Genomic DNA, 248,961 nt, shown 5'->3' on the forward strand with positions numbered 1-248,961 from the left:
ACACACAGCGCAGCCAGTGATGCATGTCATCGAGTCATCGCTCGTCGACTGAAACATCAGCCAGATGATGATGTGACATTCCCTGACGACTTACTCGGGGTCAAAGCTGGAATCGAAAAACGAGTGAGTTTATTGGCACCAACGCTGGCTATTAATTCCTGAATCTTTCGACTGTCCACGTTGACTTCCGTTCGCAAGACCGTTCAGTGACGTCACTTTGGTGCTACGCTGACGTCGGCAACACTACGGCCAATGGGAGAACAGGAAGTATTTGTTACTTAGCCATACTCATGTCCTAGACCAGTAGGTGTCACAGTAGGTGTCACAGTAGGTGTCACACTAAATATCTGCACAGGCTGGTGTCGGAGGGAACAGTTGCATAAACGTACCGCCAGCGCTGGGTGACCGCGTGCCCGGTCGTCGTCACTCGTGACTGTGCAGCTTCGACGATTAGAAAAGGTCACAGGTCACGTCTTCTCATCGTCTCATACAGTGGGGAAGAGGTTTCATGCTGGTTGTCACCAGTTCAGTGACTTGTTTGTCCTTTTAACATTTGGGACAATGCCCTCTCATGGCGCAATGCATCCCACGTCTCTCACCGTCCTCTGTGTGTTCTTGATGGAAGGTCTGGGATAACATGCTTACTCTTGTCTACAACACATGGACAGAGGGACAGACTGACAGACACACTGACAGAAAATTGAACAGCGGGAAATAAGAAATGATGGTTGGCTGGCCCGTTAGTTAATTTGTTGACTGCTTGCTTGCATTATGTAAAGGATTTTTAAACGAAGAATAAAGCATGTTACCTACAGAAAACCCTGCTGGCCATCGCTTCTAAGTGTATAGCTTTTTAAAATTTTTTTTTAATAGTTTAGAATTTTATTAAGTTACCTTACTTTAGGTTTGACAACAGCTATGATTATGGATTGTGGTTTGTTTCCAAGATATTTAAAATTTATTACATGGTGATGCTAGGTTAGCAGTCTTGATTATTTATTTAAGTTTAAGATTTTTGTTTTTGGTTTCTATCACTTTTTTAAAGGGAGTGTTATCCAGTTTATACTAGCCACCATTGTTTCCAGTGCAACCAGAGGTGGAAAGATTGTGAAAGACTGAGAGACAAGAAGCAGCCAGAACTCAGACCCACGTGTTCAGACAGTGTTCAGTGCGCACCTGAGGTTTCAATCTCATTAACAACCCACAGCGGTAAACAAAGTATCTACCTGTAACCACCCTAACTGACAAATTAATACAAAGACTGACTAAACTTGTCAAACACGATACTGAGTAGAACAGATTCCGACTCATCCTTAGCCACCCGTCACTAGCTACCATTGCATCACCCAAGTCACCTGGTGCGTACCCACAGGTGTGAACAGGTAACTGCCAGGTGCAGGTAGAGGTTGTGAGGATCTGTGTCATCACACTAGTCCTACCCGTGTAAGTGGCCAGTTAATAGGGCGGAACGCACTCGGGTGTTGTTTGCACCTCGCGACACAGAGATTGTATACACGGGTGTTCAATGGTTGGCAGGTGAATGGTTGCTGTGTACAATAATTACTTAAGGTGCAATCAGTGTCCTGTAAACTAAACTAACCAGGCATCGGAACTCTAACCTGCACACCTGTGTCAGGTATCCTACCCACGCCGTGCGGCATCACTTTGAGTCTGGATGGCCACAGTTGAAACAATGAGGTCAGGAGGTCAGGCTAATTAGCAGCTCGGACAATCAGGATTGCGACCTCCGGGACCACAAGTCCCTGTACACAGATACAATAATGAACCGTGAAGTAACCCCGGAACTGTGTTGTAGGAAACATCTGACATGCGCAGAACAAACTAGAAGATTCTGACGGATGTTGGTGTTGCTGCGTGTGATGCAAGTCGCCAGGGCCGTCCATCAAACCCTCCGTCTACCAGCCCCTCCTCCTCTTACTCTCGCCAGGACAAAAACTGAGGGAAACAAACTTGTGACAAGAGACAGCGCCTGCCCCACCCTCATTAAGGCTGTGTTATAGGGCTCTGTCAGGATGTAGTCTCCTGAAGATAAACAGGAAATAAACATCAACTCCATTGTTAGGGGCCGGCGACAAGTGGCACTGGGTGGGTCCCTGGACTCACTGTGGATCCTCCCTTGACTGCCCACAGTCTGCCATCAACACCAGCACAGGCACGACAACAACAATCACAACACCACTGGAGAACAAACAGACAATAAAGAGAATTCAAAGCTGAAAATTTGTGGGAAATGACGACAGAGTTGTTAAGAGGAGAATTCTGAGTGTGTGTGTGAGCAGTGTCGCGAGGACAAACAAACAGGTAGTAAACAGTAAACAGTAAACATTGTCAGTGAATCTGTAAATGTCGGGAAGTAAGTCAGACCCATCGAGTTTCAATTCTCTCCCCAATGAATGTTGCGCGACTCACACACACAAGGATGATGTTAGAGGAGGCAAGCTGGCTACACTCGGTCCCTGACAGTCACGTGACTACAGGTGTCACAGTACAGTGACCTTTGACATCACAATCAAGGCCTCACTTCACATTACCACCAGACCACACCCAACATGTCCTCAGATTAAGAGGTGAGCGAATGATGATACATATAAATACCAATGAACATCTGCCTCCTGGCGTTGTTATCAGTTGTTATGTATCACTCAGTCGCTGGAGCAGGCTGACCTGTTATCCGGCCTTCACCTTGCTTTGTTTCCACCTACCCGAGCATCCGACAGTTTGTTACGTAACCAGACCACGTCACTCGACAACCTTCCAGGTAACTAGAGAGAAAGAGGTGTGAGGTTTGAAATAAAGTGAATGTCAGGTAAGATCCTCGTCTACACCGACGTCAGGTGATGGATCTCTCCAGGGCCAAGGCTTGTCCGCGGCGCTATCTACGTCACAGGAGGTCATCCGTGACGTAAGAGGGTGTTCGGTCACGCTTGGCTGGCGCTGTGACGTGTAGGCGAGCAGGAGGACGAGGAAACTAACTGAACGAGACCCTCGCTGGAATGTGGTCAGGCCCCTGTAGGGCTGGTCCCTGGCAACACCGCAGGATGCTTGGCGACCTTGTGACTGTTTGTGACACAAAGTGTCAACTCGGCAAAGGAGGGAGTGTGTCGCCCTCAGTCTCTCTCTCCCTCCCTCACCTCCCCCAACGTGCTGACGCCAGGTAAACGAATGGCCCTGACAGGTGTATCAAAGTGAAGTCAGTAAATAAACGACAAGTGACCACTGACCCTACGAGTTAGAGATCGCCAGGAATATCTGAGAGAAATGTTGTAGATGTTCACGCCACTCGTCTACTGATGACCCAGCGACAGCGACAACACTTTGCTTGACACCTACTCACAACTTTCTCCCTTGAATAATCTGTTTGCCAGTTTGCACGCATACACCCGAAGCTGAATACGTGAAAGTTTTATGATTGTTTTCAACACTTGAGTATACTGGATATTTAAAATTTGACACAATATGTTCATTTTTCTTTTCAAATGCTACCTTTCTCTATTTCTCTCTCTCTGTGCACAATAGGGTAGGTTTGTGTTTATATGTGAATGTGTTTTGAGCTATAAAGTTTTTTTATAGTTATTTTCCATTGGATTATAAAACCACACGCATGAAGTATTTTCATCCCTGTGACTCCACAACACTACAATAAACTAAGTTTGATGTGGACTCTGAATACACACAACAATGTCAACATCAACATCAGCTGCCACCCACACATCTTGGTGCGACTTCTGTCATGACGATGGGGGGTGCATCAAGTGCATGCGTGCAACAGGTTGAGATGCGCATCGCCATGACTGGCGCGCGGGGGTCAGGAGGGTGTGACCGCGACTGGCGGCCTGTTAGCTCGGAGAAGGGAGAGTAAGATCGCTAGAGTGTGGACAGTGTTCACTTCCATTTAAACCAGTGTTCATCTGACAAAAACAAGACCACGCATGCACGCGCGCAAACCATCCAGCAGTAAGATAGGGGACAAACAAATGGTGTACATGTATTCCCATCTTTCTCTCTCTCTCCGATCCACACCCAACCAGTTTAATCTTTGTCGCTGGAGGTTAATGTCATCCACCAGCATCTCCAACCCAACCATTGGTGAGGAAGGAGGTAAGGAGATCAATAAAGAGTTTTTTCCTCCAAGCGACTGTCTGAAGAAGACAGCAACAACCGTGCGATCGATAGGTTGTGTGCGCCTGCTGATCGATACGTGTACTCGGGTAGCTTACCATGGAATGTATCAGTAGTCACAACTACTTGGTGAAAGCTTTTCCCTTCGTGCACACTTCTCTCTCTCACACACACACACGCATCCTAGCGTGTCCAAACACATCCCCCTGTCCCCATGTCGACTGGCTCCGACCGGTTTCACTGGCTTTGTTGGGTGGGTGGCTTGACGACAGAACGAAGCAGCTCAGCTGACGCCAGTGGGGTGGGGTGACGAGAAGCGGGTGGCGAGCACCGGGGTGGGCAAGGCATCACACAGCTCACGGCGTAGCTTCGGGCGCTCGCGCTGCGGTTGCAAATTCTTTGGTAACCGAGTGGATGGAGGGAAGGAAGAATGCAAGGCTGCCTTCACACACACGTGTAAATGGGCGCAAGTCGACCTCGGGGGGCGGGCTGACTTCCATCATTACCGTGTCATTCACACGACTGGTCAGACAGACTCCACCTTCCTCTCCAGCATCACGGCCTTACTTACCAGGTCTCCCCCTCCTCCTGGCGCCACACTTACATAAGCACGTGTACATACGTAACTCCCTCCTGGTCCCGCCCACAGCCTGGAGTGACAGTAGGAGAAGTCAGTTCTGGTGTTAAAACAGACCAGCAACAGGCTGCCAGCTTTTAATGCAATTTTGAACAAAAAGCCTCCCGCGACTTAGAGGCAGGCTGGCATTCATTATTTTGACATCTCCACCGATCTCTCTATCTTGATCGTGGCGAGGTGTAAAGGAGTACATCAAGATTGTCAGCAAGAATATTAACTTTTGCACAGAAGTTTAAACAACCATCGAAGTAGCGCTCAGCAGCTGTAGACGGACCCAGCGGTTGTGTGAACGTCACGTGACAGCCCACCCCACCACCACCACCACCACCACCAATCCCCCGCCGGCGGTGACACGCAAGCGGGCCCGGTGCGAACCAGGTGAGCGTAAATAAAGTGGCACAGGTGGGCGACTCCATGTCACAAGCCACGGTTGACGAGACCGGGAACGCACCCGCGACAGAGGCTCCGTGCGTCACAGCTGCATCGCGCGCCGACGAGGAAAGAGCGCTAGTCGATAACGCCACCACTACTCGCCCCACGACCGTACGTTGTCTGCAGACAGTCCGCATGGCGACCAGCTTAGAGGACATCACCAGCCTTCGACTATGGAAAGGTATCATCGCCGAGTTCGTCGGCACCTTGTTGCTGGTGCTGGTGGGCTGCGGTTCCTGCATCAACCTGGGATCCGAACCGCCCAGCACCGTGCAAATCTCCTTGTGCTTTGGTCTCAGCGTCGCCACCATCGTCTGGAACATCGGCCACATCTCCGGCGGCCACATCAACCCCGCCGTCACCCTGGCCCTGCTGGCGGCTCGTAAAATTTCTCTCGCCAAAGCCGTTTTCTTCGTCATCTTCCAGCTGGTGGGTGCCGTGGTCGGGGCTGGAATCCTCATGGGTCTCACCCCGTCGGCCTATCATGGCGACTTCGGCAACACCCTAGTCAGCAAAAAGATCGACCCCGGCAAAGCCCTCGGTGTTGAAATTTTCATCACTTTTGTCCTCGTCTTCACCGTCTTCGCGTCTGTCGACAGCAAGCGAAAGGACATCAACGGTTCCACTCCACTGAGCATCGGCCTGTCGGTGACCATGTGCCACCTGTTTGCGGTAAGAATCAGTTATTCTCTGAGGCAAGATGGCGTGCGGTTCTGTGTGGTTGTCTTTGTCTTTACATATTCTCGACTATCGCTGTATTTTTCTCTATGCAGATCCCCTCCTCCATCCCATGCTCTTGTTTCTCTTTCTCTCTCTTTTTTTTTTTTTTCACGAGGTTGGAGCCTACATTTATTTTTGAAAAATGAGGACACCGTGGCGTCCATCGCCGATCGATGATATGCAAATGAAATGTTTTGTAGCGTCAAGCCACTTGCCTTCTCATGGATGCATTTTCTTTGTTGTGTTTTCTTTCGATATCACCGTTTATTCGTTTTAATTTAGTGTGGAAACCAACAAGGAATGATTGTTAAGTCATTTACGAAAACTGGAAAACACGTGACTACAATAGTTGGAAATATTACAAGTAGCTATCGATCCTGTGGTTGAATCGATGTTCCTGGGGCTGAGTTAAAAATACTCCTCTAGATGACTCGCCACGACCCTAAGCATCGTGTCTGTAGCAGAAGAAGCTTCCAGAAAGTCTTCTATTCTTTATGTGGATGAAATGTGTTAACGACCTTAGTAAGTGTTTGTGAGAACTTGTCTGTTCAAAAGTTCCTAGAAGTAACATTCAAGTTGTGAAAGGAAAAAATGTGGGATGGTGAGGTCACATTCATGTTCCTCCTTGCTGTCGAAGTACCTACGTACTCAGGTGGGTCTGTTTGTTCAGTGTCAATACCGTGTGCCGTGAGGCGTGACCACCCACCTGGGGACTGGCCGGGTACAAAGAACTTTTTGCGCACTGAGGCGCTTAGTCATGACTAGGTCACCCCTGACAGGAAATACCCTGCATCGACACTAGTCTCTAGATCAGCCTCATGAGGACGAGAACATTCCCTCAGCCTCCAATTACAGGTGGGCTTGTCGTCAGGTGAAAATGAGGCGAACGGAGAAACCCATTGAAGTCACGACATTTACTGCGAGCTTGCAGGTGGCTGTCGACACATCCTTATATGTACAGACTGGGAGCAGGCGAGGGCTGGGACACACGCACCAACACACGCCTGTCCACCCGCCAAATACCCCTTCCTTTAATATCGTCTGTTATTTACTTTTGGTAAAGAAAGAAGCAGACGAGGTGAAAGTTGGGTGAAAGCAGATTAATTCATAAACTCAAGACATTTATAAAAGGTTTTGACCTCATCTCACCCGTACCCGTGTGTTAGCTCGATGTCACGTGTCTCCATATCGACAGGGCAGGAGGTGTGTGAGCAGTCGACAGTGCGGGGTACATCTCGAGACCGACTTTATCGAGGATTATCTAAAGAATGTGTTTGCTTATCGCCTGAAAGGTGAAATATGTACCTAGACATTTCTGAACGAGTGTTAACTAGTTGGCCACAGCCGATATTGGGGTGGCGACTGTCTCACGCTCGCTGACCACGCTGGTAGTCTGGCCGGCCATGCGCGTCTTCACATCACAGGATGTGTATGGAGGGTTTGCTCCCTGAAATACCCGGGAGTCTTTGGGTGACTGGCGTGACTCGCATCATGTTCCGAGAAAACTCCTCAAACCATCAATTATTCGTGTCAGTACTGAGCATGTTGTACATGCATCGTTCCTGTGTATATGCACAGGCTACCCGACATGCGTGTCTGCACGTGTTGTTACGTCTTTCATACGTTAGGAATTTTATTGCTTAGCTTGCATAAGCGTGGGCAAGTTGAACCCCGGGTGGTATCTGTGTCGAATAATCTAGAAGCAAGCTTTATCTACCTCACCATTGACGTCACATTCTGTCTTGACCTATATCAACTTTTCAAAGTAAGAAACATTGCTTTTGTGCAGAATTAAGACAAAATATTAAAAAAAAAATTTTGCTCGTCCTTTTAATACAAGTGCGGTCCTGCCCCACGGCGATTGGTTAGTTAGAAAAAGCGACTGGGAGGTATCGTTCTACACAGTCCTTGTGTACGCCCAACGACTATTGAAAGCGAAGCAGTCGACCGTGTCCGAAGAGTGTTGGCCATGCAAGGCTAGAGCGAGCCAACAGTCACGTGTCCCGATGACGTCAACGATACAAACCTGACACGTGGTCACCTGACGCCAGGTAACCCCCTGAGAGGTTCAGGTATTCAGGATCGTTGTCTGACGTCACAGAGTGTAACGTGAACACATTCCTTCCGGGTATTCCGGTTGAGACTAGAAAAGCCCAGAATTTCATGGTTGATGGCGGCATTCATGGCGCTTTGATGTGTGGGCTGAATGAATGCCAAGCGAGGACCGCTCAACAGCTGTTGACTTTGCACCTATGCTAATCGCACACAGATCGCTAATCCACCAGTTGAGACCTAACACTTGGGGAATTCAATCATGCTTGTAATAAAAAGTGAAATATAAAGAAGCACGCCAGCTAACACTTACAGTACAACTAACATGTAACAAGCTAAATACCAAATGTTGTGCAGGTAGTCGCGCGGTCGCTGACATCGCCACGCTTGGTGAACTCTCATTACTTCAGTGTCAGATGAGTGATAGTGTGTTGCGGTGTCAGATGAGTGATAATGTCTTGTCGATGCCCCCAGGCCCCGACTACCTGTGCAAACAGTCTATACCGGATCCCCGAGTTTTTGCCGGTTACTCCTGGGGTGACTCGGGGGAAGAAGGTCGCCGCGGGCGAGTTGCAGTGTTCTGTTCAAACACTTGGTCTTCACACCCGCAACACGGTGTACATGCACCCGACGTTAGGAACACACACCACACACCACCTGTTTGTCCAACAGATTTTCCTCCAAATTCCCCTCCACACACACACTACCACCTTCAAACCTTTCTAGCCTGTAAGTAGGCGGAGATTCCTAATGAAGGTTGACCCGATGGGTTTTTTTTTTATATTTTGGACTGTTACAATTCATAGGACGGAATGTTTAAAAACATTACACGACAACTTTGGGACTGCTAATGTTTCAAACGGAGAGATTCAAACATGGTCAAGCTAAAAAGAAATAAAAAATTATACTAAGTTAAAAACTCATTTTTTCTTGTTTTTCTTGCACTTTTATGTGCACGTACAAAAATAACTCATTTCTGTGTGCTGGTACCTATGACTAAGAGGTACTGCCAAAAAAGTGTAGAAATGTGTTGTACAAAAATTAATATTTATTTAAATATTTGTTGAACAAATTAAAACGCATTAAACGTGATTCTAGGAGGGAGACGAGTGTAGTTCAACCAGAGACACTCACTACACCAGCAGCAATCACACGTTTCACATGATGTCCTTTGCTTTTTAATTCTCCTCATGAAGTGGGATCACCGTGTGCTCTCTAATAGCTTTTTGAAATGTTTGAACGCTCACACCCGGGGTGGCTGTGTTTACACTGTGTGCGGGGGTCACTTCTAAAGAGCGCAGGTGTGTCACGTGTTTCTGGAAGACAGCGGACAGAGACAAAGGACAGAGTAGAGTGCACTTGGTGTCCCGCTGAACCTTATTCACAGACTGGAGTGACGAGGGATTTGATTGACATGTTTGCGCAATGTTTTCTTGACTTTGTGTGATCAGTTAAAATGGTGGCGCCGTCCGGTCAGAACCGCCTTCATTCCTGATGTCATGTAGATAATTGTAAGCTAAACATTTCTAATGCACGTAGGACTTGATGTCTGAGGACTGCATTCTTGGGGCAGGATAGTGGGTGTTGTCATAACAACAGGTCTCACGTGACTGTAGCCCATGAGGTAGAGTAGATGCAGCTCTGACCGTCCTGACGACACAACAATTCTACACGTGTGACCTTTTAGCCTCGCCCTGGTGACCGACGTGTTGTCACCTTTCGACCTTGCAGCATGGCTAGCCTTGTGTGGGAACCGCCCCTACAGCTGCTGAACCTGTTTGTCTTTCAAAACCCGACAAGAAACTGAAATCAGCGGGGATGTGGAAGGTGGTTGCGAAACACAGAAGTACCAACAGTTTAGTTTAGGTTTTCTCAAAGAATTGACATGTGTAAATTTGACACACGTACGAGTTGTGACAGTGTCACAAACTATTGCATGTGTGACTACCAGTTATGTAAGACGATCTGTGTACTGACTGGGCACAAGTCAAAAGACAGGAAGACGAGGGCGGCACCGCGTTGTGACGATGACGTGGGTGGATGATGACCCCGCCACGGCCCTTCAAATCGCTCGCGACTCACCCAACCGGTCAAGTACAAAGTGGAATGACTCAGCGAAGGCTTTTCATACCCCGACACTCGGCTTCACACGTGAGCTAATATGGGGTGTGATGCAAGTGTGGCATGACATACAGCAAACACACTGCCGCTGTATAACCTGTTCTGTTGCGGTGGGTGGATGTTTTTATTTCTCTACATGTGACGAGGCAACATTTAACATTAGTGGGTTTCTTGGCGAACACTTAAAACTCTGACAGCGACAGCAACACCCCGGCGACACGCTGCGCAGACGATGCGGAGAATGCGCCGCGGGGCTCCACCCTTGGTCTGCCGCCGCGATGCCGCCACGCGAAGGCGGCGCGGTAGCGACAAGGTTGATGTGACCGCTGTGGTTGCTAAAGATGAGATGTTGGTGAACACACACTCATCCTACCCGCGATACCGATGGCCGTGTGCTTGTTGAAATCTCTACAGTGTCTTGGTCAAGGCCGCCAAGAAACCGATAGTCTTAAGGGTTTATGATGGACTGAAGGAGGTCTTGAATCTTTGTATTGATATCAGTGATAAAAGGTCATGTGAACCTTTCGTACTGACCCCCACGCAGCCCTGCTTCTCAACCTGTTACTTGTGGTGCTACTATCACCAATACCGATAGAGAATATAAAAAACTTTATAAAATAAAACCCCTTCGCGCCTCTCTTGTCGGGAGGGCGCGCCCCTCATGTTGAGAACCGCCTAGTAACGCACAACAGAAAAAAAAAATGTGAACTGGATGGAGAAGAGGAAAGAGGAAGATGCTGAGCATCGTACATTTAATCATTTCCTCGCTCCTCGAGCTCACAGCCATTGTATGAACACTTCACACGCCCCACTTTCCCTCAGACACAGTCTGCTGAACACAAGAGGGCGGACATTTTTCATCTGCACGCGCCTCACTTTCGAGTCGACCGGCATTGTTTTCTCGAGTGATCAAGACGACTAATGAGTAGGGCCCGCCTCGCCACCGGTAGATGCTGCTGGCCAGAAGAGAGCAACATCCTTTTATTTTTCTTGTTACGTATACGGGCGTGACATGGTTTGAAAGTGCAAACACGTCACTGATCGAACTTTGTACAGGTGGTGGTTGCCAACATATCCTACATAACTGCCAGTCAAGTCAGCCATTCAAACCTGGGAATAAATTATGTTGGGATTGTGGAGGTAGGGTTGGGGTGGGGTAGAGATCACAATCTTCCGTTGTTTTAAATGTACTTGTCTGTGTAATCAACATGGAAACCTAGTTGCCGTCGACCTCAATAATTCAGGTCCACAAGGCGACTAGAGCCCTCGCTAATGCAGTGACGTCACCTAACTAGCCGCGCTGCCGTGAGTACGCATGCGCGAAGGTGTCTACCTGGCAGCTACGGGTGAGTGCAGCTCACTGCGCGTGTGAAGTAGCTGATCGATGGCGGTGACCTGGATTACTGGCTGATCGATATCTGGCGGTACGCACGGAGCACGCGCAGTCCGGATGAGACTGGTCTGTAGGAAGTAGTAGGTATACATGTACATGATCACAGGCTTCACGTAGACGTTGCTAGAAGTCGACGCCTGAAAAAGGTTAATGGGGTCACGTCGCGTGATTGTCAAGCGACAATCGTTTTGCAGAACGAGCGTTAAGCAAGCTTATCACGTGACCGGCACTGTTTGGTGGTTGTGTAGTATCACGGCGACATGATAACGAGTCCCGAAACTCGACTATTCAACACTGAGCCCACCAGGCGCCATGTGTCCACCCCGCACATGGACAGAACTATGTCACCGGGTACCTTCACCATTTTTACCTTTCCTGTGCTCACGGCCTCATTGGTTAAAAAAAAACTCTGTTCTGTTATAGTTCTCTTTGATCTCTCTCAGTTCTTACTGTTCTACACATTTCTGCTGATTGCGTACTTCCGAAAGCGATTTAATACTAGTATTAGCAGATTTCTGATTTTTAAAAAAGAGAATACCTTGTAAATATGATAATATCTGATAATGCTTTTTTAAAACTTGCAATTATCTTTTTACTTAGTATTTTTTGTCATCCTTCCCCAGTGGTAAACAAACATCGTGTTCAAGTTTAATTGTAACCACCAATCATCTACACCATACTCGCATACCTTTGCTTAGTCTGGATGCGAGGTCTGTAACTACAGCAACAGCAACACCCGCTTGCTGCACAAGGGAGGCTACCAGTACTACACTTTACACAATAGTCTTGTCCTGCTTGCGTCCCTTTATTACCCTTAAGCCTTGGGTGAAAAGTGAAGAAAGCAACAGAGAGGGCGACATCACAGGCAGTCAAATCAGGGCGTGGCTCGTGACTAGTGGAGTTCACTGCGAATGCACTCTAAATATGAACTTGTGTGTTCACACAAATTTTCACATGTCATGATTTCGTTTTATTTATATTTAAGGGATCCGTTATATTTGTGGTTTACATATCTGAAACAATGAAGATTTTTTTTTTTTTTTACAATGGTTACAAGAGTTAAAGAGTATGAAAATTGGCTTTTGCAGATCCAGTACACTGGTTCCAGCATGAACACAGCACGAAGCTTCGGTCCTGCCCTGGTCACCGGTACTTGGGACAACCACTGGGTAGGTCGAACGTCGCACTTACTTTACTTACATACGTGCATTCTTTTAGGACCTGATGTAACTAAGCAACAAGTGACCGAAAAAGACATGTGCATCAGCCGGTGATTATATCGGGATTTTTCACCACCCTAGTAGCTGACCCGCCATGGCAAACAGGGAGCTGTAGTGTAGGACATTGACGAAGCTTGTGGCCCGCGTGTGTGTGTGTGACTTTTTGTTGAATGTGTAACCAACCCTTGCAAACAGAAGCCTTTGTAGGGCGTAAAACATATACACCAGCCAAGGTAGAACAGAGATGTGAAGACGCACAGATTATGTCAAGCTCATAATATACTTACATGTTCCGTTACACAATGAAATTTGCACCCATAACTGGCATGTACTGATGTGTCCTCAGGTATACTGGGTGGGACCTATCTCTGGAGGCGTGCTGGCTGGCCTGCTGTATGAATACCTGTTTGCAGTCAACGCATCCCTCAACAAAGTGCGTGCATGCATGCTGACCAGCGACTACGATGACGAGAAGTTCCAGGCGAGGAAGATCAAAGTGCGCATCATTGAAGAGGACCCCGAGGCTCCCCTAGAGACAGTCCCCCTCAAAGAACACTCGGAGAAGTATTCACCAGACACCAGCAAAGGCATAGAGCAGTACTGATGCTAGTCTCAGGACCATCTACAAGAAAACAGGAAGATCAAGAGCCGGAGGACCGTCTGGAATAATGGAGCAGCCACCGTGTGGGGTTCCTGGCGCACCTGTGTCTAAGGTTCTTTGCTACCTGAAGACACGAGCGTTGCGCAGTGAGAACTTTCTCTTGTAGGGAATTCTGTGTAGAATGATAATCAGATCTTTTAAAAGGCAAGCTAAATACATTACAGCAGCAACTAGGTCTAGATCCAGAAGTCCCTGAAACTTTTTTTTTTTTTTTTAATAAATGACTGGGACTTTCTCTGGTTGAGGAAAAGAAAAGTCACATGGTGCTGAAGCAGACAAGAGTAGAAGATGAAGATGAGTACTAGCAAGCAAAGTGGAGCATATTCTGACACATTCTAACATCTATTTATTGACATCATAGGCACGTTCACATGCCCTCATCACTGGTACATTATTATTTTTATTTCCTCTTTTTCGGTCATGTCGCCTTCAGTCAACAGCAATTTCTCGCGGAAGATGTTCATCCTTGAAGTTGCAATGTTGCATTTGTTTCGTCAAATCCGTTGTGTTTACTTTTAAGAGAAGCATGCAGTCTTTCGTTCTAGTCACCAACCATGCATTTTATTTTTGACAGTCAGGGGCGTGTTTTTCATGATCACTGAGCTAGGTAGTCTGCTATTGGTGTAGTTGTCATTCTTCTAGTGCCTGACTTCCGCGCTCCCTCCTTAATTAACTCGTTCGCCAGACTTGCTCATTACAGTAGGACTGTAGACGCACCTGGAGGCTCCCGTGTAAGTTTGTGTGAAAGGCTTCAATCGTTCACTAGTCATCAGAGAATGTCTGTAGACTCGTTGCACCTACATGTACTGGCTATGCAATATGTACTGAAAGACGTGTAAGCCTTACACGGTCCCTCCCCATACCCATGAGTGTTCGTGGTCGCAAGAATTAATGCGCCATCAGTCAAAAGACAATCATGATTAGGTGGCGCCGGTGGTTGCGATTCCTTGTCTTCTCTTTGCCCAACATCCTCCCTCAGCTGTGATCAGGTCGGTGTGAATGATGCGTGACAGGTGTGGTGGTGTTTGTGTGGAGACTGTGTCCCTTAGCTGTACTAACACCTGTATACACACTGACACAATACTAACAAACACCAGCTTCACGGATTTTTAAGGCAGAACTGTCTCTCTAACACTTTGTTAGTCAATTACCTCCAGGTGCGTCTACTCCTCTGTCATGTGTAAGAAAGGGAAACAGTGAAACACAGTGAGTGCGCTGAACGCAGTGTTCAGGTGAAGGACCGCCATGCCGGTGACAAACAGTAGGACAAGTAGGTTGAGGTACCTTTACAAAGACTTCATTCGATGAGAAATTAAAAATAAAAAGGTTTCAAGTGTAAGGAAAAGATTTTATTTTAATGTAATAACAAAGACTCCGTTATATGCAGTAACTATTTTGCTTTTCACTTTCACTTTTTTGTTGTTGTAGTACTTGTAAGACTAATGAGAATATTTTTTAGATAAGGCGCCAATCAAGAGAATAATACAAAACTTTTGTTTTTTGTCGAGAGAATTGTATTGACTCTGTTCAGGGCACGCGCCCATCTAGAAAAAAAAATGTATTGATAACAGGATGTATTTCGAAACAATAGTAACTGTCTCCGGCTACGTCACTGTAACTACAGGTAACTGCAGGTAGCTATCAATGGAGTCAGCGGCAGTAGCTATGCCTGCTAACATTTTGTGCACGGAAAACAAAAACTTCAATCCCGAGTTTTCCTGACCACGACAGAAAGACTATGGGCAGAGAAAGGTAAAGTGAAGATAAAAAAGACCCGCTGATTACAGGTAGAACAGGTGGCGTTAGTGAGAGAGGGTTGGCACTTACCTCAAGGTCTGGCACATCAGGGTAAGGGAAGAATTCAGGTATACGCGGTAGGGGAAAATAGTTGTTTTGCCATGCTCCGATGTCATGACATGCCAATCACACAATGTCATGACATGCGAGTCGCGATGTCATGTCATAGGATTATTTTGTGTTGACTGTGTTTTATATTCACTTCTAGCTGTACACTGTGTGTCGCCCTTTTGGGTTCCGTCAGTTCGTTGGCTTGCTGTGTCATTGTCATCATTTTTATCGGTTACTTTGCGTGTCTGTCCCTTCATTTAGCATGGACGACCATACTTGTCACCTGACTACCAGCTTATTGACTATTTGTATACAGAGACTCGTGCGGCAACCATTTCAAGCATCTGTGTTTGATGACATTGATTGCGGTGACTTTTATGAAACACTAGTTCTCTACTTTTATTGTTTTTGTTTTGTACTGACATGCCCGCCTTCCGGTGGCCCTTTTCTGTGACATGTTGGTAACATCAGGCACCTGGCCCGATGCCCAGGTATGTCTCCCTGATTCAATGTTTATGTGCAATGGAACTCAAAGCCTAGAAATTCGGTAGCTCACGGTATTTTTTTTTTCTTTTTTCTCAAGAAAATAGTTTTGTACACTTGCCCTCCCGAGATGCTAGAAGTCACAGCGATCTGTGATCATAACCAAACCTTTCTCTTCAGAACCTAATCTTGCCCGAGTCCAGAATGTGCACACTACCATTATACAGCTTTGTATAAGTATACATGTGTATAAATATTAAATATTTGCATTATTTGTTTTTTTCAGTCAAGTACCTGCACGTTTTTGATTTTTATAGTGCTTTATACACCTTATGTATGCATGTACTTGTACTTCTGTCTTTGTGAGAGGTCTGGTGTACGCAGGTATGAGACTGTATTTCAGGTGTACCACAGAAAGCATAATCAGAAAAATATATGGCAAGATGTACACCTGAAGTGAGATACTGGTCATTCACTTCATAATTTAAGCGGCTAGGTCGATTTTCACCTTGTAAACGAGTGTAAAGGGTACAACAGCAATTATTTATGTTGAAACATGTTTTTTTAAAAATAATTTTGTAAACACAGGGAGCTCTTCAGCCTGATGAACATACTTTTGAATACAATTTGTACATATTTTATTTTTTATTACTCAGCTTGTAATTACATAGAGTACAATTTTAACAGTATTCCGAGTTTCGACTTCTGTGGTTAACGATTCATACTGAACTCTGTCGGTTTTAGTGAATTTTGCCATATTTTATTATGTTTATCATTTGTGTAATAGACTATATAGTGAAGTAAAATTTGGATATTCTTTATTCCGCTGATCAGTCTTATTTTTGCACTGACCTGCCAACTGTTTGACGGATGCTTCCCTCAAGTCAAACACACTTTGGGACACTTAGCATGTGTTCTCATCCCATGAAAGACCTGTTGCAGTCCTCATCCTTCTCGATGTGCTTCACATAAAGACTAAATAAAGCGAGAATTATTTACACAAAAACATGAGCATCAGCAAGCGGACTGCAGCATAAACTAACTGGACGACTGACGATGAAGAACTGAGGAATGAGCGGAACGGTAATTCAAAGGATGACAATATGTTTAAAGTTATGTCTGCAGTATGTTAATGTAAGTAGTATGTCGTTCACTACTTTCTTCAGCTGTCAGCTCCAAATGTATTGCAAGAGAATTCCTTATTTCCTTGAACAAACTGTCGATGGGTCTACAGTGAAAATATTTCGAGATAAAAAGTGCTGTATGGGGTGGACGCACTTGTCAAGTGAGCTATTTGCCGAAAATGCTTTTCGTATTAATGAAAACTATAAACCCTAAACATTTTACCGAGTTCTCGCTAGAAGCTATCGTAATATCATCCTGACTCCAGGGATACTCCCCTTTACTCGTTCTACCTCCCCACCACACGTTCCCGACCTCAACAGTGCGATGAGGACTCGAGGGCATGCGAGGCGTCCTCCCATCCTCCCCATCCTCCCTCCCATCACGTGCAGGACAGTAAAATCCTCGCTCGTGATCAGGGTTTACCTGCAGGCCAGCAATTTGAAACGTTTATACATTCCCCTCGTGATTTGACTATTTAAAACTTTTCCAGGTTGAAAGCCTGTTTTAGAGCGGTCGATGACAACATTTTTTTCACGCCTCGGGATTAACAAACATTCCACGAGGGCAAGAATGCTGAGCGACTCCCCATCCTCTCCCCCCCCCAAGCTAAATATTCATTTTCAATCTTTCAAATCTGTCTATAAATAGCAGGACACCAACGGTCGAAGCTTGTGTGCCACAGACATGATGGCAGTTTACTTCAGTCCTACACATTTCTCTCCAACCCTCTGATGACCGAGTGCCACTACAAGCCACAACAACAAGACACAGCTGCCTCACATCGTGTCGCCGATGCTTGTTGTCGTCGCCATGAACTGATTGCACTGACAAAACCAGTTCGTGTCGATTCATCATTCCGGTGGTAAATAAACTGTTGTTTTCCCTCATACGCAAAGAAAAAAAAAAAAGAAAAGAAGACCCCGAGACAACCTGACCTGGTGTTGGGATTCGGCGTAATATAAGTTGTTATAGTAAGCTTTTTTTTTTTAAGTGTCGCAAGAAGTTCATGGAGAAGAACTCGGCAAATTTAAAGAACAGTTTAACATCTTTCGGAATTCCTGCTCCAGCATTTGGGAAATATCTACTGAAAGGGCGGAATGGTCGCAAGTGACAGAAACGATCCATTCACATTTATATCGCTAGGAATAATCAACTAATAATTAATTATTGACACTGATATAATAAATCATGATTGACATAATAACTCACGGGGTTTCCATAGTACAGCAGTCGGAAACTGTGACCATGACATCTTACATCTGTAACAAGTAGACAAGTGTGTGTGTGAGAGAGAGAGAGAGTCAGTAGGTACAAGCGCCGGGTACAATGTCCTTCAAGACACCATGGATACCAGGGACATGTTAACACAAATCAAAAATCAAATCAAAACAGACTTTATTGTCTGCCCAGGAGACCCAGGGCAGAAATTTGTCTTTGCTCACATACCATACAGAACATTAACACACAGTTAGGAGTAAAAGTGAGGAGTAAAATAGTGTGGTTGCAACCAGTCCATCAAAGCAGTGTATTGTTTATCCTAACAACAAACTTGGGTGCCAATGGGCCTAAAAGCACTGCTGAACAAAAAGAAACATTTGTTCATCACGGGCAGAAGCCCACGACAGAAGATTAGTACAATAGAGAGGACATGATGCTATCCGTTGGGTGGGCAGAGGCTCTACGACATACTAGTAAGTCGCTTTCAGTATTTGCCGGTGGACCAACGAGTGTCGACGAGATTGAAACAGAGGTCGAGTTAGCTCTCGCATAAACCCGATTGTGTCAGAATGCGGCCTCGTGTTAATCTTGAGTCGCTGGAGGGACCTGCCAGACGTCGAGTCATGATGCTTCCGCAATGACGCAAGAGATCGCCGAGAAAGATCCTGGGTGTCCTAGTGATGGCGTACGGCGAACGGACATCAGTGCCACAGCAACGTGATGAGGTGGTCGACGAATACGCCGCGAAGCTCCAGAATTTAAGCAGGCGAGGTAGAAGGCGGCGCAGAGCGTCGAAGTGGCGGCGATTGACAACATCTTCGGAGGACTGCAGCCCGACGGTCAGGGAAAGTGACTGCCCCCGTTTTCTGTAACAGGATGACAGGGAAAATAAAGTGTAGCTGGCCCTGACTGGAAAGTGTCCGACGGCGGAGGTTTTGTCATTTATGGCAGTTGAGTGATGGCGTTTGCTCGAAACCGGCAGTGAGGTAACGACGGTCACTGACGAGTGGGGCACGAGGGCCACATACAGGACCGTTACAGCTAAAACAACTCAGGAGTGGCGGTGGTGGACATGTTTACGGCCAGCGTCTGAGGACGTTCTATCCTGGTGGTCAAGGACACTGTCGATGTGGTCAAAAGTGAGCGCAGGAGGCGCGTGTCGCTTCTACTAGGGAAGAACGTCCTTATCAGATAATGGACTCTCGCAGATGTGGGCAGGCAGTACAGGCAGCCGTGCATGAAGCTCATCTTGAGAAGACAATTGTCAACAAAGACTGGTTAGGGCCGCTGGCAAACGCCCGTTCCAGGATGCAATGGGTCTGACGTCCACACCAGCCACTTTCCAGAGGTTAATGCAGACCACCATGCCGAACTTTTTAATTTCAGTCCTTCTTGTGTACCTAGACGATCATTTGGTATACTCCAAGATAAAGGACCATTCAACTGCGGGAGGCGCCATACTTCAGGATGACGACAGTGAAGAGGAACGCCAGGGTGGTATGCTACTCTTCCAAACCATCACCAAGAACTCTTGTGACAATGCCTGTGGTGCAGAGTAGTAACAGTGTCTGTGTTGTCAGATGACAGTAACAGAAATGACAGTCCCTATCGTGTCCGAACCGCGCAGATCGCAGCGACTTACCGCGAAGACAGGCACAAACTCGCACAAAGTGTAGGATGAACAGTTCGTTGCGACGCTATGCATGGCAATATGAATACCATGGATATATTTTTTAGTTGCGGTGATCGTGACACCGTAGATGACACGTACGCATTGATCAGTTGTTATTTTGCTATTTGTTCATTTTTCTTCAACTTTACGCGGCTGCGTCCAGAATGTCGTTGACAAGAATGAACACACGAGGTGATGGCTGACAATAGATGTCACACTCTCTCTTCTTCAGTCTCTGTTTGATTTCCTCCTGAGTCCTTGTGCCTTATTTAGGATGGTGATGGCTGCTGGCACGAAGGACTCTGGTAGGCAGCTTTCCTTATGCGTGGTACTTATAGCGCCTGCCTGAGGGCAACAGCTGGAAGCTAGTGTGGAGAGGGTGTTCAGGTCCAAATGATGTTATGTGCCATCCTTCTGACTGCATGAAGGTACAAGTCAGAAAGTGGCAGCTGTGCTTGCCAATAATTTTATTTGCCTGGTGGATGATTCTGGCAGAATTGCCTTGTCTTTGACTAGTAGGTGACCATACAGGCAGCGATGTTGAATGAGAGGATGCTCTCAACAAGAGACCTGTACACAGTCTCCAGCACCCCAGAGCTGACGTCGAAGCTGCGAAGTCTCCTCAGAAGTACAGCCTCTGCTGGGCCTTTGTACACTTGGTTCACGTGAGCGCTAAAGGAGAGCCTCCCGTCGATCACTGTACCAAGGTACCTAAACACAGCAGCCTCTGCACCTGCTGTCCCTTGATTTGGAGTGGTGGGGAGAGAGGGGTTGTGCCATTCTTCCTTCGTAGGCTCTTCCAAAGGCCATCTCCTCCGTTTTTTTCAACGTTCAGATCCAGAAAGCTGCGGTCAAACCACTCCTCCAGCTCCCCCACACAGGCAGTACTGTGACAGGGACTGCTCGTCTTTCAGGCAGCCCACAAGGGCCATGTCATCTGCATATTTACAAGTTTGAGAATAGCACTGTTAATAGTAATCCCATTTGTATATACAGAGAACAGGATGGGGAAAGCACACATCCCTGAGGGGTACCCGTGTTGAGGATCTGCTCATCTGACAGAATCACTCCATCCACTGACAAATAAACTCCGTCAGACGAGCTGCTGGACCCTATAGTACCTGTCGGTGGAACTCTGAGACCCACCCTCTGTGGTCGGTCCTTCAGGAATGACAAGTTGGTGATGTCAACACTGTGCTGCACCTGGAGCAGACTCCTGTGACTGGAAGTGAACTGCATTGTGGACAAGGTTTTCACCACTTGTACACAGTCAGTGCACAGTATGACTAGCACCACTTGCTAGATTGTAGTCAGAATTCTTCACTGACAAGTTGAAAACAGCTGTAAACCTGAAATGATTGCCAAGATGCAATCGACTAGTGGTTATACTTACGGGGATATTGAGAGGGATGGGGATGGGGAAAGAACACCCCTTCAGGAGAAAGAAGAACGAATTTTGATGCAGTTAGGCAAAGGAAGAGTCAGCCAGTCATAGAAAGTCAGAGCAATAGCAAGACACAACTTTTCACAACTTCACTGACCCTGTGCTGACCCCGAGCTTGTATAACGTGTCTGTATTTACTGTGTGTATGTGTATGTGTATGTGTATGTGTATGTGTTCATGTGTGTGTGTATGCATGTGTGTGTTGTAGAAGAGACTGTTGTATGCGAATGTGGGTGTATGGCTGCTGGTCATTCAGTCTGCATATCATTTCTGTAAAGCACTCTGAGCAAATGTTGGAAAAGCACTGTATAAATCTTCATTATTATTATTATTATTATCATCAGACAGCTGAACTAAGTCTCTAAAACGGTTACTTGATCGTATTATTGCAACATCCTGAGTTTCAGGTGTAAAACATTCTGCAGTAGAAGTTTAATCTGCTTCTTACATGACACTCTCTCGAAGGCAAACGCTTCACAGAACTGTTTTCAGTTCCCGTGGAATTCAAAGGCAAAGTGTTGTAGTCGCCATCGCTCGCACTCGATTGTTCTGTCCCCGGAAGACACGGACTCACAGCTCATACATTCGATTCATGCACTCAACCAGACATCTGTATAGACATAGCACAGGACTACACACCTGTACAGACAGGACTACACACCTGTATAGACAGGACTACACACCTGTATAGACAGGATTACACACCTGTACAGACAGGACCAACACTGTATAGACAGGACTACACACCTGTACAGACAGGACCACACACCTGTAGACAGGACTACACACCTGTACAGACAGGACTACACACCTGTACAGACAGGACTACACACCTGTACAGACAGGACTACACACCTGTACAGACAGGACTACACACCTGTACAGACAGGACTACACACCTGTACAGACAGGACTACACACCTATACAGACAGGACTACACACCTGTACAGACAGGACTACACACCTGTACAGACAGGACTACACACCTGTACAGACAGGACTACACACCTGTACAGACAGGACTACACACCTGTACAGACAGGACTACACACCTGTACAGACAGGACTACACACCTGTACAGACAGGACTACACACCTGTACAGACAGGACTGGTATCTTGCCAACAGTCCGATATTCAGATCTGTGATGGCCCTTCATATACGGAAGTGGAAGACAACACCTGGTGGCCAGGTAGACTAGTTACCATTGCTTTTTTGCACTCCTAGAATTTACGGCGACGAGGAGTGGTGCAAGCTATAGTGTCTCCTCTCTGTGCATTCTTTTATTTCTCCCTCTCTGTGCATTCCTTTATTTCTCCTTCCCTGCCTCAAGTGTCCTATGCAAGAGGCATTAGGGACAGTGAAGGTGTTTCATGTCTCGGTCCCGGGTGGCATGTAGAAGGAGGAACCTAGTCTGCAGCCTTTACCTCCCCTGATAAGCAAGCTACAGCAGGGAGGAGAGCCACCCCGGGTAAGTCTCCAACAGAAAGCCTGTTCGTCAGTCAATAAAGTCTACCTTGCCTTGCCCGTTCCATCCTTCCGACCCAATAACATTCCCTCACATTTCGTCTCCGATACTAAACTGGATCAGAGAAGAAACAGCTTTGCATCGGCTATTTTCATGATGAAAGTTTGACATTCAAATCTGTTTCTGTGGGCATCACTCACCATCTACGAGCCCGGCGTAGTTACTAAGTACAGAAGAGACACGTGACACTGACTTTCTCTGCATGTTTGATGTCGAAACAAGTGTTTAGAAAAGGCAGGAAGGTATGACAATAAATAATTTGGCTGACTTTGCCCCCTGTCGGCACGTAGGCTGCCAGTGTCACATGAAACTTCATTTATTACGGCGCCAGTTGCAGACGATGTGTGCTTCCCCAGTGGGCCACCATCACTGATGTAGCAACGACAGTTCCCTCTGGTCACTCCAACTCTTTGCTCGCTCTGGCCGCACATCAGTAGTCATGCCATTGAGGTAGGGAGATTCCTGTACTCTTTCCTTCAATATTTGTTCGCTACATTACTTCTTTTATGAATTTTTTTCTTTCTTCCTTTGTCATATTCCTTTCTTTGAATACTTTGCTTTTTTTTAAATTTCATTTTTTCATTCCTGTCTTCCCTTGTTCCCATTTTCCGCATCACCTACAGTTACGTGTTATTATATTTAATTAAATCAGGTGTCAGTATTGTCATTAGGCAACCAATAAGTGAGAATTATGTGAAGTAGTAACAGAAGACTCTGTCCACGTAGTTTGCTGGAGACGGACAGTGCGGGCCCTGTAGCCAGTCTCCGGACCAGCGCCAGGCGGTGTCGCTCCAGCACCTGACCAGACGACTGTCATCTGTAGGGAGACCTGTAGATGACCCCAAGTTCTTGAGAGCCAAGAGCCTCCCAGAGTATAGTTCCCGGGAACCTTTCAAAGTGCGTGCAGACGACAAGGAGAACACATCACAGTTTTTCAGAGTGAGGCAAGTGTCCGACTTCATTGACATTTGCATTACATAGGTGTGAAAAACAGAGGGAGGCAATAGGAATCCACTATAGTGTATAGATGTGTATATATGTATATAGTGTATATATCCACATATATGTCGTCTGTCAGAAGTCGTACTACTGATCTTGGACTGCTGCTCTTTGCTTCACTTGTCTCCTAATGTCATTGTCGTTTGAACATATGGGGAGGACTGAAATATCTGTCTGTCATTCAAATGTTTATCAAATGCAGGTCATTTAAATGTTTATCAAATGCAGGTCATTTAAAAGCACTCGGAAAGGTCTCGTGCGTGACGGCGACTCTGTCCGGAATAAAGACAGCTCGGCCTTCGTGTTCACCGGAAGAATCCGCTCCTACCGCCAGCCTGAGTACCCGGAGTACCCGGAGAGAAGCGAAAGTAAAGACTCATGTGACAGCGGCACTGCTGTGGACAGCATTGGGCTCCTCCATAGCTGAGTCCTATTACAGGTAGGTTCACAAACACCTGTTAACTTGCCCTTGTATTTTCACATATGATTTAGATTGCTGTAGTTTGTAGTTTCACACGGGGTTTTACATTCATAATGTGCGTAGGACATGTGACAACACAGCAAAATGTTGTGTTCATTAACGCTGTTCATCGTGTGTTCAGAGTGGGAGTGCTGGGAGCACCAAAGGTGGGCAAAACAGCTTTAGTCACCCGCTTCCTGGCTTCTGACGACGACAGCGACAGTGTGACTGTGGGTAAGTTCGCCAAACCTTCCTCTAGCCAGTGAAGTTGTTGACCCTCTACTCCACTTTATATTAAACATTATTTTGAGAAAAATACAGCGAACATTTTAAGTCCGTGTTAAACATAACTGTAAACATTGGAAAATCCAGACTTGGGTTAGCTCATGAGGCATCTCACGTTTCTGACCATTGAATGACAGAATTAAACTAAATCGAACGATTGAATTATCAGTAGCTTGTATTTGAACTATTAGATGAAGAAGAGGTCGCCAGAAAAACAGTGTCCGTGCTACTGGACGGAGAAGAATCCCTGATGGAGTTCTTCGATGATTTGGAGGTAAGAATGTCTGGGGAATGTTCATGTCTTTGTAACACTAGTTATTCACAAAGTAGCACAGGTCCAAAGTAGCCATGATTAGTGGTGTGAGATTAGACAAGCAGCCAGAGTTTCGGCCAAATAATTTTTTTTTTTTATTCTGACCATGTTTTCTTTTTTCACAAGAGGTAGGGGAGATAAGTGTTGTATTTTCTTGTAAGAAATAAATTCTAGTCCGCTTTCAACTGTGATATGCGAGATTCAAGTATCCATTTAATCCCTAATTGACTCTGTTTACCTTGCTGGTACACTGCATCTCTGTGTACGTGTCGCTGCTGCAGTTTATGTAACATTTTTCACTGACTTCTTTCTTTAGGAAATGAATCTAGTGTGTCCTTTGTGCAACCCTAGCAACACGGGTAGCCATCCTAGCAACCCACAGCAATACACACTCGACCAGCAGACACCTTGCACGGTAACAGCCAGAAATCCCGACATCACTCCAGTTGCGGATGATGGCAGGTCAACTTGCCTCGATATAAATCCTCGCTGTTTGCCCCCTGACCTCACCGCCGTCACGCCGGTGATGGAGTCTCTCACCTGTGACAACGTCGCCTGCCACTGCGACGCATTCACCGTTGTTTTCTCCGTCACGGACCTTCAGTCCTTCCGCTGTGGCTGCCAGAAAGTTCGTCACCTGCGCGAAGACCTTGGCACGGACCGCGCCATCATCCTCGTGGGCAACAAAGCCGACCTCGTGCGCAAGCGCTGCGTCAGTGCTAAAGGTAAGCTGCTGTACAGGTGTTACAGTCGCCTGCATGCTAAACACACAAGTCAAACACAGGTGTCGACAGAGCACGCGTCCGTGATTGCACATGAGCGTGCTTGTGATTATTTCATAGCATGCGGCAACATAAACATTCCCACTGACATCCCCTCACACGCTTCCTTTAACCGTTTGCCAAAACAAACACCTGAGTCATTGCCACACGCTATATTTGTCATTATTGCAAGAAAGAAAAACAAGCGAGGTTGGTAGACAGGACAACATTATGTTCTGCTGACTCAAAGATATTTTCTGACCTGCAGACGCCATGATGCTGGCCTGCAAGTATGACTGCAAGTACATCGAGACCTCCGCGGTGTTCGGCCACCAGACAGACGAACTGCTTGTCGGCATTTTGCGTCAGATCTCACGCAGACTGAGCACGCCACCTGGTCACCATGACGACGAAGACATCACTGACGCCGCCAGGAAGCGCTCCAAGTGGAGAAAGCTGTCCAAACTTCGAAAGTTTCTCGAAAAGGCGACGAAGACAAAAGATCCATGTTGCGATATTTTGACTTGAGGAAAATGTTTTTTCTTCTCTTTTCACCCTTGCAAGACGGGAAGGAGGATTCAAAGGATGGACTGAAAAGCGATCGTGTCATCTTTTCATTGCTTTAGATGTAACGAGCGAACATTCACAACCTGCATATTTAAACGCACAAGAATACACGCACGCATCCACACAAAAACCTGAGAACATTACTTAACAAAAAGTGTTTGGATAATCCCGCCATCAACTAGGACTGTGAGGACCCATGTGAAGATTAAAACATTGTGACTAAAACCTGACAACTGCGTTCATTACAAATGCATATTCTGAAGAGAAAACCTATGTAAATGTATCTATATCGGGTCACTGAAAAATGTTTTATTTGTTATATTCATTCTAAACTGCAAACTGTTGTCTACATATATATATATATCTTAAAAAAAGCTTGTGCTACAGTTTGACAAATAATTCATCACTTCAGGTATATGTACCATATATTTTGCATAATGAATGCCCTTATACATGTACAATATGACACAAATGAAACAAAGCAAGGAAAATAATGTGACACAGGAGGTCTATTTATTTGCAATTTTTTTAAAGTGTTCTTAGTGCAAACACTCGTTTTTCTGACTATAGACTAACAGTAAACACAATGCTCAGATTTAGTCTGCATTATTTAAAATATGCTTTTGAAACTGTCAACAACAAACTGCAGGAGAATAATTCAATACCACATATAATCAAGCAGTCATCAGTCGTAAGCAACATAAAAATGAACCCCCCTCAAAAAAGAAAAGGAAAAAACCCAAAAGGACATGATTAGACATATCTACAAGCCAAAATATGAAAAGTGTCTACTTACTAAGGAAGCTTTAATGTTAGACATTTAAGACAAAGTGTACTGGCTATACAAAAGAACTCAAAAATAATATCCCCTGACATGTATATGAAAAACTAATACTGTGGTAAAAACAGTGGAAGTAACCATGAAAATTCTCGCATGACATTTACACAAGTTGCACCAAATTGCCATTGTGGTGTTTTCTGGACAAAATGACAATATGTCACATTCTCAATCAGTGAATATTGCATGGCTTTTCCTGAAATATATCAGTTTTTCTTCCATTAACAAGCGCAAATAACCCCTCCCTCCTTTTAACCTAAAGACAACTAAAAGTGTATTTAGAAGAGATTAAACTTGTAATCAGACCTTTATATTTGAGCCATTTTCTGACCTGAGGCTGTCACAAGTGACTGGTATGAGGAAATACAGAAGACATGACTAAACATTTGTGAACTGGCAATGGTAGACTTCACACTGCTAGTATATACAGCTAAGACAGCATTTCTTATCAGTTACCTATTTATCACTGACCACTGTATCCACTCTAAAGAGAACATCTCAGGTTCTAATCAATATTTTGGTACACACAAGAAAAGAAACAGTGTCATGTCAAAGACTTGAAAGAATGTGTCACTGTCTCTTAAAAATACACAGGAAAATATATTTGGGGGGGAAAAACCAAAGAAACACTCGCTTCAACTGCACTCCATAACTAAAGCAAGTAGATGTTGAAAATAATGAATAAACCAACAAAACCCACTTCCAACAAATTCCACCGTCAACATTCTGTTTGCTGCAAATGTCTACATAGGGTGCAAATATTTTGTTTTGTAAACTATCCTTCAAAACAAAAGAAACCGATTTTTTCATTTCCAATCAATTAATTCAGCAGTTTAAATGAAAGGTATAGACAGATACATTAAAAGTTAGCCCAAGCCTGCAATTTGAGTTCTTTAATGACAAGCCTAATTTTACTTAACAGTAATAATTCTCATCAAAGTTTTCACTCAGAAAAATTTTTTTAAAATTTTTTCTAAAGCAAAATACGATTCTTTGTCAAGACAAATTCTAATCATGCAAAAAATAATCCCCCCCCCCAATTTTTAGACATTCTTCAAAGCATTTGCTTTAAAAGACAAACTATCTGAAAACACATCAGGACAGCATTAACCATAATGTCAGAGAACCAGCAGTGGAAAAGGAATGCTTTGTTGTATTGCATTGTCAAAGGTAGCTGCTTAGTTTTGGCTTGCCCAAGAGTATTTACGAATCAGTGTGCAATCAGATGTTTGACTGTTGTGCCAAAAAGGTCCGAATTCGTTGTAAAAGTTCTTTTTTCACGTTGTCTGGAACAAGGGCTGTAAAGTTAAAACAAAAAAATTATGTTAAATTGTGCAAAAAGAAGTAGTAGTTTCATTTAAACAGAACTAAAACAGTAACAAAACCTGTTATTTTCTATGAGACAAAACTGAACATGAATCATGGAAACTGTGATATGAAAGGTAGAAATCAGCTCTTTCACAAGATCAAAACAAGTATTATAAAACTAATTCTACACATCTCCACAAAATAATCATCACAGTTTGGATTTCCCCTCCCAAGGTAAAATTTTTCATGTTTTGAAAAAAACTGACTTACCTCGACCTTTTGGCGTGATTTCGGCTACCAGATCATCCACTGTAATGTGTTCGAGTCCTTTGTTTTGTACAATTTCTGTGGCAAATTTCAACAAAAGTTCAGAGTAAACTTGTGCATTCCAAAGAAAAATGTCACAAAGAAAATCTAATCTAAAATTATCCTGCTATAAGGCAATATTCCTTCAATTCCCTGGGACATGAAGTCTACAGCTTTTTATCACCTTCTTTAGCAGTAATTGATAAAATAGGTGACAACCCCAACAGGGAGTACAAGCACTAGACACAGCATATCTATAGCTGTTTTATTTTCTCCTCAACAGAATGTAGTTGCCATATTATTCAGGACTATTTCGCTTTGCAACCTTGTTTCACATGATCAAAATTAACAGTTGTAACCATTTAAGTTCTGCTTAACAAAACTGAATTCAAACCTTCAGAAAGTATTTAGTGTTATAAGGGTTGGATCAATAAAGAGATAAAAATTGTTATTTTGCACCACCACAAATTTAACTTAATGAGTATTTAAGACATTGGTACCTCTATCATTCAGGCCCACAAGCTAGTCAGAATCAGCGGCCACACACCCACTTCATCTTCATACTGGCATGCAGCCAACTATATATATATATGATAAAGCAGCCAACTATTTTAACAAACCTTTGCAATGTGTTTTAAGCTGATCTCTCCAACCACACTCAATAAGACGAGTTCTTAGCAATTCTTTCAGCCTGAAACAATTAAAGGCAAAAATAATTACTTAACAAAAGAAAGAATACCACTGCTGCTGCAATATAAAGAATATTAAGTTCTTGAATACACTGGGTATGCCCAGCAATAAAATGTGAAATGTTAAAAAAAAATGAATTAGCTAAAAAAGGAATGTCTTTATTCGGGTGCAGCTTAATATGTGCTACAATACCTCACTCTTCCTCCTGTCTCCACAAACTAAAAAAAATTGCATCCATTTAGCTTTAATCTACTGCATTACCTTTCTCTTTCTCCTGTCTCCACAAGCTTTTGGTTGATGGTTGCTCGCATCTGAGCATCTTTAAGCTTCCTCTCTTGTAAACTGTAAATTGAGTGATGTGTTAATCGTTAAAAACATCTTACAGCATTTACCTGTAATAGCAGGCATCTGAAAAGTTATCCTCATCTTGCCCCCAAGATACACACACTCTTATAGCAAGTGAGATGCACAATCACACAATGCTTATATTTTTACCAGCTGTTTTGTGTCTTACAGAAAAGCATTTTTCACTGACATACTCCCACTTTCCCAGCATAAAGATGCTGATCTTTATCTAGATTAAATCTTCTTTTTTGATGTTCTTTCTGTCATTATTATTATGCAAATAAATAAAATGAAGTATTTTGTACAACAGAAAATAGAGCAGAGAAAATAGAACACAGTCAAGTAGTCTATTTATTTCCACAAAAAGTTTCAGTTTCAGATCTTGGTTGTAAAGAAGAAATAAAAATACAGGGAAAAAAATGAAACCAGGTCATTACACAGCAGCCCTCTGAAAAACAGTAAAGAAATAATACTAAGATAACAAAGATGTTTACCTTTGATTTGTAAAGCCATTTAAAGATAGTAAAATTTAAATATACATTTACACCACACATATATCATCAAATAATTATTTAAACCCTATGTGCAATAAGATGAAAAATTGCTCATCTAATTATTCTTAAGACAGAGAAGGAATGACAACACAGCTTCAGTTTATAATTAAAAGTGCAGGAACTCAGTCGATGTTTTGGTCTTCTAATTTTCATTGTCGGTCTGATTGTAACAAATAAAAAATATAACGTTGGTGAGCTTTAAAAAAGAAAGTGATATACATGATTTGCATACATCTATTGCATTTATACTTCTACCTCTATAAGTTATTTTTGATAACGCTTATTCAAACTTCTGAAAAATATCTCTAGAACTTTGAGATAGGTGGGAAATGAGTAGCCTTAAGTAAAACTTCAAATAAAGCCTTTAGTATGTAGGTTCATTCTAAGGCTAACAGTGGAAAGCTGAGAAAATTCCTTCCTTTCGGTGCAGTTTGGTTCCCTAATAAATTAGGTACCGTCGATGCTGGGGTTATGCAAGTGGAATGCATTAACCACCACACTATGGAACCTTCCATAAACTTAATCTAGAAAATGAGATGAACCAAAAAAAAAAAAAAAAAAAAATCTAATATATATATGTTGCGTTGAGAAATAAAGATATCATGGGAACTTTAGTGATTATTTTTAAAGGCATTTCATTATAATTAATTTTAAACATTAACGACTGACATTAACTGTAACTTTGTGTAAATAACGAAGTCAACATTTCTTCCTATCATTAACAGAAAGCTCTCAGTTGGAACAATATTTTCTTTCTTTTATTTATATACTACTGCGATCAACTGAAATCGTTTACGCGGCTACATCCAACGTTTACTGGATATAAACTGTTTGTGCTAGTACAATAACAGAAGAAAAAGAGCTGAGAGTGACAATTTCAAAAAGAATTAATGTTGTGAATGAAAGCATCCACCTACTCTGCCATGTTGTTTCTCACGACTCAAAGCTCTCATCAGGGAGTAAGCATTGAGCATAAAAATGTTTTCAAATTACATTGTCAATAGCAAACACTTCCATTAATACCTCTAAAAGTTAGTTAAAATATTAGTTTTGTATGTAATTTATTAGATTTAATAAAACTATATTGAGGAAAAAGACTTTAAAAGAAGGTTTTATTTAGATAATCTATGCTCCCCTGGAATGGCGTGCTTTAGATTTAGAGTTTTGGGTATGCAGTGTAAAGTGGATGCTTGTCAAACGACATTAAATATTCTCATGCAATGATTTTCACTATGTTATATTTTAATTTTTTGTTGTATTGAATAAGATCTACTTTGGTTTCAAAAGCGGTCAAACGTATGACTGAAGTATGACACGAATATCTTAGCTGACCTTTACAAAGCATTATCCTGTCAATATCATCAGGTCTTAATCAGTAATTAGAATATGTTTAATGCTTCGAATCACTAACCTTAAACACACAGTAGCATATTAGTACGAATGCATTTATATTATTTATAAAATGAAATTATAGGATCCTCGATTCTCATAAAAGCTGTCCGAGGTTGAAGGAACTGCGCTGCTGTAGTAAGTCATATTAACAGTGTTTGTGAATATCAGGCTTCCCTGTTACAGGCCAACCCCTTTCGTCAGCACGGGAAATGCAGAGACTGTTTGCACTGAGGGCTCATCAATATAGGGCCATGTCAAAATCACAAAATCAACACAATCCTGAGGATGCATCAGACAAAAGCAGTTCAGCAGTCCAGTTTGATGAATCCATGTTGCAGCATTTGGTGTGTCCATTGTCCAAGAAGAATCTAAGGTAGGGATTAGTTGGGCCTGGTCGATTTTACCATTCACTGATTTAACGTCTTGCCGATTCAAACACCACCAGTCGATTCAACCATAGGCTATTTCATGTGTCCACAAACAGCATTTCTTTTTATATCGATTGTCAAATCGACTCTTGACTGGTGAAATTGACTGCGGAAAGCGTTTTTGACTTGTGCATGGTTGTATCAACTTTGTCAAATCAGCCAGTGGCTTGTATCAGTATACCACCTCTGCTAGAAGTTTGGAAACAATTTTCAATTGGGAGGGCTCATGATCTATTGTTATGTATGCCTTCGCATACATTCTGAAACCAGACAAACCTAACCCTAAATTTGCATGTTTGGTTTGTAAAATGTGTCTTGGCATCATGAGTTCTTCTAAATAAAAGTTATGCCTTGGTTTGTCAGAAAATCTGTTAAAAATGTATATTGCCTCTTCTATGCATGAAAAGAAAGTAGTCGGGAGGGAGATGCATGGTGAAAATAAATCATCAATAAATAGAAATTACTCTTGAAAATGTACAAAGCAGCCCAATGTTTGAGTTATAAAAGAAAGATTAATTGTTCAAATAATGCAAAACCAGTTGCTAATTGTGGCCATCATGCTGATTTTAGAAACCAGCTTTATCAGATATCTCTTGGTAGTTAAATCAGCAGCAATGTGGCTTTAGCTTCGAGGAAAATTTTGGTAAAAAGTGAGAGTACCAGTATATAGAAGAGGTCAATTTGCCTTTTTTTATATATTTTTCTTGCAGATATGATAAACAGAACAATGAACTTGTGTGTGATGCTCTTGGTGTGGCTTATCCAGTCATCAATGGTATTCCTAATTTAGTTCCAGAAGATGCACGAATGCTCAAAAGCCATTCAGAGAAAGGGGATGAATCATGACAATATGTTCTTGCGATTTTTGTGGTGTAATTGTTATGTTTGAATTTGGTGCTAGTTTTTGAGAGGTTTTGTTTTTCCACTTTAGTTGTAAGCTTTAAAATTCTTTTTTCTGCTTACTAATTTTGTGTAGTTCTGTTCTTCATTGATGATGTGTATATTTACAATATTTTAAGTCAGGTAGGTAGTGGAGATTCTGGTGATGATGGTGACAAATCACTCTACCAGATTTGTTTCTATGACCAAATTGTGTCTCTTTGAAGACATATTAATTTGTCTTCATACACAGCATTCTCTATGGTCTGCCTCTGTTCATGTCTGTGTGTGTCTGCTCACAAACATTTGTTAACATGCATATGCACACTTACAAAATTGGAGGTGTTATTTCCCAATAAACTGGACATCTTTTACTATCAGGCTAAAAATAATAAGTGGGAATATCACCATCTTCTACAAGTGCCAAAAAGGTGTTGTGTTATAAATAAAATGAGCATGTGTGATAGAGTCTTCTGTCATCTGTTCATTTTCAGCTTCAGGTGTTCTCTATTCACAAATGTCTAGGAAACATTGTAAGTCTAGAAATATCAGCCAAAAATGTAACAGTTACAAAGCCTAAGAGAAAGGTGATGAAACAGATAACTTTTTTATTTTTAAGAATTATTATATATGATCTGGGCACTGGTTTGAAAACAAAAGAAGCAAGGCATTCAGAAATATCACTATTTTACTCATTAAACAGTTGCTCATGACATTTGCCTGTAACCTCACTAATCTACAGAGCGATTACACATGTCAAGCTATGTTCAATAGGTAGCCTTACTCAAACTAGTTTCCAAGAATAAGATCATCACTATAGTGATAATATAAATATTGATTCCAAGATACATGCATGTATTTGCACATCTACCAGGCAATTATGCATTCATAAACTTTAAAAAAAATTATTTTAAGTTGTATGCATGGTCGTGGATATTTATTTATGGTTTATGCACTATTGTAGAAATTCCTTGAAGACGTTCAACAATGCCTACGGAAATCTGACATCACAGTTTTGTATTTTGCTTGATATTTACAGTTGAAATTGTGCAGGGAGTAAAGATATTAGTTCAGTTCACATTTGTTTTTGCATTTGTGTGCATCATATTTCTTCTTGTGATGAAGCTGTCTTTAAAAACACAGCCTCTGTTAGTGGGAAAAAAGTGTTTGTGCGAAGGACAGTGCACAATGAAATGGGAGAATCACAAGGATTTTTAGAACTACTTAATATTTGTTTAAAGGGAGGTACACAAAAGCAATATCAGGAAACTGTGCTACACTAGCGATGATGGAATATTTTCTTCCAAAAGAGAAAATTCACTGAAATGGTTGAGAAACAGACAAGTAAAGCAGAAAGTACAAAATAGATTTATTATCTCAATAAGTGTGGGACATTTAATTTGGTGTCAAAACAAATAGTACATACAAATGATTTTAGACAAAGAAGCATAATATCAGCATTACTGAACATTAAAGGAATGATAATTCATTCTTCAGTGCATGTCTCAAGCCTACATCCACCTGTATACCTGCACGCACTCACTCAAACATGACCAAATTGTTTAAGTGTATAGACAAAGGATCACCTCTGCCCTGACAGTGATGACAAAGTCTCCAGGTCTATCCAGGCAGTTAATAGTTCCTATCACAGGCAAGAAAGGAATCACCCTAAATCATGCAACGTTTGTTGTCAAGTGGTCTTCCTATATCATACAAACTCTTCTGTCTTTCAAGACTTTTCCATATACAGTCACCACCATCCAGCTACCATTCCCTGCCACCCACTCCCCAGTGCTTTTGTAAAAGATGTTTTTATATTCAAATAGCACAAAGATATTTTTCATGAGAAAAAATATTACCATACCACAAAGAACATAAAATAAGCAGAAGACTGAAAAATAGATCCAGTATAAAGAGCTGAAGTTTTGGATGATGGAAAGTTCTTTAAAGAAATGTCAACAAATGTTTTTGCATTTTTTTTTCCTGTTATTTCTGCAGTAGCTTTCATTTTACTGGACCTTCAGCAAAAGATTCTAGTCAACACAAACAGAATAGAACATAACCAAACTTTTTCACAGGCACTGTTTCCAAGGAGTATTTTTTATTTCTTTTACTTCTTAAGAGCAGCACTTGTTACTGCTTGGTAGCTGTCGTTTTTTTTGGATGCCAAACTCGTATTGTAGATCTCCCTCAGTTGTTGTCGTCGGTCATTGTGACAGCCTGAGGAGATGTGCATGAACAAGTGAATTCCCTGAAGCCAGGTAGTATCTTGTTATTTTCCTATCGCATACTTTTTCTAGGTTTATTTTTACTTTATATATTATAACAAGCTAATACATAAGCAATTTAAATAAAAACTTTAGAAAAAAGGAAATGGTCTAATTAAAATTTGTAAACTTCTGGTCATAGAGAATTGGCCTATTAATAATTCTAGGCAAACAGTTTGGTTACTTTCAATATGCTTGCATGTTTGTAGTGCTCAAGTCCATGTGTTTTACCAAGAAAAGAGTTGGTGCTGCACACAGTGCATATGCTGCCCTCTGGAGCTGGATCCTCTGCATAAACCAGTCCATCATCCCACAGCAGGTCCCAGCCGCCAATACGTTTTTCGGTGCCTTGTAATCTGGCAATTCATGGAAACAATCTTTATATAAACAGTCTTTGGTTACTAATGTTAGATGTAATTCATCTGTAAAGTGCATACACTAGAAACACAGTATACCTAAACATAGTTTTATCTACTTTTCGAATAAAGGAAATGTCTCCAAAAATGGTGTGTAAATGCAAGTTTTTGGCACCAGAATTTCACTCAAGTTACAAAATTAAGATGGATGCTTAAATTTATTTTTCTTTTGGGTAGTGTGTGTCTAAATGTTTTATCCAAAGTAATTTTATGGAGGAAATATATTTTGGATGTTACCTGTTTTCAAGGTCTAATACATTTAGAACATCATCTAGAAGTCCAAACTTGAGGTCATAATCTTCTTTACCACTGGCTGTGAGGGAAGGGGATGCATTGATTTCTATAAGCCACCTGAAAAGGAAAGTTCCATGATACTTCTACTACAATAAAACAAAACCTAAAAAACTCCACAATTATCTTTTTAAACTAACTGGGGCTATAGTTATGGAGTGAGAGGAAGTCTTTTCTCTTGGGTAAAAAGGAAAACTAAAGGGAAAAAACATTAGTTTCATAATTACAATTAATGTTCTAGACCCTGTAGACACTACTTCATATTTCTTTAACTTAGGGCATCTTTGCCACCACTTTATAACTTTAGCGACAGGGATAATAAAACATCTACAGTATCTGGACACCACTTTGTAACTTTGGAAACAAGACACTTATCCTTGAGTTCCCCATGTTAAACAAGGCCAGCGACTTATATTCTCTGCATAAGCATAACTAAGGCTCTGGGATAGACTCTGCATTAACATGGCTTTCTTGCGCATGAATGAAAGAAAAGATCTTTGGATTGCTGTAGTGTCTTTAGCACACAGCAGAATTGTCAGGGCCTCTGAGTTCCAATCTGAGTGTACAAAACTTTCATGCTTTAATAGAACTTCCTAAAGTCACCATGAAATAATTTTACTGCTAATGTCATTTAAACCAGAATGGAACTGGATCAGACTTGTTTCCTCAGTTTCAAAATCAAAGAACTAAAGATATTCAAGAAAATAAAGTCTGTTGCTGACAGTTTGTTAAAAATGTGAAAATTTAATTGCCAGACAGCCCAAATACTCAAGACTCAAATATCTCAAGACAGCGTTGTGTTGCAAGTTTGCTGGCTAATTTTCTTAAAGTAGAGCCAGTAGTGCTACCCTGTTAAACTACAAGGATGAAGTAGTTACAAGACTTTCAGCCTTTTGGAGTGGAAAAAAGATGTTTTATTATGTAGCAAAGTACATGTGGGCTATTCATCAAAGTAGGAAAACTCACAGTTTCAGCTGATCATCAAGGAGAATGTCATAGCCATACATCTCAAAGCAGTGTTTATCATTTATGATAATTTTCTGCACACTTTGCAGACTACGAATAATGATATTGTCAATATCTCTGAAGATCTGATTCATCTGCAACATTATAAAATGAAATTGCACATAGAAATCTGTATCTATCTTTATTGGATGCACTTATACTGCTGCTTACTGTCTCCAAAAGACCTTTTTTCTCAAAAGTTTAAACTGAGATTTGCCATCAGTATTCTATCTGTTTTTCACAAAGTATTAAAAATAAAGGTTAAAAATGTTGCTTATTTTCAAGAGCAACATATTGCTAGCAGTTTTACCATCAGGAATTGTTTCTGTCAAATCTACAGAAAATTCTTCTGCAGGAAAGATTGAAGGAATCACAGCAAGTCTCAAGATTTTCACACAGATGCAAAGTGTGTCAGTTTATCATTAGTAGACAACAAATTCATTTTATATCACTTCATATATAGATTACAGACACAACATACATCCCTTTCAGTTTATAATTTGAAAATGCACTGTCTCATATATTTGTTGTGAACATTGTGTAATATATTCTAAGGAAACAGGTTTACAAAGACTCACTTTTTCAACCCCATGTTTTGCTGTGAGATATTTGCGTAGCTGCTGAGTTGACCATTTGCATCCTTTTTCTGGGTCATAGTCTGGAGCAGTCTTTTGTACAGCAACGTTAGTCAAATGAATATCTTATTATTTGTTGAGGAAAAATTCCATATCTAACTAGAGATTTAGTCATATCACTCATGTTTCTGTAAGTTATTCAGAAGATATCGAAACATTTAAAATATGATTTGCCAAAACTGTTCCACAGGCCAGTTTAGAAAGAATGTTAGTTGTACTGTCCATAAAAAAATAAATAAATTTTTTCTTCCTGAAGTTGTTCCTGTTCGATCACATTTTTACTATGAACTGCATTAACAACATATGGTGTGGAAAGCTTCATCAAAAAGGATACAGTTATCCTCAATAGAATCTAGTGAATATCGTGTGTTTGAGAATCGTGCAAAGCCACCTCTGTAGAGCCAAGCTTTCAGAGGATTGAACTACATTAATAAACACAAACAATAAAAAAATATCAAAAGATAATGCATAAATATGCAAACTATGAATCTCCCTTAGATAGTAATCTGACCATAGGACAATACATGGATAATATAATTAAGTTAATGGTAATCTTACCATAAGACAATACATAGATAATATAATTAAGTTAAATTTCATTTATTCATTTTGTGGCAGATTGGTAGCTTGATCATTTATGTTTAACATATGTGAAAAAAAGTTGTCTTCTAAGACAGATATAACCACAGGGTTAGGAACTGCATGATAGAAACTTATCTTTTAAACAAGTAGATTTTGTAAAAGTATATTTATCATGCTTACAGAAACAACAAGAACATATACTCTTAAGTCGAATTTCCTTCCACCAATCAAATATGGGTTTTCAATATAGCGTTGAACAACATAAGTCTCTGGCACATCTTTGGGAATATTTGGATCTTGCAATGGCTGGTACTCTCCCTGTATATTACAAAAGTAAAATATAATCAAATCATCAATTTAGGTCAGTTCCTTGACCTGTACTGGGCCTGGGGGGGAGTCTGGAACTTTGGTGGTGGGGAGAGGACTTGACAAAAGCAGCACATAATTAATAAACTTGCAATTTAACACCCTTTTCACAAACCTAGAGAAACGCTACATGCACTCTAATAACAGAACTAAACAACAACTAATTGATTTTATTAAAGATTTTTGAACACTTCTAGCACAAGAATGTTGTTGTGGCCCCATGCTCCTTGAGGAGTAACAAGGACTAAACAAACAATCCAAAAAAACCCCCAAAAAAACAACTAGCACAAGAATACAAATGTGTGTAAGGTTTTTTCCTAGTCATCCAACAGCAAGTGGCTGCCTCAGGTTAGTTAAAGGGTAGCGAAAGGAGAGGGCTGGGGGGGTCTCTATGATGTGACACGAGCTATTTACAATTCAATGTCTTAACAAGGGCTCATAGGACCCTTAAGAGAACTATTAGGTGGTTCTCATAGGGTTACTATCTCTCTTGAGAGAATAAAACAACACGTCTGTCTCTTGTGTTTTGTTATGCTATCATTTAGTATGTGTGTAAGTGAGAAAGAGAGACAATGTACACAGTACTAAACTCTTCTAGCTCTCCATCACCGCATGAAGAAATGGCTCACTTTTTTCCAGTCTGTGATATCTTTCAGTTTTCGAAAAAGGAAAATCCCTCGCCCTTGTGATTTAGCTGCTGGTTTCATTATCCAGACAATGCCTGGATTCTTTTTAAATTCTTCAACAAATATGTGGTATTCTGACTGAAACAGCATGGAAAATAGGGAAAACTAACAAAATCTTAGATTAACAATTTTTATTGACTTATGATACTAATATATGAAGTTATGGCTATTTTCTGACAGCTCACTAGAAGAAATAAGAGCTGAAATAAATTATATTTTATGTTATATATATAATGAACAGTTAATTTGTTGTCAATACAGAAATGAGTAATTAATAGCCCCGTGCCATTTCAATATCATTAAATTAAAAAAGACAAACTCACAGGCAACTCAAAAGTTGAGGGGAAAAAATCCAAGCTGAAATAAAGAAGCAAAGAAAAGTAGTTTTAAATAATAAACAAATACTGCTGTAAAAAGCCTTTTTGTAAAAAAAAGTAATTTTGATAAGTTTAGCTTTATGGTAATTTAGTTTTACAGCTTCTCTTTCACATTTGCTTTGTCTGATTCAGACAGTTGATTTAGCAGCAACTTTCTATAAAATATTTTTTAGTTCCTTTTGATGGAGCTTAAGCACTATACCAAGGTGGTTACCAAATTAATGTAATCTGCTGGCTTTCTACATATCCACTTGACTTAATTTTCCTTTATGGATGCCAGAACTGAATAGGTAACATATACTGCCTTTTTTTATAACAAAATATTGAGAAGTACCTTTGTCCTTCAGTTTTTCCCTGTTCTCTCTCCACCTGCTTACGCATACGCTTAAGGTTCTTTACCATGAGATTTTTGCGTGTAAGCTGTTAAAAGAGATCAAGCACTTTCTGAAATCTGATTCATTGTCTCTCCATTCTCTCTACCTAAATGTATTCAAGAAAATTACATAAGGCCTCTAGAGATACCTCCAAACTCTAGGAAACCTTGTAAATATATGTTTTTCTTAACCACCACTTTTGTACATATTTACCTTTCACTTTCCTTTGATACCTTACCTTATGTTAACTACTAATTATTTTTTAAGTACTTATAATTACTTCAATTACTTAGTATATTATTTCCATGTAAGGGCGAGGGCTGAATGGAGAAAAAGCATTTTCTTGCTTATTTTATCTCTCGTTAATAAAGAATTGTCATTGTCAATTAATTCCATCCCATCTCCTTGTAAGATTATCAAGAAGCTGTCTTTTCACTTTCTCAGTATTTACATTTACTTTTATAAACTATTTTAAAGTGTATCCTCAACATGGAGGATTTACATTAGACTATTTGCTGGCATGTGCTGTTTTATGGCTTTTGCATACAGTATACCTCAAGTTTTAATAACAGCATTGTGTGCATATTCGTCTCCTATTCCTTTAAACATCATTTATAATGTTCAGAAAATTGATGTAAGACATTAAAATAAATGTATAGTTATATTTAAAATACACAATAAAATTCACAAACAGCCACTTTCATACTCCTGCTGACCTCATAGTGATTTCTGAAATGCAGAATTTTCTGATGCTCCTGTAAGAAGATTGTATCATAGTTGGCAAGCATCCATTCCCTGTCACACCAGTAAAAGTCCCATTCCTCCTCACTGTGTTCAAATACATAAAAAAATGTCATGAACTGTTTATTGATACTATTACACTCTGTCTATATATCTAACAAAATGTAAATTGACAAGTGGCATTTAACACCTATTGACACAACTTGATTTGTTTAAAAATATATGTCTATCTGTATGGCAAGAGATGGGTTCTGTGGTTTTTAGCTGTACATCAGCAATTAGAATGGATTTGTGTATGATGTGGTTGTGTTGGATCTAATCCCTTCCTCACGGATTTTTAAAGGAGTACATGTTACAGAGTCTTAAACTCTTAACATGTCCCCGCAAAATAAATGCACTTACTTTGTATCTTTTTGTTTTTATATTAGTATATTAGCTTAAAATCAAATATTTAAAAGATCGAATGTGTTAAACACACAATATTTACTTTATTTCTGTCTTATTATTCTCTAAATTTATAACGTAAATACAAGAACATGCTAATATAATAATAATAAATACAAAATTTTTAAAGCGCGTACTCACACTCCTAAGGAGCATGATCTTAGCACAAGAACGAAAAATGGACAGCATACGAGGGACAGGAAAACGAATAGCATATGAGCTATAAAAGAATAAACAACCGTACTAAACGAAGAATAAAATCAAATACAAAAAGCACAAAGAGGAACCAAACAACAAAAACAATTAAAGAGCTGAGAGTAACATGATATTGCAAAAGGAAGGGTGTGACAAAGAGCTAACATTATGGGAGAGGTTGTTATAGAAGAAGTGCGTGTTCAGTGCACATTTAAAGGATTCAATAGTGGGTAGATGGCAGATATGGAAAGGGAGAGAGTTCCATTGTTTTGCTAAAATATAAATAATATTATAATGTGATATAAATAAAAATAAGGTAAATAACAATAAAAATAACTAATGTAAATACAAGAATATACCTACTGTAAATCAAATTAAAACTAAAAATCATTATTATATGAACAGCACAGATTAAGATTACCCTTGTACTTCTTGCCAACCAGGTCTGGCCCGAAGAACATCAATGATAGTGTTTTGCAGAAAACACTTAAACCTTATTTCACGGTCACTGTTTAAAAACAAAAACACAGCATTTACTGGCACATTGTAGTTTTCTGAAAAAGATAACTGTAATGCATACTGGTTTGCTATTACTATAAGCATATTTTCATGTATGTATATCAATAAAATAAATGTAATCATCTCCCAAGGAAATTAATAAAAAAAAGCAAGTGTAGTCAACAATTTTGGCGAGTGAGTTAGTCAAATATATTTTTATATTTATATATATTTGCATATTCTTATTGGAGGTAGCTTCAGATGCAAGATTGTAAAATTGTAAAAATGTAAATTCTTCATGCAAAGTATAGATGATAAAAGTTGCATAACCCACGTGAATGTACATATATTTTATCTATGCTTTCATGCTCACTATAGATAAAAAAAAGTGTTAAATAAAAATGTGTAACCCTTTTTTAAAAAAGTATATAAAACTAAAATTTAATTTTTAATTTAATTTAATTTGTTATTCCAATGTGTGAAAAAATGTGTTAACCATATATATTTTAATTTCTTAACATTTATAACTAACCTGATGACTGCCTTCGGTCTTTGATAACCACGTCCTTGAAGATAGCCAGGAGCCTGAATGTAGGGGAAAAAATTGCTGCAAGAGCACAACTATATAAACTGCTATATACTCTGGCAAATTATTCGAACTCCATATGTCAGCTGGCTTCATTTAGTTTAATTCATAATTCTTCGGCCACATTAATTCTGCATTATTACCTAATGTTAAGTAATAAATTATTTTAATGACCTCTATGGTGTACTGATAATTAATTCATTAATATCCTTGAACTGGCTGAACTATGCCGATCAGCACTATTGGACGTTAGGGGTTGGAGCATGGGGAATGGCATGTGTGCACGCAAATTATAGCATCCCACAAATACTACTATAATTGTATCAATATCAAAAAGACGCCTGAAAGTAAGCAATTCCTTTCCTTCCTAAATATTCCAGTTATTACATATACCAATATATATCTTGCTCGTTATTTTTTCTTTTAAAACTTTATTTAGTTCTTGCTACTTACTTTGGGTTTTATGCTTGCCATTTATATGCGCCTATCAACAACGCTTGTTTACATTGGTAATGGACCGGATACGGAAACACATAGGTGGCCAGCATGCGCATTAGGCGCTTGACTGCTTACCTAAAGTTATATGATACGGAATTTGTCTAAGGTGCACGTTGGCTGTAGTTACCGTTTGACGGACCTTTCGAGGTAGGGTGTTGCGTTAAGTATGGCTGCCATCCTAGGAAGAACATCGAGGCAAGCTCTTTTAAGAGCCCATTCGTTGTCTCACTCTTCTCAGGTAAACGATATTTAGCCGCTTTAAATCTGAATCCTTTCTTGATTCATTCGAATGATATTGTAAGTGTGTTAATTTTGTTGCTTTCGTATTTTAGTGCTTCACTGAATGCCCTTGAGATGTCTGTAGATCAGTGTTATATCAACTTGTAAAGCACCTAGAAACCTTTCCCAGCCTTTTGGAGTAGCAAAGAAGCATGCTTACTGGCATATTTGAATGTAAGATACCCTTTCATACTATTGATGCCTAGATCCTTAGGAACAACATTTTATTGATTAGTTTGTAACAATATTTCAAAATACCAGCTGTCTTTCCTGTCATTTTGAGGGCAATTTATTGAAAGGAATGTTTGAAATGAATATTCGTTAATACTAGGATTTGTTTTTGTTCCAGGCCAATTTTTTTTCATTTAAGGGCAAACAAGGAAAGAAATGGGTAAGTACTACAGAATGACTTCTATCATCATCATCATTATCAATGCTAACACTTGTTTTTAGCTCACAATTTTTTTCATTTATTTGACTGTTATTCAGAGATGTGCAATAATGTGATGATTTGTATAATTATAGGTGAAAGATTATAATAAATACTTCAAATAGTATTAATTTATCCGTAATTGGTGTGAATTTCCACTAGCTGGCATAAAAATAGCTATTATCTTTAGGCATCAAAAGCTTTTTTGTGTGTTGATAATGCCATTTCACATTTCTTTTAACAGGTGTTTGCATTAGTTGGAACAGCAACAGCAGGGGTTGTGGGTGTAGCAGCAGCTTTGGCCACCCCAGTGTTAGCTGAGGGCTTGCAATTACATGCCCCTAAGTTTCCATGGAGCCACAATGGCTTGCTTAATGCCCTTGATGCTGCTAGGTATGAGTGTCTGTTAAAATGCTTTCATTCTGCCTTCCTATCATTGATTGACATTGTAGCGTTAGTTTACTAAACATATCAGTTTATTTCACCCTGAAATCTACTGTTTGATATAATAAAAATGAAAATATATAAAAAGACGTAGTGAGGAAAAAGATGTGTGTATATACAGTGGAACCTTGGCTAGTGAACATTTCATTAAAATTTCATTAAAAATTTGCACCAGATACCAAAAAAAATTTGGATACCGAACAGCCATGTCACCCACATGTGACCGACCAGCATCTCAGACCAAGCATAATTTGCGCTCAAGACATAGTTACAATCAGTCATTCATTATCTTTATCTGTGCGCATCTTTCTTATTTAGTGATTTTGGTGCTTTGCTTTAATAACATAGCCCTCAATCATGGCTCCAAAGAAGATTAAGAGCAATAGTAGCAAGGTAATGAAAAGGAAGCAGCCAACAATTGATTTGAAAAAGGAAATGCTTTCAAAAATGAAGGAGGCATCTGTTTATCAGATATAGCCGCAAATATGGCATGTCGAAGTTGACAATCTCGACGATTTTAAAGCAAAAGCAGCTTAAAGACGCTATTGTTTCTTAAGGAGTGAGTACTTTAACAAAACAAAGGCCTCAAATAATGGAAGAAGTAGAAAAGTTGCTGCTTGTGTATATAAACGAGAAACAGTTAGGTATTAGCTGGGAATCAATTAAACCTATTTCCTTTATTTCTTATGGGGAAAATTGTTTTGGATTCCAAATATTTTGGGCACTGACCAACTTTCCAGAACGGATTGTGGTCGTTAGCCACGGTTCCACTGTATATATATATACACCAAGCTTGTGAAGAAAGATGAGATTTTAATTAAGGGTAAGTGTACAGCCTAACAGTTTGTCATTTTTTTGTATGGGTAGTTGAAATGGTTATGTGGACGGTTCTTTGGTACTTATTTATGATATACTTATTCCTTATTGTACGTAAAGCATCCTCTAGAGCAGTGGTTCTTAACCGGGGTTCTATCGAACCCTAGGGGTTCGGTGAGTCGGTCTCAGGGGTTCGGTGGAGCCTCCGCCAATATTTTTGATATACCAGTACTTATCTCTATCAAAGCTGTAGGGTTATTTCTAGTATTTTGAAGTCTGGATTAACCTTATGCTGCACTTGTATTGCAAAGCAATAAACAGGCAGAAAATTATAATTTATTATTCATACTCACTGTGAAGTCTTCTCCCTTTCAGGCAGGATGTGTCCTTTGTTTGCCACATTTTGACCATTCTAAAAATAAAGCAAAATAACAATATGTCATGTAAATAAAATTTTAAATAAGATTCAGTTGCCAAATCTAGTAGAAATTATGTGTTCTTTTCTTTAGAAAGTAGGATGCTTTATTTTTTAAAAATAGAAAATACACCCATATCAATTTCCTACTTTTTAAAATGCATGTTTTTCGTATGCTATAGGGCCACAGCAAAAATTTGTTTTGTTTAACAAGAAATTCTACTTATTAATTGACACAAGTAAATTATAATCTTTTGAATGTAAATAAAGGCTATCCAGAATCAGGTAATCATGAAACAGTCATTCTAATTAACCATCAGAAAACATGGAACATTGACCCCAGCAGTCATGTTTTGCTCACTTACCCGATTCATTTGCAAGTGAAATAACAAAAGTCAGGTGGAAACTTTAGAACCTGGCAAATGATGAGCTGAGACTCTCATCCATAAACACCAAGATTTGCTTTGAATGTACATTTTTACTTTTTTTTGTCAGTCAATCCTGTTAACAATCCTTAATTTAAAAAATGTCATGATGATCCTATACAAAAATAGGTATTTGTCGTAATACTAGATAACCATCACAGTGTAAACTAAAATGGTAACCCTCATTTTCTTAGCGTGCGACGTGGTTACCAGGTATACAAACAAGTGTGTGCAGCATGTCACGGTATGGATTACCTCTACTACCGAAACCTGGTGGGCACAATCATGGAGGAGGATGAAGCCAAAGCAGAAGCAGAAGAGGTGAGCATTTTGAACCAAAAGCAAATGTGCAAGCAAAATTGGGAAACAAATTGAGCAGTTAACACAGCCTGTTTTTCCTATAATTTATGATGGTTTACAGAGACATTAAGGTAATAAGAAACTTTGGTGGATGACTTATTGAAATGTGAAAACATACCTTGTATACTTAATGTCTGCTCACATAATACAGGGTTCCCAGGTCCTTACAAGTCCTTGCATATTGAATTTTCGCCGTAAGGCCTTAGAAGTCCTTATATTTGACATGCGGTCCTTACAAATTCTCACACAGGTACTTACATTTTCTCTGTGACCCTTACAAGTCCTTATATCGATAAAATATTACCACAAATTTATTTTCGGAGTCGACTTTGGCGCAAAATACCGACAATTTTTCGCAGCATGTTTGGTCTGCACATCTGTACAACACTAGTTGCCCTTCCGTATTCGCAAAAAACACTCTTTTTTCCTTTTTTCTTTAGAAACTTACTCTTTCTTGAACCTTGATCTTCTAGTACTACTGTGCATAGCTCTATTTCTCTCTCTCTTCCCGTTAGAGTGTGTGTGCGAGAGAGAGACATGAACTGACATTTGTATTACACCAAAGACTGGCTTTCAGGTTTTGCAATTATTATTACTTAGATTTCTAGAAAACTTGGAACATTAACGGTGTATGTTATCAGCGCGCTAAGGACACTTTTTAAGTTATCTAATCTAAATATGGCAGACAGGCATCAAAATTAACTCTTTGATTATTTATTACTAGAAATACGTGTATTTGAGAACATAGAGAAGACCACAGATTCATAAATAATACATCTTTCTGACCATACAAGAAAAAAACTTAAGCATTGATGACTGTCACTTAGGTCCTTACAAATGCATGAAAGGTCCTTATAAGGTCCTTACTTGGCACCATCCCTGTCCCTGGGAACCCTGTAATAAATAAATAGCTCATTTACATAGCCTCTTTTTCCAAAATTAGCCAGACTCAAGGTGCTTTACATATAGGCATGCAAGTACATCATATTAATTTATACATATAATAATAAATAATATAATATGAATACATCATATTAATAGAAGAGGTAGAAAAATGTTATTGCTAGGTGCCATGGGACAGGCATTCCCCATTCTTTAGTGATTCAACCTGATAGCATTCAGCAGACCTGCAGGAATAGGGGGTGCAACTTGCAAAAACTAAAGAACAGATATATATGAAACATATGTCACTAATAGCAGAGTCTGAGACGTTCAACTTCGTCTCCAAACGAATCAAACACAACAATAGACCAGAAACATGGACGGAGCAAGATGCAGGATGACACAAAATACATCTTAGTCTAAGCAGCATATTAGATTGAGCTTCCTGGAGATACACAGTGCCAATCATTGCAGACTGATCTGTACTCCACGCAAAACTTGCTGATAGCTCGACATTGTGAAGCAGCTGGAGGAAGGGAATCAGTTTGAAGTTGACATTGCCGATACACAGACCTCACATCTAAGTAATTGCAAGATGGCAAAGATGTAACAGTAGAAATTAATAAAATGGCCCAGGAAAAGATGAAAAGTAGCGCAGACGCAGAAATCCATTCAGGAACGTAGCAAATATTGTAACAGATGTACTTGTGAAAATTAGATACAAAACTTCACGCAGATCAACCGTGAGAGAGAGAGAGAGCAGTCACCTTCAAGCCAGTTAGATGAAGGGACATCGCTTTCAACTCAATGATTGTATTGGGTTGTTGGAAAAGTGATAATTCACATAGGAGCAAGTGGCTTAGTGGCCATTTTTTTACCTTTATTTATTTTTATTTTTTTTTGGATTGTGATGGGGCAGGGATTTCTAACCTGTATCTCTTAAAATTTGCCACATTTATAAGCACACTCTATGCCAAACATTTGACAGATAATGGTTGACGATGGCCCTGATGAGGAGGGCAACATGTTCAAGCGACCAGGCAAGCTGTCTGACCGCTTTCCCAACCCATACCCTAACCCAGAAGCAGCACGAGCAGCCAATTCAGGAGCTCTGCCCCCTGACCTGACCTACATTGTCAGTGCCCGACATGGAGGAGAAGTATGTTAGAGATATAACTGTAATTGCTTAAAATGACTGATTTATCAGGTTTTTGTATGTTTGCACATTTCTCATATTGAAACATCTGCAGAATAAGAAATAAATTGAAGTTAAATAAGTTAAAGATGCTGTAAGTGGAAATCGTGATGTAACGAATCCCGATGCAGTGAATTTTTCCTGGCAAACTCTCAGAGTTCAGTAAATAATGAAAATAAAATAAAATCTCGGTATAATTTTTGGTACAACAAATTCGTCATTTAATAAAAAAAAAAATTAAATGGGACTAAAATTTAAGTCCAAAGTAAAAAAATTCCAATATTTCTTTGGATGTCTTGGACTGGGCTGCTGAGACATGGCTCAATCCTTCACAATCGCCAAGTGCTTGGCTAAGACTCGGATGTTATCTAATGGCTAAAACAAATTTTGTGACAGAAGAAATTATTTTGTCTGGTTCGAATGGGTTTGTTATTCTACCACTATATTGTGCAATTCAGATGTTTGAAAATTTTATTCAGGGTGTATCATACATTGTTTTTCAGGAATTAAAAGCATAAGCAGAATTTTGTTTAATTTTTGTTTTAGCATCAGAATTTATTGTTGCCATAATCTTGCAAATATGGATGTATTTATCATTTAGATAATGCTGTGATTCCATTTTAAAAAATTTAAATGTGGATAAATTCTTTTACATCTGTGTGTGTGCACATGAATAGGACTACATATTTGCATTGCTGACGGGATATTGTGATCCACCTGCTGGTGTCACACTTCGAGAGGGTCTCTACTACAACCCTTACTTCCCAGGCGCTTCTATTGCTATGGCTAAGGCACTTTACAATGAAGTCATTGAGTATGAAGATGGTGAGTTTTTTCCCTTGCCCTGCCTATACTGCTTAAATGTTGCGCCATTGGTTTCCTCTTCAGCTGCTAAATGTGTACAGCAAATGGCTGGAATACTTGAAGTAATCTTTTGTTCAACAATTGGTATAGTTTATATTTTTTAATGTGACATGGAAAAAGCATTTGCACTATTGTAAAAAGATAAGAACAAAGATTGTGTCTAAATGTTAACTTGAGTGTTTTTGTTTACAGCAAGCTGTCATATATCTAACAAGCTGCTGCCATTTGATTTGCAGGAACTCCTGCCACGGCTAGTCAATGTGCTAAAGATGTATGCACATTTCTCAGATGGGCAGCGGAGCCTGAGCATGATACACGCAAACAGATGGGACTCAAGGTAAATGCGGGTCTCTTTAAACTGGTCAGTCCAAGAGCCAGTCATGACAACTGTTTTATATCTGCAAGACTTGCACCCTTTAATCCCTAAGCTTTGCATAGATTAGATATAGTTCTGTAATCTGGCAGCAGTTGTACCATCTTAAAAATAGCACCTTTGGATGTCACATTGAGCTGGTTTGTTTATTTTTATTATTTGCTTGGCAGAAATAAAGCCACACAAATTTTACCCTTATGATATTCCTTAGTTCTGACAAATGTAATTATTTATCTCACAAGACACTGATAATACTGTTACATTCATTTGGTCCTAAAACAGGTTTCAGTGGCTTCACTGGAAGACCCTGTTGCATTGAGTCACTGTGTCCTGTTAATGTTACAAGTGTTTATGTCTGTACAGGCAGTGGCGCTGCTCTCCCTGTTGCTGGCAGTTTCCTACTATTTCAAGCGACACAAGTGGACAGTACTAAAGAGCCGCAAAATAGCATTCAAGAAATAAATAATTCTGCTGGTGAGTCTACCACTCAATGTGAAGAACAATACCAGCCAAATTTATCTTCAGAAGAATTGCAGGAACACAGCGGTAGAGTTCATTGTAGTGTATTAACAGTGAAAGTTTGAAATTGACAGCCTCATTATTTTACATTATGGTATCAGTGTGATTTTTAAGGAGTCTTTTGTATTGGACAGTCAATACAGCATGGACATGAATAGTTGTGACTGGGGACTTTTGCTTAATGGTTAGGTATTTTATTGGAGAAGCCGATTAAAAACAAGTCTTGGCCAAATAGAGAATCCACATTTCCTGCCTAGCTGGAAAGTCAAATTCACTTGTGTTTGTAGGAAAGTAATAGAGGCATTATGCATATCTTTCTGGCTTTGTCTGTTTCTGTTAGTTTGAAACGTTACCATATTTATATTGCTGTGTTATCTGTCCATGGCTGACCACACAACACAGAAAGCTTATCTTATGAGAGATCGCATTAGAGCATTGTGTCAAGTAAGCTTGAAAAAGGAATGTTCATAAAAATATTCTGAGCTTCTTGTGATGATGTGCTGTGCGATAACTGCAGTGTGTGCCTGCAATTCATGATATGGATGATATAATAGGTGTACAAATGTTAGAAATGGAAAGACCTCATTGTACAATGTGATTAAACATTGTGACATGTTTCTCACCATTAGCTACTGTGTTCCTTGAGAAAGATGCTAATGGATGGTGCTGTGAGTGATGTGAGTATATGTACTTTGACCTTGCTTGCAGACAACTTTTGCAGTTATCCTGCAGTGTTGTCATGTGAACAGTCATTGTAACTCAGGTATGCACACATTGCATACAGGTTAGGTTGTGAGAGTGCTACCATTGCATCTGTTTACGTTTGATCAAATGTTGCGGCCCATTCTTTCAACCCTATTTTCACACCACTGCTCAGCTCCTGGTATCGATAACATATCAGCATCAGCTTATAATTTTATGATCTGTTGCCTTCCTTGTACAATGCAGCAACAGTTTCACAATAATTAGAAAGTATTTCAGGGCTCATAATTCTCCACTTTTTGGGAAAAAATTCCACCCAAGGAAGTAAATAGTGTCATTACACGGTCTGTAAACGTGCTGAAGGTATACAGATTGAGCAAGGATCTTCTGCGCCCACCTCAAACTAGGTGAGATCAAATGCCAGGAAAACTATTTTAGAATGAATTTCATAAATGACTTGGTTAGTACAAGAAGAGTGGAATGAACCAAACTTAACAGGATGACAAACTTGTGTACCTAAAAGACTGCTGGTGGAGATAGTTTAAAAAAAAACCAAGGAAAGGTTCAAGGACTACGTTTTTCATTGGTGACATACCATGCCTGTTCCATCCTACCATTTCATTCAAGATATTTTCCCCCATTCATACACGTGCCTACACATGCTGCTTTCAGTGTTAAAAGACAATGCAACATTAAATGAGAAACAGAACTAAATGCATAGCAATGGTACTGCAGTCGATATCCTCGCACTGGTACTTCAGTCTACAACCATACAAATTTTGCCCACGCTGCTTTATGCCTTTGTAGGTTTCTGAAGTGGAGAAGGCCGGTCTCTCTTCGTGTAGAATTCCTCAGTGTCAACAAAAGTATCCTGTAGAACAGACCTGGGCAAAGGGCGGCCCGGGGGCCGGATCCGGCCCGCCTCCTGTCTCTGACCGGCCCGCCCGCTGGCCCGCCCTCCAGTATATATACTATATATACAGTATTGGGTAAAACTGAGTTAACTATATTAGTCCGGCCCTCTAAAACCATCCCAATTTCTCATGCGGCCCCTTGGGAAAATTAATTGCCCACCCCTGCTGTAGAAGCTACAAAGGGGCATAAAATATAAATATGTGATACACTGTCCCTGTTTTTTTTGTTGACTAATGATCATGAATACCTGTAAAGACGATATATTGGCTGTGCAAGTGTGAGTTAAATGGGAAAATATTTAACAAATGGGATGGGGCTGAGAGAATTGGTATTTTACGCCAAGCCAGCAGCTAGGATTATATCAAAGCAAAGTAGTCGGCCCTGTGAACAGATGCCACATTAAAAAAAAAATTTCCAAGAGGGGATCAGAGCCCAATCCTCTGTGTTTTGACGACACCCTAAACGTTCCACCACCGGACCGCCCTATTGATCAAGTGGGGTTTGGAGAAGGGAGTATAGCGGGTATACCTGGGTTGCAAATGGGATAGAAGAAAATGTATTTTTGTGTGGATTTTTCATTTATTTTTAGAGGTGGGGGGGGGCACACTTCCTTTTATACTGCAGCAAATAGAAATAAAGCTGGAAGGGATGGTGAGCTGAAGCTTGTTTAGTCTGATTTCTACTTTGGGAGAATAAGTGGTGTTTTAACCTTGTTATGGATGACTTGATGTGGTACGAAAAGCAGATATGGCAACTTATTAGAAGAGTGATGAGGCCGCCGAGACCGGTTAGTCGCTGTCTCTTGACAGGGTAAGTACTTTAGTAAGAGGGGAAAGTACTAGGATTGTGCATCAATCTGTCTTCTCTCGTGGAAGGAAGGCATTGTTGCAGGGGAATGGCCGTTCTTGAGGAAGGGGAGGGTCTGGTAAAAATATAAAAAAGACAGTAGGATTGGATTGAATTGTGCTGAAATCAATTGAAACGATAATGATTGATATTTGTTTCGTTCCTCCCAAGAGTATAATTTACAATAATGTGTATATAATATGCTATATAACTGCATTGTTTCTACTGCTGTTTAACATCTGTCTGGATAGAATCATGCAAGATACACTGCATGAAATCACATCGCCCTGTCCATGGGAGCAATGCTGCTAAGCAACTTTCGCTTTGCTAACAACATCGGTCTGATGGCAGACAGCAGCGATGAGTTGCTGGCTATCACACACTCGCCACCAGTGCAAGCAAATGTAGCATGGACATCACGGACAACAGGAAAACAACGGTCAACACGGTTGGACAGGGAAAAGCACGGACCCAGTTGAATATCGTGGCACTTGAAGAAGTACAGAGTATCAAGCACCCGAGTATGACTCTCCAAAGACGGCAGTTGGGTGGCAGACATTCGTCAAAGTATCACAGCGGCGACGTGGGATGAATGATATATGGGACAGCGGGAGCAACACCTTCGAGATCAAATTTAAAATTTACAAGTGCCTGGCTGCTCCTATTTTGCGGCATGGCTGCAAAACGTGGACCCGTTGACCGATAAGGAGAAAAGGATGAAATCATGGTTAGTGGTGGTTGAGTGGACACGCCGTCAGATGGTCTCTATGTAGGTGTGAGACTTCACAACAGTCAATGGTTTCTTTTGGAATCACCCACGTTTATAGACACAAGGACGAAATCGTCAGTGATGAACTTCAAGGTCTAGACAAACACTGTTTGTCCTGCCACTTACCTGTCCAGTTCTGTGTCTGGCGCTATCAGTGACATTCCGTCCAGTGGGGAAACAACAGAGGCCGTAGTCCGAACGTAAGGTCAACCCACAATGGCCAGAATAACGGGTCAGGGTTCGTGTCTACATTGTGGTCCCACGTGCAGGACAGACTGGGGTTAACAATGGCGAGGATGCTAATGCAGCAGGGCAGCATCTCTTCCGTGGCGCAGCATAAGTTGTCTCACACCTTGTACAGTGTCTGCGTCTACCTCACCGTTGTCGTCGACAGCTTGATCTTCATTACACTGATGGTCGACAGGAGCAACAACGCCTGAACTGAATGATATCATCCTCTTTTGGTCTACCCGGACACACATGTAAGGTACTCTTCGTCATCATCTTGGTCCTTTTTTATATTTGGATAACAATTATTTGTTCAATCTTCAACTCATCTCTTTTCCTATTATCTTCACATGCATTCTCTTGGAACTTTTTAAACCATGGACACTAGAAGTCAAATAAAACGTTTAATTCATCTTGTTTATTTACTTTTTGATTAGTTGATACAATTTGTATCCAGTACTATTTTATAACTGTGTAACATCCACACACACACGCTTAGATGTATCAGAAGCTATTTTACTTGATGTGTCGAGATAAGCCCCAGGCTTCTTTCTGCCCGAGTGTGTCGTGTAGGCCTTTACAAAAAATCCTGTGCTAAGTTCAAATGGAAGTTACACTTAAATATAGCGTTTCACAAAAATTACTTTTATAAAGAACTTTCCTCTCTCTCTCTCACTCCAACACACACTTGCGCATAATTATACATTGGAATAATTATACATCAATAATTATAAATCAATATTTAAAGGTGTTCAAAACCTAACACGACAGCTCACATCGTCGAATATGTATGTTTAGCGATTGTAGGAGTTTCAACGATTGTCATATAAATCATATTTACAAATGTATCCACTGGCGTGGTGTGCTTGCGGCCCTATGCTCCACGGAGGGAGGGGGACAAACAGGCTTAGGAATAAGAATCGGTTTCCACAAATGGACTTTTGGATGTCTTTAGTGATCATACACTGATTTCATAAATATGATCTTGCTGTGTAAACCTCTCTCCTAGCAATATGGAAGATGTAGATATTGTGCTGCATTGTATTTTCAATATTTGAGTAGACTTTTGTGCTATAGCACAATTTGCATTTGTCTTATGTTGCGTTGAGCTGTATCTTCATTGTTTGGTCAAGTTTATCAATTTATGTATTTAATGAAAAGTTAATTGAACTTGTTTGTTGCTCTTGCCAAATGTTGTAAATAAGAACAACTCATCATAAATTTTAAACTTGTGTTCAGGACGGTGCATACCCTTGTAATGTCTACATTAGGGTCACGCAGTAGGTCAAAGGGCTATAGGTGAGGTGTTCACGCAGGACGGAAAATAAGAATAAAACGCAATGAACTTTGTGATGGAACGGGGGATGGCGCGTCTGTGGAGGGATGGGCCTCACTCGCCCATAGGGGAAAGGGGTCCTCTGGCTGGCTCGCTTCGCCCGCTTTCACCCTTACACTCAGACGCCCGTCCGTTCCACACGTCCGCACGCTCACTGACTGACAGTCGCTCTCCTCGCGTGCGCAAAACACAACTGACAAAACAGCGTACAAAATAAAAGATTATAATTAAACAAAAAGCAAACAAATCAGGTTGACACATACGAGACGTATTATGAGTCTCCAAATACACTATTATCAGGTCACAAAATCTAAGAAAGTAAAGAATGTAAATGAGATAGATAAATCACACTTTCCTTCTATTCGTCCAAAACCACCCCCGACGAACACTTCACCAGTCTCTGAACAGTTCTCTCACAGGACAGCCTTGGTACTGGGGTACCACTCGGTTATCTGCCCTTCGTTTCTTAAAGATGAGTGCAGCTGGCTGCATGCACCTTGTCGTGTAGAGTGTAGACGATTCTTGCCACTGTGCCACCACAGTTGCCCCCAGGCAATGGGTGCAGTGACGATACTCGGAGTAGAGATGCCTTCTGACTGAACGGCGTTGCTTCCTGAAGATAGGTGCAGCTGCCTGCATGCACCTGGTCTTCTAGACGACTTCTTGTCACTGTCCCACCACAGTTGCCCCAGGCACTGGGTGCAGTGACGATACTCTTAGTAGAGATGTCTTGTATGCTGTTCGGTAGGTAACCACACTGTACCGGTGGCACGGTGGGGTCTGCCAACCGCTGCCTCGCACGTCTTGCTGCCGGACACAGTTAACTCCCTCACTTGTGGTTTGGGAGAATCAGCCTCCTGGTTACAGCACACACACCCCTCTCTTCTATTACCAGATCGCAAGTGCCAGCAGGTAGTGAGTGATACGTCCTGACTGAACGGGCTTTCCTATGTCAGACCTGCTGCCTGCGTCTGAATAACACTCAGAGACTGCGTCTCCGCTGAACACAAGGGAAAAAGCCCCGACTAACCATCTACCTCTAACTATATACTAATCGAACACGTGACTACTCGTCACCTAATCTACCTGTACCTAACGCTATCGCTCTAATACTAATGCTACTACTGCCTACCGCGCTATTCCCGTACCTACTACATCTGCCACCCCCAGCTCTAGTTCTCGCTCCCCTCCTAAGTCACGGCGCCCTGTCAGGTCGTAAAAACGGACAGAAAAGGTTTCCCCCACTGTCCGCTGTTACTGATCCCCGCCTACCTATAATTACCTACACCCCGCTTCGGCTGTTGGTCTGGCCTTGAACCAGGCTGGTTCATGACAAACTTAGAACTTGGCGACACTTGACAGCAGCTCACATTCACCAGATGATAAGAAAGCCAAGCACAAAACAGCAAATGATGTTGGCAGTGATGAGGAATGCAATACTCAGTTTATCATTCAGGAACGAGGAGCATCTGCTGGTCTTGAACCCATCAGCCATCTTGGCGCTAACAGCGGCAGAAGTGACCTGACCTTTGCTCGTCATACTCACAACAGAGGATTGGTCATTGTCCAACCCCCCTATCCCCCCAGTGACATCAGTCGTTCCATCGCTGTGGTTGCGGTTGCAATGACGGAGGACAGAGACGATAGCGAAGAAGACGGAGAGCTCGCCGAAAACCATATGAGCGGCGACGAAGACGCTGAGGAAGCATGGTTTGTGCGTTGTTGGGCAGACTGGCCTGCACCTCGGTCATCAGCACGGTGAGGGTCAGGAAGATGGCGAGGCTGGCGCCCATCTTCTCGCCGCTGTGCCAGGGCAGGACTTGCACGCCACAGTTCAAAGCCGACACCAGGAGCACGGGCATCAGCAGGCGAAACCAGTAGTACACCCACCGACGCTTCAGTCGCACAGAAAATTTCATGTTAACATGGCTGAACAAGGTGTATTTTTCGTGAGTCACTTCAAGCACAGTCCACTCCGAAGAATCTCGATTCACGATGTTTGTACCAGTTGAAAGAAACATCACATCCTTTGCTGCGTAGACCCACGTCTGCATCTGAACAGGGCAAACCTGCTCGTCGAAAGGAAACTGTCGTATGTCCAGCGGACAGTTAGTCGCAAAATTTCCACCCGGGAACCACTCAACACTTCCATCTGAATGCAGAATAAGATTTATCTTCTGTTCTTCGATCAGTGTGTGGGATTTGATAGAGTTTTCAACAAATAAGTCTGGTTTCCAAATGGCATCTGGGGGTACAAATATTTTTGTGATGGGGAATGTGTCTGTATCCCATGCCAAGGCGGGATCCGTCCAGTTGGCATCAAACCATCCATTGAAATGAAATACTTGACGGACCGTGTCCACTTCCAGAACAAAGTTGAGGGTGAACTGCATTGAGATGTTGACGGGATCTGCCGTGTGGTCCCTTGGGAGAATGTAAGGGTTGTAACTATCGCCAAACAAGTGCTGTCTGTGGGCTGCCTCAACATGTCGTGTGCTGTGGTTTGCCAACCAGGCTCCAGAGATCGAGCGGAAAGCTAGGACGACAGTTAAAAGCAAAACAGTGATGTTGCAAGGCATTGCAATGTGAAATATAAGCAAATGGTTGTAGCAAGTGTACCTTGTACACACAGATGGCCTGGCCAAACAGCAATGTGATTTGCTGTCCAAATTTCACATTTAAATATCTTGGTAGCCAGGGCCGTGCTTAGGGGCAGGCGGACGAGGCATCTGCCTAGGGCCCCGCGCTTCAAGGGGCCCCGCGCTTTTGATTGATATGGTAACTAGGCATATGGAAGTGTAGTCAGCCGTATCACATTCTCGCTGGACGCGCTTGGAGACAGAAGGCTGTTGGACACCGAGGATTTATCGCGCATGAACGTTCGTGCATTGAGCTATTGCTGGATTTATGTGCCACTAGGGGGGGAGGGGGCAAGTTGGAACTGAGTGAAGAGGTAAGTATAAGGTATGTTACTGAGGTGTGTCGTGTAGACAGCGTGAAAGCTGTGAGGTATCAGGCTGGAAACTTTTATGATGCATTGGTCAAACTGTCGGAGGAAACGAACGATCCAAAAACTCGGAGTGAAACTGAATCACTGGCTAACGAACTGAAGAATTTCAAATTCCTTGTTTCCTTGTGCTTCTGGTATGACTTGTTGTTTCGAATAAACACGGTCAGTAAAGAACTTCAAGGTCTGACTGCGGATTTTTCAGATGCACTAAATGGCTTGGAGGGCATTTGCACATGGCTGACAGATTATCGTCAAAATGGATTTTCAAGCTCTCTGATTAATGCAAGAGAAATTGCAGAGGATTTGGATACAGAACCAGAATTTTAAAGCTACACGAATTAGAAAGAGAAGGAGAATGTTTGATTACGAACAATACGAAGGAGAAGATGTAGGAGGAAGAAATGCCCAGGAAGATTTCCGCATCAACTGCTTCAACATGATAGTGGATACAGCAATTGCGTCTCTTCAAAGAAGATTTGAACAATTAAGGAATCATAATCAAATTTTTGGATTTATCTGCAACTTCAAGGAGTTGCCAAAGTCGGTGCTGAAATCATGTGGGAAGAATTTGGAAGATGTGTTAACACATGGAGAAACCCGAGATGTCGATGGATACATGCTTGCCGAGGAAATGGACGTATTGAAGTATGTTTTTCCAGATTCTGTGCATGGAGACCTTCGTAAGATGTTGACTTTCCTCTCCATTAAAGGACAATCATTTGATTTTCCGAATTTATGGATTGCCTTAAGAATTGCCCTCACAATACCTGTGACAGTAGCTTCCAGAGAACGAAGTTTCTCGAAGCTGAAATTAATTAAAACTTACCTGCGGTCAACGATGTGCCAAGATCGGCTGAGGAACATGGCCTGTGGCCATACTCTCCATCGAGAACAGTGTTTCTCGGGAATTAGATTTCAGTGAACTGATTGATGATTTTGCTTCAATGAAGGCCAGGAAAGTTCACTTGTAAATATTTTTTAGTGTTGAAAACTTACATGTTATATTATGCCGTATGTTTACGTGTTGCTATGTTATTTGGTTACTAAATCTGAATGTCTTTCGCATGTACGTGTGTCGGTGTGTGTGTTGTGTGTTACTTAATGGCGGATGCAAACCCATCAACTCAACCTCAACTACGACTGCAGACTGTAGCTTGTCTGTATGGTTCCCTTCGTTGCAACCTATTGACGAACGTTACAAATAAATTAATCGTAGGCTTATGTTGTAATGTGTATGCAGCGTGCTGTCAATGATAAAAGACGAGATATCCCTGAGGAAAAAAGTGACTTTAGATCCCAACTAAAACCGTGTGATCGTGGCGTGAGGTCCCCGCACATGCCCTTTGCCTCGGGCCCCGCGGAGGCTAAGAACGGGCCTGGAGGAAGGAAATGATGTTCAACAATGTAGCAATGTTCAAAGTAAAATGTCTTGATTGCGACAAAGTAGAATGTCTGTGCGAGGAAGGGATAGAATGTTCGAGGGTAGGGAGAATAAATAGCAGGGCTGACCGTGGTGTGGGACCTCTTTGTGAATTGGAGAGAGGGGGAAGTTAGGCCAGCTGCTGAGAAAAAGATACTGAATTAAAGAAAACTTCAGTGTGGAATTCAATCTCTGTGTTATTTCTGGTACGACAGCCCACTCTAGTAGCCATTGACGTGTTGGTTACAATAATATTCGTCACAGGGGAAAAGAATGTGAATGACGAAAGTTTTATGTATGACGTGTATGACGGACGAAAACAAGAGGTATGACGTCGACATGTCATGCAATTATTTTAGCAGAGCTGAAAGCTGACTGAGTACAAAAAAAGGTACAGAATTTCTGCAAATTGAATTTCGCCGTAGACTAATATCAAGCAGGCACTAATTTTGAGTTTAATCAACTCTCAGGCCAAAACTAATCATTTGTCAAAACAAATTTGAACTAACTTTTCTCTTGATTTGCAGGTTAAACATGGAAAGAAGAGATCCCTTTGCGGAAGAGGTAATACTGGCGGGTTAAAATGGCGGGTTCAATGCCAAGCAAATTTTCACCGGTGTTAAAAAATTTATATCTGTTAAACTACAAAAAAGACAAACATATGTGATACGCCGTTTAAAAGAGCATTTTTAAACACATTTGCGTGGTGTTAATTTCAAGAATTATAGGCTCTGATTTCTTGTAGTAAGCTCACATGAAAGATAGTAACTGTTTCGATTTCCCAACCGGATCGGAATTTCACACGTCAGAAATTAAAGAAAATTGTATACATGATATATACAAGCATAAAGTACCATACAAGATCATATTTTATTAGAATATACATTATAATTTAATATTACTTAATGTTTTCTTCTCATTTTCTGCTGTTTGAGTACAAATCCACGTCAAATCAAGTAATGTCAATATGGCGCTCTTGTAAACAAAACATGAGAGTGGAATTTACACGAGGTAACCATGGACGTAGATAGGTGGACCGATGTCTGTATGCCGAGACTCACTGTCGGTCTCTTGCGAAATGATCCGCGGTCAGTCTCGGCGAGCCTCTGGCCGGTCGTACTTCCGGAATAGCAGCGCGAAAATGGAATTTAATGACACCTTTGATGTCAACACTATAAAATTATTTGTTAAGCATGACTGACTGCAGGACTGGAGTACAATGTCTATGTGCTTAAAAGTTAATCCTGGGCTGTGTCCAAGGATACAATATTGCACGCATTATTAACTCAAAAGTACGATATCACGAAGTAATATTCTGTACACGTCCTTGATAATATTTACATTGACTGTCACTGCCGATTTGGTAACAGTACTACCAGAGAGCTTAGATGTAAGCTCTCTGGTACTACCACTATCTTGCATATGTAGCAAGCAATCATCATCCTGAAAGCACAACAAAAAACCGGATTTTATATAAAAGCGAGAGACCGAGGTAAAGCATATATATGCGAACACTTCATGATTATAGATCTATAAGTTTAAATGCGATTCATATAATATTTATTATTTCATACGAAAGATTTCAGACTAGTGAAGCAAATACTTTTGTGTTCTAAATAGATACAAGTTTGGTTAAAAGTGCAAACAAGCAATGCACTTACGGTAATTATATTGTTGATATCAAGCGTCTCATCAAATTCCATTTTCGCGCTGCTCTTCCGGAAGTACGATTTTAATCTGGGTCGCCGAGACTGACCGCGGATCACTTCGCAAGAGGCCGACAGTGGGTCTCGGCATACATACATCAGTCCACCTATCTACGTCCATGAAAAAATCGTCTGCCATCGGTCCAGGGGATCTACGTTCATGAGGTAACACACAATTGGATTACTTTTTCACCCTATAAAGGGAAGTAATCGTTGGAGGAACAAGTCCTAAAGGTTCCCGTGTTTTCTCCCTTGTGAATTATACAACTACAACAATGCACCTACCACAATTGGTTGCCACGCCAGCCTAGAAAAAAAGCCATTTGAGCTTCCCGCGGTGTCCCCCTCGCAGCGAAAATATATATTCAAAACGAATATTTTATTCATCAGAGTAGGTGTCTAACCCTGACTTTTCTCTTGATTTGTAGGATGATGATGATGAAGAAGAACAAGAAGAAAGACGGCTACGCAGAAATGCGCAAGCACGCGACGTAAGTCCCTGCATTTTGCTGTTTACATTTTTGTTACAATTGGCTCGTTCAATGCGCATGTTATTTTTATTTTTGTTCTAGTTGTTTGTTATCATTTTGTTATTTGACATATGGTATTGTGTGCATTTTTGAAATACTTTTATGTTTTTAATGAAAATGTCTTTTAAAATCCAAACTTACATTGTACGTGAGCCACTCTTGATAGCTTCTTCACTAATTTTGTGAGAAGCTTCAACACATCCATAGTTCTTCCGTACAGCATCTGCAAATGAAAAAAAAAATGGGAAAAATTGGGATTTTTAGATTAAAGGTCTACAGGTTTATAGATTAAAGATGGACTTAAGAAGTCTCACACTATACATATCGTTTCAGTTCTATGGTGCTTCTGCTTGTTCCCAATGTCTTTCCAATTTCCATTTTAAGCTAGAAGCACAATTAATTCTGACAAAAGCTGAAAATAATTTTAAACTGTGGAGCTAGCAATTAAAAATGTCAATTTATAGTATACACAAATGCACACTTAGATCAGCACCTCTCTTTTTTGGGTTAAAGTATGTGTAAAAAATATATCATACGTCTATAGCGTTAATATACAATAACATTTATAAATCATCACTTACTGCAGATGATGGTCTGCACCTTAAGTCCCTTGAAAGCACACTTCTCTCCCTTTTGTCCTTTCCAATTATAATTCCGAGCAACCTTGTCGGTTAGAAGTTGCCGCAGGATTCTTTTCACACAATCCTTTACATTCGTTCCACCCACACAGGAGAGGCTTTGGATCTTCAAATCATTAGAAGACAGGAAACACATATCTGTCAAAAGTATGCCACACATCATATGCAAGAAAGGGTGTAGTGAAAATATACATGGCTTTAACCGTTTTCAGTCCCATCATTCATGGGCCATACAAAATTATCAACTTAAAACTGTCATAAAAAGTCATTCAATGTTTCATTCCCCAATAAACATAAAGGTTGTGAGGCTGAAACCCTTTGAAACTGGATTTAAAATTTAAATCATTGTATCTCTGATCCAAATTTTTATATGATTATTTCCAATGTACCCTCACACCCACATATGCCTTAATTAAGTCTATTTATTCTTATTTTCAGTACTATCATCGGGACCGCCCCTACTCCAGGAGAACCGGAAGGAGGGTACCGGATGCAGCAGGCGGGGAGGGGGTATCTGGGGCCGCGCAAGTCGCCCCCCAAGCAAACCCGGTAGCTAACCCGGTAGCTAACCCGGTAGCTAACCCGGTAGCTAACCCGGTAGCCCCCCAGATAGTGAATGCCCCCCGCCAAGCTGTCCAAGAAGGCGTAGAACAAGATCAGCTGGAGAATGAACCCGCAATACCACCCATGAGAAATGGACTGATTTATATACATATGTTACTCTCTGAGCTTGAGGAAGACGAGGCCGATGACCTAGAACTTGAAATTGTAGACTATGCAGTAAGGATCATTAGGGCACGGGGGAGGAGGGGTTTTTGGGGAAGTTGTGTTATTGCTTAAGTTTTTTTATTTTGTTTTCATAGTTTTTGTTTGTATTTAAAATATTTTCCTAATTTACGGGAGACAAATTACAGGGCACATTACAGGACAAAGACAACAATTAAATATAAAAGCAAAGGATTTATTAACAATTAATTAAATATTTATAAAAAATTTAAAGAAGTAAAAATAAAACTGTAGGACTACCCTTAGAGTTACGTAAACCTTGGCGGGACTTCGAATCCAAAGTAGCTCCCTGAAAGTGATGAAAACTGTCGTTTTTAATTAAATCGTCACTCACAAAAGAAAGGCAACTTGAACATGGCAATGCAGCAAGCCAGACAAGTAGAACAAGACTCAACCCTTGAGGATGAAACATTTGGTCCCATGCCTCTTGCAAAGTTGGAGGGTAATGGCATCAGCAGCTCTGACATAAAGAAGCTGGAAGAGGCAGGGTTCTTCACCGTTGAATCCGTAGCATTTGCTCCCAAAAAAAGCTCTGCTAGCAATCAAGGGAATCAGAGAAACCAAAGCAGATAAGATTGTTCAAGAGGCTGCAAAACTGGTACCCATGGGATTCACGACAGCAACAGAGTTTCACAAGAAACGTTCCGAGATCATTCAGTTGACAACTGGTTCCAAAGAGACAAATTATTGCAAGGGGGAGTTGAAACAGGCTCCATTACAGAAATTTTTGGAGAGTTCCGCACAGGGAAGACACAGCTGTGTCATACAATTGCTGTTACATGCCAGCTTCCTATTGATATGGGTGGGGGAGAAGGAAAAGCTATGTACATTGACACAGAAGGAACATTTCGCCCAGAGAGATTATTGGCGGTGGCAGAAAGATATGGATTATCAGGCAGTGATGTTTTGGATAATGTTGCTTATGCCCGGGCTTATAACAGTGACCATCAGTCTCAACTACTCATCCAAGCAGCTGCTATGATGTCAGAGTCCAGGTATGCTGTGTTGATCGTCGATAGTGCTACGGCTCTGTACAGGACAGACTACTCTGGACGAGGAGAACTATCAGCTCGTCAGATGCATTTAGCAAGATTTCTGCGCATGTTGTTACGTCTGGCTGATGAATATGGAGTGGCCGTGGTAATAACAAACCAGGTTGTTGAAGACCTGCTATGGGTGGCAAACCACCCCGATATAGACTGCAACCTCAAGCGACCCTTTCTGCATTTCATGCTGTGGGTGTACATGAAGACCTCAGGGAATCTGGTGGAGAGCGGAGCCGCTGATCTGCAGCATGACAAGTGAGTAGCTCATCAGCCCTCAGAGATTTATCGACTAAATCGTATAGCGTTTTAAATCCGTATTTTACTTCGTATCTTGGACTTTTCCGTCACTGCATGTATCGTTATTCATTGCATCAATCACCATTGAATATCTTTTCGTCGCTGTTTTCCTCCACGTCTTGTCTCTACATCATCTTTCCCATTGCAAGCCAACATTCTGTATATGTTTCTGTTTAAAGACATCTCACCGATCGTAATAGCATCCGCTCCTTTGAGAATGTCAAGGCGCTGTGTGCAGGTCCATGTGGGACTTCATCAACTCAGCCACCGGTGACATCCAGCAGCTGGTGGACTACCTCGCGCGCCACCCGGACAAGATACCCGTCCTACTGAAGGCGCCACCCGCCAAGAGTGAAGTGGCAGAAAGTGCGGACACAAGGGCAGTAATGCATCATGCGCTCTTCTACGTCCTGGACGGTTTGCTGCCCTTTCTGCACGTGAGTCGGATGTCGGCCATTTTCTTACTCGGCCTGTATTTAGCAATCCTTTATTTGTAGCAACAATTAAACTGTGAAGTGTGCCAACATTTAAAATGGTTGGAAATTCCTCAGGTGTCTCATTACTAAATTTAGAGTGCGCCTAGATGTTTTTATCTTTGAGTGTCATTAAATGCCGGTAATGTGTCTTTCTGATATTGTAGTAGTTGAAGTTCTCTATGATACGTTTTCTTTAAAAAAAAAAAGCTTGTGGTATCAGAGAGCCGGAGATTCATTAAAGCACTATGGTCGCATCGTCGTCACGTGTAGAGCAGACAGTCATGGCGAGTTTCAAATGAGCCACTAAAATGAATGGGAGTAACTACACCTGGGTAAATATTTTCACCTTCCAGGTGTTCTACACAGTGTTTTACTCGACAAGCGACAAGGATGTGTACACAAACGAGCTGAATACAACAGAAAGTATTTCGAATGCTCTCATTGTAAGTAGTTCTTCCTCTTTCGTTGTTTTCTTACAGTTATTGCTCTGTGTGGTCATCGATGATCTCCCCCTGTGCATCCATACGAACTAGTTTTTCTGTTTTCTTACGATGTGTCTTGCATCTTAGAGTACACTGCAATATAATTCACTTAATGTTTCCTTTTTTTTAAACTTGTAGTGGTTGTATATCAATGGTAATATTTCTCGCTAGCAGTGTTGAGTGAATGTTTGCATTAAAATGACGTAAAATGTAATATCAAACCAACCACAACTTGTGTATTTTGTTAAACGCCATATCAGCATCAGTAACGTTTGTGTAGTTTCTAGTATTTCATAGCCTGTCAGCGACACGTACTTGATAATTATTATTTGAAAACTACATCAGCAAAGAGTCATGTCTGTGCGCAGGCGCTGTGTGACTTGCTAGGAGGTCACGTGCAGAATCCTCAGCATCTCCGGAACTTCGTCCTCGGTCTCACTACAGTGGTGTCTGTCTCCAACGCCTCTAAGGCGGTATGTTGTTTTGTATGTTGTTTTGCTTGGTACAAATACACCTCCCTTGGTACATATGTACCTCTCGTGACACAGATGTCCTCAGGTGGTATAGATGTTCCTGTCTTGGTGATTCTTATTGTCCCTCTCTCTTATTTCCTTTCTATAACAATTTCTTCTGTTTTTCATTTGTTGCATTGTTTACTATATTCTTTCATTATTTACTATCTATAACAAACTTCAGTTAATAAGCACAAACAAAAGAAACGCGGTGTCAATTATTTTAGATCGATTTTGTTACAGATGTTATTATATTTTAACTCCCACAAAATCGTTCATATTTTGAGACAAGGATCGTGACGATGAGGGGTGAGCATCACTGTCACCGTGAAGACGTCTGTTGCCTCTATCAGGGTGTTTTTGTCTGACCACGGGTGTGCGCTGTCTGTTGCAGCTGTTGGTCAGTGTACTGGAGAGGTTCATGGGTGAGATGAAATTGTTTGACACCACGAGCGCCGTCAGACGGGTGAGTTCTTTCTACGGGGTGATAGTTGTACAGGAGACCTACACCTTACCCTGTTAAAACTGTGATGTTATGTTATCCTAGAATGTTGTCTTGTGTTGTCTTATTATGTACCGCCATTGCAACAGCGGCAGATGTGACTTTATTGTTAGATTACTGCTAGGATGTAATGGTTGTACAACAGAGCTAGATCGGTGTGTTTAGCTGATTGCTGGTATAATTTACATAATACATGTCTATCGCCAGACTACGACTGTTTGGAGTGAGTAACCGCTGTGGGGTATCCTGTATTGATGACCATTATGTAAACATTACCAATGTGTCTGCTGTACCCGGTGTACCCTGTATACGTCACCACTATGTGTCTGCTGTACCCGGTGTACCCTGTATACGTCACCACTATGTGTCTGCTGTACCCGGTGTACCCTGTATGTGTGACCCCTGTGTGTCTGCTGTACCCGGTGTACCCTGTATACGTCACCACTATGTGTCTGCTGTACCCGGTGTACCCTGTATGCGTGACCACTATGTGTCTGCTGTACCCGGTGTACCCTGTATGTGTGACCACTATGTGTCTGACAGGGCAACATGGAGTACTATGCCACTGAGTTAGAGCTTAACGCCAAGTTTCACACCTTCACCAGCAACTGCATGCTGGTCCACTGCGGCCACAACACGGTGCAGGCACAGCTCAAAGTCAAGTGCAAGAGAGGTCAGCCTGGGGTCAAGGAGGAGGCCGTATGAAATAATGGACTGGGTTGGGTGATTGAGCTAAGCTTTAATGTCCGGCTTTTTATCAAAACAAACCTGCGGATAATCCGCATCGTAGAATGTCGTCATATGTTTAAACTCACGTTTTACCGCTGCACAAATCACACAAAGTTCCTTTTTTCCATTGTTTTGATTAGAATTCATGTTTTAAATATCGCGTAATATTTGAAGTGCATCAGACTGCAGGTCTTTTTTTCCCAGAATACACAGCGCGAGGTACGAACGAGGAGCTGCCTCTGGGCGAGGAGTTCCAGAGTCTGGCGCGATGTTTCCTCAGCCCGCACGAGAAGAAGGCTGTGAAGAGATTCGCTCTGGCCGGCAAGCTCATAGAGCAGCTATGGTGAGCTGGTGGTGTGTGAACAGCAGCTATGGTGAGCTGGTGGTGTGTGAACAGCAGCTATGTGAGCTGGTGGTGTTTGAACAGTAGCTATGGTGAGCTGGTGGTGTGTGAACAGCAGCTATGGTGAGCTGGTGGTGTGTGAACAGCAGCTGTAGTGAACACCTTAGGTTCCCTCGTGAATGCTAGTACAATTTTACTGTTCCTTGTGCCTTAAAGCTGATAAGTTCTGTTTCAGTGCAGTCTGTTGAGAATTCTGTTGTCTTGCTTCCTATTCAGGATCTCGGCCACCCAGTGTAAGCAGCCCCGCAAGGACCAGCCCACCCACCCGGACCTGGACGTGCGCTGTCTGCAGATCCTGAGGACACTCATCCACAACGAGGAGCGACGACTGCCGGAGGACTGGGCGCTACGCACTTCCGAGAACAAGATTAAAAAGTCAGTTTGGGCTGATTATAGTAACTACACTAACAGAATGTAGTCATGGTATAGACTGTCTCTCCTCTCTCTCTTTCTGTCACTCTCCCTCGCTTTGAGAGAGAGACCTCGCAGTGAATTTTTTGTTTAAGGTCTGCATGAAGAAGTAGCTGACTACGATGTACACGTTTCGGTGTTTTAATAGCTTTTCTCTACTTAACAGGTTTGTTTTTACAAAACTTCAACAAATGTTCCAAACTTGAGCCTTGCGCTAGTTTCTAAGGGTCTGCCGCGGCTGGCAAATAAAATCGCTGAAAGCTATAGGGTCTAAACTTTCTTCTATATAATCTTGATAACAAGTGTACTGTGACCGTTTCGTGCCAATCAGGAAAACGATGATCCGAGAAATCATTGTCGCTATCGTTTCTTTGAAAAATATAACCATATGGGCCGTTGAAATTTCTTTACCTTGTAGACAGCTGACTTGAACGTGTGATTATTTAATCACTTTGTAGACTGCAATCCTTTAACTTTCGGGTATCGTTTCTACATTAGTGGTGTTCATTTAAGACGTTTGAAGGAAAATCTGTGTGGATTAGCTAGATTCACGTACCTTGTCTTTCATCTTGTTCTTGCAACCTCATCAGGCAGCTCGTGTACATCAAAGAGGTTCAAGTGGCACTTAATGTGCACAGCACCATCATCAAAGTCTTGCCCCACCTGGCCAGGCGCAACGACGACATTGTGCGCGAAGTGCTGGCCTTCATCTGCATCATGCTCTTCAACGCAAACAGGGTCGTCCAGGTAGGGTCTTCCTTCAGCCATTGCTTTGTCAGTAGACATTTTTTTGTTGGCTGTTGGCTGCGAACCTTACATCGATAACTAGTACAAAATCTCCTCAGTCAGAACGTCTTGGTTTACTTTAGAGTCCAGTAGTCTTTTGTGTAATGCATACCATTCTTACCTTCATTTACTTCCGCATATGTTTCACGTCGTTTGCACGAGTCAAGTGATTATCTTGGTATTAGCTGGCATGCATGCGCACACACACACACGACAGTATCTCCAAATGCATACATAAACAAACACCCAAGATGAAAATCATCATCGTTGTCATTATCCTAGCCTGAGTTGGTAACAATGTTATTTTAAAAGTGTTTAAAGGAGTTTATTTTTTGATTAAGGTAAAAGCTTTGTTTAAAGAGCCTGACAGCATTGGAAGTTTATATTGGCCATACCACGCACGTGTGTATCCATCCATAGTAAATTGGTAAATGAGTTACTGAAACAGAGCAGTCACTATTCCTACCTTGTTACCATTCAAACCCTGAAACTCACTGAAGAATGGTGTTTGCAGCAATCGATGCTGGAATATTTCCTGTCTACTCGAGAAGAAGTGTTCTTCATGGCTGTGAGAGATCGAATGCAAATCTCGACAAACGCCATCAAGGAGAAGTGAGTTGTTTCTCTCGCTAACACTTTTCTTGTGAGAGTGGTTAATGTACCCTTTATGTTTTTGTCGTAACTGCAAGGGAACTATTATTTTTGTTTTGGTTTTGGGCTGTATTGTTTATTTCTTTTGGTAAATATTCTCATTTTGTTCGCATCCAATTCTTAAAAAATAAAAAGAACAGTACATGATTTTTCTCCCTGCTTCAACATCATAATAGCCGGGTTAATTTTTGAACCTATTATTTTGAACGCACTGATAATGACATTAAGGTCATTTTTATTTCTAAAAAATAAGCTGCTTGCATTTTGAATAAGCTACTTTCTTTGTCTAATGACTTTGTATTTGTCTTGGCTTTAAGAAAATATTATCCAGCTATTCCTGCTCCAGTCAAAGGAATCCACCAAAAAAAGCATACAGTGCAGTTTTTTTTAAATTTCAGTAAGCAAATATGCTTGACAGAAAATTAAATATGGACTGCATGTTTGAGCTAGAAAATACTCGCGTTTCCTCGCAAGATCTCGCAGAATCCTCGCGTTTCCTCGCAAGATGGCCGCCCCCATGCGACTTCCGGCGGCTGTGACGTCACGGCTCCCCAAAATGGCTACCCAAATGAGGGTTTCCTCGCGAGATCTCGCAGAATCCTCGCGTTTCCTCGCAAGATCTCGCAGAATCCTCGCGTTTCCTCGCGAGATCTAAAATATGTTGGTCTGTCGATGTAAATGTTGAAGTAGGCTGCGATTTGCATATTTGTACATATTTTATTCATGTGTCGTGTAATGTTATTCTTGATCCACAGAATGGGGCTGTTTGGGAAAAGACATGTCGTCCTGGCCCTTGGCTTTGTCTTTGCCTTGCTTGTGGATTGTGGCAATGGGTTTAGCTGTGATGACTATGCCAATGGATGCAATGCGCCCCGTTACACTCCATATAGGACTTTGTTCACTCCTGCCTGCAACCTGCACGATGTGTGCTACCGCTGCGTGAGTACCTGCTTTTCTCAATGTTACACACGCACACACGTAGGTGCACACACAGACACATGGGGCAAAAAGAGTCAGGGATCCACAAGCAGACTGACTGACCAAACGCTGAAGTTTATCAAAGAGTTTCTGTGGAATGATGATGTTGAAGGCGGAGCTGTAGACTACAAAGAGGAGGCTAATGTCTACCTCTGGTGGTACATAAATATGTCGCAAGTCCAGTCTTTCCAGAACTTGTTTTACGACAGTAAAGTCGATACCACCGGTCTTCAGGCGTTTGATTACATCACACTGGTCTTCTTCGGGACAGGGACAATCGCTGATGCTTTAAAATTTGAATGTTTGTGGAGGAGAGTGAGCTGGAGTAATGTGTTGATGATATCAGTGACGACTGAAGAGAGCTGGTCAGCGATGAGCCTAGGTGTACAAACAAACACGTAGTTGTCAACCCCTTCCAGTCAATTTGTCAATACTATATTAAATATGTAATTTTTAAATACAATATGATCCTCAAATATAATATGATGACATAATATATTATTACATTATTATGACCTATTATTTACGACATCTAACCCATGCTTACATGTGGATGACATTGTGTTTTCCCAGGGATCCATGTACGGCATCAGCAGATCCCGCTGTGACTCCGCCTTTTATTCCAACATGCTTGCTGCTTGCTCCAGTCGAATGTGTGTCCAGGCTGCGGGTGGATTCCTTAATGCAGTGCGAAATCTAGGCGGGCTTTTCTACCACAACACGTCGCCATCTGACTGTAGAGACTCACGTGTGAGGAGTAGGTGTCTTCCCTACTAGACTTTCTTGTGTGCGAGAAGAGACAGTAAGCCTTGGATGGCAAGATTACTTAGTTCTCGCACCTGTACTACAACACCTGTATAAAGACAAAGAAACCACTTCCGTAGCCTGCGCGAGAAGTGCCAAGCGCTCGTGTTTGAGATTTCCATGGGCACGACATTTCCGGTTTCACTACGAACACCTGGATAGACTCATGAGATGTTGACAATGATTAAGATGCCTGGGTAGGGCTGTTTGAGCGATGATTGGTTGCCCTATCCCAAAAATCCTAATGTTGCGGAAGGAAAAAAGAATAAACGAAAAACGGAGAACGACACTCGTTAAAGCAATCTGTTTGGATGTATATCCACCAGGAAAGCCACCTCTTGTAGTGGAGGCCTACCCACAGAGAACATGTCTATCGCTTAATGATCTTTTCCTTTTATTTTACAAATCACGTGATAATTTGCTGTCCATTCATAAGTCATCTACTAAATAAGCAAAGCAGTTTTTGTAATGAATAAAGAATAAATTGCCTTTTTTAACCAAGTACTTATAGTTTGGTCTTTTATTGTCAGAATCGAAATGTAAATGTTAATCAGCGTTCCGTTGACATGAAAAATTACATCAACCTGCAAAGGTTGAGCTTATGAGTTCAATTCCACACCAGATCACAGTGGGTTTTTTCAGCTTTTGGAACTGCATAATAAAAAATTAGACAACTTAGTCTTTTTCTTCAAAGTCTTCTCTTTTGTTCTCACCTTTGGCCTGATGTTATCCATACAGTTTTGGAGTTTGTAAGATTTAATACATAGCTACAAAAAAGACAAAACCGCATGTACAACAATTAAAAATAGAGGAGATGCTAGTTAATTAGTGTCTTTGTGACTCCAAGTATGTGTACTAGACTAGCAAGAAAGTAGTATTTAAGACTGCCTCTTCCAATAGTATGAAAATGTTCCTTCTGATTTTTTTGGAGCAGCATTTAAAGAACTGCACCCACTCGTTCGAAAAAAAATAGTCTAAAACAATTCAATCTTATTTAATAAAGGGTTGAAGACAGCTTTATTTGCCAGTTCGACCACTTCTCTTTATGATTCGGGGACCTGTCTGGAGGCCAGTGCCACACGCCGAGGTTGACTAAGTTGTATAGTTGTACGAACCACCCACAGTCAGCTTGATGGCCATGAGGTATGGCTCTGCCCTGCCCACTGCTCTGATTTTTCAAGAATTAAGCTAAGCAAGAAAAGTATTGTTTCTAAAACTTTTGTGCCAAATAATAACTTAAGAATGCTTTTAATTAAATTTGAAACGTTTGGGTTTTCTGTGTTTTCTATGAATTTAGGAATTTACAAATAGAAGTGCACGCATCATCCACAGCAAACATCCTTGGCCGTTTGCTGTGTCGTCCGTCCAGCAAATACGGAGCAAACAGAAGTGCGGGGTCTGTGGAAGCCGGCACAACATACGTAGCAAGAAAATATAAAAAAAAAAAATACTGACTGTCTCATCCTGAGGGTGTACTTGTTAATGTGGGGCCCCGAAAAATCTCCAAATTTGTCCAAATCTCACTTCACCGACAGTATCGCTACATGACTGCGAGTTTGTCTACACGAATTATCAGTTGGCATTGTTGAATCAACTGGTTACCCTCAACCTTCCTTCCTCTTTAGCTGACATTTTTAGAAAATTTTAACTTTACTATGATTTTCTTAATGCTGACCCCATAACTGACACCCTGGCGTCCGCTGGCGCCCCCCCCCCTCCTGACCACGATGGCTTGCCCCCGGCAGATGACAGGGGGGACCAGCGCCCGCTGGCATTATACATTCCTCACTGCTTACTGGCTGTTATCTTGTACCTCGATCATCTTTATGTTGTTCAGTGTGTCTACACATACCTCACTGCTTACTGGCTGTTATCTTGTACCTCATTTGTGTTGCTCAGTGTGTCTATACTACTTACTGGCTGCTATCTTTCATTTATCAGTACTGGTCTGCACAGACAGTCCGATCTATCTGGGTCGTGATGCTGCTCGTTAATAAGTTCCCATTATCATTATTATTAAACAACTAATACAAGGGAGGTAAGCCACAAAAAAAGAAGTAGAGCTTGTTATCTCCCATTTTTTGCTTTTCGGTAGTTACTTTATCCGCAATGTTTTTCTCAATACAGATATAAAGAATTAAATCTATAAAAAATTGCAGGCTTCTCGCAGTTTTTAATTGTTTATTTATTTTTTCTGTTTTTGTTCTCTTTAGCAAAATGCATCCTGAAGAAACGTTTAGTTTCCAAGTAAATCACACTGGACAAAGAAACATGCACGGGTTGACTTTTTCTGTTCATTTAGTCTTCCTAGTCTTTCCGCTTCCATTCTGACGCTTTACTTTTGAAAAATCAAGTTATGTTTACACCAGATACAATGCTGTCATTAATTATAATAATTTCTTTTTACGATTTCGAGTCGGTTATTAGCATATGCGTGGGATACCCGTTACCGACAAACCTAGGTTCTTAATTGTAATATATATCAACACACGCGCACACGCACACACACACACACACACGCATATTCATACACAACAAGCACCCACGTGAAAGAATAAAAAAAAAACAGAAACGGGAGACAAACTCACAAGTTAAATAGACATGAAAATATTTTGTTTCGCTAAAACCCTTATGTGGATACAAAAGCATAACAATATTATTTCAATGGAAAACAAAAGCGAAGGAGGGTTTGTTTACGTCCTTTATTTTACAAGAACATAAGCTGTAATTATGAATCAAATATATTTCATTTTATTGTAAGACATAAACTAACGGCTGTTACATGTTGCCAAAAGGTCCAGTCACTTTTCTACGGCTTCAGCGGACATATAAACAAATTATTGTCAGCTTCAACAAAGTTGGTGTATTTCGGTCTCAACGCAAAAATCCCTGGTGACAAGGTGTATCTCTTTGATGGTAAAATAGCTCAACCATGCCCAGGAATGAGTCGCCCCGGCTGATGGCTGCAACCAGTGGCTGGAAGGCAGGGCTGGGGATTCGGGCATGGCACCGCACCCTCGCCGGGCCAGAGCACCACCCTGGCTGGAAGGCAGGGCTGTTCGCTGTTCTCGCACTTCTCGCTGTTCTCGCTGTTCTCGCACGTCACTGGGGTTACTCGGCCTCCTTGCCCTCGGAGTGGTCGCACGGTCTGATGAGTTCGAGCGCGTGCAAAAACGAGACATATGCTCGCAATATGGTGACGGTTGCAGCATTCCGGGGGATCTCCCCTTCTTCTACAAGACTACATTCACGCCCTCCTGTTACCGTCACGACATTTGCTATGGCTGCGTAAGTATGGAGTAACAAGCTCATCACAAATTGTAACCCCCTGTCTGTCCCTGTCTCTCAATCTGTCTTTCTCTCCCTAGCAATGTTCCATGAGTCAAACTACGGTCAAACTAATATAGGATGAAAAAAAAAAATTTAAGAAGTTTTCATAACTTAGAAATGGCTGCCTTTTAATCAATAGTTTTCTTTGTTTATTATTTAAAAAAATCTTTGGGTATGTGCAAGATGAATAAATGAAAAATTTGCGGTATTAAAGTTATAAAAAGCATATTTCTTTTTCAATAAAAAATATGCTTTAAACTAGATAATTGCCTGAAAATTCTCAATATTTTATTAATATCATACCAAAAAACTGAAAAAAGGTTTAAATAAGCCAAACTAATATTCAAATCAGCAACTGATAGCAGTATGTCGATGGCGCCTACACATTAATAGTTTAAATAAAACGAAAGTTGCCCAATAGACGTTAGCTCAACTGTGAAAGGAAGAAAATTGTAGCAAAACAACAAACGCTTCGAATGTGTTTCTAACTGTACACTCAACCATCTCTACATACTGGGACTGTAATTGATATTGATTTAGAGAATTTTTTACCTTTATTTTTTTTTTCAAATGTGATCCATGGTAATTGTAGCATGCCGAGCAAGTGTGTGGAGAACACAACTGAATTAGCGATACCTCAGAAAATAATTGGTTGATGACCTGCTCTGCTCTCAGGGCGCTCTGGCGGGATATAGTCGAAGTGCTTGTGATGACTACTTCCTGAACAACATGGTGGCGGCGTGCGGCAGGCGGCGTGATGTGTGTACCACCACCGCGCAGGTCTACTACCAGGCTGTTCGCAGAAGAGGGGCTAGTCGTTACAAACCCGCCGGAAGCACAGAGAATTACTGTACTACCAGCTTGATTACAGCCTGTGTGCCGTGATAAGTTGTTCAGTAAACTGGCATGATACAAACATCTTGTCCGTGTTTGTATGCGCGCTTGAGATTGTGTGTGGGGTGAGGGTGGGTTAGGATATAAATACACTCACACGCACTCTGACAAGTGGTGTTGGTCTTTTTCTATCTCATTTTTTTCTCTCTTTGACCATCTCTGTCTCAGCTACATCAATCCTTAAACTTTTTTTTTATTCCCTACTTTTATATTAACTTCTTAAATTAAAAATTACAGTATTCGTTCAAGCAACTTTATACCGTTGTACAAAATCATTGCTTTAATGTAGGGGTGTCAAACTCAATCACACAGGGGGCCAAATATCACATCATACACAAGGTTGCGGGCCGAAATTTATTATTTAAAGGCTGAACTCCTGGTGGGCGTTTTAAAAATGGTATCGCCCGCGCTAGGGAAGGTCGAAGTGCACGTGGTGCAGACAGCCAGGGGTCACTTGCCCCCCGTTACTACATCGACAGGTGGGCGGGTACAGGTACACAAACACCGCCGACTGCCCCTAGCAATAAAACGTCTTTCTTAGCCGACTGGTACTTGCTGTAGGCCTTACACCATCATTGCTAATAAGCGATACGATATGGAAAATATAAATTATTATAATTAAATACATCATTGTATCTGGTGTAAACGTAGCTTCATCTTTCAACAGAAAAGCGTTAGAATAAAAACGGAAAGATTAGGAACACCTTAATGAACAGAAAAAGTCATTCACTTTCCTGTGTGATTTACTTGTAAACTAAGTTTCCTCGGGATGCATCTTGATAAATGTAACAAAGAATCAGGCTAATTAAATAATTTAAAACAGTGAGAGATTATTTTCTTCTTTTTAAAGATTTAATTGTTTATATCTGTATTGAGAAAAAAACTTTCTTTGCGGATAACGTAACTACCAAAACACACAGAAATGGGAGATAACCATCGCTAACGTTTTTATGTGGCTTTCGTCCCTTGGATGAGTTTATCCTTTGACAGCTGTTTAATAATAATGATGATTAACGCGCAGCATCATGAACAAGATAGATCGGACTGTCTGAACAGACCAATAATGATACATGAAAGTAAACAGTGAGGTACGTTTAGACACACTGAACAACACGAAGATGAGGTACAGGATAACAGCAAGTAAACAGTGAGGTACACAAATTTTTTTACAAATCTAATTATTATTATTTAAGGAAGAGACAGACAAAGATATATAAGTGAATGAGACAATTGGAGCCAAGAACCGCCAAGACCATCAACCAAAGACAGATGTATTTTGGAATGACAACATACCTTGATTGCTTTTCATCTTGCAGGGAAACTAACAAGTTTGCTCACATGCAAAAATAAACAAAAGAGTAAAAAAGAAACTAAACAAAACAACTGCTAGTTACAAGATGATTACAAGATGAGGCTAATGTCAGGGAAACAGGGAAATGTCTTATTTCCCGACGGTGGTTTTTCCCACTCTGCGGAAGTGCGTCGGATTGCACGTTCGGTGTTCTTCTCTGATCTTGCGTTTTCGTTCGCATGCTACTTTCTGGTGTCCGTTTTTTGAGCTGTTTCTGTTTGCGGTTGATACCTCGGTTCAGTACCAAGTCGGATTTTTTTCAGTTGATTCCGCGGAAGCGCGGTTGCGTGTTTTTCTTTCGTTGTTAAGCCATTATGTCCGAAGTTGTTCTAGTCAGGTGTATGATCTTGGTTAGAAGGGGGACCCCTCTTGTTGCAGGAGAACAGCAAGGTTGTTGACGTAGGTGCGGTCCCTTTTGTCGGGATGCTCCTTCTTGGTGGGGGGAGCTCTGTCACGTGTCGTTTGCTTCCTGGGTGGTCAAGGTAAGGGGGAGGGCCTGGTGAAGGTTGCCTGGGGACTGTTAGAGGTTGCCCGGGGACTGGTCTAGGTTGCCTGGGGACTGGTAGAGGTTGCCCGGGGACTGGTAGCGGTCGCCCAGGGGCTTGAGTAGGCAGCTCTCCAGATCTGGCCGGAGGGAGGGGCCAACACGTGGCGCGTCTCTCTACTGCATTGGAGCACGAGGCAGTAGACCCACAGTACGGAACGTGATTGACAGGGTACATCGTCGCAGGTCTAAGTAAGACTGGAGGAGGGGAAGGGTCCACTGTTAGTTGTTTTAAGTGTGAGATGTATAGGTGCGGAGAGGTAGGGCACTTCTTGTGTCATTGTGTCTCCGGGGTTACGAGTTGTTTGTTGCTGTAACCACGAGGGGAGAGAAGTCACCTAGCATGGTGTAGGTTAACGGAGTGAACGCTAGTGAGAAAGAGGTTAGTGGAGCAGTAACTGGCGTTGAGGCCAGTGGGAAGGATTTTTGATTGTTTGTTTGTTTTTGGATGTTTGTTTTTGTTCCTCTGGGAGGTGTAATGTTTCTTAATCTCCAGTGGAGCCAAGCCTCGGATATTCACGAGGAGAGTAGGCGACTGCAGGTGGGAGACGTAGGTCTTGGGAAGACGCGGACACTGGGTGGCAGTGCCGTGTCACTGCAGCCTGCCAAAGAGGGCGAGACGCGAGGCTGGTTGGAAACGGAGAGCCTCTACAGACGGACGGCAGTGGGTGGAGGACTCGCTGTCGAGATGGAGATACTGCGGGCAAAGGACTTGCTGTAAATGGAGGAGTGAGGGAGGACTGGCGGCAGTGTTAGAGAAGCGCTTCGGTGCGAGGAGACGCTGGTGTGGCCCAGAGCTGGACTGTGTGCCTTCCCCGGGATGGGACAGGTCCTGGCGGGCATGAGGTCTCCTGTGTGATGCTGTGTGCTTCCCTGGGATGGGACGTATCCTGGCAACAGCTCCATCTTCTCCGGCGTCGTTCTGCGGGCAGCAGAAGTAACGCGTCACTGGCCGTCTGGATCAGTAGAGAGTTCTGTTTAGGATATGGTGTTAGGACGTATCACGGATTTAGGCGTGAGTGAGTCTGGTTTTTTCAATTCTCCGCAACTGTTTCGCTAGGTTATGCGGATAGTTTCTCTTTAGATATCGCGTAGGCGATTAGTGTATTGTAAGACTGTGGAGGCCTCGCCGTCGTGCTTTCAGGTTGGTTCTCCGTTATGCACTCGGCTTCAACTTTTTCTTCTTTTCGAGAGGGAATTTTAAGTTTTGATGTTGTCTAGGCTTTCTATCGGGAGTAGGTTTGATGTTTCCGCTTGGTTGTGAATTTCTGCCAGTTTGGGGTCGTGTCAATTTTTAGTTGGCACTCTTTTGGTTGTGTCCCCTTCCAGTACTTTTTCTTTAGTAGCGACACGCGCGGGTTGTTACACTTCGCGTGGCTTCGTTCAAGGAGGGGGATGTGTCGCGGGCTGTCCCTGGCCGAGCCGGTGTTTGTGCGTTTGCACCAGCTGTACGAGCGGTCGCGAACGTACTTCCGGCGACGTCAGGGGGCGGTTCCTCGACGGAAGCTGCCTGCTTGTGGGCGTGAAACTCTTTGAGTTGTTTTTCCTTCTGGGTGTTTTCTTCAATCGTGACACGCGATGGTTGTTAAACTCCGCGTTGCTTTGTCTTTAGGGGGGGGGGATATGTCGCGTATCACGACTTCGGCCTTTCTGTCAGCACCTGGGGACGCTCCTGTTCAGTAAGGCAGCTCACAGCAGACGACGGTGGACGTCTGTTTTTTGTACAGTTTGCGGGGAAAAGGTCAAGGCCTTCTCCCGCTGACTGTAGCTGTGCCTTACGTCACGCTCTTGCTACGTCACGTGACGTCGGCTTGAGTGCTGTGTGCTGCCGGTGGGAGCTTTGGGGGTGCACTGTTCGGGCCCCTCCCTTCCCTGTCCAAGGGTGGCGTGAAAAGCGTTCACGCGCCTTGGCGTGGCCTGGGTGTCGTGGGGGCTGGCGATTGGTCACAGCCCCTGGGCGACAGGAAGTCACCCCCAGATAGCAGCGTCCCTCGTGGCAGTTCTGACCTGGGCTCTGTGGAGAGAGGAGCGTCTTGTGTCGGAAAGGACGGCGGGAGGCCGGGCTAATGTGGGCAGTGTGGGCCGGGCAGTGTAGGCTGGGGCCGTTTTACCCAAACCGTGTGAGCTTCGTATGGAAAGTGTCCTCGGATATCCACGGGAGAGTTCCTGCCATTCCTGTTGTGGAGGGCAGCTGACCGTCGGGTCGTAGCACAAGCCGTTTTGGGTGAGCAAAGGTTTTAATCACTGAATCTAAACAGTACACAATCATCGAAGCAAAGATAAGATAATTGTTACCAGTTATCCCATTGCCTATAGCACGGGCAATTTCTGTCAAGGCATTTTTGGCCTTATACCTGTTCATGTAGTCTGGGTCTCCAGTGTCGAACAGACACGGATAATTTTCCCACATCGCAATCATCTTCACGCAGTTCTTGTCCGACCACATGGCCATTGTTGATGTGAAAAGGGAGCCTACTGTGTTCAAGCATTCCGATTGGCTACAGCTCTACAAAGTAGGTCGTCCTTGCTCTATATCTTGCAACCCAGCGGCAAGGCCTCTCTGCGTGCCGTGTGCACAACTCGACAAGGCCTTGCGGGGGCTGCTAACCCCGCAAAGTGCCCAACATTGCAACGTGGGAATAGGCCTTTAGATCTCACAGCATCATCACGAGATCTCGCAGAATCCTCGCTAGATCTCACAGCATCCTCCGGCAAGTTGGCCGACAAGATGGTCGCCACGGATATGACCTCATCAAGATGGCCGCCCCCACAGTCCGATCTTGCGAGGATTCTGCGAGATCTTGCGAGGAAACCCTCATTTGGGTAGCCGTTTTGGGGAGCCGTGACGTCACAGCCGCCGGAAGTCGAATGGTGGGGGCGGCCATCTTGCTAGGAAACGAGAGGATTCTGCGAGATCTTGCGAGGAAACGCGAGGATTCTGCGAGATCTTGCGAGGAAACCCTCATTTGGGTAGCCGTTTTGGGGAAATAATGCCGCTAAGCAACTTTCGCTTTGCTAATAACATCGGTCTGATGGCAGACAGCAGCGATGAGTTGCTGGCTATCACACACTCGCCACCAGTGCAAGCAAATGTAGCATGGACATCACGGACAACAGCAAAACAACGGTCAACACGGTCGGACAGGGAAAAGCACGGACCCAGTTGAATATCGTGGCACTTGAAGAAGTACAGAGTATCAAGCACCCGAGTATGACTCTCCAAAGACGGCAGTTGGGTGGCAGACATTCGTCAAAGTATCACAGCGGCGACAACATGGGGTGAATGATATATGGGACAGCGGGAGCAACACCTTCGAGATCAAATTTAAAATTTACAAGTGCCTGGCTGCTCCTATTTTGCGGCATGGCTGCAAAACGTGGACCCTTCGACCGATAAGGAGAAAAGGATAAAATCAGGGTTAGTGGTGGTTGAGTGGACACGTCGTCAGATGGTCTCTATGTAGGTGTGAGACTTCACAACAGTCAATGGTTTCTTTTGGAATCACCCACGTTTATAGACACAAGGACGAAATCGTCAGTGATGAACTTGAAGGTCTAGACAAACACTGTTTGTCCAACCACTTACCTGTCCAGTTCTGTGTCTAGCGCTATCAGTGACATTCCGTCCAGTGGGGGAACAACAGAGGCCGTAGTCCGAACGTAAGGTCAACCCACAATGGCCAGAATAACGGGGTCAGGGTTCGTGTCTACATTGTGTTCCCACGTGCAGGACAGACTGGGGTTAACAATGGCGAGGATGCTAATGCAGCCGGGCAGCATCTCTTCCGTGGCGCGGCATAAGTTGTCTCACACCTTGAACAGTGTCTGCGTCTACCTCATCGTTGTCGTCGACAGCTTGATCTTCATTGCACTGATGGTCGACAGGAGCAACAACGCCTGAACTGAATGATATCATCCTCTTTTGGTCTACCCGGACACACATGTAAGGTACTCTTCGTCATCATCTTGGTCCTTTTTTTATATTTGGATAAAAATTATTTGTTCAATCTTCAACTCATCTCTTTTCCTATTATCTTCACATGCATTCTCTTGGAACTTTTTAAACCATGGACACTAGAAGCCAAATAAAGCGTTTAATTCATCTTGTTTATTTACTTTTTGATTAGTTGATACAATTTATATCCAGTACTATTTTATAACTGTGTAACATCCACACACACACGCTTAGATGTATCAGAAGCTGTTTTACTTGATGTGTCGAGATAAGCCTCAGGCTTCTTTCTGCCCGAGTGTGTCGTGTAGGCCTTTACCAAAAATCCTGGGTACATTGTGCTAAGTTCAAATGTAAGTTACACTTAAATATAGCGTTTCACAAAAATTACTTTTATAAAGAACTTTCCTCCCTCTCTCTCACTCCAACACACACTTGCCCATAATTATACATTGGAATAATTATACATCAATAATTATACATCAATAATTATAAATCAATATTTAAAGGTGTTCAAAACCTAACACGACAGCTCACATCGTCGAATATGTATGTTTAGCGATTGTAGGAGTTTCAACGATTGTCATATAAATCATATTTACAAATGTATCCACTGGCGTGGTGTGCTTGCGGCCCTATGCTCCACGGAGGGAGGGGACAAACAGGCTTAGTAATAAGAATCGGTTTCCACAAATGGACTTTAGGATGTCTTTAGTGATCATACACTAATTTCATAAATATGATCTTGCTGTGTAAACCTCTCTCCTAGCAATATGGAAGATATAGATATTGTGCTGCATTATATTTTCAGTATTTGAGTAGACTTTTGTGCTATAGAACAATTTGCATTTGTCTTATGTTACTTTGAGCTGTATCTTCATTGTTTGGTCAAGTTTATCAATTTATGTATTTAATGAAAAGTTAATTGAACTTGTTTGTTGCTCTTGCCAAATTTTTAAAATAAGAACAACTCATCATAAATTTTAAACTTGCGTTCAGGACGGTGCATAACCTTGTAATGTCTACATTAGGGTCACGCAGTAGGTCAAAGGGCTATAGGTGAGGTGTTCACGCAGGATGGAAAATACGAATAAAACGCAATGAACTTAGAACTTGGCGACACTTGACCGTAGCTCATATTTACCAGATGATAAGAAAGCCAAGCACAAAACAGCAAATGATGTTGGCAGTGATGAGGAATGCGATACTCAGTTTATCATTCAGGAACGAGGAGCATCTGCTGGTCTTGAACCCATCAGCCATCTTGGCGCTAACAGCGGCAGAAGTGACCTGACCTTTGCTCGTCATACTCACAGCAGGGGATTGGTCATTGTCCAACCCCCCTATCCCCCCAGTGACATCAGTCGTTCCATCGCTGTGGTTGCGGTTGCAATGACGGAGGACAGAGACGATAGCGAAGAAGACGGAGAGCACGCCGAAAACCATATGAGCGGCGACGAAGACGCTGAGGAAGCAGATGGTTTGTGCGTTGTTGGGCAGACTGGCCTGCACCTCGGTCATCAGCACGGTGAGGGTCAGGAAGATGGCGAGGCTGGCGCCCATCTTCTCGCCGCTCTGCCAGGGCAGGACTTGCACACCACAGTTCAAGGCCGACACCAGGAGCACGGGCATCAGCAGGCGAAACCAGTAGTACACCCACCGACGCTTCAGTCGCACAGAAAATTTCATGCTAACATAGCTGAACGAGGTGTATTTTTCGTGAGTCACTTCAAGCACAGTCCACTCCGAAGAATCTCGATTCATGATGTTTGTACCAGTTGAAAGAAACATCACATCCTTTGCTGCGTAGACCCACGTCTGCATCTGAACAGGACAAACCTGCTCGTCGAAAGGAAACTGTCGTATGTCCAGCGGACAGTTAGTCGCAAAATTTCCACCCGGGAACCACTGAACACTTCCATCTGAATGTAGAATAAGATTTATCTTCTGTTCTTCGATCAGTGTGTGGGATTTGATAGAGTTTTCAACAAATAAGTCTGGTTTCCAAATGGCATCTGGGGGTACAAATATTTTTGTGATGGGGAATGTGTCTGTATCCCATGCCAAGGCGGGGTCCGTCCAGTTGGCATCAAACCATCCATTGAAATGAAATACTTGACGGATCGTGTCCACTTCCAGAACAAAGTTGAGGGTGAACTGCATTGAGATGTTGACGGGATCTGCCGTGTGGTCCCTTGGGAGAATGTAAGGGTTGTAACTATCGCCAAACAAGTGCTGTCTCAGGGCTGCCTCAACATGTCGTGTGCTGTGGTTTGCCAACCAGGCTCCAGAGATCGAGCGGCAAGCTAGGACGACAGTTAAAAGCAAAACAGTGATGTTGCAAGGCATTGCAATGTGAAATATAAGCAAACGGTTGTAGCAAGTGTACGGTCCTCCCTCACTACAGATGGCCTGGCCAAACAGCAAAGTGATTTTTGCTGTCCAAATTTCACCTTTAAATATCTTGGTAGCGGTATTCGTCGCGTGTAATGATTGTTGAGGGCTGCCGAGTGCTGGCTTTTAGCAAAACTGCTGATCTCTAAGGTAGCGTGTTGCCTGATAAAAACATTCAACAGGAATGATAATTTTCAAAGGCTGGCTGCCAGGATCTGTTTAACAGCTTTAGCGACAAACGATTTCTGATTTGTTGCGTGCGCGCGCGTGTGTGTGTGGGGTGAGAGAGAAAGAGATAGAGCAGATGGCGAAGTTCGAGGCGAGGTGCTTCACATTTTCTGTAAACATTACAGCGACTGTTACATTGGAGTGGTTTTAGCACCGGAAGTGTTTTCAGCACGTGCTGTCCGCCATTTTGTCTGATATCGTGCGAAAGCTTCCCGGGGCGACAAGATAGAGAGTATTGTCAATAATTCGTTCATAACCACTGGCAAGATAATTTGTGAGAGCAAGCATCGTGATGGACAGCTTGCAGTGTGTACTCATCATAGCGCATCGCTTCATCAACTTCTAACATCAGCTTCTCATTGCTTTAGCCGGCGGCGCAACAGTTAACGCCTGTCACCAATACTCTGAAGGTTGGCTGTCCTGGGTTCAGCTCTCTTCTTCAGTGCAATGAAGATCAAGCTGACGACGACAACGATGAGGTAGACGCAGTTATGAGGCACGCTGTTCTTTCTCTGAGTGACATGTTTACAGGGCTGACTGCCTTGCCGTTGCTGACTCGGCGTAAACACCAATTCCCCCCACACCCCCCATTGCTTTAGCCTCATGCTACCTACACTAATCTTTGTCATTCCTTTCACTCAATTACTTTTATAACATTGATTTGGCTTCACATGACAGCTAGTGTTGTCAGCTGTAAAATTATGAACACTGTGGTGTCTTAATGTGTCTACCGACAAAGGCAACGCATTGTGAGCTCAACAATTCAAGGTTATTATCTACCACAGTGATTGTCACCGACCAGTCCGTGCCTCCACGTTTTTCAGGTTATTTTAACCCCTTCGAACGGCGGGAACGAGGTAGAAAATGTACTCAGGCCCGAGATAGTGAAGAAAGAAAACGTGTCTGTCACGACATGTAAATGTCCAGAGTTGATATTAGAGAGTAGACCAGGGTAGTGGCCATCCACGCTGGATGTGGCGGTACTGACCCTTGTGGACTGACCTCGCCTAGACGAGGTCTGACATCTTTCCTGTTATTGCTTATGGAATTGTACTAGAACTGACGTAGGTTTCAAGTTGGAAACGCTAACATCTGAGAGAAAGATGTGTGAAATGGAGAATATGGTATAGAACTGGAGTATTGTGTAACCTCCAGTTACAGGTTTTAATTGTATGGGCTGAATGAGCTGGAGCCTTCTGGATAAAGAATCGCCTCCCGGGACCATTCCTTGATCGCCTTCGGTCCCACACCCAGCCTCACTTGGGGTAGAGCACCCCATGACGTCATCGTGGTGTACCTCCCCTGTGACCCTTGACACCACGGTCAGTGAGCACGGCCTTCGCGTGTCGTCACCCGCCGAGTTACGCCGAGCGAACAGAGTTCCTCCACCCCACCCTCGGGGACAGATCAACCGATTCTATGTGAAGTGTGTTTGTGTTAGTGGATTGTAGTTGGCTGGACGTGTGGAGGGCGACACCCCAAGACAGCGGGACGCTGAACTGTGACACAATGATTGCTAGAGCGGTTACAAGATAATTGAAGCGGAACATCAGAACTGGAGCCTTACTGCTAAACAGTAGGAGAGTGCGAGGCGAGTGTAATCTTCATACTTTGACTGTAAGATGTGACTAAGCTGAGACTGACCGTGGGGAGAGCCCCTCATTGCGTCTATCGTAGATGTTCGTCGCCTTTAGAGAACAGTGTTGAGGCGAGTTGTTTACAAAGGAGTGTTTGTGTCGCAGTCTGTAAAGTCCTGAGAAAGTCAAGTCGATAACGAAATGAAGCAGTCTCTAGAACTGACACAGTGAGTACACAAAACTGATTCTTTGGGACATTTTTTAGCGGAGGAAAACTTAAGAGGCACAGAGGAGGGAAGGTGATGGAAATAATAAGCATAAAGGAGGGGAGGTGATAGAAGTATAGGAGGCACAGAAGAGCGGATGTAAATATAGGAGGCATAAGATAAAGGCAACAGAAATCCAAGAGGCAACAGACAAAAAGAATACAAAAGGATAAAACATGACATACAAACATAAAACGACGAAGAACAGCACTAGTAAAGTTCACCAAATATTTCTGGGAGGCTTGGTATTTTATTTGATACTAGTCTAGCTTATTGTCGACACACACAAGCACACACACAGTCGCAGATGTGACGAACTCGCCAAAATGCAGTAACAATCGAGATTGTTTTCAAGATTTATACACGATACACATCCACAGATGACTTCATGTACATGACCCTTGAACAAACTGACTTTTAACTGTCGAACGAATGGAACTCTTTTATTCATGTGAACGTTTTGTTAGATCATATAAATTTAGAAAGTGTGACAGGCAAGAACCATTCTGATATCTTACTGTAGTTGTTTTACTAGCAGCAAATCGTGGGATGGGTCTTAGAGACTCACAGAGAGAGAGAAAGTTTGTGCAAGAACCACATTGTTCACTGATCTGCATATAGTTAATCTGCATATCTTGGCAAAATACGGGCTCGATGTTTGAACTGAGGACACGTGTACCAAACGCAGCAGCAAATATAAACGAAAGCATCCACGACCGGCATGGACAAAAATGAGCAGACAACCCAGCGGAAGGTGCCAGCAGCAGTGTGAAGCACTCGGTAGTACAGTAGTACTCCAGTCTGTGCGCATTTTGCAAAATAAACCCTGAAACAAAAACAATCGATGGTTTGCCTCCCCTTATAAGATCTTGTCGCTGTGGCAGTCATTTCGGGCGGAGTTCTCCCATATTTTACTTAAGTAAAGCAAAAAGGTGGAGGACGTGGGTTGGGCCATCGTCTTCGGGAGTTGCATAAGGAAAATCAAAACCACAGAACGGTTAGTGGTTAAATTGCGCATGCGCTTGCCGCTTGTAGTACACTTCCGGCAAAATCTGTACAGCGTATATGGAGTTTAAAAACTGACTTGAAAAAAACATCGTCACATTTAGTATCAGTTATGGTACTTTATCCTTGTTGCCCACAGTTGTAAGAGCCACGGACAGTAGCTGGTGAGTCTCTTATCCCTAAGGTTGCGATCCTCACCTCACCCCTATTTATAAAGTCAGACTTTGCAAAAATTAATTTAACCCACGCTAAAAATCAAATGCCGGGGCGCAAACATTAGTTTTAGATGAGTTCAATTAATTAAAAGATACTATTTTCTAAAATTTAAACCTCTGTTTCATTCAATATTTAATCACTGGGCACCGTCTGAATAATAGGCTAGCTGAGGGAGAATGTTTTCATTAGCATACGCATGCAGCAATTATTTCTCATATAGCAGGCCAGAAACTAAATTCAAAATATGTCCCATGAGATTTTTGCAGGCACTAAATTTGGGTCCACAGGCACCAAAAATGGTAGCACCCACGGAAACTGCATTCTTCAAGAATACCGGAGGTCATAATCAGCATCGAATCTCGCCTTGTCTTTATGTTGGGATGTTGTGCATCACACGCCAGGCAACCTGCAAGCGCTGTCATAATATTAATCCTCTTATTAAATACATAACATATCTAAATGTTTTATATTCGTTATTTTTGCTGGCAAAATGTCCAACGTTACAGTGGATCTGAAACTCGACAAATATTAGCGAGCAACTTTTTTTTTTCTCAGTTATTTTTTCAATGCTTGCATGAAGACACAATTCGAACGCTGAAAATATAAACAAGAAAAAAGTGACTGGCAATGCAGACATTTGTACAATAACCCAGTCTCAATGAGCTAACACAGTGGGCACTGAAAATGGACGGCACAACATAAAGTAATAACCTAGCAGATAAAATGGTACTGTGACAATTTGCCGGGACTGCGCCGATAACTGATTAAATTAAATACAAAGAAATACAGAGATTTGACTTGAACACACTCGTGAGAAACTTCGCAGCTCATATTCATAGAGCTCAAGGGGTTGAAGAACTGTAGTAGCTGTCATCTCAGCTTCCTTAATGGAACCGTCCTAACCAGAACTTGTTGCTGACCATCAAGGCTGGGACGGTGAGTCTCTATACTTGCTTTCACCCACTGTACAGTCTTTTAAAACTTTCAAAACTCTGCAAATTGTATTTCTGTTTTGTAAAATTGTAATCCTTCTACCAAGAAAAAAATAAAAAAAAAACAAAAAAAAATCGTGGCGTAATCTGAATTAGAGAGGGGACAGAGAAGAAGTAGGTACACAATGAAATGACTGTATTGCTAACTTTGCCACTAGAAAACACTTTTCCTACTAATTTAGTGTCATTAGAGAACCACATTCGCGACACGTGACAGCAGTGTTGACAGGAAAACATGCTCGTGAAAAGATTTCGATTAAGAGTAAAGTCCTCTTGACTATGAAAAGTATTCGTGAAAATAGCGAAATAGCAAGCCTGAGGCATTGACAATTGTGTTACTGCAAACAACGGCAGCAAATCTCAAAATATTATGGTAAGTGCTTGCAGCGCTTGTACACACCGTATGTAAACAATAAAGCATACATCTGTATGTCATCCTCAATACATTTGCGAAGCTTTCGTTTATCACCGATAAAACATCTTCAAGAGCTCGGCGCATACCCATGATAACATCATTTCCGCCTTCCGTTAACGACATTCAACAACGCAAATGGCTATGAACCCAGCATGACCCCACAGGTTTCTAAGAACCAATACAGAAGAGTTGTACATGCTTCTATGACTCCATACGGAACACCACACGTTATAATTAATCCGAAACCAGCATCACGAGCCACTGAGAATCCACTTGTGAGACGGATATCGGCCGTTTGTTCATCCACTGAAGACTGAAATGAAGCAGATGCCAAGAGGACCGCTGTACCGGAAGAGCGTCGTCCTGGAAGTGAGAATGCAAGTTGATGAGACACACTGCTCTGCGGGAGCAAGGGAACCTTCAGACTTCTGCGTTGATGGTTTATTTTTCTCTTTCGGTAAACTTTGACAAAGCACAAGTTTAGCAACGATGTCAGTGTTTGCTCGTTCGTACTTGACTCAGAATCGCGTCGATATGTCCTCGGATTCCGGCTCAGCGCTCCCTGGGCTGTCTGTTGCCACCGGGGCGTCTGGGGACTCCGGTGAGCTTGTGAAGTCGGGTGTTGTCTGCTCTGGCAAAGCAGCGAAGGAAGCAGGAAGAGATGGGACAGCCGGCATCGGGGGTGGAGGCGGGGGTAGGGAGAGCGAATCTTTGAAGGGAATGTCCTCGTCGAGGAGGTCGTAGGAACCTCTACGGGGCACGCTGTCGCCAGAGTCACTGTCGGACAGAACGTCATCCATGCCCTCGTCGGAGTGAGCTCGTCTAACAGAGGCCGCCATGGCGGCGATGGCGCTGTGGAATGGCAGTGCTGACGGCCGCTGCTGGTGTTGCTGCTGTGGATGTTCAGGTGAAGGCGTTTGCTGCGACGGCGGCGACAGCGGCGGGAGAGGCGGAGGAGGAGGTGGGAGTGGAGGTGGAGGTGGCGAGGGGGGTGTAGAAGGAGAGGAAAATTGCGGCGACGAGGTCATTGGGGTCATGTCTGTCGCCAGCTGACGAGGCAGCACAGCCGGCGGGGAGGGCGAGGTGGTTGTGGGGACCTGGCGTAAGAAGTCTGGGGGCGGCGGAGCCAGGAAGCGGACGAGGCTGGCCTGAGAGTCCTTGCGCTCCGTGTCGCCAGCGTCGCCTTCGCCGTTACCGTTTCCGTTACCATCCTCGGGGCTGTAGCCGTTGGTGGGGGCGGAGTCCCTGCACGCGCTGGCCTCGCGCGACACGTAGCGGTCGACACTGACGGCCCGTGACTGGGGCAGCAGAGGGTCACGGTCCGTGTCATACTCACTGGCCGTGACGCCAAAGATGAAGCGGCGGTGCTTCTCCTGCCAGCGTCTCTGCTTCAGCTTCTCCATCTTGCGCTTCTTCTCGGCTTCCTGGACATGGACACACACAGGGTTACAGGGCTCTGGTGCACAAAATGGGCGAGCACTTACCCACATCAAGGAAAAGAGAAAGAAGGAGAGAAAGAGAGATCACAGACAAATAAGCAGAGACGCAGTCACACAAACGAAAGAGAGATGCAGTCAGACAGGGAAGGTCACACAGACAGACCGACGGTGAATCACAGCCACCTATGCAAACCTGCAGAAGGTCATATTAATTACAATAAAGTTTCACAATCACCCAGGTAATTAATACACACACACACACAAAGACGGATGGAGACAAAAGCAGGACTTCCTGTGACTAACAACCAATTACGCTGCTTGTAACGCAGGTTCTCTCCCCTACTGCAAGTATGGCGGCCTCACTCACATCTTCTCGCTGTTTCTTGGCGATGGAGGTCACCTGGTGCAGCAACTCATCTATCTTGGACTCTGTGGAGTCGATGTCCACTGACGACAGACACAGGGCTCTGTTGAGGGGCATGAACTCATAGTTCTCGTTCTCCATCTTTAGACAGGAAAATACAATTCCCTCGCAGTTAAAACTATAGGGACACAGTCATCACTTTCAGCAAATGACATTCGCTCATGCTATCACCATCACGTTCGCACAATCTCATTCACACATGTCATACAGACACTCTGTGCGATAAAGGTTAGGCAAGTTAAAACGACAAAGTCAAGGAAAACAAACACAAGACTGTATGACCAGAAGGTACTAACCAGCCTCGCCACGTACAACTCCAGAGCTGTGTAGTCGCTGGCCTGAATGTCATCCAGGTGCATGATGAAGTACACGTAGGCCCACATGTTATGTTCATGTCGCACGTGCCAGTCAAAGCCCTGAACACGCACACACAAACATACACACCATCCATGTACCGGATACAAGACAGACAAATCGGTTACAAAAAAGCGAAACAAGAGAAGCTAGACAAGTGAAATTAGCTCTGATTGTTATTTCCAGAATAATTAAGGAGGGGTGTAGAAGAGATGACACAGAGATGAGTATAGAACCAAAGAGTAGAAGGTGTGGAGGAAAAAAAAAATGGAAATAATCGATAACTGCATCCTCGCTTTTCCTACCTTGCCGTGGTGCTCAAAGTCGTAGCTGTTGCGACTGCAGATGAAACACGTGTCTTTCATGTCTGACTCAGCCCTCCACTGCAATGACAGACGCAGGTAGATGACATCAGAGCACTCACATACCCTCCCTCTCTCTCTCTCTGAGACACGGAAAGAGGCATACAGATGCAGCAGAAAACGTTTACCTTTAAGTCCCTGAGCTCGGAAAAGGTGTCCACGATGATACCGAAGATAATGTTGAGGCCGATGGTGGTGATGAAGATGAAGAAGGACACGTGGTACACAACTAGTGGCCAAAAGCTGCTGAAGGAGCTTCCCTGTGGGTTGACCTTGATCTCCTGTGACGTCACCAAAGTAGTTACCCTCTCCACATGTCAGTGATTGTTGTAGCACGTGCTTACTACGTGCTCGGGAGCAAATTAGTATACCTAGTTATCAGTCTATACACATCTAGATCGCCATTCAAACACACGTCTAACCTCATCCAAAAGGCAGTTAACTAATCAGGTAACTAAAACTTGTCCTGTGAGCAAAGGACCCTCTGAATCAGCAACAGTTTGGACAATATTTCTATAATTCCAGCGCTAGAACAAGAATTTAAAACATCTGTTTCTACCAATATTTTAAAGAATGATTTGTCACAATATATTTGGCCAGTTCAGCTATACTTATGACACACGAAGTCAAGGTCTACAGAGAAAAACGAACCTCGAACATGTCTCCGATGAGTCCGTATCTGATGACCGTCACGGTACACTCGATCAAGGTGCTGCAGTACAGGTAACTGCCTGGATCAAAGTAAGACCGCAATAGAGCGAAGCCTAACAATGAGTAGATGTAGATGACGATGAAGCCTAGCACTGCCACCCACAGAAGAGACATTCCTGCAACACAGGTAGAACATCGGGTTAAACCTCGTTATTTTGAATAAACATAGTCAAATCTCATTAAATAAACGTGTATCTGGGTATCATATGAACTTTCCGTTCAAATCACGTGTTTTGAATAGTGGCACTGTCTAGTGACAGCACTATCGATGACCTCTACAGGGTGAGGTAGTCGTGTACTAGCATTGCCAAAAATAAATACAGTAAGAGAGAGAGGAAGTACCGTTTAGCGTAACAGCTTTGATGACACCCGACAAAAGCTGGTTGTTGTTGACAACGTTTAGGAGATGAAAAGCGAAGAAATACCCGTGAAACATGGTACCAGCCACAGACATACCCAGGAACATCTAGAACAAAGTGTGAAGGTAAGCCTTCTTTATTCATTTTAATGTTTTTTTTATTCTGATTGGCATATCTGCCTACACGAATCTGCACACTCAGAGAAAACAATTTGGCTTATGATAAATTTGTCACGGTTATTACATTTAACAATATTTGTATAAATTTGCTGTGAGTACTGAGACAACAGTGACGAAATGCTTTAACGCAAACGATCACACACGCATAAATATACACACACACATGCACGAGCCCTTGCTTAACGACCAAGAGCATGGCCGGTGTAATAATATATGAAAGTGGAGACAGGTGAGATGACTGGCAGGAATAGTGAAGGAGGAAGGTGCGGTCTAACTGTATTGATGACATGAATACATGGATGTAGTCAGTAGTGGCGTAGGAGGATGCTCGGCGTTTGAGGGGGGGAGGGGGCATACTTCATGCTGACAGCGAGCAGCGTTCACATTCTTGTCTTCCCAATGTCTTTTTTTGAAGGTTGCCTCCCCACCCTCTCCGGTTCCTACGCCACTGGTCAGGGCTCAAAGGTCGAAGCAAGGGGAAGGACGTACAAGGTAGTAGAAGGTAGTGAAGCTGAAGAACTGGATGTGCAGCTTGGAGACAGTGTCGTCTTCTTTGGTCGTCTCTTCTTCGTCCGCTGGCTTGTTTCCCACCATTCCCCTGTCACATAAACTTCCTATGTGAGATGTGGACAACGCGCCAGGTGTAGACAACACGTACACAATAATCACTGATACTCTTCCTTATGTCTTGTACAGCATCCGAACTTTTTAAGGTAGACTTTTCCCTTTTCTTCGAGAAATATTAGCAAATATTCTATGTAAGTGGGGTAGAAGTTCCAGTTTTAGGGTACTGTACTTTAGAACGACTTCCTTGCCAAATATTGGTGACTCTGTTCCATGCTCCAGTCCTCTTAGTCATTCTACTCACTACACAAGGCATATGTGTACGACCGAAGCATGGAGTTGAAAACTAGGTATATATGTCAAGAACAAAGAGTTCCAATTGATTACCTCCAGCAGTTTCTAACATCAACCAAGCGTGGAAGTCGCGGATGATTGGACAAGAGGTAGGAGATGAGAACAAACAGCGAGAAGAGGTTGTGGACGCCGCCCAGAGCCCAGAGGATGATGGTGTAGTCCTGGTCCGCCATGTTGACTATTTTGGGCTTGGGGCTGCACGGCCATATAACTGAGCCGTCAGACGTGCAGCAACCTTTGCGTTCATCTTCTAAGACCGCTATTAACGATCGCTAATGCCTCTGCTTTGTTACTTTTCACAGCTGTTTGACTTCTTTCTTGTTTATTTTGAAATTAAACCGCCTAAGGAGATTGAAGGATCTAAGGTCTGTTATCAGTAACAACATATTTTTCATCTTTCTTCTGTTATCAATGAGGAAAAAATGTTATTGGACCGAAATTTAAATTACGGATGACGCCTGCACAATTTGTAAAGACTACTTACATTCTTACAACATAAAAGGCAGCTGTGATTTATTTATTTGCAATGTATCTACTGGTACAAATGCTTACTCGTAAGTCAGTGGACTGATGGTTATGTTGTTGTTGTTCTTTAGCTTCTCGAAGTCCTCAACAGAGGCTTGAGCATTCCACGTGACGAGCATCATCACGTTGATGGCAAGGCTCAGCACTGTGGCGCCGTAGTTCCACAACAGCCTGTAACACAGGCCCACACACACTCATTAGGTTGCCTTCCCTAGCTTCTTCCATAGACAGTACTGCGGTGAGGAATATCAGCAACAACATGGTGACTCACCAGCCCTTGGTGAACATCTTGGCGATGGGATTGTCGAGGATCTTGCGCTGATATGAAATGTCCCTCATGATGTCCCGTGTCCACCCCATCAAGTCGCGGATCTTGTTGGTGGGCGACGTACGATCCACGTTCCACTTCAGCTTCTCCTTTACTTCTTCGCGCAGAACACTCTGGGAAAAAGGAATACTATCACGATGATAATGAGTCATAATGAGGATGCAGGTAATCAGAGTTCATCACTTAATCTTACCCAGCGTAGATCATTATTTCACAATGACCACGACAAAGAATCTAAACATAAAATGTAATTCTTGTTAGGGGGTTAAGAAAATATACTGCGCTCAAGAGATAAGGGAAACAGTGATATGCTCACACATTTGACTTCGTATTTCAAATTATGAATACGATAATGACAATGCCACTATAAAGCTTTAAATGACTGAATTATTGAATGCACAGGATATTTGTTTTTTTTCCATTTGTTTATTGCAATAACAGTGAATACTTTATCTTTTTGGTGCAGAGGTTTAACAACTAATTACGCCAAATGTTATTAATAATAATTACAAAGCGTTTATGTACTTTGTTTTTGACTCTAAAGTTGACTTTCTGTAGAATATCCTCCTTCACGATCTCAATGGACAGACAATTCTTCTTGTAGTAGTCAAGGGCTTTCTGCTTGTCGGGGGTCAGCTGAAGACCTATAGACAGGTGAGATGTAAAGGTCAGGTTACAAAGACGGGAATGTTAAAGTCTGATGAGATAAACAAGACTTAAACTTGAATGTAAGGTGAGAGTCAAAACATCTTGCATGTCAGTAAATGATAAAAAACAGCCGTGTTACTCGGACGTTCCATTATGTATAATTTAATACAAATGTTCTATCTCAAGTTCATTCTCTTATTTTATTAAAAAAGACATTAAATTAAGGACTTGAAAAAACGAAAACATAGTCTTTCTTTAGCAACCTATTAACTAATGCAAGCAAACAAACCAAAACAGAAGGTAAGAAAGAAAATCAGAAATAGTAATTGAGAAAAGAATAAATGGATGACAAGAAAACTGTGTTAATCAAACAAATGAAAACATTCATAAAGAAAAATATTATATATATATATATAAACATTAAACTGTCGACAAACATTTCTATCTTTAACAAGATCGCAGAATACGACGAATACTAATGTCTTCAAATCCATTCCAATGCCTACCGGAAAAGTCTAGACGGAAAGAATACAAAAATGAGATGACAGACACAATATCGATTTAAGACGAGGAAGACTTACTGTCAGGTAAATGAGGGTCGATGTCGGTCATGCGAGCCAGGATGAGATAGTATGTGAAACCCACTTCCATGACACTCTCCTTCAGGGCGTTTTTCTTCTTCCCTTTCTGTTAGAGAAACAGTTTTATTATTGGTTTACATTTAATATAAAGCGTGTTGTACTTACGATGGTTGTCCAAAAGGTATTATAGTTATTACTAATCGATCTTTTGGAGCATGACGCTGTTATTAAATAACAAGCGGGAAGTTTCTGTCCCAGTTATTAAACTGAATACTAAAATAATTAAAGTGAGTAAAGACAAGCATGATAATCAGGAACGAGGATGACGCATTAGTAGCAATAATGTGATTGGAAACTATTTTTAGAATAAATTAGACGATAATCCCCACGACGTTTACTACATTTCCTTGATGATGTCATGAGTTCCCCAAAATTCAAATTTGTGATGCTGAGTGATGTGATGTTCATTTTGCATGAGCACAGTCAGGAAAAGCTGTAGCCACAGTTTCTTATATTCGCCTAGCTACATGTGATGACGAACACAGCTCACCACAACTCCCTGCAGCAGGCTCCCTCCAAAAGCAGCGATGGTCTTGGCGGACTGAAGGTAGCCTCCTGCACCATCAGGTCCCTTCCCAAGGCCCTCCAGCTTGGTTTTCTTCTCCGCCTGGTACATCTCATAGCATGCAGTCAGGCACCGGCACACCGCCTCCTTGTCCAGGGCATCCTTCACCTCCTGAACAGCAAAGTCTACACAGTGACATTTGAGTACAAAGTGTACACAACGACATTTGACATTTGAGTATAAAGTGTACACAGTGACATTTGAGTATAAAGTGTACACAGTGACATTTGAGTACAAAGTCTACACAGTGACACACTAGTTTTGCCTACACACTTTTAGCCTAAAGCGAGGACTAACAGTAAAGGAAGACATGAGGGCGGAAGTGAATCTGAAAGAAGAGATGAGAGAGTACAAGTGACCAGATGTTTGTCATCTGTTGCTATACAACGTACAACGATAATTGTTTAAAGAAAGATTACACAGGAAAGATTAGTGATGTATATATTTATCAAATTTTTCTATCACTCATGTTGTGATTTTTAATGACTTTTAACCTGACCTTAGCCACCTGTGAAGCTCCTGGTCCATTCTCTTCGATGAGAGCGATGACAAGGCTCCCGATGGTCTGCTGAAGCTCGATGACCTGCAGTCGCATGAAAACATCTGTAAGTGGTGACATATCATCTGCCCTGTACAGTCCTTTTATCCTATTTGGTAATTAATTTGAAGATTCCTGCTAGCACTGCAAGTAATGTTTTTATGTTCAGTAAAATTATTCTAGAAGACATACTTGATAACTTTTAACTCCTTAAAGGGAGATATAGTAGCCCAATGTCTTTAAGAAAAAAATGTTTTACATAGAAAATCTGCTACAGAATAAATATTATCTTTTCAATTGCAGACGCAATCCTTTCCCAAGAATATTTAAAGCGTGATACTATTTTCTTGTATGTAATCACCTTCTCAATGGGGCAGTCTGCAATGTCACCTGCCCTGAGAATAAAGTTGATGTAGTCGATGACCTTTTTGTCATATACCGAAACCCGATTCTCCTGGTTGCCCTTTAAGAACAGAGGAAAAAGAGATTCACACTACAGTTAAGAAGGAGAGACAATGGAAAAGTCATTTAGAGAAAAATGTCACGTGATTACGACGTACAGAGCAGAATTCTGTCAGTGTGCTGAAGAGCTGAATGACCAGGTCGATGGTCTTGTTGGTGATGGTAGTGTAGACGACATTGAGGAACTGCGCTGTCTCGCCCACAATGTTGAAGGACTTGACATTGTCTGGCTGTTCGCGAAGGTAGTTCTGGAAACAGAAATGGCTTCCTGGTGATCACATCACAATACTAAGCTCCGACTAGAGATTACTGTTCACAACAAAGAATCTTTCCAAAAACTTTCTTTTGATATACTAGACATAGACTATCAACGATTCGAGGAGGCCTTTTACAACAAGAACTACAATAGAGAGTACACTTGGATATGACCGCTTGCTGTAAGCTGTAGATAATTAAGAGCAACTGTAGATGAGAAACTAGATGAGACAAACTGACCTGGAGACCAGTGTGCTGTCCATCGCAGATGCGAGCCAGAAGCTTGAGGACGAGTTCGATGTAGCCGTCATCTTTGTACTCCAGCATATCTTTCACACCCTCGTCTAGGGCAACCTCCACGTCCTCCTCCATCTTGACCTCCTGTTGACGTCACACGCACGTGCACACACATCCAGCCAGACGCATGCGCACATATACACACATCATTTTCGTCGTTTCATCGAACTCTACTACTTGATCCTATTCACTTTATAGATGACATTTGCTTCGATTCTCTCTTCACACTTGAGGCTAAAAGTTCACGCAAACAGCAGCCATTAATAGTTTGTTTCTTCAGTTACCTCGTGAACTATTTTGTCACGAGTTTTACAAGTGATTCTCACATTAAGTCTACACTTTCATAACAATGAAATGCAGTACTGGTCACAAAATTGAATTCTTCCTGTCAGGTCTCGCTTACATTTTCCGTAATTATAACGACAAAAAGATATGGTATTCTTTTTACTGTCAGCCAATGAAGCTTTAGGTCTGTCCCATAATGATGGACACACTTCTCCCACTATAAAAACAAAGCCATCCTAAACTATTTCCAGACGAATGTGCCTTAACCCAAATAAACTACAAAAAAAAGAGAAGGTGTACATTTTTATAATTGGTTTATTTTTGTGTACAGGCGCGACTTTAAAAAACCTGCCACCACCGTCTTAAAAACTGAGAAACTTATTAAAAGCCTCTAACAAAGCCAACATAACAGATATGTGAAAAGTAAGCGGTAGACCACCCTGGACAAGAACTCATCAACGCGACAAGAAGACACTAAGAGGAGAAAGAAAATGTTTATGTGTTGGGGTATGACACATAGAACACTTCCTACGACAACTCCACAACTCACTACTTTTCCATTGAACACTCACCCCAAATTCCAGATTACTATTATCTTATATTTAAAAACCTCATTAAGGCCTTCCGTATTGCGACTTGTCTTAGACGCAAACAGAAAGTGTTCACGGACGTCCCAGCAAACACGACAAGATTCGGCCAACCTTGGAGCGGTCCGGTGGCGCAACGGTCAGCGCCTGTCATCAATACAGTGAAGGTTGGCTGCCCAGAGTTCATTTCTCGTCTCGGGCACGCTGTTCTTTCTCCGCACGTGGCATCTGTTTACAGGGCTGGCTGCCTTGCCGTAATATAGCCTCAGTTGCTGGCACGGCGTAAAACACCAATTTCCCCCCCCCCCCGGCCAACCTTGGACCAAGCTAGGGCCAAGCTAAAAACATTGGTCCAAGCTTCGCCCAAGCTTGGCCGAATCTTTCGTGTTTGCTGATGTGTTTTACTCTAGAAATGTCATCTGTATTACGACCATCTCCCCGACGACTGGCGACCGACAGTTTCTGCTCTACTAAGACATTTTGCAAAAGTCGCTTGTTAAAAATAAAGTATAGTTTAAATTGGACTGCTTCTGGCCGACCGTTTATTCTAAATTACGGCTTTCTTCAGAAATAACGTAAAATAAAAATAAAATTTTGAAAGAGACTGTTAGTTCATTGGGTCGCCGATCATTTCCATCAACAAGTATCGCCTCTAGTCTTATCTACCATCCACTCTAATAGTCAACCCTGCCATGACCCAATCGTACCACATAAGTATACATCGCCCCAGCTACGGAAGTAGAATCGATTCAGGGTCAAAAGGTGAATCGATCACCGACGAAACGAGAAGCTTTGAACTTCAAATGTTGGCAACAGAGCCACGGGTTGTTTCCACAAAGTCAGCCACGATCTTACTAAACGAAAATAGTCTCCTAGCAATACACATCCAGAGAACTAATCTCACAGTAAACGAGATTGTCTTTGAAATCATTGAGTTTTTCTCAATTGTTGCTGTCATTATTCTTTATCTTGGAGGTTTGTATGAAATGTATATGAACACGTTTGTTTAAAACCTCACAATCACGCATTAACACTATTTTCTCTAAAAATTAATTTCAAAACCACTGTCTTCGTTAGTATTTAGTTTAAAGCTAACATGAGATAGGTGTAGCTGTTCGGGATTTCATTTAGCGTGGGTCAGGGTGGATTCGCAAGGTGATGGGACAAGGTGATCTTTCGTGGGACGATATGGTCATAGCGGAGTTGGTTCTACCCAGTCTTTGTACCCGGATGACATGCTTTTGGTCGAAATGAACGACCCCCTGTACACTGCTGTCTCTCTACTAGCGCACATCAGTCGATTGTACCCGATTAACGGCCTTTTGCAGAAGTCACATGTTAATGAGAATGAAATTATTGAGACCGACTGTTTGTGTTAATACGAAGTTTTGCAAAAGTCATTTTTCAAAAAGATAAATAATTCATTTTAAGAGTGTCTTTGTCTACCACGGCACACCTGTCTTGATCGACTGCTCTTACCTGGTGATTTAGTTCCTCTATACATGTAATCCCTCAGTCCATTCAAACAATGGCAGAATACGTAAACATCACCGAACGAAAGCTAACACGATGAATCTTTCTATGGTTTTTAAAATCTGTATTTCAACATTTAAATAACTGAGCGTTCATTTATAGGTGTTCGAAGTCATGGTTTCTAGAATGAAAAGGACTAATTAACCTTTGACCCCTCTCAGTTACGATGCGATTTTGGTGGAAGTTTAGCCAGTCTTAATAGAGAAGTTTTATTATAATATCAGAAATTAAATGCTCCTGGCTGATTTTGTAAATAACCAGCATCGATAAATAACTGCCTATTAAACAAAATCATTCTGACAAATGCCATAAACGAGCACGTGACAACGACTATGTCGATGATATGTTTATAAGTCTACATATTTATGAACATCAAACTTTAACAAACTTGTAATTTTGCGGATAGAAATGTTCCATGAAAATTTTCATACTTAAGTATCACCTGTATGATAATGTTTTTTTCGCGTTATCTGCGCAGAAGCCATCATCACAACGTAAGCTTATTGCACAAAAAGCCTGCATCAGGTCAAGCGTGCCTCAGGTAATCACAGGTAAAGCGCATTTGAAATACAGCAAACCTTGGCATCTGAATACCCATAACATCACTCATTGTGAAATACAAAACAAAAGAAATGGGGAAAAGTACACAGAATAGCTAAAAAAATTCAAAGTTGACCAACAAGCTTTTATGACATCATAAAACACTTCACATATGGTAGACACCAACTAAACAAAGAAAATTTAACCAATGACAAAAGAATGTAAATATTCATGCACGTTTCGTACTTCTTTGCGAGTAAGTTTTCAGGAAAATTATAAACTTTCATGGAACAGGCGCTAAATGTTTCAACCGTCAATTTCTAGGGATTTGAATCCGATAAAGACATCATTTCTGTTAATGAAAATTTGATCAAAATATTCCTTGACTGTGGTTAAACTTAATAATAAAACTACTATCATGCAGATGTTTTGTCCAACAAATTTAGTGCCAAAATATTTCAAATGGTGAAAATGCATATTAAAGCATCATATCAGGAAGACGAACTGATTAAAACAAAAATAAAGATGTAAAAAGAAACCTGAAGAAGTGTGTTAAAAGATTAATTTATGACTACAATTTTGTTTGACATTTTCTGCTCATCGTTATATTCTCGTAGGAAATCTCAGTAAACCGCATAGCTCTGTAGCACATTACTCAGCCAAACAATCAGGTTGTACTTCTTGAGCATGAAAAATTAAACAGAGAAACAGCATCACTGCACTAGAGACATTGAACCAGGGCTGACATCAGATGGAAGACATTGCAACCAGGGCTTACAACAGATGGACATAAGCCAAAGACGTTAGAGAAAAAGCATGCAAGAAATTAGAAAAGAAATGACCCCCTACTGACACCAAAGCAAAGCAAGTAAATGGGATTCCAACACTGTTAATTAAGTGACTGCAATCAGTGCAAGCAGGAAAACAAGGTCAAAGCGTGCTTCTTCGGGTGTGGACATGCTTGGTCCGCTTACCTCGACCTTTCCCCCTGACAGTTCAATTTCTGTCTGTTCACCAATGAGAGCTTCACTATCTTTTGAGGCACTGATTCCGTTGCGCAGTTCTCTGTTTTTCTTGCTGCTTCTCTCCTTTGACGACTTCCGGCGCCATGTGAGTCTGCGCCGGAGTTTGATTTCGTCACTGGGTTGGATGGCTCGGCACAGGGCTCGCTTAGAAGTGAAACAGGGCTTCGTGAAGAAGGGTTTCATCAAAAGGGACTTTGTACAGAAGGACTTCATAGAAAGGGACTTAATGAAGGAGAGCTTCACGAAGCGGGTTTTGTGGAGGAGGGGCTTCAATAAAGGGCTTTGTGAAAGAACTTTACGATAAAAGGTTTTGACCGTGGAGTAGTATGTTGTGGGACGACCTTAATTAAATTTGAGAAGATTAAAAAACAAGACTCGAATCTTATTCATGCCCACAATGTGACAGTGAATGTTGAGCAGGGTTTCTATGGTTTGTAGTATTTACTTTCCCCGTGATAAGTGTTCGGAAAGGAGCCACAATCAAATATGAAATTCAGGATGTATTACAATTCACTGACAGTTTAGTAATGAAAATGTCATGAAAGAATTTCGAAAGTGTCAGATTGTTTTTCAAATTTGTAGTTTGTTCTAATCTAGGAAAACAGATAAGTATATTTATTTGTTATCCTGCCAGTTTAAGCGCTTACCAGTAGTTCAAGGATACTACTTATATATCCCATCTCCTATCATCTGCGGTTAGTGCTTAAGCTCGTGTTAGTTGGGAAAGAAGTGTGTGTTTGTTTTTGTGCGAGTACAATTGTGTTTGTTTCTTTTGTACCTATCAAAATAGTAATATATATATAAACACTTTTTTTCTTTTTCTATTCTCAATGTCATTATGCGCAGTGATATTTATTTTGTAAAGAAAAATACAGCAAACCTGAATTAAGCATTACAAAAATATTAAAACTTAATATTTTCTTTCTTTCATTCACAGATATTTCTGTTGAAAACTGAGTAAAATATAATAAGGCTGGATCTGAAATAAAATATCTACAGCGCTTAAAGTCTGAGGAGCTATTAAGACATGCAAGAACACAAGAAAGGAAAATGATAATGGGATACAGGATACATCTGAGGTCAGGAGAGAAGTATCCGAGGGCAATGGAGTAAACCACAACCAAGAAAAGAGGAAAAACCAGTCAGCGGCCCATAGACTTACAGGCTTGTAGACAGGGTTCTCAAAAGTGTTAATGTCGTTCGCTTCCTAAAGAAAGCAAGCACCCACAGGGCTGAAGGAATTAATATGATTTAATTTTTTTATTTCTAGTTTCACTGTAGGAAAAAGTAAAGTTAAAAATAATATGTTAGACATGGATTTTGTTTTCATTTTGGTGCATGAGAAAACTACTTTGTGCTGTCATACGAAAATATGTATTAAAAAATACACGGCGTAGGGGTTTCCCTTTTTTGATGAGATTTTTCTATTTGGTGGCTTTAAAAGCTAGCATTTGAAAAGCGTTAGCTATAGCCAACTGAACTCCTGGAGGAAATATGGTCAGCTACACGCTGCAGCGGTGAAATGGTGAAATAATGGAAAAAAGACAACAGATACACAACAGCTCTCTTGAGATAACAAATTGAAATAGATGTCCTAAAGAACAGATGACTTACCCATCCTCCCAGTCTCTCCGTCTTCATCCTTTGTTCGAAAATTTGAATTTGCTGAAAGAGTTAAGTCAGATTTCATGATGGAGCAGACATCATTGTAGATTTTTTCGAGCAATCACTTGATAAAAACCTTAAACTATTATGTCTAGTTTTCACCCTAAAAAAGTGTTAATTTATAAGACTGAAGACCCACAGCTATGAAAGCACATCCAAACTGTCCCCGAAGAGATCATTGCTGCACTGTCTACATATATAACACATAAAATACAAATTGCACAAGTATGATAGTGATTTATATTGTTCAGATGCAGTTTGCACATGGTCGTGAGAGAGAACAAGTAATAAATCATTAAATTAAGGGAGAGGAAAACTACAGAAATCAGCGCCCACCTGCAGAGCTTTCTTTCCCACCGTGAGGGACGTGTTGTAGTTGGTCATGTTGGCCAGAGCCTCCTTCACGCGGGCTTCATGCTGCGCAAGCAAGCTGCGCCTGGACAGGTCAAGGGTCAGCACCCAAATCACATTAAGCAACAGGACAGAGCTAATGACAGGTTATCATCTAACCTGCTAAAAGGAGACTTTTTACTTCCTGTTTGTTGTATTTTTATTTTCTTCAAATTCTGTTTGAAAAGTATTTTTGTTCATGAAGAACAATTTCTTTTTTCTCCCGTGTTTTAAAGGGCTAAAGATCTTTAAAGAAAAGTTTTCACATTTACTAATTGTCCAAATATAAATTCTTACAGTTTCGCTGCAATCCGAAAATGTTTAACAGCAAATTTTAGAGCTTGTGTAAAGATTTAATAAATTTTGTCTTTAAATATTACACCAAGTATTAAAAGTATATCCTACCTAGTACTATCTAGCTGTACATGTCGAATAACAGACATGTGTATGCATAATATGGTTATATACTCAGAAATGTCAGACAAATGCTTTCATCTAAGGGTTGGAGTACTTTCTAAGATGTGCTTTTAGGCCATGTTGTCTAGTGGCGGCTGTAGCAGATGCTGTGTGGTGCACATAGCCATCTACTGTAAGCCAGGATTATCAGCAGGACTACTCACAGACATGATTCCAGTCAAAAACGGTCATTTGTATACACAAACTGACATGATGACAGTAAAAAAAAAATTCTTTTCACACACTGACATGATTCCAGTCAAGAAAACAGCCATTCTTTTCACAAGCAGTCATGATGCCAGTCAAAGCCATTCTTTTCAGCAAGAACATGCACTCTCGATCCCACCCCCTTGCTCTTTTAGTACAGTTATCAATATAAAACTGTCAAATCGGTCAAAGGTCATGCTTGCAACTAACTTTACAAGTAAAGGTGAATACCTTGCAATCTTTGTGACTGTCTTACAATGTTTGATGCCCACCCTGTGATACTTGAAACATAAAACGTGACTACCCATGTCTCTGTACTACCCGTGACTGTCACGCAGAGCTTACTGAAGGTTTCCAAAGGTCCAGCAGGTCTATGTCTTCTTTCCCTACTACACATTTATTGTGAGCACAGTATGTGGTCAATAATTACAACTTGTGTATCCCACAAACATCAAGTGCACGTGATATTTATATATTGCGGGTTTCACCTTTGCGATGACCGTTTTAGCTTCATAACATTACCCACAGTTTTCAAAACAAAAATCTGCATATAAGACCTGGATCCTTTTCAGACAGGAAGAAGAGAGAATCTCTTTAAGATGTGTGAAGACATATAATCATTTTTTAAATATTATTACGCGAGATCACACAAACTATTGTCATCTTACTAGAAAACATTTAAAGCAATGGTGATATAAATCTGAATACAAATGTAAATCATTATAGTCAACAAGAGCTTAGTCTTGTGGCACATCAACATGTACTTATGGCATTATTTCAAAAAAGGGAAATTAAAGAGAACGAAAGTTATTTTTTTGGGTAGGGAGGAATGGTGGATCCTCGGAGGAAATAGACGGGGACAGCAGGAAACAGAGATAATTATTGGGAACGGAAGGAGAGATGAGTTGAGAGACGAAGTCCGAGAGAAGGACAAGCCACATGTACACAAACATTTATGCAACTGATTGTTTCATATAATCTGGAAAATGAAAACACTGCTGATACATGTAGAATATAAAAGGCTCATATTTTAGTATATTTTAAAATAGACTTTTTCTGTCAGGCCGCTTACCCTATAATGCTATTTATGCAGAAATCACATAACATAAGTACATTTTTAAAGAAATGTTCGTTCTATGTGTCACCTGTCATTTCGATCCAAACTATATCGCTCCAGTCATAGCTACCCTATAGTCCTCACGACAGTCGAATTCATCCAGACTCAAACGATTGGATGTCCAATGAAAAGGAGTAGCTACGAGTGTCAAATATTATCAACAGAGACATGAGTTGCTCAAACAAGTTCGCCTAACATCGTATGAGACAAATGGCGGTTCTGCAACTCACATTTGGAGAAGAAATGACACAATGGCGCGTAACGCGATTTTCTGTTAAATCCTTGTTTTTTCTTTGTTTTTTTTTTTAAAGCCTTCGTCGTCATCATTCTTCAGTTTGGAGGTCCGTATTCAATGTATAGGCATACCTCCAGTTAGAAGAGGTACAACTCCTCGGGAAGACATCTAGCCTAAGGGCTTGGTGGGTTCTAATTTCGGTGCTGGGACGATGTGGTCATGGCAGAGTCCATTGGACTCAGGTGGGAGGTCGATGTAGCCAAGATGATACAGGCTTTTTGTTTTAAATAAATGAACTTGAATTTATATGTATCTGAAGTCATTGTGGAATGAAAACAGACTAGCGGATCTCCCTACTACGACCCGATTTTGGTGGGTTTTAGCAAGTCTTAATAAAAAGGTTGTATTGTTTGCTTGCATAAAAAATTTGGTAGGTCAGTAGAAGGGACACAATAACAGGATTTGTCAATGCAAAGGATTGTATTTCTTTTGAACTTTATCATTTAAATTTTATTTATGAGGTCCTTCCTGTTGTGAGATTCAAGACAGACAACTAATTCAAAGTAAGAAACTCTATCCGTCAAAAATAACTCTCCGATAGGATTATACAGAATAATTTGGAAGCAACCAAAGTGTAACTTCATTTGTAAACATTGTTTTGAAAAAGCAGACCACAAGTTTGAACACAAAACATCAATTAATGGTAAATACAAAAAGTTCCGCAAGCAACCTTTTAAAGCTATTCACCGCGAGGTGTCCTTTGAACCACAAAAAGTAATAATGGAGCCGTGGTGTGTAGCTTTTCCACATAAACAGACAACAGAAGATACAACATGAACAGTAACGAACAAACTAGTGTGCAACAACGAATAGTCAGGGAGCAGTGACACTGATATGAGAGGCCAAACATATTCTAAAGCTAAAAGAAACCTCGATGACAAGGGAACAAAAAACCCGTGAAATGATTTGTGAAAAGTAGCGGCTACACAGGAAGCGCCTCTTACTACACAATGAGCCTCGGATGGCAAAGTGGAAGCAAACATTTCAGCAATTAGGCAATTAGAATAGAAACGACAGGATTAAGATAACTTTTGGTATACCCACAAAAGTGATTGGAGCCAGAGTTTATATAAGGACGAAAAGAGATAATAATTGATAAAAATAAAGTTGATCAATGTTCTTAAAAAATGAAGACAAAATTATTGGAAAAAATATATTTTATGGCAGAAAATTAGTGTATCTGAAAAATGTGTATTTCAGTGAAAAATAGGTTTTTGGGCTGACAATAGGCGCTTGAAAACAAATCCCACACTAGTGAACTGATTATCCATAACAAATGTAAGCTACTGAAATAACTGTCTACGCCAGGTGTTAAGGCATGTGCTTGAAGATGTCAGTGTGTGAGCGTGTGTGAGCGTGCGTGCATGCGTGCGTCTAAATAAGTTTTTTTGTTGCCTGGTGTTTCATGCTGATCGTACATGCACTTACATGACTTCTAATACACAATTTTTACGAGTGAAAGAATCAGTTAATAATGCATATGAGAAAAGTGTTCCGCTTTCCGAGCCAAAATTATACACAACATAGAGTGGTTCTACTGAATCAGTGATCACATAGTGTGTTAAGTGTGCAGAAGCTACGTATGAACACTCATCTATTCCCGTTCAAGTTAACAACACCGAAAGCCTGTCAATGACAACAAAGTGTCCGCTAGTCTGTATAAAGGTGGGCGGAAGGCAACTAAATTAAATGTATTATGTGCAAGTCTCCTTCTGTGAACATCATGAAACAAGTCTCACTATGGTGCAAGTCGCCCAAGGCGAAGACCCATTTACATATTGTCATCATAATAGAAAATAAGCATAAAGATAAAAACCATGCTTTCAACTTCGTCTGAGCTATCAAATCGCATGCAAAGAGCCAAAAAAAAAATCTTTTCAACATTTAGTGTTTGGCAGCAAAACCGAAAACGGGAAGTGAACATTTGAAAATGTCACACCATAACCGACACATGGCGTACACAGAAAAAAATGAGTGAATGAGTGAACAGCGCTCATATATCATGCGTCAAGGTGTTACCCGCTCTTATTTCGACGAGTCTTTTTCAGCAACAAAGTTCTACATGGAAAAAGAAAAGTAACAAAACATTTAACCAAAAAAGTTTTTCAACAGGCGGAATGCTTCCTGTTAGTGCAAAAGTACAGGTTATTCCACTAAGAAACAAAACTTACAAACATCACACTTTGTGTTAATAAAAAGTACATGATAACAAACAACCCAATAAAAGTAGCATATTAACACCAGACACTTCTATTGGATTTCACAGCGCTAGTAAATCTTCTCTACGTGAGAATCTAACCATGATATTGAACTGAAATTAAGAAAAGTATTTTTTAGCTCAAACATGCAGTCCATATTTAATTTTCTGTCAAGCATATTTGCTTACTGAAATTTAAAAAAACTGCACTGTATGCTTTTTTTGGTGGATTCCTTTGACTGGAGCAGGAATAGCTGGATAATATTTTCTTAAAGCCAAGACAAATACAAAGTCATTAGACAAAGAAAGTAGCTTATTCAAAATGCAAGCAGCTTATTTTTTAGAAATAAAAATGACCTTAATGTCATTATCAGTGCGTTCAAAATAATAGGTTCAAAAATTAACCCGACCATTCTGATGTTGAAGCAGGGAGAAAAATCATGTACTGTTCTTTTTATTTTTTAAGAATTGGATGCGAACAAAATGAGAATATTTACCAAAAGAAATAAACAATACAGCCCAAAACCAAAACAAAATAATAGTTCCCTTGCAGTTACGACAAAAACATAAAGGGTACATTAACCACTCTCACAAGAAAAGTGTTAGCGAGAGAAACAACTCACTTCTCCTTGATGGCGTTTGTCGAGATTTGCATTCGATCTCTCACAGCCATGAAGAACACTTCTTCTCGAGTAGACAGGAAATATTCCAGCATCGATTGCTGCAAACACCAGTCTTCAGTGAGTTTCAGGGTTTGAATGGTAACAAGGTAGGAATAGTGACTGCTCTGTTTCAGTAACACATTTACCAATTTACTATGGATGGATACACACGTGCGTGGTATGGCCAATATAAACTTCCAATGCTGTCAGGCTCTTTAAACAAAGCTTTTACCTTAATCAAAAAATAAACTCCTTTAAACACTTTTAAAATAACATTGTTACCAACTCAGGCTATGATAATGACAACGGATGATGATTTTCATCTTGGGTGTTTGTTTATGTATACATTTGGAGATACTGTCGTGTGTGCGTGCGCGCATGCATGCCAGCTAACACCAAAATAATAACTTGACTCGTGCAAACGACGTGAAACATATGCGGAAGTAAATGAAGGTAAGAATGGTATGCATTACATAAAAGACTACTGGACTCTAAAGTAAACCAAGACGTTCTGACTGAGGAGATTTTGTACTAGTTATCGATGTAAGGTTCGCAGCCAACAGCCAACAAAAAAATGTCTACTGACAAAGCAATGGCTGAAGGAAGACCCTACCTGGACGACCCTGTTTGCGTTGAAGAGCATGATGCAGATGAAGGCCAGCACTTCGCGCACAATGTCGTCGTTGCGCCTGGCCAGGTGGGGCAAGACTTTGATGATGGTGCTGTGCACATTAAGTGCCACTTGAACCTCTTTGATGTACACGAGCTGCCTGATGAGGTTGCAAGAACAAGATGAAAGACAAGATACGTGAATCTAGCTAATCCACACAGATTTTCCTTCAAACGTCTTAAATGAACACCACTAATGTAGAAACGATACCCGAAAGTTAAAGGATTGCAGTCTACAAAGTGATTAAATAATCCCACGTTCAAGTCAGCTGTCTACGAGGTAAAGAAATTTCAACGGCCCATATGGTTATATTTTTCAAAGAAACGATAGCGACAATGATTTCTCGGATCATCGTTTTCCTGATTGGCACGAAACGGTCACAGTACACTTGTTATCAAGATTATATAGAAGAAAGTTTAGACCCTATAGCTTTCAGCGATTTTATTTGCCAGCCGCGGCAGACCCTTAGAAACTAGAGCAAGGTTCAAGTATGGAACATTTGTTGAAGTTTTGTAAAAACAAACCTGTTAAGTAGAGAAAACTATTAAAACACCGAAACGTGTACATCGTAGTCAGCTACTTCTTCATGCAGACCTTAAACAAAATATTCACTGCGAGGTCTCTCTCTCTCTCACATACACTCAAAGCGAGGGAGAGTGACAGAAAGAGGGAGGAGAGACAGTCTATACCATGACTAAATTCTGTTTGTGTAGTTACTATAATCAGCCCAAACTGACTTTTTAATCTTGTTCTCGGAAGTGCGTAGCGCCCAGTCCTCCGGCAGGCGTCGCTCCTCGTTGTGGATGAGTGTCCTCAGGATCTGCAGACAGCGCACGTCCAGGTCCGGGTGGGTGGGCTGGTCCTTGCGGGGCTGCTTACACTGGGTGGCCGAGATCCTGAATAGGAAGCAAGACAACAGAATTCTCAACAGACTGCACTGAAACAGAACTTATCAGCTTTAAGGCACAAGGAACAGTAAAATTGTACTAGCATTGACGAGTGAACCTAAGGTGTTCACTACAGCTGCTGTTCACACACCACCAGCTCACCATAGCTGCTGTTCACACACCACCAGCTCACCATAGCTGCTGTTCACACACCACCAGCTCACCATAGCTGCTGTTCACACACCACCAGCTCACCATAGCTGCTGTTCACACACCACCAGCTCACCATAGCTGCTGTTCACACACCACCAGCTCACCATAGCTGCTCTATGAGCTTGCTGGCCAGAGCGAATCTCTTCACAGCCTTCTTCTCGTGCGGGTTGAGGAAACATCGCGCCAGACTCTGGAACTCCTCGCCCAGAGGCAGCTCCTCGTTCGTACCTCGCGCTGTGTATTCTGGGAAAAAAAGACTTGCAGTCTGATGCACTTCAAATATTACGCGATATTTAAAACATGAATTCTAATCAAAACAATGGAAAAAGGGAATTTTGTGTGATTTGTGTAGCGGTAAAACGTGAGTTTAAACATTTGACGACATTCTACGATGCGGATTATCCGCAGGTTTGTTTTGATAAAAAGCCGGACATTAAAGCTTAGCTCAATCACCCAACCCAGTCCATTATTTCATACGGCCTCCTCCTTGACCCCAGGCTGACCTCTCTTGCACTTGACTTTGAGCTGTGCCTGCACCGTGTTGTGGCCGCAGTGGACCAGCATGCAGTTGCTGGTGAAGGTGTGAAACTTGGCGTTAAGCTCTAACTCAGTGGCATAGTACTCCATGTTGCCCTGTCAGACACATAGTGGTCACGCATACAGGGTACACCGGGTACAGCAGACACATAGTGGTGACGTATACAGGGTACACCGGGTACAGCAGACACACAGGGGTCACACATACAGGGTACACCGGGTACAGCAGACACATTGGTAATGTTTACACAATGGTCATCAATACAGGATACCCCACAGCGGTTACTCACTCCAAACAGTCGTAGTCTGGCGATAGACATGTAAATTATACCAGCAATCAGCTAAACACACCGATCTAGCTCTGTTGTACAACAATTACATCCTAGCAGTAATCTAACAATAAAGTCACATCTGCCGCTGTTGCAATGGCGGTACATAATAAGACAACACAAGATAACATTCTAGGATAACATAACATCACAGTTTTAACAGGGTAAGGTGTAGGTCTCTTGTACAACTATCACCCCGTAGAAAAAACTCACCCGTCTGACGGCGCTCGTGGTGTCAAACAGCTTCATCTCACCCATGAACCTCTCCAGTACACTGACCAACAGCTGCAACAGACAGCGCACACCCGTGGTCAGACAAAAACAACCTGATAGAGACAACAGACGTCTTCACGGTAACAGTGATGCTCACCCCTCATCGTCACGATCCTTGTCTCAAAATATGAACGATTTTGCGGGAGTTAAAATATAATAACATCTGTAACAAAATCGATCTAAAATAATTGACACCGTGTTTCTTTTGTTTGTGCTTATTGACTGAAGTTTGTTATATTAGTAAATAATGAAAGAATATAGTAAACAATGCAACAAATGAAGAACAGAAGAAATTGTTATAGAAAGGAAATAAGAGAGAGGGACAATAAGAATCACCAAGACAGGAACATCTATACCACCTGAGGACATCTGTGCCACGAGAGATACATATGTACCAAGGGAGGTGTATTTGTACCAAGCAAAACAACATACCGCCTTAGAGGCGTTGGAGACAGACACCACTGTAGTGAGACCGAGGACGAAGTTCCGGAGATGCTGAGGATTCTGCACGTGACCTCCTAGCAAGTCACACAGCGCCTGCGCACAGACATGACTCTTTGCTGATGCAGTTTTCAAATAATAATTATCAAGTACGTGTCGCTGACAGGCTATGAAATACTAGAAACTACACAAACGTTACTGATGCTGATATGGCGTTTAATAAAATACACAAGTTGTGGTTGGTTTGATATTACATTTTACGTCATTTTAATGCAAACATTCACTCAACACTGCTAGCGAGAAATATTACCATTGATATACAACCACTACAAGTTTAAAAAAAGGAAACATTAAGTGAATTATATTGCAGTGTACTCTAAGATGCAAGACACATCGTAAGAAAACAGAAAAACTAGTTCGTATGGATGCACAGGGGGAGATCATCGATGACCACACAGAGCAATAACTGTAAGAAAACAACGAAAGAGGAAGAACTACTTACAATGAGAGCATTCGCAATACTTTCTGTTGTGTTCAGCTCGTTTGTGTACACATCCTTGTCAGGTGAGTAAAACACTGTGTAGAACACCTGGAAAGGTGAAAATATTTACCCAGGTATAGTTACTCCCATTCATTTTAGTGGCTCATTTGAAACTCGCCATGACTGTCTGCTCTACACGTGACGACGATGCGACCATAGTGCTTTAATGAATCTCCGGCTCTCTGATACCACAAGCTTTTTTTTTTAAAGAAAACGTATCATAGAGAACTTCAACTACTACAATATCAGAAAGACACATTACCGGCATTTAATGACACTCAAAGATAAAAACATCTAGGCGCACTCTAAATTTAGTAATGAGACACCTGAGGAATTTCCAATCATTTTAAATGTTGGCACACTTCACAGTTTAATTGTTGCTACAAATAAAGGATTGCTAAATACAGGCCGAGTAAGAAAATGGCCGACTTCCGACTCACGTGCAGAAAGGGCAGCAAACCGTCCAGGACGTAGAAGAGCGCATGATGCATTACTGCCCTTGTGTCCGCACTTTCTGCCACTTCACTCTTGGCGGGTGGCGCCTTCAGTAGGACGGGTATCTTGTCCGGGTGGCGCGCGAGGTAGTCCACCAGCTGCTGGATGTCACCGGTGGCTGAGTTGATGAAGTCCCACATGGACCTGCACACAGCGCCTTGACATTCTCAAAGGAGCGGATGCTATTACGATCGGTGAGATGTCTTTAAACAGAAACATCTACAGAATGTTGGCTTGCAATGGGACATATAATGTAGAGAAAAGACATGGAGGAAAACCGCGACGAAAAGATATTCAATGCTGATTGATGCAATGAATAACGATACATGCAGTGACGGAAAAGTCCAAGATACGAAGTAAAATACGGATTTAAAACGCTATACGATTTAGTCGATAAGTCTCTGAGGGCTGATGAGCTACTCACTTGTCATGCTGCAGATCAGCGGCTCCGCTCTCCACCAGATTCCCTGAGGTCTTCATGTACACCCACAGCATGAAATGCAGAAAGGGTCGCTTGAGGTTGCAGTCTATATCGGGGTGGTTTGCCACCCATAGTAGGTCTTCCACGGGTAAGATGGTCTGACACAGGGACTCAATGAACTTGTTTTCTCCCTGCAGCCAACGATAAGAACACACGTCACACAAAACAGGCAGAACGCTCGTCCTACTTGCTTCAAAACTTGCACAGCTTTACTATTTCTGTTTGTAAATAGCTGTCAGTTATATCACAAGAAAGGTTATTATAAGACAAACTCCTCTGTTGGGAAATCGTTAGTTTAAAACATAATGAATGCCGCAATAAAGAAGGCACCAAACAACACTTTAGAAAAATGTGAACAGTAGCTTTGTTTCTCACACAGCAAATCTTTGTAATAACATCCCCAACAAGAACTGTTACAATGTTACAAGACCACATTGTGCCAAAACCTCTGTGAACTTTATTGTCATTCGATCTCCAAGAGTACTATGTGACTACACACACCCAAACAGTCTCTTCATTATTTGATCTACACTGGCAAGAACATCTATTGATATATGTTCGCCACCGACAAAACATTGACTTTACGATTATTATTAATAGAAAAAAAGACAAATGAAGAAGGTAAACTTTTACACAAGGAAAGAATGACACAGATTAGTTCAAACTGACATCTACCCACCTCTGCACAGGTAGCAAGCAAGTCCACTAGAGAGATGAAGTATGTCAGATGACCTCTCTCAGTTTGGTTGGTCAGAATGCTCTCCCTGCACCATTAATGAGATTTTATCAAAATTAATACATGCATCGAAAACAACAATTCCCTATTTTGTTAATAACCTAATAATCTTATTTGTATTTGACTGAACCGCGGGCTGAAGTTTAGGAGAAAATATTAAACAAATAAACAGGTAATAATTTGACAGGGAGTTAAAATAAGACACATGAAACAATTAATAATAATAACATCCTTTCAATGGAAGCTCCAAGTACAGAAAAAATAAACAAAAGAAGACATGTGAGAAGAATTAAACAGGTGAATCAAAATCTAGAATATCTAGGTGGATTAGAGGAGGATGTGAAGGTAAGAACTCACCTAAGGCGGCGCGGCTGGTCCAGTACGTAGGCGGCCTTTTTGAAGTTCTGCATTATGTACTTCATGACCAGGGCCTGGTTGCGCTTGATGGTCAGGTCGAGGCCCTCCACCTTCACCAGAGCTCGCAGGAGGTCCAGGAACTCGGGTGCCGCCTGTTGACTCTCTGCAGCCAGCATCACGATGCGCTGCACCTGTCGTGAGTGCACCTTCAGGCATGTCGTCTGGTTGCCGATGAAGATCTGGACAACACCATCAAATGTCCCATGAACCGTCAGGTGCATGCAATATCACACATCTAATACAGCTGCTATTTTCTCTCTTCCTATATTATTTGTAAATTTGTAAGGACGTCTCATACGTTCTGGAATTTGAAGTCGCAATATAAATTAATCATTCTTTTACTGTACTCAACATAGAAATCTATAGTTCTTTATCGTATTCACATGCACACACCCATGCACAGAATAAAGAAGAAAACACATTATAACCAAGAAAAGAAAACAGGAATGGGAAAAATGGTGAACGGGACATTAAGAAAACGGCCACACAGACACACACACATATAAGCACAGAGACAGAGAGAGAGAGAAGACACTAAAAGCTATAAACTAAGACTTTATTGCACTTTAAAAAACGGACCTCTTTGAGAGCCAAGGCGAGGTCGGACCTGACGATCTGGACGTCCAAGAGCTTGTCGAGCGTGTCGAACATCTGGTCCTGGACCTTGTGGTTCTCTCGGATGAGTAGTCGCAACAAGTACAATGTCTTTTTGAAGACTGTCTCCATGCCGGCATACTGGTCCTTAACATGGAACAGCAAGACATGAATCATGTAACAGCAGTCTGTCACAATTAGTCACTAAACATAGTGATATGTGAAGAAACAACTTATACTGAGATGCCACTTGAAATTTCTTTAAAAGACAGAATAGGATTTCCTGAAAATTACACAAACCTGATTTTTGTCAGATTCCGAAAACGGTTTACACACGTTAGATGAAAAAGTTATATTTTTTAATACGTCTACATAATTCAAATCACGTTTCTGAGAAGAGAAAGCAACTTAGTTATGTGCTTCTTTCCGTGCAATAGTGAAACAAGTTTCCTACTAAGTTCATTTTGAATATTTGTTAAGGAATCATCGCTATTCTTTTATGTAATGGAAATCAACAAGTCACTGCCATCACAATTATGATATATGTAAAAAAAATGTTTCTTTAAAATGATGTGAATGGTTTCTTAAAAGAAACCAGCAGACGATCAAATAATAGGCGTATTTTGATCAGCATAAAGCTGCTTATAAAGCCATTTAATTGAAACAAAAGGTCTAAAGAAGAATCCTGAATTCATGTGATTATATGGTTGGCATTATAAGAAAAACTGACTTCATGCGACGAATAGTAACATAGACCTCATGTATCGCACACATATCAACAAATAACTGTGAACTAGTGCAAGGAAATCATGCCTCAAAAGTATATCCTACAATTCGTTGTGTGAACACCTGGCAAGTATATTTATTTAAGTGATTTATTCATTCTTCCACAGAAGCGCGTGCCTACACGTGCACACACATGCATGTGTACACATCCACCAGCTGATTAATGTCATTTCAGCCTTGGTGTGGTTTCATTATCATGGGTATTACATTGTATCACGAGCAAGGCAGCTTCAGCCAACAGCAGCAGCATAAAGCAGCGATGTTCTGCATAACTTCATTAGAACCATACATGATGACAGACACTATTAGAATCATACATGACAATTACATGATTAGTGCCGGTAGTATTCTGCCATCCGTGGGGTACATGTGGGCTTAAAGCTCGCTGAGACACACGCACGAACAACACAGAAAGGAAAGTTTTACACAAGCACGAGCGTGCGCACGCACACATACACACATTTCTCTCCCTCTCATACCTTCACCCCACTCATACAAAAACTCTCTCTACCCCCCCCCACACACACACACTACTCACACGCACTCGTACATTCACTATCTCGCCACCCTATCCCCCCACTCACATACATACACGCACGCACCCATACACTCACACTCTCTCTTCACGACTCTTCGTCTCTCACGCACGAACGCACGCACGTATACACTATCCATTCACCACCACCCCACACACTCGCATAAACGAGATCTTCTCACTCCTCTCTCTCTCACACACAACATGTACACGCGCGTACACACATACACACAGGTAACACAGACACACGTATACTCGTATCTATACACATATACAGTGCAGTTGCATACACATGATACAAACATTAAGTGTACAGCCATTTTTCCGTGTTTTGTCCACAACTTTCTAAAACAAATGATTCAGTTTAGCAAAACCATGTTTGTCCTGTCTACTCCACTGTTAGTATTTCCATTTTACAATGTCATGTCCCTACATAACAACGTGTATAGAAGTTTGACCGTTATTTCAATGGAAGCATTTTCTGTATAAATTCTTGGCGTTACAGATGCTAGAACAATAATTGAGCAGAGACAGACACAGCTACACAATACATTAACACTGAAACATATTTCAAAATCTACAATATACATATGAGGTTTCAGAATACACGTGTAAACGTAGACGGGAAACGCACTAAAAGAGTAAATAATATTCGGCTTCTAAAATTAATATGGACAAAGTAAGAACAACGGCAACTGACACAGCAACAAACCAACACCTACACCGGACTCACACTCGTACACCATGTACTCACCCACTCATATACACAAACGATACATGCACGCGCAAACAAATGAGATACACACAACAACACACACACACACACACGCACGCACACACACAGAGAACATATCTCAACACAAGTAAACTAAACAGAGCAAATTTCATGGCGGAGATGCTGCAAACTGTCTAAACATGCTGAATAGCAATGCGACACCAAAAAATGACTGAAACTTGAAACAAGCTAATGGCTTGAAAATGTAGGAGAGACATCAAAGGACTATACTGTCCTCTCGGGTGGCCGCACTCACGGAGTGCCTGTGATGGTAACAAGGACAAAGGGCAGTTGTACAAACAAGCACCGTGTACAGGAGGTCAGAGTGCAACAGGTGTATAGACATGAAAAGCTCGCGCCGCGGTACCGGCTGTGGTTAGCAAGAGGAAGTAACTCGGAAGCAAGGAACAGTTACCAACGGAACGGCGCGAAACGATCGTGTGGATTTACCACCCCTCTCCGGGACTGGCAAGGTCTGAAAGATTTACAGGTTATTACAAACATAAGCATCATCTTACATCAAAACCTACACTGCTAACAATGCATGTAGTTCTTCTACTGATGTTGTTGGTGACAACGATGACATGATTGATGATTGATTGATGATGATGATGATGGATGGATGGATTGATGATGATTGATGATTGATGATGATGATGATGATGATGATGATGATGATGACGAGAACGACAAAAATTCAGAGGTACAAATGTGTCTGTGTATTGTTATCTATGTTAGTCCCTGATCATTCCTGATTGTAACAATTTGAAAATGAGAACGAGAAGTGGAAGCGTGATTACAGGGTGTACTTACAATGAGTTTAGACTCAATTTCTTGCGACAAGATGTCCAACACTATTTTCAGAACACCTGCAATGACATAACAAAACGACAAAATGATAACAGCTCATCTACATACCTTCACGTAATTAATAATAAAAACATGATCACAAGCCATTCAAACACACAAGAAGGATGAAGTACCAGGCCATTTCTTTATCCAATAAAATCACAAAATAAAATACACATCGTTCTGTAACTCAATAGTACTTTTAACATTTGTTTAAATTAAAAGCGGGAGAAGTCTTTGATGCCAGTACTTAGTAATAATAAAAGCACGGAAGAATATATTACAGATTTACATGACCTAAGATGATGTCAACAAAGAGACGACAAAGGTTTTCGATACTCTTAGAATGAATGTGAACCTAAAGTGAGTGATCAAGTTCTCACTGGGTGGTCATAATGGCCTGACTCACCATGGCTGATCATGATGTTTTGGTTCATGTGGTGCGGTTCATCGGGTGTCTTGGGAAGATGGCAGAATCTGGACAAGCATATAAACAAGACATTAAGAATAAAATATACGACATTATACGACAGATAAGACAAAAACAATAGAATAAAATCAAGGGTGAGTATTTGCATACTTTTAATGGTCTGCAGATAAAAACACAAGAAACAGTGGACATTAAAAGGTCAGGAAGAGTAACTGGTTATAGATGCACGACTCATCCTTATTTCTCTTTGTACTCGTGCCAAACAGTACAGTTTGATCTTGAGAATGCATTTAATGCGTCTGTCTATACTCTAAGGAAAACAAACCGAGCATAGCAACAGACCAGAAGAAATAAAAAACTATGTTCAGAAAAAATATGAAATATATGTAATCCCAATCTAACAAGATAAAGAAGTCAAAGCGTTAATTGGCATTCCGTAAAAACATTTTTCTTTTACTTTTTCCCATGTTTTCCTCTGCTTGGGGCCAGTCTAGTTCTCGAACTCTAAGAGTTTGCTTTCATCTCAGAGAAACGAGTTTACAACCTTATCACTCCAACATGTACTTTGGATGTTTATTCTAACAGGGAACCTCTACTTACCATCATCTTAAGCATAATACTTAGTTTGAAAGCACACATTCCATTTCTTTACTCAAAAATTCTGCTGTCAATCTTTATTTCTTTAGTTTTCTCTAAACACTTGAATATAAGGATCACAGGCGCGGTTTGTTAATAACATTAGGAGAAGAGAGAACTCCATCAAACCATCTTCCCACTTACTCGCACAGTTCGTCCAAGACTTCTGACATTAGCGCCACCTGTTGATCATTCAGCTTGGCACGTGCCAGGCGCCGTAGCGTCGGCAAAGACCTTTGAACTTCGCGATGCACGCGGGCGGAGTCGTGCGTCAGAAGCACCTGGATGAAAGGGGAAGTAAGCAGCAGTCCCACCACATAGTACACAGACGTAATCAGCCTAAAGCAGCACTAATTAAAGCTTCTTAAATTAGTTTTACTTCCCCTGAACGTCCGAATAGTGAAACGAAGTTAACTTCAACAACAATAATGATGATATTGATGATTGGATGAATATCGTTATTATGAAATCAGCAACTATTTTTGTATGGAGAAAAACAATGAATGTATATCACTAGCTTTGTTATATAACTAACGCAGAAACTATGATCTTAAGTACAAAGAATTTGATAATTATGTTTTATCAATAGAGTGAATAATAACATGCTACGAGACCAAACACGGATGTTAATCAAGCAGTTTAGGTTCACACAGTAGCATCATACACACCTGATTTTTGTTTTAGATATTAGCTAAGTCTTGCAGGTCCCAAGTGATAAATACAAGTATTTCTTTACATGAGAAGTGGACCTGATACTGTTGTGACAAGAGTAGCTGTCGCCTGCTGTTGCTAGCATATCTGCACTAGTGACATCTTACTTGCAAAGGGTTACCTGCGCATTATTCGCCAAGCGGAACATGTCGTGCTGAGAAGAGTACATCTTGTTGAGGATGTCCAGAGACTTGACCACCATCTTGTCATACTTGTAGTTGGACAGATCCTGTCAACCAAATGAAACATCGTTTCAACTGCACTTTCGTTATATACATGTTCTATTGCTTATAAATGTTGTCACGTGTGAACGCGCTCCTCCCTCAGTTACTTTAAAACTCTGTTATTTTTTATTATTATTATTATTTGCTAACAGAGTTTAAAATTTGATAGGGAAACATCTGTTTACTGTTTTGAAAAATATTAACAGATGTTGTTTACTGTTTCAAATATTTAAATGGTATTGTTTATAGAACAGGTGCTCTTTCGTGCTCTTTAGTGTGAGCAGAACACCCCGTAGATCTTTCTCGGGTATTTTCTTGTCACCTGGCCACGAACACTGCTTCAACTTCTCCTCTTGATCTCGCAACTCACAAACCAGCGGATTTTTTTGTGCAATGTTTTGTCACCTCACATCAGATGATACTTAGGTGTGAAGGCTTTGTACAGTAATATTGTTCTATCTACTTGGCAAAACCATGGAATACTCTAGAGAGCTGCTTCTCTACAACCATCGCGATGATACTATATCTACAGAGCGACGGTGCTGTTTATTTTCATGGTGATTGTATATAGTAATTGTATACAGGTATAACATAGTGATTGTGTACAGTGATTGTATAGGGATTGCGCCTTTTGTTCGCATTAATATTAATTGTGCTGCTAGTCTATAGATTATAACGAGGTGTTTACTTGCTGTCAAACTGACTAAGCAGTGAATCAGACACAATTACAACTTTAATTACAATCATACCCACCATTAATACGGCCGTCGTCCTTTCGATGTCAAAAATGGCGGAGGTGTGGAACATTTCTCGCAGTTCCCTGAGTACTTCCTTCTGTTTCTTCATAGCTTTCCTGCAGACAGCATTTCTACGTCAAACAATCCTTTTCTCTTTGTTTGCTAACCAAAACATTTATAGTTTCACTTCGATGATGGACTGAAACGGCATTTATGGATGAAGTTTTAACTGTTAGTTATGAGAAAACTGGCCATGATATGATCAATTTAAAAGTATTCAGTACCGACATGCAAAGTTCACACTAAATACGGAATGTAGATGACTTTACGCACTTACTTATATTTGTCACGAATGCACTAGCAATGCAAAAGAAAAATGATGTTTTCGTCAAACTAGTCACCAGCCTGTGTTTTGAGCTTCACTTTCCATTCACAAAAGTGTTTATGTTACAAATTGAATGTTTGTGAAGTGTTGTCATTATAGAGGGTCTGTAATCAAGCAGTGTGTCTCGAAATATCAGTGGTGAATGAGGTAGTACTTTTTCTGATCAGAAGGGTTGTATGCCTCGTAGAGTAACGGTTCCAGGACGGACTGAGATTTCCTCTTGGCAGCGCCCTGCTCGGCCTGTTTGAACATGGTGACAAACACCTTCAGCCGCTGGTTTCGCTGGAATGTCAGGAGAAGGTCAAGAACTTCCATGGCTCTGGTGACAAGAAACAACAAATATACTAAACCCGTTAGGAGACAACACAAAGAAAATTGTACTTTCAACGAATGAATTCAAACACGAGTAAAGCGAAGCGAGCTTCGCAAGTTACTGATACTAATATTTTCAAGTGTCCTGTATTTTCCGATGCATGTACTTGGCATGTACAGGTGTTTCAGTATTTTGTGATAACATGTATGTAGACTGTAAAAGAGTTCCAGTATCTATTGATGTTACTGATACAAGTACTTAGCATATCAAGGTTTCAATACTGATACATTTACACATACACCTTTTGCATCATCTACAAGCATTTCAGTAATTATTATTATAACTGACAAATGTTTTAGTTCTTACTGATATTTAGTATTTTTAAGTCTTTCAGTACTTACTGATACTTAGCATCTACAATGGCTTCACACTCCGCGCTGGTCTCAAAGCGGCCGGTGCTCCGATACTGGGTGACTGCTTTGTTACTATCCTTAGAGTAGCCTGAAGACATGGCATCGGCAGTGCATTACTCCGTTACTACATTACACAGACACTGGAACCTTAGTCTCCACTGATTACCACTCACCAGCCTTTACAAGTTAGTCTAAATGGCTCATACGGCTTGGTTGACATTAGCTTGCGACGTTTTGTAACGAAGTATACGTACATAAATTAATTTTGTGAATTTAAATTGATTTTCATTCATTCAAAGCCTATCGACATGTTAGCAACAGGACACCTTTGCTCTTGTCCTTTGGAAAGGGCACATCATGGCGGCCATCAAGGAGACTCAAGAGGGGAGGCAACAACTTTCTGACATCATCAAGGTCCATGTAATAGCCAAACTTGACCAGATGGTGCAGAAGTCTAAGCACCTGTAAACAAACAAAACAACGGCTGAAAAAATCACAATGGCTGAATACCATCATTTGAGGGAAATAGTTTACTCTCCTGAGAACAGACAGCTCAGAGCAACACTAAGGAATAATAACTATAAACATTTCTTTTTGCTGTAGCTTGGCCGATCCATACATATCGCTGAGTAAATTCTACTGATTTACCTGCTCGATGAGAAGGTTACGACCTATCATGGAAGCCGTCATGGTGCAGTTCTGGGACAAGAAGTCAGCTAGCCAGTCCCTCAGCACGGGGAAGATGGTGACCAGATCCTTGACTACCTGTCCAAAATACAGTACCACGTCAAAGTCTCGGGACACGCATTAATTGAGTCAAGCTCAACCTGCATGACAGGTAGACCGGTAGCTCTAGAAGAAGCTACAAGCGAGAAATAAAGAACAGACACCAGAAAGAAACAATGCAACAGAGAGAGAGATGCTTCACGCACAATGGGGGAGCAGGGAGTGTGTGACTCTAACACCATTTAATTCAAGACATGCAGTGACTGTCTTTTTCAACAGAAAACGAAGATGAACAACGATTTAATTACTAAAAAATGAAAAAAAACCCTTGTTTATAAAACTCTCACTGACTACTGTGGAGAGAGCTGGCTTTTTCTTGCTTTAGCACAAACATCTTCAATCAGTATGTGCTAGTGCTATTACTATTACTTTCTGGACAAATATTACTATAAGCTCGTCTAAAAGAAATGAGGAAAAAATTACTTAATCACAAGCGAGCTGTGAATTATCTTTGTTGTTAAACTCTTTAAACCTACTGTTTCAATCCGTTTGTAATCTTCACTTGTCGAACTGGATTAAAAGAAAATGATGGAAACTTAAAATAAGATACAATTCTGAAATTCTACAATTCACTAGGTACATGCAAAAAATATAGCAAAATATTCTTGACTGTCGATGTTGGCTCTCTGTAATGGTTCAGCACTACTGAATACGAGATCGACTTTATTATTCTGTATCACTGTAAGGCATGTGTCCTTCATTAGTTACAAATAACAGAAAAGGTATTTTTTTTAAAAATGAGAATGAGAGGCGGAAGATGTTGAACAGCTGTCAGTCTTGACAATGAAAAATAAAAGAATTAACCTACTCGTATAAGCCCCAGGGCTATTGTTTAAGCACATAAATCATATTCGTCCATTTTATTCAGGATGCATGTTCCATGTTATATTCAATACATGACAACGTGTAAAATTCAATCAAAACTTGAGCTTTTTAGTTTTTTATTAATGTATTTATTTTTCGTTAGAAAAAAAACTGGAACTTGAGTTCAAGACACTGTTGACCACTTAGATTAAAAAAAAATATCAATGAAAACTTTGACGACAGGACTATCAAACATTTGAAGAATAATAATAGAAATAGATACTAAATAGCGAAGCAAACTAAGCTTCCCTGAGCCGTTAGCAAAGAGCAGCATACGGTTATACCCAAACATTGGATGCTTCTATTTTACCTTTTATATTTAAATACTGATAATAAAAAACGAACTCGGAAAAAACTTCAGTGCTAAAGAGGAAACAATGTGCACAAACAAATTCATTAAGAAAGTTGGTTTAAGGACATAAAACAACCATCATTCTAGTTTTCAGAAAGGTTGCACTTCCTGTCTGCATTGTTAACGACAAAAAAATAAAAATCGAAAATCCTGTTTATCAACTGAGTAGCATTGCTTCAGCAAAAGAAGATACAATAAGAGATTAAACTGATTATGTTAAGCACTCTTTTAATTTTTAATTTTTTAACTGTAACTTTTTTTGGCAGTAATGATCAGTTATGGAACGCAAGCTATAAAAGGAAGAAACAGTTTAAAAAACTATAATCAGAAATTTTGTTCATGTCATCCATATGAAACGTACATATGTCGAGGAAAAGAACTAAATCGCAATGATTTAAACGTGTTCTGAGCCAAAATCTTATTTAACATGAAGACCATTTGAATAAATAAAACAACAGACCACCCAGTAAAGCGTCTTCCTATTCAGACTTCCATATTCCAATCGTACAAAGAACGATACTGGTTAACTGGTTAGTTTTTGGCGGAAATGTTTTAAAATAGTTACGATCAACTGTTACAACATGAACATCTCAATGATTGTTAACGAGCATTTTGTTAATGGGAAAATGAAAACCCATCAATTCCTCCTGGAAAAATAATGACTATAGTCAATCTTAGTGGTACACGATGAAGCCAAGGTACAGAATGTCCTTGATGCCCTAAAAGCTAGAAGATACCATCCTTGACTTTCTGAGTGTACTGGATGCTCTAAGTGTAAAAGCTTGTCAGGTGAGAGAATATTGCTAGTCTTTACAAAGAATTGCAGAAGAAAAAACAGAGGAAAACGATACAAGAAGAAGGAGGGAGAAGCCGCGAAGGAAAACCATACCTCTCCAGCGATTCTATTCTCGTCCGCTTCCTGATGTGAATGGGGGTAGGGGGTGAAGGCAGAACATAAGAAAACGACAACATTAGCGTGCAAAAGCACAAGCTAGGACCAACACACACCTGCAACACACACCTGTAACACACACCTGCATACACACAACAGGCCATGCTCCTTCCAGATGCTTTTCAAACTATGTTGATATTTTTAAGAAGCACAACATTTTTAACCCAGCAGTTTTAAGCGTTTACAATTAAAATGGTCTTCTAGTAAAGAGTAATTCTAGCAAATAAGAATGTAACAATATAATAACACATCCAAGTTAATTTTTAATGGAAAGAATTACTTATATGGTCATCATATATTTTTGACAAGTTTTAAGTTCTACTAATCTGTTTTTAGAAAAAAAAAACTGGCATAAATGTTTTTCTGCCTCCTTAGTTGACGCTAAACTGAAAACAAGCGACAGACTAATGCGTTAAAAGCATCTGAAAAAACCATGACAGTTGACTCCGTCACCATGGCGACAGAAGCTAGCAGGACAACTATATTCACTGCAAAGGACCAGTTTTTTAACTTCTCTATTTACATCTTTAACGAACTTCACGAGTTAAAGCAAGTGTCAGACAACGAAACAAAGTATTTAGTCACACTTGTGAAATGTTCATGTATGTTGATTGTACACAGCTTTAACTTGGCAGCGTAAACAATCTGACGTAGTATACGCGTAAACACTTTCACATCACAGCTCAGTGTAAGCTGCATGGAAAATAATAAATGCCTGTATGACAATAGATTGTAAGCCTTACTCAAGGCTTACTGTACATGATAAACATGTTTATTGTGATTGGCAAGATGTTGGTATTTACTTCGCGATAAACATACACTTTCTTCATATAAACACGTTTACATTTAGCTTGATTGCTGGACAGCACATGCTCATTAAACATCGGAAGATATGTTTACAAGGCATCAGAAACTGAAGTATGAAAGCTTGTGACAAATTCCTTTGCTTGTTTGTACACCTTGTTTACAACAATGAGAAAAAGCTTTTCTTTTGGTTATCTCTAAGATACATTGGTCGCAGCAAGCTAGATGTCCTGCCAGCTTTTGTCCTCTCATTAGCCCCATGTCATTAGACGTATCAGTAAGGATCAAACACACATCGTTCAAATAACTATACAACCTTCTCGGTCACTACATCTACCAATTACTGGGCTAACACAAGTGTTAGCATTTGATGTTATTGAACTTTTCTGTGCCCAGTTATTAGGGTTAGAGGCACAAGGTATTTCAACAGACCACCTATGGAAGTTACAACACTTAACAGTAAGTAATCATTGTTAAACTGAAAATGACGAACGGCGCTAAGCATCCCAGTGTGCTATATATATATCACGACCCTACAAACAAATGTTAGCAGCCTCTGCAGAAGTTTACAGTATGAAAAAGTATTAAAAAAATGGCATCAAACTATTTATATATCAAAATTCTGTTTTTACCTCAAGTAACTACCACATGCTAAACAATTAACACAAATTATCTAATACAAAACTAAATCAATCGATTAACTCTATGAATAGATATCACACCACAAGGTAAGGGAAAATTCAGCAATGGGCTTGGCAATCATAGGGTAGAAAGTCTACTAGTGTACAGCAGGTCCAACATGCCGGTGCTGTCTAGAATGGCATGAAGCGGTTCTGTGCAGTAAAGTGTGTAAGCATATGATCATATGTCATACTATAGGAGACTAGAGGGATTGTCGGTGTTGCTAACTGACAATCACGGCATGGGCAGGTGGAAAAACAACTGGTGAAAGGAGAGGCTGTTAAATGCTTCTCTCATGCCCCAGAGGGTTAGTTTACCTCCACATTTTTTCCGTCTGTCTACAATGCAACCCAACACACACACACACACACACACATACACAAATACACACACACACAAATACACACACACAAACACAAACATACCTATACAAACATACAGTCACAGACAAACAGCCTCACACACGGCTGATTCTAGCTGCTACTGCAGGCGGCATGAGAGGCAACAACTTGAAGCATTCAATTCTCAAAAGCAGAAGTCAGATCAGTGTACGTCCTCTTCGTCTTATATTTGTTACAGCCACCGATCAAATATCGAGTTTGTGTGTTTTTAAACATTTTAGAGAAACTGTTTCCTATCATCGTAACATTCAAGGTACTGTAGACAATATGCAAAATATACTACAATCATTCTCTCTTTATAAAATCGTTGACGCTACTAAGCATTCTATTAATACTATAACTATACCGTGTAAACGTTTTTACACATAGAAAGTTGTGTACAATCATGGCTTTTCCACAGACAGGACTCCAAACCAGCATCAAACATCATTACCAATTTCAGAATTTTAAAACTGATGTAATGAGGCTCTTTTGACGGGGTGAGAACAATTTCGGATGAAACACGTTTATCTAACATTTCGAATTGATATTAAGAGAATAGGTCTGAAATTTGTATTGTGATATACATAGTACAGAGAGTTTACATATAACATGCAGCATCAGTTATCGTGCACAGAAAGACAGAAGAAAGAAAATAAAAGAAGAAGAAGAGAGAGAGAGCGCGCGCAAACAAACACTCACCTCGGTACAAAAGTATTATGACGATAGTAAAGGACTCAGTACATGTTGGTTAGATGATAGCTTACTCATATCTACCTCGGCCAAATTAGTATCCTAGCGACAGTGCAGGACTGTCTATATGCTGGCTAGACACTCACTGATTATATAGTTAGTATACACCAACATGAGTCATGACAAAGAGAAATAGCTACATGCATGCTACCATGCGGTTAAGTTTGTCGTTTAGTCCAAGATATTACATGTTTCCATAAAAGCCTTGTAAAACTCACCAGTCATGCAGCATCTAAGAACCCTCACGTATTAGCCTTCTATACTGCCAAAATAATCTGAAATTAGAATCTAATACAAGAATGAGGAGTGACCAGAACAATCGTCCAAGCCAAACAACACAGAAAGCAACACTTACATATTGACTCTGCTCTCGGTCTGAGTCTTTGGAGCCCACATACTCATACACAAAGCAGATGTTGGGGTTGTCTAGAACAGAATAGTTGTTGCCGACGTCCACAAACAGTCCTGTGAACAACACACACCAAGCGATGAAACAACATTAAGCTTTTCTATAGAACTAGGATTGCTCTGCTCTCCATGATAGTTCAGACAAGGAATACTCTGGAAATGATTCTGACAATTACTAAAACATTTATGAGACGCTTCTTGACGGTTTTTGGCCCCAATATATCTCTCTGCACTTGACAGTTTTCCACAAGGCTCACCGTTCAGGTAATCCATCTTTCTACACTCTTTGTATATGTCTCTCGGTATGTGCGTGACTGTATGCACGAGTTTGATATCTGCTCTAAGTGTGCACTTGTGTGATAAAGATAAATTACTTTGAGTATTGGGAAAAGATGGTACATAAATAAGCAGTGTGAAATATATATATGTCTACATGTAGCGAGGTGAGAAATGCGCTTCAATGTTATAAGCGGCTGGATACTTGTCAGTTGAACCTACGGACATGAAGGTCTACGTGTTGGTTGGTCTGGTTGGTCGGAAGGACTGAAATGTCAGCTATTGACTAAGTTTTGACTAACCGATGATAAGCTCGCAGAATTTGGCGCGAATGGCATCTGGAAGCAGTTCTGACTGAAGACACAGGAAGGCGTCCTCCCACGTGACGTAGCCATGCTCTCGTGTGATCACGTGAATCGCAAAGTCATTGCGACCCTGCAATCATTGTGCGAGAAAAGGTTATTAAATGATTATCTGGATGCAGAATGTTAACGGGTTTTATTACTGAGAAAAGCTTATATGTCGTACAGGACGGGAAAAGTATTGTCTTTCATATATGATGAACGTAAAAGAAGAGGATGCACGTTGAAAAAAAATGAAAATTGAAATTCAAGCTACATGTCACGGACGCCAGCTCTCACTTTAGCAACACACACACAACGTCCTTAAAGAGTTTTTTCAACACACAAAACAACGACTGCCTGTGGCTGTCCACATCATGTTATTAAGTTGCTCAGGATTTTACGACGTAGAACACAGATCTATTTATAACTACAATGTCTCCACACTCAGGTCTTTAGAGAAGATGGTCAAAACCATCTATGACAAGTAAACATTTAGAAATGCAATAGTCTCTACTTTTACTATATAGGAATATCAATCTCTCAGTTCATAACTAAAAACAGTTTCCAATGTTTCAGTCCGCGGTATATCAGTTCCAAACCATACTCACAGTGCGTAGGGTGGTCGCCCTTTGCATCTACAGTCAGAATACGAGTAACACAAATCACACGTACTCTACTAGAGGCGGATTTTCCTTTCCCGAGCGGATAAAAATTCCGTGTAGCTCAGCGACAGATGACATCCCTGGCCGTACACAGTGGCCGTGTCGGGGAGGGGTTCACACAGTCACAGCAGAGGTACCCAGAGGTGACAACACGAAGCCAACAGTACACCGAGCCCACACAGCGCTGAGTGTACCACTGAAGGCGATCGAGGAATCGTCTAGATCTAATCCGCCTTCAGAAGGACTCCAACACAATTTGCCCGTACACAGAGAAAACCTTGGCTAGGCAAGGAATGACTTCTGGCATTTACGCTTCTCCTCTTAGCTCACACACAACACCCTTTCTACTCTCATGTCCGCCGATGCCGTCTGCTTCTGCTATTTTTTTCGCTAGAGTGATCTCCCTTTGCCCGCTGACCTTCTCACCCATTCTCCATGACGTGTTATTTCCCTTGCAGTTCAATTACAGCGAAGGGGTTAAACTCACCTAAAAACATGGAGGTCCGTGGCACTACAAAGATAACTAAAATTCGCACCAGTCACTGACATTTCTCTCGGTATTATTCTGTATTGTTAATCTGATTACAAATTAATATGTGATGTGTTACGGCCATGTCATGGATAACGTGATCCAGTTCTTTCCAACACAATAAACAATAATACAAGCGGACTGGCATCATGAGGTCAAAGAAAGCAGAGTCAAGCAAAGGAAGTACAACGATGTTTGTCTCTTCAGAAAACACACTCCCTCACTCACGTGCAAGTCACAAAGCAGAGTTAAAAAAAAATAAATAAATATCTACTTACGAAGCACAGAGCCTTGAACAGCTCCAGTTGCCGAAGGAGGTACTGGTACCTCTCGTGCTCATACTCCTCACTTGTGGGCTGAAAGTAACAAAACCATCACAGGTGGACTAACAATCTCACCCCTTGCAACTTGAACTCAAACAGTCCCGCCATGCAGTGCAGGACTATACACTGGGAGTAGCACTTCTAGAAAAAGTCTGGGTTGGATTACATCGTTAACTTTCAACAGTATGTAAATACAGACACATCTATACACAAACATTCTTTACACAGCTCAACCTTCGATAACTGGTAATCACATCCTGCTGCTGCTGCTGATGATGATGATGATGATGATGATGATGATGATGATGATGATGATGATGAGGAGGAGGAGGAGGAGGAGGAGGAGCAGGAGCAGGAGGAGGTGGAAAACTACCTTAGTAGCCTTTAAATGATAAGGATGATAATGACGACCATTGTGAAAGACAACAATCAACAGGAAGTCGGAGGAGCACAACTCACGTCGACGAACTGGTGCAGTGCCACCCACGTGTTGCCGCTGTCCATTGACACGTACACGATGTTGGGCCGCTTGTTGATGTTCTGTCCGCGGTCCAAGAGGTAGATGCTCTCCTGTCACCGACAAGTCAGTCAACATCAATAATATGCAACTGTCGAAATCAAACAACAACGACAACAGTGTGAGCTTCTATAGTGCGGTATTCCAGCTCTCCACGTGAAACTTTTGATGTTTTAACCTTTTTTTCCTACACAGGGCGATGAAGCAAGAACATTGGAATGACAGTTTATGAGGCTCTGGAAATGTGTTTATAACTTTTAAGCATTCGGTTATCGGGTTATTGAGTATAAACATGTATTTATCAAGTGTGAACATGTCTTCATCATGTCAGGATGTCAAGGCGACTGACTTTGTGTGCCTTGAGCCAGTGGCGCACGATGTAGGTCTGATTGTTTGGAATGGCCACGCCGTCACACACACACAGCACCTGCAGGAGGTCCAGGAACCGATAGTTCTGCAACAAATAAACACCTTGATATCCAAATTACATTTTACAAAAATAAGCATGGTTTGATCACATACAATAGAAGTGACAGTAAAAAAAAATTACTTGATTGTTCAATTGAGAGTTAGACTTTTTGCGACATTGAAAGATGGACCAAGCGACACAAAATGTCGCTATGATGATGAAGAAAGGGTCGCCAGAGATGGACAGAACTCACAGACAAATGGAAGGTGAAGATATTAGTCATGAGTGGTCGTGTGACTGCGAACTATAAACTGTAGTACACTGTTTCAGTCAAAATACATCTGTCAGCTACGAAAAGCAGCTTCCTCAGAGAAAGCAGGTCGACTGCCTGTTTACCTTTGCTGAGAACAAACCTGGTAACTTTTTCCCCGGACCTCACCATTTAGCCACTTAGATCAAGGGATACTATAGTAACCTCTTACAAGTGCTCCATATATTTTTCCTGAAATTTGTGTCAAGGTTCGTGGGTGGGACTGTGCGTACCTGGTTGCTCCTTAAGAGCTGAATGAAGTTCTGCACGTGTGTATGTGTGATGCGGTCAACAATCTTCCGTTTGTCTCGGATCAGTTCCACGATCATCTGAGCCACGTTCAGTCCAATACCACCCTGTAGTCAAAGACAAACAGACTAAAGACAGCTGCCTTCTACATGCATCCAGACTTCATTGCTGTATCTATATAAGAATAAACAATATATAATCTGACGGATGGACAAAGGAAGTTCCAGCCGCAAGCCCGAAAGAATTTTGAACAGGGAACATTTGATCACACAAATCTTTCGTATGCAAAACCTCCCTGTGGTTTGATTGGTCATAGTTTTGCACTAGGACTTGAGAGACTATATGAAAATACTTTGTATAACAAACACATTACAGCAGGCCTGAACAGAACACAAGCATTACACATGCAGAAGTTGAGTTTGAGTGTAGATATTGAGATTCGTATTGTAAACATACATTATATACTGGGAAAATAATTTACGATTACAAGTACAAGCCGTCTGCAGTAACACACAGCACGAAAGTAGAAAGAAACAGTATGACGGGCTTAAGAGGTGGACGCCAGGTGAGCAAAGCAGCCTCACCTATTTTATTTCATGTTGTACATACACCGCAGACATTAATATACAAATAATACACATGAGAAATACAATATTTGATACGGTAGCAAAAAAAGATAAAGACACAATTAATAAAGCAGACAACAAAGCCCGTACACAAAAAGCACCCGATGACATTCATCAACAACAAGCCATTCATCACAGTATTAATCCACACTTCCTGGCCAACATCGGGCAACTGGAAGAGAAGCAGTGGTGTCAACTCTGGAGCAAAGTCAGATGACAGCAGCCCTCACCTTCTGTGTGAACTGTGTCTGGAAGAAGTCGATATACTTGGCGAAGTAGAGAGCGTTTTTGCGGGACTTGCCGATCATGTAAGCATGTAGGACATCGTAGGCTTCCTTGAAGACTCGGATCATGTGGGCCTCCTCGTCTCCCTCCCTCAACGGACACTGCAGCAGCTTTACCAGCAGGTCAATCACCTGCACACAGGCCAAACATCTGTTATTGTCAGCTGGTCACAAAGCCAGATGTGGTCTTAGCTGGACATCTAAACTTACCGAATGGTAAAGGCACAATGATGATGGTATTTACAAAACACAAAATTGTGATGCATATACTAGAGGTCTTTCTTTAACAAAGAGAGAATGTTCTGGACAGTGTTTATCTGCAAATACAACATTATTGAAAAGAAGAGCTGAGAAAAAACAGACTTTCAAAAACAAGCAGTTTCAATCTCTTGGAGTGTTTCCCACACGTCCCGGTAATAACTTTTCCCAATACCATGCGAGGCTCGGTTTTCATGCTGTTAGTCAGGTCGCAGAAAAACCAGTTGAGAAGCAGAGGAAGGTAACTTGGATAACAAAGAAGATAGAAAAAGACGATGAACGAGTAAAAAGAATGACGACACAAAAAGCTTTAGCAGCCTAGTGTGACTAAATGGTGTATTGGTCACGTGGCTGAAAGAGGAACTATGGGAGATAAGTGAGTTACTTTAAATGAAATTAGTCGTCATAGCATCGACTGAGAGGAGTAGAACACTTTTTGATGGAATGTTCACAAAGAGCCAGCTAACAGCTGAGAGAGTCCCTCCTGAATTCTTCATGCAGTCTGTTTTGCCAAGCTCTCGACCTGCTCCTCAAACACTTCAATCCTCCAGTCTCAAAGGTCCACTAATCGGCCATTTCCTCTTCTGTCCAGCGCTAAACGCGAATTGGGGAAAAACCGATTAGACTGTCAGCGACCTTGTTACTGTGCTTTTCATGAGGCAAATGATGTCCCTTGATCTCTTTATCAGCTGTGGTGTTGCCAGCAGGGGGCGCAGTGATGTCACAAACGTCAAGATGGCGCATGCTGAGAAAGAATGCGGGTCTGCAACATGTCTGACGGAGTTACGACTCCAGTCTGGCTGTCAGGGGAAATCCTCATTTTCCCCTTCATGAGCCCGAGGGTCGTACTGCAAAGTCGGTCTGGCAGCTGAAGCAAGAAGTAAGCTAGCTTCCTCCTCCTCTTTGATTTGCAAACTAAATTCCTGAAAGCATTTCCTGCCGGCGCTTTTGTCAGGGTGCTGGTATCCCGAGAATGGCTTTTAGCCCTTCATCAAATGGAAAGGCCGGGGGAGGCGAGCAGTGTTTCCAGAACTATCTGCAATACGTCCGTCTACTGATAGCATCAGTGACTCTTGGTTCTGTCTCCATTAATTGTTTTTCTAAAGATTCACGCATTAAACAATTCCGTGTCCATTTGCTGCTTGCTTGTGTGAGGATCACATGCTTGCATGTGTTTGTCTGTTTGTGTGTTTGTGTGTGCGCGCGCTGACCCACCTGGATGTGGTTAAGCGTTCATGCAAGCGCTATGCATGCTTTGTGCGATCTGTCATCTTTCAAAACTTATCAATTTTAAGTGTCAGCTTTCGAGCTAGTTTGATGAGAGGTGGGCAATAAAGACAATGAATTCCATTTGTGTTATCATCAATTTCATTCTATTATGAAACACGTGGTGTCTGGCACTGAAATGTTTAAAGGTGTGTTTAGAATTTTATTTACTTTTAATCCAGTTTTCTTTTTTTTCATGATCTGTTCGTACCTAACTTTCAGAACGAAGAACAGAATCAGAAAGATATGTCGCAATTTAATAACTCAGCCATTACTTTATCAAAAATTAACACAAATTTAAAAAAAAATGTTTTTCTGGTGCTGCATCACAAAATATGGTTAGTGACTAATAGTGTTACAAAGTCTAGTGGTAAGTGTTAGGTGGCAGAACTCTGTTACAGAAGTAGCTGGGTACCAGAAACCAGTCCACATACCCGGAGATTTCGCATCAGTTTTTGTCCTCTCCTTCCTTGGGAGGCCGTCTGGAAGCATGAAGTCTTTGATCTCTTTGAGTGTCTGAAATAAACAGTGAATTAACGTCAGATGCTGCAGCCACCACTACACCTGACAGTCCAGAACCGGAAATAAACAAATAAAAAAAAAAACTTAGAAAGCTACAGATGTGTGAGGAACATTAATTTAGACCGAGACAGCCTGCGGGCACGTGAGTTGTGTGCGGCCTCCCCTCTCGAAATGATATTTACCAGGGATGAAGTTAAAAGAAAGAAACCCCTCATCACTACTGTAAAAACACCTTTGTGAGACGATCCTATACTTGTAAACAAAAGAGTAAGAGAGTTTCTATTTTCATGCATGTGTTTGTCAAATGGGCGTGTCAGCCACAGTAAATACATTCATCTGGGGACTAGTTGCCCCTGAAAATAACTCTAGTATACAAACAATTTCAAATATCTTCAATATTTTTAGAGTTCTTTCTTGGATTATTTTCTTTAGCCATAAAAGAGAAGTCAGAGAAAACTTACAGAGATGATCTCGTGTGTTGTCCGAGCGTTGAGCGGGGCTCCATTTCTTTGCTGCAAAGAGAGAGAGAGAGTAACAATGTCTTTTTCTTTCTGGTCTTGTCCTGCTGAGGATAAGCAGCCATACAAGAGTATCAACATTTCAAAATATTATACAGTCTATACTCAGCTGTAAAACACATAAATGTCAGTTTAATCACTTCGATACCTGCAAATATCAACATCATCGAGCTGCTCCACAAATTAAGCGGGAGTCAGAAGAAAATGCAGATTAAAAAATGTAAAAAGACAAAATATAATATGAAAATACTAGAAACAAACACGTTAACTCCGCTTTGATAAATAATCCAATATATTTAATGAACTAAAGACAGGAAGATGCGTTATAATACGTTCCATCTGCCCTTGACCCACCGGTATAAAACATCACAAACGAACTGATTCATCAGTTTTATCTCTGGAAGGGAAGTGTTTCGACCGAAATGGACTAAAATCTTGTCTACAGGTGGCCGTATCTTGCTTGCCCGCGTTAATTCGACTCTGTCGAACTAAACTCGAAGTTCGCGTGCAAAGTTGGCGATAATGATGGCGACGACAGACACTCGGGGCACTCACGTCCTGGATGAGGTTGAAGAGGAAGGGCACCATGCCCGCCACGTAGTTGAAGTTGCTGACGTCCTCCGGCTCTGTCCACTGGATGGTATAGGCGTCATCGTACATACTCTCACTGCTAGCAGACACCTGTACACAGCAGACGACACATCATCGTACTCTGTGTGATAGGTCACGCTTTATCAGTTCATAACAACCCTTTTTATGTTTATATTTGTGACCAGTCTATCCTAAATTCCACTTTTAATTAGCATCTGATAGGATGACTGTCAAGGTGCCTGCCCAGACCTTGACTCGTGTTCCTGAAACTTCTGACGACACAAAATGAGGACACTGAATACCATCATGCCAGCTGACTTGACTCGTGTGCATACAGCGTATCTACCTTAAAAAAACAATTAACGGCTTCAGATTTAAAAGTGAGGGTATGCTGTAGCCACTACTCTAATACCCGCCTTTATCTGCAACATAATACATGTTTGACACACGCCATCTAACATTTGTGACAGGACACACTAAATATTCTAATGTGACACACCGACAATGACAACGTGACATGCCAACGACAGGAATGTAACATAATATCAACTTCATCTAATGCAGCTCAGTCTTTGTAACAAACTCTTTCACGGACACGAAGACGCACAGACCGACCTTCCTGACAGCAGCACCATCCCAGCGGAGTCCCTGCATCGACCGCTCGTTGTCGCCGTCCTCGTACTGGTGCTTCTTGTAGTCTTCGTCTGCCACAACAAGCGCCACGTCATCAGTCAGCCCCACGTAAGGCTCACGTACAGTCACGTGCAAATAGTTTCAGTTGTCTCTACGTTCACGTGCGTGTGTTGTCTGAATATTTGTTAGTGAGATATTTAATGCTAGATACACAAGTTGTCCCTACATTTAGTAAACTGCAGGTTTGACTAGATACTAAAGGTAGCTCGCTTCTCCGTGACTGTCCGGACACGATGACCTCCTTACCTTTGAGCGCGTGCAGCCAGCTGGACGTCAGCATGTGCTCGATGCGCGCGTAGCTCTCGAACTGAATCTCGTCGCGTTCCTAGAAGTAAGTGGGAGGTGAGAAAACAATATCAAGATTATAAGAGCAACGCAACTCAGAATTATATATAGATACAAAGAAAAGATATATATAGAAATACATATAGATGTATTTTTAGATGGAGGAACGGGCACCCACGTACACAATGAACTACTGTCCCTCCTTAAAGTTGTTATCGCGAACAGAGCCAGCGACAATCCGGTGGTCAAGAACGAGAAAGTTCACTAACCTTGAGCACGGAATGAAGCCTGAAGACGGTGCGAGGGTCTGTAGGGTCGGGAACCAGCGACACATCCATCTTGGCATCGATACACAAGTACTGTCGCGTCAGCAGGTGACGTAAGCGAACCTGCTGCTCCCATCGTAAAACGTCACCTGAAGACGATGAAGAAACCCTCAGCCTCTCACACAAGCACGAGAACTTAGTGTGTATGAAAGAGAGACTTACCGCCCAACAACACTGTCAATGCCTGTCTTCCAATATGTGATCTCCCTGAAAGGAATGTGTGTATCTGTGTGTGTGTGTATATATATGTGTGTATGTGTGTATATATGTGTGTATATATGTGTGTATGTGTGTGATATATGTGTGTATGTGTGTGAGAGAGAGACTGACCATCCAAAATACTGTGCTCCGCCTCTATCTGCCAGTACGTGATCCCTGATGTCGAGGGGGACAGGGACTTGGGTCTGTGCTGGTCAATGGCGCGAATGCGGAAATGAACTGAAAACAAAAAAGTTTGTAGAGTTTTGTTTCTGGAAGATCAATGTCAAAATATCCACAACATCATTAAGACTGTAGTGTCAAAGGATGTTTCCACAGGCAAGTCGAGAATAACACATCATGTCTCCACACAAAGGTCACCAGTAACGGAAGATGTGGACAACAATGTTCACACCATAGGAATGTTTATATATTCACATTTTCACACAAACGTGAAAGTGATTGCCATGTTTACATGTTAACAATAATGCAAACATGAATCGTAAGCTTCAGTCAAAACAAACTGCTCACCATCCTCAGTCACCACCTCATCAAAGAGACCCTCCGCCACCAGGTAGGCCTCCAGTTCTTTGTGGAACAGTCGAATGACTGAGCCGCCCTGTATGTAGGTGCACAAGAAAGGCAAGACAAAATAAAAAGTAGGATCCAATTACAATATTATATATTACACAAAGCACAACTTCAACAATAACCACTGATGTGCTTTCTGAAGTAAGGCCATCTTCTCCTCTAATAAGAAAAATCATCTCGTTGTCAACTTATGTCAGAGTAAACTGTTCGAACAGCAGTGAACAGCAAAGGAATATCAAAACATAGTCGCTGTAAGATGAGTGGTTCACCGGATCTAGGCTACATGACCTAGAAGTCGGAGCTCATCCCTCAACCTGAACGTTTCACCTTTCTCTAAAGATACGATACCCGACCTCTCCTGAGGACAGCGACTGTCTTTGGTGACATTTGGCTCCGGAGTTTAGTACACTAACAAGTTCACAACTGACATCAGTTATGACCAAAGTTCACATTGGCTAAGCACTTGGTCACTGACTAACCACTTGACAATTATCTACTGATTAACACGATACTGGCTAGTCACGTGACTGCTGACTACACGACAACAATGACTGAACAACGTTCTTGCACGTGACATATACTGCTCGAGAGAAGGTGAGTTAAGGTTTAGGGGAACAGAGTGTGAACCACGAAGATCGTCATTGTGTTAGATACTCAAAAGGCAGTGACAGGAAAATTGTAATTAATTGCTGTCTGGAGCTGCCTGCGGGTTGATTGCAATCTTTAAGCACAGAGTCAACACAGTGCTTTGCCGCTCACACATAATAAATTGTTTGTCGCTAATAAGAAAATTAGTCTCCACGGCTTCCATGCACCTGAGAAATGTTTGGTTTAAAAGCAGCAATCTCCCAGCAAAGATGCCCTCAGCCTGTTGTGATGCAATCTGTGCAGGAAGCAGTACAAGCACACTAACACACCAACACACTCACCCTCACAAAGTGGTTCCGCTCCAGTGACTCCCTGTAGCTGCCGATCAACGTGAAGCTTGACCGCTCCACTCCCAGGTTTAGTTCAGCTCTGGACAACAAGAACAGCTTAGTATGTGTTCACATGTCTACAAACACAATGACTAAACTCTTTATTGTTTTCTGACCAGTCATGTGAGACACCAATCGTGAATATCTACCAACAGACTACTGGCTACATTTTATGGCTGGTGGTCCAGGATGATATACTGGTTTGGTATGTTTGTTATCATGTTTATCATCACAACAACTTTAAACTTTTTTCATGTCAACAACTATACAAAACAAAGGTATTAGCACTCACTAGAAATCAGAACAGTCTCAGTAAAACTAAGACGAGAAGACAAAACAAAATTGAAGGAGGAATAAAGACACTAGGCGGAGAAATAATGTCCTCAAGGCAGAAATAACTCCTCACACTCTATGCAGACTGTTGATTAATATTATTGTTTGTATTTTCCAGTGACTGGCCACAAGAATCCTGACTCACCCAAAGGAGAAATGGTCGATTTGATACGGTTCACTGGCGTGGAAATAGTGGCCTGGGGACTTGACACTCTCAAACACGATCTGGTCGTACAGTTGTACCTACACAGTAAACACATCACGTGGTACACATACCTGTCTACACTCACACTGACATCACACAGCACAGAGTGATATCACAGGCTGTAGCTAAGCTCCATAATACACCATAAGATGCAATATTAACTAGATGTGGGCCTGTCACAAACTAAATTATTTTATTACTCAGCTGCTGTTGTTTCAGGTCTTGAAACGCTCCTCCCAGTTATCTGTTCATGAATAAAATGAATTTCTGTGAATGGTGCCATGTATAAACGAGTGTATTATTGAGTAGGTGTGTTGGTAGGTCAGCATCTGTAAGCGTGCGCGCGTTTGCGTGTGTGTATGTTTGTGTGTTCATGTTTATTCGCACGCCAGCTCGTTTTTGTCAGTGCGTGTGTGTACCAGAGAGAGGAAAGAGAGAGAACACGTGTACTCTCATGCCAGTGTCCGAAGTGCCAGGTGAGTCCATTAGGCGGGTGCAATATAAAGCTAAGTGCCAGACTGTATACATGATCACACCCCCAGATACTCCGCCACCGCCAGCTGTCTATTCGTCTCCCACCCACTTAAGTGTTGCAAAATTTCAAAACCTATTTTTCGGCTCTTTTCACTCACTGGGAGGGTGTGTCTCCACGTGATGGCTGATGGAAGGCAAACTGTTTTACCATTCACCAAAAAAAGAAAATAAAAGCCAGCTTTGAAGGCATCCCTAAAAACTCTTGCCGTGGCAGCAGGCTCGGGATGAGGGCCAACTGCTCCACCAAGATGCCGGCTCTCCACGCACCGAGGCTCGTTCACAGGCGAGTCGCACATTACTTCACGAGCCTCCAGTGAACCTTGCCCCAGGAGGAGGACCCTCGAGGTGGGTGGGCTGTTACAGCTAGGCGGGGTGTTTCCCTCAGACTCAGCACAATATCTCGGATAACTTTCGTCAAAAACAAGCTTTGCCCGCCTTCTTTTGTCTGCCGACAGCTGACATGATAAGTGTGTGCCAGCGAGTTGAGCTGACTTGTGCTCACCAACATGGAACGAAGGTATTGCAAAACCTGGAGTAAATGAACTCCTTCATTAGGATACACCTGTCTGCATTTGTTCGGCGCGCGCTCATGTGTGTGCCTGTGAATATCTGTGTGTTAATATCTCCCTTCGTGATCCCAGATATATAAAACATGTAATATATTCTTATTTTAAAATGACACAACTAAAGTTCAGTCTTGGACAGAAGGTTAGAGAGGGCGTACCACTTCACCCTCCGACTTGACTTTATAACGAGGCAGGATGCGGAACTGGGCATTCTTGGCATTGAACTCCACCAGGGAGACCTGCAACAGTGGAGAACCAAATACAAACTTTATGTTCCTCAAACTCTGGCGATAATTCAACTGATTTTTATATATTTATTTAGAAGATCGCTCTACAAGAACAACTTAATTGAAAAATACCGATAGAGATTGTAAGCGACTCTCGTTTCAATTCTCCAATGATGATGGTGAGTTTGGGAGGAAAGAGGACAAAGAGGAGTGATTGTAGGGTGCATGCACGTGACACACACCTTCATGTTGTTCTTGTCCTTCTTGCTGGTGTGCGTGGTGTTCATGTGCACGAACTTGCCAGTGAACATGTGCTTGAGCTGCACGATCTCGCCGTACCGCACGCGCTTGCCGTGCTGCCGCGTCTGCTCCGCCAGGTTGTCCTTGTCCTCCGCATCCGCCGCCATCTTGAACACGTGACAACAGCACAGTCAGGCTCTCCATCACTAAATTGATACCTGGATTTGTCAGCTCTATCATTTCAATGGATTTCTATCTGTCCGAGGATCGAGCAGGAGTAAGACAGCAATGATCAAATGAAATGTATAGTTTCTCTCTCATTCCCTTGGGGAACACAGCGCGAGGGAGCTCCCACGAGGAGAACTTTAAAGTCAGACATCACACGAAAAAAAGATGACCGATAACCTGATAACAAGCTGGGCTTTTCACTAGGGGGAACGAACGAACGAACGAACGAATTCTTTATTGAGTAAACCTTTTGGTTTGTTTCATGGGGGAAATTACAGAAAATAAACAGCATCAGCAATATTCCTAACAGCGTTATCAATGCATACTAACATTTCTTTATGTTTCTGATATGTTTCACTAGGGGGAAAGGATCCCGTATGAATAATTTTGCGAAATAAAATTATGTGGAGCAGGTTCGTGCAGGGCTCAGTCCATGGACCATGCATTCTACAGCGAGACAGGCAGGGAGATGTTTACAACAACGAGTGGACATCAGACCAAACTGTGGTCATCGGTCCCTGTAGGTAACTAAACAAAATCATTGAGATGGAAATCAAAGGAAACAGCTTCCCACCGCGATAAATGTTTAAAAGATGCATTCACTTACCAACATGATGACTCATTTGCTAATACAATTCGTGTGCTTTAGGGATCCAAAGGATGCGCTGTGTTCGTAGGGTAAAGCTCGGTACAAGACACTTTGGGTGAATCACAACACTGAGGTCAGGGTGCACACGGAGATGTTTATGTTTTGAAGGTTTTAGCATATGGGAGAGTTGAGACAATACGTTAACGAGACGTCTCTGTGTACAATCGTGACGTCACAACCCAACCCCTTGATGTGCACGGCGATGTTTGTGGGTGTGTATCTCAATAAATGAAAGTATTTATTCAGACCTGGGGAAATGCTATCTTGCAATTAGCTTTAGACAGACATCACAAAACATTGCAATCCTCACTAGACCTTTAATAAGCTGCAATGCGCGTGTTTAGTTTGCATTTCGAAATTATTTTCTGGAAATAAGGAGATAAATCTGATGTCAATGTTTACTCCTTGCTTCTGTAATCACACTTCAGAAAAATTACAGTTAAGAAAAATAGTGACGTCATTTCCGCACAAGGGGAGAAAATAATCTCTTGGAGTAATCATCCGGCAAGCTGCTAAAAACATTAGCCTCAAGGGAGAGAAGTTTAATGAACCTTACAGGAAATATCAGTTTTCCACGCTCCACGTATGTAAAAAGAGGCAAGGGGGGAGCACTACCTGTGTAGCGCCCTCCCATGTTTTCAACACACGCTCTAAGAAACTTTTCATTGAATCGTCGAAGAGTCCAGATGTAGCAAAATGTAGTTACTATTCTCATGAATTATTGATATTAAATAATAATTATTATTATCATCAAATGTCGATGATATGACCGTAATTTTTCGGCTCTGTGTACATTTCGGCTCCAGAGCAATCTCCGACTTTGTAAAGTTGCTTGGGTGTAAAAACACGCGAGGTAAAGCATTTTTTTTAACACAGAACAGGATGGGTTAAATGATTATCTTTATGGATGTTCTTGTTCTTTGAAGGTAGTTCATTTCCGATCCTGCTGATTAGGGTACTAGGTATGAAAGTTTCATTTTCGCTATCAGATTTCAATGACTTGCATCGCTGTGGCAGTCTTCAGAAAGCGAATGATTTAACGACTGACACCGCCATGACCATGTAACACCTGATAAAGTGTCTAACCTGTGCCTTTAAAAAAAAAAATACTCAAAAGACAGGAATTTACATAAAGCCCAGAGGCACGGACAGAAAGAGAGAAGCACAGACAGGCGACTACAAACAGTCAAATGGAAAGCAAAGCGCAAATACGAGATGGCCGACAGAAAACCCTCCTTTCAGACGAAACTTCACAATCGTCATGTACAACACATTAAATAACAGGCATGCTACACAGTTGTGTATTGTATCCACACATTGTCAAGTGGACAAGGGCAACATCTGTAGCAACACAAACGGCCGTCCCACAATGCCACAGCGCACAGCATTCAATTAGGAAGCAGATTTTAGGACCATAAACATTATCTTCGCTAATGCATGCGACTTAAACTTCATTTGGATTTTCCTTTTTTAAGAGATTTAATCATGCTACGTGAAATTTATTAATGTTTCTTGTAATGCAATCATGAAGAAGTGAGAGAAGCCGAGTGTGAAATAACTTCACTAAAAGGAGGAGGAGCATCAGCAGACTTCATATATCACCTGTGGCGGCGAGGGATGCTTGTTTTTCCCGGCAGACAGGGCACACTGGGATACAGCGAGACAGAGATCAGAGTAACTAGCTAATGATTGCGGGGGCGAAGGTCACCAGTTGGTCTTAATGGCTCTTAAACATCAGCCAACGATCACAACGGTCGTATAACACGACAGAGAGGAGTGCTCTTGGATGGGATGGAATTTCTGCTGCAATACCTCAACATTTTGGGCTTTTGGGAGATGTTGATTGTCCTTCGAGTGATTTAGAATCAATAACAAGAGAGAGGAAGTGAACGTTCATAGTAACATCACCAAGTAACTGAGTCGGACATTGGCGATGACAGACAGGACATATCGGTGCTACCACCCAGAAACCAAAGTCTTTCTTCATTTTCCTACTCTTGTGTTTCTTTTCCTTTCCTTCGTCAAGCAAACCTTTTTTTTTCCTTACTGTGATCTCTCCAGTTCTTAGCAGTTGTCTTCTCTCTATCTGTGCGCAGCCATGGGGGCGCTGTGTAATTAGTGTGCTGGTATCTTCGCCTAGAGAAGCCAGTAATGCCCCCCTTTCGTGATTTTCAAACATCTGATTTGTTGTCTTTGAACTTTCCCAATGCTGATGATCTCAGCTGGAATGACTGTGAAGCACAAGAGTCGGTTTATCACAGTGTTTCTAAAAACAGAGGAGGTTGGTGGCTGCACAGATCAATCAGAACATTTACAAAGGTCCCTGACAACAGAAGCCGTCGTCCTAAGTGGCGAGTTGATGTGGAGCCAGCAGCCAGCACTCGCGATATGGCAGCGGCCCTTAAGGGGGCCGATAAGGCTGCGATGATAGCGGATTTGGGCAAGTGACAAAAGCAAACAGGATTAAAAGATAATAGGTGAAGGAAACACTAGATGGCCGGCCGATGAGCTCAGGAATGGAACGCACAATTTTGCTTCGCCCTGCAACGATAAGTAGCCATTGTGCACGTGTGGGGCTCCGCACTGAATGGGGGTGTCGAGGGGTGGTATCGGGGGTGGTATCGGGAGTTGTATTGTCGGTGAAGGAGGGGGCGGGTTAAGGCTGTTTTGCTGAGTGGGTTTGTGTAGAACTCCTACAACTGGGATCTCACACGTGCACGGAGCACGTGCAGTCGTGGGCACGTACCTTGGCCTGCAAGAGCATGGCGCGGATGCTGCTGTCGGCTCCCTCCACCTGTGACAAAGCCAGCCATTTCCGGTACTTCTTGTTCAGCTTGTAGCGGTTCTGAATGCATATCTGAAACACAACCGCTGGAAACGAAAGGGAACGCATATCATCATCAATCATCATCATCATCATCATCATCATCATCATCATCATCATCATATTATTATTATTATTATTATTATTATTAAAGACACAACCACAAATACATCAAACATTAAGACTGGTCCAGGTGTGACTAAGAACAAGATACTCTGCTGATGTCAGGAGGAAGCGAGTCTCGGAACACACTTTCTTGCAGACATTGTCACTGCAGTTCTCAGGGAAGTTGAGAGACGCGTTTAGTGATGGTCGGTGGACTGACCAGGCCAGGCTATGATTGACCCACCGAGACCGACCAATGCTGACACTCCGTTTTAAAGAGCATTTTCAAAACATTTACGTGGTGTAAATTTTAAGAAATATAGTTTTTGTTTACAGGTAGTAAAATCAAAGGAAAGATTGTAACTGCATGCGACAGAGAATTCATTAATGGGAAAGTAGGTCAACAGTTAGAAATTAATAAAAAAAATTATTTAGACGATATAAACAAACAGAAAGTACCAAGCAAACACATATTTTATTAGAATATACATGAGAATTTTAATATTACTGACTGTTATCCTCTTATTTTGAGTTGTTTGAGTACAAATCCATGTTGAATTTAGTAACCGACTACCGACTTTAACATGGCGCTTGATCACAGAATCTTTGCCTACTTTCAAACATAACGAAATACCTGATTGGTTGACTTTTCCATTAAAGGGAAGTAATCTATAATGGAATAACTCCTAAAGGTCAGAGTACTTGCCTCCCTTATGTATTCATTCATTTATGAACAGATGTGTTCTAAGATGTTCTAATATGTCCCACTCGGGCCAGGCGGCTATGCGCGGGGTCGTTCATAGTTGACCTACTCGTCGTAACATGCATTCGACAGTATGTCTCATTAAGATGTCTCTTAAAGCAGTTCTTTAATACTGTCTTCCCTCTGTCACTCACACAGTTTGGTCAGGTTTTCTGTGACAGTTTGGGTACATACAATACAATACCTAATATCACTCTCCAAATCACAACCCAACTCCCTGCAATCAGTTTTAATATCCTCCTACCTAAGAGTTTTTGTTGTGAACCTGTTTCACACCAGCTGACTGTTCGATTAGAACATGAACACAACTCAACTCTCAGTCGCTCTCGGGCATCTCTCGACTCTTACAATGAATGGTGGAATAAAGGAGACATCACTCACCGTGTGGATTGGGAATATTTGTTGGCCGATTCCGGTCCTGGTGCGAGAAGACAAACAAGCCATTGTTGGCGGTGCTGAAAAGACAGAAGAACAAGAGTTTATTGACACCTGCGGGCAAAACTCATTTGCTGGCTGCGCTCAAACAGTTGAAACAGTGTTGGGACACCGACATTTCTTGTTTGAACCGTCATTAGCAGCCTGGGACGGGGTTTCCCCTGGCTACAATACAAAATAACTGACCTGAATAAACCATTCCACCTTTTGTTTCTCTCTCTCTTTCATTCATGTCTCCTTCCTTCCTCACTAACAACGACAATCAAAAGTGATGAAGATTAAAGCCAATGTTAACATTTTGAATTCATTACGCGTTTTCTCACATGTCTCACATAATCTTTATGCAAATGACTATGAAACCTTTAAATATGTAGACACACAGTTCTTACAAGAAGCTGAGCCTCAGAAGAACAAACCCTCGCACGTCTCGTGATACACACAACGGGTAAAGAGTGAATCTCAGGTCTCGGGACTCACTGGCCACAAGTAAAAAAGAAAGTTTGCGGCTAACATTCAGGTGTACAATCAGAAAACCTGACAACCCCCTGAACATTAGCTCTGTTTTATCTTCAGGTTATCTCTCTAGGAAATGAAAAGTTATTTTACGCCACAAATCCTAGAGAATGATGAATACACAGTTGTCAAGAAAAAGAACACATCAGACGATTGGCTACATACCACCGTGTTCTTAAAATGTTTACTGTCTTTATCATCTAAAGGCAAGGAATGCAAAGGAACGAACTCAAACTGAAAAATTCCAAAACAGCGGTCTTATTTTTGTCAAATTATAAAAGACTCTTTCTTTTTCAGTTCCACTAAAATGTGTCCAGAACTCGATAGCCATGACATCTATTAACCTCAGGTTCTAGTAGTTCAAAGAAAGCACCCAAGACTCAGGGCCAGAGAAATAAAATGTCTTCTGCTCTGAGATTCTTTGTCACAAGCCGGCAACGAACCCGCACGGTGCTGACCGTTACACATACCTTTATTCACAGGTTGTACTCAGTCACCTGCAATAAAGCATCATTAGTCACCCACTGTAAATAATGCAGGGATTTCTTGAAGACAGAACTAAAGGGACAAAATAAGGCTAGCTATTTAGACAGAGCAAAGCACCGAATGCTCCAGGTAAAAATCCCTTCAGTGCAGTAGTCAAGTTGACAGAGGGTCGTCTTATGAATTTATCTAAAATAAAGTCGTATTTAAAATGAGTAAACAAGTGTTGTTTACCCAGTTTTCAGTTCTATTTTAAGTTGTATTTAGTTCTATTTCAGTTTAAGTTACAGGGATTGCACAGCGACACACAAATATGTCATTGCATTGTATATTCTCCTCTAAATTTATTTGTTGTTATGATCACGTGATGAGGACGGTGACGACAATGAAGTGTCTACCTGAACTAATTCATTTCAGGTGTCTGTCAATTATCTCCAAGGACATTGCTAGTCCACCCCTCTCCCTATTGAAAGCACAATGAAGATTAGCCACCAGTCAGGTGTGTATGACAACAAAGCAAGAATTGTGAGCTGTGGAGAAGGCATCCATCAATGGCTCTTCATCTGGTCATTAAAACTTGCAGAGTGAGCAGAGTTGACAACTGTTTTCACAATTCACAAACCTCCCAGCGGACCGCCCGTAAAGTGAGTTTTCATTTACTTCAAGAGTTTCCACAGGTTGTGGTCCAGTCGCTAGAACACACAGCCGGGGAAAAGAGAAAGAGAAAGTTAAATTGAAATCGAACGGCGAGGCTCATTGTGGAGAATGGTTCAAGTGCCATTGAGCACCAGACGGCAGAGCGGAGAGAAAGGGAAACGAGGTATGCAAATACCATGGGGAAAGACAAACCTTCATCAGGTGCCACCGAGTGTCAAGGTGAGTCCGTCCAAGTTTCTATTTGAATTCATTAGCACATTAGCAAACTATGCACTGAGTGGTGAGCACGGTGCGTGTTGACGTGTCTGCACATGCGCCACCTTCTCAGGTGAGATGCATGCAATCCTGCAGGTACTTCATGCCTCAGTTATATTCTCATGTTGGTCTGTGTGTCTGTGTGAACAAGAGAGAGTGTGTGTGTGTGTTTCGCTTGTATGTTGTAATAGCAAATAAAACATTCGTTGTTCTGTGTCTAGGGGGTGGGATTGAGCTAAAGGTATCCAAAATAAATAAAAATGAAATATTGAATAAAAAGTGGAAGACTAACGTGGACAAGAACAAACTCAGACACACCGACAGACACGTTCCCCGACAGGTTGTAAAGAGAGAAAAAGATTGTTCGGAAGCCTTGGTGGCTACAAACAGGGTACAGAGTACAGCAGTACAGACTCCGCACCTACTCCAGGACACAAAGGTCAGCCTGCACCAGACTGGAGCCATCCACCGTGAGCATCATCCCAGGACTCAGGTGTGTGTGTGTTAGACCTGCACGTACTTCATGAAGCCAACGTCCAGCCACTGATTACGCACAGGTGAGAGCATTGTCGCCAGGTGCAAATTTTCACTTCAGCTCGTCTGGTGCTGCTGACACTGATGTACACGATGCTGACACGTCCCACGGTGCCCTTTGACCTCCCTGCCAGCATGTCGCCGGCGCTGCGTCTGCCAGCGAGAAAACAATGGCAGGTAAGGTAAACAAAAGCGTGACCTGTGACGTCAGCACCGTGACCTTCCATAGCGCCAGTGACACCAGAGATTTGTCGGCAGCACCGCACCATCTCCTCACCAGAGTATCTTCTACACTTATCTCCATACTAACTCCACGACAGTATCTCGGATACTATCCTTGACAGCATCTTGTACAGTGTCCTCCATAGTATCTCCATGGCATTCTGTAGAATATCTCGATGGCATCTTGTAGAGGATCCTCGATAGTATTTTGCATAATATCCTCGATAGTGTCTCCACGTCAGCATCTTGTATACTATTTTTATAGTATGTTGTATAGCATGCTCCACGTCATCTTCACGATAGTATCTTGTGTAATATTCTCCATAGTATGTCCGCCATAGTATCTTGTATAAAATCTTTGATATCCTGGACAGAATCTCCAAGATAGTATCTTGTATAGCACCCTCCATAATATCTCCCTATAACATCTTCTGTAATTTTTAGTAGCATCTTGTACAGTATTCTCGATAGTATCTTGCATAGCATCATTGACAGTGTTCTAACGATAACAAACTATTGTCTGTCTGTCTGTCTGCTATGTTTTATGTAGTGTGTTCGTTTGACATTAAACTCGCGGGAAAGCAATTGTTCAGTATTAGCAAAGGGAAAAATAACAAATACAATGGAGAATCACAAAAGCAACATGCAGGGAAGCAGAAAAAAACTGTTACAGCATGATGTTGTCTTGTATTGCTACAAACACACATCTGACAGTGGAAGGTGATCGTCAGCAAGCAACCAAATGCCAGACAGAGAACAACATTCGCGGCCTGTGATGGAGGAACACGAAACAATTAACATTTAAATCCAACAATTAAACAGAGTACAGACAGCGAAAGTCTGGAAACCTGCTTGTCACCCAGAAATAAATCATCGGGTGTGTCAGCACAATGACCTGTGTCTGCACCCTATTCCACCCTGATTAACACGACGATTGTGCAGCTTGTGCCAAAAGCCAAGTGGCGACCATGGAGGTGGGGTCACGACCCCAGTGTGGGGGACTGCTGCCTGGAGGCACTCGTGTTCACTTAGTTCGGAAAGGTTCACACGTTCAGAAAATCTGGCATGTGGTATTAGTTCGGATCTCCTCAGTACCCCCGGTTTTGAACCCATCCACCCCAGTCCACAGCGCACACCTTTACACAAACACACGTTACAGTCGTTTAATTCACATTTGATGGCAAATATTCCGCTATATAACACTTGTATCAGACATACTAAAAGGTTGTGTCTGACAGGTGAACTGTCCTGCGGGTGTTGCCAGTCTTTCATGTTGCACTGTGTTGCCGACATCGTCATTAATGGCTGTACACAACCTGCAACATCGACACTTTACTGCAGGTGTGAACAGATACCATTCGTCACAAACCTTCTTCATTCCTGTCTTTGGTCACCACAGCAAAAGCTCTGCCTCCAGCCCCAGACCGGACTACAGACGAGCCTGGAGATCATCCAGCGGGCACGAGCAGCACTCACGACTCACAGGTTAAATGTCAAAGGACAGAGTATGTAAACAATCACCACAACGAACAGGCTAGCAAAACAAAACATACTTGTTCGCTCATGCGTACAGGCTCGCGCGTGATATGAATATATGTATGCATGAGTGCACGAGAGGATTTCTCAAAACATATTCTTAATGGCAGATGTCCACTTTGTTGTCTCTGTCCCTTTCAAATGCATTATTTACAAGAGGAAGAGGACAAGGAGGGGTAGACCCTGCAGGAGACCGCGAGACTGAGCGATGAAGGAGCAGGCGAGAGAAAGAAAAGATGAAGAGAGCAAGCAGTAAAGAACAGGTTTGGGGCGGCGCAACTTGCAGAAGAAAGAACAACAAACCGAGTGGATGTTGTGCCTCAAGACAAGGGTCCACATGCCTGCCATACGCGACATTTACTGGCCTCCAGCCAGCGACTGTGTGAAGGTCCGCCACCGACTTCCCGTCATTCCCAGCAACCGTTGGTTTAAACGCTCGACCTTTCAACTCGTGACAAGCACGTGGGCTTGGCTTTAATCTCCAGTCGGCAGCCGGTCTCGAACACGACACAAAAGGCGAGATTCCATTATTGACAGTGAACCACCTTCCCTAACCCGTCAACTTTATTACATCCTCATTTTTTTAATCCAAGCTCCTGCTGCTCAGATATTCCTCGCACTTTTCTTCTCTTGACATAAGTGACAAAGCCACACAAAATGGTGTCTTGTCACTAGAAGTGTTCTTTGTTGTGACACCTGATGTCCTACCTGTTGTGACACCTGGTGTCCTACCTGTTGTGACACCTGGTGTCCTACCTGTTGTGACATCAAGTGTCCTACCTGTTGTGACACCTGGTGTCCTACCTGTTGTGACACCTGATGTCCTACCTGTTGTGACACCTGGTGTCCTACCTGTTGTGACACCTGTGTCCTACCTGTTGTGACACCTGATGTCCTACCTGTTGTGACACCTGGTGTCCTACCTGTTGTGACACCTGTGTCCTACCTGTTGTGGCCACAGAAGCGCACTATGACCTGGTGGTCCTGTCGCAGACCGGACTCACCAAGACTCGCTCAGGTTTAGCAGGAAGAGAAAAGTCTTTGCACAATTGTGTGCACCGGTGGCCATGAGTCATGATGTCACGTATGTCACTGTATGAAATACCTGTGGGTCGAGGTGTCTGTCGCTATATGTAACAATGCGTTTCACAGGAGATATGTGAACCTGTAAATCTTTCACAGCACACACAAAGAGGAAACCAAAAAAAGGAGGTGATTAACGTCAGAGAAGGGAGACAAGTTTAATGTCAGTTATCTTACGACACCTCACGTCGCTCAGATGACTTAAGATCGCCACATGGTTTAAACCCCCCCCCCCCAAAAAAAAAAAGGACAACATGCCCCTTACACCGGTTTTCTGCACTGCCCCACAGATGCCCCACCCAGGTGTGCCCCGCAGATGTATTCCCATGGCGAGCCCCACAATTGTAATCTTCGCCGCCATGTGAAGTCACGCCAGTCTTGCCCAGAGACCCCGGGGGTTAGTTTTTGTGTCAGTCCGTGTTTGATAATCACACGCCTGATGACTTGTCACGGCGCGGTACCCGACCCGACGTGACCTTTCACCTGTCATTCTCACGCCACCTTGCACAGGTGTAATCCTCGGCCCTTTGTAACTCCTTAAGTCTGAGAGCGCTTGAGGGCAGCACAAACCGGATGCTGCGTACACCCGTCCTGCAGAGCTCAGACAGTGCTCCTCCTGTCTCTCCACATTTTATCACGTGTGTCTGCTGTCAAACAACCGCCGACAACATCCTCTCTTGTCCAATATTTTCTTCCCTCACAATACTGAGAGTGGAACTGCACGGTTACAGCCTGCGGACATCGTAATGCTCCCCTTGGCCCTGCGTTACACACACTTCGTCCACGGCGCGTGCACATACCCGGGATGGTTAAGCAGGCTTCAGAAGGTGCAACATGTCACGCAAAGTCACACAAACAATACAGTAACGAAAACATGAAAGCTGTGAAGGGATGAAGTATAGGACCCACCCTACCTCATACCCTCCTCGTTGAACCACCCGGCCAGGTAAATCCTTCTGAGGAAGGGGGAGAGTTAACTCTACTACTCGAGGCCAAGTAAAGCGGGTGAACATCTACTCACCCTGGAAGGTGGGTTCGACTTTGTAAGATAGACAGGTCTTAATGCATCTGTTGGTATTTTTGAGATAGCTCTCAAGCATGGCATTAGCGAAATGCCGTTTCATTGTGCCTCACCAGCGGATACACACCAAGGATACGCTGGTGGCAGGTGAACTGGCCGGCGATAAGAACCATCACCTGCACCCTCTCATCTGAGGATTGAGCACAGGAAGATCCTGTCGTTATCAGCGGCTAACATGTTTTGCTAACAGCACGAGTGACTTGATGAAAGGAAGAGAGGATAAGTGCAGTCAGTGTTGCTAACCACTTACAGGCTTTTCTTGTCTTCACAGTGACTGTAGGTCTCACCCTCCATGGTCTACAGTGGTCGTTCTCTCCTCTCCTTTCACAGTATATCACGATTACTTTACTTACATACAAACACACATACACACACGGGGAGAGGGCGAAACGAACACGATACAAATGCTTCATCACTACTGGATGAAGTCAAAACTGAGTTACAGGTATTTTCTTTCAAGATACGAAGTTCCGTTAATCTTGTTAAACGAGTTCGTCTACAGCCAACACAAGTAAGCACGATTCTGAAATCCTTCCCCCCCCCCCACTCCAGATTCCACAATTCTGATGATTAGAATGTGAAAGGGTGAAATGTCACATCACCATTAAGGGGGTACACGGACTTTTCGCCGACGGACGTTTCGCCGCCGGACGTTCGGAGCCGGACGTTTTGCGATCGACGTTTCGCCACCGGACGTTTCGGAGTCGGACGTTTTGCCGACCGGCGTTTCACCGCCGACGTTTCGGCGCGGACACTTCATTTCGGCATTTCACGCGGACTTTAGCGAGTCAAGTGTGTGACGCCCCTTAGCTCACACATTTCTCTCGCCATTGTATCAATGTATCATGTACTCTCTCTCACTATCCCTCCTCAAAACCGTAGCTCACACATTTCTCTCGCCATTGTATCAATGTTTTTTCTCAAAGCTGTTGCGCATAATGTGACATCAAAGTGAACTGTCTGTGAAGTCTGTGTGTAAAATTTGTTTGAAATAAAGAAATTATTGTGTAATCTAGTAGTTACTTTCATTCTTTGAGAAGTAAGTAAGCTCTTTCTCTCTCTCTGACATAATGCGGCGAAACGTCCGGCGGCGAAACGCCGGTCGGCAAAACGTCCGACTCCGAAACGTCCAGCGGCGAAACGTCCAGTCGACAAAAACGTCCGGCTCCGAAACGTCCGCGGTGAAACGTCCGTCGGCAAAACGTCCGCACACGATTAAGGGTCAGAGGTCAGATTTTGTGATGTTATACGATGTGAGCTTGTATGCAAACTGTCAGGCGCTCCGATGTAGGTGTAGGTGAGGCTGTCAGTGTGTACAGGTGAGACAAGGTGTACGTATGTAGATGCTGGCAGCCACACTATGGCAGGTAACCAGGTGTACAGGTGTAACATTGTCTACTTTGTGCTGGTTGTTGGCCCAATGTAACAGAGGACTCAGCCAGTTGTGAGTGTAATTAATGAATGTCTTTAGACTTTTACAAGTATTTTAACTCTTGTCTACAGACAGGAACGGCATCACAACAGGGAATTAATGGTGTTTATTTAGTTAGACATGTAGGTGTATGTGTGGTGTTGAGGAAAGCAAATAAAGGAAATGAAAGGTTTGTGTTGTGCAGGTAACAGGATGGTGATGGCTAAACACTTGCATCCTACAGACGGTGTGAAGCTGCTTCTGTATTTAAGTTGAAAGGAAAAGGTACTTGGTTTGTTTGTTTGTTTGTTTTTTGTCACGTGCTATTTAAAACTAAGACATCAACCGGCGTTTACTCTGGCAAAGTCGAGGCCTGAGGCGAGATTCAGCTTAAACAAGTGACAGGAGGAGACGAAACCTTGACTGTGTCATTTCTGTCTGCGATGTCATCACACCGGACCTCTGTTAACAACAAAGAACTTTCAGGTGTCGCTTCGCTCGACAGTCGCACTACAACTTGTTGTAGTCAACACAAGGCTAGCCGGTGTCTGAGGGCACGTGCACCGTTAGCCTCAAGCTGCTAGGTACAGCTGCACTGAGCATGGACTTTGTGGGGGAGGCTGAGACTCCCATCCGTCTGTGGCACCCTATCGCCGGGTAGACACCAGACAAGCGTGCAAACATGCGAGTTGCGGGGTGGCTGCGCAACCAGGTCACATCTACCTGCAACTGTAGAAAAATGGCGCTTGTGAGTCGTGCTCACCTCTGCTAGACATCGTGAGTATCCTCCTCTTGCTATGGTGAGTCCATCCTTCTGTGCTGACACCTCAGCAGGTGGCTGGCGTCCCTGCATCCTCCGAGTCCATGTTTTAACGAACAACTTTTAGGGTATGGCGAGAGGTCCTCATCTGATGAGGTGGGCGTTAAAAACAAGCGGAAATCATTGGGACTTGGGGTACATCAAAGGCGCGAGTTTACCAAAACTTCCCTTTTAACTGGTCGTCAACAGGCAGCGGAAATACTAGCTGTGGCTCGTGTCCACCACACACACAAACACACAAACACACACGTACACACACACAAACACACACACACACACGCACGTACACACACACACAAACACCTCCGCACTCTCTCATCCCACGCCACCTCCTATTTGCACCTGACAGCTCAGTGGGCTACCCACACCTTAACTGTCTTATCTCCGCTGTTCGCCTCCTGCTCCTCTTTCTCTCCTAGCGAGGGGAGTACACAAGACCGCAGAGAGCTCGGCTCACGAAATTGCATTTCCTTTCAATACAAACGCCGAGTGTTTTCACTTAGCTCATGCTAACAGCTTTTTGAGGAAGCCCCTCCGCACTTTAAAGACAGCTTCTTCTTTTTTTTTTACTCTGTCTTCTCGCCTGAGCTGAGGATCGCTTGAGCCTCTCGCAGTGGCGTCTTCTCTTCCCTCAATTTATAAATGAAATGAGAGAAATAAACATTGGTCGCGGAATGTCTTCATGACACGGAGGTTTACCTCCCCTGAGGCTCCCTTGCCGACCTCGTGTAGACGATTGAGTTCAATCTGTGCCAAGTGTCTTGTTAATGTTGATGTGACCTGTCAATCAAACTTAATGGAAGAGGAATGTGAGGGGGTGATGGTGGGCGGGGCTTCTTCCCAGCTTCGTCTGGAAGTCCGGAAATGAGATCTAAGAGCAGTCTGCCTGTGATAGAGAGAGAAGAGAGAAGATGAGATCTGAGGCAAAGAAGAGAAGGAGTGGGAGCCAGGTAGAGACTGGTACACAGGTAGAGGCATAACTGTGGCTGTACAGTTCTGTCACGTGAGGAAGATGTCGGACAGGTGCTGACGTCAGCACGACGCAATAGGCTGTCTGGTCCATTTTGACGTCAGCATGACGCAACACCTGGCTGTGTAAGTACACGTGTACCGCAATGTCTGTCGCCTAGCTCTGTAAGTACACGTGTACCGCAGTGTCTGTCGCCTAGCTCTGTAAGTACACGTGTACACGTGTATGTAGGAAGTACGTGCAGCTCGTGCTGTCTCTAGTGCAAGGTTGGCGGCTCCATGGGCGTGCTTCACCTCGGGGGCTGATTCAGCAGAATATTGCGAACTCGTGGTGTAGAAGGGCGTGAGTGTTGTTGTCTCCCTTCTGCGAGTTCCTCCCTTCTGTGTGACGTGGTGCCTTGTCTCGGGCCCCACAGGTCGGGGGGTGAGCAGGCAAATGTCAAAGTGCGACACAGAGTGAAACCAGGGACCACAGGGGCCACTGAGGCTGACGCCAGCTTCTTGGTGTAAGTATGGAGACAGGGTGGAGCCGCCTGGTCACCACATCACATCACACCTGCCTCCAACTCCACTCACCTGAAACACTCTACACTTCAGGTGGTAGGCCAGGGAACACAAATGACATTTTCTAGCAGGGTAACAGGTTAAAGGCAAACTTCTCCGTCTCTTCCCTCCCCCCAACACACACGCACACAAGAGACAAATACAAGACAATCTGTGCAAAATGCGGTCAGTGATGCAGGACTGGACAGAGGCTGTATGATGTGTCACGACTTCCAGCCACCTTTGATGCTGTACAAATATCAAGCTCCACGGAGGGTAACTTTGGGGCCACTGGAGGCAGGAGGAACACAGACCTCCTGGCAGCAACATAGTGCGCCAACAAACGCCAGTCCTGAAGCTCATTTATGGCGGTGTGGTCGTTCCCCACCCATACAAAAAGGGGGCAAAGCTGTAGGTGTGTTATTTCACCTGCTTTTGACTTCAGGATGAAGCCTGCCTCTGCCGTAGAGTGAGAAGGTGCGAAGCTCTACCCCACACCTGACACACGACCTCACCGGTGTGCAGACACTCAGAGTTGTGGCCAAGATGTCGGACTGCACTTGAGCGATTCAGCTTCATCTTTCTCCCGCCGCCAGCTGCCTGAGGTGCACGAAGAGGAAGTTTGCCGAGTATTAACCCGTGGAAAAAGGCAATAAAAACTGAACACTTGTTTCTGGCACGTGCAGCTCGTTTGCCCGTTGTGATCTCCATTCAGCTGCACGTGCAGCTGTTCACTGGGTACAGAGCATCATCCACAGAAGTCGGCAAAGTTCCGGCAAATGACGGGGGGTGGGATGTGAACACTGAACAGGAGGCTGACAGGTCGTATGTCAAGGTCAGGATTTTGCAACGACAGAAGCCGAGGCATTGTTTAACGTTTCGCTGACGTCACTTCCGCCACGGCACACGGCTGCAACATGGCGGGGGCTGTCAGAAGGACGACATGCCAGAGACCGACGCAGCTTCCCAATCTGGATCTTGCAGTTCGATTTACCGCCTAGGCGCGACCGCTGGATGGAACGGCAACAGGGTCAAAGGTGGCAAAGGGAAGATTGAACAGATTTTTTTTTTTAAATTCTGCTGAAGCGTCATCAGAGGATGATTATCCTCCAGTTCATTTGATCCATCGTTTCCATGAACTCGATTATCGCCATTACAGTAATCGAGAGATTTTGTCTGATGGTGTCGTGAAAATATACTGCTTGAGTGTGTTTGTCGTTCTGTCACACACACACGCATAAAATATATGGATGTGCTTTTATCTTTGTATTTTATGTTCAGAATGTTATCTCCACACGTTCAAATGTCCATCGTTCTCTATGTCTCGTCATCATGGCTGTCTTGTAGCGAGAGAAAGGGAAACACTAATAATAGCATTAATAATAATAATATCAATAATGTCAATAATAAGACGAGTCACGTGCAGCAGTACAGCCCAGGGCTAGCGCCGTAAATTTACAAACTAAATCGTGGAAAATGCAGCGAGAGATGAACCTCTATCCGCAGATCACTACAAGTGCACGAGCAGGTCCTGTCTAGTTAGCAGGAGTGGCTCACTGGCTCTACCATAAAGTGAAGAATGAAAAAGATGCCAGAACTCGTTCGTACCGGGATGATGTATTTTCCAGAAGTTTCCCCACACCCCAGACTGTTTTTACACGCCAGCAGCAGTTAAAATCAGCATTTCAACACGAGGACACGCCTTCACACCCCGAGCACCCACTCAAGAACTGCTCTGAGTTGGTTAATGTCAAAGTTCACACGAGGTTTGTGTCGAGGGCTGGTGGCGACGTGGTGTCGCTGAGTTCCGGACATTTGGCGAGGGGATGGCCGACACTGGTGGCGACTGTCACACAGGCCGTCCAGCATCTAGAGCTCGGTAGTTGTTGCTGTTGTAACCTCAACGCTCGACTTTATTATGTTGATGGCTGTCACCTTCACTCGCATCGGTGACAAAGGTAACCTGTGACCTCATACCCCTTGACCTCGCCAGAATCCAAGCCTCAAGCACGCAGGCCAGAAGTGTAAAATCACGTAACCCAGAAAAAAGCATTTGTCTAGCACGGTGGATGGAAGGTTTCTGACGAAAGCAAGAATTTCTTCTTCAGAGAGCAAAACTAGTGCAGGGAATGACAAGAAGGACGGCTGGACGGCCGGCTGGCTGGCTGGAAGGTTTCCGGCTTGCTCTTAATCCTGGAGAGAGTGTTGATGCCGGCATAATACATTTGTTGTGTGACTTCACCTTTGATCAGCGCTTGCTTAAGATAATTTGGGCCGCAGTGAGAACAGGGGCCCCTGTCAGCACCCGTGTAAATATTTACTGCATGAAACCTGTCTGCAGCGTGCATCTGATATGATGAAGGCCTGCACTGGAAACAAAGGACGAGCCAGAGATGGTTTGGACTGTTAGCCAGCCTGATACTGAACTATCTTAGTACGAGACATGCACTCCAGACAACAAACTTTGTCATAGGCGTGCATTCCTTTAATGATTCATAATGATAGATTAAAGGCTCACACCAGGACATATATCTATCTCTCGGGGAAAGTTCTAGCTTCAGAGTTTGTGAATGTTCTCTTGTCGCTGAAATCGTTATAGACCTTGACTTAGCTAATAAAATATTGCTGATATCTCATTTCCGAAGGTTCCACGCTAACAGTTGGCGCTCGGATCCGTTCCGCCAATGGCTTTGTGTTCACATTCACTGTGAACGCGTTGCTGATGGCAGTTGTCCTGTGTGAAGTCTTAACAAAGTATGGTAACTAGAAAAGTGCATATTGTTTCTTCGTTGTCTGCCATGTTTTCTTGGTTGCGGTCCAAAATCTGTTGCTTGCAGTTACTTTGTGTGAGAATGTTGCAGGTGTCCAATGAGGTCTGAACACCTTTGTGTTGCCGACTGAAACACAAGCTCATGTGGAAACACAAACTTTCCAAACGCGCTTTAATCACTACACTTCTGTTTTTAAGAGGGCAGAACATTAAATAAATGAAAGTAAGACAAAAATAAGCTTCCAGGCCTGAGGCTTCAAAGGCTCGGTATGTGCATCATGTTGATGAATCGGAAACGAGTGTGTCATGCAGTGGTGCATGCATGTACAGACACACACACACACACGTATATATGGGCATAATATGCTACTGTCGCCCTCACACAACCCTGACCAACAAGAGGCAAAATGACAGCCTCTATGTCACCCACTGTACAAGGTTTGGGTCAATGTTTCTGGATTTCTTGTTCTACTGTCCCCTGTGATTGAGAGACTGAGCATGCTGGTTATGAGTAGATAAACTAATCTTCTCGACTTCTAGTTTTAGTGATTTATCATCTCCCTTCATCTCTTTATCATCTGTTTTCTACCAGTCTCTTAGAAACTTAAACTGTAGCAGTTAGTCCACAAATCGTCATTAAACTAAAGTATACAAAGCTCAGATATACCAAAGCACAAAGTAAGAGGCGGCTGAGGTCAAGGGATTTGTATTTACTCCAATTTCTCCAACAAAGGCAAAGGTAACAGTCTGCAGGTACCTCACAGACGATACCAGGGAAAGGTCGTGATCAAAATCTCTTCAGGCCAAGCTTTTTCCAGAGTTTTTCAGCTTGAATACTTGTGCGTCTAGCCGGGACAACAGTGCTGTCCGAGACCAGCAAGGTACAGACATCCACGTGTGTGACAACGAGGCTGAGGACTGAGGGCGACGACAGCCAATAATCTAATGGACTTTCTCTGTGGCTCTGTACTGGCGGCCATGGCTGCCAGGCCCCTGGGCTGCTGGTCCTCGTCCCCTAGGGTCGTTATTAACGTGTTGCGCTCGTGTAGCCAGCAACCACCACTTCCATCACCGACACTCACCGCGTGACGCGCCACCACGTGACGTTCCCTGCTCTGCCACGTCACTGTAGTCCATTTCGTAATTCGCGCCAGTGTCGCTAAGGGAGTTAACTCTGTTGCCTGAGTTGTCTTTTAACTGCGCGCAGACCTGACAATGGAACTGTTAGCCGTGTGCGGAGTGCTTGCTGTGTGAACTAGTCTTCTGCCCGTGGGACACATCTGAGAGGAGAATCTGTGGAGTAGTTGCGGCAGCACAGAAGTCAGGATTTCATTATGACGACTGACAAAGCCACGGTGGACAGAAAGGTTCGTGGAAAATACCACCGACCTCCCTTCACGCCTTCCATGTTGTTCTTGAACGCAGGACTCCGCCTATCCTCATTTCCGTGAACTTTGTGAATGTGACCTATAGATGACAGTTGTGCCATGCTCACCGGCTCTTCCCTCGTCAAAAGCACGACTGCCAGAGCCAGTGGTCTAATGATACACAACTCAGCATGTTGTCAGTCCAGAACAAGTACAACACAAGCATCGCAAGGTCATCTAGGTGGATCTGTGATGAGCAAGCATCTTTCGCACGTGACCTGTTATCACGGCAATGTGCTGACTTGGACCTAATGCCATACATATAAATATAATATACATACACATACATAAACACACACAGCTCTACATTCTCAGGTGACCCATTGGTTCTCGTATATTTCTGTGGTAGAAGTGTAAGAATTAGACCAAAGTTCAAAGACATCACGGGTTTATTTCTTTCAATAACAAAACTAAGATGTTCGACAACAGGTCTTTGCGACAGGCTACTAAGCAGTGATCACTCTTCTTCCAGTATAGAGGGTTTGGTGGATACTCAGAGACAACAGAGAGGGTAGGAGAGTCCCTCGGATGCACCTCTAGAGAGAGAGAGAGCACGTGATGCAGGCAGGTTCCATTCCAGCCTCACGTGCCTGCATTCAGTTCCTACAACTTCAGTCCCTCTTCATCCTTTAGTCAAGTTTTCTCCTTCAGAACTTTCCTTTTATTTATGATGGCGTTTGCTTTGCCGTCCTTTGAGTGTGGAGGTAATGTGGAGGTATTCCAGTGGGGGTAATGTGGAGGTATTCCAGTGGAGGTAATGTGGAGGTACACCGCCCACGCTTGGCACCAACCGTCGTGGAGGAAATGAAAGAATTATTTCTGTGTTTAATCGATGGCCGCAAGTGCGGTTTACACAAATGTGGGGAAAGTTGTGGGCATCAACAAAAGCAGACAAGCCAAGAAATATCCACATTCATCTGCGGTAGTATTTATCTTAATGTAAGAGTAATGTCTGTGAAAGTTGAAATTCCTCGCCTGACGGCTCACAGTTGTGCCAGAGGCAGATGAATGGTTGTGGAGAGCTTCAACACAGCAAGGCCATTCTCCCTGTTTGCCCGCAATTCAAACCTTCACACGGACCTTCCCACACAGGAGAGGGGCCGGCGTCTGGACAAGGGACTGGTAAGCGAAAAGCAGACAAGCACTTCATTCAGCCGCCAGATAAACAACTTGGCAGCATCATCATCAGTATCATCATCAGTATTCTCATCAGGCCGGTCAGTACACAAAGCTTCCCGTCATCTGTCACGTGACCAGGAAACGCTTGAATGGAGAAATGGCGAGAGAGGTGAGCAATTGCAGTGATCCCAAGAGTACGAGTAGAGATAGGAGGTTGTTGAGAAAAAATGTTTATGAAATGATGAGTTGAGAGAGGGGACTGTGCACAAATGTATTGAAAGGTATTCTGTCTATCTCTGGAAGTGTTCAATTACAAACCATGAAAGCTTCCTACCAAACCTCTCCTACACAGACACAAGGAAACAAATTAAATACTTCCTCTTTTCCTTCTTCCCCATTTTTTATTTTTATTTTTATTTATTTATTTATTTTGCCTCCTTCTGTCCCACGACCAAACGGTCATGACTACACCAGCATCCATACCTCCCCAGAAATTGCCTTTTTGTCAGAATTATGCTTCACATCTAACCGACAAAAAACGCACCAACACCTGTTAGTCTTATCTTACAAAAATATCTGACAGCCCAGTTTTGTAAATAGCAAACATGTTTTCACATATTTTGTTGCTGCAAACATCGGAAGCAGTTGGGCGGCAGACGTATTGGAGAGCAACGGTCATAACTCTCAGTCTGTCAGGGAGGAGGAGATACCCTGATAGACTTCAGATGTATCTACCCGAGCACCATCAAGTGGAATATACATTACACATCTCCGGCCAAGTGAAAACATTCGAAAATAACGAAGACGACAGGAAAACAAATGGGGTTGAACTGTCGGCCTTCTCGTCGACAAAATACATTTGTTACAGTCGATGTAATCTGCTTCCATGTTTATCTACAGGACCCTGTAGACAGGCTCCACTCGTTAGTCAAATAACACTTAGTGTTCCTGTCCTGAGACTGATTGCTATCTGTGACTTCTTGTTGAATCCCTTTATTATCGTGTGATAAAGACGACGACAAGCTTGTTTGGTCTTTACAATGTCTGCCTCCGACATGGACCAGAGCTTGGAGGGGAGATGGAACCGAGAGAACATTTCTTACATTCAGAATTTTCAGGGTAGAAGACTGTAGAGGATTGAGACAACCCACAACTACCATCTGTCTAACGGACAATGATTTTGGGTGCTGACGTCACGAGTGTACACAGGTGTGTGAGGGCCGCAGCACTGATTGGCTGGCGACTCGGCTACACATCTATCGACATATTTTTGCCGAAAGTCGATGATGTGAAAGCTGTAACGAGGTTAGCCCCTGCTCTGGTGTGGATTAGCCACAGACACACATCCAGACCTGAACTTGGGCTTCCGAGCTCCCTGCCTCCCACTGTCACTAGAGCGTGCATGCGCAGAGCCCGCATCATGTGATGATATGCTAATCACAAGACATCAAAGCCACAATGTTACAGATGTTACAGATACTACAACACTGATAGCATTGGCACCGCGGCTTCTCCGTGTCCAACTCTGGCATCTAGAAATCTCACACAGCGGTAAACAAGACAATCCATGCTGATGAAATTAAACTTCATGCAGCTCTGGCTCTCGACAGCTTTCCACACCACTCTCCAGGGTCCTCTCCATACACACCGAGCAGACCGAGTTCCATGTCCAGGAGCTCCGCCAGTCTTATCTGCCAGCACCATTCTCTCACCTCCGGCACAACTCTGCAACTCGAGCATCCCACACCAGGGAGGAAACACTCAGGGGACCCTGACCCTCAGTTGTTGCAGGTCCTGCCATTGCTTTGCTAATCACAATTGTGGAGATCGCAGTCAAGAAAGAAAAATATCAGGAACAACAATTACAAGCTCACATTCGTAAGGAAGATGGTGAGGTCAGACTAAGATGCTGTTTACATGGAATGCTTTTCAAAAGAATTTTCCGTTACAACCTTTCTATGCTAAGTGAAGCTAACTGTAATAAGCACTAACATTTAAATATAAACATAATAATCAGAATGGTTGAGGGGACGCACTCAGGTGACTCATTGTTCAGCTGCTTTTCAACAAGAGTTCAGACAGAGACTGTTGCCTGGTGTCCGCCATCAGGCTTGTGTCTGCTCCACACCTGACGACCGGCGACGATTGTCTTTCTGCAATTTCCTCTCAGACATCATCATGGGGTGCAACCAAGTTTACAAACACACTTTCAGTTTAAAATGTTTCAACTTTATTCTTCACGGGCACGATCTCGCAGGACACTGTACCCACCACGCTCCTATTGTAGTGTCACCAACAAAAAGTATATACACATAAAATTATGTCCGAATGGAAAAAACCCATCTAACTCAAAGTAAATTGACCTTTAATTCCCACATCACAGTCCACTGTCTCACATTCCCCACATCACAATCCACTGTCCCCACATTCCCACATCACAGTCGACTGTCTCACATTCCCCCATCACAGTCCACTGTCCCCACATTCCCACATCACAGTCCACTGTCCCCACATTCCCACATCACAGTCCACTGTCCCCACATTCCCACATCACAGTCCACTGTCCCACATTCCCACATCACAGTCCACTGTCCCCACATTCCCACATCACAATCCACTGTCCCACATTCCCACATCACAGTCCACTGTCCCCACATTCCCACATCACAATCCACTGTCCCCACATTCCCACACCACAGTCCTTGTCCCCACATTCCCACATCACAGTCCACTGTCCCCACATTCCCACACTAACAATCAATGCCAAACACACCTAAGGATGGCTGTCCTTTGTTTTCATCAGGCGGACTTTTCAACTGGTCTGATAAAAAAAACGAAAGAAAGTAAGAAAGACTGATTGGGAGAAAAGCTTAACAAGAAATAAAAGGTAGGAGTGATGAAGGAAAAAAGAAAGAAATAAACACACAGATGTTTGCTCACAGCTTATTTACTCAAGACTCGCACACACATGTATCAAGTGCTACAAAGACCAACATGGACAAGTTACAAAAACTGTTGATTGCTCTTCAGAAGGGAGCGAAAGCTGAGAAAACAAACTGGCGTTTTACAGCTTTAGTTATTTTGTTATTTTGTTATTTTGTTGGGAAAGTGGTTAGTCTAATAATTGTTTTTCTCCCAGGTGTCACAGTGTTGCATTAAGTTAGCTTGCACGAGCGTTTTCTTCTCAGTCTCAAGATCTGAAGCAAATGCCATTCTTGATAAGCTTCCCTGACGAACATCAAATAATCAACCACACTTGCAATATTTAAGGAAAACCACTTGTTGATATGCACCGGGGGAACAAACCTGGCGCCAGAGGGCGCTTCTCTTTTGATCCCACCAGCCTCTTGGCATCTTTAGACGAGGGTTTAATCGCGCAATTAATCCGCATTAAGCGCCGCAAGACAACTGCGCACATGAATTGCGCAGGTGAGGAGAGCTGTGCGCATCCTCTCACATCCTCTCACCAACAAGTCTCTACACTCAGCTCCTACTTCTGTCAACAACAACAACACTGTCCACGTAGGTGCAGGTGGGGGAGGCAAGCAAGTGCAGGCAGTGTGATGCTGAGGGTTGCTTTGTGTTCTTGTCAGCTCGACATTAGCTCAGTTCGCGAGTCAGGTGGGTAATCACTTCCCACAGTCCTTTGCGCGTGCCAGAAGCATGAAGCACAGTTGATGTCAAAGGTGGTTGTTTTGAACTTTTGTATCCCTCCTTTGTCTCTCTCTCTTACTCTGTGTGTGTGTGAGAGAGAGAGAAGTGTGAACTTTAGTACACCTATCACTGTATACAGTAATGGCGGTAATGGAGCTGTATGTGTACACACCTGTCACTGTATACAGTATAATGGCGTAGTAGAGTTGTAGATGTACACACCTATCACTGTATACAATAATGGCGGTAGTAGAGTTGTAGATGTACACACCACCACCAAGTGACTGCAGTTGACTTTGATTAGTCTCAACATCTGAGAATACATTAGGCTGACAGCAATGCACTCGCATGTCTTCTAAATAAATCATTAGGATGTACCCGTATCTCGGCATCTCACGCCGGGTTACATGTCAGCTAAATATACCCGAAGATAATACCTGATGTTCACTCTCACTCGCTGGCATTTTTGTTTGCTCGCCGCGCATGATTACTGCCCTTTGTAAATGTGTACACACCTGACTCCACGTGCCGCTCACCGGCGATGTCAGGAGAGAGAGAAGGAGGCAGTATTACCCAAACAAGTGATGGAAGCATGAGGAAACATCTCCTCCCTTGGTACCACTTCTCTCCACCCGAGGCTGGCTAGTGTCGAGTAAATTGTTTGTCGTCAACATGTGGCTGAGTGGCAACCACTCCAAACACGCGGCTACCTGCAATGTTCCTGCTATCCCCCTTCCCCTACACCTCCTCCCACCATAACCTCCACGTGCGGGAACATCAGTAACACGGCCATTAGTTTCAATTAACCATGCCTCACCCAAAGACACGATTGGGAGAAAGGAAATGAAGATAAATCTTCTCTAAACTCACTTAAAACACTTTTAACCAATGCTGACTCTCGTCGTCTACACTCTACATCCTCCTCATGTTGATGGATGTGTCTGTACTATCGACACTTGTCATTTAACATTGTACTCATTACAATTAGGTAACTGTCCGTCAAGATGACAGTCCTTGTTGTCATCCCGCTTGAGGGCGGAGGTCATCAATAAGTCACGTGGACAGTCAAACGCTCAACTATCAGCAGACACACGGCCCTCGGCTTCTCCCCCAAAACACACGGAAGGAGGAAGTGAGACTGGTCTTGAGAAAAAGAAAATGCGAACAGAACGAGAAGCTGTTGAGTGGAGGATACAGGCACAAAAACATTGTCGGGGTCTGGAGCACGACTAAATGCTTGCTAGCTTGTTTGTCAACAACTGAATGCTACAAACTAGCTATCAACGTGGGCTGACAGTCATCATCAGTGTAAAGAGATACAGAACACCTCCTCGCCCCTCCAGCCAACGTTTCTAACCTGATGTGTGACACGTGACTGCACTCTGTGTCTGAGGGAAGTGGCAGATGCTTTTAGTTCAACAGTGTGATGCTCTCTAAAGTACAGGTGTACCATGTGATACTCTGTAAAGTACAGGTGTACCAGGTGATACTCTGTAAAGTACAGGTGTACCAGGTGATACTCTGTAAAGTACAGGTGTATCAGGTGATAATCTCTAAAGTACAGGTGTACCAGGTGATACTCTGTAAAGTACAGGTGTACCAGGTGATACTCTGTAAAGTACAGGTGTACCAGGTGATACTCTGTAAAGTACAGGTGTATCAGGCACAAGCCTCACGGTAGTAGTGGCAGTGAAGCTCACGAGTCAACAGTTTGCTCATGTCACACAACATGAGTGACTCAAGTCTGGAGGAGGCGGCTGTGTCTACCTTCCCACTATAGTCCCCCTGACATCATCATTACACACTGAATGATGTCCGGGGTCCACCTCGACCAAAGCCTGGACAGGAAACTCTTGTACTTGAGGAACATTCCCGTTGCTTGAAAGTTTTATTTGCTTTGACAATCCTTCTGTTGTTCAGCAAAGCAAGGTAGACTTCTTTGTGCTTCCTCTCTTTTACTTCCTCCTTCACAGTCACCTTCCTTCACTTTCTGGCCGACACTGTGTTGATGGATTTCATTGCCCTCCACAATGTAACAGATAAGAAAGTCAAACGAAACTCACTCTGCCTGACTTTAAAGACCTAGCAGGGTGAGGACAGGGTGAGGACAGGGTGAGGCTCTCTACAAAAGACTATTGTCCAAAGGTAGTAACACTCCTGTGTGGAGATAACACGCCTACACACACACCTTGCACACAAACACAGACACCAGGCTTGTACACGCACACACTTATGTTGCTATATTTATATTACACATTTATGCTGAGATGTACCCACATGTTGCCATGGGTACAGTCTGTGGGACACTAGGACTGTATGTTCATTAGTTTTACCTGTGATCACCTGTAATCTCTGTGCTCGGCAATGTTTTGTAGGTCACGTGTCTAGAGAACGGAAGGGCGCAGCTCCCCAGACTAGAAAACATCAGTATTTTGTACCCAGCTCACCCCAAGTCATTAAAAACAACCAAGTAGATGAAGAGAGAAGGGCTGCAGCATCAGGAAACTGAGGCAATGTCGAACGGTGACGATCCCAGCGATGTGGAGATGATAATTCTCTATAATGGTGACCCGATAAACGACGATTTAACTACAGTGTCATAAAATAAACAATTCTGTAAACTGTTTACCGCAGCCAGCTTCTTACAACTGTTATACACACGGACACACGCAGCCATCACACAACAGAAGATACAATGGTTACAGAGCGTCCGCCACAACCAGACCACCACCATCACCACCACCACCAGCATGAGCAACAACAAAACATCAAAATTATTTGCCAATGCTTACTGCGATGCAAGAGCAATTAGCACACCAGTGACAGTGACACCAGTGACAGTGACACCAGTGACAGCAACACCAGAGACAGTGACAGTGACACCAGCAGAGTGCAGCACGTGACTAAACTAAGGAACACACGAGAAACAAGATGGCTTACCTTGACTGATGGCTGTACACGAATCCTTCTGTCTCCTCGCAGTACAGACACAGGTAATCACCGATACACAGGTATTCTCCCATGCCAGAGCTCCGGCTGAAGCCGTTTAGCTGTAAACACGTGAACAGACAAGTGTGACTTAGTGTGACCTCGTGTGACCTCGTGTGAACACTACAACACAGCTTATTATTTGTTTGTACATAAGAAATACTACATTCTACATCTTTCCCTCATAATAAATTTTTATGTTTCATTTTTTACTTCTGATCGTTGTAAGTACATGTTTATATGTTTTGATGTGTTCCTGTGTGGATTAGTTGAGAAGTCATAAACTGAAAACATGCTTGTAGGTTCTTGCTAGTGAGAAAAAAAGACAGTGAGTGAAGTCATACAGAAAGAGAGAGAAACAGAAGCATCGTGACTGACAGTGTTCTTACAGACTGAACAAATGGACGACACATGGACAGGAAAACACAAAACACAAACACTAAACACAAAAACACAGAACACAAAACACAAAACACAAAACACAAACACAAACACCCACAAACAGATCAACAGAAAATATCCACCATCGTCCCACACGAGGTGCGCTTCATTCACTGCCACCTGTTGGCTACCTGGGGTGGGCTGCTAAAGCCTGTGTTGTCATGGTAACGCGTGCACTAACTTATAAAACGAGAAGACACTTTAGCTAATTGTCGGGTGGGTTAGCCATTCAGATCACCGTACACACACCCTCGCAACTCATCCGTGTTCTTCCCTACCGCTGTCCTGCTATTCAGACCCAAGACTTGCTCAGGTAAGAAACTCGGTTCATTGAAAACTGTATCCGCTACAGGTATGTGGATGTCGTAGACAAGAAGTCAAAATAAATTGTTTCTTGACCTCTGAGGGGAAATCGTACAATGAGGAGAACATAACACGGCATGTATGATATATTTTATATTTAAAACAACAACACCAACAACAAAGAAGCTTTGTATCGCCATGAGGAGGAAGGTTGGCGGCACCCGATGACCTCCCTTCTGGACGGTTGCTAAGCGAGGTCACATTAAAAACAACTGTACTCAGTTATTTCCGGTTTATTAAAATAAGAAGAAAGTGAATAGTGCAAGGACTGTAACAAGTTTATGTGTTACATTTATTTCTAACAACTACTGCAAGTACTCGCTGACCCTCCCAAAGTTCACGACCTTTACAGTTGACAGAGAGACTTACAAAGGCGCGTGAAGCACAGAAGTGAGTTCTTACAATAAACTACAATCTGTTGCATTAGCAGTCGTTCTTGCCATACTTTTATACCTCCTATCGTTTAGAACTGTTGTTTGCTGCTGCTCGCCTTTCAGTAGCAGTTCTGTGATCACACGCATCTTGCGAGGCTATCAGAGCTTTACAGCTACACCGAGTGATTAGGCGACTACAGGGCCACAAGAAATCAAATAAAAACCAGTTTTGATTGTTATTGTGCCGCGCGCACTAGTCCCGCTGCACGCGACTTAAAACAAGGGAGCCTCATTTCCGCTGGACCCTGCGCGCATTGCCCAGGCCGTGATCACGTGACAAGCGCAGCGACGATCGACATAACGAAGTGGGTGAAAAACAAATCGATGACAAAATTATTTCATGAGCATTAACTCTGCTACTTTCACGTTCCGCAGCTGCGCTCTGCTCTCACACAATTACACTTCCGGCCCCCCCCCTCCCTTTCTCATTTTCCTGCCCCCCCCCCCATCCACCCGCCCGCACCCCGGAGGTTCCTACCCCCTTCTGAATACCTTCACGTTGACAAACGATCACGTGGTGTGCAAGGTATGGAGGACAGATGGATGGAGAGCATGTGTAGGGGGGAGCGGCGGTTATGAGCGATCGCTGGGCTCGTCAGGTGTAGTGTTACGGCCGAGAGTTGGACAACGCTGACGTCAATATTACGTCACACGACACGTGCAGCTGGATATTCTATTTCCGCCCCAGTTGAGACTGTGTTGGATGTTTCTGATACCCGCTCTCAAACCTTCTCCCTCCCACACACGTACAAACACACTGACACATAGACTGTGTTTACAAGGTGCTTACCATCTTTATGAGAGTTCATGAACACAGCTAAATATAGTTCAATATATAAATATAGTTCAATATATAAATATAGTTCAATGACACATGTAGAGCTTCAAACTTGATAGACGAATACCCTGGGTAAATACTGGTACTGTTAGTCAATGGTTGTTTTCTTTAAACAAACATTTTTAAAAGTTTAATGTTATCTTTCAAACCAAAATATGTTCAGCTTATGTTTGCGTGTTTGTGTGTTTGTGTTGTTTGTTCTTTAACAAAAGTAGCAAAGTGGTTAGATACTTCACACGTCCAACAACAGCAAAACCGGAAAGTGGCTGCATGGTTATCACCGATGTGGCAGATGAACATATAACAACTCAATGGCGAATAAATGCTGTCCAATTTGAGTATTGTAAAGCACACAATGACTGTAATCAAGTCATCTCGCGATTAAATAAAAACTGACATCCGTTACAAAAACATGGCAGGTCGGAGTCTGCTGTGAGTGCAGCTGTGGGACAAACATCTACTTGATGCATCCCCCGCCAGACAAACTTGTGACAGTTTGTGACAGCAGCAGCCCCTGACCCCTGAACTCTGATATTTAAAGGACAATGTCGGGAGACACGCGGCGCTTGAAATGCCTTCTGCCACAAAAAGGAGACGGAGGGAGGAATGTTGTTGTCCCACACACGACTGAGCTGTCGTACCTGAGTGGTTAGCTTGTGTACAAGTACTTTATCTTGTGTACAAACAATACCAGTCCGTGACAGGGCCAACAAGCAGCACTTGGAGGGTCCTCCCAGAGTGAAGGGAGGTTACACGAGAGTGTTAAAGTGACTGTCGTACTTCTTACTGAAGTCCTCTGCTAGTAACCTGCTATTAACCCTGCCTAGCTGGAATCAACAAATAGCTTAGTCTTTTAATTAACCATGTATCTTTATTCCAGAAAATTGTGTTTCAAAGCATGGTGGTCTATTAATATTTCATGTACAGCGCAGACCACAATACCTGTCTGAGGCAAAGACCAAACAAAAATATCAGCGTTACTTTGAGGTTGTCTTCAGTAAACATGAAATGTAAACATGAAAACTAGTTTAGCAGCCTGTCTGAGCCTATATCTAACACAACAATAAGCGAGGGCAAGACTAACTCTGAGGACAAGAACCACGTGACCACATATTTCACGCAGTAAAAGCAAATCACTGAGGTCCTGGCAGACAGGTAACACTCGGGATTACAGGTGTAGCACCGGGACAAAGCACAGCTGGGTGAACATTTGTCACAGAAAATAAACTGTCCTTCATGTTGATGGCGAGACTTCTAGCAACTTGTGTTTCTTGCCGCAGTAACACTCCTGTGCCCGCCTCTCATAGTTTGCCACTCGTAAAATAAACTCGTGCTGCCCCCGTGTGTCAGACAGTGTAAACCTTCAACATCTGCTGAACACTCAGCCCCTGAGGGTGTCTGAGACCTCCACTGATCCCCTGCCCCGAGATGTTTAGTGTGGTCAGCCAGACAACTACACATCTCACCACTGGACGGACATTCAAGATAATTTTGTGTTTTTTCAGTTATGACAGTAAAGATACACAGACTGTCATGTTCCTGCAGGTCTTCATGTCCTCCGGCATGGATATACTATACTACCTGGCCGCTATGGGGTCCCTCTGTCTCTGACATCTGTACAATAGCATGAATCAACTCGCATCTGTTTTCTATAGAAGGATGTTGTATAAGATGCCCCAGAGAGCCCTGCGATGTTTATCTTTCAGTTACAAAATAACAAAGCTGTGGCCGCTTCTTCATGCACTTGCTGCCCTCACACGTTGGCGGGGTTTCCAGGGTGGATTGGTGTTTTGTCTACCCGACAGGTTGCCGTGGATTTCCTCGCGCACACAGGGGGAGTGGTTAGTTGTCGGTCCTTCCGTGGCTCAGACATTGAAAAACGTTCATACATGGAAGGCGAGGGGTAGACAGGGTTGTGTGGGACATGTTGATGTGTGGACACAGTCAGGTAAACCTCCACACGTCCCACGTTCACTGTCTCTGAAGGACATTTTTTTATTTTAGAGAAACCCTGAGAAAACCTATATTTTAGAGAACGCCCCACCCCAGTCACACCCGCTCAGTGCCTTGTTCTTCAGGCTTGTTTTGCCGAAACAGAAAGTTTGTATCAGTTTTGTAATCTGGATCAGGTATATCTGTCACCTGGCGCTAGTACATGTATACTACTTTCACTGTCGGGTCGCATATCCTGCTGAGCTGAAAAATCGGATTGTTGTTTACACCCTCTCACTGACACAAAGTCTGTGTGCGCCCATTGTGTCTGGTGGGTCACCTGATGGACTGTGTACTTCGCGAAGTCAACGACAACCACGAATCCGGTCTCAACAAGTTTAGCTTGATCAACAATTCCTCCCATCCACCTTTCACTTCTCTAAGCCTCCCCCTCCTCTTACCTACCGCCTGTCAGGCCAAAAAAAAACCCAAACCCACAAAAAGTTGTGCAGCTCCCGTCCTCTACAGTCTACATCAAGCAACTCGTCCAGCCAGACGACAGGTGGGAGGATCAGCTCAGGTGACACACACAGGTCTCACCCACCTTGTCTCGCGACCACTTGCCATCAAAATGTCCCGGAGGGCCACTGCATTCCGCTAACATGTCAACCACTTACCTTTCAAGCTTTCCCTGCCGTAAGTCTGTATATAATTGCAGAGCTGGATTCCCTATCAGTGACTTACAAGCCCTCGGCGCTACACTTTGCTGTTGGCCGCTGGGTGGCTCGTTATCTTCCCGTCTCGGGTGGAACGCGACTCGGGCAACCGAGCTTTGAGAGACGCGCAGGTGGTTAGAGACCAGGACTGGACTCAGCTCCACTACTGTGTGATTTAATTTGAAATAAATGAGTACTGTACTCAACTCACTACTGTGTAAGTTAATTAAATACAAATGAGTACTATACCCGAGTCCACTTCTGTCTATGATTTGACACACGCGCAGTGAGACAAGGCAAGCATCTTTCTATCACACACTTCAATGTATTTTCTTCATTTTCTTTGTTTGCTTGTTTTTTAGAAGCAAAGGTAAAAAAGAACTTCGGTGAGGAGACGTACTGCCAGTCAGATGTGAGAGCCACTAACAGTGTATTTATGTAAATAATTATTTGTGTAATATCTAACATCCCACAGGATGAAGTGACCACCTAGCAACACAAGGCTGCATAAACAAGAGAAATATTTGTAACAACAATGTGCCGCCTGCCAATAGTCACAATCAGTAGTATGATAATGTTTGTCCGAGGACAGTGAGCTAGAGATACAACACACAAACATATCACAGTATATTAAAGTAAATGTCAGACCTGTGACTCACTGTGGAAGCCACACACTCAACTATTAACACAAACACAAATAGTGGAAGCTGAGATGTCCATCATGTCCTCCCTAGCTCTATCTTCTCTTCACTCTCTCCTTTTTTAACGACCTCGTCTATTCTTGTTCTTACTTTTGTACTGACTGAATGTGTTATTAGAATGATAAGTAATGTCGGACAGTTTCATACTGTGCTTACACAATTTTAAAAAGCAAACAATCGGTAATCTTTCACTCGTCCTCGTCCGACTTCATTTGTAACGAGCTACATTAAAACCGCCTCTTAATTATATCTCCTGAGAGGGAGAACTTATTTCAGCAAACTACCTGGCTGACATATTGCTGTGTACCCGCCACCTGTGTACAGGAGGATACCCGCGCACCCTGTGTGATGTGACAGGACAAGTGAGGACATTCCGACAGGTTCAGAGAGAAAAAAGCTCGGAGGCGCCTTACCACAACCCTGGCCCCTCCTCTTCACGTGCTCAGCATAGCATTCCAAAGTTGCCCCTGGAGGGTCAAGTTTGCCTTCATGACCCCCGACCCCACTTCCCGTGGTTGGGGGGACCTCGCGACACACGGATCCTTCACACACGACGATAGAAGAAAGTTCCGACACAGATGCGATGACAGACTGAAGTTAGTTTATTCCATATTGTTGTTGCTGACACACGGGGGACACAGACCACAGTCACACAGGGTGGCGACTGCACCCCACTTCACAAGCTTCTACCTCCAGTGCAGTCTGGGTGCGACACAACCTCCCGGGCGTCACATGGCTCGGAGCTCGCTCGCCGGCTGAGGCTGAATGACGAACCAGTCGACAAGGAGGCCAGCAAGTCATTGAAATCTTTTTACCCGCCAACCCAGCTTACACTTTCTGCCCTTTCCTTTAAAAAAAAAAGGGAAATCCCCCTCCTGATAGTCGAGGAGGAGTGGTGAAATGAAGACGGAGAGGGCTGAGGGGAAGGGAACCACACAGACCCTCCGCCCATCCTCCCCAGCAACCACCTTACTCCGCCGTCTACACCCTCCCTAGCACCCCTCCCTCTGAGTTTCCTGTGCGAGGAAGGAAGAGGAAAGTAGCATGACTTCTGGTGCACGAGAGACAAATTACACTCAACGGTGAGCGAGAGACAAATTACACTCACGGTGAATGAGGAAGCAACTACTCACCCTCCCCCCGACACCACCAGCATCACCACCACCACCACCACCACCACCACCACCACCACCACCACCATCACTGCTGTTCGTTAGCTGCCGCCAGCCACTTGCAGGGGAAACAATCGTTGACTCTCATCTCGGGCTGACAACGACTGCAACTTTTGAAAGCCCCGCCCAGACCTCTCTTCCTCCCTTCAGTTTCCACGCCGAGGTCAGCAGCAGCCGCGGTTGGAAGACTGTAGAAAGCTGATGTTCATTCTTTAAAATTAACGGTAAGGCGCTCTGTGTTCCGGCATTTCTGTTCTCAATTACTGTCAGCTTCCTGCTACCTTTCACCACAACCACCACCATCCCCGTCCCCCAACATCCCTCCTCCCTCCTTCCGCCCAACCTAAGCGACCGAAAGACGAATGAAGAATGAAGAAGCTGAGGGCTGGATGAGTGGGAGCTGGGCAACTGTTTCGCTTGATGGGCGAGGGATTTGTGAGGCGAGTGCGTGTCGACTCCCGCTGATCAAGTTTTGTCTTGGAGGTGGTGGTGGTGGTGATGCTGCTGCTGGTGGTGGTGATGCTGCTGGTGGTGGTGAGCAACACGCCCTCGGATGTGACGTCAGCCTGTGATGGAGTGGCGGCGTGTGGCTGTGATGTGGCCAGCCTCCACATCGCCTCCGTGTGTGATGGAGAGAGCGAGGCAGTCGGTGGAGACTTGATTTATTTATTGATGAAGGTTATTCAAAGGAACTGTTGCATGCAAGTAGATGTGAACATGAACATGAACACTACCGAGATATGTTCACATGTTCGTCTACACGTATGTCATTTTGTTTGTGTGCGGAGATGTGTGAAGGAATGTGTGTGTCTCGGTGTTTAAGATGGAGACATGTTGAGTGTGCAGCTGACTGCTGTCTCCATCATCGCGTGCAACACAATCGCAACACAGGAAGCGCTGGTCACGTGACGGTTTCCCAGCATCCAGTGCGGCGCATGTCTCGTAGACTGTCTACAGCAGCCACACAGACTGTTTCTGGCTCAACCGTTTGTTTTGCCTCAGCCAGACCTGATCCCACCCGACCTCAGAAAGCCCTGACCTGACCTGTACTCCCCCGAACGTTGCACTCACCTTTGACCCCCAGACTAACATGGCGACCTCTCTCTCAACTGCTTCCGTCATGCGTGCCTCGCCATCAGCTGCCACAGTTTCTTTCTTCAACTTGAGGATGTGTGTCACCACTTGTGTCAGCCAGTTGCTAGGTGAACAAACACCACGAGAAGCACCGAAACAACAGGTTGTCAGGTGGAGCAGGCATGCCTGTCTCACACATAACACAGTTCCAGACAGGGGCCCCTGTTGTGACAAGAAAGGGCGCGACAATCTCCCCCGTCCCCTCCTTCTCTCTCTCAGTATTACAGGGGGAGCTGTTATGTGGAGAGTGTTAAGCATGAATCGAGAATGTAATACTCTCGACAAATATATCCCAATGGAGTGTCTCACAAGCCGGTGTATGACGGGTGAGGATGGAGGAAGGAGGATTTTAAAGCAAAAAAGGGGAACCGTTTGTGTCTAAAGGTCACCAACAGTACTCCATGATTCAGCCACGTACATCATCACAGACTACATCTGTCTCTCAAACAGTTTGTTAACAAGTTTGCAAGATGCACACTGCCAGCCTGCCTGGCACTGACTGTCCTGTCAGCCACCACAACACTCACCCCGGGTAGCCACCGAGACCCGCAGTGTCTACCCCATCATGTACCCGTGTACGTTCTGTCTACCCTGTCTTGGACTTTCCCTAATTTCAAAATTTTTGTTATTATTCACTAAAATGTAAATTTTGTTGCTATGAAAAAGAGAAAATTTTGAGTTTCACGTGCGGTTGCCATGACAATACGAGCTCAAAAAATGATTTTGCGATCTCAATACCACGGAGTGTGTGTGTGTTCTGTATTTTTATCACATTTCTTACTAAATAAGACAAAAGTTAAAAAAAGACTACAGATGTTCCTGCTTTAAACTCTGGCCATACAAGAGTCAGTTTACACACTACTTCACTCCATGATGGCGTTTCCTCTCTAAACCTGTTATTTGAGAACCACACAAAGCTTTTCTCAAAAAAACTGAGTCAAAAGCTTTGTTTGTTCGTTTATTTATTCTCTCTCTCTCGCTTTCTTCGCCTCGCTGAGTTTTACAAGTAAACTGACAGGACTATGTTAGCCACCAGTGTTTATGTCTGCATGTGTGGGTCATGGTGGGTGTGGGAATGTCGAGTGATACTGTTTGTTGTTGTTACAGATGATTTATACGTCAATAAGCTTGTAAATGTCAAGGTAGATTGAGTGTTTTGTATGTATACACACATTTGTATGCAAGGCAGCTCACAAATAACACTTGTAGCACAGATGTTTATACACACCGAATGACACGCTGGCCATGTATTACCTTGCCAAGGTTGACAGGTTGGACAATAGGCAGGAGTGAACCAACAGGTGTGTCTTGTCTAGCCAGGTAGAGGCCAACTGTTTGTGTCGCCTGTCGTCTTGTTGTGTCACTCAGCTTGAGGTCTGAGTGTGTTTGTGTCGTGTCTGGTGCCACTCAGTGCGTACAGCTGATGATGGTGTCCCTCGGTGGCGTGGGCTCCTGTTGCCCGGGGGAGGACACTCGCCACAGAAACACAAGATTGAGTTCATTTGGACTTTGGTCATCTGTGTTTGTGTGTGTGTGTCACAGCTGCTTCGTCCACACCGAGTGTGGGATGTAACATTTGAAGTTTACTACGGATTTCTTAACTTCTTATAATGTCGTGCCTACAAATTGTGGTTTAAATGTGAATCATGGACTTGTTTTCCTTCTTCGGCTAGCAACACACAGTCCGTTGAATTTAACTGTACTTTTGCAATGTCCTCATCCGACGACAGTCACTGCTTTCATGGAGTACACATCTGAATTATATTCTGAAACCGTGGACTGTGAAAAAAGCAACTCAAGCTTGAATGGTCCCATCTGAATACCTTCTGTCCTTGCAAGTCACAAGTCGCCGACTTCTTCCTTCTCCCGCTGAGTCTCTTTACGATGAGGAGGGCAAAGACTCTTTTGACAAGCACATCGACTATTGACGACTGAGGAAAGGTACTAAAGAACAGCTTGACTGACAGTAATCAGACATTTAATTTCATACCTGTTAGGAGCATCCTCTAGTTTGTTTGAATACCGGACCTTGCTAACCCTGGCGCTGGTATTTAATAACGAGAGTGTGACGAGGAAGGAGGTTAAAGTTCAAGTTTGACATTGTTGGTGACAATTGCCGGGAGCTGAGGACACCAGCTGCCGGGGCATCACACTGCTAGAGGCTTCGTCAGTATGTCTGATACTTAGTGGGCGACCCCTCCTCCCAACACACACACAGACACACACGCACACATAGAGACAGAAACACACACAGACACACACCCTTTCCTTCTCACGTTCTCTTTTATTTCTCTCCCCCGCGTGCCCCGCATCCGTGCTTCACAAACGAGTTTATTCACTTTTCATTGTTTCACATGTTGTCATTGTGCTGCCCTTGGAGCTGACAGTGTAAGGAGAGGCGTGTTCCACACAAACTATTACTGCTATGATAAATATCTCTACGTCACGGGAGATTCCAGTATTTATTTATAGACAAGGTATTTGCGTCGTTTTCTTTCCCTTTCGTTTACCTTTCTTTCTCTCCTTTACCGCTGACGAAGCGCCGCGCGCCGTTGATGTTAATTTTCAAAATAACACCAGCAATCAAAAACTTGAAAAATTATTTTGAAGACCACTTTACGAGACCAAGCAGATGTTAAACTACTCTCATGTTTAGTTAGGAAAACTTCTCAGCCTTGTGGTGGACAGTTGCATCACGATGGAGAAGGCGATGTGAAGGGCAGAGGTCAGCGGCGCGCAGCAATCCGTCGATAGCACGCGTGCGGCCGCTGCGGCCGAGTGTGAACGGCCTTTGGTCACGTGTCTACGGTCTACGGAGGACGTAGCAGGGGGGCGGCAATTGGCTGGCCAAGGGAGGGGGGAGGCCATTGATCTGTTTGTTCGGTTCCGGTGAAAACGCCGCCGCCAGCAGATTTATCCTTTCCCAAGCACGACCTCAATTGACGACAACGCCGAGATTTCATTAGAAATGAAACAGTAGATGACTGGGCATGAGCGAGGACCAAGGAGACGATAGCTTGTAGCCAGAGAGGGCAAACATCAGTCCGCGGCAAACTCTCGGCAACAGAACTGATGTAGGAACTAGAGGTCCATCAGCATCCGGATGAGGAATGCGCTTTCATTGTCAGAGCTCACCTGAGCAAAAGGTGCACCTGACAACATATGTGACTGTCATTCATTATTCCAGTAATTATTTATTCCGATTTTTAAATAATTTTTTTCAAGCCTTTTTATTGCCCAGAAAACCCAGGTTATGCAGAATGTCGATAATAACATTTAATGTGTGTTCTTGCTTCGATACCCGGCACCAGTCTTGCGTGGCCACCCTTTCATGTATCACCTCCACCTTGTCTTGTATGTGTGAGGCATGCGACACCCGGACTCATGTCACGATTCGCTTACTGTAGGTGCCTGGCTCGGGTAGAGTTGTGCTGCTGTCGTTGGTCTGCACGAGTCTCGGCAAGCGATCCCCCGGAGGTCAACACCAAGGTTTGCGCTGGAGTGGATGTCGGGTATCAAGTGCCATGAACCAACTGACAAACATGGGGATCATCCACCCGTGTGCTGTGTCACTCTGTGCTGGCTCCACCAGGATCTGACGATAGACTGCGACCCTCCCCCGCACCTCCCTCAGACTCATGCAGGTCTGACCAATGATGGCGGCACAGGGAGGAGTGCAAGCACAGAGCAGGGACAGTCACCTCCGTGTGTCACGTGACTGAGGCCGAGCAGCGCTAGACGACGACATGCAAGCCAGCGTGCGATGACACTGGGTTCAAAGGTTGAAGGTGGAAGCACACTAATTCATGACAAGATGAAGCAACTACTCATACTCGGACTGATTGTCTCTCCATCTGTGTAGGGAGGGACGCGGGGGGACATGGGAAGTGTCCATACTGCAAGCTCGTGACACTGGCATTGCCTTTACATTGTGCAGACTGTGACGACTGACAATGTCTGATGTTTATGACTATTTCAAAATATTTGTATTGAAGCTACGATATCTTACTGATGTGAAAACCGATATAAACTAATTGTCGGCAAGTCTGCTTTGACCTCACGCACGCACGCGCGCCAACAGACGAAACGTGGAGTACACACACTACAACATTTAATCTCATCGTTGTCGCAGAAGTCTTTGAAGGGATCGTCATTGTTATTGATCATCGCCATATCATTAGTGATGGATAGTTGTTTTCTAACCACTTAGTCCTGGTGGCAGAGGGTGGACGGGACTCACGTGCCGTGGCTGTTACACAGAGGCTGCTGCTCACGTGGCTTCCACAGGCCGGAGACAAAACCGACATGAAACTCATCTTAGTGCTGATTAATTGCCAGCCCCGGCAGTTGCCGCTTATGGGTGATCACAACCGCAAATAAATATTGAATGTAAAATGAAAGTAATGCACGAGGCAGCATACGCCCTCTAGTGGGCGGGTGTGTTGCTAGTGTTACACCCGCCAGAACCTCATTTCAACTGCGTTTTGAAGTCAACAGTTTTTTCTCTCCTTTTAATTGTAAACTCGCCATCCCAGCCTGAAGGAAGCACACAGCTCCAGAAGTGAGCAGATAGAACTCAAAACAACAAATAAAAAAGGAGCAGCAACTCTGGAGGGAGAGACGCAAACAAGTGTGAAATACCGTGTTTAGAGAAGCTATAATTAGGTGGAATGGAGGAGGAAGAAAGTTTTGAGTTTGTAGGAGGAATGCAGACACGTGTTCAGCTACTGTTTCATGGATGGCGAGCCTGGCGGTCTCCGTCTCTCCCTCCATTTGGAGGGCTTCACGTGCACTGCCCCAGCTCCTGCGTTTTTGCCGAGAGGAAACATCTGTTGACTGCACGCTAGGTGGCGACACTGCGGCCAGTGAGCGCTGTTCACGCGCTGTTCACACGCTGGGGTGCGCGGAGCATGTTCATGGGCTTCCACCCTCTGACCTGAGGTCTGCGCCCTCACTTAACCCCATTCCCACCGACGACAGGAGACACCGGAGACGAGGACGACGGAGGATGTTAACTCCACAATAAACCAGTCGACATGCAGGCAGACAGACAGACAGACAGACAGACAGAACTCACAGCAGACAGAAGGACGGAATAACGACAGCAAAGACTTTGGGTGGGAGGCAGGAGGTGGGGTAGACCTGCACACGAGCAGCAAACGGATTTTTTGTTTCTTTAACCTACATTGGACTGGTGGCGCCGCTGTAGTCCACTGTTTGTGTCGCAGAACGGAGGAGTGAAGGGAGGTACCCGAGTGGAGGAGTGGGTGAGCTACAGTTGCAGTGAGCCACTCAACTCAAAAATGGAATTCACAACGAGAAACACATGGAGGGAAACCTGGCCTTCACACACTCTCACACATAAAAACACACACACACTCACACAGAGACACTCACACACTTCTATCTACACAAACACGTGGATGCACATTCCCAGGCAAGATAATGAGTGGAGCTCTTGAAGCGACGACAGCATTCATCTGCAATACTCCATCTTTCCAGCCGTCAGTGTCTTGTTGGTCTCAGTGAAGGTTTGTACATCAGTACACAGTACACACCTACTTTACACACCTACATTGTACAGAACTCTCGTTGGTGTGGTTCTAGTCAGTCAGTTGTCAGTAGGTTGTATAAAAATAGCAGGTAGGTACAAACTGTAGACCTCCACTCTTCCATTTCTCGGTCTGTTGTGGATTTTTTTCTCATTACCTATTCCCAATTTCTCTTCTTTTTCCGCTACGTGTAGCGTGTTGTCTTCTGTTCCTCTGCCAACACCCTCGTCCTCGCTTTGTTTTTTTTAAAGCTGTGCGTGTGTGCGTGTGTGCGTGAGAGAGAGAATGAGAAAATAAGAAAGTGTGTGTGAAAGATTGGGGGAGGGTATGGATCTGCCCCCCCCCCCCCCCTATTATTTGCGAGCTTAAAACGAAAACAATTTCGGGGGAGCGTTGAAAATGAAGTCCGCGAGTTAAGACGGTTCCAACATGGCGGCTGCCATCCTCCTGCCTCCAGGGTTAGGTGCCGTAACCCCGTGGTTACTGTTACCCCAACTTCGGTCACTAGTTGGTCCTCCGACTAGCAAACTCTTCTCCCTCCACTCGATACACGGAGACCTGCTGTACCAGTCTATGTGAGTCTGAAATATCAGGACATGTGGACCCGATGTTCACTGTGTGTAAAACCCTATTAAGTAGGTTGAGGGTCTGGCCCAGTCAGGGCCACTTATCCTAGAAGTCGTATTATAGCCACCCCCTGGCTAGGGGAATACCACCCACAGGACGATTGGTTAGTTAACCGAACCAGGTGTTCTGGCTGAACAAAGTGTTCCACGTGGGGAATTAACCAAACTAAATGTTCTGGCTAGTTAAACAACCGGGTACTGTGGTGAATTATAAAAGTTCTGGTTATGCAGCAGAACACTCCCCTGAAGTGTCAATCAACCTCCTCTTCACCTGCCATCAGCCGTTATCTCAAACAGATGATGCAGCAGTGACTAGATAACATTTCAAACATCTGAAGGCTTGATTCTTTGGCAGTTCTTTGCCACCTTTTTTCCTCACATTTATCTTGCAGAAGTAAACATTCAAAGCCCCCCACACCCCACACACCCCACACCACACCCCCGCCCTCGGCACGACTCGCGCTCTTGCCTGAGTTGGACAGGACTTGCATGCCGACAGGATGCTCACCGCATCACTGGTTTCTTTTGTGAATTTCTAGCAAGAAAACAACTGCCATGAATCTGTGACAATAAACATCTTTGGACCTACGACCGTTGCCAGCGGTCATCCGGATCCCACACCATTGTCCGCCACCACAACTTCACAGGTAAATAAAGTTTTAGCAGGATTCAAAGATAGCTCCGGCTAGTCCCAGGAAATTTCATTAAGTGTAAAGGTAAATAATGTAGAAAGTAAATAATATAAAAATGTAGACATCACGCCGGAAAACGAAAACATTACAATAAATATTACTTTCATCATCTGGCTGGACGGTAGAGAGGCTTGGGACAGCGACTAATCCATCATGGCTGTCTATTCTCCAGTCCTTTGCTGATTGAATTAGTTGAATTAGTTGAATTAGTTGAATTTGTTAGTTTCCTGTATCTTATCCCAGACCCCATCCATAAAGTTAGCAGAAACCAAGATAATGAGTACAAACAACTAATTTCAGTACAAAATACTTTAAGCTCCCGACAGCCTCACCTACCAAGATGGCGTCTAGTGCCGCTGACTACTGCATCTTCATCTCCATCTCGGCGAGTACAAACGATGCGAGGTGAATGAAACTCTTATGTCGGACAAAACCGACTTCTGTGAATGAGCGATAAGGAAGCTGCTGACACCAGAACATCCTGAAGACAGCAGGTCTGCTCTCAGAATCTCCTCCATCTTGAATGGCGGCGTCAGGAGAGTTTTGTTTGTTGTTGCGGAACGTGCACGCGCCTTGACACACACACACACCTGCCGGCTGCCACCTAGCAACACCTGCTGCAGACATGCGCAGTGGGTCGGTACCGTTGTGTCTTGTCTCAGTAAACTCTGTGTCACATCTCAGTAACATCTTATTGGAAGACAGTCCGAAGTAGGCAGATACTCGGACAGACATGGAAAAAAAAAAAGATGAAGATGCCAAAGAAAGATTGCAAAAATTCAACCCAGACAGTGATTTCAGTTTAGATGATCTAATATCCGGTTCTCAATGTTGCAGACCGTTGGCATCATCGCCATTGTGATGAACATCGTCAGGTCTCACGAGGCGCTTTGGACAAAGTGTTTGTTTAGGAGGAATAAAGGTTTAATGTCTTCACCGATCATTCAGCAGACATGCAGGCTGTCAGCAAAGAGTCCCATCGTCTCCACTGGCCAGGGGCTACACTTTGCTCACCATTTTGGCCTAAAAACTGTGCACGTGACAGATCCGATGATGGCAGAGTTGTGTTCTTTCTTAGGAGGCCGAAGGGGAAAATGTCGGTTGGAAGCGGTCGAGCGTGCACGGCACTCTACAATTCCTGTTTCTCCGCTCCTCAAATTAATTCTGGTCTCGTTCAAAGGCTGACCGTTTCCACCTGTCAACTTTGCTTCACGGTACAATCAAGGGCAAGCAAATAACATCAGGAGCTTCCATGGCCTGCACGGTTGTCTCTCTTGTCATCACTGGCTCACCCCGTTGATGGGCCTGAGGTACCCGGCCATACCCGGCAATACCCGGCCACAGTTCACTGTTTGAACGTTTCCACGTGCCTGACAGCGTTCACTGGACGCACACGATGGCGGTGTCGCCATTTCACGCTTCAGTTGTCGTGCACTGCCACAGCAGAGGTCAAAGTGCACCACAGTCCCAGGCATGACGGCTATGCGCGATTTGCTCCTATGATGTTGCCCACCTCTGACCCTTGGCTACTTCCGGTAGATGTGATGGGGAGAAAAGTGCTGCTGATCATGGATGGCGCCAGTGGGCTGGTGTGGCTGGAGGTCTACCTGTGCAGCATCTCGCTCTCACCTGTGGTATTACACCTGTGATTTACACAGTACATCACTGCTGGAGGTGATGTTAGACAACATCCTTCTCTTTCGTGTAATTCAAGACAACATTTGACTGTTTCCTACTCACAATGCGCCATCTTTCTCTCATTTATTTGTTAATTGAAGGTCTAACTACCGTTTGCCTTTACAACCAACAAGTACAGCAGCGATTACCATGTGAGGGATCAGCAGGTAGACAGGTATTTCTAGCCTTGTCTTGTGTAGTCAGCAGTTTTCCATTGTGAGACTTCGTACACCCTGGGCGGGTAGACTGTTAAATACATCACTTGGTGTGCTACTGGGTGCTCCTCACCTCCGTCTCTCCCTCTCTCTCTCCTCCTTTCCCCGCGGTATGTGCTTCACTCCGTCCATGAAACATTCCGTGTGCATCGCAGCCAGAGTTTACAACACAAAAACATCTTCCTGACTGAGCAGCGACTCCATCATTGTGTGTACAGGTAAATACTGCAATAAAGTCCAGGTGACATCATTGACGTGTTTGAGGTGACGTGCGCTCACAGTTCCTGTCGGGTTTCCAGCCCTCGACTGTAGGGTGAGGCAGGTCTGGGTGGTGTAGGTAGAGCAGACATTGCTGACATCTTTGTTGGCGACGATGATAGAGGCAACATCTCTCCAACCTGAGGGTTTAGGAGACAGCACACGATGAAGAGCAGAGCAGGTTGATGGCTACAGCATCACACCCTGACAATGCCTCTGTACCCGAGTAGATGATCTGGGGACCACAGTGAGATGTTCTCTGCCTCACCCTTTCTAGGGATTCTGGGAAATGATGTTTTCTTAAGAATGTTCATGTGTGTGAATCTTCAGTTTTCTGTTACACAGAGGGTCAGCGCCCTTTCAAAAATTGTTTCAGGACGAAGCCAGTCGCCGTGTTTTGTCAGTGTCAGCAGCTTTATAAAATAAATCAGGTTTGAGGGATGTCAGACCTTTCATCTTGTGGTCAGCTCTGCCATTTATTTGGGAATGTGAGTGCAAAGTACCCAGAGATCAGAGAAGCTGGGTTCTTGATACCCGATCATGAAAAGTAAGGAGGCAAGGGAAGCTCTGGACAGGGTGCGGGTTAAGCTCACCTGGTGAGGTCCTCACCTGAGAGGCTGCACCCTGTTAGTACACGGACACCCTGTCATGCAGCCGGCCCACGTCATTACAGTTTATTTCGGGCTGGGGCTCCACGTGCCCCCTATCCACCCCCATACACCCTGGGGGGTACATGATATCAGACCTTCCTTCATCTCAACCTTGAGTTCCTTCGCCTACCCGCTAGGTACCCGCCTGCAGCCCACTCCACCACTTCCTTTCCACCCACTCCTTGTCTGCCTGCACCCGTGTCTGTGTTTCTCTCATGTGCCACACTCCTCTGCAGGGACCGATGAATAAATTTAGGTTTCAATGTAGGGGTCAGAGGGTATCCGGGTACAACGGCAGCCTGTCCACTGTCAGCTCGATAAGGCAGGTCGCTACGTTGATGAGAGAAAAGTGTGTGGGACAGGGAGGGACCGAGGTCAAAGGTCTCACAAAATGTGCTGGCAGCGGGAGGAGTACTGTACACGGGTGTAAATGTTATCACGTAAATGTGGGTAGCTACATGTCTCTATGACAAATATTCCACAGTTTTTGTCGTGTTCTAAGCAAACATATCGTTTACACCTGTAATCTCTCCATAAAACTTGTTAACTGCAAACTGCACTCACGATACTTACAGCTGATTGTGCCGCGCACTGCACCCACAATCCTCTGGGTAGTGTCACTGGGTGTGTCAAGGGTGTGTCACGAGACAGGTTGTTCAGACTACAGCACACCATACAGCACGCGCTCACATTGATACACGCACTCACAGACGTCCACGTGTACACCTGTGCAATCCACCCCCACACAGCCCACACTGTACACCTCACCACACACCTGTACACCTCACACACACACCTGTACACCTCACACACACACACACCTCTACATTCCCCCTTCACACACCTGTACACCCCTCACACACACAATTTTCAAGGATGTGATATTAGTCACACAGCGTTTACAAATGTGGAAAAGACACGAGCTGTAGTTCGATGTAAACAGTAGTTACAAACAAAAACAAGGTTGCAGTCACAGCGCATGCTCTGTATCTGACCCAGCATCCTCATCTGACCTGGGATCCACACGTGACACGGGATCCGAGTCTGACACGGGATCCAGGAGATTACTAGCATCAATGACAGGGATCAGTCTGCACGTGCATGTGCGCGCGATTCTGCAACATTTCTCCGGCAGAAATGCCACCTCCAGCGTGTCGGCGGATAGCATCAGGTGTGTGGTAAGCGGGTACCCCTGTGTTTGTAAACCTCGCCACCCCGGCGCATCTCGCAGCCGCAGTCGACAGACGAGTGTGCCAAGTGGCGGGGCCTCGCCTCCAATATTTGCAACACACACAAGATAATGACACAACAAAAGCTGTGCTCAGACCCTCCCCCCGAGTCCCGACACCACGTGCGAGCTGTGATAACGGGCACGGGGAGGGGGAGGGGCAGGACGGGAGGGGGGCCTGTGACGCAACAGCACAAATGTCAGCACGAGGATGTAGGTGTGAGCCACACATTGAACGGTGGCGCCATCTCTTGTGAGATTTACAGACATAACAATCCGTAGCCACCCTCATATCAAACACACCTGCCGTCCTGTCTAAATAAGTGTCTGTAAACATATACACTCTCCATCAATATGAGTACGAACACAAGTACACACAAACTGTCTAAATGACCACAAATAAAATGTGTCAATAAACAAGGATAAAATTCTATACTTTATGTAACCTAAATTACCCAATTGCTTTACACATACGTCGACGTATGAAGTGTTGACAAACAATCATGTTCTGAAAAAGCCGCCAGTCAAATCAACAAACATTGAAAGGATTTTACTTTTCGTGGCCACGAGACTTGTTTAGCGAGTTGAAATTAGGAAACAGAAAATAAAACATTGACTGCTGCCTCAGGTCTTTGTGATGGTAAAGGACAGCGCGTCCACCCGATGGTCGCCTGCTTCACAGACAGCTTGATGTGAAACTGATGTTGAAGCTGATGTTGAAGCTGATGTTGATGGTGATGTTGAAGAGCCCAACACCCACCAGACTACAGTGAGAGGTCAGGGGAGTGAGACACCTGGCACTACCTGTACACGTGAAGGGACACCTGCCGAAATACAAAGTGTTTCTCTTGTCACCGGAAGGGTCCTTCCCCGTGGATGTCAATGAGCGGGTGAGTTACGGCCCTTCCTCAGGGCACGGACTGAGATATGATTATCTCCCCTTGAAATCTGCTTCATGTGGATGTGTGTGTGTGCACAACCGAGTTGGAGACAAAACAATAACAACTTTGTTTTCATTAAGCTAAATCGTGCAAGTCTCAATATCTGTGGTCGTCGCGCGCACACACACACACAGACACACAGACACACACACAGCATTTAACTCGATGTTTGTGCAGAAAATGGCTGCTACATCCACAGCCACAGTGAACCTGCATCAGATCAGGAGATGAAAAATGTCCACAAGTGAGACCTACATGCTGCTGACGACTGGGCCGTGAAATCCTGAAATACTGTCAGGTGAGACAACTTGTCCGGGTCTTACACTCGTGTGTACGTATGTATGTAAGTGATGAATGTGTGTATGGACGATGTATTTATTGTGTACTCACAGATACACATTTGTTTCCTTAGAGAGAGATTCACATTACTTTGGCCTGTGAGGTGTCAGACAGGCTGGAGCAGGTTTCGCGGCATACAGAATGTTTTAATCCTTGTCCACCCGGACAGATAACATGCCGTAGCTCGACACCAAATCACAAAGCAATACCACAACCTACCTACATCAGCCACACATACATTCATAATTCAAACAGCTGCATCATTTGCACACAGTAACATTCAGCCACACGGCCAAGACAACGACGGACAGCCTCAGTCTGTTGGTCCTACATACAGGTACACAGCTGGCGGCCGATGGCGGGTGGAACAGTTCTTCACACAGGACTGGCCTGTCATGACGAGGGATTTCAATCACATTCATGAGTGTGTACCTGTTACACAGAGTCTGGAGATCATCAGTCAACCTACATGTCCACGTTGTCTTGCGGTTTTTTTCTCTGTTTTCTGTGGATGACAAACAGACCAGACAGTCGCCGGGTACCCAACAGCCATCCCAGTGACGAGGGTCCACAAGTAACGACTGCTTTTCACAGCACGGGTTAGCGATACCGGGTGCATGTTTCGTTGCCTGTCCATCATCATAGATCACTGAGTGCCGCCAAATGGAGGGCCTAACGGGTGGGAGGGAAGGAGGGAAGGAGGCACAATTAGCGGCACGTAACGATTGGTCGGGTGGGGAGACAGAAGGAGGGTATGAAGGGCCGGTACACTGTAGACCCACCGCCATGACAGAGTGCCTATTACACTGTCCGCTTCCCATGACCAGAACATGGCTTCGTTTTCTGGTCAAGATGGTGGCGCTGGAAGTCAGCTTCCGGTTCCCCGTGAACACTTAAAGATCGACATCCGGTCAAGACTACCACCCCGCCTGGTGCATTGTTTGACTCCCAGCAGCCCCTGCGGCAATGCCAGGGCTACAAGACACACTCACACGAAAGAAAGCTTGAAAAGAACTACAGAAAGACAAAATAAAGAAATAATTTTATAAATAAGATAATTACCGTAGCTTACATCATCATAAAGATAACTGTGAATGAAGTGTCTCACATTGACTGTACACGCAGACTGTAAACAAGTAATTGCCTGATTCCCAAAATATCATTCTAACTGATCAGGTAGTGAGTAAAATAACTGTGCACAGGTTGGACCCGTCCATCACGAAAACAACAAACGTCCAAACAGACAGAAAGTAGTTTTCACCTGTAAATGTGATTAATGTGAAATAAACGTGTAAATGTCAGTAAACTATATTCGCGGCACCTTGTTGCACACCTTGATGAGCCAAGATTAATGACAACAGACATTGGCACAGATGTCAGAACACTAGTTTAACCCTGTTGTTAAAGTTGCATGTTAAAAGATGATGTGAAAAGAGGAAAAAAGAAATAAAATAAAGGCTCTAGAGGTAGGAAAGAAGCAAGAAAGAAAGAAGAGAGAAGGAATAAAGCCACCATCCTTATAACAGAAGTTGCTGGCAGTGAGTTGTTGTTGGAGTAGACAGTAGTACAACATTCTCAACATGAGTTTGTGAAGCGACCTTCATGAACATCAACCACTAAATGTCACCTGCCACATCGCCAGGTAACACAATCGCCAGGAAATAACTCCATTTATCTTCACATGCCTTTACATGCCGACTTCATCTCACCTGCAATGGCACAGCCTTTGTTTCACACAATCCACTCCAGGCTCTCCATCATCATCCATCTACAGCTTTGATTGAAACTTTCACACACGGTGTCTGGTCGCCACACCTGGACTTCACCTGTCTTCTACTGCTGTCCCCCACTTTACCTACTGTCTCGTCTGTAAACATCTTGGTCCCGACAACAATGTGACAGAGAGGAAGTTCACAACACAATATTCTATTTCCAGAGCTTGCAAACCTCTAACTCAAATATCTCGTATTTAAAGAATTAAATAAACTTGTACTTACTGTAGTTTTCTTAACATCTGCTACGACCTCCATCTTGAATCGTTGTGGTGGTTGTTGTTTATTTATTGTTGGTGACACGATCGTCTGTGGTGTGAGATGTGGGGCAGTCAGGTGACTGATGCTGGGTCCATGCCCCCTTTAGGTGTCTGCAACTTGCCGCCGGGGGTAGGCCATCATCACTGGCTTGTTTACACACACAATACCCGGGGTACACGACTGGTTCTATTCGCAACTTGTTTCCTCACAGTTTTCAACTGTCGGTTGTCATTTTCATCGCCAGGCATAAACAACGATGCCGTCGATGTTTCTGTGTTGGTGCCGACCGTAGACTCGGCTCCCGTCTGGCAGCGCAGTCGTCTTGCACACCTTTCTCTCACCTGGCAGTCCGGGTACCGGTGTAGGTGCGGAGTACGTACAGGCCGACACAACTCCACTCCAGCACGAGTAATTAACTCTCCCTCCGTCTCGTGCAGTTTCAGTCCAGTGGTGTCGGCAATGATGGAAATGATGAAAACACACCCCCACGCTCCATCTACTGAGCACCCAGCGAGGTGGCCCTGTCGGGTGTCACCGGTGGATGTGTAATAAATTAAGTCGCCACATGTCGTCGGCAAAGTTCTCCACGTGAGGATGATGATAGTAGCGGGCAAGTATTATTGCTCACTGATGTGTCTACCTGTTTGCTAATTTCTCCACCTGTGCTGCTCCGCACCACCGGGGCTAGGTGACGTGGTGAGGCTTCAAACCCTCTCCTGGTCTCCACAGGTGTGCAGGTAGCGGCAGTGGTGATGGTGGTGGTGGTGGTGCGTTCACCTCTCACACGCCGCACGTAAGCATACATACGCAGGTAAACAAGGCTTGGGGGCTACCCTGCTACCCGTGCTTCTCATCCGTACCTGCATTTGTGTGCAGGGTAAACAGACATTGCCACCTACCCGCTCCTGCACACAGCCTCCTACACTTTCTCCTCCACATTCCGCCTGCGTGTCTGTCGCCGGTACGGGTATTGAAACACGGGTACAATATTGCACGATACAATGTCAAGCATCTCTTAACTTTGCTGTTATTCCGAAGGCAGGACGATTTGTTTATTTACCTACAAAAGCTGCGATGGCAGGAGTGATTGGACAGGATAAGGACCAGTGCAGCAGGATGGAGAGATAAATCCACAGGCTGTCATATCCATGGAGATAGAAAGTCCGGAGGTTTAGCCATAAGCCCAGAGGTAGGGTTGTAAGATCCAGAGGATAAGAAATGACCAAAACAACAGGTGTGGGAGATGATGGATGTTAAAAAAGGAGAGAAAAAGCGAAAAACTGTAGAAAGGCGGTAAGAGGAGAAAGAGGAAGACACGGGTGAGAGCGGATGAAAGATGAGGATGAAGTGGATGGAAGTAAAAATAAAGTTGAGAAGTCAGAGATGTAGGACCAGCCCCTGCTCCGGCCACAGGAATGCTTTTCAGACATCCACTCTCAGCCACTCACATCATGATCATCATCATCATCATCATCATTGTGAGAGAGAGAGAGCCGACTCTCTCTGGGGTGAGTTCGGTTGCTGCTTTAGTGTAAGGTTTCACTAAAAATTTTCAATGCGATGACAACTGATTAATAATAATAAATTAGTCTGCTATATAAAACGAATCAAGATTTGGATAACTGTGGTGGAGAGAAAGAAGAATCACGATCTGAGTGACACAGATAACAAGAGAAAGAGAAGAAAAGAAAAGCATGGAGAGAAAGAGAAAAAGAATCGCACCAGGCCGTGCTGAACATCACAAGCCCGCACGCGTAAGATAAACAAAGGCAGGTAATCAGCCAGAAGACAGAAAGAAAAGTTGAAGCCAGCCAATCAGACGACAGAAACGAGAGATAAACATAAAAGATAAGGTAGCTAGTCAGCTAGAAGACAGTGAGGAGAGAAATACAAAGCCACCTAATCAGCTAGAAGACAGAAAGACAGGAAAAAATAAATAAACATAAAAGCAAGGACAGTTGGCAAAGACAGCGCAACAGAGAGATAATAACCTAAACAAACAAGAGAGAGAGAAAAACTTAATTGTAATGGAAGAAATGGTTAAGAAAATGGGGATCGCAGCCGTCCTTAGAGGTTCTCTCGAGTCTGGAACAACGGCGCTGTCATGGCGGCGGTGATGATCTGTGCCAGCGACGAGTGACCAGGCGGGTGAACACTTTCATCTCCCAGCTGCACAGCTGCTGTAGTTTGCAGCTTCAACAACTGTTGTGTAATAAGGCAGCTGCATCATCATCTTCCCCCTCTCCATAAGCCCCTGGCATGTCCAGCGCTGACATTGGAATAAAGTTAGTTACTGGCTTCACTCACTGTACTGGGAGGCACTGGCCCGACCTCCGACCTCCGACCTCCTGCCCTCCTACCTTCCTACCCTCCTACCTTCCTACCTCCTACCCTCCTAACCTCCTACCTTCCTACCTTCCTAAACGCCAAGTGACGCCCTTCATCAGTCGGCATCCAGTTTTCATGAGGAGATAATACGAGGGAATCTCAAGACTTCGCTGATACCCTGTAAGATACACCCGTCTATCAAGCCTGACATGATGCTGACAAAGGATCCTCGGGTATCCAGACTTTGTTAAGATGCCGACAAAGATTAAAGACAACAGACTGAGAGGTAAGGAGACAAGAAGTAGTGTGCGCCACTGCCAACCATCGAGAAGACAGTCAAGAACATTTGTCTTCATGATGAAACCTGACTTTTGTCTTCCCTTAGTTTCTTGCTGTTAATTAGATCGTCACTACAGACGCCGGGTGGTTATCCCGGTACAGAGGCCTGCACAGCCATCTCTCTTGAGTTGAGATAATGTTTGATTGGCTTCATCGTGCTAAAGCTTCTCTCTCAACTGGTCAGAGAAACGAACAAAGTCTGTGAAATTCTCAGAAACAGACATTAGTCGCAGAATGTGAATGTGAACAGAACAGAAGTCTCTCCTCTCTCTCTGTCTCTCTCTCTGATGACATCCCATGAACTAGTCCAGCGCTGGTTTCTCTTTAATAACATTGTCAGTTCGCCTTCTCTGTTCCTCCCCACCTGGTGCCAGAGTTCGTCTTGTGGTAAGAAATGGCCCTGGGTGGGGGAAGATTCCTTTTCTTAAAAACCTGATTGCACATCTGAAGGGAAGTCGGCGTTTAGGCGGCCGGCCAGACAAGAGCAGTTTGATGGAGGAAATGTTATCAGCCGGTCATACGAACCACAAATACCAGGTGAGCATCATCCAATTCAACTTGGCACCCAAAAGCCAAGAGTTACTCAATTTTTCTAAGCGCGGACAAGTTAGAATCAGGTCCTTACACGACACCAGTGGCTGTGAAGGGTCGAAGGTCAGTTTGCTTTTTATCTTATGCTGGGCAAAATAAAAAAATATAAAAAATGGAGAAGCATCAGCTGGTGCAAACACCCGAACCCACTCATCCATTTATTCATGCCTGGCCAACCGTGTGCGCGCGGAGGGCAAACACTGGGAGGTGAGACACCAACAGGTGCAAAAGCAAAACCACGAATGAACGCGCCAAGACTTGGCGAGCCACGCTCACAGGGTCACGTGTCCTGGAGCCTGCTGACCACTCGTCACGCCTCGCCACTCACGACAGTCAGTGTTATCATGGACGTGTGTAGGTGGACTGCTGTCTGTCTGCCGAGATCAACGCTTAAGTGTTGCGAAGTTCTCCGCTGTTAGTCTCGGCGAGCCTAAACAATGAATGTGAATAAACCGGAAGCTTTGTCGTCTCATGCCTCGCTTTAGCAGTTAACTGAAAAAAATCGTGTGCCAGCAGTCCAGGGATGTTAGTGCGTGGTTCTATTAATAGCAGTGGTTGGTGAGAATGTACCCAACCACTTCCTTTTCCTGCAACGGACAGGAACTGGTTTCCATCCACAACCTTTCGCTAGTTTTTTCGTATTTCTCTTCTTGTCTTCGTCCTAATTCTGAGCAAACGGCAAAGCAGGTGAGGATAACTAAGCAGAGAGAGGGAGGCGAATAGCGCTACATCGCTCTTGTGGTGGGCGGAGATGACTCTACCCGTCAGGTTTGTACACGTGACATGAAATGAGTGGTTCAGTGGAGACAGCATCGTGGTGGCTCGCTGGCCAAACTGTCATCAGGCGGACAAGCAGACTTCATGGGCAATGCATTCACAGCTTACAACTCACACAACTCACACAACTCACTTACATTCAACAGCTTACACATCTCACTTTCCAGAAATCTTCTGGGGTGCATAAGCAATACGGGTATGTGACAAAGAAAGGGACACGGTGACAGGTTAGTTCGATGCCTGGCTAGTATTTCTATTGATTTGTGTCTAGAAGGACAGTTGGTTTACGTGCTTGTGCTTGCTTGTGTGTGTGTTCGCACACATTATCGTGTATCTGTGAGGGTGTGAGAGCGCCACATTATTTACAAATATCTGGCTGTCTGATGGAAATTCCAGATACCACTAGCGACAGTTACAATCCTCTTAGTCCAGCGACACAATGCAGGCAATAAAATCGTCATCTCCGCCGAGAAACCAGGAAACGAAAACAAATGTTTTCTCCAGACGGCTTTGCTTCTTATCTGGAAAACAAATCACCGGAAATAGTTTTGTTCTTGTCTCTAAAATAGCTGTGTGGCCCTGCCATTGCCTCTAATGGTCGTGTCGCCTCGACCCTCCCACTGCTCCCCCAGAGAGGCTTGCCAGTAACTACTTAGCCAAGCGGGTGGCCATCGACTGCCAGACCCACCCTTCCAGCCATCAGTACAACGGTGTTGGCTGTAACTCACATTTAACATCGACTTAAGGCTTCTCAACATAACAAGGACAAGCTTTAGACACTCAGACAACTCAGACCTACTTCTTTAAATTATGACAAATAAGTACAACTGCCGTGTGGACCTTTCAGCTTCCACCCTGCTCTCCACGAGGAGGACTCACTGGCCTAATTTTTGCCTCGTTATAAAACTGTACAGATATAGGTAATATGCTTGCTTTGCAGAAGCAAGATGACAGAAAAGTGAAAGCTGATACCCGACTGTTTGAAGCGCAGTTCTATAACGGGTCGGCATGTTGCGAACAGAATTCTCCGCGCGTGCCACCCTGGGTCGTCGCCAAGACCAGTGTTCGGGACTCCGCGCCGTTCCCTCCGCCTGCATCCTACACATGTCTACAGAGGTGTCACACTTATTCTGTGAGATGTATATCAAAACCTTTCTAACGCTACAATTATTAATTTAATTTGTTAATGGAGGTCCACAGGCTTTGTCGAGTTTTGTTTTGTCTTCACGAACAAGTGTGCAAAGCATAAGGACTGTAAATATAAAAATAAACGAAGGTATGAGAGTGAAAGATTTGTTTCCAAATGAAAGAAAACAAGCTCGCACCATAATACTCGGCTTCAAATCTGAGGCCAATGCCAGCCCCTGTCTTGTCTCGAATTCAAAGCTTGCAGACATCCTGCATAGAGAGGGTACAGCAAACATCATATATAAACATATAAACATCAAATATAATAAACATCACACGATGATGTTGGCCGTTGTACAAGTCGCCGGTGTAGTCCTCCTCCCACAGTATCGACTCACCTCCCACATTTCTGTCCGATTCGCACAAAGCTTTGTCACAAGGACAACATGGACCCAAGTTATGGCCAGTGTCCATCATCCTGTGTCAGAAGGACAAACACGACCTACTTGGTGGCCAGCCAGCCGTGAAGACAACAAATATCCCAGCGTGGACCGTCCATCACTGTTCGCACCATCAGCAACATCACACACCGACACCAACTTCCACCCGCCTCCAAACCCAAACTACTTCGTTCCTGTATTTGTCTGTGACCACAATGAGCACAGCTTACAGGTCCCAGTGTGTTTATAGAGTTGAGTTTAGAGTCCTGAACACAGTGTCCACATACAGCGAACATACTGGAGTATGTAGGACAAGTGTCATCAGGACTGTTTCAACATTCAAATCACGTGACATCCCGCAGCACGTGCTATATGATAGTTGACAGAGAGTTCATTAAAATGGAAATGTTTACAAATAGCTTCTAGAGAATAGTGTTTGAGAAAACAATCTCGAGTGTTTGGTTTGTGTTGCCATGGCAGTCCGCATGTGTGATGTCACACTAGTACACGTCACCACATCCCAGACTGCTCTGCCACCTTTACATCCACATCTTAGTGTGATAACTAAAACCTGGCAGCTGACATTACCCAAACCTTACAGAGGAATAAATACAAACATGTCAGTGTACACCCCAGTCTACAGAGTGATAAAATTCCAGTTCTCACCGCCATCCAGCAGCTTCACAAACATGTCGCGTGCTGCACCTGTGTACACCTGCCTGCCGCCCGTCCGCTTCTCCTCATTTCTCACCGATCCACAAATTATTAATCTTTTACCTGCTCTTTTGAATACCCTGGTTCCGCAGCTAAACCCAGTCTTTGTGCTGCTGTAGACACCCCGAGGGTGAGCAGCTGTCCCCAACCTCAAGCTGTTGTCTGCTGGGATCAGCGCCATTCACATGGCGAAATTAATTATGTCAAGCAGCCAGGTAGGTGGGACAATACCTGTACACCTGTGTTATACCTGTATTATACCTCTGTTATACCTGTGTACCCGTCACAAAACATGTTTATCCTTCACGAACAATCTCCAAATGACCAGGAAGAAGACATGGGTCGGGGATTAATTAGGTCAAGAGTTTCCAGATTTCGACAGTCGAGACAAAAGGGGTGTAAGGGGGGTGTGTGTATAAGGAGTGGGTGGGGTGTGGAGTGTTGGGTGTGGGCGGGGAGGGAGGAAAAGGTTTTTACCCGAGTCAGCAGCTAAGACCATATCACAGCAAAGCACCCGGCACTGTAAAGCAAAGGTGAGTAAGAGGGGGGAGGACAAAAGGAGGGAGCGGAGAACTGTATGATGTTTCGAAAGACTGCACGTGCAGTAATTGCACAACAAGAAGGAGTCAGCTAAGGTGAAATTCCTTGAAAAGTAAATAATTGAAGGTGTAACAGCACCGTGTGAGTTATAACAGAATAGAAAGTATGATGGACTGTCACAAGAGCCTCATCGGCAGCTTATGAATATTAATGAGCTTCTCGTCACAACCCCGCGTGACGACCTGCTTCACCTGTCACACGGTGCTGCCACCTTGAACATCATCGTCATCAAGTTATCGTGCAGGTAACATCCATAGAGCACACACACACACACAGACAAACACTTACACACACACACACTATTTCTTGTCATTTGTCTCGCTCGCTCTCTCTCTCTCACGCGCACCAACGGAGCCAAAGTCTGCACTCACCCCTGTAATGAATCTTTCCAGCATCTTGAGGACTGTGTGAAGGAGGTAAACCAAATGACTGTAGGTCCAACGATCAGACCATCCGGTAATTCAGTAAAGAAGAAGTCTGTCCAGGTCCGTTTACTATTGTAAGTGACCGACATGAACCACTTCTCAAGCTGATGGCGGGAAATCTTCAAAGAATCCTCGAGACATTTTGTGGAGGGCTGAGGTCTTGTCAAGATGACCGGTGGTTTGCAGGATCATTGCATTTGTTGACCGCAGCCACCATGGAGACACTGGCAGTCCTCCCCGATGTACATGTCAGTGTCAGAATCAGTACAGGTCAAGAAAGTCACCATAAACAAGCATCACTCAATGACGAGCGATGACGAGTGATGACAATATACACCTGTAAGGCAATGTACTAATTACTACACACGTGTGTTCCGCTTTTTTCCAAAAACAACTGTTCCCGTCAGTAAAACACAATATTTGTTCAGGATGCACAGAACGAGTCTCAGGCCGATGTCGGAGTGAAGGAGGAGACAAAAACCAACAGAAGGAGTTCGCAAGCTTCTCTAAGAAACAAAGTCTTTCTTCGCTGAGGACAACAGCAATGTTGTCGGCGCCTCATGTCATCGAAGCCATTGTTTCTCCGACATTCTTTTGACGCTTGTGGAACATGTTGCACCTGTAAAAAAAGTCTTTCTGTCTTACCTTTCACCTATAGCTGCAGCAGCCAAGCAGCCAGGGCAGGAAGCGAGTTGTCTTCATTACCTACACTAAGTCTGACACAAGGTGTGGTGCATGTGGAGGGTGGGTGTCAGAACTGATGCCATTGTTGCTGTGGAGGGGGCGAGGATGCTTTGTGAAGGGCACTGATGACTGCATGTACCAAACATCAGATATCTTCACTGTCTGTTTATCTCTTCTGTCTTCTCGCTACCTTGCGCTGCAGTTGTTTACGATCTGAAACAATACCGATTCGACAGCTTGGGGTACTTCAGCATCTTTTTTCTCCTTTGAGATGAAAAGAGATCGTCAAGAAAGAAACATACTTTGTCTCGGGAAATAGAAGAAAGCGAGTTTAGCTCTGATTTCTTCTTTTTTTTTTTTTTTTTTTTTTTTTTTTTTTTTTTTTTGTTTGTTTGTTTTGTTTTGGTTTGTTTTGTTTTTTTTGTTTTTGCTTGCATCACTACTGCAGGTTCTGTCGGTTATCGTATTCAGACAAATTTCAGCGTTGATGTCTGCACTGTGAAGGTTGGGTTACAGGCTGCTTTGGCGGTAGAGTGCTTCCATCTACAGGTGATTTTGTACTAGGAGAAGCCAGAAAACGAGGACCTCCCTTGCACTGCTAATGAAGGACATGTAAGATGCTCACCCAGCATCATGCCCACCATTTCTGTTGGTTGAACGGTAAACAGACTCACCCCTGTTCACCTGCACACGGTAGGCATCTTGAAGTAGGTATCGCTTCTTTCCTTTCATCTCTCGTGATGTGCACCTGCCTGTTCACTAATCTCATCTATGCGGCTAAATAAATCTTGTAACCATAGTTGTCAAAGATTTCAATGGTTGGAAATAAACTATGGATGTGAGACCACCAATCACTAGATGACGATTGTCCGTTAGAGTTCCTCTCCTTAGAGCAAGCTAACTCTTTTTACAACTATTAATTCTTACTCACAGTTGATGTCTTATCAACGATGTGCACGTGCAAAATGTCAGACAAGCCTTGAAAGCATTTTGCAAAAGTATTTGAAAGTTGGTCAAAACCCTAAAAACCTTGAAGCAAATAGCAAACCCACTGCTGATGTAGGGATTAAAATTATCGGGTATCTCAGAAACCAGACTCTGATGCTTGGGCGAGACGGCATCGGCGCATGAGGTGTGTGATGGATTCTGTCTGCACGTGCGCACGTGTTCACGCCAAATGAAGACAAAAAGTAGTTCTCTTCTTTTTCTTCTCGCTCTGTCACTCATTTTTTTCTCTTTCTTTCTTTTATTTCTTTTTCAATGCAAATGGTGGGCAGAGCTTCATGTCTTCTGCACTGTGAGGTGTTTGCCAGAAGGCTGTATGTACACACTGCCAGACTTTTGTAGCCAAACTCTAAGTCCAGAGAAGACGTGGACTGTAGGTAAGGTCCACCTGTCTACATACGGGTAGACTACAATGAGAAATACGTTAAACGGGTGCAAGTCCTACATTTTGAAGTTCACTTTAGTTCACACTGTCTTTGGCAAATAATAAGTTTATTGTCTGAGTGAGAAATAAATTCGTTTTTCTTTCACTGATTTATTTTGTTCATTTCGACACTAATTACTGACCTCGTTAATTCCTGGTTCTTTTGTCCTTCTTTGTCTTCAGATTTTTGTGCCAAGAAATGTTTGGTTGTGATTGTTGTTGTTGTTGTTGTTGTTGTTGTTGTTGTTGTTGTTGTTGTTGTTGTTGTTGTTGTCAATATTCAGGACCTACCTATAAAGTTCGTTAAGTACAGCACCTGGACAACTTCTGATAGTCTTAGTGGTATAAGCACCACTCAGTGCCACACACCAGTCACGTGAGCACCACTCAGTGCCACACACCAGTCACGTGAGCACCGCTCAGTACCACACACCAGTCACGTGAGCACCGCTCAGTGCCACCCAGTGCAGTACCGGTCACCTTCACGACAAGCTGCTGACCTCCGTTTCCCAGACTCCAGACCCAGAGACCATCTGCGGAGCGGAGGGAACCTTTGGACAAACCCACTCACCCCTGCAACAAAAGCAGGCTGTGACGTCAGCAGTCCTCCCGCCTGCCCTTCCGTCGACATTGAATTCTTGGACAGTTGATGTTCAGTGGCGCGCGAGGTGAGGAGACTGAGTGAACCCCCGTCAGCACCAGGTCAACACGTTCTCCCCCTTTACTCCCCCTCCCTCGCCCTCTACCCCTACCCTCGCCCCTCTACCCTACCCTCGCCCCTCTACCCTACCCTCGCCCCTCCGAGTGTGTGGGCCTGCGTGTGCATGGATGGACGTTAAACCTGCAAATCCAGGTGTGGATGTTGAAGGTGTGCAAGGTGTATCGAGTTCCTACACGTGTCGGTGTCCTGTAGCCCGGCCTTCATCACCTCACGGTACAGTGATCTGCACGTGAAGACAGAGAGCTGCAGGCTGTCACCGTTCTCACCACGTGTTTAGACCCTCGTCAGCAGGGTTCACTGCGGGCGTCTACCGACACCTGTGGTACATAACACCACTGAGCTTGTACACAGTACACAACACTAAACGTGTACACAGTACACAACAACACCTCTGAGCTTGTACACATGTAATGATATCAATATTCCTGAGGCTTAGTTCCCTGTTCGTTACCTTGTCTTCACCCCGACATTGTACTAAAGGTCGACAGACCTGGCTTCAAAGGCCGGCGAGTATTTTGCTGTACATGTACATCAAAACCGTACATCAAAACCGTTAATAGTGTCTGCCGCTCCTTGTACTCCTTGAAGTTAGTCTAATAACAGATTATAGTCAGATATAAGGTAATGGGCTGCTGACGACGACAATGACGATGACGGCGACGACTGTGTAGGACGTGTAAACACTAATTAGTCAATTAGGAGATAGCTGCAGGGCTTAGTACACCGATGTTGTCAATTAATATGATGATCTCCCACACGAGATGATGTAGCAGTAATAACAATCACCAGGGGGGCGCCAAGCCCTGTCAGGGAGGGGTGGGGAGGCCATTGAGAAACAAAAGGACAGCCGGCGCCACCTTGTCAGGTAAACACGGACACCTGTCCTTTTGCTTATCAGCCATTAAATCGTTAATGTGGTCTACAGAGCGCGTGTCTTATTGACAGCAGGACCACCTGGCTTTATTACAGGTAAGCTGTCTACAGGAACCTTATCAGCGTGGTACAAACAGTTCACGAGTGAGGACAACAGTCATCACAACAGTCATCACAACAGTCATCACAACAGTCATCACAACAGTCATCACAACATCAGCCATGACTAGCAAGTGTACAATGAGTGGACAATACATCACGGGTACTCATCACGAAGCTCGGGTACTCTCGTACTGTCTGTGTGCTTGACATCCGCTCAGTCCTTGCACCCCTGGCTAACCCTGTGTCCAAAGCTGGTAACAGCCACCCCGGGTACCTCAAGACTACGACACCCGGAATAGTAGACATTAAGATAACATTACTTCTGATTGATGACCACGACCCCAGAGCTGTATACCCCGAGGTAACTTACTTCTGATTGATGACTAGCACCCCGGGTCTGTATACAATGTGTTTGTACCTTCTATAAATAATAGACTGATCGTATTAACAAATGGAGAAGAAAAGACAAATTGTATGTAAACTCTTTTAGTGAAAGAATGTGTTCAAAAGCATTAAAAACTCTTTTAATGGACACGTCAACCACTCAAGCATCTGTCACAAACAGAACACGACCATCAGACAGACAACAGACACCAGGGATGACGGAGAGAAAGACGAAAGGACCAGCAGAACTAGGGAAAGACAGCCGAGAAAGACAAAAGAGATAGATGGATGAGAAGTAGAAAGACGAGAGAAAGGGAGAAAGAAGAGACAGAAGGAAGGAGTAAGTGAAAACCTTAACATCATGGAATGATTTGATTGGCTAGTTGCTGTCTGTGACTGACAGGAGGAACATAGCAGACATCTTGGGAGGGACGCATGAAGTTCTCCCGGCAAACCCGCCATAGCAGTTTTCTGAATGAAAAGTGTTTAGTGCGTTTGTACTCAGGGTAGGCAGGATGACAAGCTGCAGGCTACAGGTGGCTGGGTACGTAGATACGGGTGTGATTTACAGCATGTTACAGGTGTGTGGGGGTCAGTCAGGGGGCACGACACTCACATCAGTCATTAACACCACTTTGTCCCTCCGTCGACTTTCGATTTGTGTCCACCATCCGTGTGGAGGCGTGCTCAATGGTGATTGGTGCAGGCTCCAAACAACAACAGCTTTGACAACAACAGCTTTGATAACAACAGCTTTGACAACAACAGCTTTGACAACAACAGCTTTGACAACAACAGCTGCTGTACAGGACCAGCACGTGGCTCGACACGCAATGGGATCGGTGAAGTGGTTCACTGTCTCTAGTCTCAGATTACTTACCGCCGTGTATGAATGGCTGTCACCAAGATGTCGGAAGTCAACAGACCAAGTTGGCCATCACATCCATCAAAGTCAGTCGATGTGTGACGACATGTCATCTGTGACTACAGGGACAGGGAGGGGATGTAGGTGGGCAGGAGGTGGGGAAACAGAGGGACACCTGTCGCCTTTACCTGACACTCCTCGTGTCCTGACCCGGTCTCTACCAGGGTGGGCACACTTTTCTTTGTGCGGGCCGGTCTCAGAATTGCCAGGTGACTACACAACAGATAGTGAGAATGGAATGGACAGCACACGAGTAAACAATAGTGTTAACTTACACAGTTTATTGTGTGAAGTGAATCTGGCAATACAACTTTACAACCAGCCTTTCCTTTGAAGGCAGCCGTCACTGATGCTCTCTAACGATTCCATAAACGATTCCATGTCAGTCTTGTTATTATCTTTGTATTGTGGGTTAGAATGTTACGGATTGCCGATTTCTAAAGCTGTTGTATTGATAAATAAAATTTCAAATTAAACTAGGGTAAAATTTAAAATAAAATGATAACAAGTTCACTTCATATTTTGACAGACAGGGATGCAAAGAAGACCCACTGACACAGACAATAAGTCAACACTAACATACAGGACACAGGTTCTATACTACTTTCTACACTAATATAGAGAGCACACGAGGGAGAGATGCTAGTCTATACTAACATACAGGGACAGGTTATCATGCACAGCCTATAGTAACACAAGAGGAACAGGACATCATGCACTCCTCAACGTAGATTAAATGATTGATTACATTAACATTAAGAAATATGTGCAATATTTTAATTACAACATCAACAGTTTGTGTTGTGTTGACATGAAGACTAGAGGCCAGACGCCCGTTACCACGGTGATCACGTGATAGTTGCTGTCAGGCTGTCACGACTCGCGGACACCGCCACAGATGCCAACAGAGGTATTCAGAGGTATTGCAGCAGTACAGTATTAAGACCACCCAAGGAATCTTGTAGAGATTAAAAAAAAAGAAAAAGAAAGAGAAAAAAGGAGAGAGTTTTAGAGCGATCAGCCTCACCTTCACGAAATCTCAGAGAATCTCATGAAACTGAGAGAGGACGAGATACATCCACGAACTTGTATTACTGGACTGCTGGCAGACGATTTTTTCCAGTTAACTGTTTAAACTAGGCATGAGACTATAAAACTTCCGGTTTATTCATAATTCAGATTAACTACTAAAACGAGGCAGGTTATAACAAAGCTTCCCGTTTAGTCACATTCTTTGTTACGGCTCACCGAGACTATCAGCGGATCACTTCCCAAGAGGCTAAGCGTTGGTCTTGGCAGACAGACAGCAGTCCACCTGTACACGTCCACGATACATCAGTGTGACTGTCAGAGTCAATGTTAGTATACAGTGATGTTAGTATACAGTAGTGTTAGTGTACAGTAATGTTAGTATACAATAGTGTTAGTATACAGTAATGTCATTACAGACACCTTTAAAAGCCAACCTCTCTACCCAACATTTTATATGTTCATGGACAAAAAAGAAATCAACTTGTCCTTCACCTTCTGGCATCACACTCACTCACACACTCACTCACAACACGCACACATCGTCTGCTCGCGTTCCATGGACACCACGTTGCCTAGTGTCTGCTAAAATAAAACCAATTTGAGATTATATTATGTCTGACAGAATATTCATCGTGTCCTAGGTCTGTAAACTGCGGGAAGTAATTTAGAATTTACTAATATTTTCTGGGCGAGGCTGTCTTCGATTTGCACTCGTAGTTGTCTGTGCGGTGTTCAATTAGCAGGGAGGTGGTGGTGGGTTTTTGAACATAAAGCAGCGAGCGTGTTGACCGTGTCACACCTTATCACAAAGCTAACGGCTCTGTCCGTGTTTTTATTGCTGGCAAACTCTCGTGGCAGGATGTTATCATGCCCTCGGCGCACGTGGCTCCGCATCTTGTGACGCTGGTCTCGCCTCAACTGCTCTCCTCGCTTGGCTGCACTCAGGCCGATAGAGTTATCTGAGTCCACGGGCATCACGTGACAGGTGATCAGGTCTGCAATTAGCTGCCGTTTATGTAGGGTGGCACGACAGACAACACCATTCCAAACAACAAACAACAGTCAAAGTACACAAGTCAGTTTGATATTGTAGTTTATTGTGGGACTATTTCTCCACTGCTACTTGTATTCTTCCGCTTTGTCTGATAACTTCTCTTCTCTGTGTATTGCAACTGCGTTTGTAGCTCGTCTGACTAACTGGCATCGCGCGAACATTCCAGACATTTGTATGTGTGTGTATATGTTTGTATATATGCATACTTATCTGTGAAGTCACACGTATGCTAATCTCGTGTGTGGAGGCCATTCTCCCTGTGGCCCCCTCCTGTCATGTTTCTGTATGTGTGCACGTGCGTGTGAGAGTGTGCGTACGTGCGAGTGTGTTTCCGAGGAGGGAGCTATTATTTAACACTTTCTCTTATGAGATATACTCCATAGTCATGATCTGATAATGTGAAACACGGAGAGGCTGGCTACTTGCTGCATCATTATTATTATTTTATATTATTTTATTATCATTAGCCGCCGACGAGAGACAGCCAGTAGAATGCTACACGACTGCTAGAATCATCACCTGTTGTGTGGTCAGCACGCCCACCTGTACAACAGCTCGACTGGATGCTGCTCACTACAACTACAACTGCTCAGCAACATCCTCGTGCACTGAGCGCTTGTGCGTGCTGCTCACCCTCTGTAGCAAGTTACTCAGGACTCACGAGCTCACCGGAGCTTTGCCGCCAATACCTGCGCGCTACCGCGGTCACACAGTGGGAGGGACGTTTGAAGTCGAGAAGTTTCTGTGACAAGCACGTGACAGACATTATATTACATTATTGTATTATATTCTCCTCACGCTGCAGCGAGCTGCTGGAGTCTGCAGGCTGGTGGTGTCGTTGGCGAGGACAAACGCTATGACCTCAAAGGTCATGGGAGGACATCACGGCCACCGCCACAGCGTCGTGCACAACGCTGACGTTTCATAGCTAAGCTGACTGTGTGACACCTGTATACCTCCCAATGATTACCGCACTCTGTCTCGCACCCTCTGCCAGGTAATGTCACAGCGACCAGAGGAGGAGAAGCCATTTCTCGCCGTGTGGGAAACAGATGGGCAGGTAACGTGCGATACCCCCGCTGACCCCCGCCATGGATTTTGACACAGATGCTGTGTAGGGGGTGAAGAGGGATCAAGCTGCCGCAGGTCTGAGATAGAGAGAGATGCTTGTTCCTCCCGCCCACGATAAGCCTCAATTAATCACCTGTGACGTAGGCAGCCAGTCAGTCAGAACGGAGGGCGCGGCTCTCCAGACGATGGGAGGAGAGAAGGAGGCCAGGGGGAGGAGGCAAGGAGGGAGTGGGGTCTCTTGCTATTTACTAGATGTTGTGGGCAGGATGGTGACATGCGCACTGGAGTCTTATCCCATACTTGTCTTCTTACTTTTTCTTCCTTCCTTCCTTTCTAAACGATTAGATGGGAGCTTGTTTCTGTCTTTCTCCGCGTTCTCTGTGTTTCTCTCATGAACCGTCTACTGGCATCGGTCAAGTCTTTCAGGTAACAGCCACACAGGTACATTCCCGAGAGTAGATGCACTCAGAATGACTTGCTTTGATGGCAAATATTTGTAAGGACATATAGGTTATGAAGGTAAGACTGACGGCAACTGATTGATTGATTGATTGATTGATTGATTGATTGATTGATTGATCGATCGATCGACATTTCTCACTTGGGACTGTTCATTTGTCAATAGCATTAAATTACTATTAATGTGAAGGCAGTGACAGCCACAGACACTCGTCATGACATATCGCCGAGCTGTTACAGGTGACACCTAGCCGTGTGATCTTGCGGAGTGATCTTGAGTGAAGTGTCACACGAGCTAGTCCTGTGTGATATACTGTGAATACTGTGGTCGTAACACTACAAGTCGCTGTGGTACCCTGGTGATAATGAGCACCGCTCTACACCTTCTGTGTGGCTGAGCTCACAGCTTGGTGCTCGCCGGTAGAGAGGCTGTAGAGGACAGCGATGTAGAGATGAAATTGTAGACGACAGTGATGTAGAGATTAGGCTGTAGAGGACAGCGATGTAGAGATGAAATTGTAGACGACAGGGATGTAGAGATGAGGCTGTAGAGGACAGTGATGTAAAGATGAGACAGAAACAAGTAGCTTGGAGGAGAGCAAAGAAGAGAGGAAGGGAGACAATCGAGGTAGAAATGAGAGGGTGCGGGGGTGGGGAAGAGAAGGATGGGGAAAACCACAGCGAGGGCGGGGGTGGGCGGAGGCGGGGGAGGCGAGGGAGAGAGAGATGGAAGACGAAGGAGGAGAAAAGATAAGCTGCGGTGGGAGGAGGTTGCAAGCTGCACTCACCGTTATGTTTATTCATGCTTAGCCAGCTCTGCATGCGAGATCAAAGGAAGTTTGCTCCACGCATGCGCAGTGACGTTAGTTATTATGTTTGTCGCTCGTTTTTACGGTCAAACTGTAATTACTGTCAGCTTTAGTCGCCATTACTACCGGCCTCACCCGCCATTTCTTTCTCTTTCTCATTTGTGCTTGTCAAGTCGCACAGGTGGGAAGTGGATTGCCAGAGACTAGCACGACAGTCAGCCTCAAACAAACCTCACCTCCTTGTTCATCCCCCTTGCTCTCCTCCATCTTCTCCCACGCCACCACCACCACCACCACCACTACCACCGCCACCACTACACCGCCACCACCACCGCCACCACCACCACACACCACCACTACACCAAAACCACCTCACCACCACCACACCACCACCACCACCACCACCACTCAGTGGGCTGTCAAGGGTAAGCCCGCGGCACTTTGAAGATGAAATACAGACGAGGTATTATCCCGGCAACAGGGTCTCGTCAGTCGCCGAGGAACAAACACAAGTCTTATGTGGCTTGGCTGCTCGCGCCATTTCTACCTGCAGCGACCTCAGCGACCTCGTCTACTGACACCCAGGGTTCTCTCTCTGTCCCCAGGGTAGCAGCGCCACACGGCGGGTGCACAGCGGCGGGCACGAGGCAAGGACGGAGAGCAAGAGTGGAATATGATACAGATAGAACCATCACCTTGCTGCAAGTATGATGATGATGATGATGATGATGATGATGATGATGATGATGATGATGATGATGATGATGATGATGATGATTCTATATAGAAACATAACTAAGTTGCCACACCTATGGAAACTCCTTAGTTCAGGACCGTTTAAGAAGTTGACAGGTGTTGACTAAACTGGAATAGGTTACAAATGAGTGAACTTTGCCCTTTGGTACCTACATGTATGTAGACATGGGAGTATACCGCGATAAACGTGTTGACTTAGTGAGGAATATTATCAAAGAAAGCACCTTTCTGACCATAACATCCCATAATTCAAACTCTCCTAACAGTTGCTACTATTGCACGGCGAGGATGTCTCCATGTGCATCCTGACTAGAGGTAGGTGAGGTCCTCTGGCTTTCTCTTTGTGATAAATACACAATAAATAAATACACAATAAATATGACAGTGTACTTATGACAGTGTACACATGACAGTGTATACATGACAGTGTATATATGACCGTGTACATATGACAGTGTATATATGTCGAATGTATTGCAGTCGTTGTCGCTCACAAGACCACTGCCGCCATTGTAAGCCACCTCAGTTTAAATTTCCGGAAATTCGTGTCGCTCACTGAATGCATACTTAATTAATTAATTTATTTATTAATTAATATATTTATTAATTAAGACATAATTATTTAGACATCCTACTTACTCCAAACTAAAATTATTTCGTCAAATGTTTGCTTGCTCGAGACTTTCAAGTCCCAGGGTAGCAAGGACTGAAGTACACGTGGACTCAACTCAGAATCGCGGACCTTAACCTATAACCTATAACCTATAACCTGTAACGTTTCTCCGGAGGATGGCGACCAAAATATATTTATGGGACAGGTCTAGGATGGACTTCGCCATGTTTACGCGGTTTGTTGTTGACTTGTGGACAGATGCTCCCTTTGTTTGTGACCAAGGACCGCAGTTCCTGACGGAAGCGAGCAGACCTGGACAGGTAGACAAAGAAGTTGGCGGAGCTGTTGACGACGGACAACACCCGGCACGCGCAAAATGAAGCCTCGAAGATGTTGACGAAGCGCCCCTCGTAGCTCAAGTCCTCCACCAGCAGGCAGGCGAGGATCAGAAGAATATTAGGGGAGGCCGTGATGATGTAGACACTCGACAGAACCACCAACATCCGCCCCACCGCCCTCTGGTGGTCGTCCATGGTGCTGACGACTCCGTGTGTCTGCCGCCAGCGGATGAATTTGTTCAGCCCCACCACAGTGCCAGCAGTTGCCATGGAAACGACAATGAAAGTCAGGACTGAGATGGTGGTCAAGCCCAGCCCCTGCACGATGTCAAACACCAGGTTGTGGTCCTCGTACAGCTGGGAGAAGGCCAGGGTCAGGACCTTGTCGCCAGTGCAGGGGTCGCTGATGACGGTGACATCCAGCTGCAGGGGGTCCACCAAGCAGACCAGCTGCAGCAGGAGGAAAGTCACCACCACGATGGCGGCCATGGTCTTGGTGGTCACCAGGGTGGGGACCTTGGCGGGCAGCCACACGCACGCACACCTCTCCACGGCGATGATCATGCTGAGGCAGCCCGAGCTGTACATCAAAGCATTGCACACACCTTGACTGTACTTACGTACGTACCACTTCCACCACAGCTCGTGCTCTGGGGACACGTGACCCACAAAGCAGAAGGAGCCAATCAGAAAGCACAGCGCCACGTACAGCATGTCCACCACAGCGAGGCTAAAGAGACAGAACATCATGCGGTGGCGCAGGCCTTGGCGATAGAAGACGATGAGGTTGAGGATGTTGGTGGGCACGCCGATGACAAAGAGAAGAGGGTTGAAGACACAGAAGAGAAACTCCTCGACAAGGAGGTAGGTGTTGCGGTTGATAACATTGGCGGGGTTACTCCAGGGCAGGAAAGTCTTGACCGTGACCCTCGTCTTGTTGCCGTGCATGACACACTCCATTGACCACGTGACATCGCTGGTGGCCGCTGTTTGCATTTCCATCTTCCCGCGACATCAACCGCCTACAACAACAAGGTGTTTCTCCAAGCGTGTCCAGGTAGAGACATCAAAGGTAAAGTGTTTTGTAATAATGAACCTCTAGTTGTCAAAACATGCTTCTACGACACACTAAGGTAGACATTCACAGGTACAAACTGTCTGCAGGTCAGCGAGTGCATTCTAACAATCGTACCTGTCGTCGGCGCTGTCCTTCCTCGGAGTAGACGTCGGGAAGTCTGCTTACCTACTGAGGTTACCTGTGGCAGGTGAGACGGCGGCGGCAACGCGTGTTTATCTGCCTGTCGATGCGATGTTATCACTATTATTACCACTTTCTATCTCTCCGCAGTATTTTCACGGAACCACAGAGCTAGAAATAATAACACAGACGACAGAACAGATGACAGCAGCCATACTTGAAACACGAACAGACATTACTGATTGCACTGATTGCACTGATTGCACTGATTGCACTGAGAACTCGACTAGGACAAGCTTGTCAATAAAGATAAATTAAAACAAACACCTGTTGAAGCACAGATTGCCAGAAGTCAGTGTTGCACCGACAGACAGGTATAGCTATGGAGAGAAAGAAGGTGTGAGGGACAAAACACTCACATTGTAAACAAAGTCATTGTCTTCAACATGCGTCACGGGCATGGGGCGAACTCTCTCCCCCCAACCAACGGGCATGGAGCGAAGTCTCTCCCCCCAACCAACGGGCATGGAGCGAACTCTCTCCCCCCAACCAAAGAATCTTTTATACCTTCCCTCGCCCCGACCGTCGCTGCTTTATCTTTTGTTCATCATTTTTTATTTACCTTGCAGGAGTTTGTGAAGGCATTGCGGTGTTTGCTGTGCACGTGACAAACACTGATACACAGGTAGGTCTGCGGATGCCGGGTACCTGAGCACAAACAAGCCGCCAGGGAGCAGGTGGGGGGAGGGACGAGTGTAGCATTCCTCCTGCACATTCCTTTGGACGCAGCCGGCAGGGTGTGCCGATAAATGAGACGATGATAGTGATGAATATTTACAGATGAGCATTTGAAATTAATATTGATAAATGTCTGAGTGTTGTTTTAAACTTCTATGTTCTTTACAAAAATATTGTACTTCGAGTGTACAGTGGGTGTGCACGTGCCTTCGCTCACATGTGTGTTGGATGCCTACTGTGGTGTATGCGTGCGTGCGTGTGTGTGTATGGTGAGTGTGTGAGTGTGGTGTGTGTGTGTATGCTTGCGTGCGTGCGTGTGTATGTGTGTGAGTGTGTACGTGACAGGACCGAGTAGCAACAGCAGGGGAAGCAAATACGAAGTAGATGGGGTGGACTGGGGGTGGAGGGGATTGATTGAGAGTGAGGAGGGAATGAGGAAGACCATGATGAAAGTCTCTCACTGCACACTAGAGGATGTGTGTGGGCGTACAGAGACTGCCAGCACTCTGCATGTCTATAAAATGCAATGAAACTTTCAGACAGCCACCATTGTTTCCTTCAGATACAAAATCGTAGAGACAGGCAGCACTGTATTTCGACTGTAGCGACTCACTGAAGCAGACAGAAATCGTGAGCAGAAAACAAGAAAATCGCGAAAATCTACAACGAATAACATTGTTTGGGCCATCTCGGTGAAAAACCGTTCAGGATTTTTTCCCTGTAATTTTCCTACCATCAACATCATTTCTGTGGTTGTATTGACAATGAGCTTTGCGATATCATCAACATATATCTGTGATTATTTTATTGACACTAAACTCTATGTGATCATCAACATCATACACATCATCAACATCGTACCTGTGATTGTATTGACAGTCAATGTCGCTGTCTGGACGTAAGGAGCGAGAGACTGAGACCGAGGTCCAATGTACTCCCAAGCTCTGACCTGTGAACTTTCCTGTCAAAGACATCATCAGGACTTTCTGTAATCTTTCTATGATGACACCTGGATGACACCTGGATGACACCTGGATGATGCGACCTCGTCACTACTGACCGCTTTCTTGGCCTGACGGTGTGATGATGCCAGACCATACCACGTGACATGTCAGGTCTTCATGGTGGTGTCACCCACTGAAAGCAGGGTACCTGGGTGTGTGTGACGGTCTGTGAGCTAACACGTCACAGGAAGTGACGTCACCCATGTTCGTGTGTCTTTGTGTTCATCGGGCAACAGCTCCTCACCAGGTGGTCAGCCCCTGCAGTGTGCTACGGACGGTCTGATGGGTTCATGAAGTCTTTGGTCATTTCACTTGTCATCACAGAGCCAGTAGTCAAAGTCAGTGATGACAGTAAGTTTGTACATTTCACATCGTCATCGTCATCGTCATCGTTGTTGTTGTCTCCTTCCTCCTCCTTTTAGAGAAACACACACGCTCACACACACACACACCTGTGGAAGCTATTGTCTCCCATCCATCGTGCCTCTCACGAGTGTCAAGAAGCACACAAAGTTTATTTGTTCACCAATCGTCGCACATCAAACTTGTCTTCAGGACGGTCTGATGACTTGCTGCGCGTGTTTGTGCCTGACAGGCGCGCACCCCCGGGGTAAATTGACTTTGTTGCACACGACAACGACTGTACTCACCTGCAGTTGACACTCACCTGTGTCACACAAGGCGGCTGAGCAAACTTTGCTCATATGTGAAGCTAAACGCCAAAGTTCGCATCGGAGAGACAGAGAGAAAGAAAGAAAGAGCACGGCTATGAATTAATTGACGAGATAAACGCCGAGAATATTTGTTAAAGTGGTTTTCAAACATGAAATAGTTAACGATAACAAATATAAACCACCTTCCATTTTACAGGCCTTTTCTATTTGAATTGTGAACTGAATATTTGTCAATCTGTAGTTCAACAGTGGAACGGAAATCTGTTAACGGACCGTTACAACTGTCAGTGTTGATTTAGCCCTGTGTGTACATCCTCCCATAGCAACACGAGCATCAGGTAGCTGTGTCTTACTGAATCTGACAATACAAATAAATCCCATTGTCTCTTTTAAATGACACTCTTTGATAAGCAGGCCATGACAATTATAAGAATAGAGACAGGAAGAGAAAACACACCCACAGCTAGAGAAAGATAGCAACAGTCGTGTGTGACTTGGATTGAATATGCGAACTTGTAGTATTGGTTTGTTGTGTTTAATCTTATTTTATCTTTTACTAAATATTTCAGATACTTTCGTGAAGAGGACACCAGTGAGAGTAGAACAGAGCTTGCAGGACACAGGTGTGAAAATGGTGAGCAGCGGCTTTTGGTTACCTGATCAGTGAGAGCAGCTCACCTGTCAGGAAGAAGGCAATTGTAATTAGCGATGTCTGGCCCCACCCTCCATTGTGACTTGTGTCAGGGTTTGACACCACAGGAGGGGGAGTCTTGGAGTGTTGACACTCAGACTGGCATCTCCTCCTCCCTTTGTTTTCCTTGCTGCAGCTTGTTAGCCTCCTGTACACACCGGTCACCATGTTTCCTTGAGAACAAAGCTGGCAGCGGATGTCACAGCATCTATCTCAGTCACACTCGTGTTTATCGCCAAACAGGTTGTAAACACCGGCAACAGCCGACATCAAGTCCGACTACAACATGATGACACTTGATGACTCGGTGCTGGCGGACATCAAACAAAGTGTTGTGAGACAAACACAGACTTATGTGACAACATTCTACACCCAGTGATGAAACATCCACAACTGTATCATAAACATTCACAGCCTGCATGATAACAGACTTCTGTGAAGCATGCACGACTTAAAGAATATCAGATTTGTGTTACAGAAGTATCATTTCAAGCACAACAAACAAAGAAACAATCACAATCATGATTGCGGTTCCGCTGTCTACACAAATGTTTGAAGTCTGCGAATGGCCTGCCGTCTGCTCTGCTCTTCATGGCAACGGTTGGTTGATGAACAGATTTTTGTTCAGCTTGGATTGAATTGCGTATGGACCGAGCATTTTAATGAGCTATCATATTGCATGGAGTTGTTTGAGGTGTCTGTAATGACTATGTAATAGCTATGTAATGACTGTGTAATGGCCTGTAGTGGCAACAGATAATGGACACCGTGAGCTTGCATGGAGAGAGTAGGATGTGTTCCTGGACAACATGACCAACAGCTCAAAGAAACATTGTTGACGCCTGGTGCAGTAAATACAAGGCTAGGTAGACAGATACCCAGGCTCGTATGCAGAGATTATTTCTCAGCTTTTTTTTTGATAATTTCTCTCGGTAATCAAACTGTAGCTTAAGCGAATTCGCCTGTCGGTCCATCTTTCTATCGTCCTGTACGTTTGTTTGTCCGGTCAGCTGTACAACCCTGACAACCCTCTCCTGCACCTGGCCATGACCACAGCCATGTTGATGTTGTCAGAGTTGCAAACCGTTGTTAGTCGTCGCTGTTGTCGATGTTTACACCTCGTCAAGTGATGGGATAATAACCTCCAACACTGATCCTCTTCCGCCCTCACAATCTCCTCTGTCATCTGCAAGATGGAGGCTGGCAATGGCAAACAGCCTGAAATAAAAATCCAACTGTTGCGGTGTTGTCGCAAGCAGACTGAAATTAAAAAGTCGACTGTTAAGTGCTGTTGTCTCGGCTTTCTCCTTTCCCAAACACTGCACATCCGGGCACTCAGGTGTGCGTGCGTGTTGTGGGAGGGAGGGGCGACTGCCCCTGTGTGGTGGCACCACAGTGTTTATTGCCATGGCAACCTACACACATTCCGCACACTTCACGTTTTCTCTTTCCCTCATAAAATATTATACTGAGAGGAAAATTGCACTTGCTTGAGCTTGTTTCTTTTCATCTTAACTATTTCTGTTTATTGGTTGAAAAACTCGGGGGCCATCGACGTCTGTAATAAACTGCGTTTATCTGTGAATGTTGAGGTGCGTCTGTGCAATTAATGACCGACAACAGTGAGTTTGGTTTAGAGAGCTTGAACAATTACACATTGTAGGAGCACGGAAGTTCCAGCTGGCATCGTCCGGCTAACCAATTGTCTTTGATCCCACAGACCTCCCCTCCACTCCACTCCCCTCCACTCCAACATTAACCTTGGGGACCTTCAAGGATAGCTATGAAATATTCATTTAGCAAATTTCTTTTTCATAGCAAGTTTATCTCTTTGTTTACATGAGTTTCCGCAGCCACCGACTTTGCGCCGCGCTACCTTGTCCTGCTTCCAGAGAAGAATTCCTAGGAACTTGATGCACTTCCGGTTGCCAGAAGTTGTCGACCCTAAGCGCTCTTCCTGTGGGAAGCACATTCGTTACAGACAGACACAAAATGGAGTCTCATGTGGGAAAGGAGTTCTAGACAAAAAAGTCTGTGGGTTGTAAGTCAGTGCTTCAGGCCTGCGGCGGGTATTTACCGGAGTGAAGACTGCAAGCTGCAGGTAGACGAGACAGCAAGAGGTTTGGTTGAGTGAATAGACATACAATACAATAAATACAATACAATACAATAAATACAATAAATAAATACAATACAACAAATACAATACAACAAATACAATACAACAAATACAATACAACAAATACAATACAATACAACAATACAATACAACAAATACAATACAACAAATACAATACAATATACAATACAATACAATACAATACAATACAATACAATACAATAAATACAATACAACAAATACAATACAATACAATACAATAAATACAATACAATACAACAAATACAATAAATACAATACAATAAATACAGTACAATAAATAAAATACAACAAATACAATACAACAAATACAATAAATACAATACAATAAATACAATACAACAAATACAATACAACAAATACAATAAATACAATACAACAAATACAATACAACAAATACAATACAACAAATACAATACTGTACAACATGACAACAAAATAACAACGGTCATTAGGAGGGCAGATAACTCCAGAAAAAAAACGTTCAGAAGACCGGAAGTAGGTTCATTAAAATGTTGTATGAACGCAGTGAAAGGTCTCTGGGTGTAAACATGTCAAATAAAGCTGTCTTGGTGGAATATGTATGAACATGTTACTGCTGTACTAATTTATATTTCAGTTAGTCTCTCTCACGGACATAACTTGCTTTTGTTGTTTTAAAAGTCACACTGCAAGATATTTTTAACATTGGCCCCTTCCTGTCTCCTCCTACTGCTGATGCAGAGCTCTGAGGCAGGCTGTACAACACAATTCTAATTAAAACACTTTGGATCTTAAACCTTCGACCTTACATATTTAGTTTTATTGAAACATTGTACCCCACAGTTGTAAAACTTTTTAAAATAAAACTGATTTAAAGTTGTAAGTGTAACACACGAAATTGTAAGTGTAACACATTACAGGAAAATTGTAGCTTGAGTACCGACAGTACACAGTAATACAGCAGAGTACAGGAGACAGGAGACACTCCAGCATCCAGTAGTCAACTTCTCCATGAAACAAACCCTCCACAACATGTGTCGTCACTTCCCGTGAAGCCAACCTCCAGCGCCGCCCAGCGACGTGAGATGCGATGTGAAGAAACATTTCAAACAACAGCGAGGAGCACAGCAGATGTCTACAAATGTCTACATGTAGCCCTGACCCCAACTGTGGGGAAGTAAGAGTAGTTTCCATGAGCATGCAATCAGCCCCACGAGCGGCAATCACAGGCAGAGCGTGTAATCAGCACGTGCACCCGGCGACCGTGACGTTCCGCTCTGTTTGTCCCGACCTGCAGCAACCTTTGACCCGCGCACCTTTGATAGCAGGTACTGAGAGGCTTTGACAGGCGTGAGCTCCAGTGACTGACAGGTGTCGGGGGGCTCAGTCACAGACTCATGCCTGCTCCTGACTACTCCTGCCTGCTCCTACCTACTCCTGCCTGCTCGTACCCGCTCCTACCTCCTCCTGCCTGCTCCAGGCCAGGCCGCGCTGCTGGAGGGGATAAAGGCAAGTGTGTTGGTTTGTGTCCTTTGTGCGATATATTTAATTTCCTCGAGGAAATGAGATTAGAAAAATAACTCTTGAACGGGGACTCTTGTGTGAGTGCTCCGCGCTGCCGACATTTATTTTACAACTTTCGTCCTCCGTCTTCCTCCATCAGCACCGCCATCTGGTCACGTGCTTGTGGGGAAGGGGGCTTTGTCTTTGTGCGTGTATGTGTGCGTGCGTGTGTGCGTGTGTGAGCGTGTGCGTGTGTGAGCGTGTGCGTGTGTGTGTGTACACAGAATTATCTGTAAACACTGATTAGAATGATACACAGAATTATGCCAGGAGTTGAACAAACAGAATGTCTTCATTGTACTGGTCATCGCCGTGTCTCTCACAAACATCGTTGAGGAAGCGGTCAGTAACGAAGGTTTCCCCAAGACAACAGACTTATCCAAATATTTGTCTCACAAGCACCAACACTCATCAAACCAGACTTCTCACATCAGCAGACAAGGAGTAAATAAGACTTATTTGTAACTTATTTCTAACCACACCAATGTTCACTGCTCACTTCTACTCGTGAAACAAGACAACAACTAAATAATTCTACCAAATGTATCAGTAAGACTTTCAGGTAAACAACGAAGTATCTTATTCATGCCACAAGTCTTTGTTTGTTTCAGTCCCGCTTTGTTTACACTTGTGGAGGCTCCTGACTACTGACCGACAACTCGCCGTGTTTATTGTTTATTTTCTGTGATTTCTTGTTTCCACTACACCCTGCTGTTACCTCGGACCTTCTCCTAGAGGTTTAGACATTTGCATGGTATTGCCGTCCCTTACCACAGACCCACCTGTCCGATGTGTAGCCAGGTAAGGGAAGACCCACACTTGCTTTATAAAATATTTGTACACAGACTACCCAGGGTACAACCCCAAATATGTAAACACTGTCAACACACAGAAAGTCAGAGCAAGCACATGTCCTCACACTCAAGTGCAGAGAATTGTTCTATCGCCTTGTTTGCATATATCTGAGTATATTTAGGGAATATGTTTGCTGAGGTTTGTCTTGTCGCCCAGGTTATCTGTTGATGTCGGGGAGTGAGCGTGGATCACCGACACAAACATGCCATGGAAGTATGAAGGTATGTGAACATTGGCATTCTTGCCATGCTTTCTTGTTTGCAAGCTATGTATTTATCACAAACCTCTTACCTTTTGTTTACACCAGATCTTTGCCATCCGTTCCACGGCCACGCCTTCCCAGATCGCCGTCGATGAACCACTCACAATCGTCTGCTTGGCGAGAAGCGTAAACAACACATGTTGTTCTGAAATTGCCAGATACTGTCTTCTGCTACACAAGGCAGCTGAGAACCGCTGACTTTAATCCTCCGACCACTCGAATGAAACTGTGATTTTACCGACGAGGGGGAAGCTTACCTGGCGAGGCTCACCGGCGTGACGCACGCACTACGTGCTCATCACGTACAGTTCACGTTGGACAAGCGGGTCCTTGTGAAGACATATCGCAACATCTCGAGAGGATGAAAGCTCTCCATGAAAACCTTTTCCCTCAAAAATGAGTTTATTTGCTGCTCACTTGTCGCAGGTGCAGGCCCGTGTGTCTGTAGTGGACTTAGTTCTGAGAATTATGCCATCTTTTTGAGCGAAGAATTTTGAGGAGGATTTGGCGATGAAGTTAGTCACCACACGGCTCGCCATCCATCAGAAGTGTATTACCTGTAGGGTAGAACTGTCAGTGCCTGCAGGACACACCCTTTAGTTACCTCGGTGGTATCACCAGCGGGTCTGCGGCTTGAAGACCTCTCCGGCGGCATCTCTGTCTCTCCACACTCTCCACACAAGAGGCAGCGGGCCTGTCTGTCTAGGGCAGGCATTCAGAAAACAATTACACAAAATGTTTTAACTTGCCTCCCAGGAGAGACAGCCACTGTTCGCATTTTGTTTACGACAGTCGGAATTCTCACGTGGCTTTAACTAGCTCCTCAAGTCAGAGAATGAGAAACATCCACATAATCGCTGGCATCAATTGTCCCGCCTCGCCATCGGCCTGGCGCGAAACGGAAACAGTAAAAATTTATAGTTTAATAAACGCAGCTACAGTCTGTGTCAGGAGTTTGTTTTGATAAATAGCTCATTTAAGGTGTTATTTTCTTTTGTTAACAAGGAAGCACAATGGTTGCAGAAGACAATGAAGACGAGCCACTGGAGGTCGACCTCAACATCGGAAGCCAAGGAATGTGTGTAGAGATGTCAGAATGGAGCTGATGCTGACAAACAGGGTTAGTGAAGCTGATATTTCACATCATTAAGCCATCCCAGACATCTTCAGTTGATTCTTCTTCATCCACTTTATTCTTTCTTAGGCGGGAAACGGTCCTTGTTGATGTTTTGAATAAGTTGTGTAGAAGATGAGTTGAAATAGTGTTTACAGCTCCTACTGCAGCCAGAGTGCGTCCCGTAGATATAAATTTGTCGGTTGATAAACAGAAAAAAAGATCCCCACCAGGGTGTTCCCGTGTACACAGTTCTCTCCAATCCCACCTGAATCGTGCTCACCCACTGGGCACAGCAGCCAATGGAATGGTTGTCCGCATGTTTGATGGCCTGGGGAGGGGGATGCTCTCAGTGACGAGCCTCTCAGTCTCACTGATTACAGCAATCAGTCATCGTGGCACGTGCTTTGCTGCCAGACGGCGCTACAGGACTACCCAGGGAGACAATGATGTTGTTGTCGTTGGGTGCCCAGGTCCTCGCCACACACTCCACACCTCCGCCTGTTGCAGGCTGAGCTGATGTGGACACAAGAGCCTCACCCACGCAAGAGCTGGAGCCAGGACAGAGGATTGCAACTAGAAGCTAACACACTGACACACACAGACAGACCAACAGACAGACCAGCAGACAGACCAACAGACAGACCAGCAGACAGGCCAACCGACAGACCAACCGACAGACCAACGGACAGACAAAGTGACAACCAATTATGAGATGTTCCCACGCCCCACAGAACATGCGAAACTGAAAGAAGCAAGACAATCACACGCAGGGAATCGGGTAGACAAGAGAAATAACGGGTGTCTGGACATTTGAACAGAAGGACAGACAGATGTAGAGATAAGTGAAAGCACACACAATCGGTCACAAACAATGTGTGATTGCACCATGTGATTGTATGTGATTGCAACACTTTAATACAGGAGAGATGCTGTCAGTTTGTATTAATCTGCTGTGACTGCTGAGCCCCGTATTGCCTTACCCGTGTGATGTCCTGTCATCATGGCCATACCCTGAGTTATTTGTATGAATGTCTGTCACAATGGAGTCCCTGCTATCGCCCGCCGCTTGTTTCCTACAAAGATGGAGGCTGGCGATAAATGTGATTGTTGCTGTGAAGCCAGGTGATCAGACTTTGCTCTCACAGCAAATGTCAGACACTGGGGAGGTCACCAGATCATCCAAACCTCAAACAACCACAACGGTCACAGTCACTGCCGTTAGCAACAGAAACATTCTTACACAGGGAGGAAAGGCCGCAAAAACTCCTTTGATGTCTACCTGCGCACCTCATCGACACACGTGTCATAGTAAAGTGCATCTTACCTTCAAGCACCGAGTGTATGACAGAAGTAGCCACAACCACGTGTCTAGTGTGTGTCTATTGAAAGACAAACACAATTCAGATAAAAACCATTATCTGGTTAGGGGAACACGGTTGTTTGTGTAGCTGTGGACAATGAAAGTGTTTTAGATGTGTAGACAAAATAAAGTTTAGAAGAAGTGACAGGAGACACGACCTTCTGACCCCGGTGTATGGCAGTCAGGCCAAGACCATCCAGTGCCAGGTGGTCAGTAGGGCGACTGCACGTGAGGTCAAGTTACAACTAAAGTAGAGAAAGAGAAAGAATCATGCAAGATGACCAGACATGGACGTGTGTAGGTGGACGGCTGTCTGTCTGCCGAGACCAACGTTTAGCCTCTTGCCAACCTCTCCACAGTTAGTCTCGGCGAGCCGCAACAATGACTATAACTAAACCGGAAGCTTTGTCGTCTCGTGCCTCGTTTTAGTAGTTAACCGGAAACAATGGTGTGGCAGCAGTCCAGTCACACAACTCGTGACCAGACGGAGCCAAGAGGTGGGACAGGAGGACAGTGACGACGAAGACGCCGGCGAGGAGAGGGGCGATGCACACTCAAGCTGCTGTAAAAGCTCCAAAGCCTCCAGTCAACGGAACGTCACTCGTCAACTAATTTCCGGCTCAGAACAGATCCACTGATCGATGACAAGCAAATAATTTCCTCACAAAGTGCTGAGTTCCGCATCTGTGACAAGCCTGGATGGTCTGCCAGTGAGATGGCCAAAGCTTGTCTGTCCAGTGAACAAAGCTCTGTTTGAAGTGCCGCCGGAGTTTAAAAATGTCAGCTGTCTGTACCCAGTCACCTGTGTGTGTGTGTGATGCGTGTGCGAGCATCTCTCCATGCTGTTTGTGCATGCTGTGTGTAGTCTGTGATGCATGTGCTGTGTCAACAAGTCCGTTTGTGTGTGTGGACTCGCTAAACTCTGGCAGCATCAGCACATCGCCACTTCCGCATCCGGTCTCCGCGGAAAGTGGAGGGTGAGTGCAGTGGCTCCTGCTTTGTCCCCCCAACCTTACTGACATGGAAACAAACTAATCATTCAATGTACGATGCATGTATACATAAAGAGAAGACTGGAGGCTGATATTTGCTTTAAAATCTTTCTGTGAAAATTCCGATTAAAACTGAGCGCGTGTGCTGACACTCAAGTTGTTTATGGGAGACTGAATATCACACAACTGTCACATTGTTACCATAGCAACTCATGCTTGAATGAGGTTTTCATTTATATTTGACATGGACATGACACGTGGAATTCTGTATTCCTGTCCACGTTTTGTAAGACATCGTGGTGTTCACAGTATGTGGAAATAACTGCTCATCGCACTGTGACCATGGACACGGTCTGTGCTCCTGGCAGACATGTTTGTCACACCATCCTGTGGATTCACACTTTATTTTATTACAACTTCCTGCGCACCGTTTGTCCTAATTTGCAGACAACTACCCAAGGAACACGAACAGTTGATATCAGGGTGTTGTGAGTGACAGGACCTGCGCCTTGTGATCATGCTGAGTCTCGCAAACATCAGCAACACCTGTCGCTCCCTGTCTCGTGCCTGGAGGATGTGACGAACTTTAACAGGGAAACTAGGGGAGGCTTTATTTACCTGCAAGCTGCCAGAACACACAAGAGCTACCTTTTCTTGTGGCACCTGTGGCTGGGCCGTCTGCTGCTGGAACTGAGCCACGTGGTCTAGGTGTGCACGAGATCCGAACAGCAAGCGGCCCTCGTGACTTGTACACGACACGTGACTGTACCTTCTCCTGGTCACACCATCCCCTATACCCAGCTATGCCTTGTGCCAAACTGAGGACAGGCCAAAGAGTAAGAAGAACAGAAAAGAAACAGAATAAAAAAAAGTACAGGAAAAAGAAAGAGCAAAAGAAAGAACAAAAGAAAAAAAACGAAAAAACGAACGAAAAAAAAGAACCAAAGAAAAAAAAAAAGAAAGAACAAAACAAAGAAAGAAAGATGATTAAGAAGACAGCGTACATAAAGAAAAGAAAAAGAATATCGAAAATCCCGCAGCTGTATTCACAGACGTGATTTCTTCCTCTCCGTTTCCGTGAGCTTCAACAGTTTTTCCGTAATAGATGAAGGAAGAAATAAAAAAAGAGATGATGTGTTTATACGTGTAACTTTCCCCGGTGTCATGGCGAGGGCTTTTATTTCCGGTGCCGACCAACTGACAGACGCTGGAGTGGGTGCACGTGGCGCATCTTGATGTGTGGCACGTGCGGAGACATCAGCCGCCTTTCATGTCCGCGCGCTGCCGGAGCCTCTGATGCACAGCTCGGGGCGGGGGAGCGTGACCCTGTGACCCCCGCTACCCTGTGACGACTGACGCTCCAATCATTGACCGCCTCCCCCCCGTCACAGCTGGGTGCGCACTAATCTGTAGCTACACCAACTCTCACTTCCACACGCGGGTACAGCGCGTGCACCTCATCCCCTGCACTCCGCGCCCTCTGGTGTGTACCCGCCTCACAGACATGTCCAGGCACGGGCGCCACCAGCGGCCTCCCTAAGGATGTTCCGGCACTCAAAGGGAAAGGGTGAGGCAGTCGGAAACGAGGCTGGCCAGGTAAATCTTCCACAGAAACCATTTTGAGTTGCTTGGCGGGGAAAAGGAAGGCTGGCGGCACTGAGTGCACCAAAGTGTGATTAGACGACATAACGAAGATGCTCGGGGTCAGAGGTCGCATCCAACATAACCTCGGATGACCTTTTAGAAGTGTCAGGGATGCACTCTGCTAACAGGTGTCTGCCCGCAGTTTATTTTGGCTAACCTGTGTCGACAGCTCTCAGTTTTATTAGTTTCTGTAGTGTTTCAGTCCAGTGCACCTGCGGCAAGTGTTACATCAGTTTCTTGTCTCAGCTACAGAGGCTTCCTTGGTTTGCTGCTGAACAGTGGAGTATTATTGTCACGTGATCACACAGGTGTAGTCAGGTGTTTAAAACAGGGAGTGGTCATGTGCTCCTTCATGTAGTGTTTGTGTAAACCAAGCAATTGTATTTATTGACTGCTGTCTATTTCAAGTATGTTTACATGTTTTCTGTGGCTCACTCATGCGTGCTTTACTCTTCTTTAAAGCAGAGCATCGTAAGAGGTTTGTTTACCAACCTGTTTACCACTTGCCTGCGCGTGGAATGTACACAAATGCTCAGGTTTTTAGAAGCGAAAGCAAAACAAAATTTCACCAGACTTTCGGTGGAGGCGCACGGAGTGTGGTAGTGACGTCATGTAAGGTGTCGTCTCTCCTTCTACACACACACACCGACATACACACACCGACACACTCACACCCACACACACACACCGACACACCCACACCCACACACACACACCGACACACTCACCCACCCCATTGTCCTCCAGTGCTTTGGTGTCGAGATGCCTTAAGGTCCCACTCTGTTCACAATATTTATGTTGCTTCACGATGTACAGTTGCGAGCGAGTCCATCTGTCCGAGGGGAAATTCGTACAATTTTCTTTCAGCTATCTGTCCCCTCCCCTCCCTCCCCCACTGGCTTCCTGTCTCCCCCCTCTCTCTCTCTCTCTTACACGCATGGCTGCCCTGGCAAACAAGATGTTTCTCGAGCCCCGAGATGTTGCAGGGGCCAGAAACTGTGGCGCCCGACACCGAGGCGAGGATGTGAACTTTTGTTTTGCTAATTATTTCCTCTCTTCCAAGTTCCGGTCTTGTTTTCGCTCCTCTGCTCGCTCAGTACGTACCCGAACTTATTCAGTTGATATTTCAGCCAAACGCTTGGAGGTGTAAATGTTTTTTTCACACTTCACCTTTCCTTCTCATTATTGGACTTCAAAGCAGGCCATCAGTCTCAAATAATTCTGACTTCCAACAGATTTACCTCCGTGTTTGCGAGCGCACACAGACACACACATACACACACGTACACACACGTACACACACGTACACAGACACACATACACACACATACACACACGTACACACACGTACACAGACACACACATACACACACGTACACACGTACACACACACACATACACACATAGACACACACACAGACATACACACACACACACACACACACACACACACACACACACACACACACACACACCACACAAGCCTCTCTGCTATGAAACTCTGTTGCTGGTGACGTGAACTACGTGACGGTGACGTACCCAGCGGAGCCCAGTGTGTGAACTACGTGACGGTGACGTACCCAGCGGAGCCCAGTGTGTGAACTACGTGACGGTGACGTACCCAGCGGAGCCCAGTGTGTGAACTACGTGACGGTGACGTACCCAGCGGAGCCCAGTGTGTGGAGTACGTTTGACAAACGTCGACGTCGATGAGTCAAACGACGGAATCACCTCAGAGCTGACATCGCCTAAAGACTCATCGATCTTTCCATCCAGTGCTTTTAACTGCGACAGAGGACAAGTCGGCACCGAGGCTGAGATGACCTTTGACATTTCAAGAGGGTGGATGAGGGGAGATCTCGCTTTATGCGGGTGGCTGGTTCTGCTCCACGTCCAATATTTGCACAGCTCTTTCATTTCCATTAAAACCCTCCCAGCGCCTCACTCGTGGCTACCCTGTACACACGGGGAGACAGCGCCACACCAGGGTGGGGCTCATCAGGGTGGTGCTCATCAGGGTGGGGCTCATCGCCGTGTCAGCGGATGGAGGTGTCCACGTCCTGCTGCAAGACCGTGAGACTGACCAGCGCCATGCCATCAGGTGAAAGACCAGCAGGGACCAGGGCTGGAACTGGGAACAGGGATCTGAGGGCGGTACCCATGGTCCAACAGACACTACAAGTGGTAACTAAGGGTTAGCGCACAATTAGACACGACTAACCACTTCCTGTGCCCACCAGAGACTGTGCCAAGGAGACGGTGAACCACTCACGTGTCATCGTCACTAACCACAAGCCTGTCACTACAGTGAGACTGCTGTTACCTTCTGCGTCTCGCGTATTACTTATTTCTTTAAAGACAGACAAAATAAATATATGTAAAGAAAGAAATAATATTTCCGCACAATCACTAGCTGGATTTACTTGGAGGCAACAGGATTTTTTTTCAAAGAACGATTCGTTTAAACGTTTCTAATTTCATATTATGTCAGGAAAGAAAGAAATTTTACCCACGAGAGAACAAAAGTGATTTATTTAGAGATAGAGATGGACGGAAGGTACAGCCACAGGCAGCAGACGACAGAAGGACTGGCAGAGAGAAATATCAAATGTCTGGGTTCTCCAACTGAGGTGTCAGCAGCATTGTGGGTACAGTGAACTGTGGCTGTGGTCCCATCCAGCACCGGACTCTCGTTGACTTACTCATTCTTGAGTACTTTGTCTTTATACCTTTATGAGTTTTCTGTCTTCAGAGAATTTCTTTTGCTTTGATTTTGAGTATTTACTGTTGTTAAAGATTCATCAATAAAACTTCCCCCCACACACACACAATGGAAAGTATAAATATATAAATATCATGCTCCCTACCCGTACTTCTGTGCAATACCTGCTGCACATGCTGAGACAACTCCTGTCTGTACAATCCACACGCCGTTGTCGCCCCTGACGAAGCTGAGCATGAGACTAGTCATGAACATTTCCCCAATCACACGTGCGCTAATTAATTAATGAAAGAATGGCTCTGATCTTTGTGATGATCATTTCCGCTACATCATTAGGGAGAGGGAGGAGAGGATGATAAACGACGATGGAGCAGAGAAGTGTAAAAATGAATAAAGTTGAGCGACACGAAGCCGAGTGTCTCCCATCTCGGCAGCAGCTTCATTCATGGTGTACTACTGTATCCCTGTATCAGCCTCTCGCCACAGAGAGGAATTTCACGTGCGTGGGTTTGTTGAATTTTTGTGCTGGAGGATGAAGGCGAGGGTCTGGCAGCCGCAGTATTGTGTGTAAACAATTGCAAGCGCGTGCCTTTCACTTCTGCGCACTTTGATTGCGCGTGAGGCGGACCTTGCCACTTCCTCCCCACTGCACCGGGTGCCGACACATGAAACATGTTTAACTTCCTATTGAAACCATTTTCGTCTTCATGGCTGATTCATGAGGTGCGAGTGTCAGTAGGATTTGCATCTGTTTCATTTCTCGGGTCTGCCAGCTGTTGTGGCATCACACACTCCTCACTCGCACAGCTCGAGGTCTAGGTCACTGGTCGTCTAAAGTTGAGATGAAGAAATGCATGGTGGGGTCAACAACTACTCTGACCTTCTATGACAGGTTGTCTCTGTCCATGACGAAAATTTCCCCCCTCCTAAGTTTTATATATATACAAATATGGATGTTGTAAAGACAACCTTTTGACCTTAAGGGAATGGAACCCTGGTTGTAGACTACAACTGTTGAGGTTGTCTCACAGACTTGCCGACAGTGATACACCAATAGTGCAGTCGGTTTTTTTAAGCTCGGGGCAAAAAAGATCGCTCCCCAGCAATAACTTCCTTGCAAGAGTTCACCAGGGTCGTTGGGGTCGTTGGGGTCGCAGGGCCCTCAACAAGTCCATTGCGAGGCGTCAGAGTCTGACGCACCTTGGATATTCGGGGCGGAAGTTGGGGGCGCCATGCCTAATGCACCACAAGTAAGTGGTTTGGTCTGCGCTTCCCTACACATCCCAAGCCCATCTTCAGGATCACAACAAACCCCACAGACACTTGGCGAGAGGTGGTGCGTCTAGTGCGTGATGCTGCATCTCGTCTCGCTATCACATGATGAGTGTGAACGTCATGCGGTGTGCGTTTGGTTTTTAAAAATAAACATATGTGAGAAAAAGGTCAAGAAAAAGGACAAGCTAGAAAGATTGAAAGAAAGAACAGATGAAAGAGGAAACTTTCAGAAGAAAGGAATGAAGAAGAGGAGAAACAGCAAAGGTAATAAAAGTGTGGACGGCTCGATGGGAGGAGGACTGAATGATGCGTGTAAAGGGCCACTACTTCAACCATAAATACAAGCAAAGGACTCTCAATCAAGTCTACTCACCTTTATTCACTTCCTGGAAAATCGTTGCTAATTAGTTTTTACTCGCCGTGATGATGGCTTCGATTTTAATAACGCGATCAAGTGCGCGCCTGATTTAAAACAAACGACACTTGGACAGCTTCCGGCCATTTGTGGCTTCTGGCACTCGGTGGTGTGCGGGATGGAGTGGCATTAAATCCTGTTAGTGAATAACTATTGTAAAGTTCTGTGGCTGCCAGTTAGTGACGGGGCTGTAGTCGAGGTCCATAAAATGGCAGAAGGGAGGGTCATTATGAACTTCAACATTGGCCATTAGGGGCTGGTGTACCCTGCGGGCAGGTTCACTGACAGCATCTGGACACGGCCATGTCCATACCACAACAAACCACAACAAACCACATCCACTGCTGAGTGAAGAAGAGTTGGTCATCTATATTACACCAGAAGCACTCATCCTTCACGCACCAAGACGCAGTCACATGTTCTCACTTCATTGCACTCTCGCCAACTAAACTTTCACACAGATGACTGAACAAAAGTTCAAGAACTTTCCGCTGGACAGTTTCATTGCTTGCTAGATGTGGCTGTTAATGTTGTTTGTTTTCTGTTTTGTATTTTTATTTTGCTTTTAGTGATGTCCCTTCTCGTGACTAGCTGAAGGATGCCTACCCGCCATCTCTACTCGCCCGATGCTACACTTCATGGACCACTTCCCTCGCTGACCAGCGGCCCTCGGCCACATCGGCGCCATCTTGCCATGGCTTTGCTCTGGCATCTGTGTCAGCAGCTAACCTTGACCTCTGACATCTCTTTTCTACAACAGCCTCCTAGTTCTCCACCGATGATGCAACTGTTGTGCTACTCGTCGTCATGACGACTGACCTGATGTAGGAGCTGCTTGACCTGATGTAGGAGCCTACTTGACCTGATGTAGGAGCCTGGGTGACCTGATGTAGGAGCCTACTTGACCTGATGTAGGAGCGTGCTTGACCTGATGTAGGAGTTGCTTGTCCTGATGTAGGAGCTGCTTGACCTGATGTAGGAGCCTACTTGACCTCTCGGGTCCTAGTGTTTGTGCACACCTCACTCTGTATATTCTGCCGGTTCCATAGACTGCCCCACTCTCACCTTTACTCTGTCTACCTGTACTTTCGTACCTGAAGCTACCCGGCATGCTTTGTTTCAAGGTTTTTTCTTGTATTTGTGTTGAATTCTTCTCTAGCTGTTTGTTTGCTGACATTCTGAATTGTGTGTGTGTGTGTGTGGGTGTGTGTTTGTGTGTGTCTGCGTGTGTGTGTGTTTTCCCTTTCTTTTATAAAGCGCATTGAGTTTCTAATAAGTAGGAAACGCGTGGTTTCAATTCTTTCATCATCGTCATTATTATCATCATTATTTACTCCAGTGGCATTATCACTTTACTTAAATTCTGGTGAGTCCACGAGCGGTACACACGGACATTATGTTATTATTATGATATTAGGGCCTTCCACACAAAAACCAATCCTATATTCGAGCCCAAACTTTCTGCATCACATGTCACCATCATCATGATCGTTCATGTAACCACGCTCGTCATTTTGTCGTCGCTACTGTTATCACTATCCCCGCCCCACTCCACTTCCAACAGTATAAAGGTGAGTCACACACAGTTCTACTCACGGAATTTTCGATAAACGGTTTCAATGAACTACGACGTGAAGGAAACAAAAATGACAAAAATAAAGGAAGGGATGAAAGAGGGAGAAAAACAATAGAGGAATGAGGCAAGAGGTACTCACGCTTTTCCAGTACCACCATTTCACGCCACCGAAGTCCTCCAGTTCGGGATTTTCCTCCTCAACAGGATAGTATTTCCAGATTTTAGTTTCCATGACTTCGCCGCTCATGGTTGTGTGTCAGTGTGTGGGTGAGATGCTTTGTGAGGACATCGGCAACAGGTGAGTGTGTGAGTAGTGCCGACACTAGGTCTCGACAGTCACGACCACCAGTGGTGGTGAGTTGCTCCAACAAACATCAGCATCACTCAGGTTCACCATTGTGAAAGTCTCACACCCTGTGAAGTCCGTGGTTGGGACAGGACTGAGGACAAGAAATGGTCGGCGGTTCATCACCACCATGATTAGTGCAAGTCACTCGGCCAGCAGCCTCGGTGCCACAGTCGACATCACACAACATAATCAGGGACCATAGGGCCAGACACAGGTGAAAAACCACCTTCTGAAAGTTGCATGTCCGTTATACAATCCAGTCTTGCTGTGCACACCTTGTTTAGTACAGCACCTTCCCCACTTACTGTTCTTTTTTCCTCACAGATAAATGCAAATATTTTCAGGACAATTGCCAAATAGCAAAGAAGAAGAAAAGTTAGGCTGGGTTGTGTGTCAGCACATAATACACTCAGTACACACTCACAGTTCGCAGTTTCCTGCACGGAGTTGTCTCTCCCACAGGTAAACAAGAAGGCATGTCGTGCCGGCAGGTGGCGCTGTAAGAATGTCCAACAAGACTACTTTGTCGCTCGGCAGCCAACTGATTCTCACCTCTGCTCTCTCTTGACGAGATGAAGGAGGGAAGTAGCACGTGATAACAACTTACATGAAGATTTAAATGAGTTCAAAGACAAGGTCGGCAACCACTATTCCGGAAGTGCGGCCATCGCTGTTGTGCTGCAGACTCCGCCCGGCGCCATTGCGGGGGGTCCGCCTGCTGCCACGAGACGACGGGAGGAACTCATCACCATGGCATCACAACGGGTGTGTGAGGATGTCGCTAGCGGCGAGCTGAAGATGTGCACCCGTGCCCACCCCTACATCCACCCTGGTCACAGCCGCCGTACGGCGAGAGCTCGGTGCCAGCCATGGCAGGAATAATCACCTGAATACTAATGCGGAGTTATTTGAATACCAATGTTGTGGTTGCCGGCCACAAGCAGGCGCCACAGGCAGGTAGCTCACTCAACACAGTTTAAGGAGAATGCAAACATCGTGTCTTGCTCCCTCCACCCGCATTTCAATGAAAAACAAACTAGCTTTTCACCAGGGTAGATGAATCCACACCTTCACAGAAAAACAGTTTAAAGAAAGTGGTTTTCTGTGATTACCATTTACTGATTTGTTGGCTTTGGCACACTCACCTCAACATCAGAATTAGTTTCTATTTGTCGATTAAACCCTAGATTTTACGAAAACATTTATGACAAGTAATTCTATTGAAAATACTTTTTTCCTGTTGTTTTTGATACACTTTATAATCTCTTATGCTTTGGGTTATAGTTTTTTTCAACTAACACCTTCGTCTTGTGTGCTTTGTTCAGCTTACCTTATCGCTGTTGTAATTTCCTCCTTTCTTAACTCTACAGTTTCATCTGATGAGGTCAATCAGAGACTGATGCCAAGTAGTTGTGGCTCTGTGGCCTCACACACCATGTGTCCATCTTGTCCTCGTCAAACCACTCGGCGACGACATTGTGCGTGTTCACTTTCTCTCTTGGCAGCACTGAGATGTCAAGAGATTATGACATATATATATATAATATTATATATCATTGAAATCTCTTGGTCACAGATCAGGGGATGACAGTTACGAGCGCTGGATCCCACCGAGCAAACGATGCAACCTCTTTCTTCAGTTCATTTTATACCGCAGTAGTGAACACATTTCACGAGTTGCTTGACTGCCAGGCCCCAGTCCTCAGACCTGTTTACTTTCTTCCAGAAAACAGTCCTTTAGGAATAAAACTCGTCTACACGCTGTCAAAACAAATTTGGTCTTCAAAGAGTAAGTGAAGAGACTTTCTAGCCTTGCTCTAAGAGGAAGCCGACTGGAGGACTGGGCCACCTGTCGCACTGTGTCTCACAGCCACAAGTGAAGCTCCAGCCCCTCACTCCTGTCGTCTGCTGCCTGGCGATGTCGTGAAGAGAATGTACGCAGCTCTTGACATCCACTGAAGCTGGCCGGTCCACGGCGTACAGCGCAATGAGATTCCACTCCAGCCATTCCACAGACCTGCCAAAACCTGTTCATACAACATCTGATGTTTCTCCGCACCGACATCAAAGCTGCATGACGAGCGATGAGCGAAATCTCACGCCGGCTGCGAGGACGAGGGCTGACACCGCCATGCTGCGCCGCACGTGCAGAGGGTGGAAGAACCTACAGCCGCCTGCATGCAGCCAGCCGGCCACCCAGCGGTGTACCCATGCCACTTATGCCATCAATGCACCAATTCCTGTGAGCACCAATTCCAGTGCATCACTTTATGTTCTGGTAAACGTTTTGGTCGGCGGACATCTCGGTTATTGTTCTCGACAGAGGAAGCTCGACCCCGGACTGGAACCAGTGTCAGACCTGACAGCAGAAAGTGATGGCTGGCGGATATTTTCACAGCAAACTGTCCGACGGCGGTTTGTCATCTGTTCAGACCTGTGACAGGCTGCAGTACACTGTACCGTGACAATGACGGGTCATCGGTCATGCGTCACGTGACCTGGCGAACTCATCCTTTGTCTGCTCATTTGGTGCACAGGCTGGTACCCGTTAATAACCATGTGGGCGATTCCTTGAGTACCCGAGAGGAATGAACACTGTGATGCTTGGTGCCAGCCAGTCTTTCTGTTGGGCATCACGGGTGCCACTCCCCGGGGTAGCCAATGGCGCCGGCGCTGCTTTACGACCGGTGACACTCGCCCTTCCTGCTGGTCTGCGAGTGCAGCCAGAACTCGGGTAGCTCCCTACCCGTGAATGGCGTGTACACACCGTGGGAACCCTAAACATAAACAAGGGCTAATATTTGTATGTTTGGGCGTGCTCATCATTGCCATATTCTTCTTGTGTTTCACCTTTGTTTTTGTTTTTGTTTTTGTTTTATTTTTTGTAAAACAAACGTTTCGCTTTATTTTCGTTGGAGGGTTTTGGGTTTGATTAGTTGGAGGATTTGTGTGAATGGTAAAGTGTTTGTTTTCAGTTTGTTGTTTTGTTTGATTTTTTAATCTTCACAGCCACAGCCTGTTGTAGATAGATATTTACTACAATTAACAACTTCGTGTTCGCGCTGTTTGCTAATTGCGAGCACTTCACTTTAATGGAAACCATCGACAAAGACTGGTCGCCATTCTGACTTTTGTTTCTCTTTCAGCAAACTCCCACGAGCAAACTTTTCGTTTATCCAATGATGTTATGTTTCTTGAACTCTTTAAGAAACAACCATTCTTTCTTTTTCTCCTTCAGACAGTTCATTTAATGCAATCACCAAGACGAAGATGTATGTTATCATCATCGTACATCATCAGCAACGATAAAAGAACAGGGAGATGAGGGTGGTGGGGGAGAGAATTGATCTTTGACCCCAGCATCTAAGTGTATATCATCGCCAGACAACCTTGTAAACATGTAAACACATACAGAGAAAGAACAAGGGGCCCAGCTCTCACCGTGTTGATGACGGACGCTCAGGGTCTCCCTGGGGTGAAGGACAGAAGGAAGAGTGCTCAGTGTTCCTCCTGGTGTCAGAATCATCATGACTTGTTGTACCCGGGCTTTCAGTTGGTGGCGAGGGGGAAGGTTGGCATTTCAGCTTTAATATGAAAAGTTGAAAGTTTGCCAGAAGCCAGGACATGGCAGTTTGCTGTCTGTAATAACAGTCGGCGTGTAACGGCGCGAGATGATGTTTTCAGTTGCTTGGTGGGCAGAGCAACCAACAGTTGTGGAGGTGTACTCACACCATGTGACCTAGGAGGATAATTAGAAGACAGAGAGGATGGTAAAGACGGTGGGTGAGGAGACGGATAAATCTTAGAGTATAGTGTGTATGGTTCACTGTGTCTAGGACACGACATGTAGAAAACTTTCAGCCACCTTTGACCTTTACTTACTCAGGTGTTCATCGCTCTGGGGAAGACAAGGCCTGAGACAGACTGAACCTTCTGTGACCTTTTGCTATTGCGTCAGGGTTATTTTTAATCCACCAGGCTCCAGAAGTTTCTAGAGAAACTGAAGACTTAACAAAAATTGGTTGCTTGTATCATTATGGAAGATAAAGCGGAAGATTGAGAGGATGGGGGCGGTAGTATCGTGGTCATTCTCTTTGGTTCGCTTCTTACTATCTCACTCGCAGATGCTCATAGAAAAACACAATCCAAGAAAAGGAGTTTTTTCAGAACTAGTTGGGTGTTTTAATAATTAAAAAAAGCCAAAAATAAATTAAATATGCTCATTCAACATTGTAAGAACTGCAGCTTTCTTGACATCTTTGGGGCTGGTACACGTGGGAGAGACGAGGCTGGTGTGAGAAATGCTCAAAGCCTTCACGACGAGAAGATCGAGTGTCATCTGAGCAACAACCCTGAGTGTCTCCAGGTGTACGGGGACAGGTGTTGTGGTACTGAGGAGAGCAACGAGGAGCATCCTTATGTTCACCGTCTCCTCCTTCATCTTCAGTCAAAAACCTGCATGCGACAAAGGCCGAGCCTCCTAATAAATATAATTATTTTGTTAAAACGAAGTTTTCCCTTGAATCTGAGAATACGACGCACCTGGACAGGTGAGTTGCTCGTCGTCGTCCTCAGCAAAAACCAGAGCTGATGTTTTGCAATCAGCAAGGTTGATAATGATCTACAGACTAAATGAAAGTGTTTGTATTGTACCTAGATACAGTTTAATAAGTATTTAATAGAATAAATAACAATAACAAAGTAATTAAAGCTGTTGGACTGACTGAGACCTCGCGCCCTCCTCTATTTTTGCATTCACTCAGCAGGTTGCTGTCTGTTGGTGATGGTGCAGGACGAACTCCAGTTACAGGTGTGCAGTGTGTGCTTGCACCTGTTGACCTTCCTGTCGTCCACCCTCAAGGCCACTCTCGTATTCAGCAGCCATTCGATCTGGCATGGCAATGTGGCTGGCAGCACCGGATGGATGGCTGGCGCGATGGTTGACAATGCTAAACGTCCCTCGTCAGGTTGTGGACACACTGGGAGCCACACACACTCCTCCACACACGTCATCCACTGACAGGTCTGAACACACTGACGGCCACACAGACATCGTGGTGTGTGTGTGTGTGTGAATATGTGTGTGTGTGTGAGTGTGAGAGAGAGAGAGAGCGATGCTGTACATTGCTGTGTGTATGTGTTTGTGTGAGAGAGACAGAGTGTGTGTGTGTAAGTGTGTGAGTATGTGTGTGTGAGAGAGACAGAGTGTGTGTGTGTAAGTGTGTGGGTGTTTGTGTGAGAGACAGAGAGATGCTCCATTGCTATGCTCTGTGCGCACTGCCTGACACACCTGTAATCAGCCGGTTTATTCATTGTCGAGGAATGTCTGATGACTTTGGGAGAGGCTCGCGCAGTTCCGCGGTGCACGTGTTTTCGCCGTTCTCGTCAGCCTGTCGTCTCCAATCGTCTGCCCAGCCCGAACATGAAGTCCAGCTGAAGCTCGACGACTACTACATCCTTGTTGTCTGCTTGCTACCCCGGGCGTAACACTAACAAGAAACAAGATGGTTAATAACTAGAGGAGGAAGGAGCGGGTGGCGATGGGTCGGGTGGGCGTGAGGACGTGCTGTCGGGTGGGCGGCGAGAAACAACAGCACGAGGAGAACAGAACCGAACAATTAGTTGCAGCAATTTCCGCCTTTGCCGCAATTTGCTGTTTCGTCTTCAAAGGTGAAATTTCCGTCGGTGGACCGTCGGTTCCTGCAGCATGTGGCGCAGGGAGGTGAAGGCCTACTGTGCAATGATATGTGGAGAAAATGGAGCCGATTGTGAAGCAGTGGAACATGGCAGACAACATTCATTTCGACTTCTGTCGAAAAACTTGTTTTTCTGTTGATACGAAGTGTAAACGGCATCAAACAGAAGTTGCAATCAGCTTCACAGAATGCTGCAGTTGTGAAATCAAGCATTAAACAGTGGTGAGCAGTCCTCCATTTCCTCTTCCTGTTTGTCTTTACCGAGTTGATGTCTTGGAAGAAGCACATGAACACAGAATTATTCGTCAGGCGGGCGTGGAGCAATTTTGGAGGTGAGTGCAGGGAGAGACAATGGCCACAAATCTCTGACACTACATGAAAGGGAGAGGAACTCGCTGTACATCCCCTCCATCTTTCCTCCCTGCCGCCTTCCCTTCTTCCTTCATTGATTGTGGTGGACATGGGTGATGGAAGTGCCTCTCTCTACTCGGGTGTGCCTCCCCCACGGGTGGAGGAGAGGGTAGCACAGCTGCTGTCAGCGTCCCATGTCGGTCTGGTGCACTGGTCTCGGGGTCTGATTTACCTCCACGTCATCCACTCGGCCCCCCGGAGGGCGAAAATGAGCCCACTGCCATCGCCCTCTTGTTGCCCCATTACATGCAAGATGTCAGTCGCTCCCTTCAAATCGATTTGCCTGCTTCTGCACCTAGAAAACATCAACACCTCCTACCTAATGTGAGTGTGAGTGATAGAGGGAGAGAGAGAAAGAGAGAGAACCAATTTTTTTCTGGCACAAACAACATGTGCAAAAGCAAAACGAGTCCAATCCCGATGTATATGTGGATGGGAACAAGAAAAGAGTCTAAGAAGGTGAGAATAAATCAACTTTCACGCCTCGCAGGTAAGGAAATATTAGAAACAACAGACATGGCCGAGATATGAACACGAAAACACAAACTGCGGAACTTCACCAGCGACTCGCCATCACCAGCAGCAAGTATCGCTGAGTACAACAAGAAACAACTCGTCACAGCCTCCACTAGACACCCCGGGCCTCATAAAGACAGAGGAAGATAAGAAAATATACCAGAGAACGGATAGAGAATCTTTTATAAATGAACACAGACAGCCGGGTGTACATCAGCAGGGCGAGAGGGTAGAGAGAAAATGTAGAGGCTGCCAGTTGAATGAAGTTAACCTTGTCTGTCAAAATTAATTATGACGCGAGTAAGAGTATATTTTACATGGAGTCAAAGTGATATGTAAACAACAACAATAAAAATGGTTCTGCTTAAACTTAACACTTAAGTTAGGGGTTTGCAAGGTAGTAACATTCCAGTAAACCACTCCACTGGGTGGCACTGAGGGGAAAAATCGTAAAAGCCTTCAGTGGACTTGGAGGGTAGAGTAACAGGAAAAACATCTTGTGAGTGAGAAGCGAGCATTACACACAGCAGATATAGCAGGATGGACAGAGGAAGAAATAATAATTACATGTACTATTATTATTGTTATTATTATTGTTGTTATTATTGTTGTTAAGCGCATTTCCCCATAAAGACACAAATTCAGTTCGCTGCACATGAAAGACAACAAAGGAACCGACAGCCAATCACAAGCATCAGTAAACACAACAGACCATAATGGGATGAAGGATGGAGGGGTGGATAGAACTGCACAGAACTGCGCTATAAATAGCCATGACAAAGGCCGCCCATGCCATATAAAATAAAGTATAAAAATAGTAACACTAAAGAATGTGAAAGCCATAGTAATGACATATAAGCAGAGGAAATCTCACAAGAAATTAAACTTTTTAGAAATAAAATGAGGAAACCATCATGGAGCTGTAGAGCAAAGGTCGATCACCAGATGCAGACAGACGATGGGATGAATACACCTGTTTATTTTCTTTCTTTCTTTTTCTCTGCTTTGGATTGTTACAGATTGGAGGTTACATCCACACCACAAGTTTGTGTTGGTAACACACCTTTGGCAGATGTCGACATCTGTACTTTCATCGCGTGTAGAGAGGAGCTGCACGCGGAACTACATCGCGCGGACGGATAACCGTGTGCTGTGGACTCACCCACGTGTGTGTAATGAAGCTTTAATTACTAACATGCAAGTAATGAGTGCAAGTACTTGCACAATGCCTCTGTCTAGGAGTAATGAGACTCACTGCCACCCAGCACTTGCATGACACTTGCCACTAAAAGTAATCATGTCATTATTGTTGTTGACCGTTTGTACTTCATGTTTGTATTTGTTTGTTATTAATAAGGTTACTACTAGCATGTCAAAGTACCCCATGCTGTACACTTTAGGTCTAAACATCCTAAGTCGCATGGGGTACACATCTACCCGCGCTACCCTACCGAGCGCTCACCTCCAACAACGGGGGAAAACGTCGTCCACCCACCACACACACACTGCCCTTCCCCTCCCCTCCCCACGTGATTTAAGTCCCTCATTGACGAGCTGCCCTTAGAGTCATCAGATGGTTGACATGTTTATGACGTCGTCATCTGCCGCGTCTGCGCGCTGGAGCCGTGTGGACCACGTGACCACAAGAAGCGCCTACACCGCGGTGGTCATGCGGCGCCCGACGTCTGTCTCGACAGTGTGAGTGCGCGTAGAAAGAAGTACAACAGGGAGCAGTGGTTATGTTGTAAAACAAAATTGTTTTATCACAAACGTGAGCCCACAGCTGCCTCCCGAGGCTGTCGTAACTCAGGGAACATGCCTCTGACCTTTGCCCCGCTGCTTGGCAGTAGACTGGCTGCGCACAGCGCGCGTCTGCCTTATCTTCATCGAAACAGTCGTTAATTGTGAATGAAAGGCGAGTGCTGGATACGAACCTACGATGCACACAGCAGGCGCACACCCATGGGACAGATCAAGGGAAGTAAACTGCGTGTCGCTAGGTGTCGCTGTATGTCGGCCTAGTAAGCTGTGCACAAGAAGTCTTCATACCTCGGAGGTATTTAAAGACCGGAAGTAGAGATGGACCTACCTCCCACGTCTTGGCATCTCTAAGGTAGGTGTGCACAAGGGTCTTCATACCTCGGAGGTATTTCGAGACACCAGACTTTTACAGTAGCGCTCGGTAGTGTAGTGGTTCAAACACTCGCTGTTCACAGCTGCAGTCAAAGGCTCTGGGTTCAAATCTCGGGGCGCTCTCTATATGTGACACCAGTTCGGTCGTCGGGGGTTTTCTCTTGATACTCCCTCCCTCTCCCGTCATAATGCGAAGTCCCCTCTAGGAAACACTTTCCCGCCAAAAGAATCAGCACCCTAAACACAAATATAAAGAGAAAAGCACGAAACCACGGAGGTCTCTAAGTTCGGGAAGCAAGTGTTGGACGGGACGGGCACGGGGCACATCCCTACCTCGGGCTTTTTATCTCCGCTCCACAGCTACTGACACAGGAACAGTTGACTGACCTGTGACCCGGCCATCCTAAGGTTATCTTAAGATCGTCTGCTGTCTCGGTGCTTAATGCAAATCATGAGAGGAAAGAGTTTTTTCCAGTTACCGAAAATTTCTTCTTCTCAGGTTTGGTAAATATTCTTGGAACCGCTTACTTGATGTGACACACTGACTTATTATTGACTTACACAGGACCGAGTAGACACCTGGATTGTAGGTTTAACAAGCATTTGTGTTCAAGTATGATAAACGACGAGGCTGTTGGTCATTGGTCATTAGCAAGGAATACCACACAAGTCAGACGAACCACGGTGAAGTGGAAGGTGCGCAGCTGGTGTAATGTTGTCATCAGATGCACATTCATTACACGTACCTGTACATACGGGTCCTGGACAACACTGGTCCAGACGTTTTTATAAGAGAGAATAATAACGAGCTTATTGCAAAATGTAATGAAAGCTTATTTTTTCTCCCTCCTTCAACCTTCTATCAGGAAAGTCTGCTATCAGGACGGCAACCCCGCCAACAGGCCTGGCACTGTGACACCTGTCTGACACTAATCTACACAAGCAGGTGAAACACTAAAATCGCCGCTCGCTACAGTCACACGCATGCGTAAAAACCGGAAGTAAGGAAATTGTGTCCTTCGTGACGTGTCATAGACACCAACTTGCACCAGACCATAAAATTAGGAGTCCTTCAAGTGATGCCGAAAAAACTCCACTTCTAGGACATTCCTCTGATGTGGTGAGCATTCAGTCAGTCGTGAAAAATATCATTTAAACTAAATCACATTTTGTTTGACTCGCCGAGTATGAAATTGAGTACACGCATGCGCAGAACGAGCATGAAGAGGGTAACAGCTGAGGTCGCCACGGGGAAAAATTAACGGTTGAAGTAAGTACGGAGCCCGTCGGTGGGACTACGAGCGGGGGAGGAGGTTCTCTGCCAGCTTTCCTCTAGTCTGCCTCAGTAGCTGGAGAGCTCGATGTGAACAACAGTGAAGAAATTAGAGGAAAGTGAGGAGAGCAGCGTGACTATCTTTGTACAGCTGCCAAATGTTCGCAGGAAGTCAGCCTTGAAAATGAGGCGCCATCAATGCCAGCTGCAGCTGTCGCAAAGGGAGATAAGAAGGTGCCGCAAGATGGCGCTCAAAGCATCGCACTTAGCACTTAGGCACTTGAAGCACTTACAGAACTCTGAGCACTTGGAATATTTACAGCACTTGGAGCACTTACAGCACTTGGAGCACCCTGTCGAACCTTATTGCTGACACAGACGGGTGGACGCCACTACAACACACACGCACTTTAAACACGACCACGACAACGACCACAACCTCAACACAACACAAGACCATCAGAATGTTGAGAGACACACAGACTGTGATGACGTCAGGACATGACAACGGTTTAGGATGAACGAATGAACAAGAGACAGACTCGTATCAAGCATCACCTGGATAGTCTCTGTCACGTTTTCCACGAAAGAGAAATGTGTGAACATGTTTCACATGTGATTTTGACATCGTAATTTGAGATAGTATAGTGATGTGAAAGACAGGAACAGGAAAGAGGAAGCAGGAGAATAGTGGCGGCGGGCACTACCACAGTTTGTGTCTGTCCTTCACTCCTAACGCCGTGTCTTCGTTGTTGAGCATGAGCTGTCAACCTGTAAAGTCCGGTAATGGACATCAGGTATACAAGGTATACTAGTTACATTCACATGAAGCGACAGATCGAGAGTTGTCACTACAATCACAGATGGAAGAATAAGTGGCAGAAATCAATGTGGATCGAGCGACAGGGTGAGATAAAGACAAGGAGGCAGAAGTCAGTCAGACGCGAACACAATGCACGTGAACTCGAGAAAGGCTAATTATTACAGGTGAAAACTGCAAACACTCCACTTTTAAATCATTCTGAATGCCGTGCACCCCCTGAGAGAGTTCGTTACAGCAAACGGTTTCTGTTGAGAGACGAAGCAGTCAACCCCTGTCACTGTTTGTACAGAAAACATTTCGTTGCTGACTACAAAGTACTGAATCAAAGTTCTCAGCAAGGATGTACACAAACATCTCCAAACTAAAATTCGCACGTAAGGTGCAGCCACGTGCGCCCTCAATGCAAACCAGATGCAGAACTTTGCTGCCGCCTGAAGTCAAGCATTCACTTCATTAAGCTGGCAACCGTAGGCAGACAGGAGCAGCAGGAGACAGGATGGTCTGAGGGAGGAATGTTCAACTACACGCCGCTGAGCTGCAGGTCGTCAGACGGTGAACTCTGACCTGTGGCACGGCTTGACCCATGTGACTATTTCCAGAGTGAAGGCTTGCGACTTTCTGAAAGCAACCTCCTCACAAGACTCGCCAAACACCAGCAGAGATTGGAGTTTCACCAGTGGGAACAGAAATGATGCTGTACATCACTGGACCCGAAACTGTTGCTATGTGTGTAACACCTCTGTAGGCATTACACCGCAGTAATCATTACATATCGTTACACAGCAGCTGCATCAGGTCGTGAAGGTGTTTTACTAGTTAAACAGGCAGTCACCTGTCTGCTACATCATCTTACATCTTGTATCTACACACTTCACACACTCTACAGCTTGACTATGAACAGCGTGTGAGGACGTTACAAGGTATCGTCACTAGGACAGGAAGACGTTACATTGTGTCGTCACTAGGACAGGAAGACGTAACATTGTGTCGTCACTAGGACAGGAAGACGTGAGGACGTTACACTGTATTATCGTCACTAGGACAGGAAGACGATACGACTTTATCCTCTTTACACCATTAAGATGTTACTCGGCAGCAGCAGTCGGTTGTGCCCTGGTGCACGGCCGTGTCACGTGTCACTGACGTGTCAAAAGACAGAAAGTAAACTGTAGGAAGTAGAAATATACTGAACGTAGTTGTCTGTTGTAGCGCATGCGCATGACTACTTTGATAGTCGCATCACTCTGACCCCTATCCTCCCTGTCAGGGGGAAGCATTACCTCCCTTTATGACTGTCATGTGAGGGGCGGGAGATGATTTGTCTCCCTGTCATCTTGCTTATTCTTTCCTTATTTTCCTGCTCTCTTGTCTGTCTGTCTCTTGCTACAAGCGTTCGCGCCTCGTGTGACACAAATATTGTGAGATATGAACAACCTGGTGTATCCTTGTCTGTGTGTGTGAACAGCAGGCTTCTAGTTCATTCCATGTTTGTCGTTCACACCAGGTTTTCATATATAAACGCTCGCTAGAAAGCTATAGTTACATAACTAGTATATTTTTAAAATACTTTGTTTGATTTTCATGATCATATTTCAAGTATTATACATCAATGCAAGTATTTGAGAGTATTTTTAGTTAGTCAAATGTATTGTATACATGACTTTCTTGCTCTATTTTTATTTCAAATCAAATCAAATCAAATCAAATCAAAACAGACTTTATTGTCTGCCCAGGAGGACAGAAATTTGTCTTTGCTCACATACCCATACAGACAATTAACAAACAGTTAGGAGTAAAAGTGAGGAGTAAAATAGTGTTGATTGCACCAGTCCATCAAAGCAGTGTATGTTTATCCTAACAACAAACCTTGGGTGACCAAGGGCCTAAAAGCACTGCTGAACAAAAAGAAACATTTGTTCATCACGGGCAGAAGCCACGACAGAGATTAGTACATAGAGAGGACATGATGCTATCCGTTGGGTGGGCAGAGGCTCTACGAGCATACTAGTAAGTCGCTTTCAGTAGTTTGCCGGTGGACCACGAGTGTCGACGAGATTGAAACAGAGGTCGAGTGAGCTCTCGCCATAAACCCGATGTGTCAGAATGCGGCTCGTGGTGACATCTTGAGCTCGCTGGAGGGACCTGCCAGACGTCGAGTGTTGATGCTTCCGCATGACGCAAGAGATACGCCGAGAAAGATCTTGGGTGTCCTAGTGGAGGCGTACGGCGAACGGAAAGATGTCGACATCAGTGTCACAGCAACGTGATGAGGTGGTCGACGAATACGCCGCGAAGCTCCAGAATTTAAGAATTTAAGAATTTAAATTTATTTCTGTATTTCTTTGAAGTTTGTTAATTACATGTTTTAATTGCTGAGTGTGCTTTGTATCACCACATTTTATTATTAGCTTATGTTTTTTTTTAATATTTCATTTTACAGCATGCTTATTATTGTTGTTCATCTCAGAAAGTACATATGTGTTTGGAATGTGATGCTGCGGGAAATAAATATTAAGTTAAAGTTAAATGCCTTCTCCAACTCTGTATTTTTCTGAAATCATGCAATCGCAGGGACAAAGTAGAATCCCCTTCACCTTTGACCTCCAGTAAAGTGTTTTCCAGTCCAACTTTTCTCAGGACTCGTGCTGCCAGAATGTAGTGTAGTAGGACTGAGGTTAAATTATGTTTCTACACAGAGATGGAAGTCGAGATGAGAAGTCTGCCCACACCAGGCCCTGTGTACTCACCAGACTAACGCATGTCCCGAAGTCCAGTTTCCTGCTTATTGTCATCCAGGCCGGTTGTCTCTGCACCAAGTGGGGTCGGCGAGCTGTTAAGGTTAAAAAAAAAAATAAATAAAAACCATCATTTCTTTGCTCTCGAGAAAAATTATTCCATACCTCAACATTAAATTATTATTTAATTATTTAATGCCCTCCCTTACCTGAGTACTAAAAGAATGAAAAGTGTTTCATAATGTTTTTGTAATGACATTATATTGTGTTCAGTGAACAGCAGAGTCTGGGACACACAAATGAACTGCAGGCTGAATGTGGCGCTCCAACATGTCAAGGGAGGTAAGAGCGTTGTACAGCATAATACATATAATTGTCTCCCTTTCAACCGCATTTTTTTTCTTTTTTTTTTCCCCTTTCATTTTTTTCATCGTGTTTTCAGTAACTAACTTACCAGCTAGAAAGTACTAACGGAACTGTCTAAATACTGATTTATTGAGTACTTTGCCCTAAATGACCTGTTTATAAAGTATTATCTTATCTTATCTTATTTGACAGACAGGTTCAACTAGTTATTTACTGTAGGACTGTCGGTGCGCTTGTGTGACAGTCGGTGTGAGCTTGTATTCATCTGTTCCAGGAACTGCTAGCAGTTGGTTTTTATTTCTGTGAAATAGTCTAGCGATATTGTGGAATGAGGCTCTTATTGCACACACACACACAATCTTGTCATAAACGGCTTTCCCAATTATTGTTATGGAAATGCGACAACGCTTAACAAATTTAATGTCGTTTTATATAAAATAGTTATCAGACATAGCCCCATAGCCAAAGACATCTACACTGTCAAACATCCCACAGCCATAGTGACTAGTACAAACAAACACATCGCCAACACCAAGTACAGTCCCATGCTCGACAATGTGTCTTCTTAAAGACTTTCGCCTCTCATTCCATGTTTTCAGACGCATGCGCCCAGCAACACAAGCATGGCCTGTCCCACTGTCCTAATTTCGAAGAAAACCACAAAAGTATTGATTGCGCTGAAACTAGTAGCTGGTCCTCTACCGGAAGTGGCCGCCAGCGTGACGTCACGAGGCGAGATTACCGGCCGACAGGTGCTGCGCGGCGGGTGGTGCGCCAGACACCCTGCCTGCTGCAGCTGATACACTTCACACCTGCAGCCACCACTCATTACCTGTGACTGACGTGGACAATCGACTGTAGCAAACATGTTTGTAAATGGTTTACTGGCCGCCAGCATGGTTGGCTTTCGTGAAACCGAATAGTTACACCGTTACTTTGTGTGGCGCCGCTGAGTATATTAATATAATTACTTCACAAAATGATCAATAAGTGTGCCGACTGATTGGAATCATACATCAAGAGACTGCAGGCCTCCATCCGCCGCAGTTAACAATGAAAGATGAGAGCATGTACAGAATATACAAAGTACAAACACGTATGTTGTGTCCATACAGTACAATAGTGCTTACACCAATGTACAGATTGTACACAGTACAAACACGTATATTGTGTCCTACAGTACAGTAGTACTTACTACAATGTACAGATTGTACATACAGTGTACTAGCGCTTTGTACAAAGTACAGACAAGTGTGTACAGTGCGCCAAGCTCTGCACAGTGTATAATTAGTACACAGACCACACATCAGGAACTGCTAATTGTGCACTAATGATTGAAACCTCGACAGCTGTGCAATCAGGAGAGGACACGTGACCCTTGACCTCCGTTGTCAAGACACTTTGCTGATCTTCAAGACATGGTTACAGCAGACAGAGAAGGTCAAAGGAGCTGTACTACCTTTTTTCTAAATCAATTGCAAGAGCAGAGGTGAATCAGTCGATCCTACTAAACCTTTCTCTCCTTTTCTACTTTCCTCCCTGCTTGTTAGCTCGCTTCTCTCTCGTCTGCCCGACTCTCTAACCCTGACAGCAGGCCACACATAAAGATGGCCCTCGGAATCCTTAGGAAAACTGAGTGTCATGACATACGATTTCTGGATGGGAGGAGTCCAGCTTGTGTCCATTGTTAATGTTCTGCAACAACCATCTTCATCAGACTATCAAGACAGCTGCCGACGTGTATGTTTTCTCTCCATCTGACACTCATTGTACAGGAACAAATAAAGTTTATTTACCGACCAGCTTTCGGCAGCCAGTCCTCCATCCTTCAACCCTAATAACACTACAGTTTCTACAAAGACTTGTGTGTGTGTGTTTGTTTGTGTGTGTGTGTGTCCTCCTCTATTCGTGTAACCTTTCAACTGTCGGCTGCAACCTGTTGATCACATCATCTACAGGAAGAGCTGCACTCCCATAGTTTATGGCTGCTGCTGTAAGCTATTATTTACATTGACGACAGACTACAGTGACAGCAAGAACTCTATGGCTGCTGGGTTTTGTTATTATTTATATTGACATTACTCAAGACAGACGAGCTACACAACAACAAGTAGCAACAACAACTCACGTTTCTTTTTCTTTCTTCTGATGATCAGCCCCATTGTGCGGTGAGATGAGAGAAGGACAGTTGTAGTCTCAGTTATTGTCAGGAGTCCGTATCTTCCGTCTGTTGTTTCCAGTTACATCCTTACGTGGACAGACTCTTCAGTTGCCAAACAGACGAATCCTCTGTCAGAGAGAACTCATTTCCAGATGTGAGGAACTTGCTTGTAATGAAGTCCGGGGAACATCACAAGGAATATTGATGTTGCTGTCTAAACCCACAGCCTGCTGACCTTTCACCCCAGTGATGTCTGCTGACAGTCGGCACACAACCCTCCAGTCTCCGGGTGGTCAAGGCAGATCCTCTGTATCACTGCAACACAGAGGCTGAGGCAAACCGAGGGCCAAGGATGGTCAGAGGGCGGATGTTGGACTGGAAACCTTGTGATGTCCAATGTCTGTGTCTAGAACACTTTCGTGCCCAGTGGACATTCATTCTACAAATCGCCACGATCTCTGGCAGGAGTAACTGTTCCAGTCTGGCAATGAAGGCGAATTATCATTTTTCTTCAATATTTACTTGGGAGAAAAGGCTTAAAGACGAGAGAATGTTTTCACATCCACAACATGGGTCTGCTCAGTAAACAATGGCAGCGGCGACTGCTTGTGATGATGTGGACATGTTGTGTACTTCACGAGTTGCTGATAATAATTTACACAGCTTGACACTGTCTTCATTAATCACCTGTGTTCCTAGAATTTTAGTTCAGTCCTAAGCTAAAATTAGCTAATTATTACAGGTAAACCTAGCTAAATGACTATATTAACATTAAATATGAAATCAGTCATCGGATGTGGTGGATGAAAGAAGCCACTAACTAGTGTATTTCTGAATATTTGAGATAGAGAGCGCGCGTGTGTGTGTGATTTTAATCTCACTTTTCTAAGAATTTTGAATGTAATTCTTTACATTCCATGAACAAATACATGAAAGTCAGACAGGATCTGATCTCTGTCCATTGTCTTCAAACTGTACACACTTTGCTGTTGTCGCCGATACCTCATCGTGTGAGAGAGCAGACGTTCATGTGACAAAGTTTCTTGCTCTCGAGAAAGAGTTTGTCTTCACTCAGAGAAGTCCATGTCATTTGTTTGTTTGTTTGTTTGTGTCCACATCACTGAGCCCCTCAGTCCATTGAACACAAACAGGACCTGAATAAACAGCTGCGTGACTGACAGTCTCTGGGCAGTGTCATCCACATTTTCCATGATTTTTTCGGAGTTTTATTTTTAAGAAACACTGAAGCACGCGAGACTTGTTTACATAATTAGTCATCATACGATGTTGCATGGCACGAGGTCGAGCAGACTCCCCACGACAGTCATGCCAAGTAATAATCCAGAACAGAAATGTCCAGTGTCACGTGTCACGGCTTGTAGTTGCATGTTTCTGACAGCAACAATCTCCAGACATGGTCGCCTTCATTGCCGCTGTCCACTAGAGGCATGTCCAGCATGTCCAGCATGTCCGACATCGTCCTGCACCACAACTGTTGCTACAGAAGTCGCTGGTGAATCACAGACTAGCAGGCTAGCTATAGCTAGGTCACGTGATTTGTAGCCACATCCTCCCACATCCACGACACTAGCGACGCCGACCTTTTACTTCATCGATTTCGTGCAGTTCGGACAACAACCCCCCACCACCCCCAACCCCCACTAAAACATGGCCGCGGTGATTTGTGGGACAAGTCGCCCTTCCTCTCGCACGAGCTGCCAGCACGACCACAGTTGTGTGGGAGGGTGTCAATCCGTGTACAGTCTCACTATGGCAGCTGCCCGAGAGCTGCTCCTAGCCACTGGCCATCCGTGTACACTGGCACTAGAGAGCTCCGACAGGGATGCTGGTGAATGCATGGCGTGCGGTGCTGATATACTTCACCCCCGGCGAGAGTTCTCTCCCCAACATTGCCTTGTTTTGCTGGGGCTGTGATGGCGATACGCGCCACGAGAATTGCACTTGTGCACGAAGGCGTGCGCTTGCATAATTTTCTTCTTTATCTCTCCATCTCCACTCTCTCTTCCTTCCGTCTTCCCCCTGAGTACCTGAGTCTGGTCCACAGTTCGCTGTGTAAAACAGGTTTGCGGTCAATGGACCATTAAAGACACTCAACATCCTGCTTTAAAGAATCCCTCTTTCTTAAAAAAAAATTAAAAAGAGACTCGGGATGGCTGCCAGCAATAACAACAGTTGCTGGGAGGAAAGACTTCTGCCAAAGATTTTCATTTACATTTGGAAGCTCTTTGACCTTTAGCTCGTATACTGAGGTCTACTAATGGCAGCATGTCCAAGCCTGCCTCACCTTCTGGGAAATCTCGAACTAATAAGCATGTGGATTGGGGCAGCAGATATCAGCCGCTGTCTAAACAGTCTGCTTAATAATCTGGTGGCAAGAGCCTCCTAGACTACCAAGGGAGGGCTTTATGATCGCCCATCCCCCTCTTGTCCTGCCTCCCTGTCTCTCGGCGGTTTCCCTTACCTTCAGTCAGTTGCTAAAAAAGTAGTTATAGCACACATATAATAATATAATAATATATAATAATATGACACGAACTATAATGATGATGTGTGGTCTTGTTTTGTGACCTGTGGACAAGCCACGTGTGGTCAGTAGTGCGACCCTAAACAAGAGAGAGGCATCTTATCACATGATAAGAAACAGTCTCTGTTGATATCATGTATTGTCCGGTATTGCCAGGAGAAATATTTATGGCAGCAATGCAGACAGCGTGTGATATTGAGGCTTCGGGCTCGAGAGACAAACACAAAAATCAATCAGAAATCAGGTGACCTCAAAAGGTCAAATCACTCTTCACGATGTTCAAATCAAACCGGAGTGTTAAATCATAAATTAAGGACAAACCGAGTGTTAAAACTCATTAAATAACAATAATAATCATCATCAACATCATCACGATCATGTGATTGGTGGGGGAGGTGAGGACATTCAACTTATCATGGCATCTTAATTCAGGGAAGCCAATCAACTTTATTAATTACTGTGTGCGACATTGTGTGAATATTAAATTCACGATGTTCACATCCAGCGGTACAAAAAAAGTTGTTTGTGATGTTTTCTTGCGACTGATGCAGGCATCGTCTGCAAACAACATCATCTAAAAATGTTTGAGAAGGGAGGAGTGCGGACATCCTGGAGTGGTTGGCACACCTTTGTCTCGACAGACTTCGTGTGGAGGACACCAGGCCGTTGTTTTCCGAGTCTTCCTTTCATTGTGTATCTCTCTTCCTTCTTTTGATTAATCTTCTAATTTCGATAACGAAATTCAATGTGTGACGATGGGAAGCCCATAATGAGCCCGTGTATGTGTAGGTGTCAGTGCAGCATCATCCACCCACACAGGATGAGGACCGAGCAGCTTCTGGTCTCAAAGGATGGAGAGCTAAAAAGAGAGGCGACTACTGTCATTCCCACTCTGGCCACTGATTCTCCTCGTGGCATTGTCGCCTTTGATGGTCTGTAAATAGCCGCAAGAAGACACATCAGTCAGGACTTGCTGTCACCGTGGATCCTGGTCATTGCAGGCGATTCTCTCCTGACCGTAGTTAGAGTCAGTTAACCCCTCGTCTTCCTGCAGTTTATATCAGGCGCACCTTCTTCTTCAGTCCTTCTTATCTGGTCGTCTGCATCGGGAGACACTCCTATCACCACACACTCACATACTCACACACACACATACTCACACACACACATAATCAGGAGGAAGAGAGTAAAACGACTGTAGAAAGCACTTTGGTTGGCCGCTGCGTGAGTTGCTTTCAGACACCTGACTAGTTATTGTTGTTATTATTGTCATCAAAAGACATTAAAAGTCTTGCGGATGGCGGCCTTGTCAAGGTCTGGTTACCGCTAAGTGTTTGATGTCTGCGCTAAGCTGCACCGAATGTCTGTTTAACACCTGGCGGTGTCTTTGATCGCAAACAGAAAGCCCTCGTCACAGTGTTTAGAGAGCTTACATCCATTATTCAACATTGTGTGTGAGGTCAAGTATGTGGGTCAAGCTGCTGTTCACCAGACTGCCAGCAGAGAACTGTCCTCCTCGGACACTGGAGTAGTGACTAAAACACCTTGGACACTTGGCACAAGTAAATTGTGTTCAAACACAGACACCTGCACACCTGCACACCTGTACACACGTGCAGACAGACATCAAGCTCGTATAGTTTTGAAGAGTACTTGTAAAATTCTAATTATTATTCTGAGTGTTCCTTTCTCTTGTCACAAATTTGTAGTAATAGTTTGATATGTTATTTTTGTAAAAAGGCATTATTCAAAATTTTACATTCATGTTGTCCTGCAAATATTTGTCAAACTGGGCAACAAACAGCTGTCTCCAACGTGGCCTTCATGCGAGTAGTTTTCTAATTCTTTCAACAAAAAATAAAAACAAGCGACCCTGCGTTTACCTTTGTTTGTCAAGCTTTACACGAGTCAAGTAGCGCGTGCCTCCACCAACATCAGGGGCACATGAGGGACGAAAGCAATGGCACCAGTAGAGTTCACTCAGAGTGAGGGAGTGAGGGACG

At 43.8% G+C, this 248,961-nt stretch overlaps 11 protein-coding genes across 13 annotated transcripts; 6 read left to right on the forward strand and 5 right to left on the reverse strand.

The window, feature by feature from the left end:
* The first annotated feature begins 4,464 nt into the window (after positions 1–4,464).
* On the forward strand, positions 4,465–16,528 carry LOC112577046 (aquaporin-5-like). Its single transcript, XM_025259952.1, has 3 exons — positions 4,465–5,881; positions 12,584–12,664; positions 13,062–16,528. Exons 1-3 carry the CDS (start codon positions 5,192–5,194, stop codon positions 13,317–13,319), a joined length of 1,029 nt encoding a protein of 342 aa, XP_025115737.1. The 5' UTR covers positions 4,465–5,191; the 3' UTR covers positions 13,320–16,528.
* Positions 16,529–23,879: 7,351 nt separating this feature from the next.
* LOC112553136 lies at positions 23,880–26,385 on the forward strand. Its single transcript, XM_025220161.1, has 5 exons — positions 23,880–24,133; positions 24,297–24,388; positions 24,631–24,713; positions 25,069–25,477; positions 25,782–26,385. The coding sequence occupies exons 1-5, from the start codon at positions 23,880–23,882 to the stop codon at positions 26,039–26,041; spliced, it is 1,098 nt and encodes a 365-aa protein (XP_025075946.1). The 3' UTR covers positions 26,042–26,385.
* A 186-nt stretch (positions 26,386–26,571) lies between these two features.
* On the reverse strand, positions 26,572–31,075 carry LOC112576685 (transcription and mRNA export factor ENY2). The gene is made up of 5 exons (XM_025259318.1): positions 31,039–31,075; positions 29,484–29,564; positions 29,153–29,223; positions 28,497–28,571; positions 26,572–28,216 (listed from the first exon to the last, which is right to left on the reverse strand). The coding sequence occupies exons 1-5, from the start codon at positions 31,044–31,046 to the stop codon at positions 28,140–28,142; spliced, it is 312 nt and encodes a 103-aa protein (XP_025115103.1). The 5' UTR covers positions 31,047–31,075; the 3' UTR covers positions 26,572–28,139.
* A 174-nt stretch (positions 31,076–31,249) lies between these two features.
* On the forward strand, positions 31,250–33,896 carry LOC112576684 (protein preY, mitochondrial-like). The gene is made up of 3 exons (XM_025259317.1): positions 31,250–31,289; positions 31,697–31,886; positions 32,652–33,896. Exons 1-3 carry the CDS (start codon positions 31,262–31,264, stop codon positions 32,785–32,787), a joined length of 354 nt encoding a protein of 117 aa, XP_025115102.1. The 5' UTR covers positions 31,250–31,261; the 3' UTR covers positions 32,788–33,896.
* LOC112576682 (probable tubulin polyglutamylase TTLL9) lies at positions 33,223–42,821 on the reverse strand. 3 transcript variants are annotated; one of them, XM_025259312.1, is made up of 14 exons: positions 42,737–42,821; positions 42,230–42,282; positions 41,621–41,707; positions 40,536–40,647; positions 39,780–39,865; positions 39,392–39,425; positions 39,012–39,146; positions 38,197–38,334; positions 37,769–37,856; positions 37,378–37,499; positions 36,761–36,894; positions 35,741–35,854; positions 35,319–35,443; positions 33,223–35,040 (listed from the first exon to the last, which is right to left on the reverse strand). In XM_025259312.1, the coding sequence occupies exons 1-14, from the start codon at positions 42,755–42,757 to the stop codon at positions 34,931–34,933; spliced, it is 1,359 nt and encodes a 452-aa protein (XP_025115097.1). In that variant the 5' UTR covers positions 42,758–42,821; the 3' UTR covers positions 33,223–34,930. The 3 variants fall into 3 exon arrangements, with proteins under 3 accessions (XP_025115097.1, XP_025115098.1, XP_025115099.1); XM_025259313.1 differs by lacking the exon at positions 39,780–39,865 and having other exon boundaries at positions 42,737–42,804; XM_025259314.1 differs by lacking the exon at positions 39,780–39,865 and having other exon boundaries at positions 42,230–42,304; positions 42,737–42,804.
* A 66-nt stretch (positions 42,822–42,887) lies between these two features.
* LOC112576683 (cytochrome c1, heme protein, mitochondrial-like) lies at positions 42,888–50,408 on the forward strand. Its single transcript, XM_025259316.1, has 8 exons — positions 42,888–43,019; positions 43,410–43,451; positions 43,735–43,883; positions 45,785–45,911; positions 47,821–47,991; positions 48,705–48,852; positions 49,128–49,228; positions 49,628–50,408. Exons 1-8 carry the CDS (start codon positions 42,948–42,950, stop codon positions 49,724–49,726), a joined length of 909 nt encoding a protein of 302 aa, XP_025115101.1. The 5' UTR covers positions 42,888–42,947; the 3' UTR covers positions 49,727–50,408.
* Positions 50,409–56,171: 5,763 nt separating this feature from the next.
* On the reverse strand, positions 56,172–57,158 carry LOC112553137 (neuronal acetylcholine receptor subunit alpha-6-like). Its single transcript, XM_025220162.1, has one exon. The coding sequence runs from the start codon at positions 57,156–57,158 to the stop codon at positions 56,172–56,174; it is 987 nt and encodes a 328-aa protein (XP_025075947.1).
* A 786-nt stretch (positions 57,159–57,944) lies between these two features.
* LOC112553138 lies at positions 57,945–62,723 on the forward strand. Its single transcript, XM_025220163.1, has 4 exons — positions 57,945–58,234; positions 59,537–59,573; positions 61,144–61,206; positions 62,322–62,723. Exons 1-4 carry the CDS (start codon positions 57,945–57,947, stop codon positions 62,721–62,723), a joined length of 792 nt encoding a protein of 263 aa, XP_025075948.1.
* Positions 62,724–63,001: 278 nt separating this feature from the next.
* On the forward strand, positions 63,002–71,250 carry LOC112553306. Its single transcript, XM_025220416.1, is given in 14 exon segments — positions 63,002–63,200; positions 63,202–63,343; positions 63,346–63,970; positions 64,251–64,449; positions 64,842–64,931; positions 65,339–65,443; positions 65,877–65,948; positions 66,528–66,657; positions 66,918–67,056; positions 67,333–67,491; positions 68,118–68,274; positions 68,828–68,925; positions 69,720–69,903; positions 70,516–71,250. Coding segments are annotated over 14 exon segments (2,481 nt in total). The 5' UTR covers positions 63,002–63,023; the 3' UTR covers positions 70,720–71,250.
* A 9,651-nt stretch (positions 71,251–80,901) lies between these two features.
* Positions 80,902–83,806, reverse strand: LOC112577060 (neuronal acetylcholine receptor subunit alpha-7-like). Its single transcript, XM_025259970.1, has one exon. The coding sequence runs from the start codon at positions 83,164–83,166 to the stop codon at positions 81,958–81,960; it is 1,209 nt and encodes a 402-aa protein (XP_025115755.1). The 5' UTR covers positions 83,167–83,806; the 3' UTR covers positions 80,902–81,957.
* Positions 83,807–86,812: 3,006 nt separating this feature from the next.
* On the reverse strand, positions 86,813–228,619 carry LOC112576597 (inositol 1,4,5-trisphosphate receptor type 2-like). The gene is given in 71 exon segments (XM_025259175.1): positions 86,813–89,334; positions 89,717–89,854; positions 90,070–90,189; positions 90,433–90,510; positions 90,618–90,770; positions 91,141–91,316; positions 91,543–91,666; positions 92,228–92,336; positions 92,690–92,851; positions 93,209–93,352; positions 93,453–93,622; positions 94,035–94,153; positions 94,739–94,844; positions 95,289–95,474; positions 95,863–95,946; positions 96,263–96,364; positions 96,462–96,611; positions 96,859–96,999; positions 100,835–101,029; positions 102,048–102,092; positions 102,500–102,550; positions 102,887–102,986; positions 107,035–107,073; positions 107,836–107,933; positions 108,488–108,644; positions 109,282–109,440; positions 109,749–109,887; positions 110,148–110,277; positions 110,724–110,795; positions 111,216–111,320; positions 111,727–111,813; positions 112,206–112,404; positions 112,685–112,872; positions 113,421–113,505; positions 113,835–114,073; positions 114,474–114,635; positions 117,000–117,059; positions 117,398–117,453; positions 117,843–117,910; positions 118,644–118,780; positions 119,332–119,439; positions 120,188–120,287; positions 120,711–120,875; positions 121,271–121,370; positions 121,609–121,744; positions 121,931–122,047; positions 124,174–124,203; positions 127,210–127,319; positions 127,841–127,973; positions 129,352–129,429; positions 129,856–129,966; positions 130,263–130,367; positions 130,866–130,988; positions 131,738–131,923; positions 133,750–133,773; positions 133,775–133,831; positions 134,299–134,349; positions 134,911–135,036; positions 135,562–135,650; positions 135,886–135,964; positions 136,194–136,339; positions 136,581–136,688; positions 136,980–137,067; positions 137,969–138,056; positions 138,495–138,592; positions 139,813–139,893; positions 140,124–140,288; positions 143,745–143,869; positions 145,072–145,145; positions 167,143–167,252; positions 228,090–228,619. Coding segments are annotated over 71 exon segments (8,958 nt in total). The 5' UTR covers positions 228,198–228,619; the 3' UTR covers positions 86,813–88,428.
* Positions 228,620–248,961: the final 20,342 nt, after the last annotated feature.

This window comes from Pomacea canaliculata, linkage group LG12, assembly GCF_003073045.1.
Source record: "Pomacea canaliculata isolate SZHN2017 linkage group LG12, ASM307304v1, whole genome shotgun sequence".
Classification (NCBI taxonomy): domain Eukaryota; kingdom Metazoa; phylum Mollusca; class Gastropoda; order Architaenioglossa; family Ampullariidae; genus Pomacea; species Pomacea canaliculata.

Bases quoted from the DNA above. Each gene is read 5' to 3' on its own strand.
- LOC112576683 (XM_025259316.1), top strand. From the start codon at position 42,948: ATGGCTGCCATCCTAGGAAGAACATCGAGGCAAGCTCTTTTAAGAGCC. The intron at 43,452-43,734 runs GTAAGTACTACA...TTCTTTTAACAG, and splicing joins GCAAACAAGGAAAGAAATGG to GTGTTTGCATTAGTTGGAAC. The intron at 43,884-45,784 runs GTATGAGTGTCT...TCATTTTCTTAG, and splicing joins AATGCCCTTGATGCTGCTAG to CGTGCGACGTGGTTACCAGG.
- LOC112553136 (XM_025220161.1), top strand. From the start codon at position 23,880: ATGTTTATCAAATGCAGGTCATTTAAATGTTTATCAAATGCAGGTCAT. The intron at 24,134-24,296 runs GTAGGTTCACAA...TCGTGTGTTCAG, and splicing joins ATAGCTGAGTCCTATTACAG to AGTGGGAGTGCTGGGAGCAC. The intron at 25,478-25,781 runs GTAAGCTGCTGT...TCTGACCTGCAG, and splicing joins GCGCTGCGTCAGTGCTAAAG to ACGCCATGATGCTGGCCTGC.
- LOC112576682 (XM_025259312.1), bottom strand. From the start codon at position 42,757: ATGGCAAGCATAAAACCCAAA. The intron at 42,283-42,736 runs GTAAGTAGCAAG...CCCTACATTCAG, and splicing joins TGGCAAGCATAAAACCCAAA to GCTCCTGGCTATCTTCAAGG. The intron at 35,444-35,740 runs GTAACATCCAAA...ATGAATTGCCAG, and splicing joins GTATTAGACCTTGAAAACAG to ATTACAAGGCACCGAAAAAC.
- LOC112576685 (XM_025259318.1), bottom strand. The intron at 29,224-29,483 runs GTAATGCAGTAG...TAATTGTTTCAG, and splicing joins GAGACAGGAGAAAGAGAAAG to GCTGAAAGAATTGCTAAGAA. The intron at 28,217-28,496 runs GTAAGTCAGTTT...TTAACTTTACAG, and splicing joins AATCACGCCAAAAGGTCGAG to CCCTTGTTCCAGACAACGTG.
- LOC112553137 (XM_025220162.1), bottom strand. From the start codon at position 57,158: ATGCCTTGCAACATCACTGTTTTGCTTTTAACTGTCGTCCTAGCTTTC.
- LOC112577046 (XM_025259952.1), top strand. From the start codon at position 5,192: ATGTCACAAGCCACGGTTGACGAGACCGGGAACGCACCCGCGACAGAG. The intron at 5,882-12,583 runs GTAAGAATCAGT...TGGCTTTTGCAG, and splicing joins CCATGTGCCACCTGTTTGCG to ATCCAGTACACTGGTTCCAG. The intron at 12,665-13,061 runs GTAGGTCGAACG...ATGTGTCCTCAG, and splicing joins GTACTTGGGACAACCACTGG to GTATACTGGGTGGGACCTAT.
- LOC112553138 (XM_025220163.1), top strand. From the start codon at position 57,945: ATGTTTGATTACGAACAATACGAAGGAGAAGATGTAGGAGGAAGAAAT. The intron at 58,235-59,536 runs GTATGTTTTTCC...CTTGATTTGCAG, and splicing joins GAGGAAATGGACGTATTGAA to GTTAAACATGGAAAGAAGAG. The intron at 61,207-62,321 runs GTAAGTCCCTGC...TCTTATTTTCAG, and splicing joins GAAATGCGCAAGCACGCGAC to TACTATCATCGGGACCGCCC.
- LOC112576684 (XM_025259317.1), top strand. From the start codon at position 31,262: ATGGCGTGCTTTAGATTTAGAGTTTTGG. The intron at 31,290-31,696 runs GTATGCAGTGTA...TCCCTGTTACAG, and splicing joins CTTTAGATTTAGAGTTTTGG to GCCAACCCCTTTCGTCAGCA. The intron at 31,887-32,651 runs GTAGGGATTAGT...TTTTTCTTGCAG, and splicing joins TTGTCCAAGAAGAATCTAAG to ATATGATAAACAGAACAATG.
- LOC112577060 (XM_025259970.1), bottom strand. From the start codon at position 83,166: ATGCCTTGCAACATCACTGTTTTGCTTTTAACTGTCGTCCTAGCTTGC.